The 229,651-nt window shown below is 50.5% G+C and overlaps 7 protein-coding genes, 1 long non-coding RNA gene and 1 other non-coding gene across 20 annotated transcripts; 5 read left to right on the top strand and 4 right to left on the bottom strand.

Annotated features, from left to right (window-relative positions):
• Positions 1 to 14,326: 14,326 nt before the first annotated feature.
• Positions 14,327 to 16,796, top strand: CSF3 (colony stimulating factor 3). Its single transcript, XM_033183154.1, has 5 exons — positions 14,327 to 14,480; positions 14,657 to 14,811; positions 15,197 to 15,304; positions 15,453 to 15,599; positions 15,764 to 16,796. Exons 1-5 carry the CDS (start codon positions 14,441 to 14,443, stop codon positions 15,926 to 15,928), a joined length of 615 nt encoding a protein of 204 aa, XP_033039045.1. The 5' UTR covers positions 14,327 to 14,440; the 3' UTR covers positions 15,929 to 16,796.
• Positions 16,797 to 18,002: 1,206 nt separating this feature from the next.
• MED24 (mediator complex subunit 24) lies at positions 18,003 to 81,538 on the bottom strand. 10 transcript variants are annotated; one of them, XM_033183141.1, is made up of 27 exons: positions 81,409 to 81,538; positions 59,044 to 59,232; positions 58,873 to 58,955; positions 37,430 to 37,468; positions 37,039 to 37,112; positions 36,439 to 36,671; positions 36,238 to 36,294; positions 34,668 to 34,779; positions 34,378 to 34,528; positions 33,972 to 34,085; positions 33,053 to 33,100; positions 30,818 to 30,900; positions 30,439 to 30,525; positions 28,683 to 28,794; positions 27,756 to 27,934; positions 26,847 to 26,884; positions 26,324 to 26,406; positions 25,807 to 25,985; positions 25,598 to 25,697; positions 25,117 to 25,292; positions 22,067 to 22,331; positions 21,506 to 21,687; positions 21,281 to 21,371; positions 20,838 to 20,937; positions 19,171 to 19,248; positions 18,695 to 18,843; positions 18,003 to 18,557 (listed from the first exon to the last, which is right to left on the bottom strand). In XM_033183141.1, exons 1-27 carry the CDS (start codon positions 81,464 to 81,466, stop codon positions 18,441 to 18,443), a joined length of 3,177 nt encoding a protein of 1,058 aa, XP_033039032.1. In that variant the 5' UTR covers positions 81,467 to 81,538; the 3' UTR covers positions 18,003 to 18,440. The 10 variants fall into 10 exon arrangements, with proteins under 10 accessions (XP_033039032.1, XP_033039031.1, XP_033039034.1 ...); XM_033183140.1 differs by having other exon boundaries at positions 19,171 to 19,251; positions 81,409 to 81,537; XM_033183143.1 differs by having other exon boundaries at positions 19,171 to 19,251; positions 27,756 to 27,898; positions 81,409 to 81,536.
• On the bottom strand, positions 26,483 to 26,586 carry LOC117068133. The gene has a single exon (XR_004430989.1). It is a non-coding gene; the product is annotated as a small nucleolar RNA SNORD124 (small nucleolar RNA).
• THRA (thyroid hormone receptor alpha) lies at positions 69,361 to 98,800 on the top strand. The gene is made up of 9 exons (XM_033183153.1): positions 69,361 to 69,604; positions 80,745 to 81,093; positions 83,407 to 83,474; positions 84,044 to 84,144; positions 89,954 to 90,101; positions 90,754 to 90,959; positions 92,836 to 92,982; positions 94,447 to 94,705; positions 95,396 to 98,800. The coding sequence occupies exons 2-9, from the start codon at positions 81,041 to 81,043 to the stop codon at positions 95,644 to 95,646; spliced, it is 1,233 nt and encodes a 410-aa protein (XP_033039044.1). The 5' UTR covers positions 69,361 to 69,604; positions 80,745 to 81,040; the 3' UTR covers positions 95,647 to 98,800.
• A 164-nt stretch (positions 98,801 to 98,964) lies between these two features.
• On the bottom strand, positions 98,965 to 106,948 carry NR1D1 (nuclear receptor subfamily 1 group D member 1). Its single transcript, XM_033183151.1, has 8 exons — positions 106,275 to 106,948; positions 103,256 to 103,594; positions 102,881 to 102,969; positions 102,632 to 102,776; positions 101,632 to 102,275; positions 101,123 to 101,308; positions 100,081 to 100,291; positions 98,965 to 99,454 (listed from the first exon to the last, which is right to left on the bottom strand). The coding sequence occupies exons 1-8, from the start codon at positions 106,303 to 106,305 to the stop codon at positions 99,255 to 99,257; spliced, it is 1,845 nt and encodes a 614-aa protein (XP_033039042.1). The 5' UTR covers positions 106,306 to 106,948; the 3' UTR covers positions 98,965 to 99,254.
• Positions 106,949 to 129,186: 22,238 nt separating this feature from the next.
• MSL1 (MSL complex subunit 1) lies at positions 129,187 to 144,325 on the top strand. Of its 2 annotated transcripts, XM_033183138.1 has the most exons (9): positions 129,187 to 130,585; positions 133,383 to 133,606; positions 136,782 to 137,164; positions 139,069 to 139,116; positions 139,569 to 139,633; positions 140,577 to 140,644; positions 141,074 to 141,198; positions 141,367 to 141,439; positions 141,809 to 144,325. In XM_033183138.1, the coding sequence occupies exons 1-9, from the start codon at positions 129,824 to 129,826 to the stop codon at positions 141,897 to 141,899; spliced, it is 1,839 nt and encodes a 612-aa protein (XP_033039029.1). In that variant the 5' UTR covers positions 129,187 to 129,823; the 3' UTR covers positions 141,900 to 144,325. The 2 variants fall into 2 exon arrangements, with proteins under 2 accessions (XP_033039029.1, XP_033039030.1); XM_033183139.1 differs by lacking the exon at positions 139,069 to 139,116.
• A 3,890-nt stretch (positions 144,326 to 148,215) lies between these two features.
• CASC3 (CASC3 exon junction complex subunit) lies at positions 148,216 to 181,944 on the top strand. The gene is made up of 14 exons (XM_033183137.1): positions 148,216 to 148,567; positions 148,979 to 149,006; positions 149,351 to 149,388; positions 171,195 to 171,353; positions 171,444 to 171,595; positions 172,170 to 172,346; positions 173,309 to 173,997; positions 176,371 to 176,435; positions 177,317 to 177,431; positions 177,665 to 177,763; positions 178,018 to 178,232; positions 179,134 to 179,256; positions 179,409 to 179,473; positions 180,233 to 181,944. Exons 1-13 carry the CDS (start codon positions 148,337 to 148,339, stop codon positions 179,430 to 179,432), a joined length of 2,115 nt encoding a protein of 704 aa, XP_033039028.1. The 5' UTR covers positions 148,216 to 148,336; the 3' UTR covers positions 179,433 to 179,473; positions 180,233 to 181,944.
• A 6,273-nt stretch (positions 181,945 to 188,217) lies between these two features.
• On the top strand, positions 188,218 to 206,417 carry RAPGEFL1 (Rap guanine nucleotide exchange factor like 1). 2 transcript variants are annotated; one of them, XR_004430592.1, is made up of 16 exons: positions 188,218 to 188,800; positions 192,384 to 192,462; positions 195,276 to 195,411; positions 195,643 to 195,740; positions 199,660 to 199,772; positions 199,991 to 200,158; positions 201,208 to 201,305; positions 201,414 to 201,536; positions 202,093 to 202,271; positions 202,354 to 202,444; positions 202,988 to 203,038; positions 203,383 to 203,470; positions 203,703 to 203,767; positions 204,138 to 204,192; positions 204,439 to 206,044; positions 206,151 to 206,417. XR_004430592.1 is itself a non-coding variant. In XM_033183136.1 (15 exons), the coding sequence occupies exons 1-15, from the start codon at positions 188,281 to 188,283 to the stop codon at positions 204,561 to 204,563; spliced, it is 1,989 nt and encodes a 662-aa protein (XP_033039027.1). In that variant the 5' UTR covers positions 188,218 to 188,280; the 3' UTR covers positions 204,564 to 206,417. The 2 variants fall into 2 exon arrangements, 1 of the variants encoding a protein (XP_033039027.1); XM_033183136.1 differs by having other exon boundaries at positions 204,439 to 206,417.
• Positions 200,086 to 202,522, bottom strand: LOC117067071. The gene is made up of 3 exons (XR_004430593.1): positions 202,470 to 202,522; positions 200,800 to 200,985; positions 200,086 to 200,218 (listed from the first exon to the last, which is right to left on the bottom strand). It is a non-coding gene; the product is annotated as an uncharacterized LOC117067071 (long non-coding RNA).
• Positions 206,418 to 229,651: the final 23,234 nt, after the last annotated feature.

The following is a 229,651-nucleotide window of genomic DNA, read 5'->3' as shown; positions in this document are numbered from 1 at the left end:
AGGAGTTCTTTAAGGAAATGAAAAGTGCTGCTCCAGGTTGGGTGCGGTGGCTCACACCTATAATCCCAGCACTTTGGGAGGCTGAGGCCGACAGATCACAAGGTCAGGAGTTCGAGACCAGCCTGGCCAACATGGTGAAACCCCATCTATACTACAAATACAAAAATTAGCCAGGCATAGCAGTGGGCACCTGTAATCCCAGCTACTCGGGAGGCTGAGACAGGAGAATCCTTGAAGCCAGAAGGCAGAGGTTGTGGTGAGCTGAGATCGTGCCATTGCACTTCAGCCTGGGCAATAAGAGCAAAACTCTGTCTCCAAAAAAAATTTTTTTTGAAAGAGTTCAAGACCAGCCTGGCCAACATGGTAAAACCCCACCTCTGCTAAAAATGCAAAAAATTAGCTGGACGTGGTGGTGCACACCTGTAATCCCAGCTACTTAGGAGGCTGAGACAGGAGAATCACTCGAAGTGGGGAGGCGGAGGTTGCAATGAGTCAAGATCGCACCACTACACTCCAACTTGGGCGACAGAGTGAAATTCTGTCTCAAAAAAATAAAAAATAAAGGTCGGGTGCACTGGCTCACACCTGTAATCCCAGCACTTTGAGAGGCCAAGGCGGGTGGATCACCTGAGGTCAGGAGTTCAAGACCAGCCTGACCAACATGGAGAAACCCCATCTCCACTAAAAACACAAAATTAGCCAGGCGTGGTGGCGCATGCCTGTAATCCCAGCTACTCGGGAGGCTGAGGCAGAATCACTTGAACCCGGGAGACAGAGGTTGCGGTGAGCCGAGATCGCACCATTGCACTCCAGCCTGGGCAAAAAGAGCGAAACTCTGTCTCAAATAAATAAATAAAAATAGTAAATAAAATTAAAAGTGCTGCTCTGGTGGACACATGAATGATATGAAAGCAGAACAGCATTATTGCTGATATGGAGAAAGTTTGAGTCTGGAAAGAAGATCAAACCAGCCACAACTTTCCTTTAAGCCAAAGCCTAGTGTGGAGCAAGGCCCTCACTCTCTTCAATCCTTGAAGGTAGAGAGAGGTGAGAAAGTTGCAGAAGAAAACTCAGAAGCTAACAGATGTTGGTTTGTGAGGTTGAAAGAAAGAAGCTGTCTCCGTGACATAAAAGTGCAAGGTGAAGCAGCAAGTGCTGATGGAGAAGCTGCAGTAAGTTATCCATCAGATCTAGCTCAGATCACTGATGAAGGTGGCTACACTCAACAACAGACTTCCAATGTAGACAAACAGCCTTCTGTTGGAATAAGATGCCACCTAGGACTTTCATAGCTAGAGAAGAGAAGTCAATGCCTGGCTTCAAAGCTTTGAAGGGCAGGCTGACTCTCTTGTTAGGGCTAATGCAGCTGGTGACTTTAAGTTGAAGCCAATGCTCATTTACCATTCCGAAAATCCCAGGGCTCTTAAGAATGATATTAAATCTACTCTGCCTGTGCTCTATGGATGGAACAACAAAGCCTGTATGACAGCCCATCTGTTCCCAGCATGGTTTACTGAACATTTTAAGCCACTGTTGAGACTGATTGCTCAGAAAAAAAAAGTCTTTTTTTTTTTTTTGAGGCAGAGTCTCGCTCTGTCGGCCAGGCTGGAGTGCAGTGGCGCGATCTCAGCTCACTGCAACCTCTGCCTTCTGTGTTCAAGCGATTTTCCTGCCTCAGCCTCCTGAGTAGCTGGGATTACAGGCATGAGCCACCACGCCCAGCCAGAAAAAAAGATTTTTTTAAAAGTTATTACTGCTGATCGATGATGCACCTGATTACCCAAGGGCTCTGATGGAGGGATACCAGGGAAATAATATTGTTTTCATGCCTGCTAACACAGCCATTCCGCAGCCCATGGATGAAGAAGTAATTTCAACTTTCAAATCTTATTTAAGAAATACATTTTGTAAGGCTAGAGCTGCCATAGTGATTCCCCTGATGGATCTGGGTAAACTGAAAACCTAGAAAGCATTCATCATTCTAGACGCCGTTAAGAACATTCATGATGGCCGGGCGCGGTGGCTCACGCCTGTAATCCCAGCACTTTGGGAGGCCGAGACGGGCGAATCACAAGGTCAGGAGATCGAGACCACGGTGAAACCCCGTCTCTACTACAAACACAAAAAATTAGCCGGGCACAGTGGCGGGCGCCTGTAGTCCCAGCTACTCAGGAGGCTGAGGCAGGAGAATGGCATGAACTCGGGAGGCGAAGCTTGCGGTGAGCCGAGATTGCACCAGTGCACTCCAGCCTGGGGGACAGAGCGAGAGACTCTGTCTCAAAAAAAAAAAGAATATTCATGATTAGGGCCGGACGTGGTGGCTGATGCCTATAATCCCAACACTTTGGGAGGCTGAGGAGGGTGGATAAACTGAGATCAGGAGTTTGAAACCAAGCTGGCCAACATGGTGAAACTCCATCTCCACTAAAAAATATATACACATAAAAATTAGTCAGGCATGGTGACACACACCTGTAGTCCCAGCTCCTCAGGAGGCTGAGGCACAAGAATGCTTGAATCCAGGAGGCAGACGTTGCAGTGAGCCAAGATCGTGCCACTGCACTTCAGCCTGGGTGACAGAGTAAGACTCTCTCAAAAAACAAAAAAAGAATATTCATAATTAGGCCAGGAGCGGTGGCTCACACCTGTAATTCCAGCACTTTGGGAGGCTGAGGCAAGAAGATCGCTTGAGCCCAGAAGGCCAAGACCAGCCTGGATAACGAAGTGAAACCTCGTCTATATAAAAAAAAAACTTAAAAATTAGGCCAAGTACAGTGACTCACACCTGTAACTCCAGCACTTTGGGAGGATGAAGCGGGCGGATCACGTGAGGACAGGAGTTCGAGACCAGCCTGACCAACATGGTGAAACCCCGTCTCTACTAAAAATACAAAATTAGCCGGGCATGGTGGCACTTTCCTGTAAACCCAGTTATTTGGGAGGCTGAGGCAGGAGAATCGCTTGAACCCAGGAGGCAGTTGTGGTGAGCCGAGATCATGCCATTGCACTCCAGCCTGGGCAACAAAAGCAAGGCTCCATCTCAAAAACTTAACACTAACAGGAGTTTGGAAGAAGTTGATTACAACCTTCATGGGTGACTTTGAGGGGCTGAAGACACACTTCAGTGGAGGAAAAAACAGATGTAGAAACAGCAAAAGAACTAGAATTAGAGTGGACCCTGAGGCCAGGCCCAGTGGCTCACACCTGCAATCCCAGCAATTTAGGAGGCCAGGGCAGGAGGATAACTCGAGCTCAGAAGTTCCAAACCAACCTGGGTAACATAGCAAGACCTCGTCTCTACAAAAAAAAAAAAGCAGAGCCTGAAGATGGGACTGAATTGCTGCCATCTCATGATAGCATTTGAACAGGTGAAGAGTTGCTTCTTACGGAGGAGCAAGGAAAGTGGTTTCCTGAGATGGAATCTACTCTTGGTGAAGATGCTGTGAACATTGCTGACATGGCAACAAAGATTTAGGATATTACATACATTTAGTTGATAAAGCAGCAGCAGTTTGAGAGGATTGACTCCATTTCTTTCTTTCTTTCTTTTTTTTTTTTTTTTTTTTGAGACGGAGTCTCGCTCTGTCGCCCAGGCTGGAGTGCAGTGGCGTGATCTTGGCTCACTGCAACCTGTGCCTCCCGGGTTCAAGAGATTCTTCTACCTCAGCCTCCCTAGTAGCTGGGACTACAGGCACCCACCACCACACCCGGCTAATTTTTTATTTTTGTAGAGATGGGGTTTCACCACGTTGACCAGGCTGGTCTCGAACTCCTGACCTCAGGCAATCCACTCACCTCAGCCTCCCAAAGTGCTGGGATTATAGGTGTGAGCCACCACGCCAGGCCAGGATTGACTCTAATTTGGAAGAAGTTCTACTGTGGGTAGAACGATGTCAAATAGCATTATTTGCTACAGAGAAACCTTTCTAGAAATGAAGAGTTGTCTGGGTGCAGTGGCTCACACCTGTAATCCCAGCACTTTGGGAGGCCGAGGTGGGCGGATCACCTGAGTTCGAGACCAGCCTGGCCAACATGGTGAAACCTCGTCCCTACTAAAATTACAAAAATGAGCCGGGCATGGTGGTGGAAGCCTGTAATCCCAGCTACTTGGGAAGTTGAGGCAGGAGAATTGCTTGAACCCAAAGGCAGAGGTTACAGTGAGCAGGGATCATGCCACTGCACTCCAGCTTGGACAACTGCAGAAAATTTCATTATTTTCTTATTTGAAGAAATTGTTCTTACCTGAAAGCACTAGGAAAAACAAAAACAAAAATAAGAAAAAAAAAAAGAGAAATTACTACAGTCACCCCAACCTTCAGCAGCCATCACCCTGCTCAGTCAGTGGTCATCAACACCAGGCAAAATCCTTCACTAGCAAAAAGGTTAGGACTTGCTGAAGGCACAGATGATTGTTAGCATTTTTAGCAATAAAGTTTTTTGTTTGTTTGTTTTTTGTTTTTTTGGGTTTTTTTGAGGCAGAGTCTTGCTCTCTCACCAAGGCTGGAGTGCTGTGGTGCAGTCTCGGCTCACTGCAACCTCCACCTCCAGGTTCAAGCAATTCTCCTGCCTCAGCCTCCTGAGTAGCTGGGACTACAGGCGCCCGCCACCACACCCGGCTACTTTTTGTATTTTTAGTAGAAACGGGGTTTCACTATGTTGTCCAGGCTGGTCTCGAACTCCTGATCTCAGGTGATCCGCCCGTCTCGGCCTCCCAAAGTGCTGGGATTACAGGCATGAGCCACCGCACCAGGCCAAGTATTTTTAAATTAAAGTATGTACATATATAAGATACGTTTTTAAACATAATGTTATTGCACACTTAATAGACTACGGTATAGTGTAAACCTAACTTTTTTTTTTTTTTGGAGGCACGGTCTCACTGTGGTCGTCCAGGCTGGAATGCAGTGGCACTACCACAGCTCACTGTAGCCTTAACCTCTTTGGGCTCAGGTAGATGATCCTCTCACCTCAACCTCCCAAGTAGCTGGGACTATAGGTGAGTGCCGCCACACCCAGCTAATTTTGTATTTTTTTGTAGAGATGGGGTCTTGCAATGTTGCCCAGGCTGGACTTGAACTTCTGGGCTCAAGTGATTCGTCCGCCTCAGCCTACCAAAGTGCTGGGATTATAGGCGTGAGCCACCATGCCCGGCCTGTATTGTGTAAACATAACTTTTTTTTTTTTTTTTTGAGACGGAGTCTCACTCTGTCGTCCAGGCTGGAGTGCAGTGGCCGGATCTCAGCTCACTGCAAGCTCCGCCTCCCGGGTTCACGCTATTCTCCTGCCTCAGCCTCCCGAGTAGCTGGGACTACAGGCGCCCGCCACCTCGCCTGGCTAGTTTTTTGTATTTTTTAGTAGAGACGGGGTTTCACAGTGTTAGCCAGGATGGTCTCGATCTCCTGACCTCGTGATCCGCCCGTCTCGGCCTCCCAAAGTGCTGGGATTACAGGCGTGAGCCACCGTGCCTGGCCAACATAACTTTTATATGCAGTGGGAAACCAGCACCTCTGTGACACCCTTTATCGTGGTGGTCTGGAACTGAACTTGCAGTATCTCCGAGGTCTACCTGTATTCATGATTTCCATTAAACATGGGTTTTGGCCTGGCCTTGCTCTGGCTCCTGATCATACTCCAGCCCTGGTCACAGTATTTGGCATCACCCCCTTCCTTTAATCTTCTGCCGCCTCTCATTTTAATGAAACTCCTAAAGTTGACTTTGCAAAACAACACTTCTCCTGTGTTTCCCAAACCCGCCCCTCAATCTCTGTGGCGGATGTTTTGATCCTAGCATCCAGATTCTTCATCTATTTTTAGGGCTCCAATCCTTTCCCCATTTTATCCTTTGATTTTGCAAACCAATCCCAAAACCTTCTCATAGATCTTTGATTCCCTTCCAGGAAGGGTGAGGTGGGAGGACTATGGTTAAGCACCTCCTCTGTGTTGTTTTAGGATATGAGGACAGGCTCAGGTGGGTTAAATGAGTCCTATAGTTGAATGCAGGCTGACCTGATACCAAGTTCAAGGCGCCTTCTCTCAGCCTGTGCTGCCTTCTTTCCGCCTCAGCCTGGGTGTATTAGTCAGGGTTCTCTAGAGGGACAGAACTAATACAATAGTTGTATATATAAAGGGAAGTTTAAGGAGTATTGCCTCACGCAATAGGCCGTCTGCAAGCTGAGGAGCAAGGAAGCCAGTCCGCATCCCCAAACCTCAAAAGTAGGGAAGGTGACAGTGCAGCCTTCAGTCTGTGGTCGAAGGTCCAAGCGTCCCAAAGCTGAAGAACTTAGAGTCCCGCATTCAAGAGCAGGAAGCATCCTGCACGGGAGAAAGATGGAGGCCAGAGGACTTAGCCAGTCTGGTCTTTCCATGCTCTTCTGCCTGCTTTTTATTCTGCCTGTGCTGGCAGCTGATTAGATTGTGCTCACCCCAGTTAAGGTCTACCTTTCCCAGTCCTCTGACTCAAATGTGAATCTCCTTTGGCAACACCCTCACAGACACACCCGGGATCAATACTTTGTGTCCTTCAATCAAGTTGACGCTCAGTATGAACCATCACTCTGGGGTTCTGTTATCCAGTCCATCTTCATTTGTCTTTGGGTCTCCACGTAGCAGTCCTGACTTCAAAAGCCAACTTTTCTTGAGTGTGTGATCAGGAGACATACATATGGCAAGCACCGCTGCCCGAGGCCCTTTCCAGCCTGTTCAACATTTGTAGCTATGATGAGCGTTCTTCATGAGGAGCCCAGCCTCACAAGAGGTTATCAATCTTCATTCAGCCTTGGTTGTAAATGACCGGAGAGAGTTTCTCACCCTCTTCCAGAGAGCTGGGGTCATTCGCCATGATTCTCTGGTTCTTGCCCACATAAGGTCTATGGGCCATTTTTTTTTTTTTTTTTTTTTTTGAGACGGAGTCTCGCTCTGTCGCCCAGGCTGGAGTGCAGTGGCCAATCTCAGCTCACTGCAAGCTCCGCCTCCCAGGTTCGCGCCATTCTCCTGCTTCAGCCTCCCGAGTAGCTGGGACTACAGGCGCCCACCACCTCGCCTGGCTAGTTTTTTGTATTTTTTAGTAGAGACGGGGTTTCACCATGTTAGCCAGGATGGTCTCGATCTCCTGACCTGGTGATCCGCCCATCTTGGCCTCCCAAAGTGCTGGGATTACAGGCTTGAGCCACCACGCCCGGCTATGGGCCATTTTTCTGCTCACTGTCTGGAGGCTTCTTCATTCACTGTCTGGATGAACCCTGTTGGCGTGGCTTCTAATTTCCTGAAGAAACTCAGTGTCACTTTTGTTTTTTTTTTTTTAAGGCAGTCTCACTCTGTCGCTCAGGCTGGAGTGCAGTGGCACAATCTTGGCTCACTACAACCTCCACCTCCCAGGTTCAAGCAATTATCCTGCCTCAGCTTCCCGAGTAGCTGGGACTACAGGCACACGCCACCACACACAGCTAATTTTTGTATTTTTAGTAGAGACGGGGTTTCTATCTCCTGACCATGTGATCTGCCCGCCTCAGCCTCCCAAAGTGCTGGGATTACAGGCGTGAGCCACTGCGCCCAGCCAAGAGTCACTTTCATGCTTAGAGAGCTCACTGTATTCTTTTACCTTCCAGTTTTATTTGTTTGTTTATTTGTTTTGAGACGGAATCTCACTCTGTCATCCAGGCTGGAGGGCAGTGTTGCGATCTTGGCTCACCACAACCTCTGCTGCAAGGGTTCAAGCGATTCTCCTGCCTCAGCCTCTCCAGTAGCTGAGATTACAGGCATGCACCACCACACTTGGCTGATTTTTGTATTTTAGTATAAATGGGATTTCACCATGTGGGCCAGGTTGGTCTCGAACTCCTGACCTCAAGTGATCCACCCGCCTTGGCCTCCCAAAGTGCTGGGATTGCAGACACGAGCCACCGTGCCCAGCTACCCTCTAGTTTTGTTTTGTTTTTTAATTTAAAAACTACATAGAAGTACAAAGAATAACATAACAAATATGTACCCATATATTCTCCACCCAAGTTTAATCATGTTAACATTTCATTAGTCTGCGAAGTTTTTTAATCAAAAAAGAAAATTGGACACCATGGCTCATGCCTATAATCTCAGCCCTTTGAGAGGCCAATGTGGGAGGATCGCTTGAGCCCAGAAGTTTGAGACCAGCCTGGGCAACATAGTGAGACCCCATATTCACAAAATAAAGACATAAATAAAACATTATGGCTAAAGTTGAAGTCCATCTTGTTCCCCTGGCAAAGGCAGCCACTTTGATGAATGCAGCTGAGAAGCTTCTAGTTTTTTTTTTTTTTTTTTGAGACGGAGTCTCTCTCTGTCGCCCGGACTGGAGTGCAGTGGCCGGATCTCAGCTCACTGCAAGCTCCGCCTCCCGGGTTCCCGCCATTCTCCTGCCTCAGCCTCCCGAGTAGCTGGGACTACAGGCGCCGCCACCTCGCCCGGCTAGTTTTTTTTTTGTATTTTATTTTTAGTAGAGACGGGGTTTCACAGTGTTAGCCAGGATGGTCTCGATCTCCTGACCTCGTGATCCGCCCGTCTCGGCCTCCCAAAGTGCTGGGATTACAGGCTTGAGCCACCGCGCCCGGCCTCTAGTTTATATTTTTATACTTTTACTACAAAATAGTATTGAGCTGCCAGGTGTGATGGCTCATGCCTATAATCCCAGCACTTTGGAAGGCTGAGGCAGGAAGATTGCTTGAGCCCAGGAGTTTGAGACCAGCCTGGGCAACATGGCAAACCCCATCTCTATGAAAAACACAAAAAAATGGGCCAGGTGCGGTGGCTCACACCTGTAATCCCAGCACTTTGGGAGGCCAAGGCGGGCAGATCACGTAGTCAGGAGATTGAGACCATCCTTGACCAACATGATGAAACCCCGTCTCTACTAAAAATACAAAAATTAGCTGTGTGTGGTGGTGGTGCCTGTACAGGGTCTCACTCTGTCATCCAGGCTGGACTGCAGTGGGGTTATCACAGCTGACTACAGCCTCCACCTCCCTGGCCCAAGTGATCCTCCCAACTTAGCCTCCCAAGTAGCTAGAACCACAGGCTTGCACCACCATGCCTGGATCATTTTTTTATTTTTTTGTAGAGACGGGGTCTCCTTATGTTGCCCAGGCTGATCGTAAACTCCTGGGCTCACAAGCAATCCTCCTATCTCAGGCTGCCTACATGCTGGGATTACAGGCACGAATCACTATGCCCGGCCAGTATTGAGTTTTAAAATTCTTGTACCTAGTATATTGCAGGAATGTAATTTGCTCTGTTTTCACTCAGTATCGTTTTTGAGACCTAATCATGTTGATGCCCATGCCGAGCACTGTTCTGGGCACTGAGAATACAACTGAATAAAACAAAGTCCCTTTCCTCACAGAGTCTTCACTCTGGACAGGTTGGGAGGCATATATAGCATGAAGGGACCAGTATCTATCTAGCTATTCCCATGCTGATAGGCATTGCAAATGCATTTCCATTGGTTTACTATAACAACGTTCCAAAGAACATCTCTGGCCAGGTGCAGTGGCTCATATCTGTAATCCTAACACTTTTCAGGAGGCCAAGGCAGGAGGATCACTTGAGGCCAGTAGTTCAAGACCAGTCTGGGCAACATAGGGAGACCCTGTCTCTATGAAAAATCAAAAAATTATAGCCAGGCATGGTGACTCATGCCTGTAATCTCTGCACTTTGGGACGTCAAGGCAGGTGGATCATTTGAGATCAGGAGTTCGAGACCAGCCTGGCCAACATGGTGAAACCCTATCTCTACTAAAAATACAAAAATTAGCCGGCCATGGTGGCAGGCGCCTGTAATCCCATTTACTCAGGAGGCTGAGGCAGGAGAATCGCTTGAACCCAGGAGGCAGAGGTTGTAGTGAGCTGAGATCACACCACTGCACTCCAGCCTGGGTGACAGAGCGAGACTCCATCTCAAAAAAAAAAAAAAAATTAGCCAGGCATGGTGGTGCACACCTGTAGTCTCAGCTACTCAGGAAGCTGAGGTGGGAGGATCGCTTGAGCCTGGGCAGTCGAGGCTGCAGTGAGCCAAGATCATGCCACTGCACTTCAGCCTAGGCAACAGAGAGAGACCCTGTCTTAAAAAAATAATAATAATACAGAAAAAAACAGCTCTGTATATATCTCCTGGTACATATATACTATGTATATAGTTTGCAAACTCAGAGGTCCAGATAGTCAATTTTTTAGGCTTGTGGGCCATACGGTCTCTGTCACAACTACTCTGCCTTGTCTTTCTAGCACAAAAGCAGCTATAAACAATACATATGTGAATTTTTTATAGACATGGAGATTTGAATTTCATATGATTTTTACTTTTTTTTTTTTTTTTGTGATGGAGTCTTGTTCCTCTCCCAGGCTGGAGTGCAATGGTATAATCTCAGCTCACTGCAAGCTCTGCCTCCCGGGTTCACGCCATTCTCCTGCCTCAGCCTCCCAAGTAGCTGGGACTACAGGCGCCCGCCACCACGCCCAGCTAATTTTCTGTATTTTTAGTAGAGACTGGGTTTTACCATGTTAGCCAGGATGGTCTCGATCTGCTGACTTCGTGATCCGCCCGCCTCTGCCTCCCAAAGTGCTGGGATTACAGGTGTGAGCCACCGCACCCGGCCGATTTTTACATTTTATAAAATCATCTTTTTAAAAATTTTCCCCTAACCATTTAAAAGTGTAAAAGCCAGCCAGGTGCCATGACTCACACCTGTAATCCCAGCACTTTGGGAGGCTGAGGCGGGCAGACCACTTGAGATCAACAGTTCGAGACCAGCCTGGCCAACGTGGCAAAACCCCATCTCTACTAAAAATAAAAAAATTAGCCGGGCATGGGGTGCACACCTGTAATCCCAGCTACTTGGGAGGGAGGCTGAGGCAGGAGAATCGCTTGAACCCAGGAGGCGGAGGTTGCAGTGAGCCAAGATCATGTCACTGCACTCCAGCCTGGACGACAGAGCAAGACTCGGTCTCAAAAAAACACAACAACAACAACAAAAAAAAATAGTAAAAGCCATTTCTAACTCAGTGTACATACTCAGGTCTGTGTACTCCTGCTCTGAGGCATACCTGAGAAGTAGAGTTGCTTGGTCACGGGGCATATACATTTCTACCTTAACTAGACACTACCAAGTTGCCATCCAAGGAGGTTTTTTTTACAATCTACACTGCCCCCAGCAACAAATGAGAATTGCTCCAGATCCTTTACAAAGATGCTCTAAGCCCAGTACCAGATGAAAACAGGAAGTGGGAGGGGAAGCTGCCAGCCACTTCTAACCATGAAGAACTACCTGAGAGAGCCTTCTGGATGCTGGAAGGATGACTAACGGGGGTCTCTGGAGCCTGCCCCCTGTCAGATCACTGTGGCTTCTGAGCCTCCGGTCCAGCTCAGCCCCATGTATCATAGCTGGTGGTAATGAGCCCTTGCTCTGTTTGGTCTTTATTCTCCCCCGTGTGGGGCTGAAGTCTGGATTGAGCCGTTATTCAAGATGTACAGCTTTCTTGACAGGAAAGTAGTATCACAGAAACAGCAGGGGCTTGAGAAGATGATCTAACTGCAAATCCTACCTGGCTCAGCCACCAGCTAGTTCTGTGATCTTGAACAAGTTTTTTCACTTCTCTGAGGCCCTCCCTTGGCTACAATCCACCAGTTGGTTGTACACCTGTAATCCTAGCACTTTGGGAAGTCAAGGCGGGTGGATGGCTTGAGCCCAGTTCGAGACCAGCCTGGGCAACCTGGTGAAACCCCCTCTCTGCAAAAAAAAAAAAAAAAAAAAAAATACAAAAAATACAAAAAATACAAAAATTAACCAAGCGTGGTGGTCCGTGCCTGTGGTCCCAGCTACTCAGGAGGCTAAAGTGGGAGGATCACTGGAGCCCAGGAGGTGGAGACTGCGGTGAGCTGTGATTGCACCACGGCACGCCAGGCTGGGGGACAGAGTGAGACCCTGTTTCCCCCCACAAATAAAATGGACAAAAGTGTAATAAAATGTGCCGACACAGTGGCTCATGACTGTAATCCCAGCACTTTGGGAGGCCGAAGCGGGCGGATCACCTAAGGTCAGGAGTTCGAGACCAGCCTGACCAACATGGAGAAATCCCACCTTTACTAAAAATGCAAAGGTAGCTGGCTGTGGTGGCAGTGGTGGCACATGCCTGTAACCCAAGCTACTCAGGAGGCTGAGGCAGGAGAATCGCTTGAACCCAGAGGCGGAGGTTGCAGTGAGCCGAGATGGTGCCATTGCACTCCAGCCACTCCAGCCTGGGCAACAAGAGCCAAACTCTGTCTTAAAAAAAAAAAAAAGTGCCTGACGTATAAGAGGTATGCGATGCAATGGTTGCCAGGCAACATGTTTAAGAATGTGGAGCTCCTGCCTTCCATGGTCCTATTAAAAACCCATCCTCAAGGCCAGGGGCAGTGGCTCATGCCTGTAATCCCAGCACTTTAGGAGGTTGAGGTGGGTGGATCACCTGAGGTCAGGAGTTTGAAACCAGCCTGACCAACATGGTGAAATCCCACCTCTACTAAAAATACAAAATTAGATGAGCATGGTGGTGCATGCCTGTAATCCCAGCTACTTAGGAGGCTGAGGCAGGAAAATCACTTGAACCAGGGAGGCAGAGGTTGTAGTGAGCCAAGATCATGCCATTGCACTCCAGCCTGGGCAACGAGCAAAACTCAGTCTCAAAAAAAACAAGCAACAAAAACAACAACAAAAGCCCACCCTCTACTCCCAGGGAGCTGGGCACTGAACTGGGCCCCATCACTGCAAGGTGCTGAGCCATGGAACTGAGGCGGAGCTGCAGGACAGGGGACCAGATGACAACGTGTAAGCAGATCAGCAGGTGAGGTCCCTGCCAGTGGTGACCACCAGGGGGCCCCCAAGCACCAGAGATGGCCCCACCTAGTCACCACGTCCACCATCCAGAGATGTCTGTTTCTTGGCAGGCTGAGGTAAATTAGGACAGAAAGTGACAGTCTTGGGTGTGGTCAGTTAGACTGTCCCAGGCAGGCCCCGTGGCCTGTAGAAAATGTTCAGGCCTAGGCTGGGCACGGTAACTCACGCCTGTAATCCCAGCACTTTGGGAGGCCAAGATGGGTGGATCATGAGGTCAGCAGATCGAGACCATCCTGGCTAACATGGTGAAACCCCGTCTCTACTAAAAATACAAAAAATTAGCCTGGTGTGGTGGCGGGCGCCTGTAGTCCCAGCCTCTCTGGAGGCTGAGGCAGGAGAATGGCGTGAACCCGGGAGGCGGAGCTTGCAGTGAGCCAAGATTGCACCACTGCACTCCAGCCTGGGCGACAGAGCGAGACTCCATCTGAAAAAAAGAAAAAGAAAAAGAAAATGTTCAGGCCTGAGCCAGGGGCCCAGGCTGTAATTCTGTCGCTCACCATGACCTTGGACAAAGCCACTTCCTTCCCTGGCACAGTTCACAGGGCTGGAATCAACTAAGGTCCCTTCCAGCGTGAATGTTGCATGGTTCTAGGATGAGAAGATGGGGACAGTTTCCCCCCTCTCAGCCCAGCCCGTGTCCACTTCAAGGTGAATGGCCAGGGAAGTCACGTGTCCCAATACCCCAGTTCCAAAGCCCTTTGGGACCCTGCTGTCAGGGTCGTGCACGAGGAGGTGAAGGTCAGGTGAAAAAATCTCCTCGAAGGGTCTTGCCTCATTTGGGACAGACATCCGGTTTCCTCTGGGCTCTACCGGGATTCCAGGGGCTTAACTGAATGAGTCATGGGGTCAGGAGGGTTTCTGGGGGAGTTCCCAGCTAATCAGCTTGGGTCAGGACAGCCTGGAACTTTCGATGGTGCCTATCCAAGTGTGGGGTGGGCACTGCAGCCAAGACCCAATGTCCTTATCTCAGGTAGGGACCCTCAGGAGGTCACCCAGACAGGCAGCCTCTGGAGAGTTTGGGGGTAGGAATGGGGGCAACCAGTTTCTTTCTCTCTTAGAATGTGGGGGCTTCGGGGGCAGGCTTGAGAATCCCAAAGGAGAGGGGCAAAGGACACTGCCCCCGCAAGTCTGCCAGAGCAGAGGGAGACCCCACTCAGCTGCCACATCCCTACAGGCTGCTGCCGCCTCCAGGCGTCTACCAGCGGCTCAGCCTTTGTTCAGCTGTTCTGTTCAAACACCCTGGGGCCATTCAGGCCTGGGTGGGGCAGCGGGAGGAAGGGAGTTTGAGGGGGGCAAGGCGACGTCAAAGAAGTATCAGAGATTCCACAATTTCACAAAACTTTCGCAAACAGCTTTTTGTTCCAACCCCCCTGCATTGTCTTGGACACCAAATTTGCATAAATCCTGGGAAGTTATTACTAAGTCTTAGTCGTGGCCCCAGGTAATTTCCTCCCAGGCCTCCGTGGGGTTATGTATAAAGGCCCCCCTGGAGCTGGGCCCCAAAACAGCCCGGAGCCTGCAGCCCAGCCCCACCCAGACCCATGGCTGTACCTGCCGCCCAGAGCCCCATGAAGCTGATGGGTGAGTGTCTTGGCCCAGGATGGGAGAGCTGCCTGCCCTGGCATGGGAGGGAGGCTGGTGTGACAGAGGGGCTGGGGATCCCCGTTCTGGGAATGGGGATTAAAGGCACCCAGTGTCCCCGAGAGGGCCTCAGGTGGTAGGGAACAGCATGTCTCCTGATCCCGCTCTGTCCCCAGCCCTGCAGCTGCTGCTGTGGCACAGCACACTCTGGACAGTACAGGAAGCCACCCCCCTAGACCCTGCCAGCTCCCTGCCCCAGAGCTTCCTGCTCAAGTGCTTAGAGCAAGTAAGGAAGATCCAGGGCGATGGTGCCGCGCTGCAGGAGAAGCTGGTGAGTGAGGCAGGCAAGAGGGCTGTAGCGGGAAGCCCAGTGGGGAGAGCTAAGGGGGATGGAACTGTGGGCCGACATCCTCAGGGACGTGGGAGCATATTAGGAGCGGTGGAGCTGGGGAAGGCTGGGAAGGGACTTAGGGAGGAGGACCTTGGTGGGGACAGTGCTCGGGAGGGCTGGCTGGGATGGGAGTGGAGGCATCACATTCAGGAGAAGGGGCAAGAGCCGCTGTGAGATCAGAGGGTGGGGGTGCAGAGCAAAGAGGAACTGAACAGCCTGGCAAGACATGGAGGGAGGGGAAAGACCAGAGAATCGGGGAGGACCAGGGAAGGAGGAGCGGCGACCTGGCCACGGCGAGTCTCACTCTGCATCCTTCCATACCCAGTGTGCCACCTACAAGCTGTGCCACCCCGAGGAGCTGGTGCTGCTTAGACACTCTCTGGGCATCCCCTGGGCTCCCCTGAGCAGCTGCCCCAGCCAGGCCCTGCAGCTGGTGAGTGTCAGGAGAGGATAAGGCTGATGAGGAGGGGAAAGGAGAGGAGGGACACCCATGGGCTCCCCCAGGTCTCCAGGCTCCAAGCCGGGGGCCTGATGGGAGGGTCTCAGGCAGCACCCCCTAACTCTTCCGCTCTGTCTCCCAGACAGGCTGCTTGAGCCAACTCCATAGCGGCCTCTTCCTCTACCAGGGGCTCCTGCAGGCCCTGGAAGGGATCTCCCCTGAATTGGGCCCCACCTTGGATACACTGCAGCTGGACGTTGCCGACTTTGCCACCACCATCTGGCAGCAGGTGAGCCTTGTTGGGCAGGGTGGCCAAGGTCATGCTGGCATTCCGGGCACCGCAGTCGGGCCTGTGTATGGGCCCTGTCCATGCTGTCAGCCCCCAGCATTTCCTCATTTGTAATGACGCCCACTCAGCAGGGCCCAGCCACTGATCGCAGCTTTCCTCTACAGATGGAAGACCTGGGAATGGCCCCTGCCCTGCAGCCCACCCAGGGTGCCACGCCAGCCTTCACCTCTGCCTTCCAGCGCCGGGCGGGAGGCGTCCTGGTTGCCTCCCATCTGCAGCGCTTCCTGGAGCTAGCGTACCGCGTTCTACGCCACCTTGCCCAGTCCTGAGCCAAGCCCTCCCCATCCCATGTATTTATCTTTATTTAATATTTATGCCTATTTAAGCCTCATATTTAAAGACAGGGAAGAGCAGAACGAAGCCCCAGGCCTCTGTGTCCTTCCCTGCATTTCTGAGTTTCATTCTCCTGCCTGTAGCAGTGAGAAAAAGCTCCTGTCCTCCCATCCCCTGGACTGGGAGGTAGATAGGTAAATACCAAGTATTTATTACTGCGACTGCTCCCCAGCCCTGGCTCTGCAGTGGGCACTGGGATGAGCCACAGTAAGCCCCTGGTCCCGAGGGTCCCCACCTAGGGCCCTTGAGAGTATCAGGTCTCCCACGTGGGAGACAAGAAATCCCTGTTTAATATTTAAACAGCAGTGTTCCCCATCTGGGTCCTTGCACCCCTCACTCTGGCCTCAGCCGACTGCACAGCGACCCCTCCATCCCTTTGGGTGTGAGGTCCCTGGACAAGCAGAGGCAGCCAGAGCTGGCACGCATGACCCTGGGGTCCCACGAACTTGCTGGGGAATCTCGTTTTTCTTCTTAAGACTTTTGGGACATGGTTTGACTCCCCGCATGAGGAACTCAGGCATCACCGACGTGTCTCCTGTTTTTCTGGGTGCCCTCGGGACACCTGCCCTGCCTCCATGAGGGTCAAGACTATGCCTCTTTTTAGGGCTGGGCAGGTGCCTGGACATTTGCCTTGCTGGACGGGGACTGGGGATGTGGGAGGGAGCAGACAGGAGGAATGATGTCAGGCGTGTGTGTGAAAGGAAGCTCGACTGTCACCCTCCACCTCTTCACCCCCGACTCACCAGTGTCCCCTCCACTGTCGCATTGTAACCAAACTTCAGGATAATAAAGTGTTTGCCTCCAGTCATGTCCTTCCTCCTTCTTGAGTCCAGCTGGTGCCTGGTCAGGGGCTGGGGAGGTGGCTGAAGGGTGGGAGAGGCCTGAGGGAGGTCGGGGAGGAGGTCCAGGGAGAAGGGGGAAGGTTCTCAAGTTCGTCTGACATTCATTCCATTAGCACATATTTATCTGAGCACCCACTCTGTGCAGACGCTGGGCTGTGCTGGGGACACAGCAGGGAACAAAGCAGATGTGGAATGAGCAGCCACAGCCGCGCAGGGAAGACAGAGGCACTGGGACCATGGGAACCGGAAAGGAGAGGGCATGGGGTCCAGGTGGGCTTCACAGGCCAGACACAGCCAGACAAGATGAAGCCAGGGAGTGCTGAGCATCTGTACCAGGCTTGTCATTTACCATCTTCCATAAACTTGAGCCCATCCATCAAGTTGGAGTTTCTCTCCTCCTCAGGCTTGGTCTCTGCACTTGCCCCAGCTCGTCACTTCCTGCTTACAGCAGCCCGTAAGCTGAAGAGCGCTAAGCTCACAGCACAGGAGGGTGCGGAGCTGTGGCAAGTAGGGGGGCCAGCGACCACACTGCAGGTGTGAGGCCTGCCTGCAGCCAAAGACTCCTGTGTGGCTTTGGGGTACCCCCACCAGCCCCCCAGTCCACTATCTGCCCAAGCCTTGTCCTCCTCAGCTCCTTGGTCCCTCCCACCTCCCCAGCCTGTGGCTCCTCAGAAAGCAGGGTCAGAAGTGTCCACTGCCAGCTCAGAGTCATCCATCTAGGGGCTCGGAGACGTGTGAAGCAGGCAAGGAAGGGTTAAAGAAAGGTCCGGCCCTCATCTCCCCCGCTTCCCATCCCCCAGGCTAGTCAAATCCCAGGCTAGTCAGAGTGTGGGTAGGGTTGGGCCAGGTTCGGGAGACAGCAGAGCAGGCCACCCTGCCCCAGCACTGTGGGGCCCTGAGCCAAAGCCTCTCCCCTTTCAGGGTACAGCTGGCTTTGCGGGAGGGGGCAGCAGGCCGGCCAACTTGGCTCCAAGGAAGGGAAGCTGCTTTCCCCTGGCCCTTCCTTAGCTGAGCAAGTCCACATAGGACCCTGAGCCCTGCCACCTCTGCACCTCTTCCTCTTCCTCCTCACCACAGGAGTGAGCCTTCCCCGGCCACAGCACAGACAGTCCAGGTAGAGAGCACTGTGCCCTGCCCCGGGTGACACTGACACCAACAGCACCCACAGTCGCAAAGGAATCCACGAGGAGCTTTATTTACACATGAACAAAGATAGATTTCCCTCACATATTACAAAACATACACACACACACACACACACACACCACACACACACACTCACTCTGCGTCTAGAAAGTTCCTCAGAGGTAAGACTACTCCTGGGCTGGGGCGGGTGCACACAGGGATGACCACTGGGCTTGTGGTCCAGGCTGCTCACGCTCCTCAGGTGCTAGCAGACGGAGAGGAAATTTCGAAAGAGGAAACCAGGAGACATCCTGGAGGTCAGGAGTCAGGAGCGGGGAACTGGAAGCTGCCAGAGGCTCTTGCACCATGTGGAGCGGATGTGAGCCACGATGCCTCATCTTTCCTCACTGTTCCCCTTGGAGGCGCCTGGGGCTGCGCCAGTCCCCAGCCCCTAGCCCCCACTGCGGCCATGCCAAGCCCCTCAGAGTGCAGCAATGGCTTTAGCAGCCACCTGGCGGCCCAGGGGCAGGCTGAGGTCCGTGATGGCCAGAACCACCTTGGGGCTGGACATGGCTGACACCTTCACCAGTTCCGACACCTGCCACAGACAGAGATGCTGCTTGCTGGATGGCTGGTGGTAGGCGTGCTGTCCCAGGGGGAAGGAGGCCCCTCCCTGCTCCAAGGGCTGCACCGAGGCCCCAGCACCAGCAGGAGAGCCAGGAAGGTGGTACTCACGGTGGTGAAGGGCATGAACTGCAGGACACTGCCACGGCCACCCTGCTCCAGGCAGTCCACACACTCCTCCATGAACCACTGCACGAACTGGGTGTGGGGGCCAGCGGTGCGCGACCCCAGGATGGAGGAGATAAGCAGGAAGAGGTTGGCTGTGGAGAGTGACAGGAGGGAGTTCCATGAGAGGGGGTGAGGTCACACTCTGGGAGAAGGTGGGACTGAAAAGGGAAAAGAAATACATGCTGAGCATGTCCCCAAAACGGGGTGTCAGAGACAGAAAATAGGAAAGGCAACCGGGGAGGGGAGGAGAGGAACTAGACAGGAGCCTGGGAGCCAGGACAGCCAGCAATGAGGGGCATGGAGGGAGAAGGGAGGGGCGCCATGAGGCCCTTTCCAGCTGACAAGGTCGCCCAGCCTCCATGAGGAGAGGGACTCGTCCAGCTTAGCCCCAGGTTCCGCAGCAGGGGTGGGGAACTTACCCAGGACTCGGTTCAGAGGGTCCCGCATGTTGACCGTGTGGAGCTGAGAGGCTGAGAGGGAGCTGCTCATGGACCGGTCTGCTGTGGGACGGAGCAGATGGAGCGCTGGGAAACAGCTTGCTGAGTGCAAAAGCGGCACTCCCTGGGGATGCCCCCACCCGACCTTCACCCATCGGAGGTAACTGGTACATGGAAAGCCCAGAGAAGACCCTGAGATCAAGAGCACAGAGGGAGGCTGGGTGCAGTGGCTCACACCTGTAATCCCAGCACTTTGGGAGGCCAAGGCAGGAGGATTGCTTGAGCCCAGGAGTTCGAGACCAACCTTGGCAACTAGCGAGACCCCATCTCTACAAAAAATACAAAAATTAGCTGGGCATGGTGCTAAAGCCTGTAGTGCCAGCTCCTTGGGAGGCTGAGGCAGACTGCTTGAGCCTAGGAGAACAAGGCTGCAGTGAGCCAAGATGGTGTCACTGCACTCCAGCATGAGCAACAGAGCAAAACCCTGTCTCAAAAAAACAGGCTGAGCGCGGTGGTTCATGCCTGTAATCCTAGCACTTTGGGAGGCCAAGGCGGGTAGATCACCTGAGTTCAGGAGTTCGAGACTATCCTGACTAATATGGTGAAACCCCGTCTCTACTAAAAACACAAAAATTAGCTGGGCGTTGTGGCAGGCGCCTGCAGTCCCAGCGATTCAGGAGGCTCAGACAGAAAAACTGCTCAACCCAGGAGGCGGAGGTTGCAGTGAGCTGAGATCACGTCACTGCACTCCCTCTGGACAAGAGAGGGAGACTCCAACTCAAAAAAAAAAAAAAAAAAAAAAAAAGACACAGAGGGGCCTCGGATACACAGAGATCCCAATGGAGATGAGAGAGAAAAACTAACGTGCGGTGAGCACACAGCGCCAGGGGCCGATCTTGGTACTTCCTAAGCCACTTACTCCTCACAACCCCCCATTTACAGATGAGGAGACCCAGATGGGGGCTGGCTCAGTCACTAAAGGTCACAGCACTTGCAGCTGGAGCATTTTTCTTCTGATCAAGTGTATAATTGGTCCCCTAGTCCCTAAAAGCCTTCAGAGAAAAGTTCAGGCTCAGGAGAAATCTCTGGAAACAGGAAAAATGCCACAGAAGGAGCCCTTTGCAGTAAGTTTGGCAGGGAGGAGAGGACAGTGAGAAGGATGCCCTCCAGGGAAGAGAGGGGTGGGGGGCTGTGCTCTTTAGGCAGGAAGGTGGGGAGTAGTCCCAAGTCCCAGCCCGGGCCTCTCCGGGCATGTTCGGGGGAAGGAAGGAAGGTCAGAGCTGGTGAGTCAATGGCACAGGCTGTGCCTGAGGCGGTGAACTCACTTGGGTAGCTTGTCATCCCCTCAACCCTGGGGTAAGGGAGGGGGCAGGAGGGTTGCGGGGTGCGGGGGGCGGGGGGCATGGGGGAACAGCTGTGGGCTGGGCTGGACCTGGGCAGAGGAGCGTCAACCCTCAGGGAGTGAGAGCAGCAACCTCTTCCTTGGGGCGAGACACAGATCACCCCCCCGGGGCTAAAACAGCAGGTCCCTGCCATACCCTCCCGGACCAGCTGCAAAGATGCCTGCAGCTGGGGCAGTGGCAGAGTGGCAGCATCGGGGAGTGAATTCCCAGGAACGGGAGCGGCGTGCCGCCAGCCCACACACTCACTGGGGCTTGAAAGGATGTTGGCATCATCCTCATTGGAGCTCAGCAGTCGCATCAACTTCGAAGGCTGCACATCGTCCAGGGGGAAGAGGCTGATATAGTCCTAGAGGGTGTGAGAGTCCCTGTTACATACTCCTAAACCCCCCAGCTTCCAGCTGTCAGGGAAAAGAGCTGGAGCTCCGATGGGAGTGAGGTCAGCATGGCCAGCAGGGCCTTAGTCCCTCTCTGCTCAACCCCTCCCACAATCCTATAGACCCCTTGTGCTCATGGGCAGGTTGGGGCCACACAGATCACCCATGCAGATTCCTGACCAATCATGCCCGGGCACAGCTGCCCCAAGGGCAGGGGGTACATCTGCTTCCCTTTGCCTGGGGAATCCTCAGGAAATGCTGAACAAACCAGTGAACAAGTGAAGCCGGCGGGGGCAGTGGGAGGTGGGGGCCTACCTCGATGTCTTCACGGTGTCTCTTCTTTTGGCGGGTGGATGCCTGTCCCTTGTGGGAGGAGTAGGAACTGAGGGCACACCATACGGCCAGCCTGGCAAAGGGTTCCAGAAAAGGGGACAGTGAGAGGCGACCCCGGAGCTTTCTGTGTCACCCCAGGGTGGCACTAGGTGAGGACTGCCTGACCCTGGGTGGCAGGAGCAGGGCAAGCTCTGAAGAGAATCTTACTTGGCAAGAGCAGTGCCTGGGGGGTCCATGAGGCTGTGCCACTTGGAGGAGTCAGTAAGCAGGCCAGGCAGGATGTGGCCCAGCAGGACCAGGGTCACTTGCTGCATGTCCAGGCAGAAGATGGAGTAGAGCAGTTCCACTGCCCGCAGCGCGTGCTCCTTCCGCGTCTCCTTCAGCAGCTCCTAGTGCACAGGAAGCGGGGCAGTTCAGGAGCCGGGGGCCTGGGATCTGGGGCTCTGACACCCTGCCACTCCAGCACTGGTGCACAGGAAGCGGGGCAGTTCAGGAGCTGGGGGCCTGGGATCTGGGGCTCTGACACCCTGCCACCGCAGCATGGCTGTACAGAAAGGCCCGCAGAAGGGTTCCAGATGTTGTTCCGCCCCTCAGGCTGAATCTCAGTCTCTGGCCAGAGCTCCCCAAGGAGGCAACTCTGAGGCGAGGCATCCCGGGGAGGCCACCTGGTTCACAGCAGCCTCTTAGGGAAGCCTGGCAGACCAGGCCAGGTGTGGGGAGCCAGGAGACAGGACCGATGTCAGCCCACAGCCACTCCAGCCCAAGTACCTTAATCAGGTTGTTGCAGAACCAGTAGACGCCGCCCATGTGCAGCAGAGTGTCGAAGATGTGGATGGAGCGGCTGTCCACCCAGCCCTTCTCCAGCACTTTGGCAAAGATGTCCGTCAGCACCTCCTTGATGGGCCGCTTGGGGGGCAGCAGGTTCCAGTAGGGCATCGTGTCCACCCCGGTGGAGGGAAACTTGATCTGCGTGGCTGTCTGCTGCAGCACGTCGGCACACATGCGCTCCAGGATCGAGTTCATGATCACCACCCTAGGAGAGGGCCGAGAGGACCTGAGGCTCAGGTGCCACTGTGGGGTGGGGAGGCAGAGGAGGGAACAGCCATGCCAGACTTTCCCCTGGATTTGGGTTACAGAAATCTCCCTGGGGCATTAACTCAGTTCTGTGCTGGGGGAGGGTACACCCCGGCGTGACCTAGCTTTGTCTCTGCTCCTGGCAGGTCTCTTACCTGGAGGACACAAAGCCTATAAACAGGGACTGGGCAGGGACTTTCCTCCCCCTGGCCATTCCAGCCAGATATTCACATTTTCTTTTATTCTCCAACTTCCCCCATCCCCCAGGCCTGGGCCCTGCCAACCTGCCACATAAATAAACACAATCACTTCCTCCTGGGGTGAGCGCTTGGGGGTCCCCGCCCAGCCCTGGCCTCCTCCCAAAGTAAACTGTTCCTTCCAGGAGAGGCCCAAGGGCTGCCCCACAGGACTCTTCCCGGCCCCTGGTAGCTGGGCAAATAGAAGTGTATATCCAGGAATTTTCTCGTGGAAAGAGGCTTCGGAAGTGAATACCGACCCAGGCCGAGTGCTGACCGTTCCTGGAATGCAGGGTGGCTCTGGGAAAGTTGCTATGACTTTTAGAGCCACTTTTCCCACCTGCACAATGGAGTCACAGACTTCCCACTACCCCTTACCCAGATAGGACTCAGGGTGCTTAGAATGGGTTACACCAGAACGAGTTCCCTATTTGGTAGGGCGGGGGGAAGGTAGCAGGGAAATGTGGGAAGAAAGGAAAAAAGAAGGAAGCAAGGAGAAAACGAGATGTGCTTTTCCAGACCCTCCAAACCTCATTCAGCTCAATGCTTCCCCTTCTCCCTATTAAGATATCCTCAGGCCCAGTGCAGTGGCTCACACCTATAATCCCAGCACTTTGGGAGGCTGAGGCTGGCAGATCACCTGAGGTCGGGAGTTCGAGACCAGCCTGGCCAAGATAGTGAAACCCCATCTCTACTAAAAATACAAAAATTAGCCGGGTGTGGTGGCACATGCCTGTAATCCTGGCTACTCAGGAGGCTGAGGCAGGAGAATCTCTTGAATCCAGGAGGCAGAGACTGCAGTGAGCCGAGATCAGGCCACAATACTCCAGCCTGGGCAACAGAGCGAAATGCCGTCTCAAAAACAAATAAATAAATAAATAAACAAGCAAACAAACAAATAAATAAACAAAATAAAGACATCCTCAACGTTGCCATAAAGACATGGCAACACCCAAAACGTATTGGCTGGTAAACACCCATGTTCACAGCAGCACTATTCACTATAGCCCAAAGGTGGAAGCAAGTGAAGTGTCCACTGACAGAGGAGGGACCAAGATGTGGTATAGCCACACAACAGAGGTTTTGTTTTTGTTTTTGTTTTGTTTTTTGAGATAGTCTCACTCTTTCACCCAGGCTGGAGTGCAGTGGCACAATCTTGGCTCACTGCAACCTCCACTTCCTGGGTTCAAGTGATTCTCCTGTCTCAGCCTCCCAAGTAGCTGGGATTACAGGCACCTGCCACCACTCCCTGCTCATTTTTATATTTTTAGTAGAGACAAGGTTTCACCATGTTGGCCAGGCTGGCCTTAAACTCCTGACCTCAAGTGATCCACCCGCCTCGGCCTCCCAAAGTGCTAGGATTGCAGGCATGAGCCACCACGCCTGGCCCACAACAGAGTATTATTCAGCCTTAAAAAGGAAGGACATCCTGTCACATGCTACTATATGGATGAGCTTTGAGGACATCATGCTGAGTGAAGTCAGTCAATCACGAAAAGGCAAGGACTATATGATTCCAGTTAAATGAGGCATCTAAAAAGTAGTCAAATTCAGCAGGGCGTGGTGGGTCACGCCTGTAATCCCAGCACTTTGGGAGTCCACAGTGAGTGGATCACTTGAGGCCCAGAGTTCAAGACCTGGCAATATAATGAGACCCTGTCTCTACAAAAAATAGAAAAATTAGCTGGTTGTGGGCCTGCAGTCCCAGCTACTTGGGAGGCTGAGGCGAGAGGATCACTTGAGCCCAGGAGTTTGAGGCTGCAGTGAAACTCACTCTGGGCTGGGCAAGAATAAGACCTTGTCTCAAAAAAAAAAAAAAAGTATCAAGTAGTCAAATTCCTAGACACAGAAAGCAAAATGGTAGTTAACAGGAGCTGGAGGGAGGGGAAAATGGGAAGTTGTTGTTCAGTGGGTACAGAGTTTCAGAGATGTAAGAAGAAAGTTCTGAAGACCTGTTACACAACAGTGTGAATATACTTAACACTACTGAACAGCACACTTAAACAACATGGCTAAGATGGCAAATCTTATGTGTGTTTTACAATAAAAAAAGCAAACAACTTATTGGTTGGGTGAATGAACTCAATGTAGCTGGTCACCACGGAAGTCCTTCAAGCCCTTGAAGAGCCAGGGCAGGAAACTGTCCTAAGAGATAACTGAGGGTGGGGGATGGCCTGTAAAATCTACAGTTTCCTAGCTCCTAGACAGTCATGCAGCTTTCTTCTTTTGGGAGCTAGTTGTCTAGAACTTGAGTCTCTGCGGGCAGACCCTGTTTGGGTCTGCATTTCTGACACACAGCAGGTGCTGGCATATAAAACGCTTCTGCCACAGAGACACAGTACATGTTTGCCGAGTCAGGTAAGTGAATGCATGAATAGGAAAGTGAGTGAGCAAATGATCGAGCAGCGTGTTTGCGAAGGTCAGAAAAGAGAAGGGTGCTTGTTATTGGATGTGCTGACTTCTCACAACACACTTGTAGGGTCTGAGAAGGGAAGGTGGGTTACTGACCTCTCATTGTAGAACTGCAGGGTGTTCTCACTAAACAGCGGCCCTGCCAGCTGGCGGATCATCTGCAGTGACTTCTCACGCTCATCCAGCCCTAGCATCCGGACGTGGGCCACAAGCCAAGCCACAGCACACACCGCCAGACTGCATACCTTCCCTTTGATGTTATCAGTGATTTTCTAGGGGAGAGGGAAAGGTGATGGGCTACCATCTATCTCCCTTTCCTGAACCACCATCACCTTCTCAGCCTCTGTGGGCAGCTAAGTGCAGCGGGTGGAGTCCCGGGCCACACTCCACACAAGTTTGATTTTCCCAGAGCTACCTGGGCCAGAGGGAGTGGCTAAGACTACAATTACACAAAAGATCGATATCAAAACATGAGCTCCTGGATTAAAGGTCTTCTTGCCCTTACGAAATATAACAAGTCATCACCGACTGGCTCTGTGTCTCAGGGGAGCGAAGGCTGCTGGGAAGGCGGGGCTACCTGGATGGACTCGAAGGCCAGGACCCCATTCTCCCAGGCATTGAGGATTTCCAAGATGGCGGCTGAGATGCTGAGACAGGCCTCGTGCCACTTCATCTGCCTGTGGGAGTGCAGAGAAGTCAGCACAGAGGAGCAGGGGATGGGCTTGGGGAGAGGGTCTTGACCCTGCCCCCACCGCCACCCTTGGAGTGGGTGCCCGGGCCACTGACACCAGCTTCATCTCCGAGGAGTTGTTGAGCAGGGCCACCAGGGACTCCACTTTGGTGGAGTCGGGGCGGAAGCAGGGGTGGTCAGGGTTCAGGATCTTGCCCTCCTCAGGCATGCAGGTCTGCATCCAGGTCTCGAAGAAGGGCACCTCAGCTCCTGTGCGCGACTCGGAAAGAATCACCTGGGAAAGGGGAAAGGGGGCACCAGCCGAGTGGGGAGGGCGCGGCGCCTGCCAGCGCTGGATCTGGGGCTGCACCGTTTCCCGCCAAGCTGCTGCTCCAGCCCAGCCCCAAGACTGGGGACGAACTGGTCTAAGGGAGCCAGACGGGGGGCAATGCTGCCACCTAGTGGTCAGTGTGAACATGGGGCTGAAGGGGCCGTCCGGGTGGGCACCTGATTTCTGAGGCCCACAGAACTAACTGGCTGAGAGGCTGTGGGGGCGCAGGCGGTGAGGTGGGGAGAGTTCCGGGTTACCTTCTTCCCCTGAGCCCCCGTCCTGGTTGCTCCCCTCTCTCTCACCTCTGAACCATAGGTCTGGGCCACATGGCACAGCATGAGGAAGGAGATGTCAAACAGCAGGGCCCGGACGGAGGCCGGTTTGGCTGTGGAAGGACAGGAAGGCTGAGCTCCCAGACGAGGGCAGGGGGGAGTCCGTGTCTGGGTCGACAGGGATCGGGATTTGCCTCTAGGAAGGTCAGGGACCAAGTGGCTCCTTCAAAGCTCTGAGGCTCAGAATCCTTTTCTTGAGTCTCAACTGGAACATCATCCCTTCCTTGAAACCAAAGACCCCCAGCACCCTCTCCTGGCATACCCAACCGAGTCATAAAGGGGTGAGGGCGGAAGGAGACACAGGATGGTCTGGGAAGAATACTTTTCCAGCATTACCCACTTTGAAGCTCTGTGGAAGCTTCCATTGGTCATGGCTCTGAGGAGGGAGCACAGCCTCCCCCTGTTGAGCCCTGGAGCCCTCCTCCCTCCCACACTCTCCGCCACACCCCTCCCCAGGGCCCACTGGGCCTGCAGATGCGCAGGGCTGACTTACTGCTTTCTTCGCTGCCATAGGTTGTGAATTCATTCAAACTGAAAGGAATGGAGACAGGTTGCATTAACCAGGGCATGAGCTGAGCAGTAGCTGGGCACTGGGGACTACACATGCTCAGAGAGCAGTCGCGAGAGTCTGAGTTACTGGTTAAACTTAAAATGAGACACATTGGTACAGGAAAAAGAAGGATTTCTTTTCTTTTCTTTTTTTTTTGAGATAGAGTCTCGCTCTGTTACCCAGGCTGGAGTACAGTGGCACAATCTCAGCTCACTGCAACCTCTGCCTCCGTTCAAGCAACTCTTCTGCCTCAGTCTCCCAAGTAGCTGGGATTACAGATGCCCACCACCACACCTGGCTAATTTTTTATATTTTTAGTAGAGACAGGGTTTCACCAAGTTGGCCAGGCTGGTCTTCAACTCCTGACCTCAGGTGATCCGCCCACCTTGGCCTCCCTTAGTGCTGGGATTACAGGCGTGAGCCACCACACCCGGCCAGAAGGATTTTTATTGCTAGAAGATTTCCAAGGCCTAGAGAATGGCTCACTGAATGGAACCATGTTCTATATATGTCAAATTCCAGGACAACCAAAGGCAACAGAATTTGAGAGCCCCTTATTAATAACTGGGCATACTCAGAATTCCTGCATGCCCAGCATGCCCAGTGTTCAACACCTCAACCCTTACCCTCATCCCTTTACCAAACATGTCCACTCCATCCTCAGCTGAAGAGAAAGGAACACTTAGGTCGCAAGAACAGGCCCTTCCTCCAAGATCTCCAGCCAGGATGCTCTGCCTAGGCCCGTGGGTCTCTGGATGAGACCCAGGCCCGTACCTGACTCCTACCCTGCTACCTCCTCCTAACACGCAGCCTCCCTGCACGCCCTGGGGTCAGGGGCTTGGCCTTCCTCACTTGATGAATTTCCGGGCGAAGGATTTCAGCTTTCCAGTGGCAGCAGCGGCAGCCAGCAGCAAGTCCAGACTCTTCCCGGACAGCATGTGGCCCAGGACTCCCAGCAGTCCCTCCGGGGACTTAGAGTGGTCTGCATCCATCGTCTGGGGACAGGACAGGAAATCAAGTCCTGAAGAACACTGAAGACCCCCCACCCAAGATACAGCCTAGCCACATTTTCTCTTTTTCACAACCTGGAATGTAATCTACATCTTTCTGACTTTGATCTGGAAAATAATTCCTAAAACCCACCCTTGCTCTCCGATCCATCCCTCTCATCTACACTGGCATGCAGGTGGTAAGGTTGGAGTGGGCAAGGTCACAGCTGGGAGCTTCTCTGTTGTTTCCTTTCTTTTTTTTGAGACGGAGTCTTGCTCTATTGCCCAGGCTGGAGTGCAGTGGCGCAATCACGGCTCACTGCAACCTCTGCCTCCTGGGTTCAGCGATTTTCCTGCCTCAGCCTCCCAAGTAACAGGGATTACAGGCATGCATCACCACATCCAGTGAATTTTGTGTTTTTAGTAGAGATGTGGTTTCACCACGTTGGCCAAGCTGGTCTCAAACTTCTGACCTCAAGTGATCTTCCCACCTCAGCCTCCCAAAATGCTGGGATTACAGGCGTGAGCCACCGCACCCACGTCTCTGTTGCTTCCACGTGAGAAGGCCTAAATGAAAGTGCCTACTGCAGTGCCTGGTGTACAAATGAAGGTCCCACGGGTTAGCATTCGGTGGCAGCTGCCCTTGCCTCCCCTTTCACTACCTCCACAGCAACTATGTATAAAAGCTAAAGGAGACAGAGGTCTGTGGCCTGTTTGTTTATCTGCAAGCAGAAGGAGCACTGGGAAGAAGAAAGAGAAGACCGTGGTGGCCAGGGAAGGGCACACTCACCTTGAGGATGTTTGTGACAGTGGGCTCTGCCCGGAGGATCAGCTGGATGTTGGGCTGGATGTTGGCATTCTCTCCTGATTTCTGCTGGGGTGTGTGCTCTCGGTCTGCTTTGCTGTGGACATCACCAGTTGGCCAAGGAAGGGAAGAGGAATGAAGAGAAATTCTTGACACATTCCCTCGTTTAAGCCCAGAAGAAATGAGCAGAGGAGGTGGGAAGCATGTAAGAATCTCCAGGTTGGGGTGAAGTTTTTTTTTTTTTTTTTTTTTTGAGACGGAGTCTCGCTCTGTCGCCCCGGCTGAAGTGCAGTGGTGTGATCTCAGCTGAGGTTTATGGAAGCATAGTCAATGTCGCAATCACTGATTTATCCTTAGTCTTCTTTTTTTTTTTTTTTTTTGAGACAGGTCTCACTGTCGCCCAGGCTGGAGTACAGTGGTGCAATCTCGGCTCACTACAGCCTCTGCCTCCCGAGTAGCTGGGCACTCACCACCACGCCCAGCTACTTTTTTACATTTTTAGTAGAGACAGGGTTCACCATGTTGGCCAGTCTGGTCTCAAACTCCTGACCTCAGGTGATCCACCCACCTTGGCCTCCCAAAGTCCTGGGATGACAGGTGAGCCACTGTGCCTGGCAATTTATCATTAGTCTTTTGTTTTTTGAGACAGAGTCTCGCTCTGTCACCCAGGCTAGAATGCAGTGGTGCAATCTCAGCTCACTACAACCTCTGCCTTCTGGGTTCAAGCTCAGCCTCCTGAGTAGCTGGAATTACAGGTGCATACCACCACGCCCGGCTAATTTTTGTATTTTTAGTAGAGATGGGGTTTCACTATGTTGACCAGGCTGGTCTCGAACTCCTGACCTCATGATCTGCCTGCCTCGGCCTCCCAAAGTGCTGGGATTACAGGTGTGAAGCATTGCACCCAGCCTATCGTTAGTCTTAAATGTTCTGAAAGCACATTTAAGATTAAAGGAAGATTCAGGATTTTTACTTTTTTTTTTTTTTTTGAGACAAGATCTCACTCTATCACCCAGACTGGGGTGCAGTGGCATGATTTCGCCTCATCGCAACCTCTGCCTCCGGGGTTCAAGCAATTCTCATGCTTCAGCCTCCAGAGTAGCTGAGATTACAGGCACGCACCACCATGCCTGGCTGATTTTTGTATTTTTAGTAGACATGGGGTTTTGCCATGTTGGGCAGGCTGGTCTTGAACTCCTGGCCTCCAAGTAATCCATCTGCCTCCAGCCTAGGATTTTTACTTTTATCACAAAGATGGGCATGAGTTAAAGAGCAATGACTAAGAATGTAAAACTCTGGTCTGAAGATACCCGAGCTTTTTTTCTTTTTCTTTTTTTTTTTTTTGAGACAGTTTCACTCTTGTTGCCCAGACTAGAGTGCAATGGCATGATCTTGCCTCACCACAACCTCCATCTCCCGGGTTCAAGCAATTCTCCTGCCTCAGCCTCCCAAGCAGCTGGGATTACAGGCATGTGCCACCACAGCTAATTTTTTATTTTTAGCAGAGACGAGGTTTCTCCATGTTGGTCAGGCTGGACCTCAGGTGATCCACCCGCCTCAGCCTCCCAAAGTGCTGGGATGACAGGCGTGAGTCACCGCGCCCGGCCGGTACCCCTAGGCAAAGCCCCAGTCACTTGCAGCTCAAACTTTAGACAGGAGGTTGAAAGGCACCCAGCAGCCCCACCGTAACAAGAGAGAGGTCAAGAGGCTCTTGGGGTAGCCCAGGCGCGCTCACACTTACCGCTTAGCCATAAGGTTGTTGACACTGGCCTCAGACAGAAGCCCCTGCTTGCCACATTCTTGGAGCAGGAAGTTTGTACAGTCACAGCTGTGAGGGAGAAAGATGTGGAGGGAACTGGGCACCTGGCTGGGAGGGTGAGGGGTGGGAGTGGCAGGTCCCTGAGCAGCATCCTCCCTCTTTCAGGATGAGGAAAATCTGGAGTGCCTGAGGGACAGTAGAGGGGCTCTGGGGACTTGGCAACTATGGGCTTCTGCTTCCTGCCCCTGCCAAGGGGAATGAACAAGGAGACAGAGTCCCTTGAGGCTTCTCTGGCACAGAGATCAGGGGAAGAGCCCAGAACCCCTTCCAGTAGGGTGGGGGTGACCAGGGGAGCTCATACTTGCAGCGCTGGTCAGCTTTGTCCAACAAGGGTGTGAGTTTCAGCAGGAACTCAAAAGCACAGTTGACATCCTCAGTGAAGTCCTAGAAAGAGGGAGAAGTGTCCACCTGGTTTCCGGGGCCACCAGGCCCTGATCATCTCAGGCAACCTTGTCTGCTGGAGGCATCAGCCTGAGCTGCCTGGCTGCCTTCTGCCTGGAGCCTGGGTGTATGCTGTGGGTGCACACACATGCTGAAGCACACACACTGGCTGAAGCACATGCACACACTGAAGCACACACATGCTGAAGCACACACATGGCAAAGCACACACATGCTGAAGTACACACAGCAAAGCACGCATACACTGAAGCACACACGCTGAAGCACACACATGGCGAAGCACGCACACACTGAAGTACACACATATGCTGAAGCACACACACATGCTGAAGTATACACACACGCTGAAGCACATACACTGAAGCGCACACACACTGAAGCACACACACGCTGAAGCACACACGCTGAAGCACACGCACACGCTGAAGCGCACACGCTGAAGAACACACGCTGAAGCACACACACACGCTGAAGCACGCACACGCTGAAGCACACGCACACGCTGAAGCACACGCACACGCTGAAGCACGCACACGCTGAAGCACGCACACGCTGAAGCACAAACGCTGAAGCGCACACACGATGTAGCACATACACTGAAGCACACACGGCAAAGCATGCACACGCTGAAGCACACACGCTGAAGCACACACACGCTGAAGCACACACGCTGAAGCACACGCACACGCTGAAGCACACACACGCTGAAGCACACGCACACGCTGAAGCACACACACGCTGAAGCACACACGCTGCAGCACACACACGCTGAAGCACACACGCTGCAGCACACACACGCTGAAGCACACACGCTGAAGCACACACGCTGAAGCACACACACGCTGAAGCACACACGCTGAAGCACACACACGCTGAAGCACACACGCTGAAGCACACACGCTGAAGCACACACACGCTGAAGCACACACACGCTGAAGCACACGCACACGCTGAAGCACACACGCTGAAGCACACCACACGCTGAAGCACACACGCTGAAGCACACACACGCTGAAGCACACGCACACGCTGAAGCACACACACGCTGAAGCACACACGGCAAAGCACGCACACGCTGAAGCACACACGCTGAAGCACACACGCTGACGCACACACACGCTGAAGCACACACACGCTGAAGCACACACGCTGTAGCACACACGCTGAAGCACGCACACACTGAAGCACGCACACGCTGAGGCACAAACGCTGAAGCGCACACACGATGTAGCACATACACTGAAGCACACACGGCAAAGCACGCACACGCTGAAGCACACACACGCTGAATCACACACGCTGTAGCACACGCTGAAGCACACGCTGAAGCACGCACATGCTGAAGCACACGCACACGCTGAAGCACGCACACGCTGAAGCACAAACGCTGAAGTGCACACACGATGTAGCACATACACTGAAGCACACACGGCAAAGCATGCACATGCTGAAGCACACACTGAAGCAGACACGCACTGAAGCACACACTGAAGCACACACATGCTGAAGCAAACACATGGTGAAGCACACACATGCTGAAGCACACACACAGCGAAGCACGCACACGCTAAAGCACACACACGGTGAAGCACACACACACTGAAGCACACACATGGCGAAGCACAGTGAAGCACGCACATGCTAAAGCACACATACACTGAAGGACACACATGCTGAAGCACAAGCACGCACACACTGAGGCACACACATGGCAAAGCACGCACATGCTGAAGCACACACACACTGAAGGACACACATGCTGAAGCACGCACACACTGAGGCACACGCATGGCAAAGCACACACATGCTGAAGCACACACACACAGGCGCACACACTGAAGCACACACACTGAGGCACACACACGCTGAAGCACACATGGCGAATCACACACACGCTGAAGCACAGACACAGCAAAGCACACACACTGAAGCACACACACGCTGAAGCACACACACAGCGAAGCATGCACACGCTGAAGCACGCACATGGCGAAGCACGCACACACTGAGGTGCATACACGCATTCGGCTCTCTTCCAGGCATGAGAACACTGCCCAGCTGGGGCCTGAAGGACCCTCCCCTTTGCTCTTGTTTCTGCTCCCATGCCTCCATCTTAATCCTCAACTCAACTCACCTTGTCCCCATGAGAGTACTTCTTCAACTTCACCAAAACCTGTGGAATCTAGGGGGTGAGGCGGGGGAAAAACAGGAAGATCCATTTCTTTTCTCTTTCATCTACCCCTGAAGGCATCCCCCCGACCCCCTGCTCCAGGAAAAGACAGGAACACTCCTACCCTGCGAGTGAGAGCACACTTAGTGCTGAATGAGAAAGCCAATAGGGCCGGGCGCGGTGGCTCAAGCCTGTAATCCCAGCACTTTGGGAGGCCGAGACGGGCGGATCACGAGGTCAGGAGATCGAGACCATTCTGGCTAACACGGTGAAACCCCGTCTCTACTAAAAAAAAAAATACAAAAATCTAGCCGGGCGAGGTGGCGGGCACCGGTAGTCCCAGCTACTGCGGAGGCTGAGGCAGGAGAATGGCGTAAACCCGGAGGCAGAGCTTGTAGTGAGCTGAGATCCGGCCATTGCACTCCAGCCCGGCGACAGAGCGAGACTCCGTCTCAAAAAAAAAAAAAAAAAAGAGAAAGCCAATAGGTGCCCAGCCCCTGATGCCCCCAGGCCTAGGCACAGGACACAGGGACCCTGCACCTCTGCTAGCTCAACAGAACAAAATGCCATAAGCAAAAGTGGATCCCCAGCTTCAAGGAGGACTGAGGCCCCATTCCCTGGCTCCCTTCACTGCCCTACACCACTCTGTCTGATGACCAAGCTAAACTGCACCTCTGTGGTAAGAAAAAACGGAGTCTGCCAAATGGGCTAAATATAGCCCTGGCACTTTCAGAGAAAATGATCAATGGGAACTTGCCCTGGGATACCTGGCAGGCTGGGCCCAGCACCCACAGAGAGGAACACAGGGCAAAGGTCCAGGGTGCCGCTGCTCTTCCTGAGAACCATTCCTAGACTGGCTCTGCCCCTCCCACGTCCCCAGTACCTTGAGGAAAGTGAAAGCTGTCCACTTGAGCTCCTCCGTACCCTCGGGAGACTCAATGAGCCCCACGAAGCAAGCTTTCCAGATCTCCAGGACAAAAAGTGGGGTGGGGATATGCTGTGGGAAGAGCCAAGGATGAGGCCTAAGAGGGTGCCCATACCCCGTCATCCTTCTGTGGACTCTAAGGATTTGGCTGGCTCAGAGACTGCATGGCAGAGTCACTGCCCAGCTGTGTGCTGAGAACCAGGGGCGTAAGGTCCAATGACAGAAGTGTGCACGACTAGCACCCACTTTCCATCATGGAGCAGGAGAAACCCCACTTCTCCCAGGAGGACTACAATAATCCTCCCTCCTGCCCCCAACAGGCTGGCCCGCCTTGGGGAGGGGAGAGCCACTTGGCCCCTCCCACCTGCATGCGCTTCACCATCGTCAGCTGCTCCACCAGGGACTGTGTCTCGCCTGTCAGGTTCATGGTGCCCTCGAGCAGGATCACGGCGTGGACGGTGGGGAAGCCGGTCTTGTTCATCTGCTCCGCATGCACAGACAGCATCATGGGGATGCTGAGGGGTCACAAACACAGGGGGCAGTGTTTGGGGGGCCAAAGGTGAAGGTGGAGAGGATGGCACCAGGTGCCACATCTTCCCACCCCAGGGCGTGTCCTCCCTCTCCCTCCACCACCATCCCCCAGGGAGCTGGTACCTCCTAATGAGGGTGCCGCACTGCTCGGCCTGGCTCCGGAGCTGGGGGTTGCTGAGATTGGCCAGGATCTCTCCAAGTTTCAAGAGAGAATGCTCGATGGCAGTCCAGGAAGCTGGCAGAGGGAAAGAAGTGCAGAAACGGGATGGGAAACAGGGGAGAGGGAGCGCCTTGCCCCGAACTCCTCAATTTTGGCACCCCCTTTGGCACATGAAACCACACAGGAAGGCTTTCCCTGAGAATGACAGGGAAGGAGGGGCCTGAGGGCAGCATGCACTGTTTCCAGAAGGGGAGTGGGCACCTAGAGCTGGAAACCCCAGAGACCATTCCCAAAGACCTGACTTCCAAGGGACACAGCCAGCTGACTTCAGAAGGTATGGCATCACACAGGCTCAGGAGAGAGAGGCAGAGGGAGGCCAGAGCCCAGTGGCTGGAACAGGGAGGGTAGCCACAAATCACTCGAGGAGTGGGCGGATCCCAAAGTCCAGTCTTGCAGAGGCTGTCACTCTCCTCTGGGGGAGCTGGGTCCCTAAATGGCCTTCTCATTCTCAACCACTCCCTCATCTAGGCATTGTGCTTGCTGCCCTCCCCTGCTGAAGGCCTCTCACACACCCTCTCTCAAACTCCCACCATGCTCTAAGCTTCTGTTCAAGCCCCAGTTCCTTTAGCAACTCACCCAACTGGTCTAACTCACTGTTCTGTCCTTCCTTAATGCCCACACTCATGGTCTAAGCCATATCAGTTAGCACTGAATTATAAGTTACTTATCCTAGTTACAATTCCAGAGGGTCAAATGATGAACAATGGCACCAACTAGCCCATTAACCTCCATGGAGCATAAAAGGGGAAAAAAGACAAGACCTGAGATCCATTAAAATTCAGTATTCATCCAATTTTCAGCCAATAACATTTATCAAGGGCCCAAGGTAAGGAAGAGGCTGTCAACACAGTCCATTTTTATGTAAAGATTATGTTGTTGGACTTTTCACAGGCAATAAAACACACTTGGGGAAGAAATAAATATACTAGTCTTAAAACAAGCTCTCCAACCAGGTCCTGAAGCCTCGTGAGTAGCCCATTCTAGCATTTTGTTCCTGGAGAACAAGAGATCTGTAGGTGGTCCCAAGCCACTTGGGTTTCAAGGAGCAAGACTATGGCCTTAGGACCCCGTTGCTGGAAATACCGGCATCTTCCCTCCCACCAGGTGATCTGTCTGTTCTCAGGCTCTGGAAAGTACCAACACTTAACATCTGAACTTGAGTCAAGAGGCATATGGTACAACAGGCCCAACAGCAGACAGGCACTGTGTTAAAAGGGGCATTTTAGGTAACATTCAAATATAAGAATCATTTGCTTCCAGACGATGAGTAACATGGAGACAAACACAATAACGGACACCGTGCTTGTCTTGTCCTCTAGTTTTTTCCGCGTCTGTGATGTATTAGTCTTGCTCCCACTAGCAGCTATGCTTGATGAGGGCAGGGACCCTGCCACATGCTCCTTTGGTAGCCCCCCGCCCCCCGCCCGCAGCACCTAGCACAGTGCTGGGCGTACCACAATGCTCAGTAAATACCTGTTGGTTGATTGGCTCGGGTGCCACCCTGCCCAAGTCCCTGGGATGTGTGCAATGCTTATGGGGAGAAAAAAAAGGAAGTGGGATGGTTTCAGATCCTCCTGGAAAGAGGTGGGATGGCATCCTGCCTCTCCCTTCTCAATTAAAGGACCGGCTACGGGAGCAGCGGCAGGTGGGGCTCAGGGGAATCAAGGGACATACAGGCCTCCTCTAGTTTGGCGATGTGCAGCAGGGCCCGGTTCTTGGTGCTGCTGAGGGTTTTCTCCAGGCGCTGAAGGCACATGGCAAGCTGCTTCTCCCCAGCGGCTGGAGTGCCGGCCTCCAGCCCCTCCCGCAGCCGCTCTGCAGAGGCTGCCGTGCAGCGCAGCAGCCAGTGGAGGGCGCTAAGAAGGGCTCGGCACAGTCCGATGCACTCCTCGGCTTTGCCGTGACAGCTACAGGGAAGGATGCAAAATTAGCCTCTGTTCTTCTAATGGCTGAAATCCGACCCACACCAATGTTCCCCAGAGTCCCTGGCACTCCCCTACTAGGGACTAGGGCTGCAAAGCTAGCAAAGTCCTAGGGAAGACGCTTAGCCCCTTTGGCTTCTACTGGACAAGATTTCAAATGAGCTACTCCAGACAGAGAGGAGGCACTCTGTCCTAAGGGAGTAAGAAAAGGAGGGGACGGGTGAGTGTGGATGGGCAGGTGGGGAGAAAAAACATGGGAACCCAGAGTTGGTCTCGGTCTGTGTGCTAGGAGCTGCACCTCGGCACTAAGACAAGGCTAGAACGTTGTGAGCCCCCTTACCCCTGTCCTTACCTCAGACGGTCACAAAACATGTCCATGATGTCTAGCAATGCCTGGACACACAGGTCCCGAGAAAAGTCATCAAACTGTGGAAAGGACAGTGGAGATGCTATGGAATGCCCCCGTCCACCCCCAGGTCTTACATGAGGCAGATGGTGTGTTCAGGACTCCTGCTCCTCTCTCCTCCAACCTTGGGTTCCAGACTCAGCATCCTCAACACTGGACATTGGCTCCCAAGCACCAGCTGCTACTTGCCAGGATCCCCCTCCCATGGAAGGCCAGCAATGCCAGCCAGAGGCATCATGTGCTGCCTATCCAGACTCATGGGTCACAGGATCAGGGCTGTCAAGGTGGGGCCTTGTCTGTCATCCCCAATCTAGCTCCTGAGTGCCTATGGTCATACCTTACTGATGGCTGTGAGGACAGAAGAGTAGGACACCATCTGGAGAGAAGGAAGAAAGATAATCTTTAGGTAACTAGTCTCCTACAGTTGAGAGGAACAAAAACTAAGGCTTCAAGTTGCTGTAGCTCTCCTGAACCTCAATCCCTTCCAGAGGCCCTCTTCAACCCAGGGAAGGAGAGGCAGTGTCACTGTGCACCACCCTGTTCCTGCCTCTGTCAGACTCACTGCAAATGGTATCAGCATAAGCCCATCAAGAAGATGATTTTGGGGATACTCAGAGGCTCCATGTTTCAGGTCAGGTGCGGTGGCTCATGCCTGTAATCCCAGAACTTTGGGAGGCCGAGGTGGGCGGATCATGAGGTCAGGAGTTTGAGACCATCCTGGCCAACATGGTGAAACCCTGTCTCTACTAAAAATATAAAATTAGCTGGGTGTGGTAGCGCGTGCCTGTAATCCCAGCTACTCAGGAGGCTGAGGCAGGAGAATCGCTTGAATCAGGGAGTTGGAGGTTGCAGTGAGCCGAGATTGTGCCACTGCACTCCAGCCTGGACAACAGAGTGAGACGAAAAGAAAGAAGGAAAGAAAGAAACAAGGAAGGAAGGAAGGGAAGGAAGAAAGGAAGGAAAAGAAAGGAAAAGAAAGAAAGAAAGAAAGAGAGAGAGAGAGAGGGAGGGAGGGATGGAGGGAGGAAGGAAGGAGGGAGGAGGGGGAGGGGAGGGGAGGAGGGAGGGGGAGGGGGAAGGGAGGGGGAGGGGAGGGGGAAAGACGGAGTTTCACTGTACAAACTACAAACTTTTTTTTTTTTTTTTTTTGAGACGGAGTCTCGCTCTGTCGCCCAGGCTGCTGGAGTGCCGTGACGGGATCTCGGCTCACTGCAAGCTCCGCCTCCCGGGTTCCCGCCGTTCTCCTGCCTCAGCCTCCCGAGTATTTGGGACTACAGGCTCCTGCCACTACGCCCGGCTAGTTTTTTGTGTATTTTTAGTAGAGACGGGGTTTCACCGTGTTAGCCAGGATGGTCTTGATCTCCTGACCTCGTGATTCGCCCGTCTCGGCCTCCCAAAGTGCTGGGATTACAGGTGTGAGCCTCCGACAAACTCTTAATTGTTCTCCAGAACTTACTCTCTAGGACCCATCCAGGACACCTTCCTTGATCAACCCCAACCTCTGTTACCAAGCTCAAACCCTTCCTCTGTGCTCCCAGTAATCACCTTAGGCTCATCATTACATGGCAGGTGTCTGCAGTCCCCACTAAATCAGAAGCTCCTTGCGGACAAGGATGCTTTTACTCAGTGACCACCACAAACTTGATATTTGTAGAATGAATAAATAAAAACACACCTTTAGCTCAGCATGTCTCAGAGTAGCTTCCAAAGCTGCCCTATCCAATAGAGAAGTCACTAGCCCCATGTGGCTATTTAAATTTAAATTAATTAAAGTTAAATAAAATTTGGCTGGGTGTGGTCGCTCATGCCTATAATCCTAGCACTTTGGGAGGCCAAGGCGGGAAGATCATGAGGTCAGAAGATCAAGACCATCCTGGCTAACACGATGAAACCCCATCTCTACTAAAAATACAAAAAAATTGGCCAGGTGTGATGGCGGGCGCTTGTAGTCCCAGCTACTAGGGAGGCTGGGACAGGAGAATGGCGTGAACTCGGGAGGCGGAGCTTGTAGTGAGCTGAGATCGCGCCACTGCACTCCAGCCTAGGCGACAGAGCAAGAGACTCTGTCTCAAAAAAAAAAAAAAGTTAAATAAAATTTAAAATGCAGTTCTTCAGTCACACTAGCCACATTTCAAGTGCTCCACGGCCACATGCGGCCAGGGGCTTCTGTACTGGACAGGGTAGATAAAGAACATTTCAATCACTGTAGAAAGTCCTGTTGGACCATGCTGCTCTAGAGGTTCTCAGGTTGTTAAGAAATGTCAGGCCAGGTATGGTAGCTCACGCCTGTAATCCCAGCACTTTGGGAGTCCAAGGCGGGTGGATCACGAGGTCAGGAGATTGAGACCATCGTGGCTAACATGGTGAAACCTCGTCTCCACCAAAAATAAATACAAAAAAATTAGCTGGGCATGGTGGCGGGCGCCTGTAGTCCCAGCTCCTCTGGAGGCTGAGGCAGGAGAATGGTGTGAACCTGGGAGGTGGAGCTGGCAGTGAGCCGAGATCGCGCCACTGCACTCCAGCCTGGGCGACAGAGCTAGACTCCATCTCAAAAAAAAAAAAGAAAGAAAGAAATATCGCACACACACCCTGAGCTTGTGTGTGACATAAATTTGACAAACACTAGATTAAACATATACAGAGAACTTTACCACAGAACTTCTCAAAACCAGGGTATACTCATATACAATGAGAATCTCTAAGAAGACTGATGATAAAACAAAGCAATATTCTTTAAACGTATTTGACCAAGGAATCTCATGTACCTAGTATTTCCAAAATACATTTTAGGAAATTCTGCCTGAACAGTAAGTTCCCAGAGGACAGAGATGGTATTGAATTTATATCTGTTTCTCTAGCATCTAGCCCAAGAACTGGTATACAATAGATCCTCAGGAAGTTTTTATTGCTTGGAATAGATAAATTCTACTAACTAGTTGCCTTCTGGAAAAATCTTATCTTAAAATAAATTTCTGTTAGTAAAACCTATTCGTCACCATCATAAGACTGGAGATCTAGTTCAAAATAATTTCTCCTAACAAATTAAACCCTACATAAAATCTTGTCATATTAAAAAAAAATTACAGAATGTTGATAAAATATAAATAATACCATAAAAAATAGTTACAGTGGTATACTCAAAATCAGTGGCAAAGCATACCAAAATACAAAAGCAGGATACAATGACAAAAACTATCAGGACAATCACCTCCTAGGCTGTCTCTGCTGGAGGAGTGGAAGCCTCCAAAGATTTAAGAAGAAAGCTGGCAGCCGGGTGCAGTGGCTTACGCCTGTAATCCCAGCACTTTAGGAGGCCAAGGTGGGCGGATCACGAGGTCAAGAGATCAAGACCATCCTGGCCAACATGGTGAAACCCTGTCTCTATTAAAAATACAAAACTAGCCAGGCGTGGTGGCGCATGCCTGTAATCCCAGCTACTCAGGAGGCTGAGGCAGGAGAATCCCTTGAACCCAGGAGGCAGAGGTTGCAGAGAGCCAAGATCGCACCACTGCATTCCAGCCTGACGATAGAGCGAGACTCTGTCTCAAAAAAAAAAAAAAAAAAAGGAGAGGAAGAAAGCTGTCTGCTCAATCACTTGGATATGGCAAACTTTCTGTCCTGTGCGATTTCCTTCTCACCAGAATACACTGCTCTGTTCAGGCATCTTTCACTAGTACACCTCGGTGAACAGGAGCAAAACAGAGAGGGCTTAAATACAATCAGTGTTCAGAACCACCATGCTGTGAGGCCAGAGCTAGTGTCTGATATCCACCAGAAAGCTGGGAGCCTGCCTGGGCAGGATGACCGTAACGTTCCGGCGAGTGTTTTATTTATAACTGATGTCCCCATAGCAAGTGCTTGGCAAAGAACTGAACCTTGCTGGATACCAACCTGCAGGGGGAGCTAGATGTCCCCACTAAACACTGACCCTCAAATGCCAGGAGAGAAATCCCCAATTCTGCATGTTCTGAGGGATGCCATTCATCAAAATGAATTTACAGTCTTCAAATGCTGAATTCTGTTCAGTAGATTTCTGCTAACTGTATTAATAAAGCACGGCTACTCCAGAGAGCTGAAAATGCTTTCTATATGACGAACTGTTTTACAAAGCAGGAACTGGCCTATTCCAGTCTTAATCATTCTATCACAGTAGCTCTGAACCACCACGGCCCCCAGGGTAGGAGACCCTCTGTGTGGCCACGGCGCTTGTGGCTAGCCCCACCTGACCCCGCAGCTGCTCCCAAATCCTCGCTGCTCTTCTGAATATTCAACATCCCAACTAATCCTAAGTGCCCTCTACTCGCATAACATTGGGCCAAAGAGCCTCTTGACTCTGAAGGAAGAATAAATTACTAATTTTGCACAGTACTTGAGAGGTCACAAAGGTCTTTCATATCTATTTACTTCTCTCTGTTACATCAGCCTCTTTCTTTTTCTTCCCTTTCCCATCAGTGTTTACACATTTCAGGACTTTTCTATTGGTTTGTTTGTTTTTTGAGACAGGGTCTCACTCTGTCACCCAGGCTAGAGTGCAGAGATGCTCCCGGGTTCAAGCTATCCTCCCACCTCAGCCTCCTGAGTAGCTGGGACTACAGGCACACACCACCATGTTTTTTTGTTTTTTTGTTTTTTACTTATTTATTTATTTATTTATTGAGACAGGGTCTTGCTCTGTCGCCCAGGCTGGAGTGCAGTGCCGTGATCTCGGCTCACTGCAACCTCTGCCTCCTGTGTTCACGCCGTTCTCCTGCCTCAGCTTCCCAAGTACCTGGGACTACAGGCGCCCGCCACCACGCCCGGCTAATTTTTTATATTTTTAGTAGAGACAGGGTTTCACCGTGTTAGCCAGGATGGTCACGATCTCCTGACCTCGTGATCCGCCCGCCTCAGCCTCCCAAGTGCTGGGATTACAGGCATGAGCCACCGCACGGGCTAATTTTTTTTTTTTTTTTTTTTTTTTTTTTTTTTTGAGACGGAGTCTCGCTCTGTCACCCAGGCTGGAGTGCAGTGGCCGGATCTCAGCTCACTGCAAGCTCCGCCTCCCGGGTTCACGCCATTCTCCTGCCTCAGCCTCCCAAGTAGCTGGGACTACAGGCGCCTGCCAATGCGCCCGGCTAGTTTTTTGTATTTTTTAGTAGAGACGAGGTTTCACCATGTTAGCCAGGATGGTCTCGATCTCCTGACCTCGTGATCCGCCCGCCTCGGCCTCCCAAAGTGCTGGGATTACAGGCTTGAGCCACCGCGCCCGGCCAATTTTTTTTTTTTGAGACAGAGTCTCACTCTGTTGCCCAGGCTGGAGTGCAGTGGCACAATCTCGGCTCACTGCAACCTCTGCCTCCCAGGTTCAAGCGATTCTTCTGCCTCAGCCTCCTGAGTAGCTGGGACTACAGGCACATGCCACCATGCCCGGCTAATTTTGGTATTCTTAGTAGAGACGGGGTTTCACTATGTTGGCCAGGCTGGTCTCGAACTCCTGACCTCATGATCCACCCGCCTCGGCCTCCCAAAGTGCTGGGATTACAGGCATGAGCCACCGTGCCCAGCTACCTAACTTTTGTATTTTTTGTAGAGATGGGGTTTTGCCATGTTGTCCAGGCTGGTCTCAAATTCCTGGTCAAGTGAGCTGCCCACCCACCTGGGCCTCCCAAAGTCCTGGGATTAGAGGTATGAGCCTGGCCTAATTTATTCTATTTTAAAAAGAGCTTCCTGTAGACCCCACACTTCCATTTAACCACCACTCCATCTCTACTGCTCTTCACATATATAAAAGTTCTTTTTTTTTCAATTTTACTTTTTTTTTTTTTTTTTGAGATGGATTCTCACTCTGTTGCCCAGGTGGAGCAGTGGCATGATCTCAGCTCACTGCAACCTCCGCCTCTTGGGTTCAAGCAATTCTCCTGCTTCAGCCTCCTGAGTAGCTGGGATTACAGGCATGCACTACCACATCTGGCTTATTTTTGTATTGGTAGAGACGGGATTTCACCATGTTGGCCAGGCTGGTCTTGAACTCCTAACCTCATGATCCACCCCCTCGGCCTCCCAAAGTGCTGGGATTACAGGCATGAGCCACTAAACCCCGCCTTTTTAATTTTACTTTTTTAGTAGAGCCGGAGTCTATGTTGTTTAGGCTGAGCTCGAACTCCTCACCTCAAGTGATCCTCCTACCTCGACCTCAAACAATGCTGGGATTACAGGTGTGAGCCACCAGACCCGGACAACATAAGAGTTTTCTACATACTCTGGCTCTACCTGCACACTCTCCATTGACTATTCAACCCACTCCAATCACTTCTGTCCTGACCACTCTATGAATCTTCTTAAGGTCATCGACAAACTCTTCATGTTAAACCCAATGGATCCTTCTCTCTTCTGATCTTATCTGACTTCCCAGCAGCATCCGACCCCTTGAAACCCTCCCTCATCCCTCAGTCCTCTCTTGGCTTTTCTTGGTAACACTCACTTTTCTTCCCGACTCTCTGGCCCCTTCTCTTCAGACTCCTATGAGGGTTTATCCTCCTAAGTGTGTTCCTTAAATGAAATTGGTTCCTCAGGAAATTGGGTGTAGTCACTTCTTTGCTCACTCTCCCTGCTCTCTCTACACAATCTCATCCATACCTATAGCTTTGATTACCATCAGTAGCTAGTGACTTCTAAACCAAAAGCTCCACTCTAGAACTCTCCTTTTGAGTATCAGACACCTATGTTCAACTGCCTTCCAAGTATCCTCTTTTTGATACCCCACATAGGCACCTTAAATTGAAAAGGCCGAGATCAAACATGTTATCCTCACCCACATCCCAGCCCTACTCCACTCTTCCGCTGTCTCATGACCCATCAGGTATCTAGTGTCCAAACCAGAAACCTAAGCGTTATCCTTGACCCATTCTCCTCGCACTCCCCTCATCCCATCAATCAAATCATTTCAATGCCACTTCCCAAACTGTTCTTAAATTCATCATTTTTCTTCTGCTGCCACTTCCCAATTTTGTGCTAGTATCATCTCTCACCTGAAGTACACAACAAGAGCCTAAATCAGGGGTTGGAAAACTACAGCCTGCAAGTCCAATCTGGCTCATCACCATTTTTCTATTAGAACACAGCTATACCCATTTATTGACAGATGGGCTATAGATAGTTTTGAGCTGTAATGACGAAACAGTGATGAGAGAGACCATGCAGTCTGCAAAGCTGAAAATACTTACTATCTGGTCCTTTAAAGACAAAATATGCCAGACTCAATGATCTCCCTGTCTTCTGTATTACCTCCCTCCAACTCGTTCTTCAAACTATAACCAGAGTGATCTTTCTAAAATTAATCCACAAATTTCTGTAATTAATCTATAAAGTCAAGGAACTCTTGATTACAATATAATAGGATTTTTATGGGAACTTAATGAATTGATTCTAAAATTTGTCTGGAAATGAAATGTCTGAAAACAATCAAAAAATTTTTGAAAAATAAAGAAACTAAGGGAAGATTTGTCCACCAAGGTATCAAAACATACTATAAAGCTATAATAAAGTTCTGGTGCAAAAAAAAAGAGAAAGAGGCCAGGCGCGGTGGCTCACGCCTGCAGTCCCAGCACTTTTGGAGGCTGAGGCAGGCGGATCACAAGGTCAGGAGTTCAAGACCAGCCTGGCCAAGATGGTAAAACCCTGTCTCTACTAAAAATACAAAAATTAGCTGGGCGTGGTGGTGCGCACCTGTAATCCCAGCTACTTGGGAAGCTGAGGCAGAGAACTGCTTGAACCCAGGAGGCAGAGGTTGGAGTGAGCCAAGATCGTGCCACTGCACTCCAGCCTGGGAGACACAGTGAGACTCCCTCTCAAAAAACAAAAAAAAAAAAAAGAGAGAGAGAGAGAAAGATACCAGTGAAATACATAGGGTATCAAAAAATGGACCCTTGTGTACAAGAGAATTTAGAATTTAAGATATGACAAAGAATGGCCTATTCAATAAAGATAGTTGAGCCATTATCTATCTGTTTGAACAAATAATAAATGTGGATCCCATCTTCATACCACAATAAATTTTAAATGGCTTGAACAAAGTAAATACAAAAAATAAAAGTCAAGTGTTGTCAGAAATTAGAGAATATATTTTCATTTTATTTTATTTTTTATTTTGAGATAGGATCTCACTCTGTCACCCATGCTAAAATGCAGTGGCGCGATCTCAGCTCACTGCAACCTCTGCTTCCCAGCCTCAGCCTCCTGTGTAACTGGGACTACGGGCTCAAGCCATGAACTACCGGCTTTTTTTTTTTTTTTTTGAGATGGAGTCTCGCTCTGTTGCCGAGGCTGGAGTGCAGTGGCGTGATCTCAGCTCAGTGCAACCTCCACCTCTTGGGTTCAAGCAATTCTCCTGCCTCAGCCTCCCAAGTAGCTGAGACTACAGGCACCCACCTCCATGCCCAGCTAATTTTTTTTTTGTATTTATAGTAGAGACGGGGTTTCACCATGTTAGCCAGGATGGTCTCAATCTCCTCAACTTGTGATCCGCCCGCCTCAGCCTCCCAGAGTGCTGGGACTACAGGCGTGAGCCACCGCGCCTAGCCTAATTTTTTTTTTTTTTTTTTTTTTTTTTGAGGCGGAGTCTCGCTCTGTCTCCCGGACTGGAGTGCAGTGGCCGGATCTCAGCTCACTGCAAGCTCCGCCTCCCGGGTTTACGCCATTCTCCTGCCTCAGCCTCCCGAGTAGCTGGGACTACAGGCGCCCGCCACCTCGCCCAGCTAGTTTTTGTATTTTTAGTAGAGACGGGGTTTCACCGTGTTAGCCAGGATGGTCTCGATCTCCTGACCTCGTGATCCGCCCGTCTCGGCCTCCCAAAGTGCTGGGATTACAGGCTTGAGCCACCGCGCCCGGCCGCCTAATTTTTTAATTGTTTGTAGAGACAGGGTTTTGCCATGTTGCAAAAAGCTGGTCTTGAACTCCTGAGCTCAAAGCAACCTGCCCGCCTCCGCCCCCCAAAGTGCTGGGATTACAGGTATGAGCCAAAACACCCGGCCAAGAGAATATATTTAAATCTCTGAAGCAGGAAAGTCTTTAAGCTGACAAAAGCCCAGTAAGGGAAAAAAAGGATAAAACTGACAAAAACATAAAAAATTTCTGCATACTAAGAAAAAAAATTACAGGAGGTTCTCCTGTCCAGCCCACCACCCCTGGACTGTCCCTGCATATAAGTTCCCCCTAGCAAAACCCTATGTGGCATCTGCTGTCTTCAGGTCCCTTCAGCCTCTTGAACCTGGTGCCACCCCAAGCAAATAGGGGTCCAGCACAACAATTGGTGAGCCAGTCAGGAGGCTGTGGAGAAAATCCCATCAGTCTGAGACAATGAGATCCGAGAAGGGGAAATCCAAAGGGAAAATCTCATTATTAACAACAACAGGCTGGGTGTGGTGGCTCACGCCTATAAACCCAGTACTTTGGGAGGCCAAGGCGGATGGATCACCTGAGGTCAGGAGTTCAAGACCAGCCTGGCCAACATGGTGAAACCCTGTCTCTACTAAAAATATAAAAATTAGCTGGGCGTGGTGGCAGGCGCCTATAATCCCAGCTATTTGGGAGGCTGAGGCAGCAGAATCCTTTGAACCTAGGAGGCGGAGTTGCAGTGAGCTGAGATTGTGCCATTGCACTGCAGCCTGGACAACAAGAGTGAAACTCCATACATCTCAAAAATTTTTTTTAAAAAATTAGATTTAAAAAGTGATATAAAACTCAAAAGCATATATAACAAATAAGGATAAGGCCGGGCGCGGTGGCTCAAGCCTGTAATCCCAGCACTTTGGGAGGCTGAGACGGGCGGATCACGAGGTCAGGAGATCGAGACCATCCTGGCTAACACGGCGAAACCCCGTCTCTACTAAAAATACAAAAAATTAGCCGGGCGAGGTGGCGGGCGCCTGTGGTCCCAGCTACTCAGGAGGCTGAGGCGGGAGAATGGCTTGAACCCGGGAGGCGGAGGTTGCAGTGAGCTGAGATCCGGCCACTGCACTCCAGCCTGGGCGACAGAGCGAGACTCCGTCTCAAAAAAAAAAAAAAAAAAAAAAACAAATAAGGATTACAAGAGGATTATATTAAATGACACTTAAAAATCAGTAAAAGCTGGGCACGGTGGCTCAAGCCTGTAATCCCAGCACTTTGGAGGCCGAGACGGGCGGATCACGAGGTCAGGAGATCGAGACCATCCTGGCTAACACGGTGAAACCCCGTCTCTACTAAAAAATACGAAAAACTAGCCAGGCGACGTGGCGGCGCCTGTAGTCCCAGCTGCTCGGGAGGCTGAGGCAGGAGAATAGCGGGAACCTGGGAGGCGGAGCTTGCAGTGAGCTGAGATCTCGCCACTGCACTCCAGCCTGGGCGACAGAGCAAGACTCTGTCTCAAAAAAAAAAAAAAAGTCAGTAAGAATTCTGGTTGGGCACGGTGGCTCACGCCTGTAATCCCAGTACTTTGGGAGGCCAAGGCGGGTGGATCACGAGGTCAGGAGATTGAGCCATCCTGGCTAACACAGTGAAACCCCGTCTCTACTAAAAATACAAAAATTAGCCAGGTGTGGTGGTAGGCACCTGTAGACCCAGCTACTCGGGAGGCTGAGGCAGGAGAATGGCATGAAGCTGGGAGGCAGAGCTTGCAGTGAGCCGAGATCACGCCACTGCACTCCAGCCTGGCGACAGAGCAAGACTCTGTCTCAAAAAAAAAAAAAAGTCAGTAAGAATTCTGGTTGGGCACGGTGGCTCACGCCTGTAATCCCAGTACTTTGGGAGGCCAAGGCGGGTGGATCACGAGGTCAGGAGATTGAGCCATCCTGGCTAACACAGTGAAACCCCGTCTCTACTAAAAATACAAAAATTAGCCAGGTGTGGTGGTAGGCACCTGTAGACCCAGCTACTCGGGAGGCTGAGGCAGGAGAATGGCATGAAGCTGGGAGGCAGAGCTTGCAGTGAGCCGAGATCACGCCACTGCACTCCAGCCTGGGCAACAGAGCAAGACTCTGTCTCAAAAAAAAAAAAAAAAAAAAAAAAAATCAGTAAGAACCTTTTTTGGGGTGATGAAAATGTTCTAAATTGATTGTGATGATGTTTGCCCAACTCAGTGAATATACTAAAAACTAGGGTGCCAAGAGTAGTAACTCATGCCTGTTTATCTCAACACTTTGGGAGGCTGAGCCAGGAGGATAACTTGAGTCCAGGAGTTTGAGACCAGCCTGGGCAACTAAACCCTTCTCTACAAAAAATTAAAAACATTAGCCAGATGTGGTGGTCCCTAACTGTAGTCCCAGGTACTAAGAGGGCTAAAGTGGGAGGACAGCTTGAGCCAGGGAGATCAAGCCTGCAGTAAGCCATGATTGTGCTATTGTACTCCAGCCTGGGCAAAGGAGTGAGACCCCATCTCTGGAGAAACCCTGTCTCTACTAAAAACACAAAGATTAGCCGGGCGTGGTGGCACCCGCCTGTAGTCCCAGCTACTTGGGAGGCTGAGGCAGGAGAATGGCTGAAAACCAGGAGGCAGAGGTTGCAGTGAGCCAAGATCACACAGCTGTACTCCAGTCTAGATGAAGGAGTGAGATTCTGTCTCACACACACACAAAAAAAGCCGTAACAAAAAAAAAATCGAAAAATAGGCAAATGATATATTTATTTGTGTATTTATGAATACATAAATTATATATTAATAAATACATAGGCCTGGAGCAGTGGCTCACGCCTGTAATCCCAGCACTTTGGGAGGCCAAGGCAGCTGGATCATTTGAGGTCAGGAGTTTGAGAACAGCCTCGCTAACATGGATAAACCCTGTCTCTACTAAAAATACAAAAATTATCTGGGCATGGTGGTGCATGCCTGTAATCCCAGCTACTCGGGAGGCTGAGGCAGGAGAATTGCTTGAACCCGGGAGGCAGAGGTTGCCCGTCACTGCCTGGGCGACAGAGGGAGATTCCAAAAAAAAAGAAAGAAGAAGGAAAGGAAAGGAAAGGAAAGGAAAGGAAAGGAAAAAGGAAAGGAAAGGAAAAAGGAAAGGAAAGGAAAAAGGAAAGGAAAGGAAAAGGAAAGGAAAGGAAAGGAAAGGAAAGGAAAGGAGGAAGGAAGGAAGGAAGGAAAGAGAAAGAAAGAAAGAAAAGAAAGAAAAGAAAATGCACATTATAATATGATATAATTATTTGCCTCTGGAAAAAGTTTTAAAAGATTCTATCCAGTGTTGGCAAAGGTGTGGGGAAATACTGTGAGACATTGTGGATGGGGTATAACCTAATCCAGTCATTTTTAGGGGGATATTTGCAGGATCTACTATAATTTAGTATGTATACATTCTTCAAATCACATATTCCACTGTGAGGTATCTACCCTAGAGAAATACTTCCAGACATGCAGACAGGTTAGGTATAAGGATATTCAGTGAAACATTGATTATAACAGTAAAAAATTACAAACAACCTAAATTAAAGTACATATGGGCTGGGCCAGGCACAGTGGCTCACACCTGTAATCCCAGCACTTTAGGAGGCCAACACGGGCAGATCACTTGAGGTCAAAAGTTTGAGACCAGCCTGGCCAACATGGTAAAACCCTGTCTCTACTAAAAATTTAAAAATCGGCCAGGTGTGGTGGTGCATGCCTGTAATCCCAGCTACTTGGGAGGCTGAGGCAGGAGAATCACTTGAACCCTGCAGCGGGGACAGGAGGAGGTTGCAGTGAGCCAAGATCAAGCCACTGCTCTCCCACCTGGGCGACAGAGCAAGACTTCATCTCAAAAAAAAAAAAAAAAGTACATATGGTGTATTATGTAGCAGTGGTTTAGGGGTGAGTCCCATGGCTCACGCCTATAATCCCAACACTCTGGGAGGCCAAGGTGGGCAGATTGAGCTCAGGTGTTCAGGATGAGCCTGAGCAACAAGGCGAACCCTTGTCTCTACAAAAAATGAAAAAATTGGCTGGGGGTTTTGGCGTGCACCTGTAGTCCGAGCTACCTGGGGGGCTGAGGCAGGAGGATGGCTTGAACCAAGGAGGTCAAAGCTGCAGTGAGCCACTATTGTGCCACTACACTCCAGCCTGGGCAACAGAGCAAGGATCCTGACTCTAAATTTTTTTTTTTTTTGAGACAGAGTCTTGCTCTGTCACCCAGGCTGGAGTGTAGTGGTTCGATCTTGGCTCACTGGAACCTCTACCTCCCGGATTCAAGCCATTCTCCTGCCTCAGCCTCCTGAGTAGCTGGGACTGCAGGTGCGTGCCACCATGCCCGGGTAATTTTTACCATGTTAGCCAGGATAGTCTTGATCTCCTGACCTCGTGATCCACCCGCCTCAGCCTCCCAAATTGCTGAGATTACAGGCGTGAGCCATCGTGCCCAGCCTCTAAAAAAATTTTTTAATAAAAAAAAAATCTATGTATCAACTGAGAAATACTATTCAGCAATTAAAAATAAGAAGAATGGGGCCAGGCATGAGTGGATCACACCTGTAATCCCAGCACTTTGGGGGCCAAGGCAGGAGGATCGCTTGAGCCCAGGAGTTTGAGACCAGCCTGGGCAACAAAGTGAGACCCCATCTCTACAAAAATGTAAAAATTACCAGCCCGGGCAACATAGAAAGATCCCGTCTTTACAAAAAATTTAAAAATTAGCCAGGCATGGTGGTGAATGACTATAGTCCCAACTCCTTGGGAACCTGAGGTAGGAGGATTACTTGAGCCCATCAGGACGAGGCTACAGTAAGTTGTGATCCTGCCACTGCACACGCCAGCCTGGGTAACAGAGCAAAACCCTGTTTCAAATTAAAATTAAATAAATAAAAAGAATGTACTACTAACATATACAACATAAATAATAAATCTCAAAAACATTTATGTTAAACAAAAGACAGTCTAAGGCCGGGCGCGGTGGCTCAAGCCTGTAATCCCAGCACTTTGGGAGGCCGAGGCGGGCGGATCACGAGGTCAGGAGATCGAGACCATCCTGACGAACACTGTGAAACCCCGTCTCTACTAAAAAATACAAAAAACTAGCCGGGCGAGGTGGCGGGCGTCTGTAGTCCCAGCTACTCGGGAGGCTGAGGCAGGAGAATGGCGTGAACCCGGGAGGCGGAGCTTGCAGTGAGCTGAGATCCGGCCACTGCACTCCAGCCCGGGCGACAGAGCAAGACTCCGTCTCAAAAAAAAAAAAAAAAAGACAGTCTAAGAAATATATCCCATCTGACTACATTGCTATGAAATCCAAATAAAGGCAATTGTGGAAGAAGCGAGTGGACTAGAAAGCAGTAAAAGGGAACTTTCTGAGAGACCAGAAATGTTCTGTATCTTATTTTGGATGCTGGTGAAATGGGTATATATAATTGCTAAAACTCACTGAATAGGCCAGGTGCGGTGGCTCACACTTGCAATCCCAGCACTTTGGGAGGCCGAGGCAGGTGGATCACAAGGTCAGGAGTTCGAGACCAGCCTGACCAACATGGTGAAACCCCATCTCTGCTAAAAATACAAAAAACTTGCCAGGCATGGTGGGGGACACCTGTAGTCCCAGCTACTCGGGAGGCTGAGGCAGGAGAATAGCTTGAACCTGGAAGTCGGAGGTTGGAGTGAGCTGAGATCGCCCCACTGTACTCCAGCCCAGGCAACAGAGCGAGACTCCATCTCATAAAAAAAAAAAAACAAAAAAAAAACCCTCACTGAATTGATCTTAAGATCTTGTATGTTCTTTTTGAGATGAAGTTTCGCTCTTGTTGCCCAAACTGGAGCACAGTGGGGCGATCTCAGTTCACTGCAACCTCCGCCTCCCAGGTTCAAGCAATTCTCCTGCCTCAGCCTCCCGAGTAGCTGGGATTACAGGTGCCCGCCACCACACCTGGCTAATTTTTGTATATTCAGTAGAGATGGGGTTTCATCATGTTGACCAGACTGGTCTTGAACTTCTGACCTCAGGTGATCCACCCATCTTGGCCTCCCAAAGTGCTGGGATTACAGGATTGAGCCACTGCACCTGGCCCAAGATCTCTGCATGTTATTCTATGTTAATTAAAATACGTATATCTTTAAGGAAGTCTTGTCATATGACTCCTCCACTTAACACCCTTTAAATGATTACTTGTCACCCTAAAAATAAAGCCCAAATTCCTTAGCATCACTCAAAAGTCTTTTATGACCTTATTGTTCTCTCTCTCTAAACCACTCTCCTCCTTAAAGTGCCAGCCTAGCAGTTCTAAAGGTATGGTCCAGGAACTCCTCAGGGTCCCCAAGACCTTTCAGGGGGTCTAGGAAGTCAAAATTATTTTAAAAATACTACTAAGATACTGTTTACCTTTTTGCTCTTTTTCTCTCACAATTGTACAGTGGATTATCCCGGAGGCTCCATAACATGTGATGATATTATATTATTAAATGCATCAACAATTGAAATGCATCAACAACTATATAACTTAGTCATGGATATTTTCCAAATTACCAATTCATGATGTGACAAAAATCATGCATAGATAAAAGATCTATTCAAGGTACAACAAAAAGAGATCAATTAATTTTATTTCATTTTATTTTTTATTGAGACAGAGTCTTGCTCTGTCGCCCAGGCTGGAGTACAGTGGCATGATGTCGGCTCACTGTAGGCTCCACTTCCTGGGTTCAAGCGATTCTCCTGCCTCAGCCTCCGAGTAGCTGGGATTACAGGTGCCCGCCACCACACCTGGCTAATTTTTGTATATTCAGTAGAGATGGGGTTTCATCATGTTGACCAGACTGGTCTTGAACTTCTGACCTCAGGTGATCCACCCATCTTGGCCTCCCAAAGTGCTGGGATTACAGGATTGAGCCACTGCACCTGGCCCAAGATCTCTGCATGTTATTCTATGTTAATTAAAATACGTATATCTTTAAGGAAGTCTTGTCATATGACTCCTCCACTTAACACCCTTTAAATGATTACTTGTCACCCTAAAAATAAAGCCCAAATTCCTTAGCATCACTCAAAAGTCTTTTATGACCTTATTGTTCTCTCTCTCTAAACCACTCTCCTCCTTAAAGTGCCAGCCTAGCAGTTCTAAAGGTATGGTCCAGGAACTCCTCAGGGTCCCCAAGACCTTTCAGGGGGTCTAGGAAGTCAAAATTATTTTAAAAATACTACTAAGATACTGTTTACCTTTTTGCTCTTTTTCTCTCACAATTGTACAGTGGATTATCCCGGAGGCTCCATAACATGTGATGATATTATATTATTAAATGCATCAACAATTGAAATGCATCAACAACTATATAACTTAGTCATGGATATTTTCCAAATTACCAATTCATGATGTGACAAAAATCATGCATAGATAAAAGATCTATTCAAGGTACAACAAAAAGAGATCAATTAATTTTATTTCATTTTATTTTTTATTGAGACAGAGTCTTGCTCTGTCGCCCAGGCTGGAGTACAGTGGCATGATGTCGGCTCACTGTAGGCTCCACTTCCTGGGTTCAAGCGATTCTCCTGCCTCAGCCTCCTGAGTAGCTGGGATTACAGGTGCGCACCACCACGTCTGGCTAATTTTTTGTATTTTTATTTTTTTATTTTTATTTTTATTTTTATTATTTTTTTTGAGACGGAGTCTTGCTCTGCCACCCAGGCTGGAGTGCAGTGGCCGGATCTCAGCTCACTGCAAGCTCCACCTCCCGGGTTTATGCCATTCTCCTGCCTCAGCCTCCCGAGTAGCTGGGACTACAGGCGCCCGCCTCGTCGCCCGGCTAGTTTTTTGTATTTTTAAGTAGAGACAGGGTTTCACCGTATTAGCCAGGATGGTCTCGATCTCCTGACCTCGTGATCCGCCCGTCTCGGCCTCCCAAAGTGCTGGGATTACAGGCTTGAGCCACCGCGCCCGGCCAATTTTTTGTATTTTTAGTAGAGATAGAATTTCACCATGTTGACCAGGCTGGTCTCGAACTCCTGATCTCAGATGATCCACCCACCTCAGCCTCCCAAAGCACTGGGATTACAGGCAGTAGCCACCACACCCGGCCAATAATTTTTTTCTTTTTTTTTTGAGACAGAGTCTCGCTGTGTCGCCCAGGCTGGAGTGTAGTGGCCGGATCTCAGCTCACTGCAAGCTCCGCCTCCCGGGTTTACACCATTCTCCTCCCTCAGCCTCTAGAGTAGCTGGGACTACAGGCGCCCACCACCTCGCCCGGCTAGTTTTTTATATTTTTTAGTAGAGACAGGGTTTCACTGTGTTAGCCAGGGTGGTCTCGATCTCCTGACCTCGTGATCCGCCCGTCTCGGCCTCCCAAAGTGCTGGGATTACAAGCTTCAGCCACCGCGCCCGGCCAGTAATTTTTTTTTTAATATTTGAAGAAATTTATTCTGAGTCAAATATGAGTAACCATGGCCCTTCCGGAGGTCCTGGAAACATGTGCCCAAGGTAGTCAGGTGCAGCTTGGTTTTATCCATTTTAGGGAGGCATGAAATCAAATACAATCAAATATATTTAAGAAAAGTCTCAAAATTTTTAAGAATGTAAAGGGGTACTGGGACCGGGCACAGTGGCTCATACTCATAACCCCAGCACTTTAGGAGGACAAGATGGGAGGACTACTTGAGGCCAAGAGTTCAAGACCAGACTCGGTAACATAGTGAGACCCCATTTCTACAAAAAATACAAAAAAAGAAAAGGAGAAAAAAATAAAAGAAAAAGGAGTCCTGAGAACAAACTCCTTTTCTCTAGCCATACCAAATTATTTTCAGTTCCTGAACAACATTATGTGAGTTTTGCCGCCCACCCTGTGCATATGCTTTTCTCTGCTTTGCACACACACTCTCCTCAATGTGCCTGGCTAACTCCTACTCAACTTTCAGGTCTTGGTTTAAATATCACTTCCTCCACAAAGCCTTCCTTGATTGTTCAGACTGGACTGGGTGCCTTTGCCATGTATTCCCAAAGCAAGGACAGTCCCAACTTAACAATGGTTCACCTTACAATTTTTCGACTTTATTTTTTTATTTATTTTATTTTATTTTATTGTTTGAGACGGAGTCTCGCTCTGTCATCAGACTGGAGTGCAGTGGCACAATCTTGGCTTACTGCAACCTCTGACTCCCTGGTTCAAGAGATTCTCCTGCCTGAGCCTCCCAAGTAGCTGGGATTACAGGCACTCGCCACAATGCCCAGCTAATTTTTGTATTTTTAGTAGAGACAGGGTTTCACCGTGTTGTCCAGGAGGGTCTCGATCTCCTGGCCTGGTGATCCGCCCACCTCGGCCTCACAAACTGCTGGGATTACAGGTGTGAGCCACTGTGCCCCGCCTTAATTTTTCGACTTTATGATGGTGTAAAAAAGATACACGTTCAAGCTGGGCACGGTGGCTTAAGCCTGTAATCCCAGCACTTTGGGAGGCTGAGGCAGATGGATCACTTGAGGTCAGGAGTTCGAGACCAGTCTGGCCAACATGGTGAAACACTGTCTCTACTGAAAATACAAAACTTAGCTAGGTGTGGTGGTGCACCCCTGTAATCCCAGCTACTCAGGAGGCTAAGGCAGGAGAACTGCTTGAGCTCAGGAGATGGAGGTTGCAGTGAGCCAAGATCGTGCCACTGCACTCCAGCCTGGGGGAGTTTTTTGAAACTCCATCTCAAAAAAAAAAAAGAGAGATATGCATTTAGGTCAGGCACGGTGGCTGATGCCTATAATCCCAACACTTTTGGAGGCCAAGGTGAGCGGATCACCTGAGGTCAGGAGTTCGAGACCAGCCTGGCCAACATGGTAAAACCCCATCTCTACTAAAACCATAAAAATTAGCTAGGTGTGGTGATGCATGCTTGTGGTCTCAGCTACCTGGGAGACTGAAGCAGCAGAATCACTTGAGCCCAGGAGGTGGAGGTCGCAGTGAGCAGAGATCACGCCACTGCACTCCACCCTGGGTGACAGAGTAAGACCGTGTCTCAAAAAAAAATATGAGATATGCATTCAGTAGAAATTGTACTTCAAGTGCTCATACATGTAAGCCATTATCCTCAGTGAAATAACTCAGAGATAGAAAGTCAAGGAGGTTGCAGTGAGCTGAGATCACGCCATTGCACTCCAGCCTGGGAGACTCCATCTCAATAAAAAAAGAAAGTCAAATACCACATATTCTCACTGATAAATGGGAGCTACATAACGGGTGCACATACAGAGTGAACTAATAGACACTGGAGAATATAAAAGGTGGGAAGGTGGGAGTGGGGTAAGGGTTGAAAAATTACTTATTGGGGCCGGGCGCGGTGGCTCAAGCCTGTAATCCCAGCACTTTGGGAGGCCGAGACGGGTGGATCACGAGGTCAGGAGATCGAGACCATCCTGGCTCACACGGTGAAACCCCGTCTCTACTAAAAAATACAAAAAACTAGCTGGGCGAGGTGGCGGGCGCCTGTGGTCCCAGCTACTCAGGAGGCTGAGGCAGGAGAATGGCGTGAACCCGGGAGGCGGAGCTTGCAGTGAGTTGAGATCCGGCCATTGCACTCCAGCCTGGGCGACAGAGCGAGACTCCATCTCAAAAAAAAAAAAAAGAAAAGAAATCTGCACTTCTGGCTGGGTGTGGTGGCTCACGCCTATAATCCCGGCACTTTGGGAGGCCAAGGAGGGTGAATCACCTGAGGTCAAGAGTTCAAGACCAGCCTGACCAACATGGAGAAACCCAGTCTCTACTAAAAATATAAAATTAGCCAGACGTAGTGGTATGCACCTGTATTCCCAGCTACTTGGGAGGCTGAGGCAGGAGAATCACTTGAACCTGGGAGACGGAGGTTGCAGTAAGCCAAGATCGCACCACACTGCACTCTAGCCTGGCGATGGAGCAAGACTCTGCCTCAATCAATCAATCAATCAATCAATAAAAAATAAGGACAGGCGCAGTGGCTCATGCCTGTAATCCCAACACTTTGGGAAGCCAAGGCGGGTGGATCACCTGAAGTCAGGAGTTCGAGACCAGTCTGGCTAAAACAGTAAAACCCCATCTCTACTAAAAATACAAAAATTATCTAGGTGTGGTGGCGGGCACCTGTAATCCCAGCTACTCAGGAGGCTGAGGTAGGAGAATCACTTGAACCTGGGAGGTGGAGGTTGCAGTGAGCCGAGATCAAGCCATTGCACTATAGCCTGGGCAACAAGAGTGAAACTCCATCTCAATAAACAAACAAACAACAAACAGGCTTTGTGTTTGATGATTTTCCCAACTGTAAGCTAGAGTGTTCTGAGCACATTTAAGGTAGGCAGATGGCCGGGCATGGTGGCTTACACTTGTAATCCCAGCAATTTGAGAGGCCGAGGTAGGCAGATCACAAGGTCAGGAGTTCGAGACCAGCCTAGCCAATATAATGAAACCCTGTCTCTACTAAAAATACAAAAATTAGCCAGGTATGGTGGCAGGCACCTGTAGTCCCAGCTACTCGGGAGGCTGAGGCAGGAGAATTGCCTGAACTCAGGAGACAGAGGTTGCAGTGAGCTGAGGTCACACCACTGCACTCCAGCCTGGGTGATAGAGCAAGACTCTGTCTCAAAAAAGTGGTAGGTAGATGACCTTTGGCAAGTTATGTGTATTAAGTACATTTTCAACTTATGAGTGGTATATCAGCAACATCACCCCATTGTAAGTTGAGGAGGATCTGTACTCTATTCTAACCTTTACCATAAACCCATCTAGTGACTGCTTATTTACATGTCTATATTACCCACTAAATTATCTGTGTACTGGCATCAAGTCTTGTTCACAGCTATGTCCCCAGGGGCTAGCACTGTCTGGCACATAAAAGTATTCATGAGGCCAGGCGCGGTAGCTCACACCTGTAATCCCAGCACTTTGGGAGGCTGAGGTGGGCGGATCATGAGGTCAGGAGATAGAGACCATCCTGGCTAACATGGTGAAACCCTGTCTCTACTAAAAAAAAAAAAAAATACAAAAAATCAGCCGGGCGTGGTGGCAGGCTCCTGTAGTCCCAGCTACTCGGGAGTCTGAGGCAGGAGAACCCAGGAGGCGAAGCTTGCAGTGAGCCAAGATTGCACCACTGCACTCCAGTCCGGGCGACAGAGTGAGACTCCATCTCAAAAAAAAAAAAAAAAATTCATGAGTATTTGTTGCTAGAACAAGTGAATGTAATCCTATTTTTCTTTTGGTGGTGGTTATTTTTAAGAGATGGAGTCTTGTTCTGTTGCCCAGGCTGGAGTGCAGTGGCACAATCAGTGCTCACTGTAGCCTCGAACTTCTGGCCTCAAGCAATCCTCCCACCCCAGCTTTCTGAGTAGGCGGGGCCACAGGCCTGTGCTACCTGCTACTACTACCAGTAGAATAAGTGAATGTAATATTCATCACAACAAATGAAGTATTATTATTTATGAGAACACTGAAACTCAGTGAAATGATCTGTTCAAACAAATTCATCTAGAAAGCGTAAGCTGACAATTGTAAAACTGCACCCCAAATTTTGTTTGTTTGTTTGTTTGTTTCCTGAGACAGGGTCTCACTCTGTTGCTCTGGCTGGACTGCAGTGGCAGGATCATGGCTCACTGTAGCTTGACCTCCCAGGGCTCTGGTGATCCTCCCACCTCAGCCTTCCAAGTAGCTAGGACTACAGGGGCACCACCACGCAGGGCTAATTATTTGTATTTTGGGGTAGAGACTGGGTTTTGCCATGTTACCCAGGCTGGTCTCAAACTCCTGGGCTCAAGCAATCTGCCTGCTTCAGCCTCCCACAATGCTGAGATTACAGTAATAAACCATTGGGGTCCAAACACACTTCAAGTTTTTTACCCCCAAAACTCTCACTTCTTGGTGGGGGTTTTGGGGGAGCTTACCTGGGAACTAATGGCATACTTTAGGTAGGACAAGATGAGAGGATTGGGGGATAGTCCAATCATGGCCTGCTCTAGTAATGCATCTGCAAGAGGAATAACAAAACACGACTGAGTGATTACAACTTCTTTAGGTTTATCCCTCCCATCTTTCTTTCCCAGTTCACTTGAGACCTGCCAGGTTGAGAATGTCCCAGGTGGCTCCTTTAGGAAAGAATTTCTTCATGTTGATTGCCCATTGGTAGTCACTCCAACGCTCCTTCCAGGCTTGCAAAATGGCTTGCTTCAGGTTGACCACCTTCATGATTTCACTCTGAGCAGGTGGCAGCTGTGGCGGCCAACTTTGAGGTGAAAGAAGTGGAGCTAAAGAAAAGGACACGATGTTCGAAGGAGAACCGGGGAAGGCAGAATTAAATAGAAAGGAGAAGATGCGGTAAGATTTAAGCGAGGCAGAGGAATTTGAAAGACAAAGAGCTAAAAGGATAAGGTAAGATCCTGTCAGGCTTTCTCCTCCTGAACCGCCCTTCCTTAAACTGGGGCACTAAGAAGAAAGAATCGGCCGAGCGCAATGGGTAATCCCAGCACTTTGGGAGGCCGAGGCGGGCGGATCACCTGAGGTCGGGAGTTTGAGACCAGTCTGACCAACATGGAGAAACCTCGTCTCTACTAAAAATACAAAATTAGCCGGGCTTGGTGGCGCATGCCTGTAATCCCAGCTACTCGGGAGGCTGAAGCAGGAGAATCGCTTGAACCCGGGAGGCGGAGGTTGTTGGGGTGGGCCGAGATCGCGCCATTGCACTCCAGCCTGGGCAACAAGGGCAAAACTCCATCTCTTAAATAAATAACAAGGGCAAAACTCCATCTCTTAAATAAATAAATAAATTAATTAAATAAACAAACAAACAAACAAACAAATAAATAAATAAATATCAAAGGGACTAATAAAGAGGGCATCAAGGAGTTAAGCCAGTCCTGGTTGCCTAATTACGCCCTTAGCTCTAAATACGTCCTTCGGCCACCACTACTCCAAGTCCAGATTTGCTCCCTCATTTCTTCCACCTTCTCCAGTCCTGTAACTATACCTCCCAATTTCCTTTTCATCCACCACCTCCCCAAATTTAAGCCTACCGCACAATCCACTTCTAGGTCGTAGGCATCGCCATTTTGGCACTTGTCAAGAAGTTCACTTTCTATTGGCTGGGAGTAACAAACGCCAACCAATAGGGATGCAGCAAGAACGCCCCGCTCTCCTCTGGGAATGGTAGTTCCTTGGACAGAAACCGTATTTGTCTGCGCTGGCAAGGAAACTAAGGGACTAGTCTAGTCGGCCCGCATTGTTCCTCTCCTTTAAGGGAGGACATCCAGGAGCTGAGACACTACAGAGACTCAGGGACTCCAGGAAGCTCGAAAGGTCGCTCACAACCCGGCGTCGCCCACGACGTCACTGTCGACCGGGCTTCTCCATCATATTCCGACACCCTTTCTTTCGTTGGTTAGCCCCTAGTTAATAGGTGCGGCAAGGGTGTGGCGTTCAGCAATACGGCCTTTCTCTTTTCCTGGGCTCTTTCTTCTCTCCTAAGCTCCTGGGGCTACCAGAGCTATTCTCATTTCCACACGTATATTCTAAAAGCGACACTAAGGTGCCTTAGTTGCACACATATCACCGCCCCTGAATCTGACAGTCCTATCAGCATCTCCAAGCCCTCCAAACAGCTTGGATACAAGGGAGAGTAAAGAAGAAACTAAGGTGAAGGTGATCAAAATCAAAGGAATTCTGAGAAACTGTCACAGCTAAGAGGGCTAAGGAGACCTGATGACTAAATGTAATGTGGTTTTCTGAATGCAATCATGGAAGAGAAAAAGAATACTGGGTAAAAACTAAGGAAATCTAAATAAAGCATGGACTTTAATTAATAATGTATCAGTATTAGTTCATCAGTTGTTACAAATGCATCATACTAATGCTAAGATATTAATAAAAAGAGAAATTGGGTGCAGAATATGTGGGGACCCTCTATTACCTTCCATTTTTTTCCTGTAAATTAAAAACTATTTTTTTAAGTTTCTTCTTGTTGTTGTTGTTGTTTAAATCTTGCTTATCCCAAAGATCCATAAATAATAATATCCAGTTATTATGCCCAGGGCCTTGACCATAGCCTTTCCTTCCCCTAGTGAGAAACCCAAAAGCAAATGTTACACACCTCTGGCTCCAATGTCTGAGCCTTCTTATGCATAGCCCTCATCCTTCCCCATACTATGGACTGGTCATCCCTAACATTTACAACCAGAAATAAGAGTAAATTACTCATGAGGCTGAGGCAGGAGGATCACTTGAGCTCAGGAGTTCAAATCCAGCCTGGGCAACATAATGAGACTCTCAGCTCTACCAAAAAAATAAATAAATAAACATGGAGGCCTTTAGCCAGGGCCCAATATCCTAGTTCACAAGTTCAAGCTCAATCCGTATTCCCCAAAAATGATTCCTTTTTTTTTTTCTTTTTCTTTTTTTTTTGAGATGGAGGCTTACTCTGTTGCCCACGCTGGAGTGCAGTGGTGCAGTCTCAGCTCACTGCAACCTCTGCCTCCCAGGTTCAGGCGATTCTTCTGCCTCAGCCTCCCAAGTAGCTGGAATTACAGGTGTGCACCACCACGTCAGGCTAATTTTTGTATTTTTAGTAGAGATGGGGTTTTACCATGTTGACCAGGCTGGTCTCAAAATCCTGACCTCAGGTGATCCACCCGCCTCGGCCTCCCAGAGTGCTGGGATTATAGGCATGAGCCACCGTGCCCAGCCTTCAACAACCATTCTTTGCTCACCCTTTGAGTGGCAAAATCAGTCCTTGGGGGGATAAATCTGGGAGAGCAGCCCATTTAAGGCTCTGGAAGTAAAACTGGCCATTTGGGCAGAGAATTACAGTGCCCTGGGTGTCTGGAGCATGGTCTAGACAGGGAGTCAAGGACTTCTGTTCCAAAAGGGAGAGTGTGGCTGAAGGAGGGTCAGATCATGTCCCTCTGCAGTTGGTACTGCCTATGGCCTTTCTTCCTCCCCATACATTCAATCCACACCCCTCCCTTCAGCTCCCTTTGTGCCTGCCCAAGTGACACCACTGGGGAATAGTGTGTATACAAAACAGCTGCCAAATACATGTTGCCAAAGTTTCTAAAGCAGGAAGGAGGGAGAATACGGATTCCTCACCTCACCTTCCAAATGGCCCCCGGCCACTCCGCTCACACTTGAGACTGCCACAAACCCTGCTTCTCCTCAGTCTCTCATGTATCTGACTTCCCCTCTTCTCCCAGGACCCTCACTCTACCTTTGCCTGCTCCCCTGCTGTCATTCTGTGCTTGTTGCCGCATCCTAAGGCCCTCCACCTGGAGCCATTCCTGGATCATCCTGGAGCCCCTGTTGCATACATTAGAGCCCAAACTGCTTCTCTTGGAGAGAAGCTGTCAACTGTGTGTCCAGTCCACACAGGACTGGGAACTATTTGGGCCCTGAGGATGGTGATATTTTGAGCTCAAACTATTCTCTCTGGCAGGGAGCCTGGCAGATTTCTAGGGAGGTGCCTCCTCCCCACTTCGCAGTGACAGGGAGGCGGCTTTTGTAGTCAGGCCATCTGCCTTCTCTGTCTCCCCACCTCCCACCAGCAGCCCTTTCTCTAGGCTTGGCAAGGTTTCCCCAAAGGCTGGACTCCTATGTACAAGGGCTCCCTTAGTTCTGGGCAAGGACCATTTTTAATTTATCCCTTTTGACCTCCCTGCCTCTCTAGTCTGTAAACATCAGAGGCAGCCTTTCCTATACCACCTCTTCCTTCCACACCACAATATCTTCCTAGGGACCCCCTTGGGCTCTCTGGCTCACTGCAAGCACGGGACCCCATGATAATCCTCCAAAAGGTGAAGAGAGATGCTAACATTTCCTTTGGGTATACAAAAAAATAGCCCCCCAGCCAGGCGCAGTGGCTCACACCTGTAATCCTAGCACTTAGGGAGGCCAAGGCAGGCAGATCACCTGGGGTTGGGAGTTCAAGACCAGCCTGACCAACATGGAGAAACTGTATCTACTAAAAATACAAAATTAGCCAGGCATGGTGGCGCATGCCTGTAATCCCAGCTGCTCGGGAGGCGGAGGTAGGAGAATTGCTTGAACCCAGGAGGCAGAAGTTGCGGTAAGCCGAGATTGTACCATTGCACTCCAACCTGGGCAACAAGAGCGAAATTCTGTCTAAAAAAAAAAAAAAAAAAAGCCCCCCCAGCCCATCTCAAAGCCCAGTCCTACTTACCCCACTTTCTTTTTTTTTTTTTTTTTGAGACGGAGTCTCGCTCTGTTGCCCAGGCTGGAGTGCAGTGGCCAGATCTCAGCTCACTGCAAGCTCCGCCTCCCGGGTTCACGCCATTCTCCTGCCTCAGCCTCCCGAGGAGCTGGGACTACAGGCGCCCGCCACCTTGCCTGGCTAATTTTTTGTATTTTTTTTAGTAGAGACGGGGTTTCACCGTGTTAGCCAGGATAGTCTCGATCTCCTGACCTCGTGATCCGCCCATCTCGGCCTCCCAAAGTGCTGGGATTACAGGCTTGAGCCACCGCGCCCGGCCCACCCCACTTTCTTTTGCTGTTCATTTCCTCTCAACAGGGACAGGGGCTGAGCTCCCACCTCTGCCCTCCTAGTCCCGAGCCCCAACCTCTTTCTTCACCTTGTTGGCTACCTTGGCTAGAGAGAGAAGAGGGGCAGGTGGAAGTCAACCAGTCAGAGTGACATGGCAACCCTGGAGAAGTGTCAGAAAAGCAGCTAGGCCAGAGTGGGGTAAGAGGTGGCGAGGGGCCGGGCGCGGTGGCTCAAGCCTGTAATCCCAGCACTTTGGGAGGCCGAGACGGGCGGATCACAAGGTCTGGAGATCGAGACCATCCTGGCTAACACAGTGAAACCCCGTCTCTACTAAAAAATACAAAAAACTAGCCGGGCGAGGTGGCGGGCGCCTGTAGTCCCAGCTACTCGGGAGGCTGAGGCAGGAGAATGGCGTGAACCCAGGAGGCGGAGCTTGCAGTGAGCTGGGATCCGGCCACTACACTCCAGCCTGGGCGACAGAGTGAGACTCCGTCTCAGGAAAAAAAAAAAAAAAAAAGAGGTGGCGAGGAACAGGGTTCTGGGTACCCAAGGGGAAGGGAACATTCCTTATCTATCTAGGCTAGAAAACAGTATAAAGAAAAGTGGCAAGAGTCCAGACCCAAAAACCCAGAAACACCGAAATCGTTGGTAAGCATACAAGGCACAGAGGGTGTCAGCTTCCCTTCTCTCTATAGGGAAACTGAGTCATTCCTTTTCCTTAAGTGGAACATTTTCCTCTGGAAGCTTGCCTGGGTCCCCCCACTGTGGGCAGCAGGTGGATGGGAAAAGAAAGACAGTCACTCCCACACACTTATACACAGCTAGCTCCAAACCAGTTTCCTCCTCATACCAGTCACCAAATCAAAATCCCTGCTTTCTGTCTATCTGGGGGAGGGGATGATGGGAAAGAGGCCTGTAAGGTGGCTGCACCTCAGGGACTCAGGGACAACCCCCGGATCCCCTGCAGTTGCCTGTGTCTGTCTTCCCGCTGCCCCAGGACAGTGAAAGGCAGAATTTGAATCAACCCTTGGAATAGCTTCCCCTCTAACACCCTGGAGGATGCCTTCCCTCTCCATACTCCCAGCACAGAGAAGAGAGGTGCTGTGATCCTGAGGCCCAGACCGGACAGTGGCTGGGAGGGGAGGCCAGCCTGCCATTTCCTTTGTATGGCCCCTCCCTCCAGGCCCTGAGAGGTGCTCTGCTTTATACTTTTGGCTTCCATATCATACTGCCCTATCCCCTCCTTTAACTGGAGGGGGAGAGCGGCAGAAAAGTAAGCCACAAACTCTGATGGTAAAGGAGATTTCCCTGCTCCCCCTCCTCTCCTCTCTCCTGTTGGTAAAGACTCTAAGGGAAAGTGAAACCAGAAGCTGGGAGCATTTGGGGAATCTAATACTTGGCACATATTAAATGCTTTAAAAAAAAAAAAGTGTCAGGCTGGGTGCGGTGGCTCACGCCTGTAATTCTAGCACTTTGGGAGGCCGAGGTGGGCAGATCATGAGGTCAGGGGATCGAGATCATCCTGGCTAACACGGTGAAAGCCCATCTCTACTAAAAATACAAAAATTAACCAGGCATTGTGGTGGGCACCTGTAGTCCCAGCTACTCAGGAGACTGAGGCAGGAGAATGGCGTGAACCCGGGAGGTGAGCTTTCAGTGAGCCAAGATTGCGCCACTGCACTCCAGCCTGGGCAACAGAGTGAGACTCCATCAAAAAAAAAAAGTCAGATTAATGAATAAAAGTAGGAGAAACCCTGAAAGACAGCCTGGAAAAGGTGTCAGCTTCTTTTTTCATTTCTCATCTCAGCTACCAAAAGCAAGGCTCAGCCAGGCCTGGTCCCTTCCCTGGCTCCCTCTTTTGTGACCTATAGCAAGAGCGCCTGATGGGACAAAGGGGAGAATTAAGTGGCTACTTTCTCTTACCAGGGTAATTGCTAATTTGCCAATCTCTCATCTTCTGCCTCAGCCTCCCAAGTAGCCAGGACTGACGGTCCGCACCGCAACACCTGGATAATTTGTGGGTTTTTTTTTTTTTTTTGAGATGGGGGGGTCTCACTATGCTGCCCAGGATGGTCTTGAACTCCTGACCTGAAGAGATCCTCCCACCTCAGCCTCCCAAAGTACTGGTGATGTCAGCCACCTTGCCCAGCCTGCTCTCCAACTTTCCTTCCTCCATTTGCACCACTCTTTTTGATTGGGAAATCCCTAGGAGGGAGAAACATCTGAGCTTTGAGTTCTCTTGGCTGGTAGTACCTCAGTTTCCTCTGCTGTCTTTCCAGAGCACCCCCAATAAGTCCAGCTCTGTCTGCAGAGTCTAGAGGTGTATGCTGGACATGTCATCACTTGCCGACCTAGGGTCCAGGAGGTCAAGATGAGATAGAGGAGGGGATTTACTGAGGTCCAGGCCATAGAGCTTGTTCCATGGTGGCTGGTAGAGGGGCCTGTCTCCTGTTTCCCCAAACTGCTAGAGATGTGTAAGGCTTTTGAGCAGGGGTAGAGGATGCTGTGTGGAGTTTTAGCTGTCAGACTTTGAAAAAAACCTCTTCAGAAAGATATCTGGATACCTTGGTTCCTAGGGGTCGTATCCTCAAGAAATCTTGGGGTGCTTCCTAGCAACAGTCTGGAAGGAAGGGAGGAGAGACGGAGGGAGAGAGGGAGGGGCCTGGGCATGGCTGTTCTGATGAGAGCCCAGAGAACAGGCTGTTCCTGCTACCTCCTTAGAAACGGAAATCTCGGCTGGAGGCGCCATCAGACATATCCCCTTGGAGGGTCTATCCGTCCTTATTCACGCTACCCCTACCCTCCCCATAGATTCGGGGAAAGCTCTGAAGCAGGGGTGGGGAATGGGAGGGGACAGCCCTGGTAGGGGGGTTTCATGACAAGGACGGAACAGGAGCTGAGGATGAACTGAATCTGAGAAGAGCTAGCAGCTTCAAGAAATGGGTGGGCAGGGTGGGTGGGGTGGGAGGACAGATGAGGCAACACAAGGACAGTGGCTCTAAGCCCAGACCTGGGCTGGATCCTAGCACCTGGGGAGAGACCTGCTTTGAAGGCAGTGTGCCCTTCACTTTGCCCTGCCCAGATCTGTCACCAGTCCATACTAGGAGCCCAAGAAAAAGAGGTAAAGAGAAGATGGGGGTGGCCGGGGACAGTGGCTCATGCCTGTAATCCCAGCACTTTGGGAGGCCAAGGCAGGAGGAGCACTTGAGGCCAGGAGTTCAAGACTAGCCTGGCCAACATGGTGAAATCCCGTCTCTACCAAAAAAACAAAACAAAACAAAACAAAGCAAAAAAACAAAAATTAGCTGGGCATTCTAGAACATGCCTACAATCCCAGCTATTTGGGAGGCTGGGACATGAAAATCCCCTGAACCCAGGAGGTGGAGGTTGCAGTGAGCCAAGATTGTGCCACTGCACTTCAGCCTGGGTAAAAGAGTAAGACTCTGTCTCAAATAATAATAATAATAAATTTTAAAAAGGAGAAGATGGGGCCGGGTGCAGTGGCTCACACCTGTAATCCCAGCACTTTGGGAGGCCGAGGCAGGTGGATCACGAGGTCAGGAGATCGAGATCATCCTGGCCAACACGGTGAAACCCCATCTCTACTAAAAAAAAAAAAATACAAAAAATTAGCTGGGCGTGGTGGCGGGTGCCTGTACTCCCAGCTATTTGGGAGGCTGAAGCAGGAGAATGGCATGAACCCGGGAGGCGGAGCTTGCAGTGAGCCGAGATCATGCCACTGCACTCCAGCCTGGGTGACCGAGCGAGACTCTGTCTCAAATTTAAAAAAGGAGATGGGACTGGTAAATCCTTGTCTTTGAGTGCCCCACTCTGCCCCTCAGGGGAAAAAAAAAGTGGATCAGGAGGCACCTCATTTTCTATGGCTCTGGGTTTAGGATTTCAGAAAGTCTTCCCGACCCAACACTATAGGGCCTTGCATCAAAGAGAGATATGGTGGGGAAAGCCAGGGTGGAAGAGAGACAAAACCATAGCACCTTCCTCCTCCCACTCTGGACCCCATCACTCCTGCCCTGATCCAGATTACTGCTGGCCCTCCCCACTGCCTCCTAGTTCTGCCTTTATGATGCAGAGTGTAAATGTGTCTCATGCATTGGGATTCCCTCCCAGTTCCTTGAGCAGCCCAATCCCAAGGGACTAGTTCCATACAGGGTAGAGTACAGACCCTGAGCACTACACACCACAGCCTTGCTCCCCAGGGTTCCGGCCAAAACTGATCACCGAGAAGGTGGCATCCACTGGCAGACAGCCACCCTCAGCGCACCTCATTCCACTCACTGCACTGACTCTGCAGGCTGCAGCCGCCTGCCCCACACTGCAGCTGTTGCTTGTCTCCTGTGAGCCCAGACTGAACACAGGTTCGCTTACTGCATGGAGGCTCCGCACGCTGCAGCCTCAATTCCCCATTACAGCTGCCACTACACACCACAGGCTCCCTTCACCCATGGCATGCCCTCAACACCACCACTGCACTCTGCACGCTGTAGGTTTCATCCCAGTTGCTTTTCTCATCTCCATAGTTCCAGGGACCCCAAGAGAGGTACCCTCCCCTCCGCGAAGCATTACAAACTCCAGTACCCCCTGTGAAAGAAGTGGCTCCAACAACACTGAGGATGCAGGTGGCTGAGACTAAGACATGAGCAAGGGCAACCCAACTTGGGTAAGCTGTGGGTCAGAATCCCACACTCGCCAAGTGATTCTGCCCAGTATAAACTGGGCGATTAGCCAAGCAGCTCCCCCTAACACACACACAGTCACATACACACACACACCCCTCCCCAAGAGCAGACTGTGTAGCCAGAGCCCCACCCTGAGAGCCGTGGGAAGGCTGTGGCCCCCGCTGGTAAAACTGGGCTAATGACAGCAGGGGAACCGGCGGGGCCAGGGGGGTGCTGGGGTAATTAGGGCTCAGCCTGGTGCTAGGAGATCCTGAGATGAAAGGTGTTCTGACGTCACTGGGTTGGTTTTATGTCCATGAATGCAGGTGTGTGGTGTGTGTATGTGTGTGCTGGGGGTGGGGCTGGCATGGTGGAGACCTCTCCTTTGGGTTGGGTTAGGGGGTCCATTTGTAGGCAGCCCACCGTCTTCCTTAGGTTGACTCTGGTACCATTTGGATTTTTGTGGGAGTAAACATGGGGGGAAATACCACCACCCGGGAGCTAGGAATTGAGGGGGTATGGCAGCTCTTGTCCCCTCCCCAGCGCAGGAGAGGGAGCAGATTGTTGGGGAAATGGCTGGTGACAGAGAATAGAAAGAGCCTATATGGAGAAGGGTGACGTTGGAAAGGGGAGGCAGTGGATCGGTATTGATGTTAGAAATGAGAGGGGAGGGAGGTAACGGGGAATGAGCCCCCACAAGGATTAAAAACGTAAGATGATTGAAGTTAAAAGGACATCAGGGGTCACCTGCCCAGCCTTCGCACCTGAAGCTTGAGGAAGCTCTGCCCCCGACAGCAGTGGCGATTTGTCAAGGTCACACAGTGAGTTACTGGCGGAGAAGGGACCCGAACACCCAAACAAACTCTACACCTGCAAGCGTTTGGTGTTTAGACTTTCTCCCCGATGTATAAGGTGCAGGCGGCTCGTCGATACTTCCTCCTCCACCCCCACGGTGCACACCCGAAAACCCCCCAATTCTCCGGCAAGCAAAGGCTATTTTTTAATGACATCTTTTCCAAAATATGTCACCAAGTACCCACTCCTGCGGGAGCCGCCCGGGCGGGGGAGGGCGAGTCAGAGCGGGGCGGGGCAGAAGCGGCCGAGGGGCGGCCGGGCCTCTGGCGGGGGTCCCGGGGCGCGGCAGGGGGCGGGGGGCGGGGGCGGGCGGCGGCGAGGCGGCCTGCAGGGAGCAGCCGCGAGCCGGCCCGGCGCGCCGAGCCCGAGCCCCAGCCGGAGTGGGGCGGGGGAGGGAGGAGCCAGAGCGGCCGCCGCCTCTGCCGGAGGAGCCGCGGGGCCGCCACACTCGCCCCCCGCCCCCCCCGCGCTCACTCGCACTCACACCCGGGCGCAGGAGGCGGGCGGCCCGGGCCCCACCGGCCCCCCATGGACGCCCCCAGCACGGGGCGCTGAGACCCCCGCGTCGCTGCCCAGCCGGGTCCAGCGCGCCACGCCGAGGTAAGGAGGAGGGAGCGAGGGCATTAATATGCAAATGCCTTGCGATTGATTATGCAAAGCCGCGGGGCTCCGTGGCCAGCTCCCAGGCGGGCTGGGGGCGCCCAGGGGGTGCCCGCTGCCAGCCTCAGCCTTTCCCGGCACCCCAGTGACCCTGTCACGAGCCCGGGAGCGTCAACTGACGCCCTGGGGAAGGGAGGTGTTGTAGGAGGTCAGTGGGCCCCGGGGTTCGCAGGCGGAGATGGCGTCCGAGCCTCCCCCTCGAGGGCCCGCCCGGCCTCTGTCCGGCCAGTCTGCTGCGCATTCCCGGGCCGGGCCCCGTTGCCGGCCGCCGGAGCTCCCCCCGCCCGCCGCGCCGCGGTTTGTTTACGGTGCGCCGGAGGCCTGCCCCCCACCCCAGCCCCCACCCCTGGCCTCTGAGGCCGAGTGGCCTTTGCAAAGCTGCCTCCAGCTGCGGAGGGCAGTATGAGTGCGGTGGCGGTGGTGGGCTTGCATGGGTCTTGGGAGAGGGAAGTTCCCCCCCTCGCTTCACCCGCCTCCCAGTTGAGCATGGCTGTCTGGTTGCAACACTCCTAATTGCAAAAACGCGGCTGTTGGGGGGAATGTGTGTGTGGAGGGGGTGTACTTGACGGTGCCTAGATGATTAGGAGAGTTGCTGGCTGGGGAGGACAGGGAGAAATGGACCTGTTTGTGTACCCCACCTTGTTTCCCTCCCCTTGCAACGTGTCTCTGGTGCCCCTTCTGCATCTGGGGCCCTCCCTTGTCCAGCGTGAAAGAAAGGCCTGGGGGGATGACAGGGGCAATTGAAAGAACCATGTTCCAGGGGTGGGGGTGGGGGACACAGAAGGAAAGACAGTGAGGTGGGAGCCTGCCCCTCAGTGCTGCCTTTGGCTCCAGGAGGGGGAGGGGATGAAGGGGGCTGTTGTCCAAAATGAGGGGGGGAAGCAAAAGTGACATGCAGACACAGAGATATGTCCACACAGACAGCCACATGCACACCCAGGGACACCCAGGCGGACTCAAGGACAGGAGCTACTGGACACACCCACATGGGGACAAGGGAAGAGGCAGGCTGCTGCTGCACCGTGGAGCTCAGAGGGGTGGGATATACCCACGGGAGACCAAGAGCATGGGGACCGACCCATGCACATACCCACCCACGCACAGGGTCACACGGAGATGCTGTCACACACTGGGGCAAGGAGGAGTTGCTGTCACCCACACATAAAAAGTCGCTGTCACATGCATGCATGCACACAGAGCAATTGCACACAGCCGCACAATTACAAAAGACCCTGTCACTCCCAGGCACACACGTGCTCGCATGAGCCCAGTCACACAGACATCATTGCTTGCCGTGACAGTCGCTGTCACTCAGTCAGATGCAAACACAGTTACACATCAACACATGTATACACAACTTAGCAACAAGTATTTTCCTGGACTCTTACTGTGGAACTCTGAGGCTCTGCAGGCAACAAAACCCTTGCTACCAAGAATATTAAATTTGGCTGTATGAAAAGGTGTTCCTGCGTAGTGGTGCAAAGCCTGCATTCCTAATGACATGTTCTTGGTCTCTATCGCTTGAGATACCACCCTGCTAGACAGTGAGCTCTTAGAGACCTGGGAGAATCACTTAAAGAGCTCTGGATGCCACCCAGAGCCTAGCACAAGGGCTGCTCTGTAAATACTTGTGAGTTGATTGACTGTGGAACCTGCAGACACAGGTGCACTCATTTGCACATGGTCGCCTAAACTAAGGTACAGAACGAGTTCATGAGGCCCAGGTCCCCACAGTTGCAGGTCCACACCAACAGTCGTGTCCACACAACCCCAGATGCACACAACTGTAGCCTGTGCAGCCAAGCACACACTTAGATGCACACAATCAGACTTTTCCCCTTCAGCTTCCTCCTCCCTTTTTCCTCTAGGCTCAGCCACTGTGCGGGAATGGGCTGTTTTTTTTTTTTTCTTTTTTTTCTTTTTTCTTTCTTTCTTTTAGAGGGACAGAGAAACAAGAGCAAAGACAGTGGGTTCAGGGGGGTTCCAGAGGGCCGAGTCATGGGCTCAAAGCAGTATCCAGTGACTTCTAGAAGCTGGGATTCTCTTGGCTGCTGGGGGAGGGGAGAGCTGCTCTTCTCCCTACCCTAAAAGCTCTGGGGTATCTAACTGCCCCTGCTCTGAGTCATTTGCCTGGGCCTTTCTTGGGAACAGTCAGTCACCCCCAGCTGAGTTCCTGCGTCCCACCTTGAGTCTGGCCCTTTTTCCCACCTGGACCTTCCTGTCCAAACTTGGAAGCTTTCCTTAAGAGGCCATCGGCTGGCGAGTGTCTGTATGAGTGATGTGTATTTTTGACTTGGAATTTCTCTCTAACTCTGTCTCTCTCTCTGTTGCTCTGCCTTGCAGTGTCTGATTCTCCCTCTCTCTCTCCTTTTTTCTCTGCCAGTCTGTAACTCTCTCTCACCCTGTCGCTACCCCCCGTCTACCCCTGTCCTTGTCTCAGAGCTGGGGACTGGCAGCAATGTTCTTCATACTTTTCCAGTTGTTAATACCCAAGCTCCGCCCATCTGCCCCCCCTGCGCAGCCTCTGGGGTCAGCTTGAGGTTGGGGTGGGGGGCGGGGGGCTCAGCTGGCTGCTCAGGACTTCCTGCACTTCCTTAGTGCTGCAGCTGTGGCCAGCAAGTTTTAGGGGCTGGGAATGGGGGAAGAGAGGGGGGGTCAGCCACTGCCCATGCTGACCCCTCGAGCCTGCATGTCTGGAGACACCAGTTCTGTGGGCACCCTCAGGGTGCAGGCTGCAGCCAGCTAGCATCTCTTAAGCAAGCCAGCTCTTAAGCAAGCCCCCCAACACTGGCCCAAGCTGGAAAAGAACCGCCTCCATGGGCAGTAGGGTAGCTGGCAGGACCCTGCTGAGTTGGGTCCACTGCAGGGCTCACAATGGCCTTTCTCCACACCCCTGGCAGCTGAGGCCCACCTCAGAGATGCCCAACAGCTGTGTCCTCTTTGCCCAGCCTCAGGGCCTGGTTCTGAGGGCACAGCTGCCCAGACTAAGTGTGTGCTAAGCGAGGCCCTCCCACCCATGAGTGCAGGTTCCAGCCTAGAAGGGGTACCTCTTCCAGAGAGGGAATTTGAGGAGGGGGAACTGGGGTAGGAGACACAGAGCCCAGGGGCACCAAGCACTTCTCGCCATGCCCCCCTCTAGCCTTGGCCTATTTGGAGGTGGAGGCACTTGGCAGAGAACCCACAGGGCAGCTACAGAGGGGAAGGACTGAGGCTTGGTCTCAGGGAACATATAGCTGGATGAAAGAACAAGGCATTGGGCTGGGCACAGTGGCTCACACCTGTAATCCCAGCACACTGGGAGGCTGAGGCAGGCGGATCACCTGAGGTCAGGAGTTCAAGACCAGCCTGACCAAGATGGTGAAACCCCATCTGTACTAAAAATACAAAATTAATTGGGTGTGGTGGTGGGCTCCTGTAATCCCAGCTACTCAGGAGACTGAGGCAGGAGAATCGCTTGAACCTGGGAGGTGGAGGTTGCAGTGAGCTGAGATTGTACCACCGTACTACAGCCTGGGCAACAGAGTGAGATTCTGTCTCAAAAAAAAAAAAAAGAAAAGAAAAGAAAAGAAAAAAGAAAGAACAAGGCATTATTTCTCAAGCAGGTGATACGCCATCACAGCCAAGAGCAGGGATGATGATGACGACGATGATGGTCATGATTGACCTGGACTGCCTGGGTCTGAATCCCAGCTCTGTCACTCGCTGGTTGTGTGACTCTGAGCAAGTGATTTAACTTCCCTGTTGCCTTATCTGTAAATTGGGGATGATCATATCTACCTCATTTAGCTTTTTTGAGGAAAAATGTTTTTAAAAGTGCCTAGTTCATAACAAACTGTATATGTGAGCGGTTGTGATGGATGCAGGAAGCTGTGGGCCTGGGGTCTCCCAGATTTCTTACAGTAGCTTGGTGGAGAATTGGATCTCCTAGACATCAGTGAGACTGGGGCCTGGGGCAGTGGGTCTCCAATTTCCAGCCTTCTCACCCTCATGTAATCTTTTCCTCCCAGACAAATTTTTGCAACCTGGAATGAGTGTATGGGAAAGAGCCCAAGGCAGGCCCCTCTGCCCCACCCTCCTTTCACCCTCGCCCTTCAGCTTACAAGGAGCCCTTGGCCCCTCAGCCTGGTACACACCCCACCAGCTAGGGGCACCTGCATAAATCTCTGGGCATCACTGCATCTCTGTTCAGAGTCTGAGCTCTGGGGGTGGGAGAGAGAGAACAGGGAAAGCTGTCCCCTCTCTTTCTTACGTGTGGGCTCGAAGAGGAGGCGGTGCCCTTCCTCCCTCCTGGGAGCCCAGCATTGGTCAACCAGGACCCAGCCGTGGCTGATAGGCACCAGATTCCCCTCGCCCACCATGGCGTGGTACTTAGTGTGAAAGGTGGTGGCAGAGAGAAACTGAGGCACTGAGTAAGGACCAGTGTGGTGGGCACAGCACTTTGAGATTCAGCATCTGTCCTCTTTCCCTTTGTGAGTCTGGTGATCAGGATCCCCCCTCCAAACCCCTTTTATTTAGCCCTGCCCTTCAAGGTGAAGCAAGGACAATGGGAGGATACCCTGTAGGGGTGACGGGAAGCCTTTGGAGTGGGAACCAATCTCAACTCTAGTTCTCGGCCGGGTGCAGTGGCTCATGCCTGTAATCCCGATATTTTGGGAGACCAAGGCAGGAGGATCACTTGAGGCCAGTAGTTCATGATCAGCCTGATCAACATAGTGAGACCCCATCTCTAAAAAAACTTAAAAATTAGCCAGGCATGGTGGCGCATGCCTGTGTTACCAGCTACTTGGGAGGCTGAGGCTGGAGGATCACTTAAACCTGGAAGGTCGAGGCTGCAGTGAGCTGTGATTGTGCCACTGAACTCTAGCCTGAATAACAGAGTGAGACCCCCCCACACACATATCCTCTCAAAGAAAAACCCAACTTTAGTTCTCATTGCTGCAAAGGTGTCTAGGGGACTTTGGAGAAGTTTTGTGTCTCTTGGGGAGGGAGGCAAGCATGACCATGGTGGGAATGTCACTGACTGGGAGTTGGGAGGCCTGGCTTTCGACGTTCACTAGTTGTATGACTTTGGGCCTAGGTTTTCATTATCTAGAGACAATGATTCCTGTCTCACTCAGGGTGAGCGCAAATAACACAAGGTGGGATGACCCCTGTGTTCAATCCATGTTGCATCCTGGCATGGTGAGCAATGTCTGTGGATTCTCCTTTCTTCCCAGAGCCTGGCACATGCCAGGGTGGGGCATACATATGCTGCCTGGAACCAAAGACAGTTCTCAGTCTCTCACTGAAGCATCTGGGGCTGGTGTGTGGTGGGAGCACATGTGGCTGCACCTTGGTGTCATTTGGCAGGCCAAAGCTGGGGTCATAGGGACCTCACTCTGGTGTGCCATTGTGTGAGGTGGTCCAGAGGGAGGGTCAGAAGTTTGCTGGGTAGACAAGAGAAGCAAGATGGGTGTTACTGGTGCGCAGGAAATACTATCCTTGCTTCCCTGTTTTGGGGGTGGGCGTTAAAGGTTGGTACCAAAGGCACAGCCATGCCCCTCAGCAGTGGCTAAGAGCAGAATGATTGAACTAAGTCCCTGGCCCACCTCCTCCTCCTTCTCTCTTCCTCTTCTAAGGAAGAGATCTGCTCTTGGCTCCCAGAGCCCCAGCTGCCTGTTTCTTTTTCTCTTTTACCAGGCAAGGGGGTGGGGGAACAGGGGAACCAAGGCTTTGGTGTCTTTCGGCATTTTTGTACACATCAGTGAGTGGGTGTGTTGTGCACGCATCCATGTGAGAGTGTTTTTGTGCATGTGTGGGCTGGGGAGGGCTCTGAATATCTCCTGGAACGGTACCCAGAGCCCTGTGGCTCTGCGCATGCGGGGTGAGTGTGTGTGTCTGCACGTGTCCGTGTGTGTGCCGGAGACTCAGCTGCATTCACGCGCGCACTCTCTCCCTCCCTCTCCCTCTCTCTCTCTCTCCCTCCCTCTCTCTCTCTCCCTCCCTCTCTCTCTCCCTCCCTCCGTCTCTCTCTCCCTCCCTCCCTTCCTCTTCCCTGTCCCTCTTTCCCCCTCCCCCCTCTCTCTCCCTCCTTCTCTCCCTCCCTCTCTCTCTCTCTCACACACACACTCAATCTTTCTCTCTTCCCTCCCCCTTCCTCCCTCCTTCCTATTCCCTCTCTCCTCGCTTTCTCTCCCTGTGTCTCTATCTCTGTCTCTGTCTCTCTCTCTCTGCCTCTGCCAGTTCTGCTTGGGTAGGGGCTAGCTCCTGCCTCTGGGGTGCCTGGGAGAACATCCCTGCCTTTCTTTCCCTCTCCACCATTCCCTCCCCTCCTGGGCCATGCTCCTCAAGGCTTGCAGGCAACTTCCTCTACTGCCTTAGATGAGGGAGTGAGGAGGGAGGACCCCAAGCCTTGTGCCCATGGTGCCATCTGCAGCAAGTGCCTTGGCCCCGTGACATTCATGCCTCTAGCATTCAGCTGCCCCAGCTCCCAGCTCCAGTTACCCACTGGCTGCTGGGGGAGGGTGGGGAGAATGTGCCTTGCCCAGCTTGGGGGTGCTCCTGCTTCTTCTTTCTTGGCTACTTGGGTCTCCTGCCTCCGCTCCTGAGGGGAATTGGGCAGGGGGGCGTGAAGGTCTATGGGCTGATAAGGAGGGGCTGAGTTCTCCAGTATGGGTGTGGGCATGACCACCCACCAGTGGTCATGGGGGATGGATGTGACCTGGGACGAGACCTCCAGACCTGGGCACCCACCTTGATGCCTGGCTGGAGCTGGTCCAGGCAGGAGGAGGGAGAGGAGAGCAGCAGGTGGGTGAGGCTGTGGGGGAGCCGGGTGGGAAGCACAGTCTTTGATGTTAATACTGGGCATCTGGCCCAAGTCAAGGCTGCTGTTTATGTCTTTCTGTCTCTGACCTGCAGGGGGGGTTTCCTGTTATATTCTTTTGGGGTGGGGTGGGGAGGATCCTTTGTTTAAGTAACCAATCTCCCCCTTATGAGGATCCCCACCCCATCTCCCATTCTCTAGCCTGTAAGGTCCCACAGTGGCTAGGTGATGAGTCACTGCCCCCCAGCTCCAGACCTGTCTCCTGGGGGCCCAGTGAGAGCTCACCAAGGGGTGCTGCCTCCCCTCCTCCCGTCTCCCCCATGCCTGCCAGGCTGGGGCCCTGAGTCTGTGTGTACTCCTCTGCCACATCACACCTGCCAAATAGTACCTTCCTTCCCGCCTTCACTCCTCCTCTCCTTCCTGGCACTAGGATAACAGAGAGTTGGGTGGGGCAGCCCTGCCCAATCCATACCTGAGAATAGAATGGGGGTATGGGAAAGGAGAGGGAGTCTCAGTCCTAGAGAGGCCTCTGCCCCTCATCGTGGGGCACGTGTCGCTGCTGCAGCACTGCCACCACCACAGACTCCCAGGGGCCCTTGGTGTGGGTGGCTGCCCGTGATGCCCATGTTGGCAAGGGGGGCAGTGCTACCCACAGACGCCTGTGCCCATGCATGCCCATTTATGTGTCTGGGCCACAGCGGCCACCCTGGCCCCTCAGCATCGCCGTTCCTGGCTCCCATGGTGGGAGGCTGGGTGATCAGGAGTGGGTGGTGGGGGAGGGATCTCCCCCCACCCTAGCAGCAGGCAGAGGGGAAGGGGAGAGGGAGGTGTGAACCTACCCACAGCACTATTAATAGCCCACATGCCAGGCCACCAACAACCAGCTGTCACCGTGGAAACCATTCCTACGCCCCCCTCCCCCCAGCCTGCATGGGGTGGGACTTAGGGTATGAAGCCCCCCCACCCATCTTTCTTTGTTACCTTTCTCTCTTTGTCTCCCCTCTTTCATGTGTCTCTCCTCCCTTTATCTGTCCTCCTTTCTACCTCATCCCTTCTCCCCATCCCCCATCTCTGGCTCCCCTTTCTTCCTCTCCCTCTACTGCCTTGTCACCCCTAGCTCTACCCCAGCCCTGTCCCATTTCTTTGTTCTTCCCCCTCCTCTCTTCTTCCTTCTTTCCCCCACCAGCCTTTTTACCCCTCCTCTCGTCTTTCTACCCTTTTCTCAGCCACCCTGCCTGTACTGTCCCTGTAGCTGGCAAGGAGGGCTGGGCTTTCTTCAGAGCACTAAGGACAAAGTTCAGGGGCCCCAGAAAGGTGGGGCCAAAGCCCAGAGCAGATCATGCAGGAGGGTTAATGCGAATAGTGTTGGGGGTTAGATCTTGGGGACAGAAACTCCCCTCTGGCAGCCCCAGGAGTCCTTTGGGGGTGTCCTCAGATCCACAGGACTGCAAAGTGGGACGGCCCGGCAGTGGGAACCTGGCGGGGCGCCTGTGGATGCCGCATTGGCCCTGTGTCCCTGTCCCCCCATGGCAGAAGCACTTAAGCTTAATGAAATGCTTCCCCCTCCGCAGGCACTTTGCCTACACTGCCACCCAGCAGCTCTCATCTCACAAGGAGGGAGTGGGTGCCCAGGCCAGCCAACAGGTGGGCCTTGCTGTCCTGCTGTCCAGCCTGGGCACAGAACCCCATAGCTCCGCCCCCTCAGCCTCCTTGGGGTGGGGCCTCCCTCACCTCTGCAGAGGAGGTGCTGGGAAGGAGTTTGAGGAGTTAAGCTGGACTCTGGAGGAGGGGAGAGAGGCTGCCCTTCATTGTGGGTACCCCTGCCCCATGCCCCTTACCCGCTGACCTTTTTCTGCCCACTGCTAACACAGGCTCACGTGGTGTATGTCTCCCCGATGTGTGTCTTCCCGCGTGCTGGGCCCTCTGCCTCGCCTCGGTATCACCCCAAAGGCCCAAGTGTGTCCCTGGAGAGATGCCAAGGAGTCCCCAGGGGTTCCAGCGTCTTGCTGGGTACCCAGTGAGGGTGCCCGAGGCAGACAAGGGCAGCACCTTGCTCCTCTGCCCACTACCAGGGGCTGACTGTAGCCTAGGCTACGCTGACCAGCACCAGGGCACCGTTCAGTTCAACAGAGGGGTAGGGCAGAGAGCAAGCCTGCCCCTCCCCCCAGCGGGCACGTGCAGGCCCTTGGCAGTACCCAGACACATTTGGAGTTAAGGCTGGGCAGGAGAGAGGGAAGGGGAAATAAACATGGTGGCTTAGGTTGGCACTGCCCCAGTTCTGCAATGTAGCAACTGGTAAGTGGCAGGGGCCTGGGGGAGGGGGCCCTCAGGAGCCCTGGCCTGGAGCAGGAGCTGCCCATGCCATGTGGTTGCTGCTGGTGTTCCCTGCCTAGCCCGGCCCACAGCAGCCAATGCTCATTCCTGCACACACTGGTCCTCCTCGGCTACCCCCAGGGCCTGCTACCCGGGGCTGCCCCTCTCAGCATGCCCACTCCTGTGCCTGCCTCCTCCCCTCCCCCGGGGGCGCTTGGGCCTCTGGCTGGCGAGTGGATTTTTCCAGCTTCTGTAAACAAGTGGTGGCAGTGTGCCAGGCGGGCAGGAGACAGGCGGGGGCAGCACCACAGCCAGGGTGTGCCAAGCACCGAGGCACAGCCTGGGGGGGAGACAGAGACACCCAGACCCAGAGAGAGAGAGACATTCAGACACAGACAGACAGACGTATGCAGGCAGCCTGGCTGGATGTGGAGTCAGAAGATCATCCTCTATTGTCCAGCCCAATCCCTGCAGCGGCCCTCGCCCCCTGCCCCTCACTGTCTGGCTGAGAGCATTAGGCCCCAGTGCCCAGCCCCTGGGCTTCCCCACCCACTCCTTCTCCTCCCCAACCTCCACCCCTTAGGGCTGGCTACGCCATTATAAATTTATAACAGGAATTTCTCCACAAGCCAAGAAAAACTTGACCTACTTTCTTGATGGCTCCCTGGGCTAAGGCTCCCTGCTCACGCCCCCCCACCCCAGTCTCCTGTCCAGCCCCCAGTGCCCAGTCCTGGTCTGGGGTGGGTATCAGAGGCAGAACGGACCACTTTTCTGTGCAATGCCCATGCTGTCCACACCACTGGCTTGCCTGGGTGCAGAGGCCCCATCCTGCTGCTGGCCCTGCCCAATCTGCTGACTTATCTCCCCGCCTCTCTTCCCACCCTGGCTCCTTATCAGCTCCTGGGGTTGGGGCCAGGGGGCCTAGGGGTGAGGTCTCATATGCAGCAGCCACGTGACCGAGGTTGAGGTCTTATGTCGGGAGCTGTACCCTTTGTCCCCCTCCTACCTTCCATACCTGCCTGTGTGCACACAGACAGTAAGCCACAGGTCTACAGCCCAGGGTCAGAGGTGCAATGCTGTGGGACGTGGGAATGGTGGGCCCGGCTTGGCAGTGCCCTGGACTCCAGGTAGCAGACCAAGGCTAGCGTTAGGCCATGAGGCTTATCCAACAGCCACCTGCTTACTAGCTGTGTGAACTTGAGTGAATGATCAAACTTTCTGAGACTCAGTTTCCTCATCTGTGAAGTTCTCCTGCCCACTCTGGATGGCACAGATTATCTCTCCAGTTAACATGTGTTAGTTTCCTTTCCTTTCTCCCTTGCCATCCTGGTTGATAGCAGCTCAGCTAAACCAACTGAGAAGTCTCTCGCCTGGGAAGTGGGATTCAAGAGCTTGTGTGGGAAGCTCTGGAGTCCCTGAGGGGCCAGAGCTGGGGATCAGAACTTGGCCGGCAGCATGGGAGGTCAGTTCCCCACAGCTTTCAACATTTCTCTCTATTAAGGCACAAAGATGGGGATTCACGCTTACCGCGTGCTGCTCTATGTCCCACCCCGCCTGTGCTCAAAACTGCTTGCCTCTGGTCCCCTCTTACCCCTATAATCCAGAGAAATTTCAGGAAAACTTGTCTAGAGGGGTGGTAACAATAGCTAGTGTTTCATAGATGCTCATTAAGGGCCAGGCATTTGTCTGAATATGAAGACTGAGACATACTACCTAGCACGTGAGTGATCTCATTCTCTCCCTCCATTCCTTCCCATGTCTGGGGCTTAGGAGGAGGATCTCTGATCTCGCCTGCTGTACCTGTGATCTAAGGGATTATCCTGGTCCCCTCTTCTGCGCCTGCCCTTCCTGCCCCCTGCTATCTTGTTATGGGTCCCCAAAGCCCCAAATGTTACCACCAGAGGGATCCTACCCACCTTCCCACCGTGACACCTTCTTACCCCTGCCTCTCTCTTCTGCCCACAGGGATCTCTGGACAGGACAAGACTCCGAAGCTACTCACCCAGCCCACAGCCCAGGACCCACAGACCCAGCTTGCCCCAGCCCTCCCACCTGCCACTCCCTGGCCCCTCCCACCGCCCGCCCCCCTGGGGGCGCAGGGCATGGTGTGAAAGGCCAAGTGCTGAGGCGGGTATCATGGGTGCTGTGCCCTAGGGCCTGGGTGGCAGGGGGTGGGTGGCCTGTGGGTGTGCCGGGGGGGCCAGTGTGCCCACCCCAGTCTCTTGGCGTGCTGGAGGGCATCCTGGATGGAATTGAAGTGAATGGAACAGAAGCCAAGCAAGGTGGAGTGTGGGTCGGACCCAGAGGAGAACAGGTAATGGGTTCAGCAATTAGGTCATGCCAGCTCCTAAGCAGCAGGCATGGGCACCTGGCTGAAGTGTCCTTTAGGCACCGCCGTTAAGCACCTCTGTGGGATGGACATGAGGCCAGCAAGCCTTCTGCCTACCTCTGTCTGGCAGATGAGGTCAAGTTCAGATATGACAGGCACTTGGATTGAGAGATGCTCATTTTGAAGTGGGGAGTGATACAGAGCAGAGTAATTACAGGGAGCACATACGGGGTCCTTCCCTAGACAGTGCTGGGCAGTCTCAGATGCCCCCAACATCCCCTCCACCATTGCTGCACTCACCTTGAGCATGTGGGATCCAAACAGCCTTGCCATTTTCCTCCTCTCCCTGCCAGCCCATTTACTATCTGACCACAAGTGCGTTGTCCACAGGCTGCGGTTCACGTAGTATGACATTTCAGGGCACATTGGTCACAGCCCATGCTTATATTTGGAATCTATTGGGAGCCCCACAAGCTCTTCCTTGTTCATGGCCAAGGGCGGGCACTGCGATGGGGCTCTCCCAGAGAGTGCAAAACCATGACGGTTTTGCTTCCACGTGGGTAAGGTGTCAGCCTTGCACATACACCAAGGGATGGTTACCTATGATCTGCATTGCCCTGGAGGAGCCCAGAGGGTCTCTGCCTTTTCCATCAGCTCCAAGTGGCACAGAGCTTTGTCCCAGTTGGCACGGTGCCGTGGGAGCTGGGTACAGCCTGTGCCTATGGCCAAGGAGAGGGTGGGGGTAGGGGTGCTCCGGGGAGCAGTGTGGCTGACTGTTTCCTAGGAGATCAGATCCCGAGCCAGGAAGCCAGAGGCCTGGCCAGGCAAAGCCCTAAGGCCCACAACTGGGTCCCTGGAGGGTAGAGGAAGTAGATGGAACTCACAGCTGGGCAGGGCATGGGATAGCCCCCCCCTCCCCCAAAGCCTCACCCCAGGAAGGACTCTGAGGACGATCTGGCCTGTAGCTGTGTGGCTGTCACTTGCAGCCCCTGTGTCTCCCAGCTTAGGCTTCTGTGGGTCTGCAAGAGTCTGCTCCCAAGGCTTGGAGAAAGGCAGGAATGCCAGTTCGTAGTCCCCTAAGACTGCAGCCCCTCCCCCATTGCCTTCCCCTCCCCCATGTCTATGCGCCACCTTGTGGCTATCTCTAGGACTGCACTCAGAGGCTGTGAGTCTGGTGGTAACTCCTGAAGCTGCCAGCTCAACTGGGACCTAGGTGGCCTGAGTTTCCCTGCACCCAACCTTCTGGAAGGCGTGAGGGAGACCTGACCTTTCAGCCTCGTAGGAAGTAGACGGGAGTAATCCCCAGGGGGCGTGGAGCACAGAGCTGTCTGTGACTGTGACCCTGGCCAAGGTCACTGTGTCAGTGTGTTGGGAGCTGCATCCGGCTCCAGGAGGAAGGGGCCTGCAACATGCCACACACAGGGTGGGTGCGGGAGCTTATACAATCCTTGCATGCATGTAGAGGGTTTATGTAACCTGTGTGCACTAAGGTTATGTAACATGTATGTGGAGAGCCTGGCAACATATATGTGCAGTGGCTGAGGGTTGCTAATAATACCTTGCACAGGGGGCTCAGTCCTGGCTCTGACTCCAGCTCATGGTGTCACCAGGCACAAGTAGGGTCTCAGTTTGCTGCTCTGTTAAATGGAGGCTGTGCAGAGGGTGACTCTAGTGTTTTCTATTGCTGTGGGTTATTTAGCATGTGTGTATGACCTGGAGCTCAAGCAACACGTGCACACTGGCGGGATGAGGGTGGTTTTATGAGGTGCCTGTGCAGAGTGTTGTGTAACACAGGGCCATATCCTAGAGGTTGTATAGCACATTTAAGAATGCCCTGAAAATTTCACAGATATGTCAGCCCTGGTGCACACTCACCATCCATGGGTTTATAGTGAAAGCTGCATGGTTATTCATCTGCGCCAGTGTTATGTTGCATATGTATGTGTGTGTTCTAAAGGTTACGTAGCTTTAAGCATATCCTGAGAATTCTTCCAGCGTATTTGTCGTGTACTGAAAGATGAGGATGTCCTGCGGATTATGGGTGCTTCAGGTCTTCTGGTGGGTGTGTTGGGGCTCTAGAACATGCTTGTGCCACAGCCAAGCCCCTTATCTCTCTCCCCTGCAAATTCCAGATAGCTGGACCCTTTTAAGCATTGTCAGCTGACCCTGGGGGTGGGAGGTAGAATGAGGACACAAAATGGAAAGAATCAGGCCTGGGGGGGATTGTATAAGCCTCTCGGATGAGAAAGGGGCTACCCGAAGACTGCTCTGTGATTCTGCCCACTTTGCCCCATCCAGTGCCAGGTCACCAGATGGAAAGCGAAAAAGAAAGAACGGCCAATGTTCCCTGAAAACCAGCATGTCAGGTGAGGCTGGCTGTGCGTGCCCCTTCTCCACGTCCCCGATCCCACCAAACCCAGCCAGGGCTCCCTCTGGACCTGGATGTGGAACAGTAGTTCCTGTGTTTCCTGGAGGGAACTTCCTAGAGGGCTTGGGATGGACTTGTCTGGGGATGAGAAAGGTGATGATGGATGTGCCCAGCTTTTGAGGGTGGATTAGGTCAGGAAGGCCTCTTCCCTCCCCCTAATACTCTCATCTGAGGCCCCACCAGAATCAGGGCCTGAGCTGAAGGACTGAGGGGCTGTATTATCCCCAGTGAGCTGCTGAGATTTATTTTTCCCTCTCCACCATCCTCTGCCTTGTAGATAGAGCAAGAAGAAAGCCCTGAGTGGGCAGTCAGAAGAACTGAGATTCTTCATACTCTTAGGGCAGAGGATGGACAGGTTTACCTCCCGTCTCTCTAGGATTCTACCAGGGAGGCTGGGCTAGGAGAGGGGCCAGAAACCAAAAGTTGAGGGATGGGGAAAAGTGTGAGAGCCCCTCTGCTGGGACTTCAAGCCATGCCTGCCTTCCTCCATCCTTTCCTTCCTCCCAGGGTATATCCCTAGTTACCTGGACAAAGACGAGCAGTGTGTCGTGTGTGGGGACAAAGCAACTGGTTATCACTACCGCTGTATCACTTGTGAGGGCTGCAAGGTATGGAAGCTACCTCCTGCCCCTCCCCTGCCACCTGAGCCCCCGTCTTACTCCCTGTGTCACCTAAAGCCCACCTGTTAGGTCGTCACTTTTTTTTTTTTCCTGAGACGGAGTCTCATTCTCATTGCCTAGGCTGGAGTGCAGTGGCGTGATCTCAGCTCACTGCAACCTCCGCCTTTGGGTTCAGGTGATTCCCCTACCTCGGCCTCCCGAGTAGCTGAGATTACAGGCATGCACCACCACACCCAGCTAATTTTTTTGTATTTTTAGTAGAGATAGGGTTTCACCAACGTTAGCCAGGCCAGTCTCAAACTCCTAACCTCAGGTGATCCACCCATCTTGGCCTCCCAAAGTGCTGGGATTACAGGAGTGAGCCACCGTACCTGGCTCTTTCTCTTCTCTTGTTCATTCATTTGCTCATTCATAACTCCTCCTCTGCCACTCACAGGAAAATTGCCTAACTTCTTTGAGCCTTAGTTTCAGTTTCTTCATCTATAAAATGGGGATAATCATTCTCTTTACCTTATAGCATTGTTGGGAGAATGAAATAATTCACTTGAAGTGTTGAAAACAGTGCCACTGGGTGCTGTGGCTCTTGCCTAAAATCCCAGCCCTTTGGGAGGGAGGCCAAGGTGGGAGCATCCCTTGATCCCCCGAGTTTGAGACCAGTCTGGCCAACACAGTGAGACCCTGACTCTCCAAAATTAAAGAAGTTAGCTGGGTGTGGTGCCACATGCCTGTGGTCCCAGCCGCTCAGGAGGCTGAGGTGGGAGGATTGCTTGAACCCAGAAAGTCAGGGCTACATTGAATGGTGATGGTGCCACTGCACTCCAGGCTGGGTGACAGGGCAAGATTCTGTCTCAAAATAAAATAACAAAATATAAAAAATAAAACAGTGCCACGCCCATAAGAAGCATTTAATAAAAAATGCCAGCCATCACCCATTCATTCGGTGTGTTATTAGGTGTGAGAGTGTAGTACATACCCTGCCTTCAAGCTGCTCACAGCCTGTCAGAGAGAGACACAACTTGAAACAAGCATCAGCAAACATCAGTATTATTCCAAATGTGGTTCGTGGACCATCTGCCCTACTAGTTAAAATGCAGATTCCCAGGCTTCATCTTTTTTTTTTTTTTTTTTTTTTTTTGAGATGGCATCTCGCTCTGTTGCCCAGGTTGGAGTGCAGTGGCATGATCTCGGCCCACTGCAACCTCACCTCCCAGGTTCAAGCGATTCTCCTGCTTCAGCCTCCCGAGTAGCTGGGACTACAGGTGCCCACCACCACGCCCGGATAATTTTTATATTTTTAATAGAGATGGGGTTTCACCATTTTGGCCAGGATGGTTCGATCCCTTGACCTCGTGATTCGCCTGCCTTGGCCTCCCAAAGTGCTGGGATTACAGGCGTGAGCCACCGCACCCAACCTGCCCAGGCTTCATCTTAACCCTACTCGCTCAGAACCCTTTTGTGGAGCCCAGGGATCTTCCTTTTAACAGAATCCTGGAGTGTTTCCAATGCACCTGAAAGAGCAAGAGCCAGTGCTGGGGGTGTAGTGGGAGTTGGGAGCACAGAGGAGAAGAAGACAGCAGGTTCTTCCTGGCAGAGGGGACAACAAGGTCATAGACTTTGGGAGGCCTAACTGTTGTGTTTTGTTTTGTTTCTTTGAGATGGAGTCTTACTCTGTTGCCCAGGCTGGAGTGCAGTGGTGCAGTCTTGGCTCACTGCAACCTCCGCCTCCGGGGTTCAAGCAGTTTTCTCTGCCTCAGCCTGGGTAACTGGGATTACAGGCCCCCGCCATTAAGCCCGGCTAATTTTTGTATTTTTAGTAGAGATAGGGTTTCACCATGTTGGCCAGGCTGATCTCGAACTCCTGACCTCAGGTGATCTGCCTACCTCTGCCTCCCAAAGTGCTTGAGAGGCCTAATTAGATTTCACTTTGATCCTTTCAGCCTGCATAGCCTTTCCAGGATCACCTCCTAAAAATTCAAGGCCTTCCAAGAAACAGAATAATTTAAATCTCAGCACTTTGGGAGTCCAAGGCAGGCAGATCACCTGAGGCTGCACTGTTTTCAACACTTCAAGTGAATTATCTGATTTAATTCTCCCAACAGTGCTATCAGGTAGATAAAATGATTATCCCCATTTTATAGATGAAGAAACTGAGACTCAGATAGGTTCAGCTATTTTCCTGTGCGTGACAGAGAAGGGGTTATGAATAAGCAAATAAATGAATGAGTAAGGTCAGGAATTTGAGACCAGCCTGGCCAACATGTTAAAACCCTGTCTCTACTAAAAATACAAAAATTAGCCGGGTGTGGTGATGCATGCCTGTAATCCCAGCTACCTGGGAGGCTGAGGCAGGAGAATCTCTTGAACCCAGGAGATGGAGCTTGCAGTAAGAGCAGAGATTGCATCACTGCACTCCAAAGTGGGTGACAGAGCAATACTCTGTCTCAAAATAAAAACAAAAAAGAAAAGAAACAGAATTATTTATATGTTAAAGGCCAGGTATGGTAGCTCACGCCTGTAATCCCAACACTTTAGGAAGCCAAGGCGGGAGGATTGCTTGAGCCCAGGAGTTTAAGAACAGCCTGGGCAACATAGTGAGACCCTGTCCCTACAAAAAAATGTTAAAAGCAGCCAGGCATGGTGGTGCACGCACACCTGTGGTCCTAGCTACTCGGGCAGCTGAGGTAGGAGGATCACTTGAGGCTGAGAGGTCCAAGCTGCTGTGAGCTGTGATTACGCCATTGCACTCCAGCCTGGGTGACAGAACAAGACCCTGTCTCAAATAAAAAAGGAAAAAAAAAGTTAAGGCTTGAAGTTTCTCTCTCTTTCTTGTTGTCAACCAAACCAAGACCATGAGGGATTTAGAGTTCCCTAGCAGTGGCAATACAATGCTGGAAGCAATACAAACAGTATAGCATAGAGAAAGGATCTTTTACTCTCATGGACATCTGAGTCCCAGGGAAGCACTCTGAAAAGACAGAGATGCCTTGGCCCCACCCTTGGAGAGTTTGATTTTGTAGTTCTGGGGTGAGACCCAGGAATCTGCATCTTTGGTAGGTGCTTTTGGTGATTTTTTTTTTTTTTTTCCAAGACGGAGTTTTGCCCTGTCACCCAGGCTGGAGTGCAGTGGCGTGATCTCAGCTCACTGCAACCTCTGCCTCCCAGGTTCAAGCACTTCTCCTGCCTCAGCCTCCTGAGTATCTGGGATTACAGGCGCCTGCCACCACACCTGGCTAATTTTTTCACTTTTAGTAGAGACGAGGTTTCACGATGTTGGCCACGCTGGTCTCGAACTCCTGACCTTGTGATCCACCCACCTCAGCCTCCAAACCAAAGTGCTGGGATTACAGGCATGAGCCAACGTGCTCGGCTGCCTTTGGTGATTTTAATGCCACCTGGAATCTGAGAGCTCAGACCTTGGTGTCCCATACCTGAGGCTCAGTTCTGACTCTGCTACCCACTGGCCACATGACTTTGGGCAAATTGCTTCATCTCGCCAACCTTCAGTTTCCTTGTCTGCAAAGTGGAGGCAGTAACAGTTCCTACCCCATAGGGTTGTCCAGAGGGTTCAGAGTGATGTTCCATGAAAGACAAGGCTTATCTTTTGCGGGTTTTCTTGTTTTTGTTTTTGTTTTGAAATAGGGTCTCTTGTCACCCAGGTTGGAGTGCAGTGGTGCAATCATAGCTTACTGCAGCCTTGACCTCCTGGCCTCAAGCAATCCTAACCAATCCTCCCTCTTCAGCTTCCAGAGTAACTGGGACTATAGGTGCACCTCACAAACCCTGGCCAATTTTTGTATTTTTAGTAGAGATGGAGTCTCACTATGTTGGACAGGCTGGTCTTGATCTTGAACTCCTGGCCTCAAGTAATCTGCCTGCCTCGGCTTCCCAAAATGCTGGGATTACAGGTGTGAGTCATTGTGCTTGGCCAGCAAGGCTTATCTTTATTAAGTGATTGACACATTGTAAACGTGAAAAAAATATTAATTCTTCATATTATTGGAATCATCTTGATTTTTGAGGTGTTTCCTTTAAAATAAAGGTGGGGATGGGCACAGTGGCTCACGCCTGTAATCCCAGCACTTTGGCAGGCCGAGGTGGGTGGATCGCCTGAGGTCAGGAGTTCAAGACCAGCCTGGCCAACATGGTGAAACCCATCTCTACTAAAAATACAAAAATTAGTCAGGCGTGGTGGCAGGCATCTATAATCCCAGCTATTCGGGAGGCTGAGGCAGGAGAATCGCTTGAACCTGGGAGGCTGAGGTTGCAGTGAGCCTAGATCGTGCCACTGCACTCCAGCCTGGGTGACAGAGTGAGACTTTGTCTCAAAAAAAAAAAAAAAAAAATTTAAATTAAAAAAATAAAGGTGAATCCCAATGTAGAGAATTGAAATTTTTCTCTTCCCCTACTAGAGTTCATATTCAATCCCTTTCCTTGACTGTTTTGGTTCCCCTGTTTTATGAATTCCACCTGCATGGACAACAGGCAACATATATGAGAATGGTTTTTGGGTCAGTGTTGTTTTTAGAGTCATTTAGCAAGATGGAAAATGAGGTTTTACTTGGATTGGATTTCCGTTTTTTTTTTTTTTTGAGACAGAGTTTCGTTGCCCAGACTGGAGTGCAATGGCACAATCTTGGCTCACCACAACCTCCTCTTCCCGGGTTCAAGCAGTTCTCCTGCCTCAGCCTCCTGAGTAGCTGGGAGGACAGGCACGTGCCACCACGCCTGGCTAATTTTTTCTTTTTTTTTTGAGATGGAGTCTCGCTGTGTCGCCCATGCTGGAGTGTAGTAGCATGGTCTCGGCTCACTGCAAACTACACCTCCTGGGTTCACACCATTCTCCTACCTCAGCCTCTGAGTATCTGGGACTACAGGCGCTCGCCACCACACCCGGCTAATTTTTTGTATTTTTAGTAGAGATGGGGTTTCACCATGTTAGCCAGGATGGTCTCAATCTCCTGACCTCGTGATCCACCTGCCTCGGCCTCCCAAAGTGCTGGGATTACGGGTGCGAGCCACCGCGCCTAGCCTTTTTTTTTTTTTTTTTTTTTTAGACAGAGTTTCATTCTGTCACCCAGGCTGGAGTGCAGTGGCGCAATCTCGGCTCACTGCAACCTCTGCCTCCCAGGTTCAAGCAATTCTCTGCCTCAGCCTCCTGAGTAGCTGGGATTACAGGCACACACCACTATACCCGGCTAATTTTTGTATTTTTAGTAGAGATGGGGTTTCACCATGTTGGCCAGGGTGGTCTTGAACTCCTGACCTTGTGATCCACCCACCTCAGCCTCCCAAAGTGCTGGGATTACAGGCATAAGCCACAGCATCCGGCCTCACGCCCAGCTAATTTTGTATTTTTAGTAGAGATGGGGTTTCTCCATGTTGGTCAGGCTGGTCTCCAACTCCCAACCTCAGTTGATCTGCCCGCCTCGGCCTCCCAAAGTGTTGGGATTACAGGCATGAGCCACTGTTCCCGGCGACTTGGATTTCCAAAGCTGCTATTCCTTAAGGCCTCACATTATCCCCAGTTCAAAGCTGCCTGCTCTAGTCATCATTCCTACCTCTGCCACGAACACTACCCAGGCACCTCCAACCCCTCAGCAGCCTGGGGCTGAGGGCATGTATTTCTCAGGTCCTCAAGCCCAGTAATCTTGGACTTGTGGTGTCAGGAGGATGCCAGGTCCCCTCACTGATCTTGCCTTCTTGCTCTCCACCCCTGACCCCCAGTAAACTGCATGGTTGGTTCAGGAAGGGGAAGCCATGTCATGATCACAGCCTGCTCCATCTCCCCCTACCCCAGGGCTTCTTTCGCCGCACAATCCAGAAGAACCTCCATCCCACTTATTCCTGCAAATATGACAGCTGCTGTGTCATTGACAAGATCACCCGAAATCAGTGCCAGCTGTGCCGCTTCAAGAAGTGCATCGCCGTGGGCATGGCCATGGACTGTAAGGGGCCCGGGTTGGGGGAATAGAGCCAGGTGGCCTGGGGTGGGGATGAGTTCCGGGAGGGCAGCTCCCTTCCAGGGTGCCCTCAGGGCCCACAGGGCAGAGTGGCAATCCAGTCTAGGTCAGGCTGAGGGCAGAAGGTTCAGTGTCTTGGTCCCTGCTGCCCTTCTTCCTGTGTGAAAGAAGACAGGATCCTTGCGTGGGCCCTAGTGCCTACCTGCCTTACAGCACTCGAGGGCCTTAGAGAGGGGTTGTTTGGTAGAAAGAGCTCCTGGGCACCCACTCTAGCACATTGTTCTTGACTCCCAGCGAAGGAGTCACTTCTAGATGATGCCCACTTCTAGATGAGACAGGGCATCTTCCATTGGCTGGGGATTGGGTGGCAGGATCTTGGAGTAACCACCATCACCATAACCCGTTAGACCAGAACATGATATTCATCTGGATCAGCCCAAATTGTTACTGACATGGTCCCGGGGATTAATCAGGATCCAGGTTGTGCTGCCCAACTGCTAGGTGATTTGGGAAGTCACTTAGCCTCCATGGCCCTCAGTTTCCCTAACCTGTACTCTAGGAAGAGTACTTTCCGGGAGCATTATGGAAAGGGGATGGAGGGTGCCATGCATCGGACCTTGTGCCTCTCTCTTAACAGTGGTTCTAGATGACTCGAAGCGGGTGGCCAAGCGTAAGCTGATTGAGCAGAACCGGGAGCGGCGGCGGAAGGAGGAGATGATCCGATCACTGCAGCAGCGACCAGAACCCACTCCTGAAGAGTGGGATCTGATCCACATTGCCACAGAGGCCCATCGCAGCACCAATGCCCAGGGCAGCCATTGGAAACAGAGGCGGAAATTCCTGGTAAGGAGAAAGGGGGCATGGGGAGAGCAGCAGCCAGGTGGCAGGGAGAGGAGAGTGAGCTCAGAGTCCTGTCTCCTCCAGGAAGTCTTCTTAGTGTAATCCAACCCAAAATACATACTCTTCACACTTTTGCTGTCCAGATTTTATACACTTGCGTTTGTGTCCTTGCTGTCTGGACCCTGTCTACTCCATCCAATTGGGAGCTCCATGAGGACAGGACCTTGCCTTTTTCATTGAATTTCCAGAGAGCGAGGGTGACCTTGCTTCTTTTTCCTGCCCCTAGTGACTGGGAGGAGATGGTAAGGATACAGTTATGTCACAGTATTTTTGAGTGCCTGCTGGGTGCCAGGCATTGTGTTAGGCCCTGGTCAAGCTAGTTGCTAAGTAAATGATTAGTTAAGGACCAGATGCAGTGGCTCATGCCTGTAATCCCAGCAATTTGTGAGACCAAGGTGGGAGGATCACTTGAGCCCAGGAGTTCGTCTGGGTAACATACAGAGATCCCACCTCTATGAATAATTTTTTTTTTTTTGGTACGGAGTCTCACTCTCACCCAGGCTAGAGTGCAGTGGCATGATCTCAGCTCACCGCAACCTCAGCCTCCTGGGTTCAAGCGATTCTCCCACCTCAGTCTCCTGAGTAGCTGGGATTACAGGCACCCGCCACCATGCCTGTCTAATTTTTGTATTTTTAGTAGAGACAGGGTTTCACCATGTTGGCCAGGCTGGTCTTGAACTCCTGACCTCAACTGATCCGCCTGCCTCGGCCTCCCAAAGTCCTGAGATTACAAGGTGTGAGCCACCATGCCCAGCCTCTACGAATAATTTTTTTTTTTTTGAGATGGAGTTTTGCTCTTGTTGCCCAGGCTGGAGTGCAGTGGCGCAATCTTGGTTTGCCGCAACCTCTACCTCCCAGCTTCAAGCGATTCTTCTGCCTCCACTTCCCAAATAGCTGGGATTACAGGCATGCGCCACCATGCCTGGCTAATTTTCTATTTTTAGTAGAGACGGTGTTTCTCTATGTTGGTCAGGCTTGTCTGGAACTCCCAACCTCAGGTAATCTGCCTGCCTTGGCCTCCCAAAGTGCTGGGATTACAGGTGTGAACTACTGTGCTCAGGCTCTCTACAGATAATTTTAAAATTAGCTGGGCATGGTGGTGTGTGCCTGTGGTCCCAGGTACTCGGGAGGCTGAGGCAGGAGGGTCCCCTAAGCCCAGGAGGTCGAGGCTGCAGTAAGCCACGATTATACCACTGCACTCCAGCCCAGGCAACAGAGCAAGACCCTCTCTCAAAAGAAAGTGGTCAGTTTGGGAGGAGATGGACAGTTGACTCTATGTGGTGAAGGAAGGCAGAAAACCAGCTCCTGGTTCATGGTGGAGCATGCCAGAGGGTGGCACAGTGCACTGTTAAGGGCACGGGCTCTGATTCCAAGCAGATGTATAACAGTCAGCAGTCAGACTGCTCAAGTTCAAACCCTGGTCCTACCAATTGCTGGTCATGTGACTTTAACCTTATTACTTAGCTGCCCTGTGCCTCAGTTTCCACATCTGTGAAATGGTGATTGTTATAATTATTCCTTTTAGGATTACGGTCAGGATGAAATAAGACATGTAAAACATGTAGCCTGATGCCTGATCATATATTAAGTATTTAGTCATTATAGCTGCTACTACTGTTATTCCCATTGTTATTAGTAGCTTACTCTGGCTCTGGTCTATCCTTTGCTCAAGGTGAAGGAAAAGCTGTGGGGCTGGGACTCAGGCACTTGCAGCCCTTCTTCCCCAAGCTGCCTTGGAGCTCCCCCTGGTGGGCAGGCAGCCTCAGTGAGAGGCTGAAAGGGGTCTGCGGCCCCAGCTGACTCCTGTCTTTCTCTCTAGCCCGATGACATTGGCCAGTCACCCATCGTCTCCATGCCGGACGGAGACAAGGTGGACCTGGAAGCCTTCAGCGAGTTTACCAAGATCATCACCCCGGCCATCACCCGTGTGGTGGACTTTGCCAAAAAACTGCCCATGTTCTCCGAGGTGAGTGGCAGAAGGGAGGAGAGACGTGGTGCTGTGCTGGAGGGAAACCTCCCCCGGTCACCCAGCACAGGCTCATCTGAGGCTCTCTGGACAAGGAGCAATTCCTGTAGGTCAACACACACTCGGCACACAGGCACACATGCAGACACAGACACAGACACACACAGCTAGCACACAGATACATACACAGACACACAGACACACACATATACACGTACACCCAGCACACAGGCACACATGCAGACACACAGACACACACACACAGCACACAGATACATACACAGACACAGACACACACATATACACATACACCCTGCACTCAGGCACACATGCAGATACGTACACAGACACACACACACAGCACACAGATACATACACAGACACACACATATACACATACACCCAGCACACAGGCACACATGCAGACACACACACACCTAGCACACAGATACACAGACACAGACACACACATATACACATACACCCAGCACACAGGCACACATGCAGACACACACACACCTAGCACACAGATACATACACAGACACACACATACATATACACCCAGCACACAGGCACACATGCAGACACACACACACCTAGCACACAGACACAGACACACACACATATACACATACACCCAGCACACAGGCACACATGCAGACACACACACAGACACACACAGCACACAGATACATACACAGACATACACACACATACATATACACCCTGCACTCAGGCACACCAAGGTCTAACTGCTCTAAGAAGTCAGCCAGCTCCAAGTGCTCCCCTCCGAAGCCCCTCATCCCTCAAGTCTATGCGGCCACCCAACTCCAGGCAGCCTGAAAGTTCTCATTTTCCAGAGCACTAGTGCTGGAGACAGGCTGCCCTACTAGCCATGTGACCTGGGTCGAGTTACCTCCATCCCCTGTGCCTCAGTGTTCTCATCTGGAGTGGGCTGGGGATAATGATGGACACTAACTCACAGGCATTTTTTTTTTTCTTTTTTGAGACGGAGTCTCGTTCCATCGCCCAGGCTAGAGTGCAGTGACGTGCACTGCAACCTCCACCTCCTGAGTTCAAGCAATTCTCCTGCCTTAGCCTCCCTGGTAGCTGGGACTGCAGGCGTGTGCCACCACGCCCAACTAATTTTGTATTTTTAGTAGAGATGGAGTTTCACCATGTATGTTGGCCAGGCTGGTCTCGAACTCCTGACCTCAAGTGATCCGCCCACCTTGGCCTTCCAAAGTGCTGGCATTATAGTCATGAGTCACCACGCTGGGTCTCACAGGCATCATTGTGAGGCTTAAATGAAATAGGGCATGCATGTGGCCCAACACAAGGTCAGCCGTTCGGAGTCCATGGGGGCCTCGCCAGCCTCACTGCTCCCGGAGGACACTCTAGGGGAGACTCAAGGACACGGGGAGGGGTATGCTGAGTGCTCCTGTGGCCCTGCCTCTCCACAGCTGCCTTGCGAAGACCAGATCATCCTCCTGAAGGGGTGCTGCATGGAGATCATGTCCCTGCGGGCGGCTGTCCGCTACGACCCTGAGAGTGACACCCTGACGCTGAGTGGGGAGATGGCTGTCAAGCGGGAGCAGCTCAAGAATGGCGGCCTGGGCGTAGTCTCCGACGCCATCTTTGAACTGGGCAAGTCACTCTCTGCCTTTAACCTGGATGACACGGAAGTGGCTCTGCTGCAGGCTGTGCTGCTAATGTCAACAGGTACCTGCTGATTGGCCGGGAGGGCTCAGAAGCTTCCAGGGGTCCCAGAGATTGGCTGGACCCTGGGCCTGTTGCTCAACTCCCTCCTGAATCTTCTTCCGGGCTACCTCTCTGTCACCTAGGCCATCCCCTGTTCCCTGTCCCCTGCTCTGTCACCTACTTCTCACTTGTTCCCCTTGCCTCCCCATCCCTGCTCTGTGCCTTTTCCTATCTTTGCGTCCTTCCTCCTCTCTGCCCCCATCCTCTGTCACTCGCATTCCCCTTTGTCCCCCACTCCCCACTTTGTTCTCAACCACCTTCCATCCCCCATCCCTCCTTTGTCCCCCAGTCCCATCTCTTACCCCTCAGTCCCCTCCCTACCTCCATCAGCACCCTGCCTCTCTAACCACCAACCCTAGTCCTCCCCTCTCCCAGGCTCTTCTCTCTGCCCCAGCCCCCGGCCTGTCCCTCTGTCCTCCTTGCGTTGCCTCATCCTCCCAGCTCCCCGCTGCCCCTCTCCACTTCCCAGCTGCCTCCCTCTGCCTGTGCTTCTCCTGCCCATGTCCCTCAGGGGGAGCTTTTCCCCTCCCCTCCCCCAGCCTCTCTGCTTCTGTCTCCCCTCTAGTCCTTTCTTCCCCCCCAACACCTCACCCTCCCCATCTCCAGGCCTTCGGCCGGCCCTACGTCCCTCACGGCCCTCTTCTCCCACAGACCGCTCGGGCCTGCTGTGTGTGGACAAGATCGAGAAGAGTCAGGAGGCGTACCTGCTGGCGTTCGAGCACTACGTCAACCACCGCAAACACAACATTCCGCACTTCTGGCCCAAGCTGCTGATGAAGGTGACTGACCTCCGCATGATCGGGGCCTGCCACGCCAGCCGCTTCCTCCACATGAAAGTCGAGTGCCCCACCGAACTCTTCCCCCCACTCTTCCTCGAGGTCTTTGAGGATCAGGAAGTCTAAAGCCTCAGGCGGCCAGAGGGTGTGCGGAGCTGGTGGGGAGGAGCCTGGAGAGAAGGGGCAGAGCTGGGGGCTGAGGGAGACCCCCCCCACACCCCTTCTCTCCTTCCTCTCGTCCTTGGATAGATTCAGCTCCCACACACACACCTGCACTGCCCAGGTCCCTCCTCAGACCTCCAGCCCTGGGACAGGGCAAACAAATGAACTTGCTATGGAAAGGACAGTGTGGGAGGCTGGGGGAGCCGTGTCCTACAGTTCCCAGGACCCCGTCCTCTCAGAAGGTAGGGGAAGGGTAGGAGGACTGAGAAGAGACAAGCCACCTTGACTGTAGGGGAAGGAGGAATGTGGGCTGGGGGAAGATGCCCTCAACTCACCCCCTACACACACAAGAGAGAGCCCCCACCCAGTTCCTTGGCCTAGGTCTCCCCTCCAGGCTGAGGGCCTCTCTACTTCCCCAGATGCCTGGGTGCAAAGAACCGCTTGGCTTGGCTCCTCCCCTGGAGGTTAAAATTTATAGTCATTCTAACTGCACTTTGGAAACCAAGCAAGGGGAGAAGACAAATGAAGAAAAACTAGACAGAAAAATACGAAAAAGAGAGAGCGAGCGATAGAGAGAGATGATATTAAGTTATTAACTGAGGCTGACCAGAGGGGAGAGACCCCCCCCTTTACCACCCCATGCACTTTGTGAGCTGCCCTCCTTCCCCCACATCAGAGAGGAATGCCCCCACACCAGAGCCCCAAGGGTAGGGCTGCCGATCAGAGCTGTGAGTTAACACAACAGGGTCCTGGCCACCCCCCTTGCCGTACCCCACCCTCTGTGCCCCTTTGGCACCCCCTGACCCTAGTATGTCCTCTGCTTTCTGCCACTCGTGCCCGCTGAGTTCCATCTACCTCTCATGCTGGATGCCAGCTGGCCCCTCACCAGCCTGCCCTGCTGCCCACACAGCTCCCCTTTAAGTGCCCAGCCCTAGGGGCCTCTCCCCATCCACCTCCTCCTTCCACACCTTGGCACCCACCCAGGAAAAACTGTGGCTCCAGCTCCTACCCTCCTCATATCCTGCAGTATTAGCTAGAAACCGGATGCTGCTGCATTGGGTGGTGGCGGGGAGGACAGGAGGGCTGTGCGTGAGCGTCTCCCAGAACCCTCCACCCTTTTAGCACTCTGTTTCCCTGTTTCCCATCTGTCTTCTGGGCTCTCTCTAACCTCTGCCCTCTCCCCTGCTCCTACTCACTGCACTAACTCTGGGCGGGCAGGCATCGGAATAGGGGTGTTTAGATAAGTGACACTTAGTTGGGGCCCCATGGGAGGGGGTGGTTGGTGCTCCTTTTTCTTTAAAGCTCTTTTGGCCAGCTGCCCCTCTGCCCCAGGACCCCTTCCCCTCTTCTTTTCTCTAATTCAGGGACTTTGGCTTGAGCCCCTCTCGCCCTCCTGGTGAGGGTGCTCTGTTGGTCTGCACTTGGGTGAGCTGCCCTCCTCCCCCTTCCTGTGGCTGCCGCCCACTCCTCAGGGGAGAGAGGGAGAGAGGAGGTGGTCCTCCCATGGGAGCAGGAGGTGGGGGTGGGACAGAGCAGACCAGAGGGCGCTGGGCTCAGGGCTGCATGTCGGCAGGGATGGATGGGTGGACACAGATGCCCCCGGAAGCCATGGGGATTGGGGCAGGGGGTGGGGGGAGGGGTGCCAGGGCTTCCTGCGCTTTGCACTATTGGGGCAAAAATGTCTTAAGCAGTGGGGAACCTGCCACCCCACCCTGACTCTCAGCCTGCCACAGCCCCCTACACACACACACACACACACACACACACACACACACACACACGTACATGCACACACGGACATGGGAAGGCAATGCTATGCTGCCCGTTAGGGCACTGTCCTTTCCCCATCGGTCAGGTGTTCCAACAGGGGTGGAGGGCCTGGAGGAGCACCCACTGTCACCTGTGCATGTTCCTGTCCCACCCTGCTGGGGCCTCGGGCTGCCTGCGCTGTCTTTGTCTCTATCCTCTCTCTCTCTCCTGGAGTACTGATTCCTGTTATTACTCCAGTTCCATGGGTAGGCCCTCTCGTACCTTCCTCCCACGCCTGGGGGCCCAGTGGAATTCCTGACCTGTCTGCTGTCTTCCCCATCCCTCCATCCCCACCCCAACCCCTCCATCCCCATTCTCAGCCATGGACACGGCAGAGAAAAGGCCTTGAAGAGCCTTGGCCTCTTATAGGCACTTGGGACTCCCCCACCCTCCCCAATCATATGAGCTGTGATTCCCCTCCCCCTCGGTGATGTGGGGTGTATGTGTGTGTTGCTCTGCGTGAATGTGTGAGTGAGTACACATGGTAGGGGAGGAGCCAGGGCGACTCAGGAGTGCCACGCACCTGCTCTAGAGCGGCAGCTGTCCCAGTCCCTGCTGTGGAAGTGGGGGACAGGGCCCTCTCCTGGGGGCCATTGGTGCTAATGAGGGGGATGGCCTTGATGTGGGTGCTCAGCATGCCTCCCCCAGTATTGGCCCGGGGCACTAGGGCAGGCAGGGTGGAGCAGCAGGTGCAGTATCGGTGGGAGGACGGGTTGCTGGGAATAGGACGAGGGGGCCAGGCCAGGACAAGGGGGTGCCAGAGCCATGACCACTACCCCACCCCCACCACTCGCCTCTCCATCTCAGTATTGCCCCTCCCATCACTCATAACACACATACCTCATCCAGCCTCCTCCCTGCTCAGACTTGGGGAGGGTGGGGGAGGAGCCCCTACCCCTTCTCCTGGTGGCGGGTCTGCAGAGCTGGGAGAGGGCAGGGCGTGTGACAGAGACACCGTCCATAAGGAGGACAGTAACTCCTGCCCTGGGAACTCCTGGGCAGCGGGGAGGGGGACACTGCCCAGAGGCGCTACTGAATGTATGAGAAGCTGGTGCTGGGCTGGGGGGAGGGGAGTTGTGGCCAGACACAGGGAAGGAGGTAGGTCTCTTCCCCAGGGAGGGGTGGGACCGGCAGGGGTGACTTGAGGGGCTCCTACTCCTGCCCCACATTGACAATCAGTATGTCTGTTATGTGCGATTTTTCACCCCGTTGTGTTTTGGGTCAGGATTTTAAAGAAAGATATTTTTATGGTAATTGTTGCTCGTCTATTTTACTATATATTTATGTAATAAATATATGATGAAAATAACCCCCTTGGGCACCCCCCTTAGACTTGTGTGCTGTTTCCCTATATCCTCCCATCTGCTGGCAGAGTCCCCACCCCACAAACTGACCAGATGGAGAGGTGGCCCCCCCAGCCTTGGCAGTATTTTCACCCCGCCCCCCAAACGAGCACACACCACAGAAGCCAGCTCAGCTGTGAACTCTTGGATTTGAGACAGGAACAGAACAAATCAGGGGGCCAGGGGAGGGCTGTGGGGGAGAGAGAGTGGTTTAAATAGGGGAGGAGGGGAAGTTCGGTGATGGGGGAGGGAGGCAGGTATTTACAAGAAGGCTCAGGGGGCCAGAGGCTCATCTTGGAATATTTTATAACAATATAAATAAGATTCTGGTTTGCTTTTCCTTTTCGTCTCGTAAAGGAGAGAGAAGTGCAGAGTTCGATTCTGTACAAGGGGGCAGCGGCAGAAGGCCGGCCGGGCGGGTCACTGGGCGTCCACCCGGAAGGACAGCAGCTTCTCGGAATGCATGTTGTTCAGGGTCCGCAGGTCCGGCAGCTTGAGCAGCAGCTTGGTGAAGCGGGAAGTCTCCAAGGGCCGGTTCTTCAGCACCAGAGCCCGAAGAGCCCGCAGCAGCGTCTCCTGGAGCTGCTCCACCGAAGCGGAATTCTCCATGCCCGAGCGGTCTGTGGGGAAGACGACAGCAGTGAGGTGGACTCCCCGAGCTCCTCTGACGAGGAACCGGAGGTCTGCGAGGACCTGGCAGGCAATGCAGCCTCTCCCTGAAGCCCCCCAGAGGGCCGATGGGTAAGGAGAAGGAGTGCCATACCTTCTCACAGGCCTCTGCCCCGAGAGCAGATGCCTGAAAGCTGGGAGCGTGGGCTCAGCAGGGCTGGTCACCTCCCATCCCGTAAGACCACCTTCCCTTCCTCAACAGGCCGAATGTGGCCAGGCTCCCTTGCTTTTTGCTGTGTAGTTCCCTCTGCCTGGGATGCCCTTCCCCCCTTCTCTGCCTGGCAACATCTTACTTGTCCTTTGAGGCCCCAACTCAAGTGTCACCTCCTTCCCCAGCTCCCCCAGGCAGAAATAGTTGTCTGTGCTTCCTTGGTTCATGCTTCTACTGTGACACTTATCTCACTGTTTTATAATTAGTCGGGCATGAGTCTGTTTCCCAAGCTAGACTGTGTCTGAATCATGTCTGTATCCCCAGTGCCCAGTGCAGGGCCTGGCATAGAGTAGGTACTCCATAAAAGGTGTGTTGAATTGAACTGCGTCTGCCTCCTCCCCCGGGTCAGGCGAGAGCCTGACCTACCTGCAGAGACAAGCACCACCGCGGTGAAGAGGCCCAGCTCCTCCTCGGTAAGCGCCAGGGAGTTGAGCTTCTCGCTGAAGTCGAACATGGCATTGAGCAGGTCTCCCATGCCCATGGCACCAAGCTCTTGCAGGCTGTAGGTGGTGCGGCTTAGGAACATCACTGTCTGGTCCTTCACGTTGAACAATGATGCAAAGCGCACCATCAGCACCTAGAGGGGGAGTGGGAACAGTCAACCTGGGTGGGGTGGGAGAAGCACTGACCAAATCGCCCTTGTAGTTTGCCAAAGGGTTTAGTGGTGCTGCCTTTGGCTTCTCAGTAGAGTGGGCGTTGTTTCTGAATGGGCAACGACGGAGCCCAGGTGGAAGGATGGCTTTGGGATCCAGTAAGCCTGAATCTGAGTGTCAGCTTTGTTATTACCTGTGACCTTGGGCAAGGCATTCACCAAAGTTAATCTGCTCTTGTCTAGAATGGGGGCAGCACTGTACCCAAGGCATTATTTCAGTGTAATGGGTTGTGATTAAATTCCAGCTGAGATGACAGAAGTCCCAGCCATCCAGAGACAGCAGCAGGAGCAGCTCAGCCCCTTCCACCAATCAGAGGGTATAAGGACAAAGATACTGGGTTCTAAAACCTTTCAGAGGTCCTGCCCACCCCAGACACCAAGGCCTTCTGCTGGATCCTTCCCAAGGTCAAAACAGGAAGTGGCTGGGTGCAGTGGCTCACGCCTGTAATCCCAATACTTTGGAAGTCCGAGGGGGGGGGGGGGCGGATCACCTGGGGTCAGAAGTTCGAGACCAGCCTGGCCAACATGGCGAAACCTTGTCTCTACTAAAAATATAAAAATTAGCCAAGTGTGGTGGCGGGCACCTGTAATCCCAGCTACTCAGGAGGCTGAGGTAGGAGAATCGCTTGAACCCAGGAGGTGGAGGTTGCAATGAGTGGAGGCCGCACCATTCCACTCCAGCCTGGGTAACGAGCGAAACTCTGTCTCAAAAAAACAAACAAACAAAAAAACCAGGAAGCATAAATGGTCACTCACCTCAAAAGTGCCAGCCTTAAGCAGGGTGACTTGGTCGTGCTGAGAAAGGTCACGGAAGCCCGGGATGTGCTTGGCAAACTCTACCACCTCCCGCACAGCGGGCGTGAAGCTCATGGAGAAATCTTCCCAGATCTCCTGCACCGTTCGTCCACTGCGTCCATGCGGGTACATGTTCATAGGACATGCCTGGGGGAGGAAAGGATTGAGGGACGGGAGTGTCAGCCAGTCTGGGTCAGATGAATGCCCCAAGCAGAGCTGGACCCCAGATTCTGCCTGGGCTAGGGGCTGTGGCCCTGGAGGATGGGTCTTTAAGATAAAGTAGCAATTAGGTGCCAGGTGGAGATCAGGGATTCCCAGGCAGAGCCCAGACTGCAAGGCAAGACATTCTCTCCTGGGAAGAGGCTATCCCCACATTTAGCCTCCAGGAACCCCCAGCTGCCCTACACTAAGTCCATTCTGCCAAGCCCCCCCGACCTTCTTAATGCACCCGCCCGCCCCCATGCCCTTACCAGCAGAACATTCTTGGAGTTACCCTGTCGGGCATTGTTGGCAGGTGCCTTGCCTTCTGGGGCTGCATACACGTGGGTGGGGCATAGGCGGTGCCCGTTGCTGTTGGACTGGTGGCAGCTGTGGTGTGCAGGGCCGGGAGGCCAGGTGGGAGGGTAGGAGGAGGGGGCCTGGCGCAGACCATTTAGGGCCTCGTTATGACGCTGGGCGGCCAAGGTGTTGTTGTCATTGGGGACAGGTGGGCAGCCCTGATTTTCCCAGCGATGCGGGGTGGTGGCTGGAGGGCTACCTGATGCATGGTTGGCATTGAAGTTGCCAGGTGAGCTGCCCAGCTTGTCATGGGCGTAGGTGAAGATCTCTCGATGGGCCCGGGCCACCTGGGATATCACATCCTCCACTGTGGGCTCGGGGCTTGGGGATCTGGGAGGCGTCAGCTGTTGTGGGAACTGGGAGAAGCCCACCAGGGGTGAGGGGACTGGAGCAGGGGGTGGCGAGGGGCCCATGGAGCCTGGGGTGGGGTGCTGGGTGGGTGAAGTCTCCAGCGGGCACTGGCTGCTCAACTGGTTGTTGGCCAGGTTCATGGCACTCTGCATCTCAGCAAGCATCCGCTGCTTCTCTCGTTTGGGGATGCGCCCAAAACGCACAGCTGCAACAGGATGAGAACAGCGTCAGGAAGTTCTCAGCCACACTCACGTGCTTCTCTTCCTTCCTTCCTCCTGAAAGGGCAAGGCTCTGAAGGCTTGGGGTTTCACATCAAAACTAAAACCAGCAAGGCCACGCCCATCAAGGGGGTTTCCCTAGAAGGGACTGTTGGTAGGAGGTGACCCGAGGGACCAATGGGATAGACGTGTATGTTGACCCAAGCAGATGAAGGATGGACATCCCCTGTGCAAATGGGATTCACAGTATGATGTGTCTCCATTTGTGACTTTTTTAAAGGGAAAGATTACTTCAGAAACTTTGGGCGGAAGCAAGGGGGAGGATGTGGGGATGCTGCCTCACCGTCTCGAGACATGCCCACGGAGAGACACTTCTTGAAGCGACATTGCTGGCAGCGGTTGCGATTGATGCGGACGATGGAGCAATTCTCATTCTTCAGACACCTTTTGTACTGGATGTTCTGCTGGATGCTCCGACGGAAAAAGCCCTGGAGGGCAGGGGCGGTTAGTGACCACCTCCATCAGGGCTGGGCCTCTGTGTCCAAGGGGGAGGGGGCCACCTGCCCCTGCCCTTACCCCCAGTCCGCCTCACCTTGCAGCCCTCACAGGCGTGCACGCCATAGTGGAAGCCCGAGGCAACGTCCCCACACACTTTACACAGTAACACCATGCCATTCAGCTCTGTGAAAGACACGGGCAGCAGGTGAGCAGGAGAGGCCAGGCTGAGTGGCCAGAGGGGTGGAAGGCTTTCTGGGCTGGAGATCCGGGGAGGGAAAAGCTAAGGAGGAACTCCAGTGTTGAGGGGCACTGGAGTGACAAGACTGGGCTGAAGAGGGGCTGGTGCCACTCTAGGAGAAATCCCTGAAGCCAGAATAGGCCCTGGCAAGACTGGTGTCACGTAAAAACCCATTCCCAATCTGGTCCTGGCCTGCTTCCGTTCCCCCGAATCAGGTGGAAAGGTACTCACTGGTGATGTTGCTGCTGCTCTTGCTGGGGGACACTCGGCTGCTGTCCTCCATGGCCACTTGTAGACTCCCTGGGGGGCTCCCATTATAGAAGGAGGAGGAGGATGACGACGAGGAAGATGAGGAAGAAGGGGAGCCATCATCACTCAGGCTGGGTGCAATGCTCCCAAAGGAGCGAGCTGGGTCTTGAGTGAGGGAGCCAGTGGGGGACGGTGGGAAGTAGGTGGGACAGCCTTGGGTCAGGGACTGGAAGCTGCCATTGGAGTTGTCACTATAGAGGGATTCAGGGCTGGTGCGGCTCGGGGAGGAGCCACTGGAGCCAATGTAGGTGATGACGCCACCTGGAGGGAGAACAAAAGGGAAGGGGGTGTCAGCCGCCATGTCTCTGGACCTAGGGTGCCACTGTGCTCATCCCCACCTGTCTGCCCAAAACACTGCTGGCCACTCAGTTCACCCTGTGGAGCCCCTAATCTTGGAGTTAATAAGCAATTCCCCAACACACAGTACACATGGCATAGCCAAGCAACACCCACAACCCTTTGCAGGACACGTTCAGCTTCTGCTTTGAATGTGAGGTGTGACCCCTGTGGCATAACGCGTATGTGCCCCCTTCCCTATATGCCTTCCTTGGGAATATCGACTGCAGCTAATGACTTAGTTGTCAATTGAAGATTGGGGGATGGGCAGCTGAGCGCCATTCAAAGTGCCCAGTCCTCCAAAAACAAAAACCCAGCTGCTGATTTTAATACTAAGACCATTCCAGGAATGAGACCATGGACCACGGAGGGATAGCTAGCCAACAGTAAAGAGAATGGAGATCTTACAAAAGACAATCACATTCCCCCAGTCTGGGAGATATATTCTCTGAAGGAACTGAGGGAAGGAATCTGCCCGCCTGGTTCCCGTGGCCTCTAAGAGAGTGAGCCACAGCGGACTCTATCTCTGTGTCCAGAAAGGACTTCGCGGTGCGAGTTGCAGGAGGCGGAAGTACAAACTGTCCAGCCTAGGGCTCTAAAATTCCCCCTTCAGATCTCAGCCTGGTAACAATGACCTTGGCTCTCTGGCCACTCAGGGACTTTGACCCTCTGGTTACGTTGCCAACGAGGTGGCTGTGCTCCCGTGGTATTAGCAGGAGAAAAAGGTGACCTGCCTGCCACACCTCTGCCAAGCACCTAGACTGGGCTGAAACAGGCGGGGTGGGAGAAGGGAGGATCCCAGGACACGTGTGAGCTGACACATGCCATGCCACTGTGTCTGCAGAGGCACATGTCTTGCTCACCCACTGACACACACTAAACTGGGCAGGGCGGCCCTAAAATAGCTCAAGGTTGGTCAGGGTGAACCCAGCTCCTTGGAAAATAGTTGCACAACAGATCAGCTCCCACGGTTTCAGGGCTGAGGTGGGGAATGGAATCATTAGGTGACGGTAAATGAAGTTGACCTAGTTCACCCATCCACCCATCCCCCAAAAGAGAGAGAGACCTTCATGCAGAGGATTCCAACCTGGAAGTGAGGAGCACACTCAAAAGAGTCTAGGTCCAGGTCTAGACCCATCACTACCAACTTATTTTGTGACCTAGAGGATATCAACTCCCCTCTTTGGGTCTCAGTTTTCCTTTTTGTGAAAAAAAAGGACAATATCATTTCAGCTATGAGTGTGGGTGCAGCTGCTTTGGGGAGCCCTTTGTAGGCACACTGCAGCTTGTTTGGTGGAGATGAGGGTAAGACAGTGGTCGCAGAACTAAGGAAAGAGAAGCTTGGGGAACAGAGAATTTGGAATGTGGGGAAGCTGAGTCTAAATGAAGTGCAGTGAAGTAGGTGCAAACAAAAGTGAAGGCGAAAGGAGTGAGAAAGATGGTTGGGGTGAGGTCTCTTTAGGGAGTGTAAAACAGAAGGCCATGAAAGGTCATAGATGGCTCCATGTTACTTTGTTTTGGTGATGAGGGGGAGGGGGCCGGGCAGGCGGACCGGAAAAGGAGGCAGGCGGGGGCGGTGAGTCAGCCCAGCTTCACCCAGATCTCGGCGGGGCGGGGCAGGGCGGGAGCTGGGCCCTCAGCCGGCCTCACGTCCCCGCTCCACGTGTGCCTCTCGCACGTGGCTCCCCAACGAGGAAACCGGAACTCGAGGCCCCGCCCTCCTTGCTTCCCGTCAATCGAGAGCAGTAGCCCCACCTCCTCCCCGCCTCTCCCCGGCGACCGGGTCGTGGGCTGGACCCCGAACGCTAGCAGGACCGGGACAACCTAGGGGAAGAGAGAAGGGAACACGCGTTGCCGGGGCGACTGGGGGGGCGGAGCTCATTATGTAACGAGGCCGGGAGGCAACAACCAATGGGGTGGCGGCCACGGCTTCTGCTGAATGAAAACAAACGCAGCACGTGGGCCCGGCTCTCGAGCCATGTGAGCCCTCCCGGTGGCCGGGGCCCTGTAGGTGTCCTCCCTCGGGCCGGGCACCACGCTCTGGACTCCAAGTGTCGCTCCCTCCTGTCACTGAGGATTCCCCAGTGAGATCCGAACGATTCTCCCAGCCCCTCCTTCCCTGAGCCCCGATCGAGCCACTGCTTCTCAGATTCCCTCGAGCCACTGCTTCTCAGATTCCCTCGCGCCTGCAGGAACTAGAGGAGGGGGAAGACAGGAGGGGAGGAGGTCCGTTTTCTGAGGCCAGGCATACCACAGCTGCAGGTAGTGGACAGATGGGGCCGTTTCGGGGCACTGTTCCAAAGCTCCCAGTCCCCCTAAATTTTTCGCTTCACCACCCATACCTCCTCTTCATTTCCACCCGCCCCGGGATTCGAGGCTCAAGGGAGCTTTGGGACTCTGAGGGGTGGTGATGGGGCGTTTCTGAGAGCATTCCCAGCCCGAACAAGTCACTCTGGAAATCCCACATTAAAGCCCCGCAGCATGTTAGCAAATCTCCGGGCCAAGGGACTCCCCGGTCCCTTACAAAGTTCCTCTTGTTATAAGGCGTAGATGGAGGTGGGGAGACAGTGACAGGGAAAAGATGATAGTAAAGGAATCTCAGTACCTGTGTTGTTGTTGGAGTCCAGGGTCGTCATGTCTTCACCGGCTGAGAGCGGTCATTCAAACTGGACCTTGACTCAAACTAGAGGTTGCGATCGCCGCTGTTGCCCCCTGGGCACTAGCTAATGGCGGGGAGAGGACCCCGCGACTCAGGATCAGGATCCGAAGCACCCTGCAGCAAGGTCTCGGGGTGGCCGGACTGCAGCCCTGCAGAAGGGTTGGATGTTGAGGCAACGAAGTTCTGCTTTGCATGGGAAGAGCAAAGAGAGTGTGTGGGGGGAATCAGCCTGCAGTAGTTCTGGCTAGAAGGTAGCAAGGAGCGTCGGGTCTCTGCAGTGTACGGGGTGCCTCTGCCTGCCGACTCCGCAGCGCTGTGGGGTAGCGAATCCCAGTGCACAAGTCCCAGAGAGAGAGAGGTTGCAACCAGGAAGTAAGTAGGTGATGGGGAGAAACGGGGCACCGAGTCGCAAAGAGGCGAGACGTGTGCCCTGCTACGTTCCCTCGGCAGTAATATTTCACTCTGCCAATCTCAGCCGCCTTTTGCCCGAGCCTTTCCCTGGGACAGAGGGCTCTGCGCAGGCGCCAGCAGCCCAGGGTTCCCGGGCCGCACGCGGCACTGGAGCAAGTACCATGTGATCCCAGGGAGCGCCTCGTGCCCCAGTGACACACTTTTCCAACAGCCGGCACGTTGAGCTCTGTGCGCCTGCGCAACGACAAGACTGTCGGGATTTGTAGTCCACTGACAAAGTGGGCGGACTGCGTGCCTTTCCCCTTTCTGCCTGGCAAAGCGCTTACCGGGACCTGGGAGGAGCTGAGAGTAGGGTGGGGTGCGCTGAAGAGTCAGGGTGGCGTGTTTAGAAAGCCTGTATGGCAGGGGCATGTGAATTTCTGGGGAGGGACTGGCAAGCTTGGCTGCTCTCTGGGAGATCAAAGCTAAGAGGCCCTTTCTGCAAACCTTGCAAACGTGAGGGCTTCACGTGATTGCGGGACTGACCTCGTCCTGAGGTTACTGGTGACCGGGAGAGAGACAAGCCAGGGAGGGAGATTTCCCTGGAGTCAGGAGCTTAGGCTGCCCTCTGCTTCGGGGCAAAGTCCAGAGAAGGAAAGGAAATGTGACCCCCTTTCCCTTCTATTCGTCCTAGAGAGAACACCTCCAGGGGAAGGAGTTGCCACAGAGGTAGGGATGTCTGTAGGGACTCCCTGTTTGCTTGTATGACACCATTCCACCCACTCCAGTTGACTTTGGGGTGAGTCATTTCCCTTTGGGAAATAAGGACAGCATAGGGGAACTAATAGTGAAAGTGCTTTGAGATCCTAAAGTAATGAGCAAGATGTGAGGCAGGGGGTGGGGGCAGAGTGATACCCCTGCCCCTCGGTGCTGGAGGGTAGAATATGAATTCCACAGAAGATTACTACTCAGAGGGGAACATGTAGATCATCTTAAGCCCCCCTCTTTCTACTATTGGGGAACAGGAGGCTTAGGAGAAGTGACTGGCCCAAGGTCAGATGTCCATTGTTAGTTTCATCTGCCCACCCCCAACAGGGAGGTGGGTAGATGAACAAGTGAAATACTGAACAGGGGTTAGAAACAGCCAGCATTGCTGGGCATGGTGGCTTATGCCTGTAATCGCAGCACTTTGGGAGGCTGAGGCGGGTGGATCACTTGAGGTCAGGAGTTCAAAACCAGCCTGACCAACATGGTGAAACTCCGTCTCTACTAAAAATACAAAAATTAGGCGGATGTGGTGGTAGGCACCTGTAATCCCAGCTAGTCAGGAGGCTGAAGCAGGAGAATCCCTAGAACCCGGGAGGCGGAGGTTGCAGTGAGACGAGATTGCCATTGCACTCCAGCCTGGGGGACAGAGTGAGACTCTGTCTCAAAAAAAAAAAAAAAAAAAAAAAAGAGAAACAACCGGCATTTCCCTTCAGAGCAACTGTCCCATGAGTAATAACAGATCTCAAGTAGAGGAGATCTATCATGCTAGAGGGCTTGGGACATGGAGCGGATGGAAACTTCTTCAGGCAGCGAAGGGAGAGGGAGCCTGAGCCACCTGCTGTTCCTGCTAAATTCTTCCCCAGGCCCAGTGCTTCTAGGGAGGGTTTTCTTTATATAGAAAGTCCTTGTCCACAGGCAGCCCCTGGGATGGTATTGATGGATGCCTGGGAAACATGAAAGTCACCAAAAAGGTAGAGAAAAAGAATACGGGAGGCCAGGGGTAGTGGCTCACACCTATAATCCCAGGATTTTGGGAGGCTGAAGTGGGCAGATCACCTGAGGTCAGGAGTTTGAGACCAGCCTGGCCAACATGGTGAAACCCCATCTCTACTAAAAATATAAAAATACTAGCCGGGCATGGTGGCAGGCGCCTATAATCCCAGCTACTTGGGAGGCTGAGGCAGGAGAATCAGTTGAACCCAGGGGATGGAGGTTGCAGAGAGCTGAGATCGTGCCACTGCACTACAACCTGGGCAACAGAGTGAAAGACCATCTCAAAAAAAAAGTCAAGTGCAGTGGTGGCTCATGCCTGTAATCCCAGCGCTTTGGGAGGCCGAGGCGGGTGGATCACCTGAGGTCAGGAGTTTGAGACCAGCCTGGCCAACATGGAGAAACCCTGTCTCTACTAGAAATACAAAAATTAGCTGGGCGTGGTGGTGCATGCCTGTAGTCCCAGCTACTCGGGAGGCTGAGGCAGGAGAATCGCTTGAACTTGGGAGGCGGAGGTTGCAGTGAGCCGAGATTGCGCCAATGCACTCCAGCCTGGGCAACAAGACCGAAATTCCGTCTCAAAAAAAAAAAAAGATGAAGAATATGGACACAGGAGTAAACAGGGTAGTGAGGACAGTGAGTTTGACTGCAGGAGCTTGACCACTCACCCTCTGACTCCTTGTAGAAGACGAGCTTCCTAGAATGGGCTAGGCTTTAGCTTTGTTCCCCTGCTCCCAAGAAAAGTGGGAGAGAGAGGGCAGTGGGCTCTTCTCTGGCCCTTTGGCCCAGAGTTGGGAAGCTGTAGCAGAGCGTGGGAGGGACTGGGAGGGGCTAACAAACAAGGAAAGAGGCTTTTCAGGAAAACTTGGTTCTGAGCTCAGCCTCCACCCCCTCTCCCTCCGCCCTCTGGGCTCTGGAGGGAAAGCTAGGAGGTAAGTTGCCATGTTCTGCTCCTGCCTGCTCTCTGTGACCTTGACTCCAAGTCAGAGCCAGGGCCAGAGCCCAGGTGTCTGTCAGGACTGGACTCAAAATCAGGACCCCTGGCGTGCATCTAGCTCCCCACAGCCCAGCACCACCACTAGCACCCTCCCTTTACTTGCCCTGGGTCCTCCACAAGGCCCACAGCTCTATTGCTGCTGTGGTGGTCCTGCCCACCCCCTGTATACTTGCTGGGTGTTTGTTCCTCTAGGAGGGGGAGCCGGGGTGGGTCAAGACTCCTTCCCCGCTGCAACCAGTGAGAAGGAGGAGGGAGCAGAGATAGAGAGAGCTGAAATTCAGTCAGCCTGACGTTCCTCTTGGCAAAACCTGGGTGGTTCTGCAGTCTGTGTGTGGTGTGAAGGCAGAGGCTGGGAGGGAGGGGGCACAGGAGAGGGGTTACCCCCTGCTCCTTCCTTTGCATTTCTTAAAGGGCCCCTCCTTTTCTCCCTGACAAATAAATCATTCGGGTGTCTTTCTTCTACAGCTGGTGAGAGGAATACAGAATGAAAAGGCAGTGTTCTCCCTTGGCTCCAGAAGCTTCTAGTCAGTCTGTGCCTGCTTCTTTCTCTGTCAGCAGCTGCTGGGAGAAGGGCAGAAACTATGTGACCCAAAGCCACCAAAGGGAGGGGGGAAAGGCTGGGTTGTCTGGTTCTGGGGGATCCGGAGTAGAATCTTGGCTTCTCTTTGACCTCAACTTTGACCGTACGACCTTAAGACAACAGGTGCATCTCAACCCAATCTTCCTCCCCTGCCCCTCCAGCTGGATGTTGCTGTTCACTTCTTTTTTTTTTTTTTTCTTTTTGAGACAGTCCCACTCTATCACCCAGGCTGGAGTGCAGTGGCTCACTGCAACCTCTGCCTTCCGGGTTCAAGCCATTCTCCTGTCTCAGTGTCCCAAGTTGCTGGGAGTACAGGCACACGCCACAACGCCTGGCTATTTTTAAATATTTTTAATAGAGATGGGGTTTCACCATATTAGTCAGGCTAGTCTCGAACTCCTGACTTCAGGTGATCCACCTGCCTCAGCCTCCCGAAGTGCTGGGATTATAGGCGTAAGCCACCACGCCCGGCCTGCTGTTCACTTCTACACACACACACACACACACACCATTTCTCCCATAGCCCAGTTCAACTCAAGAAAGGACTGAACTCTTCATAAATAGTACTCAGATTGGATCCAGGTAGAATAGATGCGTATTCACAATCTGGTACAGCAAGGCACTGCCCTGGTTCTGCATACACTTCCACGTGGATTCCTGAGTCTGGGATTCTGGGGACGAACCTTCCCATTAAGGGCCGTGTTGGATCCTGCCTGTGTGTTTCCAAATATGTCTTTCATTTTCCTTGATTTCTTTGGACTTCAGAGGACAGCAGACACAGAGGAGAATAAGCAAAGGTATTGAGAACACTATACCTAACGCTCTGGTCAGTTATGTATTTGTGCATGTGTGTGTGTGATTGTATGACTGTGAGTGAGACTGCATGTGTGTGAGTTGTGAATGCTGTGTGTGTGGGTGTGTGTGTTTGATCTGAGATCTCTTCTCCCTGTCAGAAGGTTGTTCTGGGTAACAGGGCAACACCCAGTGCAAATTCTGGGTGGCCTAAATCTTGGGCCAGCTGCTTGACTGACTGACTGACTGACTGACTGAGGGTGGATCCTTGCTGGAAACAGGTCAGGCTTCTGTAGGTGCCTTCCCATCCCCCTCCTTTCTCACCAAGGAACCATTGCCCAGAGTAGAAACCTGTCTGCCCAGGTGATGCAAACCTGGTATAGAAATGCTGGGGATGCCCCTGAATCAGGGAACCAACCATGTGCCTGGGAGAGACTCACTCCCTGCCCTCCTAAATCCTTTTCCTTGTCTCTAAAAGGCCAGCTATCTTTCTCTACCCCACCCAAAGCCTGGATGTTTTGGGGAGAACTTTAAGAACATGCTACAGGAAGGCAGAGTCTGAACTAACTTGCTTCTCTGTGTGGTGGGGGGAGGGGGATGGAGAAAGAAAGGGCGAGGCATGAGCCAGGGCTGGGTTCCATGGATGTGCTTTGCCTCAGATTCTATCTTTACCTCACTACTGCTTTTTCCAAGGAAAGGAAACCATAAATATGTATTAAGTACCAACCGTATGCCAGGCACTGTGCAAAGTGCTTTATACACATTATCTCATTTAATATTCACAACAACCCTGTGCTGTAGATCTCATTCTTATTTTAGAGATGGGGAAACTGAGACTTAGAGGAGTGTATTAACTTGCCCAGGGTGCCAGAGGGTCTAAGTGATTAGTCTTGAAGTTGTAATTTGCATAGCACTTAAGACTGAAAAGATGTCACATCAAAGAATGATAGCGCTGATGGAAATTATTGGCGGGGGCTAAAGCCCCCTCCAGCTATCTCTTGGAACTACCACTGTCAGTGTCACAATGAAAATGGCAATGCTGGGGATTCAACCCCAGTCCTGAAGATGAAACTCTTTCTACTAGCAAGACTGCCCCTCCTAGAGAGAGAGATTACTGCCACCCTAGGGGAATGTCTGAGCAGCAAATTCATCCTGGTGTTTCCCAAGCAATGGTGATGTTTGGAAGTGGGATATATCACCAAGAACAGAAGCCTGAAGCACCCCCTTGTTCCTGTCCCGGGGAGTACCTTGGCTTTCCAAAATCTCTCTTTTAACCCCAGGCACATTTCCTCGTCCCCTAAACTCTTCCCACTCCCCATCCTACATTTCCCTCATCTGGTTCTAAAAGTAGAAGGGGCAGGAACAGGGTGCACAAACCACAGACTGCTACAGAGGTGACTTAACAGAAGCAGGCATCTGAACTCTGTTCTCGACCCAAACCCTCGGGATTTGGGGTCTGCTGCTGGTGGTGAGGAGAGTGGGGCAAATTAGGTCAGGGCCCTCTAAAGTCGCATGGTGCTTCCTTCCAGGGGCTGTATTAAGAAGATGGGTTGAGGGAGTGTGTGGAAGGCCACCAAGGACCGACAAAAGTTGTGTCCAAAGCCTTAAGGAAACAGCATCCCACTTCCCTATTTACCTGCTTTGAGGAACGTGTCCCTCTAAAACCAGCCCTTCTGAAAACCACTGTCCTGCACCAGTGCTTCTTCAGCAGATGCTCTGAAGAACCTGAAGGAGGGTCCCCCCTCTCTGAGCCCAGGATCTCACCCCCATCACAGGATCCTAGAGGAGGCATGGATTGTCCTTGGCAGTGGAGACTAAGCCCCAGATGACCCTTTTTCTGGCATCCAGTACATGCTATGCTAAGGCCTCCTGTCCAATCTTTGCCATGCTGCTGGAGCCACTGTGGTGTCATCTTCCAGGCCCCTGCACCTGCCCATTGGCTGCCCTTGAGCCTCTGTAGAACTCAGATGCAAGGAGAATGTGGGGGAGGCAGGGGCAAGGGAGAGGGGGTGCTCTGCATCTACTTCCATCTCCACCCTTTATCCCAAGCTCCATCTCAAACCCTTTGCTTATCCGGTGTCTCTCCATTCTTTGGGTCTCTTCAAATCGCCGTGCAGCTGCCTGGGGAGGCCAGAGGCTCATGACAGTCCTCGTGAGCAGGATGGACCTCGGAGGAGCTGCGGCCTGGGCAGGCATTAGGGGCCTTGTGTAGTTTCTGGGAGGCTTACATAAACACTGGCTGGGATGGGGAGGAAAGGGGGGTTGCAATGGGCTGCCCAGGGAAAAAAGCAACCCCCGCCCCGCCAGCTCAGCTTGAGTGGAAAGAAGGAACAAGGCTTACTTTCCCTCCTCCCACTCCTCTCCCCTGGTCTGCAGCTGTTAGTCGGGCTGGAAAGACTGCGGTATCTTGGGGGAGGGGGGACAGGAGAAGGAGAGAGAGAGGATGCGTCTTCACAAATTTGGGATCCCTCCTCCTCTTCTAAATTGGGGGGAGGGCGAGTGGGGAAGAAGCAATTTGCCAAAGAGATTTTCAATGCCTCAGGAAGGAGCTTTGGCTCATTAGAATGCGCAGTTTGCACCCTGAAAAAAAAAATCTGTGCTGGTTGCAAAAATGCAGACGTGTGTAGGGGCCCAGCGGAGATTAAAAAAAAAAAAAAAAAAGCGCTAGCTCTGCAATGCAGGATCTGCGAAGTTTTGGTGCGATGAGGAAATGTGGGTCGTGCTCATTTCATTTGCTTGTTCCTGCTAACCTACTGTCCCCCTGACTCTAGCATAGTCTCATATCCCAGCAAGAGGCACTGCGGCTTAGAAATGGGGTCACGAGTAGGGGGCAGGAGCAGAGGGCCAGAAGTGGGGGTCTGTGGTTAGCGTGCCCAGAGAAGGACCAATGGGGTTTAGAGGGCCAGGCAGATGGAAGGGGACACTTCAATGAGGGATGGAGGCTGAATTTGCCTTTTGCACTCACATTTGTTCTCCAGCTGCAAAGGGGTTAGTGGGAAAGCCCTTCTAGACTTCCTCCAGCCCTCTGCTCTTCCCCATCCCCAAGTAGCAGAGGGACTTTCCCTTTCCGGTCCACTAACCTCACAGAACACTGTTGCAGAACCTTTGCTTCATGTCCCCAAACACACAAATCCCTGAACTGTCCTTGTTCTAATCCTGGAGTGGGCACGTATGTGTGTGTGGCATCCTCCTTCCTAGAAAGAGGGGACAGGGTAGCCTCATTTGGGGAGCCCAGGCTACAGGGGAGCCAACTCTTGGCTCTGGGCTGACATCAGCATATCACCATGAGGGCTGGGGTGGGCTGTTCTGTGTTCTTGGCTTGGGAAGGTCCTTTGTTCTTTTGAGGCTTAGGGTTCTGGGTTGTGAAAACACCAAGGGGCTGCCTGGGAGGAAAATATGCTTGGGGAGACCATGTTTCTTTTCTGGGTGTTTGCTCCCCTGGTGGCTCAGGAGAGACAAAAGGAGACAGAAGCAGGATAAAGCGCAAGGAGACAAGAACGGAGCCCCGCGCGCTTTCCCTCCTTCCTCATCTTGCCTCCAGTTTCTTTGGCCCATGGAGGAAGGGGCCCAGTGTGTTTGTGCCGGCTGGAGGCTCACGCGGGCTGCCGGGGTCACATGGCCCGGGCATGTGCAGCCTGCTCCATTTCTACCACAACAACTCGCTCATAAACAGCCCGGCTGCTGCGGCGGTGGCGGTGGAGACATGTGCAAGCGAGGGGGTGGGGCACGTGGCCCTGCCCGAGCCAAGGGAAGGCGCTCGCTCAGCACTGCCTCCACCCCTCCCCAGCGCTGGCTCTGCCTCGTCACAGGAAATTCCTAGTGCTCCTGTTGCTGCTGCAAAACATGTTTTGGGGAAGTGACTTTCAATAAGGATGGAATCAATGGACTATTTAAAAAAAAGACAGAATAGATAATCAGAGACTAACTTACGCTTGCCCTTACCCTCTGTAAGATGTCTGTACTGGTTAGCGTGGTACCAATTCCTTCCTCCTATATAAAATTGGAACCATGTAATCCCAGCGCTTTGGGAGGCCAAGGTGGGCGGATCATTTGAGATCAGGAGTTCGAGACCAGCCTGGCCAACGTGGTGAAACCCTGTCTCTACTAAAAATACAAAAAAATTAGCCAGCCATGGCGGCGGGTGCCTGAAATCCCAGCTACCTGGGAGGCTGAGGCATGAGAATCGCTTTAACCCGGGAGGCAGAGGTTGTAGTGAGCTGAGATCACGCCACTGCACTCCAGCCTGGGTGACAGAGCGAGGCCCTGTCTCAAAAAAAAAGAAGGAACCAATCAGGTCCTCATGGTAAACATTGGGGTGAGGGGCTGGGGTTCTCTAAGGCAGTGGTTCTCAAGATAAGCATAGGGATCCGGATCACCTGGGGAACATGTTAGAAATGCAAATTCCCAGGCCCCATCCCAGGCTGATTGAATCAGAAGCTCTGGGAGCAAAGCCCAACAATCTGAGTTTTAACAAGACCCTTGGGATTCTGGGAAGCCTGAGACCCACTCTCTACGTCTTTGGTCCCTAGCAATCAGTCCTCTAGGAGAATCTAGCCCAAGATCTGGGGACATGTCAGCTGGGTGTGGTGACTCATCCCTGTAATCCCAGCACTTTGGGAGGCTGAGGTGGGCGGATCACTTGAGGCCAGGCGTTGGAGACCAGCCTGGTCAACATGGAGAAACCCCGTCTCCACAAAAAAATACAAAAATTAGGCAGGCGTGGTGTGTGCCTGTAATCCCAGCTACTTGGGAGGCTGAGGCAGGAGAATTCCTTGAACTGGGAGGTGGAGGTTACCGTGAGCCAAGATCGCACACTGCACTCCAGCGTGGGCGACAGTGAGATCCTGTCTCAAAAAAAAAAAAAAAAAAAATCTGGGGGCATGTCTACCTTCCCCTTTGTGCTGCTTCATCTCAAAGTCCAGCCACAGGGCATATTCAGATTTCGTTTGATTCAGCGTGAAAAGCATTTATTGAGTGCCTCCTGTGTGCAGATTCTGGAAATGCGGGCAAATAATACAACAGTAGTAGGCTATTGAGTAGCTGAGATCTCAAAGAGGAGTGAAAGGTACTGGGTGAGGGAAGAATGAAAGAAATAAAAGGTTAGAATTTTATTTGTTTATCCTTTGTCCATCTTACCCACTTCCTGTCCCAAGGCTCCTATTAGAACAAATGATTGTGGCTTAAATTGTTTTGAGGCTGGAGGTAGAAATTAAGCCTTTATCTATTTTGCTGGCCATGGGGACCCCAAGTTAGTTACAGACATAGGCTCTTAACTTCCATGAGTAACTAAAAGAATATGAGGACCACTCACACAGGCACACACAAACACTCACTCCTTGAGATCTTGGATGCCAAGGTAGGGAGACCAAGGGAAGGAATGAGGTCCCAGAAGGTTGGAAGTTCCCTGTGTAAAATGAGTTTAGCAGATAACAAGCAGGAAAAGTCTTTCAATAGGGGAGGGCGGGGTCATCCCTGGCCTGCTCCACCTTCCTGAGACCCAGAAACTGTGGCCAGAGGAAACAAAGGATCCCTAAGGCAAATCACAAAAGCTCCTGAGAATGAAACCTGAGCCTGGAAAGAGAGTATAGAATGAGGGACGGACACCAGATCCAGAGGGTTCCCTTACACAGGCAAATGGGGGTTAGGAGATTGGGGGGGATGGGAGCCATGCCCAGCCCCTCTCTTCGGGCCTTCTCTCCATCACAGGCAGTTCTCAGGAACAGAACTCCTGTTACTGTCTCAGTCTGAGCAGCTGACTCCTGGCCTCTCCTTGCTTCATTTTTTTGAGGAATAAGCTTTTCTCTGATTCTCACAGAGCCCTTTCTTTTGCTTCTCTGCAAGGCTTTCTCTCTGTGCCTGAAAGGCTCTGGGCTCAACGAGCAGACAGCCCTGCAGGCTCAGCTGCAGTGACCTACATTGGCTCTCCCCTAGGCCCTGGGTGCGGGGGCTGAGATTTGAAGATAGGAACTTGGGAATCTGGCACAGGTCTACAGATGATGACATCAGGCAGACAGGCTGCAAAAGTGGCATTGAGGGACTGGGCCCTAAGGCAGGGGATGCCACAGGACTATGTTCTCACTTTGTCATTTTAGGGCTTTTTGTGGACAAGAGATCAGAAGACTCCCATCTCCGAAATGCAAAAACACCTGAGCAGTGACCCCCTGGAGAGGAGCCAGTGGTCCCTGACAGGCCCAGTCTCTATTAATGAGATTTGGGAGTGGTTTCTGCCTGCTCCGTGTTCTTGCTGAACCTACCCTGTCTGCTGCAGGGGACTGGAAAGATGATGTGGAAGAGCGAGTTCAGATTTCAACTGATTTATTTCAGGAAATGAAGGCTGTGTAAAGGTCAGATATGCAGAAATCCACTTACTCCCAGGCTTAACTATATAGAGACCCTGTACCTCTTTAGACTCAAGGGTTCTGAGAAGGATCCAGAAGGAACCCCCAATATTAATTACCATTTACAAAGTCCTTACCTCAGGACCCTGGCAACTGAATCCCTCCTTCCAGCTACTGGCCCTCTGGAACAGAGAAGGCAGCTTCTGAAATAGGTGCTTTCCCTCTCTTCCACTATAAGCCAACAGTGTTTAGGATGACCACTGCTTCCAGATTGTGTGATTTGCCCTGGCAAGGAAATCCTATTGTGGGGGGAGGAAATGAGGCAGTGGTGACACAAAGTGATGGATGAGCCTTTTGCTTAGCAGAGAGGCAGAGAAAGCCAGCAGGCCGTGCAGAACTGAGTGGCTCTTGGGTCCAAAGGGCTTCCCCTTGGCCAAGCCCCACCCCAAAGCCCAGGAAGTTCACAGCTTGGCGCCCAGCCAAGGCAAAAACATTCCTCAGGACTCTGACAGGCTGGGGGATGGTTCCCACCATGAGGATGGGGGAGGGGAAGGAAACACGCAGGGGAGGAAATGACCACAGAGAAGTGGGTAAGGGTAAGAGGTCGGGAGTGAGTTCTCAGTGCCCTAAGTCCCTTTTAGAAAGAAAGGTTGAGGCTGGAGGGCTTCTCATTGGCTTGTGACAGGCTTGCAACTTCAAAGCACATGACTCCTGGGTCACCCCTCTGCTCAGGGTCATCCCTGATGACCCAAGGTGTCCTCTGGAGGCTTGTTAACTCAATCTCCCTCCTTACTCTGGGGCTGCGGTTGAGCTTGGGAGCCCCTGAGTGGCTAAAAGCTGGAATTGCAGTTGTGCTGGGGGAGGAGCCCATCAGGTCTCCCTCTGCCTCTCCACCTCCGCCCCTCCCTTTCCCTCTCCCTAAGCCCAGGACTCTGGAAATAGCACCTGGTAATGGGAGCGCTGACAGATGCTGAGTTATAGGAGAGCAAATGTCCTGGCTAGAGTCCTCAGCATTCTAGTTTGATCACTTTTGGGCTGTTTCCCTTGAAAACAGGTGCGCCAGCAAGGATTGAAAAACTACCTATTGGGTACTATGCTCACTACCTGGGTGACAGGTTCAATCATACCCCAGACTTCACCATTACACCATATACCCTTGTAACCAACCTGCATATGTACCTCCTGAATCTAAAATAAAAGTTGAAATTAAGACACACACACACACACACACACACACACACACACATAGAAAAGTAGGTGCCCTAGGACTCCTTCCATTGTCTTCCACAAATTACTGTTTAACATGCCCCTGGGTAGTGTGCTTCCTGGCTACAATGAGATCCCCCTCCTAGGGCTCCCAGGCTTGTAGCTTCTGGAGCATCCACTATTCATGGCCCCTATGACCTTGGAGGGAGAAATGGCCCCACAGTAATCCTGATTTTAAATTTACGCCTCCCTACCTGCACTACTTAGTCCTACTCTTCCTTCTCTGAGCCTTGCCCACAACTCCTCCCCCAAGTCAGCCTCCAACTTTGCACATTCCCTCACCCCTAGTTCCCTACCCAATCCCCCAATCCCACATCTCCTGTAGGGGATAAGAGTGAGGTGAGAAATGGACAAAGCTTAGAATTTTTTTCCAAGGAAACTAGTTCCCTCTGCGTGACTTCCTTTGACCTATTTTCTAACTTTCCCTGGTTAGCCCCCTTGTTCCATGTACCAGGGCTTCCCACTGGACTAATTTTTGCTGCCCCGCCCTGCTCCTCCTTCCTCCAACATGATCTCCTGGGGCTCTTCCCATCCAGGGAAAATGTTCCCCAATGCTGAGAAAGAGAGAGATTCCGTTTTGGAAACTGTCAGCTTGAGAAGTCAGAGCTCATAAAGAGACAACTAGAGTGTTGCTGGGGAAGGGGGTGGTGGTAGTGAGCAAAAAGCAGCTCACCCACCCAGAGGAGGCCCCGTTCCCATCACCCAGCCCATAATTAGGGCATTCTTGGCTCTTGTCTGAAATGGGAGGATCTGAGTGCTCTGCCAACATCATGAAGAACTCTAGGGGAAATGGAGTTGGAGTAGAGGTAACCAACTTTGCAGCTGGAAATTAAAACTTTATCCAACTCCACCCCAAAGTAGTTTTATTTGATGACATCCTTCTCTTGCGTTTATCTCATCGTTTGATTGTGTAATCCTTAGTTATTAGCCAGGGAGCTATGTAGATACGAAATCATTTTAAGCAGAGGCAGCTAGCTGCATTCCCCTATTGTACTTGAGCCCTCATCAGCTTTCCTCCCCTCAAGCTGCTGCCCCACATTCACCCTGAAGGGGGCACTTTTGTTCAGTCGTTAGCTGGTGCCAGCTGAAAGAGAGTTCCAGGAAGGAAACATAACAATTGGTCACATGTTGGGGGTGAGGGTTCTCGCAGGGGCTGCTGGGACAGGGAAGGGAGGTCCACGTGGAGTGGGCGGAACGCGCTGAAAGTTTTGGCGGGGCTAGCAGAGGGAGAAAAATACCCAAATTTGAGTTGTGATTTTTAATGCGGGGGCGCGGGGGGAAGGAGGGTGTGTCCTACCCTCTGAGAGGCCCCCGCAGAGGGGAGCAGGAGAGCAGCACACTAGCATCCTGCTCGAGGAAGCCTGGAACGCAGGGCATGGTTTCTGCCAGAAAGAGCTGCGCCAGGCCGGGCTGCAGAGCTGGAAGCCTCTGTGGCTCGACGCTTGTTTCCCATCCCCCGTCCTCCCAGAGAAGGCAGAGGTGGTCTCTCCAACCGTGGTGTGCTTTCGGTGCCACAGGACTGGGCTGATACCAGCCACGCAACTCCAGTCTCTACCTTTCTGAGAGCTTCAGGAAACTGCCCAGATGAGTTCTCTTTCCCTGGGGAGTGGCCAAAACAAGTCTCCTCTTTTTACTACCTAGTTCTGCCCCACTGTTAGCTGAAAAACGTAGCTTTATACAGTCATAAAGCTGCAAGGGACCTTAAAGATGATTTATTTCCATTTTATTTTTTGGTCTGGGAAAACCAAGCCCAGTCAAGTGAAAAGGCTTGCTGCATCCTCTTTTCACAACATAGGCATTCCCTTCAAAGAATGTAGGTCCTAGAAATGGAATTCTACCATTCTATAAGCCTTAGAGGGATGGTGAAAGTATTGGCTTTAACTCTTTCCATACCCTTAGCCAGAAGGCAAAAAGAATGGTCATTATCTCATTAGGGACAGAATTGCTTAGGGAGGCCTGACACAGTGGCTCAATCCGGACACGATGACTGTAATCCCAGCACTTTGGGAGGCTGAGGTGGGTGGATCACCTGAGGTCAGGAGTTTGAGACCAGCCTGGCCAACATGGTGAAACCCTGTCTCTACTATAAATACAAAAACTAGCTGGGCGTGGTGGCAGGCGCCTGTAATCCCAGCTACTCAGGAGGCTGAGGCAGAAAAGAATTGCTTGAACCCAGGAGGTGGAGGTTGCAGTGAGCCGAGATTGCACCACTGCACTCCAACCTGGGTGACAACAAGGTTTCATCTCAAAAAAAAAAAAAAAAAAAAACAAGAAAGAAAAAAAAAAGACTTAAGGACTTGATTTATGGTCCTAAACACAGTTTTCCTAGGCTCCCTCACAGCTGGCAACTCTACTTTGCCCTTCTTGGCCATTGAGAGTTCCCTTCTTTATATTTCTTAGTTCAGGGATTACCACAGCTTGAAACCTAATGGTTTGGAAGCAAGAATTCCTTTTCCTTCGTAGACCTTCTCTTCTCAGGTTTCAGTTTTCTGGTGGTTTAGCCAGGTCATCCTGTGTATTGAGATCAAGATCAGACCTCCAATCCAAAAATTCCAGCCTTGGTTTTGGTGGGGAAAAGCATGTTTACTTAGTCTGGAGCAGTGAAATCCTAGACTTTGGATTTCAGAGCTGTAAAGTTTCCAGAAGAAAAAAAAAAAAAAAAAACAGTTGGGACCAGGCACAGTGGCTCATGCCTGTAGTCCCAGCACTTTGGGAGGCCAAGGTGGATGGATCACTTGAACCCAGGATTTTGAGACCAGCCTGGGCAACATGGTGAGGCCCCATGTCTACAAAATGTAAAAATTAGCCAGGCATGGTGGTACATATCTGTAGTCCCAGTGACTCAGGAGGCTGAGGCAGGAGTATCACTTGAGCCTGGGAGTTCGAGGCTGCAGTTCAGTATGATAATGACTGTGAAGAGCTACTGGACTCCAGCCTGGGCAACACAGCCAGACCCCATTTAAAAAAAAAAAGTCAGCCAACCCCAGTTGTAGAGTCCCAAGTAGTGGTTCTCAAACTTGAAGTACATCAGAATCACCTGGAGGGCTTGTTAAACCACCACTTGCTGCATCTCACCCCACAGTTTCTTATTCATTAGGTCTAGGGTGGGAAGCCAAGAATTTGCATATCTAACAAGTTTCCAGGTGATACTGAAGGTGCTGGCCTGGAACCACAGTTGGGCTAGAGAGGAAGAAAACAGGTAATTTATTCATGGAATTGCCATCTGGTTAGTCTTAGAAATTTGATAGTAAAGCCCTCCTTCTCCCTCACCCCCCTTTCAATTGATCAACAAATGCTGCAAATTAGTAATAATGTGATAACTACATTATCAAGCATTACTAGGTGCCACATGCTATGATAAACATTTTACATGGATTATCTCATTTAATCCTCACAATAACCCTGTGAAGTAAGGTATTAGTATAGTCATTTTACAGATAAGCAACCTGAGGTAGAGGTTAAATAACACACAGCCACTAAACGGAAGAATTGTGATTGCTGTTTGCCGTTTCACACCAGAAACTTTGCTCTTAACAGCTGATTAAAGTTGTCATTCCCTCTATATCCCCATACCATCAGTATCTTAACCACTCATCATCTCACACCTGCACTATCAGCCTTCAAGTTGGCCTCCAGTTTTTGGTGCAGAGACACAAATATTGAAGTTAGCTTTCAGATACACAAATCTAATCACTCTATGCTTTGGTGGAAATCCTCTGATGTTTCACCAAAGCTGATAAATTATACATTCCTTAATTGGGCCTTCAGACCTTCATAATCTGGCCTCAATCTGTTTTATCCCCTACATCCCCCACTATCCAGAACTACACTCCAATGAACTTCTTCCATTTTCTACAATTACACCCTTTTTTTTTTTTGAAACAGAGTTGCGCTCTTGTCACCCAGGCTACAGTGCAGTGGTTCGATCTCGGCTCACTGCAACCTCCGTCTTCTGGGTTCAAGCGATTCTCCTGTCCTGCCTCAGCCTCCCTAGTAGAAGACAGGCACACGCTGCCGCGCCCAGCTAATTTTTATTTTATTTTTTATTGAGACAAAGTTTCGCTCTTGTTGCCCAGGCTAGAGTGCAATGGCACGATCTAGGCTCACCACAACCCCTGCCTCCTGGGTTCAAGTGATTCTCCTGCCTCAGCCTCCCAAGTAGCTGGGACTATAGGCACCCGCCATCAAACCTGGCTAATTTTTTGTGTTTTTAGTAGAGATAGGGTTTCACTGTGTTAGCCAGGATGGTTTCGATCTCCTGACCTTGTGATCTGCCCGCCTTGGCCTCCCAAAGTGCTGGGATTATAGACGTGAGCCACGGTGCCCAGCTGCAATGTTCTTACCTCTGTCTGAAATGTCCTGTGATCTCAACCTTCAAGGCCCACCTCAGTTGTCACTTCCTCCTTAATTCCTTCCAGATGGTATGTTCAAATTTGTTCCTAGACAAATTTATTCTTCTCTATGTTTCACTATTTTTTAGAGACAGTCTTGCTCTATCAACCAGGCTGGACTTCAGTAGTGTGATCATAGCTCACTATAACTTCAGCCTCTTGGGCTCAAACAGTCCTCCCGCCTTAGCCTCCCAAGTAGCTGGGACTACAGGCATGCACCACGACACTCGGCTAATTTTTTTTTTTTTTGAGAGAGCCTCACTCTGTTACCCAGGCTGGAGTGCAGTGGCTTGATCTTCGCTTCCCGGGTTCAAGTGATTCTCCTGTCTCAGCATCCCGAGTAGCCGAGATTACAGGTGTGGGCCACCACATCTGGCTTTTTTTTTTTTTTTTTTGAGATGGGAGTCTTGCTCTGTCACCCAGGTGGGAGTGCAATGGCACTATCTCGACTCACTGCAACCTCTGCCTCCCAGGTTCAAGCGATTCTCCTGCCTCAGCCTCCCGAATAGCTGGGATTACAGGCATCCACCACAATGCCAGGCTAATTTTTGCATTTTTAGCAGAGAAGGGGTTTCGTCACATTGGCCAGGCTGGTCTCAAACTCCTGACCTCAGGTGATCCACCCGCCTCAGCCTCCTAAAGTGCTGGGATTATAGGCATGAGCCACCGTACCTGGCCAAACTTTATGACCACAAAGGGACTCAAACCCTCAATCTTCTGATCCAAAGTCAGACCCCTTATCCATTAGGCCACACGGTCTCCTACTCTAATTTTTGGATTTTTAGTAGAGACCAGGGGTTTCACCATGTTGGCTAGGCTGGTCTCAAACTCCTGACCTCAAGTGATCTGCCTGCCTCGGCCTCCCAAAGTGCTAGGATTGCAGGTGTGAGCCACCACGCCCAGACATAATTTTTAAATTTTTTGTAGAGACAGGGTCTCACTATGTTGCCCAGGCTGGTCCCAAACTCCTGGCTTCAAGTGATCCTCCTGCCTTGGCCTCCCAAAGTGTTGAGATTACAGGCATGAGCCACCACACCCGACCCTATTTTTTAATAAAACTACCACCCTCAGTCAAGTTAAAGGTCAAAGGTAGATAGATGCTTTCTCTTAATATATCTAAACAGCCCATTTACTCATTTAACCAGTATTTAATAAATGCCTACTTTGTGGCAGGTATGGTTCTAGGTGCTGAGGATACGGCAGTAACAAAACATGAAGGAGCCCGGCGCTGTGGCTCACACTTATAATCCCAGCACTTTGGGAGGCTGAGGCAGGTGGATCTCTTGAGGTCAAGAGTTCGACACCAGCCTGGTCAACATGGCGAAACCCCATCTCAACTAAAAACACAAAAATTAGCCAGGCGTGGTGGTGCACACCTGTAATCCCTGTTACTTGGGCAGCCGAGGCAGGAGAGTCGCTTGAACCTGGGAGGCAGAGGTTGGGGTGAGCCAAGATTGCACCACTGCATTCCAGCCTGGGTAAGAGTGAGACTCCGTCTCAAAATACAAACAAACCCCCCAAAACCATGAAGTTCACATTGCAGTGAGGGAGGATAAGGTAATAAGGTAAATTAGAGGTAATACATGCTAAGGAGAAAAATTAAGCAAAAAAAGGGAAGAGGCAGTTTGGAGAAGACTGTGTATACATAGGGGGGCCAAAGGTCTCAGCTGACATACAGTAAAGAGCTGAAGGAGGTGAGGGAGGAAGTCATACGGACATGTGAAGGAGGAAGGATCTAGGTAGAGGGAGCAGCAACTGCAAGGGCCTGAAGGCCAACAGAAAGGAGTGAATAACAGTAGGAGCTAAAGTCAGAGAGCAGTACTGGGGAGCCAGATCCTACAAGCCTTATTATTTTACTTTTCCTCCAAGTGAGATGGTAAGCCATGAGAGGGTTCTGAGTGGAGAAAGATCGTGATCTCACTCCCATTTTACCAGGACCACTGTGGCTGCTGAGTAGACTTAAGTGATGGAAGGCAAAGGTTGAAACTGAGAGACCAATTACAAGGTTACTGCAATTAAAACAAGTGAGATAGGATTGTGTGGCAAAGGCCAAGGTGGAAGTTGTGGTGGTGTTGAGAAAGTGTGGGATTTTGGACTAATATATATATATATATATATTTTTTTTTTTTTTTTTTTTTTTTTTTTTGAGATGGAGTCTCCCTCTGTCACCCAGGCTGGAGTGCAGTGGCACGATCTCAGCTCACTGCAAGCTCTGCCTCCCGGGTTCACCGCATTCTTCTGCCTCAGCCTCCCAAGTAACTGGGACTACAGGCACCTGTCACTATGCCCAGCTAATTTGTTTTTTTTTTTTTTTTTTTGAGATGGAGTCTCGCTCCCGGGTTCATGCCATTCTCCTGCCTCAGTCTCCCGAGTAGCTGGGACTACAGGCGCCTGCCACCACACCTGGCTAATTTTTTGTGTTTTCAGTAGAGAGAGGGTTTCACCATGTTAACCAGGATGGTCTCGATCTCCTGACCTCGTGATCCGCCCGCCTCAGCCTCCCAAAGTGCTGGGATTACAGGCGTGAGGCACCGCACCCTGCCTTTTTTTTTTTGAGATGGAGTCTCGCTCTGTCGCCCAGGCTGGAATGCAGTGGCACGATCTGGGCTGACTGCAAGCTCCGCCTCCGGGGTTCACGCCATTCTCCTGCCTCAGCTTCTGAGTAGCTGGGACCACAGGCGCCTGCCACCACACCTGGCTAATTTTTTGTGTTTTCGGTAGAGACAGGGTTTCACCATGTTAGCCAGGATGGTCTTGATCTCCTGACCTCGTGATCCGCCCGCCTCGGCCTCCCAAAGTGCTGGGATTACAGGCGTGAGCCACTGCGCCCAGCTATATTTTTTTTTTTTAGTAGCAATGGGGTTTCACTGTGTTAGCCAGGAGGGTCTAGATCTCTTGACCTCGTGATCCGCCCGCCTCGGCCTCCCAAAGTGCTGGGATTACAGGCGTGAGCCATCACGCACAGACTTGGACATAAATTTTGAAAGGCAATAGGATTGGCTGACTAATCAGGTATGGGGTGACAAAGAGAGGAAGACGGGGCTGGGTGCGGTGGCTCATGCCTGTAATCCCAACTTTGGGAGACCGAGATGAGCGGATCACTAGGTCAGGAGTCTGAGACCAGCCTGACCAACATGGTGAAATCCCCGTCTCAACTAAAAATACAAAAATTAGCCAGGCATGGTGGTGCACACCTGTAATCCCAGCTACTCAGGAGGCTGAGGCAGGAGAATCGCTTGAACCCAGGAGGTGGAGAGGTTGCAGTGGGCCGAGATTGAGCCACTGCACTCCAACCTGGACAACAGAGCAAGACTCCGTCTCAAAAAAAAAAAAGAGAGGAAGACTGTAGAAGTGTTATTTGGGTGGTGGGAATTCGGTAGCTTGATTTTTAGATGTAAGTTTCAAATACCTAGGCTGGGCGCGGTGGTTCACGCCTGTAATCCCAGCACTTTGGGAGGCCGAGGTGGGTGGATCACGAGGTCAGGAGATCGAGACCATCCTGGCTAACACAGTAAAACCCCGTCTCTACTAAAAAATACAAAAAATTAGCTGGGCGTAGTGGCGGGCGCCTGTAGTCCCAGCTACTCGGGAGGCTGAGGCAGGAAAATGGCGTGAACCCGGGATGCAGAGCTTGCAGTGAGCAGATATTGTGCTACTGCACTCCAGCACTCCAGTCTGGGCGACAGAGCAAGACTCTGTCTCAAAAAAAAGGAAATACCTATTAGACATCCAACTGGGTATGTATACTAGACAGTTGGATATATGATTCTGGAGTTAAGGGATGAGTCCAGAGAGAAACATAAATTAGGGAGCTGTCAGCGTAGAGATAGTGCAGAAAGTCGACAGTGAGGGCTGGGCACACTCCTATAATCCCAGCACTTTGTGAGGCCCAGCTGGGAGGATCGCTTGAGCGAGTTCAGTACCAGCCTGGGCAACAAAGGAGACTCCATCTCTACAAAAAATAAAAAGTTAGCCAGGAGTGGCAGGCCAAGCATGTTGTCCCAGCTACTCAGGAGACTGAGGTGGGAGGATCACTTTGTCCCAGGAGGTTGAGGCTGCAGTGAACCGTAATTGTGCCACTGTACTCTAGCCTTGGGGACACAGCAAGACCCAGTGCCACTAACACACAAGAAAGCCTCAACATGGAAAGCGATCACCACATTCTATGTGCCATCTCATCCCTGCTCACTCCATTAGTTGGTGTCCCTAAGCTCAATACTTCCCTTGCTGATCTGAGGCCATACAGTCTGGTGAAAGAGGGCTGGGCTCGCTTGGCTTTGTAACATATTCACACCCATCTGTTTGTTTTTGTTTTTGAGACAGAGTCTCGCTCTGTCGCCCAGGCTGGAGTGCAGTGGCCGGATCTCGGCTCACCGCAAGCTCCGCCTCCCGGGTTTACGCCATTCTCCTGCCTCAGCCTCCCGAGTAGCTGGGACTACAGGCGCCCACCACCTCGCCCGACTAGTTTTTTTGTTTTTTAGTACAGATGGGGTTTCACCGTGTTAGCCAGGATGGTCTCGATCTCCTGACCTCGTGATCCGCCCATCTCAGCCTCCCAAAGTGCTGGGATTATAGGCTTGAGCCACCACGCCTGGCCCCCATTTGTTTAAAATTTCCAGGGTTTCATGCTTCGGGCCCACAAAGCACAGACAATTTTTGTTGTTGTTGTTTTGAGACGGAGTCTTGCTCTGTCGCCCAGGCTGGAGTGCAGTGGCCGGATCTCAGCTCACTGCAAGCTCCGCGTCCCGGGTTCACGCCATTCTCCTGCCTCAGCCTCCCGAGTAGCTGGGACTACCGGTGCCCGCCACCACACCCGGCTAATTTTTTTGTATTTTTAGTAAAGACGGGGTTTCACCATGTTAGATAGGATGGTCTTGATCTCCTGACCTCTTGATCCGCCCGCCTCGGCCTCCCAAAGTGCTTTACAGGCGTGAGCCGCCGCGCCCGGCCACAGACACAGTTTTAATGAGAGGTTTTCACATCAGGCCAGAGAATGTCAGTCTTCTCCATCTCCATAGAGATTTTAAAAAGCACACCTCAGACAGAAAAGAAAAACAAGCAATTAAGACTATTTCAGGGCTGGGCATGGTGGCTCACGCCTGTAATCCCACCACTCTGGGAGTCCCAGGCGGGCTGATCACCTGAAGTTGGGAGTTCAAGACCAGCCTGACCAAGGAGAAAGCCTGTCTCTACAAAAAATACTAAATCGGCTGGGCGTGGTGGCGCGTGACTGTAATCTCAGCTACTCGGGAGGCTGAGGCAGGAGAATCGGAGAATCGCTTGAAGCCGGGAGGCGGAGGTTGCGGTGAGCTGAGACTGCACCATTGCACTCCAGCCTGGGCGACAGGGTGAGACTCCGTCTCAAAAAAAAAAAAAAAAAAAAGTTTTTTTCACGAGGAATGCTGAGGACTTGTTGGCTCAATTGCTTGGACACAAAGACGCACATACATGAAGCTGGAGAGATAGGAAGAAGCGCTCAACATAGAACACCCTAAGTATCCCTATCCCTTTCAAGGACTAAATCCCTTCAGAGATTTCCTTTGCTTCAGTCTTTCAGGAGCCTCCCGAAGATGCTAGGAGTCGTTTAAGAAGGCTGGAAGATGGCCGTTGGGAAGGAACTGTTGGTAGCTGGCAATACTTCATCCCGAGGAGGCGGTGGCAATAGCTCCCTGGGCAGCAGACATCATGGATTTTCCTCCCTCTGGGAACCAGAGGTCCCTGCGTTTCTGGTTTGAATCCCTTAGAGACAAAGAACTTCATTATCTCCCATACCCGCGTGGGACTGCTGGGGAGGAGACGGGGTGGAGGGGTTAGACTTCTACCTCCATGAAACACCCGCGGGCTCAAAGAGGAGTCTGGATCCTGACTGGTCCAGGAGGCGTGCGAGGCCGCGGGGCCCCTCCGGCGTGGGCCAGGCGCGTTGCCAAGGTGCCCGGGGAAGGGGCCGCCCGGCGCAGGCCGGGGACGTGAAGCGCTCCGGGTGCTCCCATGTAGGCCACACATAGACCGCCGGCACCCTCTTTCCTCTACAACTCCATTCTCTAGCGCTTCTTTTTCCCGGGGAGCCTCCGCTTTCCCCTTCTCCCCGCCGCCGCCCTCGCCCTTCTCCCCTCTCCTGACCCTCCCTCAGCTCACCCCTCCCTCGGCAGCCCACCTTCACCCCGCTCCTCCGCGCGCTCCTCGGTCCTCGCCCCTCAGCCCTGGCCTCCCCTCGCCGGCCCCCGGCCCCCGGCGTCCCCTCCCTGCCCCCCTCGAGGCGGCGGCGGCCCCTTTCACAATAGCGCGGCCCGCCTCCCTCCTCTCGGCTCCCGGTGCACTCCCGCCCGCTCTCCTCCCCGCGCATGCGTTCTCCGGTCGGCGGCGGCTGCGGCGGTGGCGGCTACGAGCGGCTCCGTTTTTTTAAAGGGAAACGCTGAGGCGCCGGGGGTGACTGTGGGGGAGGGGGACCCTGAGCCGCGGAGACCCCCGGGGGAGGCGACAGACCCCCTCTCCCGGAGTAGGAGGGCTTTGGGCGGACCCAGCCCTCCACCCCCTCCTGAGGAGGAGGGGGGTGGAAATGGAGGCTCGGGGCGGCTGAGGCGAGCTCCGGGGCGGGGGGCCGGGGCGGGGAAGGGGGGGTGCGGGGTGGGGAGACGAGGCGGGCCCGGCCGGGCCAGGGGGGGCCGAAGCGAGCTCCGGGGATGAGCTCGGGGGCGGCTGGGTGCGAGCTCCTGCCTCTGAGGCGAAGGCGGCGGCGGCGGCAGCAGAGGCGGCGGCGAGGCCCCCATGGGCCGGCGGCGGGCCTCAGCCGCGGCCTCCACGTCTCCGCACGCCGGCGGGATGGCGCCCGGGCCCCGGAGGAGCCGCGCTAGCGAAGGCCTGCTGCCGCGCTGCTGAGGCGAGCCCGCCAAACTCCCCTCCCCCCCTTAGTCCTCGACCCCTCGCACCTCGCCCCTTCCCCACCCCCTCCTCCGCCTCGGTGCCCGGCGCTGCTCCGGACCACTATGACCATGAGATCCGCGGTGTTCAAGGCGGCCGCGGCCCCTGCCGGCGGCAACCCTGAGCAGCGACTGGACTACGAGCGGGCTGCGGCGCTGGGCGGGCCCGAGGACGAGCCCGGGGCGGCCGAAGCCCACTTCCTCCCCCGGCACCGTAAGCTCAAGGAGCCGGGGCCCCCGCTGGCCTCCTCCCAGGGCGGGAGCCCCGCGCCTTCCCCGGCCGGCTGCGGCGGCAAGGGCCGGGGCTTGTTACTCCCGGCCGGGGCGGCCCCCGGGCAGCAGGAAGAGAGCTGGGGCGGTTCGGTGCCCTTGCCCTGTCCGCCCCCGGCCACCAAGCAAGCCGGCATTGGGGGGGAGCCCGCCGCAGCCGGCTGCAGCCCCCGGCCCAAGTATCAGGCGGTGCTGCCCATTCAGACGGGCTCTCTCGTGGCGGCGGCCAAAGAGCCTACGCCCTGGGCTGGGGACAAGGGTGGGGCGGCCTCCCCCGCTGCCACCGCCTCGGACCCGGCGGGACCCCCACCACTACCTCTGCCCGGGCCGCCACCCCTCGCGCCCACCGCCACCGCCGGGACCCTGGCGGCCAGCGAGGGCAGATGGAAGAGTATGAGGAAGAGCCCTCTCGGGGGTGGTGGCGGCTCGGGAGCTTCCAGTCAGGCCGCCTGCCTCAAACAGATCCTTCTGCTGCAATTGGACCTCATCGAACAGCAGCAGCAGCAGCTGCAGGCCAAGGAAAAGGAGATCGAGGAGCTGAAGTCAGAGAGAGACACGGTACGGGAGGGGTTAATCTGCATTCGGGCCGAGGAGCGAGTTGTGCGCATGCTCGGGGGAAGGGGGCTGTAGGAGGTTAAGGCACCCCCGGGTTAAGGGTAAAGGAGGTTGGCCACCGGCAAAGGAGTATCTTAGGCTCTGGTTCTCTGAGAGTCAAGCTCACAGACACGTTGGGTTGGAGGGAAGGGTTAAAGGGCAACCTCCCAGGGGGAAGGGGAGGGGTTTCAGGTGCCAAAGGGTTAATTTAAAATGACAGCCCCAGACGTGTGGGAAAGATGTTTAGTGGGAAAAGACCTGATCTGTGAGGGGTTAAAAATGAAAGGGTGGGGTGTAGGTGTTGCGGCCTTATGGAAGGGTTAAATTAAAGAGCTATTGCGTTAGAAATGCACGGTGGAGGAGAGAGCTGTAGCAAGCAGCTGTTGCTCTCACCACTGCTGCAGCATCTTTAGATAGGGCAGTAGGCCTTTTAGTGGGCACAGGGGCAGAGGTGATTTATATGGAATCCTATTTTAGTTTTCTTAAATGATATTAAGGAAGCACTGCCTTTGATTTCAGACAGCTTTTAATAGGAACCTGAGTTCTAATACATGACCCACTGACCAGGTCCCTTGTATAGGCATGGTGTTTGAAGCTGGAAGATTTTAGGGCATCAGGGGAAAGTAAGCTTATTAAATGTATTAAATAGACCTCCCCATCCTTATTTTAGAATCTTAGGGAGTAGGAAAGTCGTTTATTATTTCTTTATTTCTGAGTAGCTTGGACAACACAGGCTTGTTTTTACTGCAGCAGTAGTTAAGGGCACCTCCGCGTTAAAACATATTCCTTCAGATATGAGGGAAGCTGGGGTGGGGGGTATTACTGTGCTAGCATACCTTACAGCTGCCTAAAAATAAACATGGTTTCTACAATTGTTGTGTTCAGGCTGCAGCAATCTCTCTTTCCCTCTCTCCCTCCCTCTTCTCTCTCTCTCTCTCTCCCTTTCTCTCTCTGTCTCTCTCTCTCTCTCTCCCTCCCTCCCCGCCGTCCTCATCTCTCCCTCTCTCCTCTTTCTGGCGTCGTGTGCGCTAAGAGCTGAGCAAGGGAGCAGGCGGCTATTCATTTTGTTTGCTTTCCAAATGAATCGCATCGGGTGGCTGTTTTATTGGAGAATGCATTCTGCAAGGTGGATTGGGAGCTGGGGCAGGTCTCATTAAAATATCTCATGGTGTTGATTTGTGGAAGTTACTCAACATGGAGGTGGCACTGCTCAGACTGTACTGCAGTCTAGGGGTGTGATGGTACCGTAATTACAACACATCATATCCTTGTATGGGGGGGAGTGGGAAGACAAGGGCCAGAGAAGGAGAAAAAATCAAGGAAATGTCACCCACAAACGGTGGTTAAGGGCTGTGAATCAAAACATATACAAGGAGATGAAATGAGAGTATGGCTGATAGGGGGTTTCTCTGCTGATTGTGGAGGTTTCTGCTCAGTTCCTGAGGTAATGGCCCCTTTGCAGGCTTTCCTAGTCAGGAAAAGTGGGGTGAGTTAAGGATAGAGTGTCAGAACTTGGTACTCACTGCTTCTGTTGTGTATTGCAATTTTAATGTTGCTTAAGCTTGTTTCACTTATTCCAGTTGTTGTTTGGCCTTGTCTGAAATCTATGCAATGAATGTAATGAAGGCAGCATTAATATCACTGTCTAACCCAGATAAAATTCTTGTAATAGAGTATAAGTAGCACAACACCTTTTCTCAAAACTAAACTAACACAAAGTTTTCAATGATAATAGACTTCCATTTTCTGTTTAGATTTTTAGTCCTTTTAATGAAAACTAAAGGAACTTTGATTTTAATAAATATTTAGATGAATAGGTATAATTTTTTGTGTTACTTCAAATACAAAGCAATGTGTATATATCATGATGGTTGGAATTTATGGGTACTGATTTCTATTTTCCAAATGTTCATTGTTTTAAAAGTACCCCCTCCCACACATACCCCTTTCAAGTAACACTGCCATTCCTGGTAGCACTGTATGAGCTCTTAATTCCTTCTCAATGTACTGTTTGCACTTTTCTGTTGTGTATAGGGTTTTGGAGTAGAAGTAGAGAGGATAGAATTTGGACAATCTTAGGGCCTCTTAAAAGAACATGTAGGCTGGGCACGGTGGCTCAAGCCTGTAATCCCAGCACTTTGGGAGGCCTAGGCCGGTGGATCACAAGGTCAAGAGATAGAGACCATTCTGGCCAACATGGTGAAACCCTGTCTCTACTAAAAATACAAAAATTACCCGGTGTGGTGGTGGGCGCCTGAAATACCAGCTACTCGGGAGGCTGAGGCAGGGCAATTGCTTGAACGTGGGGGTGGAGGTTGCAGTGAGCCATTGCACTCCAGCCTGGGTGACAAGAGCAAAACTCCATCTCAAAAAGAAAAAAAAAGAATATGTATACAATTAATTCTGGAAACTCCCAAACCAACTTGGAACCACAAGGATAGCAGTAGCAGAGACCATGCCATTAAAAGGCATGTTATGGTCCCTCCCGGTGCAGAGGATCTCCTTACAGAAGAATGAACTACAAATTCCCCCATGCCTCTTCCCATCTAGTTTGGCCTTTAAAATTAAACAGTATACCTTGTCTTCTCTTTTTTGTTTAAGGGAAACTGTTCAAATTAATTAATGTCTGCCTATTTAAAAAGTTGAGTTGATGTGGTCCATAGAAAGAGGCAGAAGACTATATGATTCCTAAATGGGGCTAAGTATCTGTGTGTTTAATTTTTTATGTGTTAAGTCTGCATTTTGCTACTCTCTCTTTTAGCTCCTTGCTCGGATTGAACGTATGGAAAGGCGGATGCAGCTGGTAAAGAAGGATAACGAGAAAGAAAGGCACAAGCTGTTTCAGGGCTATGAAACTGAAGAGAGAGAGGAAACAGAGCTATCTGAGAAAATTAAACTGGAGTGCCAGCCGGAGCTTTCTGAGACATCCCAGACTCTGCCTCCCAAGCCTTTCTCATGTGGGCGGAGTGGAAAGGGACATAAAAGGTGTGCTGATAATTTTGTTTGATGAGGACACTTGTTACTAGTGATTGAGAGTAGGGGATTATTGGGATTTATGAATTGGTTTTATAGCAGTCATAACTTGCTTTAGAAGTCTTCTATGCTGAGGGCTGGGTGTGGTGGTTCACACCTGTAATCCCAGCACTTTGGGAGGCCGAGGTGGGTGGATCATGAGGTCAGGAGATTGAGACCATCCTGGCCACCATGGTGAAACCCCGTCTCTACTAAAAATACAAAAAATTAGCCGGGCGTGGTGGCGGGTGCCTGTAGTCCCAGCTACTCGGGAGGCTGAGGCAGGAGAATCACTTGAACTCAGGAGGCAGACGTTGCAGTGAGCCGAGATTGCGCCACTGCACTCCAGCCTCGCAACAGAGTGAGACTCCATCAAAAAAAAATTTTAAAAAGTATTTTGTGCTGATAAACTATCTTGAAACATTCTTTTTTTTTTTTTTTTTTTTTGAGACGGAGTCTCGCTCTGTGGCCCAGGCTGGAGTGCAGTGGCTGGATTTCAGCTCACTACAAGCTTCGCCTTCTGGATTTACACCATTCTCCTGCCTCAGCCTCCGGAGTAGCTGGGACTACAGGTGCCCGCCACCTTGCCCTGCTAGTTTTTTGTATTTTTTGGTAGAGACGGGGTTTCACCATGTTAGCCAGGATGGTCTCGATCTCCTGACTTGTGATCCGCCCATCTCGGCCTCTCAAAGTGCTGGGATTACAGGCTTGAGCCACCGCGCCCGGCCTCTTGAAACACTTTTATGCGGACTGTAAAAGTCTGCTTGGGAGTATATTGGTCACAGTAATAATTATTGAATGCAGCTTACATCATAAAAAGAATGGGCAACAAGTGTGACAGCTGAGTTTCTTAAAACTATAGCAATTCAAGTTAGGAAGTGTTAAATTCCTTCATTGTGTTGTACACTGGTAGACATAGAAAAGTAAAATAGAGGCCAGGCGTGGTGGCTCATGCCTGTAATCCCTTTGAGAGGGCAAGGTGGGGAGGGAGGGATCACTTGCACCTAGGAGTTTGAGACCAGCCTGGGGAACATAGTGAGACCTCATTTTTACAAAAAGTCCAAAAATTAGCTGGGCCTGGAGGTATGCACCTGTAGTCCCAGCTACTCAGGAGGTTGAGGCCGTGAGCCTGGGAGGTTGAGGCTACAGTGAGCTGTTATTGCACCACTGCACACTGCACTCCAGCCTCGGTGACAGAGTGATACCCTGTTTCAATTTTTAAAAAAAGGTAAAATGGAACTGTCCTTGGACTCAGAGAAATTAGCCCAACTGTAAGGATGGGCATACATTTTGAAAACTCAGAATTCAAATGCAGTAAAATATGTAGATGTACAACACCTGATATAAACTAAGGTTTTTTGTTTGTTTGTTTGTTCTGTCACCCAGGCTGGGGTGCAAGTGTCGCCAACATGGCTCACTTCATCTTCCACCTCTTGAGCTCAAGTGGTCCTCCTACTTCAGCCTCCCATGTAGCTAGGACCATAGGCACTCACCACCATGCTTGGCTAACTTTTTAAATTTTTTTATAGAGACAGGCTCTCACTTTGTTTCCCAGGCTGATCTCAAACTCCTGGGCTCAAGTGATCCTCCCACCTCGGCCTCCCAGAGAGCTGGGATTACAGACATTAAACTAAGTTTTGTAAGATGCAGGGATATTAAAAATTATTCTGGGTTAGAATTGTGAAACTTTAAGTAGGAAATCAGTCTTGAAAAAGAAGTATAGCCGGGCGCGGTGGCTCACACCTGTAATCCCAGCACTTTGGGAGGCCGAGGCAGGCGGATCACGAGGTCAGGAGATTGAGACCATCCTAGCTAACATGGTGAAACCCTGTCTCTACCAAAAATAAAAAAATTAGCTGGGTGTGGTGGCACAAACCTGTAGTCCCAACTACTAGGGAGGCTGAGGCAGCAGAATCGTTTGAACCCAGGAGACGGAGGTTGCACTGAGCCGAGATCGCGCCACTGCACTCCAGCCTGGGCAGCAGAGTGAGACTCCGTCTCAAAAAAAAAAAGAAGTATAAAATTTAGGTTGGTAAAGAGGAAGGGAGATGACTTTCTTGGGATGTGGTAGGGGAAGAAGGGAGGAAGAAAGAGGTTAGAGAATGCCAGCAGATAGCAAGATAAAGGAAATAAAGGTTGTAATTAATGTGGTACAGGGTTGGAGGGAAAAGGAAAGAGACTGATCTCTGGGTTACAGGAAATAGGTGCACCTAATGTAGTGGGTTGTAGTGGTACCTAATGATGTTGGCTAAAGGACCTTGAATATTCTTCTTCCTTTTTTTTTTTTTTTTTCTTGAGATGGAGTCTCACTCTGTCGCCCAGGCTGGAGTGCAGTGGCGTGATCTCAGCTCACTGCAACCCCTGCCTCCCAGGGTTAAGCAATTCTCCTGCCTCAGCCTCCCAAGTAGCTAGGATTACAGGCATGGGCCACCAAGCCCAACTAATTTTTGTATTTTTTTTAGTAGAGTTGGGGTCTCACCATGTTGACCAGGCTGGTCTCGAACTACTGACCTTAAGTGATCCGCCCACATCGGCCTTCCAAAGTGCTGGGATTACAGGCGTGAGCCACTGCACCTGGTGGACCTTGAATATTCTTAAGCATGAAAACTCCTTATTCAACAAACATTTACTAGCCAGGTGTGGTGGCTCATGCCGGTAATCCCTGCACTTTGGGAGGCCTAGGTGGGTGGATCACCTAAGGTCAGGTGTTCGAGACCAGCCTGACCAATATGGTGAAACCCTGCCTTTACTAAAAATACAAAAAAAATTAACCAGGCATGGTGGTGTATGCCTGTAATTGCAGCTACTCGGAAGGCTGAGATAGAATTGCTTGAACCCGGGAGGCAGAGATTGCAGTGAACCGAGATCATGCCACTGCACTCCAGCCTGGGTGACAGAGCAAGACTCCGTCTCAAAAAAACAAAAAACAACAACAAAAAAGACATTTACTAATGGCCTATTTTATATACTGCTAAGCCTGGGCTGTTCCTGCTCATGACTGCCAAATGAACACCAGACATTTAGGTACCTGAATACTTGTCATTTTGGGGCAAAATAACCAGCTTATTCTTTTGCTCCAGAATGTGTTCAAATTAGATTTTATTCAAGTGTCAATATATTTTATAATGTTTTCTTCCCTATCTAATAGGAAATCCCCATTTGGAAGTACAGAAAGAAAGACTCCTGTTAAAAAGCTGGCTCCTGAATTTTCAAAAGTCAAAACAAAAACTCCTAAGCACTCTCCTATTAAAGAGGAACCCTGTGGTTCCTTATCTGAAACTGTTTGTAAACGTGAATTGAGGAGCCAAGAAACCCCAGAAAAGCCCCGGTCTTCAGTGGACACCCCACCAAGACTCTCCACTCCCCAAAAGGGACCCAGCACCCATCCCAAGGAGAAAGCCTTCTCAAGTGAGATAGAAGATTTGCCGTACCTTTCCACCACAGAAATGTATTTGTGTCGTTGGCACCAGCCTCCCCCATCACCGTTACCATTACGGGAATCCTCTCCAAAGAAGGAGGAGACTGTAGCAAGTAAGGCATAGAGAACACTTGCTCTTATACCCTAGTGGTGGCGGTCAAGCTAACAAGTGTGAAAATGCCTTTGGCATTTTTAAAAAAGTGCAATCAATAAAGCAGAGTTCTGTCAAGAATGAGTAAGTTAACAGCCAGAGACAGACACTGTGCAGGCATTGCAAATAGATGGAATTACAGCAAAATGTGCTCAATGTATTTGCCTGCTTACAACACTGGGAGATGTGTTTGCCAGTAAGTTGCTCATCACAAGAGCACCAGACTTGGGGGTGTAATCTCCGGCAACTTGCATGCCCTCTGAAAGAAGGGTTTTCTGTGCTGTGAAATGCATAGAACTATACTTTGCCATGCACGACTGTTCCTGCAATTGATATTGTGTGAAATCTGGGAGGGTGGTCTTTGGGTGTTCTCAGGGGCCAATGGTAATTTTTGGGTTGGGGAGCCAGCTTGGGGTGGGGAATTTTCACCTGGGCCTCCGCTCTTTAACTATATAAACATTTATCTGTATATCTATGTCCCTGTCTGGGGGGCAGGAGGAATCTGCCAAAGACCAACAGTCTTACTTTATCTTACTATACTTCACAAAGGTTCTAAAATGTGAAGAGTTTACTTGGATTGCAGTAGCCCATTGGTTGTTCATATATTTAAATAAAATGGTCTACAAACTATTTTTCAAACAATAAGGACTATCTTGGGATATCTGAGCTGCTTGGGGAGGGTGTGGGGTGTGGGACCTTGGTCTTCATTCCCTTTTTTTTCCTTTATGGCTTCCACACAGAGATGCTCCCCTATCTTCTACATCAACCAGTAACTGGAATGTGCCTTCAATCATGTAATATTAGTCTATGTCAGTCACTGCGGTTACTCTGGGGTCATGGTTGGGGAGGCCTTCCAGGATAGAGCCGCAGTCCCAAGTTTCTACCACTGTGTCTTGCCTAGCAGGATGGGGATAGAAATCCATTCCAGTGAGACAAGAGCGTTCTCCAGGCTTTGTTTGGCTGTTTTGGTGACAAAATAAAGTGGGAAAGCTAGATTAGTCATCTTAATGATCTAACCTCTATTAGGCCTCACACTTGAGTACATTAGATCAGGATCCTGATCTAGGTTCAGATTTTTGTTGGTTCAGTCAGTTGAACAGGTTCTTCCTTAATGGTTAACCTTTTTTGCTGCCATGGCAATGCTGTGTAACAACTTAAGAGAAACGTGAAGCAACTTCCCATCCGGGATTGGGTAATGGCTTGGTCCAGAGCTGTTCTGTGTGACTGGCTATTTTTGAAAATCCTGTCTTCCCTAGTACAGACAATTTCAAACACCTCTGAGATTGTGGGCATAGTGAAACAAAAGAATCTGATTGGGGAGATCCCAGCCCCTTGAGGAGCCTGAGTTGTGAATAAACATGTGAATCCTTATTCTTGATGCCCCTATCTCAAGAGGAAGGCTCAATGGCTTGTTCTAGGGGAGCCAAAGTCTTTGTGCATGTTGTTCAGGCTGGACCAGCAAGGTAGTTTGTTTGGAGGGAGGAGGGAGCTGTTTAAGAAGACTACTTATGTAAGTTTTGAGAACACTGATCTTTTATTTGAAAAATAGGGTCAACTTTTACTCACCTGCCATGTTCTGAGTTTAAGGTTTGATATCCTTGGCCATCAACTGTTGCAGGGAAACCACCCTAAATAATGAAGAAAAGAAGTCGTCTCAGTGTAAAAAAAAAAAGTGGTGGGCTTATTTTCTTTTCTTTTGTCTGTTGTTCCCTCTTCCCCTCCCCCAGAGAGAAATTCTCAAAAGAACAACTCAAAAAACAAAATGGCTTCCTAGTGAGAACTTCAGTGATGATCCTTTCCTCCATTTGGGGTATGGGCTTTTTTTCTTTTTACACTGAGATTATTCTTCTTTCCTGCATTATTTAGGGTGTCTGATGCCATCAAGTGTTGCAGGAGAAACTTCAGTCTTGGCTGGTGAGTAGAATAGGAATTGTGCTGGCTGGGCCTGGGGTGGGGGTTGGTGGGATGGTGGATGGTTGGGAGCTGCATTCCCCATCCACTGGATGTGGGAGAGTGAGATTTCTTGGTGTATGATTGATTACACTACTATAGACTTCAAAATGACAACAAATTTCAGTTGTTTTTCAGGAACTGCTATAGCATCCATTATATGAATTGTCAGGTATTGGTTTAGGGTTTTTGTGATCCTGAGTTTGGCAGACTGCAATGGCATTTTAGGTTCTTTTATACCATAGCAAGGACACTGAATATGGCTTCAGGGAGGCCATAGAATGGATTCCTATCACTTGGTAACTTTGTCTCATCTGGGGAGAGACCTCTTATCCTAGTGAATAGTTGTGCGACTTTGGATTTAAGGGTGGTTCCACCCCTCCTCCCTTTCTTTTTCTCTCTTTTTTTTTTTTCAGTTCCTTCTTGGAGGGACCACTCAGTAGAGCCTCTAAGGGACCCAAATCCTTCAGACCTTTTGGAGGTAGGTAACCAACAGCAGTCAATTGAAGAGAGTGAGAGAGTAAATAGAACATGAGGGTATAACTTGAAAATGTCATAGTACTATGGATGAATTAAATAGAATTTTAAGGCCAGACAGAAACTTGAGAAATTATCTGGTCCAGCTCCTTCATTTTATAGATTAAAAAACAGGTCCAGAGTAGCTAAGTGATTGATTAAAAAAATAAGTAGCTAGGTAGTGTTCAAAATAGATTTTATGCTAAGTAGAAAAGTTAGGGCTGGGCTCGGTGGCTCATGCCTATAATCCCAGCACTTTGGGAGGCTGAGGCAGGTGGATCACCTGAGGTCAGGAGTTAGAGATCAGCCTGGCCAATGTGGCGAAACCCTATCTCTACTAAAAATACAAAAATTAGCCAGGCTTTGTGGTGCACGCCTGTAATCCCAGCTACTCGGGAAGCTGAGACGGAGAATTGCTTGAACCTGGGAGGTGGAGGTTGCAGTGAGCCAAGGTCGCACCACTGCACTCCAGCGTGGGTGACAGAGTGAGACTCCATCAAAAAAAAAAAAAAAAGCAAGCATGTACCCCTCAGCCATAAAATTGTATATTCTAAGCTCATTTGACTCTTAATGTTTTGATTATTTCAAGGTCAGATTCCTACAAAGTATGGAGGCGAGGAGACTTTATGGCAGTCTGGGGGTTTTAGTTTGATGTGGTGTTTACCTTGGAAAGTTATGGAAATGATTGTGAAATTTGGAGATTCTAAAAGGGTGTGGATGGGGAAAGGAGTATGTGTTTTGTTGATTCTGTTACCAGGAAGTTCCCATACTATCCATGGAACCCACAGACTCAGGTAGAACCGGAAGGTGAAAGATTTTAACATTCCTGGAAGCTGGAAATCAGTTAGTATATGTGTGTAACTAATACATGGTGATAAATAGCTTATCAGCTGCTTTTCTTTACACAGAACCTGGATGACAGTGTGTTTTCGAAGCGGCATGCAAAACTGGAGCTGGATGAGAAGAGAAGGAAAAGGTGAGGCCAGAGATGCCCATCCTGGAAACAACTGAGCCCTAGGACCTAGGACAGAGGATCAGGGCACCTGACCTCCCTCTTTCATGCTGTGGAGAATCTTGGAGCACCTAACACTCTTACATTACTGGCTTCCCAGTTGGTTGAATATCTTAGTTGGAAATGGTTTCCAACTAAGTAGGAAAACATGTTTGGCCTCTTTTTGTGTATGACCTTCCTCAGTTCTACTTTCTGTGGAACACCAACACATGATCTAGACAGTAGGCTTAAAACAGCACTCCTTTAACCAGGCAGGCATTTCTCTTTACCCTGTCTAGAGGAGTCAGCAGGAGTCTTCCTAGCATCTGGATTGTGTGAGTTGTTTTTATAGAGCAGGTTTTGGGTAAACAGTAATGTTGGGTTTGTTTGTTTTGTTTGGTTTGTTTTTCCCAGATGGGATATTCAGAGGATCAGGGAACAAAGAATTTTACAGCGACTGCAGCTCAGAATGTATAAAAAGAAAGGAATTCAGGAATCTGAGCCTGAGGTTACCTCATTTTTCCCTGAGCCAGATGATGGTAAGTTGTGTCCATCTAAAATAATAGGTTTTTCAAAGAAGGAGGAGGGTGCAAGGCTCCAGGGTACAACTTACTCTGAATGAATTAAGTGTATTTTGGAGCAGATATAACTTCTAGACATTTCCCATCTATATCACTAATAAGCTCCTGTTTGACTTTCTCCCATAGTTGAAAGTTTGATGATTACCCCCTTCTTGCCTGTTGTAGCATTTGGACGACCATTACCAAAATTAACTCCACAGTAAGTATACGTTTTTTTCCTCCCCTTCCAGGTAACTTACACATCCTTCTCAGACTTCATGGAAGCCTAGATATGAGGTAGAACCAGGTGGCTTAGGGATAGCCATGGGTCTTTGACATAAATGAGGCTACCTGGGCAACTAGCTTTTGTAGTAAGATTCCCAAGCCAATAATTAGAAGGATTGCTTTTTGAGATAGAAGTAGATGATCCCATCACTTTAATGGTACACAGTTGTTCTGGCTTTGAGGCAGGAAAGACACTCCAAACTAGTCAGAGATAGGGACATAGTGACATTTTTGTAGTTGCTATCGTGTCCACACTGAATCCTGTCTAGTCTTGCAAGTTGATTTCTTCATCCTCTTTTGCCAGGAATTTTGAGCTACCCTGGTTAGATGAGCGTAGCCGATGCAGGTTGGAGATCCAGAAGAAGCAAACACCTCACCGGACGTGTAGGAAATAGCTGTGCTGGCAAGAACGTTGTCTTCAGATAGTTGTAGCATGCCATTCCAGAGAGTGGCAGAGACCTGTATATGTGACCTTTGTCCTCACATATGTTATCACTCGCTGATAATACCCTTTCATACTCCCTTGACTTTGTTTTCATCACTCTGATTTCACAAAAACTCTTCCATTCGGCTAATTGTGAGTTATGGAGGGTGATTGGGATTTCTTTTCCCTTTGTTGGGAAATGGGCTCTCAAGCTAAAGCTATAGGCTGGCAGATTCAGAAGTTTCAGGGGTCTGTTTCTATACATTTGCCTATGTTAAAGGGGTAAAAGGGCTCTCTTCATTAGACATGTGGAAGATGAAGCAACCCCTTCCTTTAGAACTGTGCCTGCATGGCACTCTTCTCACCCTGGTACACCCTCCTTATAGTGGGTATAGTGATTTTTAACCCTAAAACAAAACAAACAACCTCACCATGAGCTTTAGGACCAGACGAGGAATGACAAGTGAAGCGATGAAGCAAGCCATCTTCACAGAGTAGAAAAGACATCAGAGAGTTGGTAGATAACTGTGTGAAGATAGTTGTTCTCTTGAAACTATTCTGTGATACAGTCATGTGGAAAGGGATGTTTGGCTGTGATTGTTTTCTCAGTTAATGGGTAACTGAATTTCTTTACCCCTCAAAAAACAAAATATTTGGAAAAGAAAGTGGGGATGGTTAGTTTCAGAACAAGTTACAGCTGTAAACAAAAGCAGTTAGCATTTGAGACGGCATGCCAAAACCTGTATAGATGTCCTTGTATCACATCACTTCTCAAGTATTCCTTCATTGGGCTTCATCCTTTTAGCTGGGCTCTTGGTGGTGGGATAGAGACTTAGGGAGGGTAGAGGGAGAGTGTGGAAATAGGTGCTTCCTTTGGCTGGCAAATGTCTACATCTTGAAACAAACAGATGTACCTGAGCTTCTCCATTCACTTTGTAAAAATAAGATTTGTATGTGTACCATCTTGGTCCTCTCCCCTCCCCCATTTTGTTAAAATATCAGGATAGCACTCCCAGGCCACTTTGGTCTCAGTGTAAGATCCCTATTAACTATCTGAAAGGAAAATAGAGCCAAGACCTCTGGTCTCAAATATATAGGAATTGCCTTTCTTTAGTCTTCAGGACTATTGTGTGAAAACAAGTAGGGGTCTAATCTCCTAGAAGGTAGGGGCTTTTATCCTTAAAGAGAATATGTCCCCAGATTATTAGCACTTTTAGAGGAGAAGCCAAGGTATGTAGGGTGTGTGGCTGGCCCATCAGTGGAGCACGAGAGAGAATGGGATACCATTGTGGGAAGAGAAGAAAAGTTCCTCAGGGGCCTCCCACTGCTAAAGCTTTTTGTGAGATGTTGATCTGTGCTTCCTGGATTTGACTTTTAAAGGAATTATTCTGGCAGCACATGTAGTATTCTTGGATGATCTTGCTGCTCTTATTTCTCCTTTTGTATGTGTGTGTGTGTGTGTGGCTATGGGTTTTCATTTGTAACTCCATCTGCTTAGGAGAGTGGGCTCTCTATAAGGGAACCTGCTGTAAACTTCATTGCAGCAAGGATGTAGAGAGAAATAGGACTTAATTCCACTAGGGGCTGTCATCTCACACCTTAAGGAGAAGGAGATTTCTAGAAAAACTGGGCCAGAATTTCTTTGTTCTCCATCATTTTAATGTGGCAGGATGTTCAGTTTTTCTTACTCTTACCTATGTTATATTTCTTCGTAACGTGTCCAAAAAGAAAAAAGACGCAATCAGTGTCTCTTAACTTTGTTCTTTGATCCCTCTCAGTTTCTTCTTGATTTCAGCATGTGTCGGATTCCTAATTTTGGATATGAGTTAGCAAATTTAACCATTATGTTTGTGCCCTACCCAGGGGACTCCCCAGTTTCTGACTTGAAGTAGACTGAGAAGAATCCACGAGGTGCTATTTGGCCAGACTTAAGTAGATTCTATTTCCTTGGTTCTCCCTCTCCCTGAGGACCTCTTATTTTATTGTCCCCTCTTCTAGGTTAATTCTCCTTTGATTTGACTTTGTTGAGAAGGAGGTTGGAGAGTAGATTAGCAAAGTTCCAAGTGCAAAATTACAGTGTGTTAGAGTGTGGGGGGAAAATTAGTCTTATTTTTCCCTACATGGGATACAACACTGTGAATTCAATCTTCAACTGAAGGCCCTGCAGTTCTCCTAAAACATAGTTGTTTGTTTTTCTTTAACAAAGTTTAAGCTAGTGTTAATAAATTTAAAAAAAAATTGCTTGTCTGTCTACTTCAGCTTTGTTTTATGCCCATTTCATATTGTTGTCTGTGTTGTAATTCATAACTTTTGATACCATTTCTGATGTGTAAAATTGGTTGTCTTGTAAATATCTTATAAAGAGTTCAATTGTAAATAAACTATTGTGGCTGTTAATTTTTGAACTTCTGCTTCAATTTATTATATTTATTGGCAAACATTAAACAATTCTGCTTGTATATTTGAAACATTGGAAAAAGAAATCCATTTCCACAATATAAAAGAATAACACATTATTTTCCCCTTTATATAAGATACTCACTTTCATTTGTATATAAGTAGAATGTATTTCATCCTTCTCAATTGTCCAGTGTGCTTCCTTAAGTATAATCAGCAACTTGGCTGGGCACAGTGGCTCACGCCTGTAATCCCAGCACTTTGGAGGCTGAGGTGGGCAGATCACTTGTGGTCAGAGGTTCAAGACCAGCCTGGCCAACACAGTAAAACATGGTAAAACCTCATCTACTAAAAATACAAAAATTATCCAGGTGTGGTGGCATGCACCTGTTATCCCAGTTACTTGGAAGGCTGAGGCAGGAAAATCTCTTGAACCTGGGAAGTGGAAGTTGCAGTAAGCCAAGATCAACCTACTACACTCCAGCCTGGGCGACAGCGAGACTCCATCTCAAAAAAAAACAAAAACAAAAACAGAAACAAAAAAGGACTGGTCCAAAAAAAAAAGGGGGGGGGCTGCACATGGTGGCTCACATTTGTAACCCCAGCACTTTGGGAGGCTGAGGCAGGTAGATCACCTGAGGTCAGAAGTTTGAAACCAGCCTGGCCAACATGGTGAAACCCCGTCTCTACCAAAAAGACAATAAATTAGCCAGGTGTGGTGGCAGGCACCTGTAATCCCAGCTACTTGGGAGGCTGAAGCACCAGAATTGCTTGAACCCAGGAGGGGCAGAGGTTGCGGTGAACCGAGATCATGCCATTGCACTCCAGCCTGGGTGACAGAGGGAGACTCCAACTCAAAAAAAGAAAAGTATAATTAGCAACTTCAGACCCGAGATTATAGGATACTTGGTCCCTGGTGTCTAAGTTAACAAAATCTTATGGTTGGAAAGACCTTAGAGGTCATCTATTGTGACCCCTGATACATGATTTACCCTTGATAACATTCCAGATGAGCAAATTCCAGCTTCTGCTTCAACACTTTGTTTTTTAACATACATTTTTCCCCCTAAGTGTTTGAAAATTCTTGCTTGTTGACAAAAATCTAACTTCTTGTAACTTAAACCCATTGGTTTTTGCTTTGCCTTCTAGGATAATGAAAAAAAGATCAATCCCTCCTTTTCTTCATAGTCCCTAGTTAAAGATTGCTGTGGCTCGAGGCGGGGCACGGTGGCTCACGCCTGTAATCCCAGCACTTTGGGAGGCCGAGGTGGGCGGATCACAAGGTCAAGAGATCGAGACCATCCTGGCTAACACGGTGAAACCCCGTCTCTACTAAAAATACAAAAAAATTAGCCGGGCGTGGTGGGCGGGCACTGGTAGTCCCAGCTACTCGGGAGGCTGAGGCAGGAGAATGGCATGAACCCCAGCGGGGGGGAGTTTGCAGTGAGCGGAGATCGCGCCAAAGCACTCCAAGCCTGGGTGACAGAGTGAGACTCTGTCTCAGAAAAAAAAAAAAAAACAAAACAGGCCGGGTGTGGTGGCTCAAGCCTGTAATCCCAGCACTTTGGGAGGCCGAGACGGGCAGATCACGAGGTCAGGAGATCGAGACCATCCTGGCTAACACGGTGAAACTCCGTCTCTACTAAAAAATACAAAAAACTAGCCGAGCAAGGTGGCAGGCGCCTGTAGTCCCAGCGACTCGGGAGGTTGAGGCAGGAGAATGGCGTAAGCCCGGGAGGCGGAGCTTGCAGTGAGCTGAGATCCGGTCACTGCACTCCAGCCTGGGCGACAGAGCGAGACTCTGTCTCAAAAAAAAAAAAAAAAAAAAAAATTAAATTGGACCCAGACCAAACAACTGAAGGACAAAGCGGCAGACTATCACTTTCCTTATTTAGACACTAAACTTGGCAGCCTTATTTGCAGCAGTTTAGCTTATGATCGATAAGATCCTCCAGGTCTTTAACACTTATTAAATCATATATCCTCCATTTTGAACTCAGGCAGTTGGCTTTTGGAGCTGGACTTATAAGTCGTCACGTTTGGCCACTTGTCTAATTAGCTGAGATTGTTTGAATTTTCTTTTTTTTTTTTGAGACGGAGTCTCACTGTAGCCCAGGCTGGAGTGCAGTGGTGCGATCTCGGCTCACTGCAAGCTCCGCCTCCCGGGTTCACGCCACTCTGCCTCAGCCTCCCAAGTACCTGGGGCTACAGGCGCCCGCCATCTCGCCCGACTAGTTTTTTGTATTTTTTAGTAGAGACGGAGTTTCACCGTGTTAGCCAGGATGGTCTCGATCTCCTGACCTCGTGATCTGCCCGTCTCAGCCTCCCAAAGTGCTGGGATTACAGGCGTGAGCCACCGCAACCGGCCTCGAATTTTCATTTAATCTCTGAAGGCATTCATAATTACTTCCAGTTTCATGTTGTCTATAAATTTGATAAACATCAGGATCTTTAACCATGTTATTTATAAAAATTCTACTCAGGAAAGGCTGCACGTGGTGGCTCACTCCTGTAATCCCAGCACTTTGGGAGGCCGAGGCGGGCAGATCATGAGGTCAGGAGACCGACACCATCCTGGCTAACACGGTGAAAACCCGTCTCTACTAAAATTACAAAAAATTAGCCGGGCGTGGTGGCGGGCGCCTGTAGTCCCAGCTACTCCGGAGGCTGAGGCAGAATGGCGCGAACCCGGGCGGCGGAGCTTGCAGTGAGGCGAAATCGCGCCACCGCACTCCAGCCTGGGCGACAGAGCGAGACTCCGTCTCAAAAAAAAACAAACCATTTTTTTTTTTTTACTCAGGAAAGAATCCTATGCCATAGTGGCTTTTGTTTGATATACATTATTAGCGTGCACTCCTGTAGGTGCACTAAAAACTTAGCTCATGCACTTTGTATATCCTTATAATGGTACAAAGAAAATACATTGATTCTTTTCATTGGTGACAAATGCCTTGCCAAAATCAAAGAATTTCCATAAACCTTAAGAAGGAAATAATGTCAGGATTTTGAATCAACATCCGTTTCTACTGACCATTTATTTTTAAATAGGTTCTAAAATCCTCACAAGGGCAGTAGCTCATGCCTGTAATCCCAGCACTTTGGAAGGCTGAGACGAGAAGATCGCTTGAGCCCAGCCAGGAGACAAGCCTGAGCAAGAGCGAGACCCCCATCTCTACAAAAAATAGAAAAATTAGCTGGGTGTGGTAGTGTGTAACGGTTGTCCCAACTACGAAGGAGGCTGAGGCAGGGAGGTCACCTGTGCCCGGGAGGTCAAAGCTGCAGTGAGCCGTGATCGTGCCACTGCACTCCAGCCTGCGCAAGAGTGAGACCCTGCCTCAAAACAAAACAAAACCGATAACACTGGCATCATACCAGCCTGCACTGTGGGACAGGTGATGGCTGGGGTGGGAAGAAACGTGAAGAGGAAATGAGAACACAGAGAAAACGCTGCAACAAGAAGTCCTCTGGCTTCACTGCAGACAATTGGTTTCTCCTTCGCCCGTTATCTTAAAAACCGGGCTGGTGTAGCAAATCTGACGCAGCACTACGGCTTTTAAGATTTACCTTGATTCGTGATATTACCAAGCAAAGGAATGCAGTAAATTGACCTGCTTCAAACGTAGGTAGAACTGAGAAACGGAAACAGAAAACCATGAAACAGCCCCAGTGTTGCAGTGAAACTGTGACAGGTCGACGCCTTCCACTCGGGAAGCCCAAGATGGCCGGGCCAGGAACCCCGGAGGCAGCTGAAGTCTCAATTCCCCTCACCCTAGGCCTGCCCAAGAGAAGTCAGAGGCCGCGCCACGCCCCCTTACATCACCGATAGACGTAATCCGCTTCCGCCGCAAACAGGTCGCAGGTCTAGGCCCCGCCCCGTGTCCCGCCCACCCCAAGCGGGATGGCCGAGCGCCGCACGCGCAGCACGCCGGGATTAGTTATCGAGCCTCCCAGCAGCCTCTGGGACGGGCGCGGTGCGTAAGTAGCTCGCCGGCGGTGGCCGTTCTCCGTAAGATGGCGGACCGGCGGCGGCAGCGCGCTTCGCAAGACACCGAGGACGAGGAATCTGGTGCTTCCGGCTCAGACAGCGGCGGCTCTCCGTTGCGGGGCGGCGGGAGCTGCAGCGGTAGCGCCGGAGGCGGCGGCAGCGGCTCTCTGCCTTCACAGCGCGGAGGCCGAATCGGGGCCCTTCATCTGCGGCGGGTGGAGAGCGGGGGCGCCAAGAGCGCTGAGGAGTCGGAGTGTGTGAGTGCGCGCAGGCGGGGCGGGGTGGGGTGGGGACCGGGCGGCAAGCCTGCCGGGGGCGGGGTGTAGGTGATGCTCGGTGTCTGGGAGTTGATAGTAGATACTGGGACTTTTTTTGTTGTTTTTACGAGAAAAGGGGAGTTACCCCAATGCGAGTTTGCATCCGGAGTTCTAAGGGAAGAAGAAGGATTGGGGGTTTCTGGGAGGATGGCAGAGCCGCTGGGGATGGAAAGCGGATGTTTATTCAGAAATCAGGGCTGGAGGGAAGGAGACCAGACCTGCCTTGGCTACTGCTTGCCTCCCTCTCCGACCATTTTGTGCTGAGTCTTCAGCTCTTCACCCACATTTCTTTATTGGACTCCCCACTTGTGGAAATCACAAAACTAACCCATGTCTTCTACTTTCCTTCAGGAGAGTGAAGATGGCATTGAAGGTGATGGTGAGTAGCATCTTTTACCCCATTAGGACAACAGTTTTTTTTTTAACATGAACTCAGAAAATCTATTTCCCACTGTCGACATTCTCACACACTGTCACGGATTTAGGGCCACAGAGTGGCTTTTTGTAGCATAGTGGTTAAGAGCATAGGTTTTAGCAGTGTAGTCTTGTGCAAGTTAAAGTTACTCTCTGAGTCTGTTTCTCCTTCTGTAAGTGGAGACTATAATTTTATCCACGTTGTAGGTTGATGTCAGAATTAAATGAGACTCTTAGTCTGACCTATAATAAGCAGCCAAAAAATGTTTCTGGGTTTCTGTTTTTCCACATATTTCTGTTTTATTTCAGCTGTTCTCTCGGATTATGAAAGTGCAGAAGACTCGGAAGTGAGTATGACAGATTTTTTCCTATGGTACAGATCAGAAATGCTTTTAGAAACGTGTACACACCTTCGTTGCAAACGTACCATGACCTCCGTGTTTATCCTCTTGTGTATTCTTCATTTATGCTTCTGAGAAAGTGCTACAGAATGTCTTGTTCTGTTTAGACCTAGGGAAAACTTGGGGCATACGCCGTCTCAAGCCACAGTTGTTACACTGTTAGTTGGCTTCTCTTCCTGTCTGAAGAATATAAGGTTCTAAATAAGAATGAGTACATCTTGAAGTTGTCTGAAAGATGTTTGACAGTTTTATGCAGTGTAGGTTGAGAAGCCAGCCAGTTGGATATTTTTTTCCGTGGATTTTTTTTCCCAAATCTATCTGAAGACTTTGAAAGGGTAGGATTCTGAATGTTTTGTGCCAAGAGCATCCATCATTTTATAGGTGGGGATTTCTCTGTTTCTAGGAGAAAGTTTCCTGTCTTTTGGATAAACTACTAGAGATGCCATCAGAATAAATGTTTGTTTTCTGGGTTGTTGAGTGGAGTCCTGAGTTCTGGTAATGGGATTATATACAGGGGGAATTGGATAGTGGATCAAAGATTTTGTCTATAAATTTTTAGAACCGTTACTACATTTTAGAATCTGTTAAGCCCTTGAAGATGAAACAATGAACATTATAACAAAATTCCTATCTTTAGAGATCTTACAACTTAATAAGGAAGTCGGACAAACATTCCAGCAATTGTACCACTTGCTGATAGGGGATAGCGCTGGGATAGGGCTAAGTAGGGTGTTATAGCTGGGCACTGAATCCATCTTAGTCAGTCAGGAAAGATTAAGAGTTGACTGGGTAGAATGTGTTCTAGGCAGGGGGAACAACCGGTAAGAAAGCCCATAGGGGCCAGGAGCAGTGGCTCACGCCTGTAATCCCAGCACTTTGGAAGACTGAGGCAGGCGGATCACTTGAGGCCAGGAGTTTGGGACCAGCCTGGCCAACATGGTGAAAACCCATCTCTACTAAAAAATAACAAAAAATTAGTTGGGTGTGGTGATGTATGCCTGTAATTCCAGCTACTCGGGAGGCTGAGACACGAAAATTGTTTGATCCCAGGAGATGGAGGTGGCAGTGAGCTGAAATCATGCCACTGCACTCCTACCTGGGTGACGGAGTGAGACTGTCTTAAAAAGTAAATACATTAAAAAAAAAAGAGGCCGGGCACTGTAGCTCACGCCTGTGATCCCAGCACTTTGGGAGGCCGAAGTGGGCGTATACGCAAGGTGAGGAGATCGAGACCATCCTGGCTAACACGGTGAAACCCCGTCTCTACTAAAAATACAAAAAATTAGCCAAGCACGGTGGCGGGCGCCTTGTAGTCCCACCTACTCGGGAGGCTGAGGCAAGAGAATGGCGTGAACCCAGAAGGCGGAGCTTGCAGTGAGCTGAGATCCCACCATTGCACTCCAGCCTGGGTGACAGAGTGAGACTCCGTCTGAAAAAAAAAAAACCCCATAGGGGTACAAAAAAATAATACTTAGGATGAATAAGATCTAAACCCAGCACAATGGCTCACACCTGTAATCCCAGCACTGTGGGAGGCCAAGGTGGGCCAATCACTTGAGGCCACGAGGTCAGGACCAGCCTGGCCAACATGGCAAAACTCCATCTCTACTAAAAATACAAAAATTAGCAGGTCGTGGTCACACATGCCCGTAATTCCAACTACTCAAGTGGCTGAGGCAGGAGAATCCCTTGAGCCTGGGAGGTGGAGGTGGCAGGGAGCCATAATCAACAGCACTGTAATCCAGCCCGGGCAACAGAGCAAGACTCTGTCTCCAAAAAATTTAAAAAATAAAAAAGAATGACTAAGATCTAGAATTTCATATTTGCAAAGTGGTGACTACAGTCAACAGTAACTTACTGTATATTTAAAAATAACTATTGGCTGGGTGTGGTGGCTCAAGCCTGTAATCCCAGCACTTTGGGAGGCTGAGGTGGGTGGATCACGAAGTCAAGAGATCGAGACCACCCTGGCCAACATGGTGAAATCCTGTCTTTACCAAAAATACAAAAATTAGCCGGTTGTGGTGGCGCGCGCGCCTATGGTCCTAGCTACTCAGGAGGCTGAGGCAGGAGAATCGCTTGAATCTGGGAGGCAGAGGTTGCAGTGAGCCGAGATCACGCCACTGTGCTCCAGGCTGGTGACAGGGCAAGACTCCATCTCAAAAAAAAATGTGTCAATAAAAGAATGTAATTGAATTGTTTGTAACAAAGGATAAGTGCTTGAGGTGATCCATACCCCATTTACCCTTAACATGATTATTACACATTGTATACCAAAAAAAAAAAAATCTCATGGGCTGGGTGCGGTGGCTCACACCTGTAATCCCAGCACTTTGGGAGGCTGAGGCGGGTGGATCACCTGTGGTCAGGAGTTCAAGACCAGCCTGGCCAACATGGCAAAACCCTATCTCTACTGAAAATAAGAAAAATTAGCTAGGCGTGGTGGTGGGCGCCTGTAATCCCAGTGACCCAGGAGGCTGAGGCAGGAGAATTACTTGAACCCAAGAGGTGGAGGTTGCAGTGAGCCAAGGTGGTGCCATTGCACTCCAGCCTGGGCAACAAGAGCGAAACTCTGTCTCAAAAAAACAAAAAACAAAAAAAAAACTCATGTACTGCATAAATATATATATACCTACTATGTACTCACAAAAATTAAAAACTTTCTTTTTTGTTTGAGATGGAGTCTTGTTCTGTAAACCAGACAGGAGTCCAGTGGCGTGATCTCGGCTCACTGCAACCTCCGCCTCCCAGGTTCAAGCAGTTTTCCTGTCTCAGCCTCCTGAGTAGCTGGGATTACAGGTGCACGCCACCACACCCGGCTAACTTTTGTATTTGTAGTAGAGATGGGGTTTCACCATGTTGGCCAGGCTGGTCATGAACTCGACCTCAGGTGATCTGCCCGCATCAGCTTCCCAAAGTACCAGGATTATAGGTGTGAGCCACTGTGCCTAGCCGTCTTTTTTTTTTTTTTTTTTTTTTTTGAAGAGGCAGGGTCTCACTCTGCTGCCCAAGTCACCCAGGCTGGAGTGCAGTTGTGGGATCACAGCTCACTACAGCCCCCAATTGCTGGGTTCCAACAGTCCTCCTACCTTGACCTCCCAAATTGCTGAGATTACAAGCATGAGCCGGCATGCCCAGCCAAAAAAAATTAAATTTTTTTTTTCTTTTTTGAGACAGAGTGTCACTCTCTTGCCCAGACTGGAGTGCAATGGCTTGATCTCAGCTCACTGCAACCTCTGCCTCCCAGATTCAAGCCATTCTCCTGCCTCAGTCTCCCAAGTAGCTGGGATTATAGGTGCATGCCACCACACCCGCCTGATTTTTGTGTTTTTAGAAGAGACGGAGTTTCACCATGTTGGTCAGGCTGGTCTCGAACTCCTGACCTCAGGTGACCCACCCGCCTTGGCCTCCCAAGGTGCTGGGATTATAGGCATGAGTCACCATGCCCCCCAATTTTTTTTTTTTTTTTAGATGGAGTCTCGCTCTGTAGCCAGGCTGGAGTGCAGTGGCGCAATCTCGGCTCACTGGAGCCTCCGGCTCCTGGGTTCAAGTGATTCTCCTGCTTCAGCGTCCTGAGTAGCTGGGACTACAGGTGTGCGCCACCACGCTCAGCTAATTTTTGTATTTTTAGGAGAGAGAGGGTTCCACCATGCTGGCTAGGATGGTCTCCATCTCTTGACCTCGTGATTCATCCACCTGGGCCTCCCAAAGTGCTGGGATTACAGGCATGAGCTACTGCGCCTGGCCCAAAATTTTTTTTAAAAAGAGAGAAAGCCCAGATAGAGAAAATAGCGTTTGGGAACTTGGGAGTAGTTAGGTGTGACTGGAGCTTTGTTGGTACAGGATAGGTATTAGAAATAAAGACAAATTGGTGAGCGGAGGCCACCAATTGGTGAGGTGAGACGATTGCTTGAGCCTGGGAGGTGGAGGTTGCAGTGAATCAAGATTGTACCACTGCACTCCAGCCTGGGCAACAGAATAAGACCCTGTCTCAAAAAAAAAAAAAAGTGATGTGATTGGATTTCTTTATTTTTTTTAATTTTTATTTACCTTTTTTTTTTTTTTTTTTTTTTCTGAGATGGAGTCTCACACTGTCACATGCCCAGGCTGGAGTGCAGTGGTACGATCTCGGCTCACTGCAGCCTCCACCTCCCAGGTACAAGCGATTCTCCTGCCTCAGCCTCCCAGGTAGCCAGGTAGCTGGGACTACAGATGCACGCCACCACACCCAGCTAATTTTTAAAAAATTTTTTAGTAGAGATGAGGTTTCACCATGTTGGCCAGGCTGGTCTCGAACTCCTGACCTCAAGTGATACACCTATCTTGGTCTTTCAGAGTGCTGGGATTACAAGCATGAGCCACTGTGCTTTGTCTGATTTAAATTTTAAAGAAGTGTTTTTCAGATCCAGAGAACACTTGCATCAGAAAATCCAACTGGCCATTCTCTACTGAAACAGACTCTTGGGAGGGGCATTGTGGACTCAGACATTTATGTATTAAAGAATATCCCGGCCGGGCGCGGTGGCTCAAGCCTGTAATCCCAGCACTTTGGGAGGCCGAGACGGGCGGATCACGAGGTCAGGAGATCGAGACCATCCTGGCTAACACGGTGAAACCCCGTCTCTACTAAAAAAATACAAAAAATTAGCCGGGCGAGGTGGCGGGCGCCTGTAGTCCCAGCTACTCGGGAGGCTGAGGCGAGAGAATGGCGTAAACCGGGAGGCGGAGCTTGCAGTGAGCTGAGATCCGGCCACTGCACTCCAGCCTGGGCGACAGAGCCAGACTCCGTCTCAAAAAAAAAAAAAAAAAAAAAAAAAGAATATCCCAGGTTGATGCTCTGTACTGTAAAATTTGAGGATTCTTTTACAGTAGTTATTTTGTCTGCAATGAAGAGGAACAAGATCAGAGACAGAAAAGCTAGTTAAGAAAGCTATTGTAGGTATCTACTTAAGTACTTAGTGTGGCATGGAGTAGAGTTGTGATATTGAAAATAGAAGTGGACAGAATTCAGAGTTACAAGTGGTTTTGGGATGGAGAATATTTGCAGTACAGCTGCTTTTTGATTCATGGCATAGTTATATCCCATTCTGGTAAACCCATCATAAGTTCAAGACAACTTCTTGGCTAACTTGGAGCAGCAGCTCTCTGTTGCTATCTAGCGTCTCAAGGAGTATGATTCCTTTTTTTTTCTTTTTTTTGAGACAGAGTCTCACCCTGTCTTGCTCTGTCTGCAGTGGCGTGATCTCAGCTCACTGCAACCTCCGTCGCCCGGGTTCAAGCGATTCTCGTGCATCAGCCTCCTGAGTAGCTGGGACTACAGGTATCCGCCACCATGTCCGGCTAATTTTTTTGTATTTTTAGTAGAGACGGGGTTTCACCGTGTTAGCCAGGATGGTCTCGATTTGCTGACCTCCTGATCCGCCTGCCTCGGCCTCCCAAAGTGCTGGGATTACAGGCGTGAGCCACCGCACCCGGCCTTTTCCTTTTTTTTTTGAGACGGAGTCTTGCTCTGTTGCCCAGGCTGAAGTGAAGTGGCGCGATCTCTGCTCACTGCAAGCTCCACCCCCTGGGTTCAAGCCATTCTTCTGCCTCAGCCTCCCAAGTAGCTGGGACTACAGGCGCCCGCCACCACGTCTGGCTGATTTTTTGTATTTTTAGTAGAGACAGGGTTTCACTGTGTTTGCCAGGATGGTCTCGATCGCCTGACCTCATACAGTCTGCCCTCCTCGGCCTCCCAAAGTGTTGGGATGACAGGCGTGAGCCACTGTATCTGGCCATCTTTTTTATTTTTTAAAAAATATTTTGAGGGGCCGGGCGCGGTGGCTCAAGCCTGTAATCCCAGCACTTTGGGAGGCCGAGACGGGCGGATCACGAGGTCAGGAGATCAAGACCATCCTGGCTAACATGGTGAAACCCCGTCTCTACTAAAAAAATACAAAAAATTAGCCGAGCGAGATGGCGGGCGCCTGTAGTCCCAGCTACACGGGAGGCTGAGGCAGGAGAATGGCATAAACCCAAGCGGCGGAGCTTGCAGTGAGCTGAGATCCGGCCACTGCACTCCATCCTGGGCGACAGAGCGAGACTCCGTCTTAAAAAAAAAAAAAAAAAAAAATATTTTGAATAGAGATGGGGTCTCTCTATGTTTTGCAGTCTGGTCTTGAACTCCTGGGCTTAAGGGATCCTCCCACCTTAGCCTCCCAAAGTTCTGGGATTACATGTGTGGTGAGCCACTGCACCCAGCTGAGAAGTACAATTTCTACTGAATGTTTATGGCTTTCACACCACCATAAAGTCAAAATTATAAGTTGAACCATCATACATCAGGACTGTCTGTAGTCACTAGAGATTGGAAACGCTGGAAAAACTGACAGGCAGTATGGAGTGTTCATTGAGTTTTGGGGATTGTGAATTTATAACAGCTTACCATTCTATATGTAAAGGAGTTTGGATGTTATCCTAATGGCAAGGAAAGAAGTACCATTGAAGGCTTAAATGTGGAGGATGAATTGTGGGTGAGGCACAGAGGAAGACTAGGGGCAGAAGAGCTGTTTAGAGGTTGTTAGGATAGTCCATGGAGCATGGCAATGGTGTCCTAAAGAAGGTTCATACTTGTGGGAATGGCAAGATGTGGACAGATGAGAGAGAGTAACAACCCCTTCGTTGATTGAATGTGGAAGCTGAATTAAGGAGTCAAAGGAGGCCAGGCACCGTGGCTCATGTCTATAATCACAGCATGTTGGGAGGCTGAGGCAGGTAGATTACTTGAGCCTAGGAGTCTGAGACCCACCTGGGCAACATGGAAAAATCCCGTCTCTACAAAAGAAAAGTAGGAAAAAAAAATTATCCGGTCTTGCTGGCTCAGGCCTGTGGTCCCAGCTACTGAGGAGGTTCAGGCAGGAGGATCATCTGAGCCCAGGGAGGTCAGAGCTGTAGAACTGTGATCACTCCACAGCACTCCAGCCTGGACAACAAAGTGAGACCCTGACTCAGAAAAAGAAAAAGGAATCAAAGGAATGTGCAGGTTGATGAACTGTTAAGGAAGGGACAGCAGGAGAAGAATTATGGAAGGACAGTGGTGGGTTAGGTTTTGGATGTTTTGAGATTGAGAAGGTGTGGGACTTTCAGGTGGTGATATCTGGTAATAGCTTTTGATTCTTAATTGCTCATACCTTTCTGAGTTTTCATTTCATTTTTGAGTTTTTCCAATTCTGATTGATGTTCTTTCATGCCTTATATGATTTTCTTAATGTCTTTTTAGCTCATTTTGAAATAGAACTTGCGATTTTGATATAATATGTGGATGTCTTTCTGGCATGCTTTCATTGTCTGTAGGAATGCTATTATTTTTTCTTATTTTAACTTTATATGGGATTTAACTTCTATATTTTCTGTTCATTTTTATGTAACGTTAGTTTTCCTGGTCTTTTAGAAGGAAGCATGATTTAGAGTAACTTCTTCTAACTTCACAGAGCTCCTTCTTCTGTTGTTTTTCTGTGATGGTGAGAAATATGATGACTTGCTTTCTGAGATTTGTTGCTTTTGTTCCCTTTCCCAGCTTGTTCTGGACCATCCCTGTCCTACTGAATTTGGTTCTGCTCTCAACAGTTTCTCTTCTAGGAACTCCCTTCTAGGGCAGTGTAGGGCTCTGTCCCTAGAAGGGAGCCCTGGCAGCCAGGTCAGCTTCATCCCTTGAGACCTTTTTTGTTTTTTTGAGATGGAGTCTCACTGTGTCACCCAGGCTGGAGTGCAGTGGCGCAATCTCAGCTCACCGCAACCTCTGTCTCCCGGGTTTAAGCGATTTTCCTGCCTTAGCCTCCCCAGTAGCTGGGTCCTTGTATGCCACCATGCCCAGCTAATTTTTGTATTTTTAGTAGAGATGAGGTTTCACCATGTTTTCCTGGCTGGTCTCAAACTCCTGACTCAGATGATCCACCCACCTCAGCCTCCCAAAGTGCTGGGATTACAGGTGTGAACCATCGTGTCCATCCAGACTTTCTGACCACAGGGCCCTTACAGTCACTTGGTAGAACCCTTGCTAGTTGTTGTTTTTTTTTTTTTTAGACGCCAGACTGGAGTTCTGTCACCAGACTGGAGTTCAGTGGCATGATCTCTGCTGACTGTAACCTCCACCTCCTGGGTTCAAGTGATTCTCCTGCCTCAGCCTCCCAAGTAGCTGGGATTATAGGCACACGCCACCACACCCAGCTAATTTTTGTATTTTTTTAGTAGAGACGGGGTTTCACCATGTTGGCCAGAATGGTCTCGAACTTCTGACCCTCATGATTTACCCACCTCAGCCTCCCAAAGTGATGGGATTACAGGCATGAGCCACCGCGCCTGGCCCCCTTACTAGTTTTAAAGTATAGTTCTCAGTTTTCACAGTTGTACTTTCCCTTGATTACCTGTTGATTATTTCAGTGTTCTCCTGTTCTCAGGTCCATTTGCTTTCTCTGCTTTCTCCTGCGTAGACACCAATACTGTACAGGTCCTATAGCTGTTGGTGCTTTGTTATGCACTTACATTTTGGGTCTTGGGGGATACCTGGTAACTTAGCTTGTTGCAGTGTTGTCTGAAGGTTTTGGTTTCTTTTTTATTTTTTGAGACAGAGTCTTGCTGTCGCCCAGACTGGAGTGCAATGGCTCACTGCAGTCTTTGCCTCCCAGGTTCAAGCTATTCTCATATCTTAGCCTCCTACGTAGCTGGGATTACAGGTGCGTGCCACCATGCCTGGCTAATTTTTGTATTTTTAGTAGAGACGCGGTTTTACCATGTTGGCCAGGCTGGTCTCGAACTCCTGACTTCAGGTGATCCACCCACCTCGGCTTCCCAAAGTGTTGAGATTACGGACGTGAGCCACTATGCCTGGCCAAGGTTTTGGTTTGGATCTTGGTTTTGCTGTCCAGAGCTCTCACTCCATGTGGAGATTTGAAGACAGATAAAACTGTGCCACTGCCATTTTCTGAGAGTCTTCCAAGAATTTTTTTTTTTTTTTTTTTTTGGAAATGGGTCTCCTTATTTTGCCCAAGTTGGGCTTGAATTTGAACTTACAATCCTCCCACATCAGCCATCAGCCTCCTGAATAGCTGAGACAATAGGTTCATACCACTGTGCCTGGCCAAAAAAAACTTGTTAAAGAAACTTGACTGAGGGAAGGCTAAAGAGATGGTAGTTGGAAAGGTTGCTTTGAGATCAAGAGGTGATTTAGTTGCTTTTTTAAAAGTTAGGAGAGTCTCAAATATGGTCAAAGATTGAAGAAAAGATAAGGGGGGAAAAAGAGAGGGAATAAATAATAATATTGAGTACTGGTATTTTTGACTGAATATATGAGAAGAAGTAGGAACCAGACAAAACAAGCATCTTCCATTGTAATTACAGAGAAGTGGGAAGGAAAGGTATATGCAAAGGAAGATTAGAAAGGAGGGAAAAGCCAGGTGTGGTGGCTCATGCCTGTAATCCTAGCACTTTGGGAGGCTGAGACACGAGGTCAGGAGATCGAGACCATCTTGGCTAACATGGTGAAACCCCGTCTCTACTAAAAATACAAAAAAATTAGCCAGGCGTGGTGGGGGGCTCTCGAGCCTGGGTGATAGCGTGAGACTCCATCTCAAAAAAAAAAAAAAAAAAGCGGGGGGAAACAAAAGAGGGAATAGATAACAATATTAAGCACTGGTATTCTTGACTGAATACGTGAGAAGATGTAGGAACCAGACAAAGTAATTAAAAGTGGAAAGGAAAGGTATGTGCAAAGGAAGTTACCATTCCCTTTTGTGCTTTGTTTTTGTGAAACAGAAGGATAGAGCAAGCCAGGCACTGTGACTCACACCTGTAATCCAAGCACTTTGGGAGGCCAAGGCAGGAGGATTGCTTGAGCCCAGGAGTTTGAGACCAATCTGGGCAACAAAGTGAGACCCTCTCTCTACCAAAAATTAGCCTGGTGCAGTAATGTGTGCCTATGTCCCAGCTACTTGGGAGCTTGGAGTGGGAAGATCCCTTGAGCCCAGGAGGTTGAGGCCACAGCAAGCTATGATTGCACCACTGTCCTCCAGCCTGGGTAACAATGTGAGACTCTCGACAAAAACAAAAGAATGACATCTTCAAAAAGAGTGTGTGTGTGTGCGTGTGCGTGTGTGTGTGTGTGTGTGTGTGTTTAACCCCCTTTGGCAACGGAGTAGTCTGTTGTAGGCCTGGAGAAAGCAGACATTTGAATTGATCCAGTTCCAGGCATATGAGAGTGGCAGGAGAATTGGGATGTTACTAGTAGTGATTGAAATGAATGAACTATGGAGTCTAGAGGAGAAGAAAGTGAATGTGAGAAAGGACTGATAGATAGGCAGAAGTTAGAAGGATCAAGGTAATGGACATATTAAGAAATTAGAGACGAGAGAGTAAGGAAACAACTAGGAATAAGAGACATTTTTTAAAAAACTGATTTACTGTGACTAGGTGCTGTGACTCACGCCCATAATCCTGGCACTTTGGGAGGCTAAAGTGGGCGGGTCACAAGGTCAGGAGATTGAGATCATCCTGGCTAACATAGTAAAACCCCATCTCTACTAAAAATACAAAAAAATTAGCAGGGCGTGGTGGCGGGCGCCTGTGGTCCCAGCTACTTGGGAGGCTGAGGCAGGAGTATGGTGTGAACCCGGGAGGCGGAGCTTGTAGTGAACCAAGATGGCGCCACTGCACTCCAGCTTGGGCGACAGGGCGAGACTCCTTCTCAAAAAAAAAAAAAAATACTGCTTTATTGAGATACAATTCACATAACGTACAGTTCATTTATTTATAAAGTGCATAATTTAGCCAGGTGCGTGCCTGTACTCAGCTGCTTAGGCTGAGGCAGGAGGAATGGTTGGCCCAGGAGTTCGAGACTGGCCTGGGCAATGTAGTGAGACCTTATCTCTTTTTATTTGTTTGTTTGTTTATTTTTGAGACAGAGTCTTGCTCTGTCACCCAGTCTGGAGTGCCATGGCACAATCTTGGCTCACTGCAACTTGAGCCTCTGGGCTTCAAGTGATTCTCGTTGGTCAGCCTCCCGGGTAGCTGGAGCTACAGGCATATGCCATATGCCAGGCTAATTTTTAGTATTTTTAGTAGAGATGGAATTTCGTCGTTTTCGCCGGTCTGGTCTCAAACTCCTAGCCTCAAGTGATCTGCCTGCCTCAGCTTCCCAAAGTTCTGGGATTACAGGCATAAGTCACCACGCCTGGCCCATAAGACCTTATCTCTATAAAAAATAAAAAATTTAGCCAGGTGTGGTGGCGTGTACCTGTGGTCCCAGCTACTTGGCAAGCTGAGGCAGGAGAATTGTTTGCGCCCAGGAGGTAAAGGCTGCAGGGAGCTGTGATCACGCCACTGCACTCCAGCTTGAGTAACAGAGTGAGACCCTCATCTCAAAAAAAAAAAAAAAGAAGGAAGAAACCCAGTTATCCCATCCTTCCCGTAGCCTTAAGCAACTGCAGATCTACTTTCTGTCTCTGTGTCTCTGTTGATTTTCCTATTCTGGCCTTTCATATGAATGCAGTTATGTAATATGTAGATTTATGTGTCTGTCCTCTTTCAGTATAATGTTTTCATCTGACTTGTAGCATGTGTCAGTACTTCATTCCTTCTTTCTTCCTCCCCACCCCAGCTTTATTGAGGTATAACTCACAAATAAAAATTGTATACATTTAACACATACAGTATGGTGTCTTGATACATGTGTACCTTTTGGAGTACCACAGTTAAGCTAATTAACATATCTGTCACTTCACATAGTTAACCTTTTTGTATGTGTGTGATGAGAACACTGAAGAGCTACTCTTTCAGCACATTTCAAGTTTACAATATATTATTTATTTTTATTTTACATAGTTTAAAAAGAGACAGAACCTTTGTCGCCCAAGCTGGTGTTCAGTGATGCAGTTACAGCTCACTGCAACCTGAAACTCCTGGGCTTAAGCGATCCTCCCATCTCAGCCTCCTCAATAGCTGGGACTACAGGCGTGCACTACCATGCCCAGCTAATTTTTTTTTTTTTTTTTTTTTTTTTTGTGCAGTGACGTGATCTCGGCTCACTGCAAGCTCCACCTCCTGGGTTCACGCCATTCTCCTGCCTCAGCCTCTGAGTAACTGGGACTACAGGCACCCGCCACCACGCCTGGCTAATTTGTTGTATTTTTAGTAGAGACGGGGTTTCACTGTGTTAGCCAGGATGGTCTCTATCTCCTGACTTTGTGATCCATCCGCCTTGGCCTCTTAAAAGTGCTGGGATTACAGGCGTGAGCCACCGCGCCCAGCCTCACCCAGCTAATTTTTAAATTTTTTGTAGAGGCAAAGAATCGCTGTATTGCCCAGGCTGGTCTTGAACTCAGCTTCAAGCAATCTTCTAGCCTCAGCTTCCCAAAGTATTAGGATTACAGGCATGAGTCACCTTGCCTGGCCAAGTATATGGTAAGTTATTATTATTATTATTTTAGACGGAGTCTTGCTTTGAGTGCGGTGGTGCAGTCTCGGCTTACTGCAACCCCTGCCTCCCAGGTTCAAGCAATTCTCCTGCATCAGCCTCCTGAGTAGCTGGGATTACAGGCGCCCGCCACCACGCCCAGCCAGTTTTTGTATTTTTGTAGAGACAGGATTTCACCATGTTGGCCAGGCTGGGCTCGAACTCCTGACCTCATGATCTGCCCACCTCGGCCTCCCAAAGTGCTGGGATTACAGGTGTGAGCCACCATGCCTGGCCAGTACGTTATTATTAACTGTGGTTACCATGCTGTACATTAGGTCTCCAGAACTTATAACTGAAATTTTATATCCTTTTACCATAATCTTCTCATTTTCCCTACCCTTAAGCCCCAGACACCCCCTTCCTACTCTGTTTCTATGAGTTTGACTTGAGATCATGTGGTGGTTATCTTTCTGTGTCTATTTTACTTAGCATAGTTCTCTCTAGGTTCATCCATTTGTTGTCACAAATGGCAAAATTTCCTTTTTTAGGACAGAATTACATTCCATTATTTGTGTGTTCCACATTTTCTTTATCCATTCACCCATCAACAGACACGAGTTATTTCCGTATCTTATTTCCATCTTTTGGTTATGAATAATTCGTCTACAAACATTAGTGTACACGTTTTTGTGGGGACATATGTTTTCACTTCTCTTTGACTATGTACCTAGGAATGGAATTGCTGAGTCATGTGGTAACTCTGTAATCATTTGAAGAACTAGAACCACCATACTGTTTCCAAGGTGCTGCACCATTTTACATAATTAACAGCAGTCTATGAGGGTTCCAGTTTCTCCATATCCTTAACAGCACTTGTGTTATTTACCCAGGTGCATGCCTGTACTCTCAGCTACACAGGAGGCTGTGGCAGGAGGATTTCCTGGGCCCAGGAGTTTGAGACAAGCTTGGGCAACAGAGAGAGATCTGTCTAAAACTTTTTTTTGCCGGGCACGGTGGCTCGTGCCTATAATCCCAGCACTTTGAGAGGCCGAGTCAGATGGATCATTTGAGATCAGGAGTTCGAGACCAGCCTTACCAACATGGCGAAACCCTGTCTCTGCTAAAAATGCAAAAATTAGCCAGGCATTGTGTCACGCACCTATAATCCCTGCTACTCAGGAGGCTGAGGCATAAGAATCACTTGAACCTGGGAGATAGAGGTTGGAGTGAGCTGATTTGATTCTAGGTATCCTATTAGGTATGAGATATTCTCTCATTTTGATTTGCATTTCCCTGATGACTAATGATGCTGAGTGTTTTTTTCTGGTGCTTATTGGCCATTTGTGTATCTTCCTGGGAGAAATGACTATTCAGATACCTAGGCCATTTTTTTAAAAAATTTATTTTTAATTATCGTTTTTATATTTTTAGACACAAGGTCTTGCTGTATTATCCAGAGTGGTCTCAAACTCCCGGGCTCAAGCAGTCTTCCCAACTCAGCCTCCTCAGTAGTTGGGACTATAGGCGTCAGCCACCACACTCGACCTTTGCCCCAAGTAGCTTACAGGTGTGCACCGCCACACCTGGCTAATTTTTGTATTTTTAGTAGAGACAAGGTTTTGCCATGTTGGCCAGTCTCGTCTTGAACTCCTGACATCAGGTGATCTGCCCACCTCGGCCTCCCAAAGTGCTAGATTACAGGTGTGAGGCACCGCGCCTGGCTTTTTTTTTTTTTTTTGAGACGGAGTTTCACTCTTGTTGCCCAGGCTGGAGTGCAATGGCGTGATCTCGGCTCACCGCAACCTCTGCCTCCCAGGTTCAAGCCATTCTCCTGCCTCAGCCTCCCAAGTAGGCGCCACCAGGCTTGCATAATTTTTTTTTTTTTTTTTTTTTTTTTTTTGAGATGGAGTCTCGCTCTGTCCCCTAGGCTGGAGTACAGTGGCGTGATCTCGGATCACGGCAAGCTCCGCCTCCTGGGTTCACACCATTCTCCTGCCTCAGCCTCCGGAGTAGCTGGGACTACAGGTGCCCGCCACCGTCCCCAGCTAATTTTTTGTGGTTTTAGTAGAGACAGGGTTTCACTGTGGTCTCGATCTCCTGACCTTGTGATCCGCCCACTTCGGCCTCCCAAAGTGCTGGGATTACAGGCATGAGGATACTTTTTTTTGTATTTTTAGTAGAGATAGGGTTTCTCCATGTTGATCAGGCTGGTCTCGAACTCCCAGCTTCAGGTGATCTGCCCGCCTCGGCCTCCCAAAGTGCTGGGATTACAGGCGTGAGCCACCGTGCCTGGTCCTTTTTTTTTTTTTTAAATTGAGATTTAAGAGTTCTCTATATATTCTGTATTCTAGATGTAAGTCCCTTATCAGATATGATTTGAAAATACGTGTTCCCTTTCTCTGAATTGTTCACTTTCTTTATAGTGTTCTTTCAAGCACAAAGATTTTAGTTTTAATGAAGCCTGTTTTATGTTTTTCCTTTTGTTGCAGATGCTTTTGGTGTTAGGTATCTAAGAATCATTGAGAGTCATGAGTCTTCCCCTAGGAGGAGCCAGGGTTTATTAAAATGAGGCTACAAGAGTTAGATCTGGAAGACACATTTAGAATAAGGATACCAACCCCATCTCTTAGTCTGAAATATGTGGGAAGTGGAAGAATAAGCTAAAATTTCTGTATTAGAATGTTTCAAAGGAAGCAGTTCCTTCAGGGTAGAGCTAGTAAGAATTGGAAAGATAACACTGAAGTGGTGGGTGATGTAGGGGAGTTTGTCTCCTCTGGAAAAGGGTTTTGATGACATCCCTTTGCCAAAGCGTGTGACCGTGTGGTAGCACCTTGGCTTCAGTTAGACTAAGCTTTGACTGATTTGGAGCCTCCTCAGCACTGTGCTATTTGTATCTGTTCTGCCCTGGAAACAAAATTAGTTTTTCACTTGAAATAAAGTTGCCTCATTTGACATCTTACCACAGATCAGAGGGTGGAGCATAAAACAAGGTTTCCTTATTAATCATGTGATAATGCTATTTAAAGGTATTTGAATTAAGTCAGTATGTGTGTGTGTAGGGAGGTGGAGAATTAAAATCACATACACCAAGTTATTGTAATTTCTGCTTGAAAATCTTCAGGGAACACGGGATCAAGGAAAGAACTGAATGATTGCCACCTACCCATCCCAGTCTTGAGGAGGGTCTTCATGTAATTAAGGGAAATGGGAAGAATCAATGGTGCTTGGTTGTTAAAAAGCTATAGGTAAAGGCTTGATTCTGATAGTGTGGATATAGTCAAACAGTCTCCCTCTATTCAGTTACCCTTCTGGGAATCCTAACCCAAAATACTCAAGGCGAAAATAGTTGAACGACATGGGAGTTAAGAGTGCCCATCCTGTCTGAGTACAGTTGCTCATGCTTCTAATCCGAGCACTTTAGGGGGCCAAGGCAGGAGGATTACTTGAGTCCAAGAGTTTGAGACTAGCCTGGACAAGAAAGCAAGACCCTGTCTCTACAAAAAAAAAAAAAAAGGACAAAAATTAGCTGGGCATGATGGCACATGCCTGCAGTCCCAGCTACTCAGGAGGCTGAGGCAGGAGGATCACTTGAGCCCAGGAGTTTGAGGCTGCAGCAAGCCTCGATCACACCACTACACTCTACCCTGAGTGATACAGCGAGACCCCATCTGTTAAAAAGAAATAAAAGGGAGCTGGGTGTGGTGGCTCACGTCTGTAATCCTAGCACCTCAGGAGGCCGAAGTGGGTGGCTTGCCTGAGCTCGGTACTTTGAGACCAGCCTGGGCAACATGGTGAAACCCTGTCTCTGCTAAAGTACAAAAATTAGCCAGGAGTGGTGGCACACACCTGTAGTCCCCACTACTCAGGAGGCTGAGGCATAAGAATTGCTTGAACCCAGGAGGTGGAGGTTGCAGTGAGCTGAGATCGTGCCATTGCACTCCAGCCTGGGCGACAGAGCAAGACTCTGTCTCCAAAATAAATAAATAATAAATAAAATATAAAGGACACATATCCCTGTGCAGTAAGAATTCCAAGTATAATTTTTGACTCCCCCCAACTACTGAGTCAACTGGAAGCTTTACTAATAACAAACAGTCAGTGAATACGTATTTTGTATGTCTATTATGTACTGTACTCTTTAAGCTAGAGAAAAGAAAATGTTATTAAGAAATCATATTCACTATTAACGAAACATACTATTCAGTGGAAGTGGATCATCATAAAGGTCTTCATCATCTTTGTGTTGAGTAGACTTCAGAAGAGGAGGGGTTGATCTTGCTGCCTTGGGTGACAGAGGCAGTGGAAGGAGAGGCAGGCATTACTTGCTGTAACTTTTATTGAAAAAAATTTGCGTAGAAGAGGACCTGAGTGGTTCAAACCCCTTGTTCCAGGGTCAACTACACCCAGATGCTGAGCAGGGAAAAACGAGGAAGTGGGATTAATTGGCTTGTCTGGGCCAATCAGGCTGACTCAGCTCTATTTGAAAAGATGGCAGAAACTGCGAGTTTGAGAGCTTCTCAATCAGGAATTCAGGAATCCCACATTGAGCCTCTTTGACCAGATTATTGGGGCCAGCCTGAGTCTTGAGTGACAGGGCAGTCTGGTTCAGGTCAAGTATCAGACCCAGTAGGAGAGTGAGAGACCAGTGTACATATATCTACCAGGTTTCAGATGTAACCCATCAATGAGGACACCACTACCTTTCCTTGAAACCATTTCTCTGTGTTCTCGTAGGCCTCCCTAGCCATAGCTCTGCCTCCTTAGGTCCAAGTCTGGGGAGGACAAGGAGAGGAGAGTAACCCTATTCTAAAGCCAGTTCCCTTGTCATGAGCCTTAGCTGCTGCCTTTTCCTACCTAGAACTAGCCACACATCCATTTCCTGGCCCTTTCTAATGGCCTAATGATCCTTTGTGTGTAGACCCAGCACTTTCTCCGTCATGAACAGTGTTACCCAATCTTGATGTGGTAAAAGAGGGAAGAAGATAGTAAAAAGGAAAGAGAGAGAGCACTTGGACTAATTTTTTTCATTTCTGAAATGCGATGGTTGTACAAGTTGTCCTCTAAGGTTTTTTAGGTCAAATTTTTGTAATTATGTGATTCTGGATAGTTTCTGACTGCGGGAATTTCCTGCTGCAAAAACTAGTACTCATAGGCATCAAAAAATGTAAGCTGGCCGGGCGCGGTGGCTCAAGCCTGTAATCCCAGCACTTTGGGAGGCCGAGACGGGCGGATCACGAGGTCAGGAGATCGAGACCATCCTGGCTAACACGGTGAAACCCCGTCTCTAAAAAATACAAAAAAACTAGCCAGGCGAGGTGGTGGGCGCCTGTAGTTCCAGCTACTCCGGAGGCTGAGGCAGGAGAATAGCGTGAACCCAGGAGGCGGAGCTTGCAGTGAGCCGAGATCGGGCCACTGCACTCCAGCCTGGACGACAGAGCGAGACTCTGTCTCAAAAAAAAAAAAAAAGTAAGCTGCTATTTTCTTTTTTTTGAGACAGAGTCTCGCTCTGTCACCCAGGCTGGAGTGCAGTGGCGCAATCTTGGCTCACTGCAAGCTCCGCCTCCCAGGTTCCGGCCATTCTCCTGCCTCAGCCTCCCAAGTAGCTAGGACTACAGGCGCCGCCACCTCGCCCGGCTAGTTTTTTGTATTTTTTAGTAGAGACGGGGTTTCACTGTGTTAGCTAGGATGGTCTCGATCTCCTGACCTCGTGATCCACCCGTCTTGGCCTCCCAAAGTGCTGGGACTACAGGCTTGAGCCACCGCGCCCGGCCAAAGCTACTATTTTCAAACTTGAGGATAACAGTGCATTGGGAAATCATGGAGTCATTATCAAGAGTTTGCACATCTGGTTGGGCGCAGTGGCTCATGCCTGTAATCCTAGCACTTTGGGAGGCTGAGGCAGGAGGTTCGTTTGAGCCCAGAAGTTTGAGACCAGCCTGGGTAATATGGTGAAACTCTTGTCTCTACAAAAAAATACAAAAATTAGTTGGGCATGGTGGTGTACATCTGTAGTCCCAGCTACTTGTGGGGGCTGAGGTGGGAGTAAATTACTTGAGCCCAGGAGGTCAAGGCTATATAGTGAGTTGAGATCACGCCACTGCACTCCAGCCTGGGCGACAGAGTGAGACCCTGTCTCAAAAAAGAGTTTGCACATCTACTCATTCAGTTCTCGTTATCTATAGACTAAAATATACATCTCCCCCCTATATAGTACTATTTTTGAATATATGTAAATTAATAAAATGTAAACTTAAAGTGTTACTGAATGTATAACAGTTTGTTGTTTTTTGTTTGTTTTTGAGATAGTCTCTGTTGCACAGGCTGGAGTGCAGTGGTGCGATCTCGGTTCACTGCAACCTCTGCCTCCCAGGTTAAAGTGATTCTCCTCCTTCAGCCTTCCGAGTAGCTGGGACTGCAGGCACACATCAGTTTGTTGTTTTGGTTTTTTTGTTTGGTTGGTTGGTTTTCTTTTTTTGGAGACAGGGTCTCACCTTGTTGCTCAGGCTGGAGCGCAGTGGCACAATTTTGGCTCACTGCAACCTCTACCTCCTGGGCTGAAATGATCTCACACTTCAGCCTCCCAAGTTACTGGGACTGCAGCACACGCCACCACTCCTGGCAAATTTTTTTTTTTGACAGGGTCTCACTCTTTCGCCCAGGCTGGTGTGCAGTGGTGCCATCTTGGCTCACTGCAACCTCCACCTCCTGGGTTTAAGCAATACTCTTGCCTCAGCCTCCCAAATAGCTGGGATTACAGGTTCATGCCACCATGTCTGGCTAATTTTTGTATTTTTAGTAGAGACAGGGTTTCACTATGTTGACCAGGCTGGTCTCAAACTCCTGACCTCGAGTGATCCACCTGCCTCGGCCTCCCAGTGTGTTGGGATTACAGGCGTGAACCACTACATCCAGCCTGGCAGTTGTTTGTCATTGTATGTTTTCTCAGTGAATATCTCATGGGGATCCATGAAAACTTTTAGATCTTTTTTTTTTTTTTTTTGAGACGGAGTCTCACTCTGTCTCCCGGTCAGAGCCATCGCACCCGGTCGCGTGGACCCCTTTTTAAGATCTAAAAGTTTTCAGCCTGGCGCGGTGGCTCAAGCCTGTAATCCCAGCACTTTGGGAGGCCGAGACGGTCGATCACGAGGTCAGCAGATCGAGACCATCCTGGCTAACACGGTGAAACCCCGTCTCTACTAAAAAATACAAAAAAACTAGCCGGGCGAGGTGGCGGGCACCTGTAGTCCCAGCTACTCGGGAGGCTGAGGCAGGAGAATGGTGTGAACCCAGGAGGCGGAGCTTGCAGTGAGCTGAGATCCGGCCACTGCACTCCAGCCCGGGTGACAGAGCGAGACTCCACCTAAAAAAAAAAAAAAAAACAAGGGGGTCCACATAATCAAAAAGGTTGGAATTTCTGCTGTAAGCCATTTTGAGATGGGATAGTTCACAGCTTAAGTCAAAGTATAGTTATTACGCACTGCATGTTTAAGAGACAATTCATAGGCCAGGTACAGTGTTCATGCCTGTAATCAACAGCACTTTGGGAGGCCAAGGGAGGAGGATTGCTTGAGCTCAGGAGTTCAAGAACTGCCTAGGCAACGTAGTGAGACCACATCTCTACTAAATATTAAAAAAAAAAAAATCAGCTGGGTATGGTGGCATGTGCCTGTAGTTGCAGCTACTTCGGAGGCTGAGGTGGGAACATCACTTGAGCCCAGGAGATTGAGATTGCAGTAAGCCATGATTGTGCCACTGCACTCCTGGGCAACAGAGCAAGACCCTGTCTCAAAAAAGATAATTCATGGAGATAGAAATCATCAAAGAAGATTAAGCTCCTCTTATATGTTAGGTATTGTATAGTAAGTCTCCCTTCCATTCTTATCCTCTGGGCCCGTTAGAGGCTGCTGCTGGTTGGTTTGTTTTTTTTTTTTTTTTTTTTTTGAGATGCAGTCTTGCTCTGTCGCCCAGGCTGGAGTGCAGTGGTGCAGTCTCGGCTGACTGCAAGCTCCACCTCCCGGGTTCACGCCATTCTCCTGCCTCAGCCTCTTGAGTAGCTGGGACTACAGGCATCTGCCTCTGTGCCCGGCTAATTTTTTGTATTTTTAGTAGAGACGGGATTTCACCGTAGTCTCGATCTCCTGACCTTGTGATCCGCCCGCCTCGGCCTCCCAAAGTGCTGGGATTAAAGGTGTGAGCCACCATGCCTGGCCTGTTTTGTTTTTTTTGAGACAGAGTTTTGCTCTTGTCACCCAGGCTGGAATGCAGTGGCACAATCTTGGCTCACTGCAGCCTCCTGCCTTCCGGCTAATTTTTGTATTGTTAGTAGAGACAGGGTTTCGCCATGTTGACCAGGCTGGTCTCTAACTCCTGACCTCAAGTGATCCTCCAGCCTCGGCCTCCCAAAGTGCTCGGATTACAGGTGTAAGCCACTGCGCCCAGCCTGCCACTTTTAATAATTCTTGCACATGTTCCAGGAAAACCTATGTGGATATATATGTGTGTATGTGTATATTTTTTTAATGTGATTTTTAAAAATAGCGTTTTTATTATTATTATTATTTTTTGCAACAGAGCCTTACTCTGTCGCCCAGGCTGAAGTGCAGTGGCGCAGTCTGTGCTCACTGCAACCCCTGCTTCCCTGGTTCAAATGATTTTCCTGCCTCAGCCTCCCAAGTAGCTGGGATTACAGGTGCCTGCCACCATGTGTGGCTTATTTTTGTATTTCTAGCAGAGGTGGGGTTTTGCCCTGCTGACCAGGTTGGTCTCGCACTCCTGATCTCAGGTGATCTGCCCGCCTCAGCCTCCCAAAGTGTTGGGATTACAGGTGTCAGCCACCGTGCCCAGCCAAAATAGGATCTTTATCTTCTGGAAATATGGGTAAGAATATTGATTTGTTTGTTTTTCAGTTCTATGTTGTACTAAAAATTTAATCAATAAATGTATTCCTAAAGAGTAGAAAATTGAAATGCAGCCGGGCACGGTGGCTCACTCCTGTAAACCCAGCACTTTGGGAGGCCGAGGCAGGCAGATCGTGAAGTCAGGAGTTTGAGACCAGCCTGGCCAACAGGGTGAAACCTGGTCTCCACTAAACATACAAAAATTAGCCAGGCGTGGTGGTGGGTGCCTGTAATCCCAGCTACTTGGGAGGCTGAGGCAGGAGAATTGCTTGACCCCGGGAGGCAGAGGTTGTAGTGAGCCGAGGTTGTGCCACTGCATTCCAGCCTGAGTGACAGAGACTCCATCTTGGGTGTGGGGGGGGGGCGAGGTGGGAATTAAAATGCTGTTCAGATCTTATCTGCATCACTGACAGGGAAACTTTTTGCAGGGTGAAGAAGGAGAATACAGTGAAGAGGAAAACTCCAAAGTGGAGCTGAAATCAGAAGCTAATGATGCTGTTAATTCTTCAACAAAAGAAGAGAAGGGAGAAGAAAAGCCTGACACCAAAGGCACTGTGACTGGAGAGAGGCAAAGTGGGGATGGACAGGTCAGTACATTCCACAGTCCTCCATTTTAGAGGCTGGAATAGGGATTATTGAGTCTTGGAAGAGTAAGGATCCCTTTATCTGTCCTCTAGGAGAGCACAGAGCCTGTGGAAAACAAAGTGGGTAAAAAGGGCCCTAAGCATTTGGATGATGATGAAGATCGGAAGAATCCAGCATACATACCTCGGAAAGGGCTCTTCTTTGAGCATGATCTTCGAGGGCAAACTCAGGAGGAGGAAGTCAGGTAAAAGCCACTTGGTGCTGCCGCTGTCTAACATGTATTTTAGACATGTAGGCCAGGTACTTTGCTAAATGCTTTGCCTGTATTTCATTTATTACAGCATTTTAAGATAAGTATTATGATTATCCTTCTTGTACAAATGAGGAAAGTGGGCTTAGAGTATTTGGTAGTTCTTGGTGAGGCAGCTAAGATGCAGACCTAGGGCAGTCTGTTTCCAGAACTCATCTTCTCTTAATTATTCTACTTTTTCTTTTCTTAATCTGAGGCATAAGGCCTCTGAGAAGTGAGGTACTTGCACAGGCTGCCTTTTAGGAGAAAGGAGATGTTTTTCAGAGGTACTGAGTGGCATGAAATGAAGTCCTTTTCTCATTTCTATGTCTTGTATTTGAGCCCAGCAGGCTCTGAGGTTCTGTGATTCACACTTGCTTAGGGGAGGCCCGTTTTTTATAATCTCTTTGGGATGATGAGGAGACTACGTGAAGTTCCTGTTGTCCCGCTGCCTGACCCGTTTTGTTCATGAACATCTCTACTTGGAGAATTCTGCTGACCCAAGACACTTTTGCTTCGTTTTATCCAGACCCAAGGGGCGTCAGCGAAAGCTATGGAAAGATGAGGGTCGCTGGGAGCATGACAAGTTCCGGGAAGATGAGCAGGCCCCAAAGTCCCGACAGGAGCTCATTGCTCTTTATGGTTATGACATTCGCTCAGCTCACAATCCTGATGACATCAAACCCCGAAGAATCCGGAAACCCCGGTGAGGCATTTTAGAACATAGACTGGGCTAGGCATGGTGGCTTACGGTGGCTTACACCTGGAATCCCAGCACTTTGGGAGGCTGAGGCAGGAGGATTGCTTGAGGCCAGGAGTTCAGGACCAGCCTGGGGAACATAGTGAGACCCTGTCTCCAAAAAAAAGGAAAAAAAAAAAAAATAGACCATAGACTATAGATATGTTTTAGAAAGAACTCTCTTTGCTTTGCTTTGCTTTGCTTGCTTGCTTGCTTGCTTTCCTTCTTTCCTTCTTTCTTCCTTTCTTCCTTGCTTTCCTTGCTTTCTCGCTTTCTTGCTTTCTTTCTTTATTTTGAGACAAGAGTCTCACTTTGTTGTCTAGGCTGGAGTGCAGTGGCATGTTCTTGGTTCACTGCAACCTCCACCTCCCGGGTTCAAGTGATTCTCCTGCTTCAGCCTCCTGAGTAGCTGGGATTACAGGCGTGTACCATCACGATCAGCTAATTTTTGTATTTTTAGTAGAAATGGGGTTTTACTGTATTAGCCAGGCTGGTCTCAAACTCCTGGCCTCAAGTGATCTGCCTGTCTTTCTTGATCTCCCAAAGTGCTGGGATTACAGGCCTGAGCCACTGTGCCCAGCCTCCTTTTTTTTTTTTTTGAGACAGAGTCTCGCTGTCACCCAGGCTGGAGTACAGTGGCCGGATCTCAGCTCACTGCAAGCTCCGCCTCCCGAATTCACGCCATTCTCCTGCCTCAGCCTCCCGAGTAGCTGGGACTACAGGCGCCGGCCACCACGCCTGGCTAGGTTTTGTATTTTTTAGTAGAGACGGGGTTTCACCGTGTTAGCCAGGATGGTCTCGATCTCCTGACCTCGTGATCCGCCCGTCTCGGCCTCCCAAAGTGCTGGGATTACAGGCTTGAGCCACCGCACCCGGCCCAGCCTCCTTTTGTTAATTTCTTAACAGTTTCTTCATTCCATTTTTTGTAGATATGGGAGTCCTCCACAAAGAGATCCAAATTGGAATGGTGAGCGGCTAAACAAGTCTCATCGCCACCAGGGTCTTGGGGGTACCCTACCACCCAGGACATTTATTAACAGAAATGCTGCAGGTACTGGCCGCATGTCTGCACCCAGGAATTATTCTCGATCTGGGGGCTTCAAGGAAGGTCGTGCTGGTTTTAGGCCTATGGAAGCTGGGGGGCAGCATGGTGGCCGGTCTGGCGAGACTGTTAAGCATGAGACTAGTTACCGGTCACGGCGCCTAGAGCAGACTCCTGTGAGGGATCCATCTCCAGAAGCAGCAGATGTTCCAGTGCTTGGCAGTCCTGAGAAGGAAGAGGCAGCCTCCGAGACACCAGCTGCTGCTCCTGATACTGCACCACCAGCCCCTGACAGGCCCATTGAGAAGAAATCCTATTCCCGGGCAAGAAGAACCCGAACCAAAGTTGGAGATGCAGTCAAGCTTGCAGAGGAGGTGCCCCCTCCCCCTGAAGGACTGATCCCAGCACCTCCAGTCCCAGAAACCACCCCAACTCCACCTACTAAGACTGGGAACTGGGACGCTCCAGTGGATTCTACTACAGGTGGACTTGAGCAAGATGTGGCACAACTAAATATAGCAGAACAGAATTGGAGTCCGGGGCAGCCTTCTTTCCTGCAACCACGGGAACTTCGAGGTAGGTATCATAGAACTGGTGGCTTTTTCCCCTTTGCATCATCAGGTTTAGGGGTATGGGACTTCTGTCTCAGGAAGGTGGTGTCTGACAAGTGTCTACTTTTTCTTTTTTTTTTTTTTTGAGACGGAGTCTCACTCTTTCGCCCAAGCTAAATTCAGTGGCACAATTTTGGCTCACTGCAACCTTCGCCTCCCAGCTTCGCCGTGTTACCCAGGATGGTCTCGATCTCTTGACCTTGTGATCCGCCTGCCTCAGCCTCCGAAAGTGCTGGGATTACAGGTGTGAGCCACCGTGCTGGGCCTTTTTTTGTATTTTTATTTATTTATTTGTTTTGAGATTTATTTGTTTCTGTATTTTTGTTGTTTTGAGATGGAGTCTTGCTCTGTCGCCCAAGCTAGATGCAGTGGCACGATCTCGGCTCACTGTAACCTCCACCTCTGTGTTCAAGTGATTCTCCTACCTCAGCCTCCCAAGTAGCTGGGAGTACAGGAGTGCACCACCACGCTGGGCTAATTTTTGTATTTTTAGTAGAGACAAGGTTTCACCATGTTGGCCAGGATGGTCTCGATCTCTTGACCTCGTGATCCACCCACCTTGGCTTCCCAAAGTGCTGGGATTACAGGGGTGAGCCACAGCTACCCTGCCTGGCCCTTTTTTTTTTTTTTTTTTGGTGACAGAGTCTTGCTCTGTTGCCCAGACTGGAGTGCAGTGGTATGATCTCAGCTCACTATAACCTCTGTCTCTGGGGCTCAAACAATTCTCCTGCCTCAGCTTCTTGAGTAACTGGGATTACAGGCTCACACCACCACACCTGGCTAATTTTTGTATTTTTCGTAGAGATGGGGTTTCATTATGTTGGCCAGGCTGTTCTCAAACTCCTGACCTTAAGTGATCCACCCACCTCGGCCTCCCAAAGTGCTGAGATTACAGGCGTGAACCACTGCACCTGGCCCCAGCTAATTTTTAAAAAATTTTTTGTAGTGACAGGGTCTGGCTGATCTTGAACTCCTGGGCTCAAGTGGTCCTCCTAAAGTGCTGGGATTACAGGTGGAACACACTGCACCTGCCCAGTCATCATTGAGCCTCCTGAGTACAGGATCCTTTTCCACAAAAAGTAGAAGAAGACAACGTTGTTATTTGAGCTAATGGTTAAATGTTTGAAGGCAAAAATTTATTCAGTTGAATTTTGATCAAGATCTTCTCTAATATCTTTGAAAGGCAAGCTTCCCTTATTTCCTTAATCTTCTAGAGACAGATTGCCCAATAGAACTTTCTGTAATGATTGTACTTTTGTGTTTTTGTTGTTGTTATTATTGTTTATATAGATACAGTTTTTTTTGTTTGTTTTTTTTAGATGGGGTCCCACTTTGTCACCCAGGCTGGAGTCTGGAGTGCAATAGTGTGACCTTGGCTCACTGCAACCTCCGCCTCCAGGGCTCAAGCAATCCTCCCATCTCAGCCTCCTCAGTAGCTAGGATCACAAGCACACATCATTACACCTGGCTGATTTTTTTATTTTTTGGAAAGACGGGGTTCTCATTGTGTTTTCCAGGCTAGTCTTGAACTCCTGGGCTCAAGCAGTCCTCCTATCTCTGCCATCCCAGAGTGCTGGGATTATAAGCATGTGCTACTGCACCCAGCTGGAATTGAACTTTTAATTAATTGAAACTTAAATGTCCATATTTGGCTAGTGGATATCATACTGGGCAGCATGGTTTTAGAGAGTTAGACCTACATATTACCCATTTTGCCTATTCAGGTTTGTCTTTCTCCAGCCAGATAGATCGAAGGATCTTTCCTTAGTCTGAAATCTAACTTAAATATTGGAACTCTTCATTTGGAGTTATAGCGCCCTTCTTACTATTGGAGGACAATCTCTAGAACATTCCTTTTTGTCTTGAGTCATTTTAGCCAGAGGAGAATCTCCTCTCAAACTTCCAACCTAGATCCCTGTGAATGGGATATAATCAAGTAGATTTACAAAGCATCCCTCCCTTGTCCAGCTGTTGCTCAGAAACTCTTGGGCTGAGATTTTTCAGTATGTAGGATAATGTAATGTGCTAATTATAATCTTCCAATGATTCTATGCAGGGAACAATTTAATAGGAAAAATTTGAACTTGATTTTCTTTATTGAAGTCATTTTGTTTTTCATGTTCAAGGGCTTTATTGCTATATTAAGATGGCAGACAGTGGGGACAAATTTCTAAATGCTGGTGTAGACAGAAAGCAGAGATAGTTTATAGAGAATTTTATTAATTAAAAGAAAAAAGGCATTCCTCATGTGGATACTTAAACCTGTTTCTTGGTAGTATCTTTGAGTCCCACTCACATATGTCTGATCTGCAGAAGTAACTTTTTTGGTTTATTACAGGTATGCCCAACCATATTCACATGGGAGCAGGACCTCCACCTCAGTTTAACCGGATGGAAGAAATGGTACAAAAGGGGAAAAGGGTAGATGGGGGAGGGAGCTGCCTGTTACACAGCTTGTTCATTGTTTAAACCAAGATAAGGTCTTTTTTTTTTTTTTGGAGATGGAGTCTCACCTCATTGCCTAGGCTAGAGTGCAGTGATGGGATCGCAGCTCACTGCAAGCTCTGCCTCCTGGGTCCCAGTTCAAGCAATTCTCCTGCCCAGCCTCCCAAGTAGCTGGCATTACAGGAACGTGCCATCATGCCCAGATAATTTTTGTATTTTTAGTAGAGACAGAATTTCACCATGTTGACCAGGCTGGTCCGAAACTCCTGACCTCGTGATCCACCATGCCTGGCCAAGATAAAGTCAGTTTTTCCATTGATTATCCATGTTTATTTTAATTTGGATCTCAGAAATGTAAGGTAGAAGGTTTAGGTTCAAATCTTTTTTTTTTTTTTTTTGAGACAGAGTCTTGCTCTGTGGCCCAGGCTGGAGTGCAGTGGCGTGATCTCGGCTCACTGCAAGCTCTGCCTCACAGGTTCTCGCCGTTCCCCTGCCTCAGCCTCCCGAGTAACTGGTACTACAGGTACCCGCCACCACGCCCGGCTAATTTCTTTGTTATTTTTAGTAGAGACGGGGTTTCACCGTGTTAGCCAGGATGGTCTTGATCTCCTGACCTCATTATCCTCCCGACTCCCAAAGTGCTGGGATTACAGGCGTGAGCCACTGCTCCTGGCCCTCGGTTCAAATTTTGTTATCTTTCATTATTTTTCAGCTCACTTTGCAAATACCCATTAAACACCTGCCATGTACCAAGTGTTTTTCAACACCTAAAGGAAGGTAGAACTTGACATGAGAGCCCTCTAGAATTCTTATTGTTTAGGCCTCTTTCTTTGTCTCAGGGTGTCCAGGGTGGTCGAGCCAAACGCTATTCATCCCAGCGGCAAAGACCTGTGCCAGAGCCCCCCGCCCCTCCAGTGCATATCAGTATCATGGAGGGACATTACTATGATCCACGTGAGTTTTTTCTTATTGTTGGGGTACTTTTCTTGGCAGTGTGAAGTGAAGTAAGACACTAGGCTCCTGAATTTCTCTTCTGACCTCTCATAGTGGTAATCAGATTGTCTGGTTGCTGTTTTCTTCGCATGGAATATTGAGAACATCTTTTAAAGGGCTTGGGGAACAAGGAGACTTGTCCATGTGATGTGAAGAGTAAGGGTTTATGAGAGTCCCAATGTGATATCTTACAGTGCAGTTCCAGGGACCAATCTATACCCATGGTGACAGCCCTGCCCCGCTACCTCCACAGGGCATGCTTGTGCAGCCAGAAATGCACCTTCCCCACCCAGGTAAGTTTAGTATCTCTGCTTGTATGCTTCCAGTACCTGAGGATATATGTTGGGAGCACCACAAACCCTATCCTCCTGAGTTCTGTGCTGCTAGCCTGGGCGTCTGGCCATCCTGGCTCCCTTGGCAACAAATTCCTCTTGTGTCCATCCTGAGGACTTCCATCCTGAGCCTGATTATACTGAGCAGTCCAGCCAGGCCATCCTATGAAAATGATGTTACTTTATTTTTCAGTTTTTTTCTTCTCCTTATCCAGGTTTACATCCCCACCAGACACCAGCTCCTCTGCCCAATCCAGGCCTCTATCCCCCACCAGTGTCCATGTCTCCAGGACAGCCACCACCTCAGCAGTTGCTTGCTCCTACTTACTTTTCTGCTCCAGGCGTCATGAACTTTGGTAATCCCAGTTACCCTTATGCTCCAGGGGCACTGCCTCCCCCACCACCACCGCATCTATATCCTAATACACAGGTGAGATGGCTAATGATCATGTTTTTCTAGATACATATTCTTTAATTCAGACAGGAATGTGGTATGGGGAGAATGCTAAAGGAATTTGAGAGAACATTTCAGTGCCACTGATTTGTATGTGACACTAAGACGCCTCTTAGTGGTCAGGAGCTGGAAATGCAGCTTATGTAATGCCCATCATCTTTATTCTTTACAGTTTTTTTCTCTGTCGCCCAGGCCTGTAGTGCAGTGGCATGATCTCAGTTTACTGCAACCTCCACCTCTTGGGTTCAAGCGATTCTCCTGCCTCAGCCTCCCGAGTAGCTGGGATTACAGCGCCTGCCACCACCCCCGGCTAATTTTTGTATTTCTAGTAGAGATGGGGTTTCACCATGTTGGCCAAGCTGGTCTCAAACTCCTGATCTCAACCGATCCACCTGCCTCAGCCTCCGAAAGTGCTGGGATTACAGGCATGAGCCACCGCACCCAGCGTTCAGTTTCTTTAATGGTGTTTCTTTCCTGTGTTGTGGTACATCATAGGTGGCAGTACCTGCTTTTCACTCTTGCATAAAGAAGCTATATTCTACTCCTTATCACCCCACCTCTGTCCTGCTTAACTTCCACCACGTTGACATAATCAAGTATCTGTAGTGTCGCTACTGAACTCAGCCTTTTCCATTTGTCAGCTGATGTTAGGAATTAGAGAAAGCTGGGCAGTACTTTGAAGAAATAAAAACCAGAGCAAAATAATGACAAATTAAGGCAAAAATGAATAGTCACTTTATTTTGAAGGGTGGGCAGATCAGATATTTTTAAAATTATAAATTCCCCAATACTCTTGTGGATGAATAATATTTCCTGTTCATCATAGGTTGGATGAATTCATTCCTAACTTTTTCTTCTCCTGGCTTGTGGGGTCCAGGCCCCATCACAGGTATATGGAGGAGTGACCTACTATAACCCCGCCCAGCAGCAGGTGCAACCAAAGCCCTCCCCACCGCGGAGGACTCCCCAGCCAGTCACCATCAAGCCCCCTCCACCTGAGGTATGCGAGCTCCTTCCCATACTTAATGCACATGCTCCGTCAGTGGGCTTTCCTTCTCCCCAGAGGATTTCCCTCATTTTTCTGGGTGTGTTTCTATGGAAAACAGTCTTTTTGGTATGACCTGATAACAAATTCCAACTTTATTATTTCAGGTTGTAAGCAGGGGTTCCAGTTAATATGAGTTTCTGAATATTTTAAATCTTAACATCATATAAAAGTAAGTGCACAACTTACTGTGAATATTCTTAAAACTAATGCTTACACTTGCTTAACAAACAAAAATCACTAATTAATGCTTTTTTTTTTTTTTTTTTTTTTTTGAGATGGGAGTCTCAGTCTGTTACCCAGGCTGGAATGCAGTGGCACAATCTCGGCTCACTGCAACCTCCATCTCCTGAGTTCAAGTATTGCTCTTGCCTCAGCCTCCTGAGTAGCTAGGATTATAGGCACGCACGACCACACCTGACTAGTTTTTGTATTTTTAGTAGAAATGGGGTTTCACCATATTGGCCAGGCTGATCTTGAACTCCTGACCTCAGGTGATCCTCTTGCCTTGGCCTCCCAAAGTGCTGGACTTACAGGCGTGAGCCACCCCGCCTGGCCTCTAATTAATGCTTTAAGTTATAATAATCATAGGATATCTGAGGAGGCTTAAAGGAGTCCTGAAATTTGCCAGTTTGTTTGTTTGGCAAGTGTATTGGGCAAGGTTGAAGTAGAAATGACTGTTACATGACAATTTTCAATTTAGAAGCTACAAGGAAAAAATACAGGAAGGCAATTTGAGATGTTATAGCAGAAAAAACCAGTTCTAAAGATCATAGAGGAGAAAGACTGGGGGTTTTGTTGCTTTTGTTTTGTTTAAGGACATTACTTAATACACATTATTTAGAAATGTGGCTTTTTGAAAACAGCTTGTAAATGCCCAGAAGGCCCACTAACACTTTGGTGGTTCTTCCCTTTTTCCAACCCCTGTCAGAACGGCAGAGGTGAGAACTCAGAAGAGAAACACAGCTGGCTATCTACTACCAGAAGGGCTTCAAAGATATAGGGTATGGCTTCTACCAGCAAACAGCTGAAAGAGGAGGACCCCTGCCTTCCTCTAAGGACAGGCTCTGGAGAGAGGGAGAAACAAGTGGACCTCGTCCCATCTTCACTCGAGTTGGCTGTGTTCGGGGGAGCAGAGCCAGACAGTCCCAAGCTTCTGAGTCTAGATCCAGAAGCCCATGTCTTCTGCTGTTCTTCACTTTCTTCTGGGAAATTGAAGTGTCTTCTGTTCTCAAGGAAGCTCCTTCTTGTTTGTTTTGTTTTCTAAGATGTTCATTTTTAAAACCTGGCTTCTTATCCTTAATATTATGTTAGTTTTTTCTCTTTGTCTCTGTTTCTTGCTCTCCCTACCTTTAAATGAAACAAGTCCATTCTTCTGGTTTGCTAGCCCCTCTGGATTCCCTTTTGACTCTTCCCTGCATCCCAGATAATGGAGAATGTGTCAGCCAGCCTTCCTCACCAAGGCTAAAAAGACCTGGCCTTTCACTTTTAGTTGGCGTTTGTTATCCTCTTGTATACTTGTATTCCCTTAACACTAACCCTGTGGAAGCATGGCTGTCTGCACAGAGGGTCCTATTGTGCAGAAAAGCTCAGAGTAGGTGGGTAGGAGTCCTTCTCTTTGACTTAGGTTTTTAGGAGTCTGAGCATCCATCAGTACCTGTACTATGGTGGGCTACTGTTCTCTGCTGAGGGCAAATACCCTACTGTGGGGAGAGATGGCAAACCAGATGCTTTTGTGAGAAAGGGATGGTGGAGTGAGAGCCTTTGCCCTTAGGGGTGTGTATTCACATAGTCTTCAGGGCGCAGTCTTTTGAGGTAAGTGGAATTAGAGGGCCTTGCTTCTCTTCTTTCCATTCTTCTTGCTACACTCCCTTTCCAGTTGCTGTGGACCAATGCATCTCTTTAAAGGCAAATATCATCCAGCAAGCAGTCTACCCCATCCTTTGCAATTGCTCTTCTCCACGTCTTTCCTGCTACAAGTGTTTTAGATGTTACTACCCCGAATTCTACTTTTGTCCTTGCAAACAGAAGATACTACACCTGGGCTTAAGGCCTAAGGAAGCCAGTCACCTTCTGGGCAAGGGCTCCTATCTTTCCTCCCTATCCATGGCACTAAACCACTTCTCTGCTGCCTCTGCGGAAGAGATTCCTATTACTGCAGTACTTCTGTCCGCCAGGGGTAACTTGGCCACTGTCCCTGTCCTTCTGCAGAACCTGAGGGTAAAGATGGTGGCTGTGTCTCTCCCGGGTAATGTCACTGTCTGTTTTTATTCCTTCCCTCTAGCAGCTGGCCTAACCACTTGAGTCACAGTTGTGGCATGGCGGGGTGGGGGGGGGGGGCACTTAATCTGTAACCCCCAAGGAGGAAATTACTAAGAGATTCTTCCAGGGGTAGCTGGTGGTTGTGCCTTTTGTAGGCTGTTCCCTTTGCCTTAAACCTGAAGATGTCTCCTCAAGTCTGTGGGCAGCATGCCCAGATTCCCAGACCTTAAGACACTGTGAGAGTTGTCTCTGTTGGTCCACTGTGTTTAGTTGCAAGGATTTTTCCATGTGTGGTGGTGTTTTTTGTTACTGTTTTAAAGGGTGCCCATTTGTGATCAGCATTGTGACTTGGAGATAATAAAATTTAGACTATAAACTTGGCTCTCTTGCCAATGTTTTGCATGAGTCTTGATTTGGGAGGGAGGGAAGAGGACTCCCTAATTCCCCCACAGGGTCACGGTCACAACTCAGGTCAGCCCAGACTTGTGAAACAGAAGCCCAGAGAGATGAGGAGCCCCTTTGAGGCCATAAATGTGTCTGCACTCCCCATCAGTTACCTTTTTTAACCACATAGATTACCAGGATATCATGCCATCCCTTAGATTGGAAGTGTCAGGGACAGAGAAGTAGAGAGATGCTGCTTATTCACATGAGCATCTAGTATTCTTTATGGCTTCCTTTGTGTTTGGCAAGTAAGTTTCCCAAGGTAATATGCCATCAGATGTCAATATAACTATACCAAGTCCTCGGCTGGGGGAAGTGCAGGTAGCTAGCTTTCTTGAAAAGTAAAGATGCCGACACTAAAGTATTAAGGACCACAGTCTTAGGGAGATGATCAGGTCAGGTAAGGGGAAGGAATTTTTTTTTTTTTTTTTGTATTTTTAGTAGAAATTTTTGTATTTTTTTGTACCAAAAAAAAAAAAAAATTATATTTTTAGTAGAAATGGGGTTTCACCATGTTGGCCAGGCTGGTATTCTTTTTTTTTTTTTTTTTTTTTTGAGACGGAGTCTCGCTCTGTCGCCCGGGCTGGAGTGTAGTGGCCGGATCCTGGCTCAATGCAAGCTCCGTCTCCCGGGTTCACGCCATTCTCCTGCCTCAGCCTCCCGAGTAGCTGGGACTACAGGCGCCCGCCACCTCGCTCGGCTAGTTTTTGTATTTTTATTTATTTATTTATTTATTTTATTTTATTTTTTTTTTTTGAGACGGAGTCTTGCTCTTTCGTCCGGGCTGGAGTGCAGTGGCCGGATCTCAGCTCACTGCAAGCTCCGCCTCCCGGGTTTTACGCCATTCTCCTGCCTCAGCCTCCGGAGTAGCTGGGACTACAGGCGCCCGCCACCTCGCCCGGCTAGTTTTTTGTATTTTTAGTAGAGACGGGGTTTCACCGTGTTAGCCAGGATGGTCTCGATCTCCTGACCTCGTGATCCGCCCGTCTCGGCCTCCCAAAGTGCTGGGATTACAGGCTTGAGCCACCGCGCCCGGCCTAGTTTTTGTATTTTTAGTAGAGACGGGGTTTCACCGTGTTAGCCAGGATGGTCTTGATCTCCTGACCTCGTGATCTGCCCGTCTCGGCCTCCCAAAGTGCTGGGATTACAGGCTGAGCCACCACGCCCAGCCAAGTTTTTTGTATTTTTTTTAGTAGAGACCGGGTTTCACCATGTTAGCCAGGATGGTCTCAATCTCCTGACCTCGTGATCCGCCCGTCTCGGCCTCCCAAAGTGCTGGGATTACAGGCTTGAGTCACCGCGCCTGGCCTGAGTCTGTATTCTTAGTGTCCTTGCCAGTGACTCTCCACCCTACCAGATCCAGTGTCACTTTCTTTTTTTTTTTTCCTGAGACAGTCTTGCTCTGTCACCCAGGCTGGAATACAGTGGCACGATCATAGGTAGCTGCAACCTGGAGCTCCTAGGTTCAAGCAATCCTCCTGCCACAGCTTCCCAAATAGCTGTGACTACAGGCCCACACCACCATGCCCAGCTAATTTTTTTTTGTTTGTTTTTAGTAGAGTAGAGGTCTCACTGTGTTACCCAGGCTGGTCTGGAATGCCTAAGTTCAAGTGATCCTCCTGCCTTAGCCTCCTAGGGTGCTGGGATTATATGTGCAAGCCACCACACCCAGCCCCAATGTTCCTTTCTTAATAACAAATGTTTTGCAACACTAATCCCAAAGTGAAATTAACAGATAATATGACCTGCCTGGACACATGGTTTCAAAAAACAAATCAAGTTTCAGTTTACCTAGTCCACTTGGCCTTTGATGCTTAGAGGGCAGTTCCCACCTTTGAAGTGACTTTTTCCTCTGGGTGGGATGGAAGTTTACTACAGAGGCTATCCCTGGTATGGGAGAGCAATTTTCTTTTTTTTTTTTTTTTTTGAGACGAAGTCTCGCTCTGTCGCCCAGGCTGGAGTGCTGTGGCTGGATCTCAGCTCACTGCAAGCTCCGCCTCCCGAGTTCACGCCATTCTCCTGCCTCAGCCTCCCGAGTAGCTAGGACTACAGGCGTCTGCCACCTCGCCCGGCTAGCTTTTTGTATTTTTTTTTTAGTAGAGACGGGGTTTCACCGTGTTAGCCAGGATGGTCTCGATCTGACCTCGTGATCCGCCTGTCTCGGACTCCCAAAGTGCTGGAATTACAGGCTTGAGCCACCGCGCCCGGCCGGGAGAGCAATTTTCATATGGAGCTGGCAGCATTTGTTGGGTTTCACAAATCCATACACTGGAGGCATGGATATCATACTGCATCTTTTTTTTTTTTTTTTTTCGTCTTGCTCTATTGCCCAGACTGGAATGCAATGGCACAATCATGGTTCACTGCAGCTTTGACCACCTGGGCTCAAGCAATCCATCCACCTCAGCCTCTCAAGTAGCTGGAACCACAAGCATACACCACCACACCTAGCTAATTTTTTTTTTTATTATTTTTGTAGAGACAGGGTCATTGTATTCCTGGGCTCAAGTGATCCTCCTGTCTGGGCTTCCCAAAGTGCTGGGATTACAGGCTTGAGCTGCTGTGCCCAACTATTGTACATCTTATAAAGACAGATGGGACTTCCCCCATCCCTTGGTGCTGGTGCCACAGCCAGAGGACTGTGACTTTCCTGACCCACATCCCTAATTCTTTTTTTTTTTTTTTTAGACTGAGTCTCGCTCTGTCACCCAGGCTAGAGTGCAGTGTCACGATCTTGGCTCACTGCAGCCTCCGCCTCCCGGGTTCAAGTGATTCTTTTGTCTCAGCCTCCCAAGTAGCTGGGATTACAGGCGCCCGCCACCATGCCTGGCTACTTTTTTTCTGTATTTTTAGTAGAGATGGGGTTTCACCATGTTGGCCAGGTTGGTCTCAAATTCCTGGCCTCAGGTGATTGGCTGAGCTCAGCCTCCCAAAGTGCTGGGATTAGGCATGAGCCACCACTCTGGGCCCCTAACTCCTCTTTGAATCATGTCAGTTTGCTTCTCTTCCCCACAGTGTGATGGATGACTGTAGGCCTGATCTCCCGGGATCATGCAAAAAATGTCAACCAGCCTTGGGGTGGGTTACTGGCAGGAGGTTTGAGTGTTGGATGCTTCCCCTTTACCCTTGCCTCTTGCTTCCCCAGTCCTTCAGTTAGACCCTATTGCTCTCTCTGTTGCCCTGGTAACCAGCTCTGCAAGAAGAAACTCTCACTCAGCAAAGCCCCCAGGTTCTCTCTATCCTCCCAGCCTGCCTCTGGGTGGTCAGAAAGATGAGGGTGTGTAAGCAGCAGACAGCCTTAGGTGGCCCTGCCCAGTCCCCTTGTAGAAGCCCATGGGCTGGGCCCTCAAAGCTTTTTCGCCCCTATCTCATAGTTACTATTCATACCACCCTGCTTTCCTCTTTATTTCTTCCATAAGCAGCTGCAAATGCCCTGTCAACCCTCTTCCCCTTCAGGGTCAGCACATAGACCTGCAAACTTGTGGGCAACTCGGAGCACCAAAGACTTGGAATTCCAAAGTCAACTCCCAGTATCTGCAGTCCACTTGGGTTGGACTGTCCCTCTAGGGCAGTGATTTTCAATCCTGGCCATTTGTGTCATGTGAGGAGCTTTTTAAATACCATAAGCCTTGGCCCTGGTTCAGAAATCTGATTTAATTGGTCTGAGATAGGGCCTAGGCATCAGTACTTTTTTTTTTTTTTTTTGAGACAGAGTCTTGCTCTTGTTGCCAAAGCTGGAGTGCAGTGGCACGATCTCCGCTCATTGCAGCCTCTGCCTCCCGGATTCAAGTGATTCTGCCTCAGCCTCCTGAGTAGCTGGGATTACAGGGACCCGTCACCATGCCCAGCAAATTTTTGTATTTTTAGTAGAGACAGGGTTTCACTATGTTGGCCAGACTGGTCTCGAACTCCTGACCTCATGATGCACCCTTCTCGGCCTCTCAAAGTGCTGGGATTATAGGCGGGAGCCGCTGCGCCTGGCCAGTATTTTTTTTTAAATATGGAGTCTCTCACCCAGACTGGAGTGCAGTAGCATGATAACAGCTCACTGCAACCTTCACCTCCCAGGTTCAAGCGATCCTTCTGCCTCAGCCTCTAGAGTAGCTGGGATTAAAGGTGTGTGCCACCATACCCGGCTAATTTCTTTTTTTATTTTTAGTAGAGATGGGGTTTCACCATGTTGGTCAGGCTGGTCTTGAACTCATGACCTCAAGTGATCTGCCCGCCTTAGTTTCCCAACACTTGAGATTACAGGCGTGAGCCACCACGCCCAGTCGGCATCAGTATTTCTGAGAAGCTTCCCTGTGATTCCAGTGTGTAGTCAGGGTGAAAACCACCGCCACTCCAGGAGGACCATGACTTGATGCTGGCTCTCCTCACTGATTGAAAATGTTGAACTTAGTCTCTGCCTGATATCCTTGAGCATTTGGGGGAGCGCTGGGGTCCTGTGTCCCAAGCTTCTAGCTTCCAGAAGTCTTTCAGTCCCTTTTATTTTCAACCCCCCACACCCTTCACACTCCCCAATTCGCCCTTCCTAACCAACAATTCCCAAATCCTGCCCAGAGAGAAGGTTACCAAGGCAACCGGCTTAATCTGGTAACTGTGGCATGTGCTGGGAGAGAAGCCCTTCCCTCTTCCTATTCAGTTCATAAAATGCTACCTGGGGAGCTCCAACCCATTCCAGCCACTTTCCCCTTTCAAGCCCGGGGATATTGGGGTGTCCAATAAGGGGAGCACAGGAAGCTGATATTCAGACCTCTAATACAGCTTCTTAGTCAAAATTGTGCACTGTCGTCTTTTTACTGTTTCCAAATCCACAAACAGATGGGTGTGCAAAGCTTTATTTCTGTGAACACATGCTCTAGCACACATGGGAACAGATATGCACATACATTGATACGTATGTCGTACACACCCTGTTCAGTTTTACTACCACTCCCAGCCATTAGCATTCCTGTCCCTGCCTGGTTGGTGCTTGGTAAACAGGGGTGGGGCATTGTCTAGAGAGCCTCAACCCACCCGGAACCTGCTGCCACTCTCCGCGCCTAGTAAGTCTAACCTGGATGTTCTCACACTTAACATGGCTTTACACTGCCCCCCCCCTTCTGGGGCAGCATATCCTTAAGGACAGAATGCTCCTGGAGTGGGCATCAGGAGTAAGGATTACTTGGAGTGTTAATTTGGCACCACTTTTCCCACTCCATGGCTATGTACACTTGGGCTTAATGATAGTTGGCAGTTCTGGGGCTTGTCACCTGTCTCCATGGCCCTGCTTCCTTCTGCTGCCATCTGGGCCCAGGTGCCCTTGTGCTCCTGGTCTCCTCCCCATTGCCTATTATCCCCTCCTCACCCCAGCTAGACCTGCCACAACCTGCTGCTCCCTGCCTGGCTCCTACCTGCCTGCCAGTACCTGCCCACAGACCAGGCCCACACCACCTATGGTGCCCTACCAGAGAGGACAGATGGGCACCGCCTCCAGTGACAGTGCTAATTCATCCAAGAGGCCTTCCCAGCCCTTCTCACAGAAGGAAGATAAAGTCCACCTATTCCTGTGAGTATGGGAAAGGTGCACACTCTTGGGTTCAGCAATCTGTAGGCCTGACTTGGGTACACAGGTAGTTGAGTCAAGATGTCCAGGCCACAGACCTGTCCTGACTTTGAAATGATGCTGAGACCCGGTTATCCCTTGAGCCAAGAATCCTTCCCCATTGGTAAATCTCTGCCTTACCTTTGCCCTTAATTTCTTCTGCCCGGAACCCAAGTCCCTTACTGTTTCCCTCGTGGTCAACCCCAGCGCGCGAGTTCAAGCCTCTTGCGGCGCGGGGGCAGGCCCAGGAAGGTCAGGGGCGGGGACTGGGCGGGGACTGGAGGAGGGGGCGCGGTCTCAGCTCCGCCACCTTCCCCCTCCTCACGGTCAGGAGCGCAGCCGCCGCCGCGTCCTCTGAGCCTTGCGCTCCGCCCGCTGCCTCTGCCGCCGCAGCGCAGAGCCGGGGGCACCAGCCCCGCAGCCTGCCCACTCTTCGGGCCGCGTGCCGGCTGCAGCCGGCATGGGGGGTTGCTGAGAGCGGGCACTCCTTCCTTCTGGCACCTCCCCCGGCTACTGGCCCCTGGACTCTGGCCAGCGAGGCTTGGCACCTCTGGCCCCCAGTCCGGCTCCTGGCACGGCCCTCTGCTCCTCCAGCTCTGAGCATCGTGTCCCCGCCCCCCCCCCCGCCCGCGCCTGGGACACCTGGGTCCCCCGGCGGCCCCTAGGAGAGGGGCGGGGGGGGGGGCATGAAGCCTCTGGAGAAATTTCTGAAGAAGCAGACGTCGCAGCTGGCGGGCCGAACGGTGGCGGGAGGTCCCGGTGGGGGTCCGGGGAGCTGCGGGGGGCCTGGAGGGGGTGGGGGACCCGGCGGGGGTGGCGGTCCAGCCGGGGGAACGCGGTCGTTGCAGCGGCGTCAGAGCGTGTCTCGCCTGCTGCTCCCCGCTTTCCTCCGGGAGCCCCCCGCCGAGCTGGGGCTGGAGCCGCCCCCTGAGGAGGAAGCGGGAGAGCCGGCGGGGGTCTCGGAGGAGCCGGGCAGCGGGGGGCCCTGCTGGCTGCAGCTGGAGGAGGTGCCGGGGCCGGGGCCGCTCGGGGGAGGGGGGCCCCTGCGCTCCCCTTCCTCCTACTCATCTGACGAGCTGTCCCCGGGCGAGCCCTTGACTTCGCCGCCCTGGGCCCCCCTGGGCGCCCCCGAGCGGCCGGAGCATCTTCTGAACCGGGTTCTAGAGCGGCTTGCTGGAGGGGCCACCAGGGACAGCGGCGCCTCAGGTAAGGAGCCGGTGGGCTCGAACACCCAGAGCAGGGTCTGGTCCCGGCTCCTCTTCCTTGCCCTTGGAGCGTGGGGGTGGCGCCGTGCTGGGGCCTGGTTATGGGGTTGAGTGGTCCACGGAAGCCGGCTAGGGGCCTAGCGGAGGCAGAGACCCTACCGCGGAAGAGGAGGGCAGTACCCACCTTCCTCCCTACAGCAGCCTCACCCCCATCTGGAGAAGCAGCTGAGCCTCTTGCCTCTTACTCTCCTTCAGTCACCCTTCCTTTCCCCTGGGCATTGTAGCCACTGACTCCCATGGGTCCCTGATGTTGAATACCTCCTCCTGTGGCTCCAAATTAGGGCCTGACACATTAAGATGGAAGCTGCCCAGCGCAGCCATGCCACCTGCCAGAGGTGCTTGAGCCCTGAAAACCCTGGGGTCCCTGACTGTTCAGAGGCCTGCACAGCACAGGCTGGCCCACCCCAGGAGGAAGTGCCAGACAGGCACAGGCCCCAAGCTGCCTTTTAGGCATCAGCAAAGGATGCGTTGTCCTTAGCAGTTTGGTGGGGGGATAGTGTTCTCCTTGGGGTAGACTCAGAAGGTGTCTGGAAGGGGAGAGGTGGCTGGGTCGGCATCAGGGCCCTGCAGCATCTAGGGTGTCCAAGCGCCTCCAGCTTCCACCCTTCCCTTTTGGTGTCAGGCCTCAGCACACAGCACTTTTTTTTTTTTTTTTTTGAGACACAGTCTCACTCTCACCCAGGCTGGAGTGCTGGAGTGCAGTGGTGTGATCTCAGCTCACTGCAACATCCACCACCCAGGTTCAAGCGATTCTCCTGCCTCAGTCTCCCGAGTAGCTGGAACTACAGGCGTGTGCCACCACGCCTGGCTAATTTTTGTATTTTTAGTAGAGACAGCATTTCACCGTGTTAGCCAGGATGGTCTCGATTTCCAGACCTCGTGATCTGCCTGCCTCGGCCTCCCAAAGTGCTGGGATTACAGGCGTGAGCCACCAGCCTGGCTAATTTTTGTAGTTTTAGTAGAGACGGGGTTTCACCAACTTGGCCAAGCTGGTCTTGAACTCCTGACCTCGTGATTCACCCACCCCCCCCACTTCGGCCTCCCAAAGTGCTGGGATTACAGGTATGAGCCACTGGACCTGGCACACGGCCTCTTTAAAACATAATCACGGCCGGGCGCGGTGGCTCAAGCCTGTAATCCCAGCACTTTGGGAGGCCGAGACAGGCGGATCGCGAGGTCAGGAGATCGAGACCATCCTGGCTAACACGGCGAAACCCCGTCTCTACTAAAAAATAGAAAAAACTAGCCGGGCGAGTTGGTGGGCGCCTGTAGTCCCAGCTACTCGGGAGGCGGAGGCAGGAGAATGGCGTAAACCCGGGAGGCGGAGCTTGCAGTGAGCTGAGATCCGGCCACTGCACTCCAGCCTGGGCGACAGAGCGAGACTCCGTGTCAAAAAAAAAAAAAAAAAAAAAAACAAAAACAAAAAAACATAATCACCACACCCTGAGAAGCTTGTTCCCTAAATGATGATACTATTTCACCATTCCCTTTCAGCATCCCTACTAAGGGGCCTTTGAGGAAACCAAGGCCCCAAATAGCTGGTTAGTAGGGGTCTTTAGGTCTAGCTCTAGGCATTGCACTAAGCCCAGGAGGGTCTGAGGTTTGGGAGCCCTGGCTGATACCCTAATGCTGAGGGCTTTCACACTTGCTCTCAGCCCTCGGCAGGGAACCCCAACCTAGATGTGTGGAGGGGGGGCTCCACTCTCCTAGATCCTTCTCAAGACCTGGGTCCTCTCCTTTGGCGCAGACTGTAGTTGCCCTGGGGAGCTGACACCTTTTGGATTTAATTAGAAAAATATCAGACACACACAGCTCTCCTAACCATAACTTCCCGCCTACACCACACACCCTGTGTCTCTATGACACATTCCCTAGGGGGGCTGTACCTTGGCCCAGAGCCTGCCTTGGAAAAGGCAGATGCCCAACTGTGGCCCCCATATCAGCATCTCCTCCACTTTGCCCCATCTTACTCTTCCTTTGCTCCAGCTTAGGAATCCTGTGAGATAAAGTCTATGAAGGATGTCAGGCCTCTCGTTTCCTCACCCCCATCCCTGAAGCTGGGGGTCAGAGCTGGGGGCTCTCTGACTCATTGTAAGAACACAGCAGGGTAGCTGGGCAGGGAGGAAAAGGGAGAAACTGTCTTTCCCCATTTACAGGGGCCTGGTGCCACATGCTCTGCTCATTCTCCTTTGGGGTAAGACTCCTGAAATGTCACCCATGTTATCTGGCAGCCTTGATTCCCAGAGTAACTGGTTTGGGAAATTCCAAACCAGTCTCAGGGTGAATGAGAATCAGCTTAACCTGCCACTCTGATGTTCTCCAATAAAACCAATGTTCTCAAGTCATCCTGGTCTCCTCCCAGGGTATGTGGGAGGAGAGAACTTACAGAAGTTACTCTTAACCTACCAAAGCCTCTCCAACGTCCAAGCAGCCCCCTCTGACCACTAGGTTTTACTCTAACACTCTGCTTGCCTCGGGCATACTGAGAAAGGACAAAGACGCAGGATTCTGGGTTCTTATTCCAGCTCCAGGCAAGTCCCTCCCAGCTCTGGTCCTCAGTTTCACATTTGCGAAATGAAATCATTGAAGTCAATTACTTCATGTTGGTTTTCCTTCCCCACCTTCATGGCTAGAACTGACCACAGGGGATAGTGAACCAGAGGCAGTCAGAAGCCTTGGTTTTGTCCTGGGACCGTGCCTGGGGACCTGGCCCTAACCTGTCCTGGTGAGGACACCTGGCTCCCTCCCTGCACCTTGCCTGTCTGTGTGTGCCAGGCGGCCCTGCCCCACCCCAGGGCTGGCTGCAAGTCAGGGCGACCTTGTACCTGGCTGACTGGCTGAGCCAGGCCCAGACGGGGGTGTGGAGGGGAAAGGGGTGGTGAGAGGAGCCGCTCCCCTTCACCATTCCATCATTAACCCTTCTGTCTCTGGGCACCTAAAGGACACAGGATTTCTATTTAAAGGTTCTGGGATCAAAGCAATGGCAGTCTCTTCCAGTCAGGCTGGTTCCCACCTGCCTAGTTAGAACTCAAAGCTGTTAGGTAGGGAATGGGGAGGAGAAGAGGGATACACGCGCGCCTGCGCACATACACACACACACACACCCACATACACACACACACACACACACACTCCCCACTGATGCTAACCTCTGTGTTTGGAAATACTCTTTGTCTAGAGACTCTTCTGTGGGCTACTTCTTTTTTCAGGCAGAACTCAAGCTTGGTGTGTTATCTGACCAACTTCCCACATACTCTGAAGAGAAGTGCACATGGCCATCAAAGGCACGCCCCCCCCTTCCCTTCAGCTGCCTTGGCAGCTGCCAAACCCACCCCCGCAGCGGCTGCCCAGAACCTTTACACACGTGTATGTGCGTGTGTGCAGAGCATGACGGGGCAGGTGGCTGGGGCTCCAGCCTGGCTAAAGAGAACTTGCCCTCAGGGGCAAGAGAGGGAGGCACTGCATTTCCAGTTTCATTCTGGAAGTGCCCTCCTGACATCCGTGGTGCCCACTGATCTTTACAGATGTCCTGCTGGATGACATTGTCCTTACCCATTCTCTCTTCCTCCCGACGGAGAAATTTCTGCAGGAGCTACACCAGTAATATCCTTTTGTAGAGTCTGTAAAAGGAGAGGTCAGAAGGGAGCCACTCCCTCCATCCCACATGCAATTTCCGAGCCTAAACTCTCCCCTAGGAAACATACCTGGGGCTGGGTGTGGTGGCTCACGCCTGTCATCCCAGCACTTTGGAAGGCCAAGGTGGGTGGATCACCTGAGGTGAGGAGATCGAGACCAGCTGGGCCAACATGGTGAAACCCCATCTCTACTAAAAATACAAAAAATTAGCCAGGCATGGTGCCACACACCTGTAACCCCAGCTACTTGGGAGGCTGAGGCAGGAGAATCACTCAAACCCAGGAGGCGGAGGTTGCAGTGCGCCGAGATCGCATCACTGCACTCCAGACTGGGCGACAGAGTGAGACTCCATCTCAAAAAAAAAAAAAAAGAAAGAAAATAAAAGAAAACATACTTGGATTTCAGTCCCAGCTTTTCTACTCACCAGCTGTGTGACTTGGACAGATCACCTAACCTTGTGGGGACTCAGTTACCTCTTCTGTAAAATGGAGGTAAATAGCACCTGCCTTGCCTATTTATGAGCTGCTATGAAGATCACTCTGATAGCAGATGTGGGAGTGCTTTGGAGGCTGCAGAGCCCTGTACAAATGAAAGGTGTTATTTATTTATTTATTTATTTTTTGAGACGGAGTCTCGCTCTGTGGCCCAGGCTGGAGTGCAGTGGCCAGATCTCAGCTCACTGCAAGCTCCGCCTCCCGGGTTTACGCCATTCTCCTGACTCAGCCTCCCGAGTAGCTGGGACTACAGGCGCCCGCCACCTCGCCTGGCTAGTTTTTTGTATTTTTTTAGTAGAGACGGGGTTTCACCGTGTTAGCCAGGATGGTCTTGATCTCCTGACGTCGTGATCCGCCCATCTCGGCCTCCCAAAGTGCTGGGATTACAGGCTTGAGCCACCGCGCCTGGCCTATTTATTTATTTATTTTGAGATGGAGTCTTGCTCTGTCATCCAGGCTGGAGTACAGTGGTGTGATCTCAGCTCACTGCAACCTCTGCCTCCTGGGTTCAAGTGATTCTCCTGTCTCAGCCTCCCCTGTAGCTGAGGACTACAGGCGCACACCACCACACCTCACCTGGCTACTTTTTGTATTTTTTGGTGGAGACGGAGTTTCACCATGTTTCCCAGGCTGGTCTCGAACTCCTGACCTAAAGTGGTTTGCCTGCCTTGGCCTCTCAGAGTGCTGGGATTATAGGCGTGAGCCCCTGCACCCAGCCAAGGTGTTATTATTCTACTAAGGGCGCCTCTATCCCCACTGAATTATTGCTCTAAAACATCTGGTTGCCCAGCGAGTTATGCTGGGGTCTGATGTAAACATCAGGCCACGGTTGTGCTTCAGTAGGGTCTGCTAGAGAGGAGCCGCTGGATGGGCTATTCATAGGGTCTCATGTAAGCATGGGCCTCTCACAGAGTTATTTTAAGACCTAATTGTAAATGTCAGACCACTGAGTACAATGTTACAGGCTCTTGGCCAGGTGCGGTGGCTCAAGCTTTTGGATCCCAGCACTTTGAGAGGCTGAGGCGGGTGGATCACTTGAGGGCAGGAGTTTGAGATCAGCCTGGCCAACAAGGTGAAACTCCGTCTCTACTAAAATACAAAAAACTAGCCGGGCTTGGTGGCGAGCACCTAGTAGTCTCAGCAACTCGGGAGCCTGAGGTAGGAGAAATCGCTTGAACCCAGGAGGCAGAGGTTGCAGTGAGCTGAGATGATGCCATTGCACTCCAGCCTGGGCAACAGAACGAGACTCCCTCTTAAATAAACAAACAAATAAATAAAGTAACAAGCTGTCTTAGAAACACCAGGCCTTCCAGTGAGGTATAGTCAGGTTTGTGGTAAACACCACTGGCCTTTATTAGGTGCACTGTGAGCTCCAGGCCCTGGGCTGGCCAGAGGTTGGAAGGGTCTGGGCAGGTTATCCTCAAGTGAAAATCTAACCTGTCTAACCTGCAGGAGCTGGATGTGGTCAAGTGGTCATCACTACCTACCCTAAGCAAAAGCCTAGGCTGGGGCATTAGGAGGTCTTGGCTCCAGGACCCCTGAAACTCCTTTCTTTCTGGCCCCAAATCTAGAGAATATTTGGGGGCAATTTAGCCTCCCACCTTTCTTTCTTTCTTTTGAGATGGAGTTTTGCTCTTATTGCCCAGGCTGGAGTGCAATGGCGTGACCTTGGCTCACTGCAACCTCCGCCTCCTGGGTTCAAGAGATTCTCCTGCCTCAGCCTTCCGAGTAGCTGGGATTACAGGTGCCCGCCACCATGCCCGGCTAATTTTTGTATTTTTAGTAGAGACAAGGTTTCACCATGTTGACCAGGATGGTCTCAAACTCCTGACCTTAAGTGATCCACCTGCCTCAGCCTTGCAAAGTGCTGGGATTGCAGGTGTGAGCCACCGTGCCTGGGCTTTTTCCCTTTTTTTTTTTTTTTTTTTTTTTTTGACACAGAGTCTCCCTCTGTCATCCAGGCTGGAGTGCAATGGCCCTATCTCGACTCACTGCAACCTCTGCCTCCCGGGTTCAAGCGATTCTTGTGCCTCAGCCTCCGGAGTAGCTGGGATTACAGGCACCCACCACCATGCCCGGCGAATTTTTGTATTTTTAGTAGAGTCATGGTTTCACCATGTTGGCCAGAGCAGTCTCGAAATCCTGACCTCAGGTGATCTGCCTGCCTCGGCCTCCCAAACTGCGGGGATTATAGGCGTGAGCCACTGCACCCAGCCTAGCCTCCCATCTTTCTTCTCAGTTCCTCAGGTCTGCTTGCCTAGGGATTTTTCTTAACTTAAGGGTCAGCTTTGTTCGGGCAGGAGGCATGGAGGGCCCTGAGGGGCTGGGCCGGAAGCAGGCCTGTCTAGCCATGCTTCTCCATTTCTTGGACACCTACCAGGGGCTGCTTCAAGAGGAAGAGGGGGCCGGCCACATCATCAAGGTGGGCCTGGGGGAAGAGAAGGTGGGTAAACAGGCTATTAGCTCTGGAAGGGGGGCCCTGTGAAGGAGCCATACTTCTTATGCTGGGTACCTGGAAGGAAGAGATGCCAGGGGGCTTTAGCTTATATGGCTCTCCTGTGCTCAAAGGCATGGAGACCTTGCCCGGCCCCTGCAGAGAGTAGCTCTTGGGATGAGACCCCTTCCTTCACCTTCTTTGTCCTCCTCTCTCCAGGATCTATACCTGCTAATTATGAAGGACGAGTCCCTTTACCAGGGCCTCCGAGAGGACACTCTGAGGCTGCACCAGCTGGTGGAGACGGTGGAACTAAAGTGAGGGGGAGTGGGGCAGGGGTGGGAACGGGAAAGAGGTTCCCTGCGTTCCTGTACTACAGGGGCTGCCTCTGGCCTATTGGCTCCAACATGGATTTGCTTGTTTGTTTTGAGACAGAGTCTCACTCTGTTGCCCAGACTGAAGAGCAGTGGCGCAATCTAGGCTCACTGCAACCTCCACCTCCTGGGTTCCAGGGATTCTCATGCTTCAGCCTCCTGAGTAGCTGGAATTACAGGGGTGCACCCTGCCTGGCTAATTTTTGTACTTTTTGTAGAGATGAGTTTCATCATGTTGGCCAGGCTGGTCTTGAACTCCTGGCCTCAAGTGATCTGCCCACCTCAGCCTCCCAAAGTGCTGCGATTACAGGTGTGAGCCACTGTGCCCGGCTTCCAATATGGTTTTATTTCAGCTCTTTTCTCTCACAGGAGGGTGGCACAAAACGCTGTCTCCAGTCACTTTTTTGTCCATTCTGCCATTCATTTGTCTGATAATCCAGTGGTGTAATGGTAAATATTTAACAAGTGCTGCAGGAGAAAGAACCCTGATTTGTAGCTTTTGCTGATTCCTACAATGTAAACTCTGTCACCATGGCTGATTTCAAGCTACCAACGTGACAGCACTGAAGGAGGAGCTGGGAAGAGACGTGCAGCACAGGCCATTATGTAGTATCTCCACCATATAGTAGATGCAGTAAAAGGTAGTAAAATGGCTGGGCAAGGTGGCTCACACCTCCCAGCACTTTGGGAGGCCAAGGCGGGTGGATCACTTAAGGTTCAAGACCAGCCTGGCTAACATGGTGAAACCGTCTTCACTACAAAAAAAAAAAAAAATAGGGCCGGGCGCCGAGGCGGGCAGAACACGAGGTCAGGAGTTTCAGAGCAGCCTGGCCAATATGGTGAAACCCCGTCTCCACTAAAAATACAAAAATTAGCCGGGCATGGTAGCACACGCCTGTAGTCCCAGCTGCTTGGGAGGCTGAGGCAGAAGAATTGCTTGAACCCAGGAGGCGGAGGTTGCAGTGAGCTGAGATCACCTTACTGCACTCCAGCCTGGGTGACAGAGCGAGACTCCATCTCTAAAAAAAAAAAAATGCCGGGTGCGGTGGCTCACGCCTGTAATCCCAGCACTTTGGGAGACCGAGGCGGGCGAATCATGAGGTCAGGAGTTTGAGACCAGCCTGACTAACATGGTGAAACCCCGTCTCTACTAAAAATACAAAAATTAGCCGGGCACTGTGGCATGTGCCTGTAGTCCCAGCTACTCAGGAGGCTGAGGCAGGAGAATGTCTTGAACCCAGGAGGCAGAGGTTGCAGTGAGCTGAGATTGCATCACTACACTCCAACCTGGGTGACAGAGTGGACTCATTCTGGCCAACATGGTGAAACCCCGTCTCTACTAAAAATACAAAAATTGGCCGGGCGCGGTGGCTCAAGCCTGTAATCCCAGCACTTTGGGAGGCCGAGATGGGCGGATCACGAGGTCAGGAGATTGAGACCATCCTGGCTAACACGGTGAAACCCCGTCTCTACTAAAAACTACAAAAAACTAGCCGGGCGACGTGGCGGCACCTGTAGTCCCAGCTACCCAGGAGGCTGAGACAGGAGAATGGCGTGAACCCGGGAGGTGGAGCTTGCAGTGAGCTGAGATCCGGCCACAGCACTCCAGCCTGGGTGACAGAGTGAGACTCCGTCTCAAAAAAAAAAAAACAAAAAACAAAAACAAAAATTAGCTGGGTATGGTGGCATGCGCCTGTAGTACCAGCTACTTGGTAGGCTGAGGCAGGAGAATCGCTTGAACCCAGGAGGCAGAGGCTGCAGTGAGTGGAGATTGTGGCACTGCACGCCAGCCTGATGACAGCGAGACTCCGTCTCAAAAAAAGAAAAAAAAAAGTGAAACAGGAAGGAAACTACTTTTTTTGTAATAACTTATTTGATTACAAATTTTATGTATGATTTATTAATTTATATTATTATTTTTCAATAGAGACAGGGTTTCATTATGTTGTCCAGGCTGGGCTCCAGCAATCCTCCCGCCTCGGCCTTCCAAAGTGTTGGGATTCTAAGTGTGAGCCACCATACCTGGCCTGAATATAAGTTTAAAACATATATATTTATATATGGAGATATATGTATTTATTTATATTTTAATGGCTCTTTAAAAAACAGTTGGCAAAATTCCCCAGAACTTAACAATATGCTCTTGTGAGCTAGTGTGAACCAGCTTCAGGACACCACTGCATCCATCCATCCATCCATCCATCCATCCATCCATCCATCCATTCTGCCCTTTTAGTTTCTCTCTTCTCTGTCCCCAGCACCACACTTAGGGAGGCCTCAGCTTGTGGTCTAGCATCCTTCTCTCCCTTCTCTGTGCTGACACTAGAGAGATCTTTCATGCTCCTATTCCAAAGGCATCCCTGCTCCCCATGCTTCCAAGAGAAAGTGAAACATCCCAGCATTTGATACCCTTCCCTTTCTGCCTTCTGCTGTTCCTTCCCATCTCATCTACATCCCATCCATCCATAACACCTCAATTCCTGCACTCTCCAACTTCCCACGGTCGGTTATATTGTCCACCCCAGAATGCCAGAATGCCAGAATGCCAGAATGCCAGAATGCCCTCCTCCCACCCCCTTCTCTCTTTTTTTTTTTTTTTTTTTTTTCTGAGACGGAGTCTTGCTCTGTCGGCCAGGCTGGAGTGCAGTGGCGCGATCTTGGCTCACTGCAAGCTCTGCCTCCTGGGTTCACACCATTCTCCTGCCTCAACCACCCGAGTAGCTGGGACTACGGCACCTGCCACCATGCCCGGCTAATTTTTTGTATTTTTTTTTTTTAGTAGAGATGGGGTTTCACTGTGTTAGCCAGGATGGTCTAGATCTCCTGACCTCATGATCCACCCGCCTTGGCCTCCCAAAGTGCTGGGATTACAGGCGTGAGCCTCTGCACCCGGACATTTTTTTTTTTCTTTTTTTTTGAGATGGAGTCTTGCTCTGTCGCCAGGCTGGAGTGTAATGGTGTGATCTCGGCTCACTGCAACCTCTGCCTCCCGGGTTCAAGCGATTCTTCTGCCTCAGCCTCCCAAGTAGCTGGGATTACAGGTGCACACCACCAAGCCCTGGCTAATTTATATATTTTTAGTAGAGACGGGGTTTCACCATGTTGGCCAGGCTGGTCTTGAACTCCTGGCCTCAAGTGATCTGCCCACCTCGGCCTCCCATCCCTCCCAAAGTGCTGGGATTATAGGCGTGAGCCACTGCACCTGGCCTCCACCTCCTTCTCTTCCTGCTCTCCTCCAAGGCCCAGGTCAAATGCTATCTTCTTGATGAAAACTTCCTAGATCTTCCTTTTAGGAATAGCTTTCTCCTTCCCCCACACCAGCAGAACTCTCCTGGTACCTTTGTTACATCATCAACACCTCCTTCTGGGCTTTAGAAGTAGCTGGATGCCTGTCTATCTCCTTCCCAGACTGTGAAGTTCTTTTCAGCAAAATTCAGCAAATGGCTGATGACCTACTACCTACCATGTGCCAAGCAGTGTGCTAGGCCCTGGAGGATGAAAAAATATTCAGTAGGAACCAAATCCCAGTCCTCAAAAGCTCTCAATCTCATAGAAGAGATAAGAGGTGAACATAAACATTATCCCAATGTTCTATAGTAGTTGAGACAAGAAAGTGACCTTCCTGGTGCGTGGGGTGGACCAGAGAAGAATTCATGGAAAAGATGGCATTTGATTAGGGTTACTTGGACAATTATCTCATCCTGCTCATTGTCCTCTCTTCTGACCCCCTTAACCACCTTCTGAAACTGTTGCTGGTGCATCCTTGACCCAATTCTGATATTCTTGCTTGATGTTGCCTGCTTGGTGTTGGTTGTCCATATGCCTGGCAGGGCGTGCTGATGCCCAGCTGTGTCCATGCCAGGATTCCAGAGGAGAGTCAGCCACCCAGCAAGCAGGTGAAGCCACTCTTCCGCCACTTCCGCCGGATAGACTCCTGTCTGCAGACCCGCGTGGCCTTCCGGGGCTCTGATGAGAGTGAGTGTGGGCATTAGGAGGGGCAGGGTGTCCTGAGTGGTTCAGGGGGACATGTCTCTGGGTCTTGGGCACCCTCAGTGGCATCTCCCTGGGTGGTAGAACCAGCCCCTTTCACAGGACCTTCTTCAGAGGTGGGGAACAGTGGCACCCTGGAGGAAACTGTACCAGCTGCTGCCACTCTGCCCTCTGTTGAAAGCCATTTTCCTGTTTCCGTCCAGTCTTCTGCCGTGTATACATGCCTGACCACTCTTATGTGACCATACGCAGCCGCCTTTCAGCATCTGTGCAGGACATTCTGGGTTCTGTGACGGAGAAACTTCAATATTCAGAGGAGCCCGCGGGGCGTGAGGATTCCCTCATCCTGGTAGCTGTGGCCTCCTCAGGAGGTGAGGGTCAGGAAGAACTGGGCTGATGCTCCGAGAGGAGAAACTCACAAGCTCAGTGCCCTGTGGGAGGGGAAAAGACTGAATTCTAGGCCCTTGCTACTCAAAGTATGGTCCTGGGACAAGCCTCATGTGCATCGCCTGGGAGCTTGTTAGGATGCAACATCTTGCTAGGTGCAGTGGTGCAAACCTGCAGTCCCAGCTACTCAGGAGGATTGCTTGAGCCCAGGAATCCAAGGTAGTACATTATGATTGCACCTGTGAATAGGCACTGTGCTCCATCCTGGGCAACATAACAAGACTCTGTCTCTAAAAGAGATGCAGCATATGAGACCCCACCCCAGACCTGCTGGTCTTGTTCAAATCAGCATTTCAACAAGACCCCTAGGAGACTCCTATGCCTACTAAAGTTTGGGAGGCACTAGCTGGGCATGGTGGCGTGCACCTGTAATCCCAGCTACTTGGGAGGCTGAGGCAGGAGTATTACTTGAACCGTGGAGGCGGAGGTTGCATTGAGCCGAGATCGTGACACTGTGCTCCAGTCTGGTCAACAAGAGCAAAACCCTGTCTCAAAAAAAAAAAAAAAGTTTGGGATGCCCTGGTCTAGGCCTCAGGTTCTGACCTGGGTGCTGCCCCTCACTCACCTGTGGATTGTGTTCTGGTCCTTTAACCTCCCGGTGTATGTAAGGATGCCACATTTCTCAGGCTAAAGACACAGGATGAGTGGGAAGGCAGAAAGCCAGCAATGTCACTGAAGCTTTGTTTTCCTCTACGGTAGGAAAAAATTTCAGCCTTCCCAGTGTCACAAGGACAACAGAGTAAGAGAAAAGCTGTGAAAGAAAGGGAGTAGAAAAAAGTTATAAGTGCAAAAGAAATCATCATTTGACCAATTCCAGATAAATATGGAATAAACTGGTGATAATATGAGTTCCATTAGTCTACAATGTGTCAGTGTGGGGTGAGGAGTTTTTGGATAGGACAGAGCCAAGTGTGGGGTGTGTGTGAGGGTCCAGGCAGCAGGGGCTGAGGATGAGCAGCTCTTTCTCCTGCAGAGAAGGTCCTTCTCCAGCCCACTGAGGACTGTGTTTTCACCACACTGGGCATCAATAGCCACCTGTTTGCCTGTACCCGGGACAGCTATGAGGCTCTGGTAAGAACTTTCCAAGGCCTTGGCTGGAATGGAGGGCTGAGGGGGGCTGTGAGCAATCCCTCACCGTGCCACCAGGAGCCCAGCTCCTATACCCCTGCCTGCCACCAGGTGCCCCTCCCTGAGGAGATCCAGGTCTCCCCTGGAGACACGGAGATCCACCGAGTGGAGCCTGAGGACGTTGCCAACCACCTAACTGCTTTCCACTGGGAGCTGTTCCGATGTGTGCACGAGGTGGGGACCGAGGCTGGCGCTGTGCTGGGGGGCTGGAGGGAGAAATGTGCCATTGGGAGACGGTGTTCGCAGCACAAGGTCCTGGTTCAAGGCTCACTTGCAGCAAGCCCTTGGGTAACGCATGGCTGTAACCTCTCTTTGTTCCCCCATCTGAAAAAAATCGCAAAGAGAGAGACCCCAGAGCAGAGTGGCCCAGGGCCCAAGTGCTGCTTACACAGAACCTGACCCAGGATTTGTGTTTTTAAAATATTCACTATTAAAGAAATAAAATAAGGCAGAGACAATAATGCCTAGCAGATGGTTGTCTTGAGGATGTCAGCCGTGAGTGCTTGCCTGGCACCTAGTAAGTGCTCAGTAGCTGGTGAAATATTATTAATGCTGGTTGTTTTCTTTTTCCGCATCTTTGCCGCCTCCTGTCCCTTCTATTTTTCTATTTTCTACCCCTTCCGCCCCTGCCCTCCTGCCTTTTGCTCCTCATCGCCTTGCACTGCCATCTTCCCACCCACTCCCCTCACTCCCGGGCGCCCTGGCCGCTTCTCCGCTGCCGTGGGTGCAGCTGGAGTTCGTGGACTACGTGTTCCACGGGGAGCGTGGCCGCCGGGAGACGGCCAACCTGGAGCTGCTGCTGCAGCGCTGCAGCGAGGTCACGCACTGGGTGGCCACCGAAGTGCTGCTCTGCGAGGCCCCGGGCAAGCGCGCGCAGCTGCTCAAGAAGTTCATCAAGATCGCGGCCCTGTGAGTGCGGCCGTCGGCGGGAGGGGGAGCTCAGGCCCGAGGCCTGACCGCCCGCCCCTGACCCCGCCTCTCACCCCCGCAGCTGCAAGCAGAACCAGGACCTGCTGTCTTTCTATGCTGTGGTCATGGGGCTGGACAACGCTGCTGTCAGTCGCCTTCGACTCACCTGGGAGGTGATGAGACCCCTCCCGTTCCTACCTGGGGATCTGGGCATCCCGGGCTTCCCGAATTGCGTCCTCTCGGGACGGCCGCTGGCCTTGTGGGAGTCTTTGTGCCAGTTGGAGAGAGGCGCCCTCTTCTGGCATACGCAACCCCAGGGCTCACAGCTTGGCTAATGGACCCTGTCTTTGTGCAAATTAGTGAAAAGCCAGGATCCCGCCTGAGTCGCAGCAGGCAGCCCTTGGCCAGGTCAGGTCGCAGACTTGGCTGTGGGAGTTGGGCTGATTTTCAGCCATAGTCAGTGGGGCCATCTTTGTACAAAGCACCTACATAAGAGAGACCTGGCCTTCCCCAGAATAATGAATTCCTCTAGTCTGTTTCAAGCTTCTAGACTTAGCCAAGGCCTGACTTCGTTTCCCCACCCACCAGCTTCCCAGCCCCCTACAAGCCATGCAGGCCCTTTTGCCCTCCTCCAACAGGGAGAATTAATCCGAGGCTCCCATGTAACCCAAGGAGCTCCACTCTAATGTCCCTTCTCCTTCCTTCAAACTCTGCAGAAGCTGCCAGGGAAATTCAAGAACTTGTTCCGCAAATTTGAGAACCTGACGGTGAGTGGGTTTGGCTCTTTCTTCTGCTCTTGGACTGAGAGCCCAGAAACCCTCTGTTCGCATGAACCCCCTTCCTCAAGCTTTCCTTTCAAGGTGTTTAGTGCGTGCGTGCGACCCCTACCCTCCTTACCATGCTGGAGGGGGAGGGCGGAAGGATTGCGCGCCAGTGTTTCTTGAAGTAAAGGGGAGTAGTCAGGCCCCTCCCCACCACACCATTAGAAAGCCCCCAGTACCCCTATCTGATCAGGAATGTATACAGGGCAGGGGGTGAGGGAGGAAGCTGGGGACATCTTTGGGACACATTGGCCAGTCTGTCCCTTGATCTCTCTCCTGTGGAATACTAGGATCCCTGCAGGAACCACAAAAGCTACCGAGAAGTGATCTCCAAAATGAAGCCCCCTGTGATTCCCTTCGTGCCTCTGATCCTCAAAGGTGAGAGAGTAACTCCCAAGCTGTGCCGCTTCCACCCATGCTTCCCTTCTCCTATATCCCGCTTCAGACTTCCAGCCCCCTCTCCACTCAGCCCTGAGTATCTGCCTGGAGAGGAGCTCCCCACCCCAGACAGAGTGGGTTCTGGGGAAGAGCCGGGTCCTCAGGTGCAGTGGCCCCTTTGGACCGCCTCTCTTATCCTTTCCTCACATTGGATTCTCTCCACATCTCCTAGATCTGACTTTTCTGCATGAAGGGAGTAAGACCCTTGTAGATGGTTTGGTGAACATTGAGAAGCTGGTGAGTGAGTGGCACTGCAAACCTCTAGTCCCACAAGTGAGGGGCTTGCATCCTTTCCCTCTCTCATCACCTCCCAAAAATAGCAGCCTTCCTCCAAGTGCCCAGCTTGCCTAACAGACTTGACTGTCTCCCTGGTGGCATCACTGTGGCAACCCACCCACGGGTGGCAGAGCTGACAGGCAGCTTGGGGGCAACTCCACCTCCCCCTCACCTGGCACTCTGTTACACCCACTCCTTTGGTCCTTCAGAGACCCTCCAGAATTGGAGACTGGAGGGAGCAAAGCAGAGTTGGAGAATGGCGGAGGGGGAGCATAAGAGGGGGAGCTTCTTTCTGTGCCCCTTTCAGGGCTCATTCCTTGTCATCTCCCAGCATTCAGTGGCCGAAAAAGTGAGAACAATCCGCAAATACCGGAGCCGGCCCCTTTGTGAGTACCCAGGGTACTGAAAGCAGTACAGGTAGAGCTTTGACTGAATGGGAGGGTTCAGGGCAGAACTCCCTGTCCAAATGTGTATTTCCATACACTTGCTGGTTCCCCATTCTCTCCTTGCCTCTGCAGAGGCCTTCTTGCCCAACATCTGTCTCAGTCCACAGCCTGATCCTCTGCCCGGTGTATGTGTAGAGGAAAAAGGGAGGCTGGGAACCTGACTGCCTCTCCCTCTTTACCCACTAGGCTTGGACATGGAGGCATCCCCCCATCACCTGCAGACCAAGGCCTATGTGCGCCAGTTTCAGGTCATCGATAACCAGAACCTCCTCTTCGAGCTCTCCTACAAGCTGGAGGCGAATAGTCAGTAAGAGTGGAGGCTCCAGTCAGACCCGCCAGATCCTTGGGCACCTGGCACTCAAGCACTTTGCACGATGTCTCAACCAACATCTGACATCTTTCCTGTGGAGCAAATTCCTGCTCCACGGGAAAGAGTTGGATGGATTTACCCCTGGACCCATAAGTCTGTTCATCCTGCTGAAGTCCTCTCCCCATTGCTCCTTCAAGCCAAAACTACACTTTGCTGGTTCCTGTCCCCTCTGAGAAAGGGGGCAGAAAGCTCCTTCCCCTATCCCATCCCATCGAGATCTGTTCTGGGGATGGAGCTTCCAGCTTCCTCTTCCCAGCAGGAAAGAATGCCGCCCACCCTTCTGTCTTGCAGAGTGGGATTGTGGGAGGGATTGGCAGCCTTCTTCTCCACCACCTGTCCAGCTTCTTCCTGGTCAGGGCTGGGACCCCAAGGAATATTATGTTGCTGTGTGTGTGTGTGTGTGTGTGTGTGTGTGTGTGTGTGTGTGTCTCCTTTTAGGGAGCAGGAGTGCATCTGGTAATTGAGGGCGGATGTTGGGTGTACTGGGGAGGGGTCCTTCTGTTTGGTGCTACCCTTGTCTACTCTGACCCTGGATGGTACGGGGTGCTTTCTCCGCCCCCACACTCTCTGCTCAGCTCCTCATGCTGCCCTGCATGCCCAGGCTGGTGAGCCAAGCTGCTTTTCAGGGCAGGGAGTGGCAGCAGGTAGGAGGGGTTACCCATCAGCCCTTGCAAGTCCCCCACTCAGGCCTCCTGAAGGTCTGGGAATGGACTCTGATGAGAGGGTAAAAGATGCTCAGGGAAACACAGGCCTCAGCTGCCTAGAGGACCCTCCCCCTGCCTTGCAGTGGGCTGGGGTAGAGCAGTATCAGGAGCTAGGGGTGTCTGCTGCCCACATTCCTGCTTTTTGGGGTATCTAACTGCTAAGGAGGGAGTTGGCATCCCCCTTCTGACTCATGTGTCTGACACCAACAACATGGTCTCTGTCCCTCTCCCTGTCTTGACTCCTCCTTTGTCCTCCCCGTAGAGCTGGGGTGGGGTGGATCCCTATACCTGGGGCAGGCAGCCCCAAAGTGGGGGAGGGGGATGGCAGAGACTGTAAAGGCGCCACCGGACTCTGGCAAGGCCTTTATTACCTCTGCTCCCCTCCCTCCCATCACCAGCCTCAAGGCCTGAGGGGTGCAGGGGCTCCTGGCAGCTACTGGGTGAGGTTTCCTGGCACAGCCTCACCCTTCTTTCTGGCACCACCTCTTTCCCTTTTGAAGAGGCAGCAACAGCAGTAGCAAAAGCAGCTGCTGTTCCTGCTATGAGGGTGTATATATTTTTTACCCAAAGTTCTGGAATTGTACATTTATTTTTTAAAACTCAAAGAGGGAAAGAGCCTTGTATCATATGTGAACATTGTATCATAGGTAATGTTGTACAGACCCTTTTATACAGTGATCTGTCTTGTTCCTGTGGCAAAAATCCTCTATGAACATAGGTAGGCGCTGTGTCCCATGCCCTCTTGCCCTGACAGTGTCCCATGGGCCCCCTCCTGTTCCTTGCCCCCTCCCTGCTACTGCTGATGCACTCTCCTCTCCCTGCAGCCCCCAGCTTCCTAGCCTTCCTCCTGACCCCTTCCAGCAGCCTTGGAACTCCAGCTGCCACCACCCTCTGGGTCGAATACTGGGACACACTGGCCCAGTCTTTGCTGCTGCTCACCCCTAACCTTGATGCCTGCCCAGGGACCCCCAGCCCCCTCCCCTTGCCCTGCAGCTTTAACAGAGTGAACCATGTGTATTGTACAGGCTCGGTTGTCATTGCAGAAACTGCTGGGTGGAAAAGAAGCCTATAAAGTCTATGAATCAACCTGTCTGCTGTTCTCCATTCTGTTTTCTTTGAGGCTGTGGAAGGGCTGAGGGAGGGGAGAGGGGATGACCCCTCAGTGCTGCCAGGAGCAGGGCTGTTTTGGAGAGACTTTGAAAATGTGGGTGGCTGGGTACAGTGGCTCATGCTTGCTTGTAATCCCAGCACTTTGGGAGGCCGAGGCGGGCAGATCACCTGAGGTCAGGAGTTCGAGACCAGCCTGGCCAACATGGTGAAACGCTGTCTCTACTAAAAATACAAAAATTAGCCAGGCATGGTGGTGCACTCCTGTAATCCCAGCTACTCGGGAGGCTGAGGCAGGAGACTAGCTTGAATCAGGAGGTGGAGGTTGCAAGGCGCAATGGCACTCCAGCCTGGGCAACAGAGCAAGGCTCTGCCAAAAAAAAAAAAAAAGAAAAGAAAGAAAATGTGGGTAAGAGGAAAAGATGCCAACCTCACGACATGTCACATAATGCCTGGAACTCAGAAGAGGGGATGTTTTAGTTCATACATGTTCCAGGTGGCATAAATAGATCACATTTAATTCTAATCCTGTAAGGTAGAAGATGGAGGTAGAACAGTCCCAGAATAATTACTAGTGAGGGCACTGGTCCCCTAACCCAGGTCTGTCCCCTGCAGACAGCATGCACTGTTCACACAACCAATATTTACCAGTACTACTAAGAGTATAGGGTGCAGAGAGCCTTGTGTTAGGCTCAAATGATAGCCTGAGTTCCAGAAGACATCATACACTCAAATAGCTATGCCTGGGCCCTCAATCTTCCGCATTCACATCTGTTTCTGCCTCAATCTTCTGCATCTCAGAAAAATGGTCCTCTCATCCACCCAGGTTTTCTCGCTCTATTGCCAAAGCTGGAGTGCAGTGGCACAATCTTGGCTCACTGCAACCTCTGCCTCCCAGGTTCAAGTGATCCTCCTGCCTCCGCCTCCTGAGTAGCTGGGATTACAGGCACAGGCCACCACACCCAGCTAATTTTTGTATTTTAAATGGAGACGAGGTTTCACCATGTTGGCCAGGCTGATCTCAAACTCCTAACCTCAAGTGATCCACCCACCTTGGCCTCCCAAAGTGCTGGGATTACAGGTGTGTGCCACTGCCCAGCCACCCACCAAAGTTTTCTTTTCTTTTTTTTTTGTTGAGATGGAGTTTTGCTCTTATTGCCCAGGCTGGAGTGCAATGGCATGCTCTCTGGCTCACCACAACCTCTGCCTCCTGAGTTCAAGCAATTCTCCTGCCTCAGCCTCCCTAGCAGCTGGGCTTACAGGCCACCACACCCAGCTAATTTTGTATTTTTAGTAGAGATGGGGTTTCTCCATGTTGGTCAGGCTGGTCTTGAATTCCCAACCTCAGGTGATCCGCCTGCCTCAGCCTCCTAAAGTGCTGGGATTATAGGCGTGAGCCACCGCGCCTAGCCCACGCACCCAAGTTTTCAAGGCAAAAATATAGGACTCACCATTGGTGCCTCTTTCTCCCACCCCTCATTCATCTCAGCCAGTCCCATCAGCTACAATTCCAGAGCATTTTCTGAGTGATCCACTTCTCTGTGACTCCCCTGTGACCACACTAGTCCAAACCACCTTCATATGTTCCCAGCCTCCTACCTGGTCTGTCAGCTTCCTCTCTCCGATCCATCCCTACCTGCCACCAGTGTGATTTCCACATGACAGCCAGGGTGTTCTTTCAAAAGCAACAATCATGCTGGGCATGGTGGCTCAAGCCCATAATCCTAGCACTTTGGGAGGCTGAGGCAGGAGGATCACTTAAACCCAGGAGTTCAAGACCAGCTTGGGCAACATAGTGAGACCCTGTCTCTACAAAAAAAAAAAAATTAATGAGGATGCAGTGAGCTGTGATGGCACCACTGCACTGCAGCCTGAGCAACAGAGTGAGACCCTGTTTCAAAAAGTATTTCCAAAAAAAAAGAAAGAGAGGGCCGGGCGCGGTGGCTCAAGCCTGTAATCCCAGCACTTTGGGAGGCCGAGACGGGCGGATCACGAGGTCAGGAGATCGAGACCATCCTGGCTAACACGGTGAAACTCCGTCTCTACTAAAAATACAAAAACTAGCCGGGTGAGGTGGCGGGCGCCTGTAGTCCCAGCTACTCGGGAGGCTGAGGCAGGAGAATGGCGTAAACCCAGGAGGCGGAGCTTGCAGTGAGCTGAGATCCGGCCACTACACTCCAGTCCGGCGACAGAGCGAGACTCCGCCTCAAAAAAAAAAAAAAAAAAAAAAAGAAAGAGAGAAGGAGAGAGGGAGGGAGGAAGGAAGGAAGGAAGGAAGGAAAAAAAAACAAAAAAAACCCCCCAGCGTCCTTCAACACATGAATGGACAAATACATTGGGGCATATTCTTATGGTGGAATACTATACAGCAAGAAAAAAGAACAAATTATTAATACCTGCATGAATGAATCTCACAGACTTAATGTTGATTAAAGGAAGCCAGACACAGGCTGGGCATGTTGGCCCACACCTCTAATTTGAGCACTTTGGGGGCCTGAAGTAGGAGGATCTCTTAAGCCCAGGAGTTCAAGACCAGTCTGGCCAACATAGTGAGACCCCCATCTCTACAAAAACTAAAAAATGTAGCTGAGCATGGTGTCTTGTGCCTGTAATCCCAGCACTTTGGGAGGTTGAGGCAGAAGAATCACTTGAGTCCAGGAGTTTGAGACCAACTCAGGCAACATAGGGAGACCTTGTCTCTAAAAAAAAAAATAAAAAATAGGCCAGGCATGGTGGCTCACGCCTGTAATTCCAGCACTTTGGGAGGCCGAGGTGGGCGGATCGCCTGAGGTCAGGAGTTCGAGACCAGCCTGACCAGCACGGAGAAACTCTACTGAAAATACAAAATCAGCCGGGCGTGGTGGCACATGCCTGTAATCCCAGCCACTCAGGAGGCTGAGGCAGGAGAATCGCTTGAACCTGGGAGGCAGAGGTTGCGGTGAGCTGAGATCGCACCACTGAACTCCAGCCTGGGCAACAAGAGTGAAACTCCACCTCAAAAAAAAAAAAAAGTCTGGGCAGGGTGACTCATACCTGTAATCCCAACACTTTGGGAGGCCGAGACCTGTGGATCACGAGGTCAGGAGTGCAAGACTAGCCTGGCCAAGATGGTGAAACCCCATCTCTACTAAAAAATACAAAAGTTAGCTGGGCATGGTGGCGGGCACCCATGTAATCCCAGCTACTCGGGAGGCTGAGGCAGAGAATTGCTTGAACCTGGGAGGCAGAGGTTGCAGTGAGCCGAGACTGTGCCACTGCACTCCAGCCTGGGCGATAGAGTAAGACTCCATCTCAGAAAAAAAAAAAAAAAAAAGAAAGAAGAAGAAGAAAAAGTTCAAGAACAGGCTAAGTTAATCTATGGAGATAGAAGTAAAAATATTGCCTACTCAATAGGGTAGGGGGAAGTATTGACCAGGAAGGGGCATAAAGAAGTCCTGTGGGGTGACAGAAATATTCCTTATTGGCCGGGCGCGGTGGCTGTCGCCTGTAATCCCAGCACTTTGGGAGGCCGAGGTAGGCAGATTGCCTGACCTCGGGAGTTTGAAACCAGCCTGGGCAACATGGCGAAACCCTGTCTCTAAGCCGGATGTGGTGGCGCATGCCTGTAATCCCAGCTACTCAGGAGGCTGAGGCAGGAGAATAGCTTGAACCCGGGAGGTGGAGGTTGCAGTGAGCTGAGATCACACCACTGCACTCTAGCCTGGGCAACAGAGCGAGGAATAAATAAATAATAAATAAATAAATAAAAGAAATGTTCCATATCATGACCTGGGGGTGGTATACAAGTGTGTGTGTCCGGCACGTTGAGTTGGTCATGTGAGATTTGTACGTGTTATCATAGCTACATTACACCATAAAGCAATTCAGATTCTGACAGTCTCCTGTTTTTAATAACAGATTTTTTTTTTTTTTTTGAGATAGAGTCTAGCTCTGTCGCCCAGACTGGAGTGCAGTGGTGTGATCTCAGCTCACTGCCAACCTCCACCTTCCAGGTTCACGCCATCCTCCCGCCTCAGCCCCCCGAGTAGCTGGGACTACAGGCGCCCGCCACCACGCCCAGCTGACTTTTTGTACTTTTTTTTTTAGTAGAGACGGGGTTTCACCGTGTTAGCCAGAATGGTCTCGATCTCCTGACCTCATGATCCACCCACCTCGGCCTCCCAAAGTGCTGGGATTGCTGGGATTACAGGCGTGAGCCACTGCACCTGGCTATAACAGATTTAAAATAAAAAATTCTCCCTTCCTGGCCAGGCATGGTGGCTCACACCCGTAATCCCAGGACTTTGGGAGACCGAGGCAGGCAGATCACTTGAGGTCAGGAGTTCAAGACCAGCCTAGCCAATATGGTGAAAGCCTGTCTCTACTAAATATACAAAAACTAGTTGGGTGTGGTGGCAGTCACTTGTAGTCCCACGTACTCAGGGGACTGAGGAAGGAGAATCACTTGAACCCAGGAGGCGGAAGTTTCAGTGAGCTGAGATCCCGACACTGCATTCAAGCCTGGGTGACAGACCGAGGCTCTATCTCAAAAATAAATAAATAAGGTGTCCTCTTGGTGAGGTGTGCTGTGTGCAGTGAAGAATTTAAGCAGTGCCCTTTGAATCCACTAGGTGTCACCACCAAGATTGTTTTCTCAACCTGCCTGGGGATGGGGGAGGAGGCTACAGAGTACAGAGGATAGGGCCTTGCTTGGGGTAATATTGAATCCTTCTGAGAGGGTCTATCCCCAGGTATAAGTCATATTTGACCAGAAGAATTTGTTTCTTCAGTCTCTCCCTATCTATGAGCTCTTTCATCTTTAGCGTTTAAACCCTCTCAAGCCTCCATTTTTAAAAACACTTTCCTTCTGTAGTCCTAGCGGGAGGATCACTTGAGCCTAGAAGTTTGAGGCTGTAGTGAGCTATGGTCACACCACTGCACGCCAGCCATGTAAACAGACCAAGAACCTGTCTCAAAAATAAATAGGCCGTGTGCAGTGGCTCATGCCTGTAATCCCAGAACTTTGGGAGGCTGAGGCAGAAGGACTGCTTGAGCTCAGGGGTTCGAGACCAGCCTAGGCAACATAGTGAGACCCCCCATCTCTACTAGAAAAAAAAATAGCCAGGTGTGGTGGCGCACGCCTGTAATCCCAGCTACTCGGAAGGCTGAGGCATGAGAATTGCTTGAACCCGGGAGGCGGAGGTTGCAGTGTGTGGAGACTGAGCCATTGCACTCCATCCTGGGTAACAAAGTGAGACTGTCTCAAAACAAACAAACAAACAAACAACAACAACAACAACAACAAAAAGAATCCTAATATTTGGGGGAAAGAAGAGAAAACATTATTATTATTATTATTTTTTTTTTTTTTGAGACGGAGTCTCACTCTGTTGCCGGGGTGGAGTGCAGTGGCCGGATCTCAGCTCACTGCAAGCTCTACCTCCCGGGTTCATGCCATTCTCCTGCCTCAGCCTCCCGAGTAGCTGGGACTACAGGCGCCCGCCACCTCGCCCGGCTAGTTTTTTGTATTTTTTTAGTAGAGACGGGGTTTCACAGTGTTAGCCAGGATGGTCTCGATCTCCTGACCTCGTGATCCGCCCGTCTCGGCCTCCCAAAGTGCTGGGATTACAGGCTTGAGCCACCGCGCCCGGCCGAGAAAACATTATGTTTAAATGTGTTGTGTAGTATTTCAATCATACAAAAAGTTTAAAGACTAATATAATGAGCATGTGAGTCCACACCTCCCAACTTAAGAAATGAAATCTTGGCCAGGCGCCGTGGCTCACTCCTGTAATCCCAGCACTTTGGGAGGCCGAGGTGGGCGGATCATGAGGTCAGGAGATCGAGACCATCCTGGTTAACACGGTGAAACCCCATCTCTACTAAAAATACAAAAAAATTAGCCGGGCAGGCTGGCAGGCACCTGTAGTCCCAGGTATTTGGGAGGCTGAGGCAGGAGAATCACTTGAACCTGGGAGGAGGAGGTTGCAGTGAGCCGAGATCGTGCCACTGCACTCCAGCCTGGGCGACAGAGAGAGACTTCGTCTCAAAAAGAAAAAAAAAAAAAGGAAAAAGAAATGAAACGCTACCCTCCAGCTGAACCTGGTACCTGTCCCCAGTCACATCCTCTTTCTTTCTTTTCAGAGACAACTACCCTCTTGAGTATGGTATTGTGACACAAAGTAGCAAACGTAAGTACCCACTTTTGTTAATTCCGCTTGCCAGCAGAATTTTACCAATTCCCTTGGCAGCAGAATTTCACAAAGCCCCTGACTCAGTGTGAGCACAGTCCCCAGCCCAGAAGAATGCCCTGAAAATGATAAGCCGGATAGGGCACAGCTTCCTGTGTCTCTTGCCAAAGTCACTGTAATTTCCGAAAAGATAAGTTCAGTGATCCTGGCCTTTGCTTCTTCCCGTACGTAAAACAATGTGACGAATTAATGATTATGCCTCTGTAATCTATAACCAGATGTATCTTCGCACCCAAACTTTGATGAGATTTTGCTCTAATGTAACTTCTGAACACATACACATCCCCCCCCCCACCTGTGTCTTCACTGCTCTGGAGCAGTCTAACTGAAACTCTCTGAAAGTCTCCTCCCAGGTTGGGCACAGTGGCTCATGCCTGTAATCCCAACACTTTGAAGGCTGAAGCAGGTGGATCACCTGAGATCAGGAGTTTGAGACCAGCCTGGCCAACATGGTGAAACCTCGTCTCTGTTAAAAATACAGAAAATTAGCCAGGCGTGGTGGCAGGCACCTGTAGTCCCAGCTGCTCGGGAGGCTGAGGCAGGAGAATGGTGTGAGCCCGGGAGGCGGAGGTTGCAGTGAGCCGAGATTGCGCCATTGCACTCCAGCCTGGGCGACAGAGCAAGACTCTGTCTCAAAAAAAAACAAAAAACAAAACAACACACACACACACACACACACACACACACACACACACAAAATGGCCGGGTGCGGTGGTTCACACCTGTAATCCCAGCACTTTGGGAGGCTTGAGGCGGGCGGATCACAAAGTCAAGAGATGGAGACCATATTGGCCAACATGGTGAAACTCCGTCTCTACTAAAAATACAAAAATTAGCTGGGCTGGTGGCGCATGCCTGTAATCCCAGCAACTCGGGAGGCTGAGGCAGGAGAATTGCTTGAACCAGGGAGTCAGAGGTTGCAGTGAGCTGAGATTGCGCCACTGCACTCCAGCCTGGCAGCAGAACGAGACTCTGTCTCAAAAAAAAAAAAAACAAAAACAAAAATAGCTGGGCGTGGTGATGGAAGCCTGTAATCCCAGCTACTCGGGAGTCTGAGGCAGGAAAATCTCTTGAACCTGGGAGGCGGAGGTTGCAGTGAGCCAAGGTCGTGCCATTGCATTCTAGCCTGGGCAACAGAGTGAGACTCTGTCTCAAAAAAAAAAAAGAAAAGAAAAAATAAAAAAGAAAAGAAAAGAAAAAAGAAAGAAAGAAAAAAGAAAACAGAAAGTCTCCTCCCAGATCACAATCCTCAGTGAAACTCTGCATAAAACTAATTTTTATTCTTTAAATGCTGGGTTTCTCCTTCCTTCCCTCCTTCCTTCCCTCCTTCCTTCCTTCCTCTTCCTTCCTTCCTTCCTTCCTTCTTCTTTTTTTTTTTTTTTTGGCAGGAACTTACTCTGTTGCTCAGGCTAGAGTGCAGTGGTGTAATCACAGCTAACTGCAACCTTGACCTCCTGGACTCCAGTGATCCTCCCACCTCAGCCTCTCGAGTACCTGGGACCGCAGGCATGCACCACCATACTCGGCTAATTTTTTAATTGTTTGTAGAGACAAGATTTCGCCATGTTGCCCAGGCTGGTCTCAAACTCCTGGGCTCGAGGGATCTTGGGATCTTCCCATCTCAGCGTCTCAAGTGTTGGGGTTACAGGCTTGAGTCACTGTTTCCAGCCAAAATCTCAATTTTTCTTTCATCAACAGTATAACATTCCTGTAAACTTGTACTACATTTGTATACATCTCCAAACAGTGTGTTGCAATTTTGGGGACAACAGTTTTATTGAGATGTAGTTCACATACTATGTAATTCACCTAAAGTGTACAAATCAATGGTTTTTAGTATATTCACCAAGCTGTGCAACCATCACCACAGTTTTTTGTTTGAGATGGAGCCTCGCTCTGTCTCCCAAGCTGGAGTGCAATGGTGCGATCTCAGCTCACCACAACCTCTGCCTCCCAGGTTCAAGCAATTCTCCTGCCTCAGCCTTCTGAGTAGCTGGGATTGCAGGCGCCCACCACCATGCCCGGCTAATTTTTGTATTTTTAGTAGAGATGGGGTTTCACCGTGTTGGCCAGCTGGTCTCGAACTGCTGACCTCGTGATCCACCCGCCTTGGCCTCCCAAAGTGCTGGGATTACAGGCGTGAGCCACTGCGCCTGGCCAATTTTAGACATTTTCATTACCCCCCAAAGAAACCCCCTGTACAAGACTGTTCATAGCAACATTATTTGTAGTAGCCCAAAGTAGATAAACTAAAATGTGGTATATTCATAAGAATATTCATACTATTCCATCATAAAAAATAATGTATTTGCCCATTCTCACACTCCTATAAAAAACTACCTAAGGCCGGGTGCGGTGGCTCACATCTGTAATCCCAGCACTTTGGGAGGCCGAGGTAGGTGGATCACCTGAGGTCAGGAGTTCGAGACCAGCCTGACTAACATGGTGAAACCCCATCTCTACTAAAAATACAAAAACATTTAGCTGGGCATGGTGGCAGGTGCCTCTAATCCCAGCTACTTGGGAGGCTGAGGGAGGAGAATCGCTTGAACCCAGGAGGCGGAGGTTGCAGTGAGCCAAATAGTGCCACTGAACTCCAGCCTGGGCAACAAGAGTAAAACTCCATCTCAAAAAAAAACCCAGAAAACCAAAAAACAAAAACAAACAAACAGGCCGGGTGCGGTGGCTCAAGCCTGTAATCCCAGCACTTTGGGAGGCTGAGACAGGCGGATCACGAGGGCAGGAGATCGAGACCATCCTGGCTAACCCGGTGAAACCCCATCTCTACTAAAAAAAAATACAAAAAACTAGCCGGGCGAGGTGGCAGACGCCTGTAGTCCCAGCTACCAGGGAGGCGGAGTTTGCAGTGAGCTGAGATTCGGCCACTGCACGCCAGCCTGGGCGACACAGCGAGACTCCATCTCAAAAACAAAACAAAAACAAAAACAAAACAAAAACAAACAAACAAAAAAACTACCTGAGACTGGGTAATTTATAAAGAAAAGAGGTTTAGGCCGGGCGCGGTGGCTCACGCCTGTAATCCCAGCACTTTGGGAGGCCGAGGTAGGTGGATCACGAGTTCAGGAGATCCACACCATCTTGGCTATCATGGTGAAACCCCATCTCTTCTAAAAATACAAAAAAATTAGCTAGGCATGGTGGTGGGTGCCTGTAGTCCCAGCTACTCAGGAGGCTGAGGCAGGAGAATGGCGTGAACCCAGGAGGTAGAGCTTGCAGTGAGCCAAGATCACGCCACTGCGCTCCAGCCTGGGCGAGAGAGCGAGACTCTGTCTCAAAAAAATAAAAGAAAAGAAAAGAGGTTTAGGCCGGGCGTGGTGGCTCACGCCTGATATCACTACACTTTGGGATGCCAAGGCTAGCAGATCACAAGGTCAGGCAATCGAGATCATCCTGTCCAACATGGTGAAACCCTGTCTCTACTAAAAATACAAAAAATTAGCTGGGTGTGGTGGCACGTGCCTGTAGTCCTACCTACTTTGGAGGCTGAGGCAGGAGAATCACTTGAACCCAGGAGGCGGAGGTTGCAGTGAGCTGAGGTGGCACCATTGCACTGCAGCCTGGACAACAGAGCGAGACTTCATCTCAAGAAAGAAAAGCGGGGCAAGGTTTAATTGACTCACAGATCCACAGGACATACATGAGGCATGGCTGGGGAGGCCTCAGGAGACTTACAATTACGGCAGAAAGGCAAAGGGGAAGCAAGTAATATTCACATGGGCAGGAGAGAGAGAACAAAACGGGAGGTGCCACACACTTTTATTTAGTTATTTATTTATTTTAAGACTCACTCTGTTGCCGAGGCTGGAGTACAGTGATGTGATCTCAGCTCACTGCATTCTCTGCCTCCCAGGTTCAAGCGATTCTCCTGCCTCAGCCTCCTGAGTAGCTGGGATTATAGGCATGCGCCACCACACCTGGCTAATTTTTGTATTTTTGGTAGAGAAAAGGTTTTACTATGTTGGCCAGGTTGGTCTTGAACCCCTGACCTCAGGCAATCCACCCGCCTTGGTCTCCCAAATGCTGGGATTACAGGCGTGAGCCATGTGCCTAGCCAGTGCCACACACTTTTAAACAACCAGATCTCATGAGAACTCATTTATTATCACAGAATCAGCAAGGGGGAAATCTGCTCCCGTGATCCAGTCAACTCCTGCCAGGTCCCTCCTAACACTGGAAATTACAATTTGACATGAGATTTGGGAGGGGCCACACAGTCAAACCATAGCAAGGAATGAAGTACTGATATATACTACAACATGGATGAACCTTGGAAAAATTGTGCTAAGAAACCAGACACAAAAGGCCTCATATTGTATGATTCCATTCATGTGAAATGTCCAGCATAGACAAATCCATAGAGACAGAAAGTAGATAGTGGTTGCCAGGGGCTGGGGCGAGAGCAGAATGGGGAGAGGCTATTAATGGGTATGGAGTTTCTTTTAGGGTGATGAAAATGTTTTGGAATTAGATAGTGGTGATGGCTGTACAACATTGTAAATATACTATATACTCACTCAGATACTTTAAAGTGGTTACAATGGTGAGTTTTATGTTATGTGAATTTTATTTGCTTGGCTTGTAGACTCATCACACCAATCTCTGCCTCCATCATTACAAGGCATTCTCCTCTGTGTGTGTCTCTCTGTGTACTCTCTTTTTCTTTCTTTCTTTTTTTTTTTTTTGAGATGGAGTCTCACTCTTGTCACCCAGGCTGGAGTGCAGTGGCACGATCTCGGCTCACTGCCACCTCTGCTTCCCGGGTTGAAGCGATTATGCTGCCTCAGCCTCCTGAATAGCTGGGATTACAGAAGCCTGCCACAACGCCTGGCTAATTTTTTGTATTTTCAGTAGAGACGGGGTTTCACCATGTTGGCCAGGCTGGTCTTGAACTCCTAACCTCAGGTGATCCGCCCACCTTAGCCTCCCAAAGTGCTGGGACTACAGGCATGAGCTACCATGCCCAACCTTTTTATGTTTTTTTATTTTTATTTTTGTTTGAGATGTAGTTTCGCTCTTGTTGCCCAGGCTGGAGTGTAATGGCACCATCTCGGCTCACCGCAACCTCTGTCTCCTGGGTTCAAGCAATTCTCCTGCCTTAGCCTCCCGAGTAGCTGGGATTACAGGCATGTGTCACCATGCCTGGCTAATTCTGAATTTTTAGTAGAGACAGGATTTCACCTTGTTGGTCAGGCTGGTCTCGAACTCCTGACCTCGTGATCCGCCCACCTCGGCCTCCCAAAGTGCTGGGATTACAGGCATGACCCACTACGCCTGGTCTATTTTTTGTATTTTTTATAGAAACAGAGGTTGGCTGTGTTTCCCAGGCTGATCTGGAACTCCTGGGCTCAAGCAATCTGCCTGCCTCACCCTCCCAAAGTGCTGGGATTACAGGTGTGAGCCACTGTGCCCAGCCCCCTCCCCTTCCCTCCCCTCTCCTCCCCTCCTCTTCCTTCCCCTCCCCTCCCCTTCCCTTCTTCCTTCCTTCCTTTCTTTTTCTTTTTCTTTCTTTCTTTTTTTTTTTTTGAGACAGGATCTTGCTATATCACCCAGGCTGGAGTGCAGTGTCACGATCTCAGCTCACTGCAGCTTCTACCTCCTGGACTCAAGTGATCCACCTCAGCCTACCGAGTAGCTGGGACCACAGGCGTGCAGCACCAAGCACAGCTAATTTTGGGGGGTTTTTAGTAGAGACAGGGTTTTTGTTATGTTGCCCAGGCTGGTCTCAAACTCTTGGCCTCAAGCAATCTGCCTGCCTTGGTCGGCCTCCCAAAGTGCTGGAATTACGGGTGTAAGCCACCATGCTTGGCCAATTGAATGCTTTTATATTTTATATAAATATTATAGTGGATGTGGTTCAGCAACTCCCCACCCACAACACTGTGCCTGTGAGGCTCATCCAGGTCAGCATGTGTAGTCTGGTTTGTTTAGTTTTGCTGTTCTGTGCTTCTCTTTGATTCTCAACCCAGTGCATCTGCCTTTCTCTGTCATCACTCACTGAAGCTGCCTAGGTCAAGAGTACCAATGACTCCCATATTAGCAAATCCAAGAACACTTATCTTCCTATTGCCGGCATTTGATATTTCTGATCATTCTTCCTTCTGGAACACTTATTGCTGCTTCCAGGATGCTACGTTCTCAGGATTTCCCTGTCTTCTCTTTCTCAGTCTTCCTTGCTGGCCTCTCCCTCAGCCTGGTCCTTGTATGTGGAGTGCCCCGGCTCTCTCTGGAGCCCTTTTTTCTTCCCTCCATAATCCTGGGCTTAGATTTAATCGTTATATTTGTATTTGGTTATCTACTGCTGCATAACAAACAATTCCAAATTTAGTAGCTTAAAAATGACAACTTTGTTTTATTTTATTTATTTATTTATTTTGAGACAGAGTCTTTCTCTGTCGCCCAGGCTGGAGTGCGGTGGCATGATCTTGGCTCACTGCAACCTCCACCTCCTGGGTTTAAGCGATTCTTGTGCCTCAGCCTCCCAAATAGTTGGGATTACAGGCAAGTGCCACCACGCCCAGCTGATTTTTGTATTTTTAGTAGAGACAGGGTTTCACTATGTTGCCCAGGCTGGTCTTGAACTCCTAACCTCAGGTGATCCGCCTGCCTCGGCGTCCCAAAGTGCTAGAATTACAGGTGTGAGCCACTGCACCCAGCCTAAAAACAACCACCATTTTATAACTTCTCATGATCCTCCGGGCTGATGGGAGTTTAGCTGGAAAATTCTTCTGGTCTCACTAGAGGTCTCTCTTGCTGCAGACAGAAGGCCACTGGAGGGCCGGGCGCGGTGGCTCATATCTGTAATCCCAGCACTTTGGGAGGCCGAGGAGGGCGGATCACCTGAGGTCAGGAGTTTGAGACCAGCCTGGCCAGTGAGGCAAAACCCCATCTCTACTAAACATACAAAAATTAGCCGGGCGTGGTGGCAGGTGGCTGTAATCCCAGCTACTCGGGAGGCTGAGGCAAGAGAATTGCTTGAACCCGGGAGGTGGAGGTTGCAGTGAGCCGAGATCGCGCCACTGCACTCCAGCCTGACAAAGCGAGACTCAGTCTCAAAAAAAAAAAAAAAAAGTCACTGGAGCTAGCTAGGATACCAGCTCACATGTCCTGAGCCCTGGTGGGAACAAAGGGACCACAAGGATGGCTGGGCCTTTCTCTCCACGTCCAGGCCTCTCCCTCCAGGTGGTTTCTGCAGCAGAGTACATGATTTCTCACATGAGAGATGAGTCCCAAAACAAAAAAGTAGAAGCTGTCAAGTCTTTTTAAAATTTAGTCCTCGACCTGGTACAGCCTCACTTCTGCTGCATTCCACTGGTTAAGAGCAGTCACAGGCCAGCCCCACATTCAGTAAATACCAGGACTCCTGGTTCACTGGGAACCATCTTTGAAAATTAGCTACCACGGTTTATGAGTCCCAAATTCCTAGGATTACTCTCCTAAGTTTCAGACCCAAATATCCAGTGGTCTAAGTAATCTCTCTTCTTGGTCATTCCACTCTGCTCTTCAGGCTCCTCCGGCACTCCAGCCCCTCCTCTTGCTCTACAACTGTTTCCAGCTAAGTGTTAACATCACCTCCATGCAGGAGTTCAAGTCAGAAGCTTAGCAATCATATTTGGATCCTCCCATTCTTTGGTCCCGCATTCCTTTTCTTAAATAACTCTAGACTTACTCCTCTCCATCTCTATTGCTGATACTCTAATAGCAATCATGGCTAAGATTGGTGAGTAGTTTCCATGCATGTAAACACTTGGGATGCATTCCATTTGGGCTTATCTGCTTATTTTGCAGATGAGGAACCTGAGGCTGGTAGGGATTGGATAATTTGCCCAAAGTCTCACCCTATTCAAGAGTGGGGAGAACTAAGAGGCCTTAGGCTCTGCAGACAGACAGGCAGCCCTGCTTTTAGAGGCTTTGTGGCAAGCCGGTGTCCAGCTGCCACTCAGTGTAGCCAACTGTCTCTCAGTTGGCCTTTCCCAGCAGTCTCCCAACTGGCGTTCCTGCCTCCAACCTGGCCCCATCTGATCCATCCTCCATGCTGCAGTCAGAGGTATCTTTCTAGACTACCAAGAGGATCCTGGTCTTCTCTGCTTAAGTCTTTCAATGGTTTCCCTTGAGATAAAATCTAACTTTTCCCAATACGTCGTTAAATCCTTCACAAATTGGCCCCTGTCAGCTTGACAGTACAGCGTGGGGCAGTAGTTCTTCATGGCAGCATTTTGGAAATGCGATTGTCCATCTATGACAATGGTAACAATGTGCTATTGGCATTTGATGGTCAGTGCTCAGGGATACTGGAGTGCTGTAATACAAGGGACACCCAACCAAGAATTATCCTTGGTTTCCACAAAACTCTGTTTTTTTTTTTTTTTTTTTCAAGAGTCTTGCTCTGTCACCCAGGCTGGAGTGCAGTGGCACAATCTTAGCTCACTGCAAGCTCTGCCTCCCGGGTTCAAGTGATTCTCCTGCCTCAGCCTGCCGAGTAGCTGGAATTATAGGTGCCCGCCACCACGTCTGGCTAATTTTTGTATTATTTATTTTTGTTTTTTGAGACAGAGTCTGGCTCTGTCACCTAGGCTGGAGTGCAGTGGTGCGATCTTGGCTCACTGCAAGTTCTGCCTCCCGGGTTCACGCCATTCTCCTGCCTCAGCCTCCCGAGTAGCTGGGACTACAGGCGCCTGCCACCATGCCCGGTTAATTTTACTGTATTTTTAGTAGAGACGGGGTTTCACCATGTTAGCCAGTATGGTCTTGATCTCCTGACCTTGTGATCCGCATGCCTCGGCCTCCCAAAGTGCTGAGATTACAGACGTGCCTAGCCCTGTATCTTTTTAATGTATATATTTTTTGAGACGGAGTGTCACTCTTTTGTCCAGGCTGGAGTGCAGTGGCACAGTCTTGGCTCACTGCAACCTCTGCCTCCCGGTTTCAAACCATTCTTCTGCCCCAACCTCTGGAGTACCTGGAATTATAGGCACCTGCCATCATGCCCAGCTAATTTTCATATTTTTATTAGAGACGGGGTTTTACCACATTGGCCAGGCTGGTCTGGAACTCCTGGTCATAAGTGATCCACCCACCTCAGCCTCCCAAAGTGCTGGAGTTACAGGCGTGAGTGGGCCCCCTCTTTATGGAGGGGGAATCTCCCCTCTTAAATTCCTCTGAAGACTGGGTGTGGTGGGTCATGCCTGTAATCCCAGCACTTTGGGAGGCCGAGGCGGGCGGATCATGAGGTCAAGAGATAGAGACCATCCTGGTCAACATGGTGAAACCCCGTCTCTACTAAAAATACGAAAAATTAGCTGGGCGTGGTGGCGTGTGCCTATAGTCCCAACAGCTTGGGAGGCTGAGGCAGGAGAATCGCTTGAACCCCAGGAGGAGGAGGTTGCAGTGAGCCGAGACTGCACCACTGTACTCCAGTCCGGCAACAGAGTGAGACTCCATCTCAAAATCAAATAAAATAAAAAATAAATTAAAAATTCCCCTCTGAAGAGGTTTTGGGGTGTTTCCCTTCCCATGAGACAATGCCAGAAGTTCAGGTTCACTAGGTTAGTGAAGTGCCCTCGGAGTAAGAGCTTGTTTCAGTGTTCCACTGACCTCTGTCTGCATCCCCTGCCTTAACTTATTTTATTTTGCCCTGAAAATTCCTTACTTTTTCAGCAGCTCATCAAAGCATTTAAAATTTTTTAAAAATGAGGCTGGATATGGTGGTTCATGCCTGTCATCCCAACACTTTGGGAGGCCGAGGCAGGCAGATCACCTGAGGTCGGGAGTTGGAGACCAGCCTGACCAACATGGAAAAACATCTCTACTAAAAAACACGAAATTAGCTGGGCATGGTGGCATATGCCTGTAATCCCAGCTACTTGGGAGGCTGAGGCAGAATTGCTTGACCCCGGGAGGTGGAGGTTGTGGTGAGCCAAGGTGACGCCATTGCACTCCTGCCTGGGCGACACAACCAGACTCCATTTCAAAAAGAAAAAAAGAAAAAAAATTAGGCCGTGGGCGGTGGTTCATGCTTGTAATCCTAGCACTTTGGGAGGCCGAGGCGGGCAGATCACGAGGTCAGGAGATCGAGACCATCCTGGCTAACACGGTGAAACCCCGTCTCTACTAAAAATACGAAAAATTAGCTGGGCGTGGTGGCGTGTGCCTATAGTCCCAACAGCTTGGGAGGCTGAGGCAGGAGAATCGCTTGAACCCCAGGAGGAGGAGGTTGCAGTGAGCCGAGACTGCACCACTGTACTCCAGTCCGGCAACAGAGTGAGACTCCATCTCAAAATCAAATAAAATAAAAAATAAATTAAAAATTCCCCTCTGAAGAGGTTTTGGGGTGTTTCCCTTTCCCATGAGACAATGCCAGAAGTTCAGGTTCACTAGGTTAGTGAAGTGCCCTCGGAGTAAGAGCTTGTTTCAGTGTTCCACTGACCTCTGTCTGCATCCCCTGCCTAACTTATTTTATTTTGCCCTGAAAATTCCTTACTTTTTCAGCAGCTCATCAAAGCATTTAAAATTTTTTAAAAATGAGGCTGGATATGGTGTTCATGCCTGTCATCCCAACACTTTGGGAGGCCGAGGCAGGCAGATCACCTGAGGTCGGGAGTTGGAGACCAGCCTGACCAACATGGAAAAACATCTCTACTAAAAAACACGAAATTAGCTGGGCATGGTGGCATATGCCTGTAATCCCAGCTACTTGGGAGGCTGAGGCAGAATTGCTTGACCCCGGGAGGTGGAGGTTGTGGTGAGCCAAGGTGACGCCATTGCACTCCTGCCTGGGCGACACAACCAGACTCCATTTCAAAAAGAAAAAAAGAAAAAAAATTAGGCCGTGGGCGGTGGTTCATGCTTGTAATCCTAGCACTTTGGGAGGCCGAGGCGGGCAGATCACGAGGTCAGGAGATCGAGACCATCCTGGCTAACACGGTGAAACCCCGTCTCTACTAAAAATACAAAAAATTAGCTGGGCGTGGTGGCGCATGCCTGTAGTCCCAGCCACTCGGGAGGCTGAGGCAAGAGAATCGCTTGAACCCAGGAGGCGGAGGTTGCAGTGAGCCGAGATTCTGCCACCACACTCTAGCCTGGGTGAGAGAACGAGACTCCGTCTAAAAAAAAATAAAAAATAAAATAATAATAATTTTTATCTGGGATTTTTAGTTGTTTTTTGAGGAGACAGAGTCTTCCAGGTACTTGGCCTGGCAAAGGAAGGCATAAACATGAAATACCTTTGCATGTATTTAGTATGACTTTTTTCCAAGAATGTAACTACTATGTAAATTGTTTTGTATTGTTCAGAACTTTATCAAAAGTTGTTTACTATTTTGGAAAATAGTAACACTAATGGTGATGCTGTTCTATACAACACCCTTAGGTAAGTCTGCATTTATCTCTACCACATTCTTAGTGATTCTAGGTATGGGTGCAAGTATCTGACTACTTTATCTTCCAGTGTAATGGTGCCTGGGTGTTTGCATATTGAATCGCCATCCTTCTATTTGTCTTTTTTTTTTTTCTTTTGAGACGGAGTTTCAATCTTGTTGCCCAGGCTGGAGTGCAATGGCACACTCACACATTCTCAGCTCACTGCAACCTCTGCTTCCCGGGTTCAAGCGTTTCTCCTGCCTCTGCCTCCCGAGTAGCTGGGAATAAAGGTGCCTGCCACCACGCCTGGCTAATTCTTTGTATTTTTAGTAGAAATGAGATTTCACCATGTTGGCCAGGCTGGTCTCAAACTCCTAACCTCAGGTAATCCACCTGCCTCTGCCTCCCAAAGTGCCGGGATTACAAATGTCAGCCACCGTGCCCGGCCTAGTTGTCTTTTTTATAATCAAGACATCATATTGATTTGTTTTTTAAAATCATGTGTCCAGGCAGGTTATATTATGTTAATTTCACTCTGGGATATTAGTGTTGCAAAATATTTGTTATAAGAAAGGAACATTGGGCCGGGCGCGGTGGCTCAAGCCTGTAATCCCAGCACTTTGGGAGGCCGAGACGGGCGGATCACGAGGTCAGGAGATCGAGACCATCCTGGCTAACACGGTGAAACCCCGTCTCTACTAAAAATACAAAAACTAGCCGGGCGAGGTGGCAGGCGCCTGTAGTCCCAGCTACTTGGGAGGCTGAGGCAGGAGAATGGCGTAAACCCGGGAGGCGGAGCTTGCAGTGAGCTGAGATCCGGCCACTGCACTCCAGTCCGGGCGACAAAGCGAGACTCCGCCTCAAAAAAAAAAAAAAAAAAAAAAAAGAAAGGAACATTGAGGCTGGGTTTGGTGGCTTGCACATGTAATCCCAGCACTCTGGGAGGTTAAGGCAGGAGGATCACTTGAACCTAGGCATTCCAGACCAGCCTGGGTAACACAGTGAGACCTCGTCTCTACTAAAAACAAACAAAAAAATTTAGCATGGTGGTGTGGGCCTGTAGTCACAGCTGTTTGGGAAGCTGTGGCAAGAGGATTGCTTGAACCTAGGAGCTCCAGGTTGCAGCTACCTACGATCGTGCCACTGTATTCCGGCCTAGGTGACAGAGCAAGACCGTCTCAGAAAAAAAAAAGAAAGTGACATTGGATCTGTTAGGGTGCAGTCACTGGCAAGGACATTAAGAACACAGACTCAGCCAGGCATGGTGACTTATGCCTGTAATCCCAGCCCTTTGGGGAGGCTGAGGCAGGCGGATCACGAGATCAGGAGTTCGATACCAGCCTGGCTAACAGTGAAACCGTTTCTAAAAAAATGTAAAAATTAGCCAAGTGTGGTGGCGCACGCCTGTAGTCCCAGCTACTCGGGAGGCTGAGGCAAGAGAATTGCTTGAACCCAGGAGGTGGAGGTTGCAGTGAGCCGAGGTCGTGCCATTGCACTCAAGCCTTGGTGACAGAGTGAGATTCCATCTCAAAAAATAAAAAAGAAAAAAAGAACACAGGCTCAGCTCAGCGGGGTACAGTGGCTCACACCTGTAATCCCAGCACTTTGGGAGTCCGAGGCGGGTGGATCACAAGGTCAGGAGTTCCAGACCAGCCTGGCCAAAATAGTGAAACCCCATCTTTAGTAAAAAATACAAAAATTAGCCAGGTGTGGTGGAGCACCCCTGTAATTCCAGGTACTCAGGAGGCTGGGGCAGGAGAATTGCTTGAACCCAGGAGGCGGAGCTTGCAGTGAACTGAGATCATGCCACTGCTCTCTAGCCTGGGGCGACAGAGCAAGATGTGTCTCATTAAAAAAAAAAAAAAAAAAAGGGCTGGGCGCAGTGGGACATGCCTCTAAAATTCCAGCACTTTGGGAGACCGAGGCTGGCGGATCACCCGAGTCGGGAGTTCAAGACCAGCCTGACCAACATGGAGAAACCCTGTCTCTACTACAAATACAAAATTAGCTGGGCATGGTGGCACATGCCTGTAATCCCAGCTACTTGGGAGGCTGAGGCAGGAGAATAGTTTGAACCCAGGAGGCAGAGGTTGTGGTGAGCCGAGATTGTGCCATTGCACTTCAGCCTGGGCAACAGAGCAAGACTCTGTCTCAAACAAACAAACAAATAAACAAAAAACACAGACCCTGGAGATACTTTTACTTTTGCTACTTACAGGTATGTGACTTTGAGCAAGATGGTTAACCTTGCTGTGTCTGTTTCTTCATCTGTAAAATGGGCTTCAAAATACCTGCCTCAGAAAGTTACTGTGAGGATTAAATGAGTTATGTGAGGTTTGGACAGTGCCTGGCACATGGTAAGTGTTACTAAATGTCAAACCTACGATGACTTCTGTAACCTAATTTCTTGCCTCCCTCAGAAGTTCTAACTCTAACCTTATCAACATGCTTTATGGGCCAGGTGAGGTAGCACACGCCTGTAATTCCAGCACTTTGGGAGGCCCAAGTAGGAGGATCACTTGAGGCCAGGAGTTCCAGACCACCTGGGCGACAAAGGGAGATGCTGTGTCTTTGAAAAGAAAACAATTGGCCAGGTGCAGTGGCTCACACCTGTAATTCCAGCACTTTGGGAGACCGAGGCGGGTGGATCATGAGGTCAGGAGATCAAGACCATCCTGGCTAACATGGTGAAACCCCATCTCTACTAAAAATACAAAAAATTAGCCAGGTATGGTGGTGGGCGTTTCTAGGCCCAGTTACTCAGGAGGCTGAGGCAGGAGAATGGCATGAACCTGGAAGGCAGAGTTTGCAGTGAGCTGATATTGCGCCACTGCACTCCAGCCTGGGTGACAGAGCAAGACTCCATCTCAAAAAAAAAAAAAAAGAAAAAAAAAATTAAAAATTAGCTGCGCGTGGCCACCAGTGCCTGCAGTCCTAAATAGGAGGCGGAGGCAGAAGGATCACTTAAGCCCAGAAGTTCAAGACTACAGGCCGGGCGCGGTGGCTCATGCCTATAATCCCAGCACTTTGGGAGGCCAAGGTGGGTGGATCATTTGAGATGAGGAGTTTGAGACCAGCCTGGCCAAGTTGGTGAAACCCCATCTCTATTAAGAATACAAAAATTAGGGCTCGGCGCAGTGGCTCACGCCTGTAATCCCAGCACTTTGGAAGGCCGAGGCAGGTGGATCACCTGAGGTCTGGAGTTTGAGACCAACCTGGCCAACGTGGTGAAACCTCATCTCTACTAAAAATACAAAAAATTAGCTGGGCGTGTTCGCGAGCACCTGTAATCCCAGCCACTCAGGAGGCTGAGGCAGGAGGATTGCTTGAACCTGGGAGGTGAGCTGAGATTGCGCCATTGCACTCCAGCCTGAGCAACAAGAGTGAAACTCTGTCTCAAAACAACAACAACAACAACAACGAAAACCAAAAATTAGACAGGTGTGGTGGTGGGTGCCTGTAGTCCCAGCTACTCGGGAGGCTGAGGCAGGAGAATGGCGTGAACCCAGGAGATGGAGGTTGCAATGAGCTGAGATCACACCACTGCACTCCAGCCTGAGCAATGGAATGAGACTCATTCTCAAAAAAAAGAAAAAAGAAAAAGACTGCAGTGAGCCATTACTGTGCCACTGCACCGCAGCCTGTGTCTAAAATACCCTCTCTTAAAAAAAAAAAAAAAAGTGTGTTATTGGAATGTGCCATGATTATTCTTGCTTTGCACAACCTTTCCCTACAATGTTTTTCCCTCACTTCTTCCCTGGTCAATTCCTACCTGTCCCTCAAGTCTCACTTAGAATTTGGGTATGGCCTCACTTAGTTACTTTTTGTTTTCTTCCTTGAGACAGGGTTTTACTCTATTGCTCAGCCTGGACTGTAGTGGCACAATCATGGCTCAGCCCAGCCTTGATCTCCTGGGCTTAAGTGATCCTGCCACAGCAGCCTCCAAGTAACTGGAACTACAGGCTCACGCCACTGGGCCCAGCTAATTTTTTTTTTTTTTTTTTTTTTTTTTTTTTTTTTTAAGACAGAGTCTCACTCTTGTTGCCCACGCTGGAGTACAATGGCGTGATCTTGGCTCACCACAACCTCCACCTCCTGGGTTCAAGTGATTCTCCTGCCTCAGCCTCCCAAGTAGCTAAGATTACAGGCATGCGCCAACACACCTGGCTAATTTTGTATTTTTAGTAGAGACGGGGTTTCATCATGTTGGTCAGGCTAGTCTCGAACTCCCGACCTCACGTGATCCGCCCGCCTTGGCCTCCCAAAGTCCTGGGATTACAGGCATGAGCCACCACGCCCGGCCATATCTGGGTAATTTTTGTAGTAATAAGGTTTCACCGTGTTTCCCAGGCTGGTCTTGAACTTCTGGGCTCAAGTGATCCACCCCCAGTCAGCCTCCCAAAGTGCTGGGATTACAGGCATGAGCCACTGCACTTGGGCCACTTAGTTACTTTTTTCCTGAAGCCTATATCACTATCTCCCCAAGTCTGGGTGAGATGTCCCTATATTTATCCCAGTGGCTGCCCTTGTCATACAGTGTAAGTGTTATAGAGCATGGGAGTTTACATTAGCTACAGTGGACAGTGAATGCCCTCTGAGGAAGAAGCATTTGCAGTAAGGCTTGAAAAATGAGGAAGTGGCAGAGGATAGCTAGTACAAAGTCCCTGAAGGTGGGAACTGCTGAATGGGGTACATTGCAGTGAGTGAGGAGGGGACAGGCAGGGGACGAGGTTGAAGAGCTGGGAGGCTCTGGTGTTTAGATGCATCATCTCCCTGGCTCCATCGCCCCACCTATAGCCATGCAGGATGTAGACAGCTGAAAATCTTTACCTTGTGTCCCTGATCCCTATGCCTGCAATGTGTTCCCTGCCTTCTCTGATTAATAATAAAATTCCATTCATCCTTCAAGGCCCAGGTCCAAACCATTTACGAAACCTTCTTCCATTCTTTAGCAGGAATTAATTGCTCCCTTGTCTGAAGTCCCACAGCACTAATCACATGCTGACTTGTATCTCAGCTAGCTGTTTATGCCAGTCTGCCCACCAACGTAGAGAGTTCCCTGAAGGCAAAGGCTCTTAGTCACCTCTGTAGCCATCTCCTGGTGTTTAGCAGGTACTCAATGTGACATTTACTTGACTAGTGGGTGGTGCCTAGTACTACTCATGGCAGAATAGAAGGAAAACAAAAATAGTAACAATTTATGCTCTATTACGTTTCCCCATTCATTACCTGATTTCAGCCTTCCAACAACTCTATGAGACAGATGGGACAGGCACTATTAGACCCATTTTACAGATAGGGTAGCTGAGGCCCAGTGGCACACAGCTTGTAAGTAATGGGGACTAAGTCTCAAACTTGTCCCCTTACTTCGGATTCTGTGCTAGGAATGGAATTAAACCAAAGAGTATTTTGAAGCTATAATGGAAAGCGCTTTTCTGGGTGGACTAGGGAGAGATCCTTAGTCAGCTGTCAGGGGTTAACAGCAGCTCCATCAAGGAGGGCACAGGATTTCTCTCTCTGGCCCAAGCAGCTGGAGGAGTCCACAGCACCATCCTACGGCCCTGGAAGCTGGAGGAAACCCCAGCCCGAGAAAGAAGAGACTGGTGTTCGGG

This window comes from Trachypithecus francoisi, unplaced genomic scaffold (genome assembly GCF_009764315.1).
Source record: "Trachypithecus francoisi isolate TF-2019V2 unplaced genomic scaffold, Tfra_2.0 Lachesis_group20, whole genome shotgun sequence".
Classification (NCBI taxonomy): domain Eukaryota; kingdom Metazoa; phylum Chordata; class Mammalia; order Primates; family Cercopithecidae; genus Trachypithecus; species Trachypithecus francoisi.
Note: the sequence above shows the minus strand (reverse complement) of the source record. Positions and strands in the feature narration are given on the sequence as shown.

Excerpts from the sequence above, each read along its gene's own strand:
- CSF3 (XM_033183154.1), top strand. The coding sequence starts at position 14,441 with ATGGCTGTACCTGCCGCCCAGAGCCCCATGAAGCTGATGG. Across the intron at positions 14,481-14,656 it reads GAGCCCCATGAAGCTGATGG|CCCTGCAGCTGCTGCTGTGG; the intron begins GTGAGTGTCTTG and ends CTCTGTCCCCAG. Across the intron at positions 15,305-15,452 it reads CCAGCCAGGCCCTGCAGCTG|ACAGGCTGCTTGAGCCAACT; the intron begins GTGAGTGTCAGG and ends TCTGTCTCCCAG.
- THRA (XM_033183153.1), top strand. The coding sequence starts at position 81,041 with ATGGAACAGAAGCCAAGCAAGGTGGAGTGTGGGTCGGACCCAGAGGAG. Across the intron at positions 81,094-83,406 it reads TCGGACCCAGAGGAGAACAG|TGCCAGGTCACCAGATGGAA; the intron begins GTAATGGGTTCA and ends TGCCCCATCCAG. Across the intron at positions 92,983-94,446 it reads AACTGCCCATGTTCTCCGAG|CTGCCTTGCGAAGACCAGAT; the intron begins GTGAGTGGCAGA and ends GCCTCTCCACAG.
- MED24 (XM_033183140.1), bottom strand. The coding sequence starts at position 81,466 with ATGGGCTGGCAGGGAGAGGAGGAAAATGGCAAGGCTGTTTGGATCCCA. Across the intron at positions 58,956-59,043 it reads GGACATTCTCAACCTGGCAG|ATGCATTACTAGAGCAGGCC; the intron begins GTCTCAAGTGAA and ends TTCCTCTTGCAG. Across the intron at positions 18,558-18,694 it reads AGTTCATGCCCTTCACCACC|GTGTCGGAACTGGTGAAGGT; the intron begins GTGAGTACCACC and ends TGTCTGTGGCAG.
- NR1D1 (XM_033183151.1), bottom strand. The coding sequence starts at position 106,305 with ATGACGACCCTGGACTCCAACAACAACACAG. Across the intron at positions 103,595-106,274 it reads GGACTCCAACAACAACACAG|GTGGCGTCATCACCTACATT; the intron begins GTACTGAGATTC and ends TTCTCCCTCCAG. Across the intron at positions 101,309-101,631 it reads ACTCCAAGAATGTTCTGCTG|GCATGTCCTATGAACATGTA; the intron begins GTAAGGGCATGG and ends TTCCTCCCCCAG.
- MSL1 (XM_033183138.1), top strand. The coding sequence starts at position 129,824 with ATGACCATGAGATCCGCGGTGTTCAAGGCGGCCGCGGCCCCTGCCGGC. Across the intron at positions 133,607-136,781 it reads AGTGGAAAGGGACATAAAAG|GAAATCCCCATTTGGAAGTA; the intron begins GTGTGCTGATAA and ends CCTATCTAATAG. Across the intron at positions 141,199-141,366 it reads TTTCCCTGAGCCAGATGATG|TTGAAAGTTTGATGATTACC; the intron begins GTAAGTTGTGTC and ends TTTCTCCCATAG.
- CASC3 (XM_033183137.1), top strand. The coding sequence starts at position 148,337 with ATGGCGGACCGGCGGCGGCAGCGCGCTTCGCAAGACACCGAGGACGAG. Across the intron at positions 177,432-177,664 it reads GGGACATTACTATGATCCAC|TGCAGTTCCAGGGACCAATC; the intron begins GTGAGTTTTTTC and ends GATATCTTACAG. Across the intron at positions 179,257-179,408 it reads TCAAGCCCCCTCCACCTGAG|GTTGTAAGCAGGGGTTCCAG; the intron begins GTATGCGAGCTC and ends TTATTATTTCAG.
- RAPGEFL1 (XM_033183136.1), top strand. The coding sequence starts at position 188,281 with ATGAAGCCTCTGGAGAAATTTCTGAAGAAGCAGACGTCGCAGCTGGCG. Across the intron at positions 195,741-199,659 it reads GTGGAGACGGTGGAACTAAA|GATTCCAGAGGAGAGTCAGC; the intron begins GTGAGGGGGAGT and ends TGTCCATGCCAG. Across the intron at positions 199,773-199,990 it reads CTTCCGGGGCTCTGATGAGA|TCTTCTGCCGTGTATACATG; the intron begins GTGAGTGTGGGC and ends GTTTCCGTCCAG.